The sequence below is a fragment of the Syngnathus typhle genome, linkage group LG4 (genome assembly GCF_033458585.1).
Source record: "Syngnathus typhle isolate RoL2023-S1 ecotype Sweden linkage group LG4, RoL_Styp_1.0, whole genome shotgun sequence".
Lineage (NCBI taxonomy): Eukaryota > Metazoa > Chordata > Actinopteri > Syngnathiformes > Syngnathidae > Syngnathus > Syngnathus typhle.
In genome coordinates, this window is record NC_083741.1 from 14,743,582 (window position 1) to 14,952,016 (window position 208,435).

Genomic DNA, 208,435 nt, shown 5'->3' on the forward strand with positions numbered 1-208,435 from the left:
AGATGTGCCAAAAGGAGGCGGCATCCTGGCCACGCGGGCCATATGGACCAAGGGCTTTTATGCTTTTAAGCAAAGTACAAGGAACAACGTGTACGGAAAAGTCTTTAAGGCAATCTGGGTCTCTGCCAAGCGTCGTCCCACCTCTGCTCTTCTGGTTTGGGAGTTAGCGACTTTCCCTTTTCCTCTGACATCACTCTTCGGGATCCGCGCAATGATAACACGGCCTCGATTGCACGACTTTAGCGTTTCTTTGACTGCACACGGGAGTGTTGTGTTAGAAAAGCCCTCCCGACTACAAGCTAGCTGCAGTTTTCCAGCATGGATCAGCAGCAGCACAGCTGGTGTCCATGGGAGAGACTCAACCGATACATGCAAACACATATTCCAGACTGCTGCTATGTGGCGAGGAAATACATATTCCTGGGCAAGAGTGTCTTACGGTGCACTTTCTGAAGGCATGCAATAGGCAGGATTGACGGCTGAAAAATGGTCATACTGCATTTATATATGCTGACACTAAGTTTCTGAAACTTTTACACTAAACCTGAGAGGGTTTATTCAAATCCCAAATGTAAAGCAAATTACACCTGATATATTTTAAATTCTGCTTGATCTCTGAGAATAGTTGCCGCGGCATATTTTGTAAATATGAAGTAAAAACAAAACACACGCAGAGTCAAGAAAGAAAAAAAAAAAAAAATGCACCTTGTGTGATTTTTTTTTTTTTTTAAATGTCGCTAATGCAAGCCACATGTGAGCAGGACCGTGGAAACAGGTGATGATAGCATTACACTGAGATTGCAAACAGATGGAGGAGGGCTTGAACCTACTCTAGTGTCACTGTTGGGGTCATTAATAAAGATTTTCTTCTCTGATGAAATGATTTCGCCACACTTAACTTTGCGGAATATGTAAACAAAGGAGAGGCCTCTCTCTGGGGTGAAATCTTTTCATGAGAATCACTTGAACTAGTTCAATAACTTGTTTCATTGGGTTTAATGGCCCTCACTGCTGTTCTACCTCATTGGGACTGAATGAGGAGAGGCTGAGAGCATTCACGATGCACTAAATGGAAGGTTATGGGATCTCACTGTGCGTTCTAAGTGTACCATCTACCCCAAAAAACATTTTTTCCCCATCTCTGTTTTTTGAAAAATTGGGCACTTGATTTTCCACCTCCCGTTTTGCTGGCCACATAAACGCGTCTGCTTCACATCAGGTGAGCGCATGTATGGCCACCTGAGGAATGTCTGCGGCAATCGGACTTGATGAAGCGGCCCCGGGGACGCAAAGCAAAGCCACTGTACGTGTTAGAGCGAGAGAGGACACTGTGCAGACGTTTTGTGAATGGCAGGCAGGCCCACCCCTGAGAGATGCTTATTTAGGGAGCGATTACACTCAGCGAAGCAATGACTGGCCCCTTGGCCCAAAAGACACAAAGTTGGGCATGTTGAAAAAACAGTGACACTACAAAACAAACAATGCCCGAGTCAAATCCAGTGGTGCATTCGAATACGACTTTAGTTTGTTCGGTGACCATGCTAACTTAAGTCACACATAAAATCTTGTTTCGCCACATGAGTAGCTAGCTGGAAAATTGAGAAGATAACCAAAAGTAGTGCGAACTTTAATAATAATTGAATAATAGACATTAATAAAACTGCTGGGTGCTGGTATGCACGGTGGGCAGAAAGCAAATTTAGGGTGGAGAAAAAAAAGTCACTAACGCACATTCTCTACAGGGTTCCACTGAACGCATCGGTGACACAACCCAACCAAGGAGAAAAAGAAGGGACTCCCGGTTTAATATCTGGGCATGTTGTTTTTGGCTATTTTGAAGCAAAATGCAGAAGCGAAAAAAAGACCGAGAGTTGGATTGTCGGATATCCCTTGGTGAAATGATATGTTCCAGCCTGTCCCTGAAGCCACCACAAGAGAGCACAGCTGGCTGATCCTTGTGTCACACACAGGTGTAAACACAGGGGACACGAGCACGGCTTCATGCGGCCACCCCAAATGGGGCCTCCCTTTCTGCCATTTGGGAAAGCCAACTTTCACAATAATGGACACATAAGAAGGCGACACCTCGGCCCAGCGTGGTGCCACGTGACAATGTGACAAATAGTGAGCGACTTACACAGGGAAATGATTTATTGGCCTCTGGAGCAGACAGCGTCACCCAGGGAGCATTAAAGATGCTCTGTGATTTCACACGTTCGGTAACATGTTTATGCAGCTGGATTGTTTTATGGGAGCCGTTGAATGGACACGTGATAAGTAAAGCGAAATAACAAGCTCCATGGCCAAATCTTAAGGTGAGCAAACATTGCCTTTTAAAAATGTGTGACACCTTTTGGATTTACTTATCACTCTGTATGTGCTGAAAACGTACAAAGCCTGTTTGGTTCCAGTTTTTATCCCGCCTGAAGCTGTGGATTAAGAGCTACTATGGTTTGAAATAAAAAAGGCAAAGCTTAGTTATGGTCTGCTCAAGAGGATCAGCTCATTTCCTTGAGTACACAACACAGCGTGGTGAGAGCAGGGCTCGCTTTGGAAGATCAATGTCTACTCTTTTATGGCATCAGTCATGCGGCTCCCGTGTATCACAATGGCATCGAGGGGTTCGGTGGAAGAGGGGGGGGGGGGCATTCCAGAGCACAAGGGACCACCTGACCACCTACTGGTGCCGCCTCTCCCTGCTGCAGTTATTTATCATGCTTTCTTGCGACTCCCAAGGTATGATTTCAAAAGAGGGAACGCCTTTGGAGAGGGTTTCAAAGGAAAGCCTCGTTCACACTCACCTGCAACAGCGAATGAGACTGCTGTAATATGCATTCCAGTCGGGAAATGCTTATTATTAGGCAAACAGGCAGTTGCCTGGGCCCCCTCAAATGTCCCCTGAAAACTGATCAATGGGGTTTTCTTGTTAAAACAGCTGATTATATATTCTTTCATTTAAAGCAACTGTTAGCATTTTAATCTTAAATCACGTACTTAAAAACACATTAAAATGTCATACGTATTATTTGGACTGCATCTTACTGCGGATGTCCAGATGTGGAGACAAAGAATTATATATTTTTTTAAATATTAAGATGAATACATTTGGATTAATCTGATCAAGTATGGCAAAAGGACTGGAATGATTCACTAACTAGATCATCCTCAAGAAGGAATTTAGAGGCACTCAGGAAACAGCATTTTTTTCCCCCAAATTTACTTTTTAGTTGATAATGAATATCAATATTCAAAGTTTTGGCAGGTTTACAGTTATTTTGGTTTTAGGCAAAATGATCACAATGTAAATGAATGCCAAGAAATACATTTTCACTTTAAAACGTGTCAAGTAAACTATTCTGTGTTTGCTATTTCTCTAATCATCAAACAGTGAGAGCAAAATACCAGTTGTTTTTTTTTTTTTGGTCAAAGCTATAAAAAAAATAAAATATAAAATGACAAACAAGGAGGCAGAGCTCTTCTGGACCTTCTCCTTAAAAAAGGGGGAAACTAAAGACAAGATAGCCAAACAAAATAAACAATCACCCCTTGCGCCATTCTTCAAGTGGACCAAGAATGTCGGCGCACGGGGATCCAGGGGCCGATTAGTGATGACACTTGTGATCTATTTACTCTGCAGCCTCTCAGCCTTGACAAAGTCCAGCATCACTTGCTCAAACACACACAAGCCATCTGTTTTGTTAAGTAGGTGCTAAATGCTACAAGGCGATTATCAGGGAAAACCTGTGATTGGTTCCATTTTCTGCTGGAACCAAAACTAAGAATGTATTTGAGACTAACTTGGACCTGACTAACTTGAATTTGAGACTTGGACAAACTAACTTGGACAATTTCTTGAAAATATTTCAGCATTAAAAAAGTATTACAAAACTATTAATTGATACCCTTTTCTAATTTACTAAGTGCAGTCTAAATACAACACAGCTCCTTTACAAAAATTGTTGTTTGACACAATCTACAGATCAGCAGATTCAATTGCGTCTGAAATGTATGTTAGCCATTTTTAACCAAGTGACCGTCGAATGAAGTGGTGGGAATTTACTATTAGAAGTTAAGGGACATTAGTAGTGCATGGGAGTCCCTTGGATGAGACCGGCACTTAAAACAAGGGTCCCAAAGAACTTTTGTTCCTTCTTCTTTCTATTGTGTGAGTGTATTTATTCAGAATTGCCAGCATTGCTCTTTCTACACATCTCCCAAAGGCTACTTTTACTCTGTCTACACGCATTACTGCCATAGTCTGTTGAAGGCTGATCCTGTCAGCCACGTCCCTCCTGCAGCCGGGCCACCCAGCCTGGATGTGCCTCCAACATGTCATCCCTCTGTGTGGTCTTCAACAAAAGAGGAATACTCGGAGACGCAGGGAGGCACAGCAATGCCAAACGAGAGAGAGAGATGTTTCAAAATATGACGTTGACATCTCTGGGAAGGGAGACAGGATGGAAAGCGGACTAAGTGTGTGAACAAAAATGGGAAGAGGCCAAAAAAAGAAATGACGGTAGAACCAAGTAAGGTAAGTTCAACTCACAGTTGGGGCTGAAGGGCGACTTTAGATAGCACAATCAATATTTACTACGTGGCTAAAAGTATATATGTTTATATGTGCAGAGGGCACATTAGTGCTGGGCAGGTGCACTGAAAATATTGAAACTATTAACGGTGCACCAGATTCAAATGTCACTACACATTTGCACGTATCACACATTTTTCTTGTCCAGTGGAGGGGTGGCTCATTGGCTATTGTGAGTCATGGAGGGGGGCGGCCAATTAATTTGGGCTCCAGCACGCCCGCCACACTAGTGAGGATGAGCGGCTCACAAAATGGTTATGTTAAAACCATTTTTCCCCCCCAACTCTGGCTTAACCGGAACACATAAGAGCACACATAACTAACTCTTATTTTGGCCTTTCAACGTTTTTGCTCATTTTAAGATTCTGTTCTCTTTTCAGATCTTTAAATGTTCTTTATCCACATCTCTGCACTCCTTCCTGCCCAGAATTTGATGCCAAAATTCAATTGGAGTCTTTTTCTGTCGTTGGTCCCAAATTATGGCATGACCTCCTTGTGCACATTAAACAAACCCCTTCAGTGTTGATTTTTAAAACCAGAGTTCATTTTTTTAGTTTCTGGCTTTCAAACCAGCATGAAACTCTCAGGAGACTCTGCTTTGATTCTGTTTTAGTGTCTCGTTTTCTTTCAACTTTGTGACCGGTTTATTGTTTTTAAATTACATTATGTTCAATTGTCTTGTTTAATGTTCCGGTTTTTCACTATAAACTGCACTTTGTCTCCGCTGCGGTGGTTTGAAAGTGTTTGTAAATAAAACTGAGTTACGAGAGAGACCTTTCGACGATATACAGTTAAACTATTCAAACTAAAGGTCGCTGATTCTGATTCCATTTTTTTACCTCACGACTCATGACTATTTAATAGACATCTGAATCAGCCTGAGGGAGGCTATTCCATTTCCAATTTCAAGATCCTGCAAATTGAGGATTGATTTTTAACAACCGTCAGACACCAACTCTAAAATGTTTGGACAAAGTTAAGCTAAGTCTTTAGAGCACATGTGCGCAGTGTTAGACATACGCAATTACAGCCGCAATGCAGCGACTTTTTCAACTAACTTATACACATGGGAAAGTGGCCGCACAAAGAGAATACCAAGACATGATTGGTGAGCAGCTGGGTGACTTTAACTCATGTAACCTTGTTGCGCTAGTCTTTGGAGATCTTGTTTAATGACCATTCATACAAAGTTCATATCCTGTCCCAAAACCTCCAATGTATTTATGTTTACATGGCTTCAAACACTCCTTGTCTATTAAAATAAATAATAATGTGAGAGGCCCTACGTATGTGCACTTATGATTCCAATAAATAGTCACAAGCTCTCTTGAGAAGCCTATTTTTATTCTCTGGGAGAACAAAGTTATCCATATGTTAGTGAGCAACGCACTACAAATGCTTGGCCTGCAAGAAACAACAACGTGTTCCCCATCATTTGTTGTGAAAACAGTTCCTCTGGTGGTCTCCCTGCCCCCAGACTACATTTCCCCCCACTGTAAATCATAATGAAATGGCTTGCAGGTGTCAGGATTAAAGAATAGTCTCAAAGGACTGTGGGACACAGACACAATCACAGCTGCTTCTCTACTTTTGCCAGGTCTTTATTGCCGTTTGTTTGTTTGCTTAGGCTGATAGCATCTTGAGGTACCACTGCTGGCTGTGCTCTCAAATGGATGGTGACTGTAGTACATGGAACTGTGCCATGAGATTCAAAAGTGTCCAAAGACATCACTCCATCCATTCCAACACTCAAGTTAATAATTCATTGCATGAGAACCACAATATTGGGCCCTGCCAGACTTCTGGAACCAATAAACACCGGTCACAGACCAGAACAGCAATGTCTTCAAGTGGTTAGTATGCTTCCTTATCAACAGACTGGCATCAATAAGCACTCAAAAATATCATTAAAATTCACCAAAGCATTCCAGAAGTGACATGAATGACAAGAGGTTTGCGGCGATGCATAAAAAAAAATAAACCCTAACCTGGAAATGAACTGTCTTCTTCTTCACAATGTGTTTTTGCCGTCTGTAGAAGGAGCTTTACCAATACTGAAAGCCTCTATTGATCATATGGGAGCTGGAAACGGCCATACATACTCATCTGTAATGAGGCAATGAGGAAAAATCCTTCCGATTTAACAACCATCGTGCAGCTCAAAGTGGAAATGACCGCATCCGCTGATATAGATCTTTCTCCCAGCAGACGGTTGGACTTGTCAGGTGTAACTAATAACATTACGGATGGCTCCGTTCCATTTAGGTGGCCCAGAAAACGACGCAAGTGAGCCAGCATGCACAAAGGAGAGCACTGGCACTGAGCGAGGCCTCCAGGAAATGCAGTTTACTGCTGTGTTGGACAAGACAAACTGCTGAGAGAAACAAGAATGGCTCTTAATGGAAAGCTTCCTGAACAAAAATCCCTCGCACAAAGCAGGGGGGGTTAAAACCACCATTATCCGGGAAATTGGATGAAAAAGTTCTGATGAAACTTTCCATATCTGGGTACATGGCTTCTACTACGGGTGTATAGTCAAGATCAGTTCCAAGCACATACCAGCCGCACTCCATGTGCAAGTTTGCCATAAATTGTCTGCCCTAGTTTGATCACAATCGGCCTTTGAAGAACAATCACCTTGCAACACAAGTCCAAACCACGTCAGTGTGTGTGTGTGTGTGTGTGTGCTTATTGAAGGGTGCTGAAACAAAATCAAACTAGATTTTGGCCAACTCGAACTCAGATACCCTCAGTTATTCTGTTTTAAAGTAGTTGTTAGTCATTCTCCAAGTATCAAAGTTCGTGTTGATGATAGAAAATGACATGGAGGAGCTCTGCCAAAGTTACGCTTCGAGATCTTAAGTGAAGAAATCCTGAATTTTTTGGGTGTAGCCTACCTTTGATGAGCATGATATACGTATAAATAGGGCTCCTAATCCCTGAAAGTCGATAGAAGCTATTATCAAGTGGACAGTAATGCGGCATACGTTGGCGAACGTTTCCAAAAGGCCCGGTAACAGCATTAACATAAGTGCAGCAAGTTGGTATACATTAAAGACAATTTATCGCTCTGAGTCAGCCATGTTAATAGACTTTAATTTCCGACTTTGAAGAAATAAACTCGTAGGACGTTAAATGACCAGTGTGTGAGGTGGAAGAGATTGAAGAAAAATGAAGGGCAACCACATGAAAGGGGGGATTTAACTTCATCCTCAGGATGACTCATGACATGTTTACAGCCTATTTACAGCATGTGTCTTAAGATAAGAGCACAGTCTAACTGCTCTGACGACAACAGTACAAGCTCAGCGACACGGCCCAACATCAGATGGGTCCACCTGCTCTACACCAAAACACAGCTTTAAACCATTTGCCCTACTTTTATGAGTTACTCAGCTCCTCTTTAATCAAACCAAGGCATTTGGTGGACAAAACAAACTCATTGAAATATATCCAATATGTATAACTATCAAGTCACAATGTAACACCTGCTTGAAGAAGCACACACATGATGATGCAGCTTGTAAAACAAGCCACAAGAGAGCCTGCGTTGTTGGCGCCTCTACCTCGGCATCCACCCTCTGTCTTTTATTAAACAGTGGCGCCACACCTGTAGGGCCAGAGAAAGGTATGTACGTATACCGAAAGTGAAGCAGGACCATCTGCAGCCTGTAAACGTTCGCTCTAGTGCGATACATTCTTCATTGGTCACGGCCCACTTTAAAATTTTCCTATGTTTTTAAATGTTCCCGTTTTTATACTCACTGACTGTAAAAAAAAACAAAAAAAAACAACGAGCAAACCAGCTTCATTTGTGAATTTCCCACATGGAAGAATAAAGTATCATTTCATCTGAAGCTAAGGTGTCAAACTCAAGGCCCCGGGAGCCAGATACGGCCCGCCACATCATTTTATGTGGCCCGCGAAGAAAAATTCAAATCAATCAATCAAATTTGTCTGTCGTTATTAGAATTGCAAATTGTCTTCACTTTTAATATCTTTTATTTTAAATATTTGACCAGTTTTTATTCATCTGATTTGAAAACTAGTTATTTGTCAGTTTGCTTGTAGCTTTTACTGTATATAATATGAGGTGCTCGTACATTTATTTGGGTTGACTACAATGTGGCCCGCGAAAAAAATGAGTTTGACACCCCTGATTTAAAGGACTGAATGATCTTCCATGTTAAAACCGCTGCTGTCGCAAATGTTAATATGATCTTGTTTTAGAATGTGACTTGGAGTTATAGGCGTAATGTAAACCTTCCTATTAATAAATACTGCCACCACTGTTTCGACGTGACGTGACAGCAGCATCAAGTCATGTTTAACTGAAAGCATGAATTAATTTATAACAACAGATTTATAACAACTGCTAAGCATTCCTTTGATGTTTATTGCTTGAATAATGAAACTGCTATGAGAGACAATGTGTTTTCTTTTTGTCTTAAACTAACATCATGCGTTACTGATCAACACAGTGCTGGCTAATACAATGAATATAATTTTACAATACTTTGGTTTTTCTATCCCAGCTGTCTTTGGGCAAGAGGCAGGGTCCATCCTTGGCCATGGATTATTGGTTAATAACAATGTTGTAATCTACAAGTATATTAACTCTTATTTCTAATGTTGGTGAGGGGGGGGTCTAGCTACTGCGATTAAATCATGAATTTTGATAGATGTTATATGAAACACAATGGAGCCTTATGTGTGTGCGTATAGTACGTATAGTATATATCATATATCATACATACATATATATATATATATATATATAGGGTCTTTACATGTACAGTATAGAGTTTTTAAACCCTTAATAACATTACCGTCATTATCAAGTTGCTAAAATAGCTCCTTAAATGGGTCACACAATTGTTTCGACCCTCCCCTACAAGATTTTGTACATAAGTCGGTACCATAAGGAATAATCATAGAATTACGACAAACTGAAAAGTTGCAATAACAAATTTTGGGGCGCCACGGATGAATTTGAGTTACGAGTATGAACCAGTAGAGGGCGACAGCCTGTCCTTTACGCTCCAAAGCTTAAGTGTATGAAAGAGTTGTTTTAAGATTCATCTATTTCGTGTTTGTTCACAATAATGATTCTCAAAGTACTTTTCACATGTGCACTCAATGATGATACAGCGCTCCGTGCCAAGGGCCAACCATCTCAGTGACACTTTACACAGTCAGCAGAGACAGCAAGCAAGAAACAAAATATTTGTTTGGCCATGTCCCTCCTGATCACATTCACCACACACAATTATAGATAACAGATGCAATGACAATGACTTGGCAAAAAAGAAGCGGAGGAGGGCAGGAGATACTGGAAACTCAAAAGAATGACGAATGTGCAGATTGTGCTTCAAGTGACATTTGGAGTGTCGGTCATAGAAGCTGAAGAATGCAATCTGGTTTCTCGAAGGTATGACATACACTCAGTGTCTTGAGGTTTGCTCAACAGCCTTTTGTACTTTAAAAATGAAGCATTCCTTCTCAAACAGGCGATAAATACGCCTGCTCCGTACGTCAGCCCGGCTCAAAAAAAACAAGCCATGAACAAACAGAAAAACAGAACATTTTGAGCCTCTTATTCCCACTTCTCTGGTTTATCGACGTCCTCTCCGAGCGTCCTGTGGGGTCAGAGCCACGCAATGAAAAACACCTGGCCTGCGGGCTTGGAATGGTCACAACATTACAGCGTCGAAACCAGCCAACTACTTGGTATGGAGGCCCCCTAATTGTTGGACTGAAGAGGATTCCTGCTTCATTTTACTATTGTTGTTCTGGCACAGTGCCTGGCATCATGAATATAGTATTACTAACAACTACGAATAGTGAACTAAACAGCACGTCACTCACTCTCTGGAACTTTTCTCAGCATTATGAAACATGGCAGCTGCCAGCTTAGCTCCATTTGCACCATTCCCACTGTTGTATGTCAATACTGCAGTGCAATAAAAGATTTGACATTCACAAGCTTCTCAATATTTTTGTTTTTGTTTTATTGCGTATTTTATAGCATGCTGAGTGTGCTGCGGAGCACGTCAAGTCAGATGAATGTAAACGTGGTGGTGTTCGGATGTTCGTACAAGAAACTTCAACGTGTGCACCGTTTGATTGGCACACATAACGCTACCCAGATTTTTATAATCCTCTGACGACGAGGTAATTGTGCAGTAAAGTGCACTCGTACAATCGGCTAGGCCTTTTGGGACAGATAATGGAAAGGAACATGTGAAGTTTAGATTTCAGATTCAAGAGTTTCTTGTATATATTAAAAAAAAGAGCTCTGTGTTTCATTAAACGTGATCCCGTAATTCTCATGCTATAAAAATAACAACGGGTTCACATTTCTCCAAAGAGAGTAAACAAAAAAGATGTGAAGTTTAGAAAGCCTGAAAAGATAGAGCGAGAGAGCAAAATACTCGGGAGAATAGCGCATTGTTGTTGTAACCTTAATGGGAATACAATAATAAGAATGTTCCTCCTCATTATGACCAAGCAGCTGGGCCAGATCTGTAGTTGCCCCTGCCCCACCCCTGCCGAGCCCTGGCAAGCTGGTGCATCCCCACAGAGATGGCTTCCTTGCTGTGATGAGCTTTTGACAGGCCCCAAAACAGGCCGCTCGCTTAATGCTGTGCCAGGCCAGACATGCAGCGGCTGGGACACTGGCAGCTTCTTGGCCCGCAGCGCGCATCACGGGCTTCAACCCATTTTCCCCCTCCTCCTCTTCTTCTTCGTTCTTCCCTCGCCCCGTCTTTCCTTCCGAGCGCCTCAGGATTGTTATGCAAAACTTTCCGAGCATCGCCCTATTTCAAGTGCGCACGTATGCCGATCGAATTCGACTTCTCATCGCGCGGCACGATAAGTAGGGCCAGACTCCGATCGCCCACTTCTATTTGGGCTTAACCACCGGGTCTGAAGCTGAAGCCTCAGCCGTCCATGCACCATCACTTTGAAACTATCACACTGAGGCTAGTGAGTCACAAAGTTGGTTTGGAATTGATTCTCAGGCAAGACAGTTTTTATTAGGCTTTACAAGATCAGGACTTGGGGAATGGCTCACCGATTGACTTTAAATAAACCAATCGCCATTGTTTAGCAAGCGATGTGATTTCAATTATTCTCCTGAAGAACGTGGGGTTATGAGTTGTTAACAAGAGAAAGGGAGAGAGAGAAACAGAAAGCGACAGAGACCGAAAAGTAAGACCAAGAGAAAAAGAGAGACAGAGAGAAACTCAGGAAGAGATCGAGAGACCTACCTAGAGCGTGAGACAGAGCCCAAGCGAGACCAAGCGAGAGAGAGAGAGAGAGAGCGAGAGAGCGAGAAAGAGAGAGAAAGTTACTGAACGAGAGCAAAAGGGAAAAAGCTCAAAAGACCAAGAGAGACTGAGAGAGACAGACAAAGAAAGAAAAAGACAGAAAGAGTGCTTGTTAACTCCGAGACACGTTTTTCGGGGTGTCAAAATATGTCTACAAAGAGTTTTAAGTGGGTTTAAGTAGGCTGCGGGGGCAGCGGGAACGTTTCAACCTTATCATGTCTCTTCTGTACATTTTAAGCTTGCAAATTTGCGTTTTTGAAAAGTGTGGCTTAAAAAAACGCAGCAAACCATCCAAGTAAAACTGCAAAAAAGTGATGGTCATGAATGAAAATGACTTCACTACAGTCTTGATGATGGCTCCCATTTGGTTGAAGCAGATTTTTGGCAGAGCCAAAACATGAGCTGTAAAGATACACTACTGCCACCTAGCGTGGAAGTGGAACTACTACCAAGCAATCTTCAACATAAACATGCATGCGATGCATCTGCTGCGAGTGACGACACAAGCCGTCACAGCTTTTTCCCATTTGTGGTCCATTTTGTGGCTTGTGAATTGTAAACATTGGTCCAAGGAGACGGAAACACTAAACGTGCGTGGGGGCATTGTTAACCTTTGCCATCGCTTGATTTAATGAATTTGTTGGAAGAATAATCCCAACAGTGTCAAATAAAGAAAAAAAAGAAAAGAACAGTCTGTATGCCTTGCAGAATAATTACAAGCATGCGTCGTCTTCCTCTGACAAGAATGCAAGAGCAATGATCTTTGATGATCAATGTCACGATAAGGACACGCAGACTATCAAAGACCTTCGGGGAGGATGGACGACGTCTCGTGGTTGTCGTTCACAGTCGACGACATTTCCAAGTGTGAAACAAAGCGGGGCTCCGCAGATTGTCACACTTGACAAATTTAACACATGTAAAGTCAAATACACACACACACACACACGAGTAACTCTTTGAGGCTAAAACATTGGAGACGGCAGAAACATTTGTCCGAATGCTGCTTGTTAGAGTTTTAACCCAGCAATTAGAAGACAGATCACATCTGCTTCAATACACTTTCAATGTTAAAAGTTCTGTTCTGATTCTTTTTAAGTTAAAAGAGCATACCTGCGCATTAGATATATTTCATACTTTATGAAGCAAAGCACATAGAAACTGATTGCACAGAGGCTCGCGGGAGGCAAAGATCAGAGTTGCTAGCGAGTATAGCTAGTTGCTATACAAAAGTTAGCGGTTTTGTTTGAAATGAATTTCGCTTTGCTTCTCGACAAGAACAAACCCGAAAATATTTTTCCAGCCTCTGACATATTCTGAAGAAAAATCCCAACATTATTGCCTCTCAGATATAAAAGTCACGGGCAACATCTGCCAGGAGAGAAAAATGTAGCGCATAAAAAATTTGACAATTCCCCAGTCAAAAAGGAAAATGTGAGTGATAGAAATGATACAAAGAGGGGAAAACAGCTTCACTTGACTCATGTTTTGCGCAAAAGGTGGAGGGAGTGCTGGCACCGATAGTCTGGAACCTCATCTGGACAAAGCTGCGATGCATTACATTATTTCATCCACTCATGTGCCCCCCAGAATATGGAAAAAAGTATGATCTCAGACTCTGCAAGCTGGCAGATACAATCCAGTCATTGTACAAAGAGCCCAACTTGATGCGTACATCATACTTTTATATCTAACCTAAGAGCGAGCTGACTGCTCTTGATCATCATATTCCATTTCCCGCTCCAAAACATCAAATTTCGGACACGAGAGCTGAAGCAAATCACTTGCAGACGACTTCAAGGGGTGCTCATACGTAAATGTGAGACTAGGGGCCCGGGGGACCCGAGTAGAAGTATAAACAACCTCATCAGTGGACAATGTGAAAGGTTTGATAGAAAGCGTGTGAATGGCGACAAAAGAGTGCCCCATAATTGGGAACAGTCACCGAGGTGGGCTGTGATTAATTCCAGCGCAAAGAGGATCCTCTACGGAGCCAGTTTGTTATTGGACGTCATCCACGCGGGCCACTCTGGAGCCGATCGGCAATCAGAACAATGATTTCAGCACCATTTCCAAAAGGTTATCAAGGGGCATCTTGAGACGTCACTCTGACCTGCGTGATCCCTTCCTCTGCATCAGGTTGTTTGAATTAACATGGTGAGCGCTTTGAGTGCTGGATGAGGGATGACGGGAAAGGTACCGGCTGTAGCTGGCACATCTTATCTCCCACGTATTAGCAAAGTGGAAAGACGCGATTTGCCCTGTTGCCCGCCCACTGCAGCGGCGGCCGCCGCCGCCAGCAATAACACCGTTCAAATCCAGTCCAGATGTTACGGTATTTCACTCCCTTTTGGATCGCTGTTATCGAGCGTGCCGCTGATCTCTGCGTGATAACGCCTTGCGTGATCTTAGACAAGCAGCGGCTTCATCTGCACCATTTGACAAGCATAAAGCAATGGGCATATTTGCACGAAGCAAACACTATAAAACGATATTTACTTGCAAGAGATAAATGGTGTGTGAACACTTGAAAGGCAGCTGGCTCTATTCATTACAGCTGCACCCGTACCCTGCTCTAGACACTTTTCATTTTCATCCAAAAGGGATAAACAGTGCTAATACAAGAATGCATATATCGTATCAATAATAATATAAAAAATGATGTATGCATTATTTTCAGGGTTGGGAGGGTTATTTTTAAAATGTATTCCAGTACAGTTAGTAGGTACCTCCCAGCGGCAGCTAAGCCCAAGCTCATTTAATGCTATTTAATAATTATTGACTTATTATTGTTTATGTTCCATTACAAAATATTATGCAAGGAAAGCAGGTTGTCTTCACCCATTGTTGGGGTTCACAGTGGAGCAGCTTGATAAGAGGAAAATATGAGTGCACATCAACACGGCCCAGCGAGAGAATGTGTTCATGTCATATTTATATCACATACTTTGTTATGCCAGAACTTCCTGATACTAAATGGTTAGTTGCTTATTTGAATACGCTAGAGGCCATTTTCATTAGAAATACATTTATTTGAAATGTAGTCCCAGTTTCCATCAGGTTTCTGTCCTTCAAAGTCCATCAGTAGTGTCTTATGGCATTGACTGTTGGCACCAGGCAAACATGTCCTCTTATGAATTCCCTTGGAGTGAAAACCCTTCAGGAACAAGCAGGTGTTCCTCCCATCTGACCGTCCAGGATTAGTCCTCTTCTGAGGAAGTCTGCGCTCCTACATCGTGAAGCTCTCTGTAGGCCGCCATGGGGCCGCCGTCAGGACAGTAGCTCCCCATGGACATCTTCAAACCCTCGGACAGTTTCTGTGCTGCCAGCTTGGCCTGCAGCTCCTGATGTGAACCACAACAAATGGCTTGGCTCGACATGCGAGGTTCAATGTGCGGCCCGAGACTTAAGAGACAGTCATGGACTGGCTAATGGGGTCCCACGGGTTTCCATGAGTAGAAGCGTTACTTGCATGCAGTCTGTTTGGATGCTGGCTAAATGCTGCCATCTAGAGCTCTTTGGAGGATACGACATGCAAAGACGCATGACTCAGACAGAGAGATTTCGAACGGCCGACCCTCCAGTTACTGAACGACCCGCTCTACCGCCTGAGCCACGGCCGCCACTTTACGAATTACGGCATCGATTCTTAACTGATGAGTAGCCGGACTAACATGTGTTAATCAGAACACTGTCATCTCTGACTGAATCATGTTACTAAATGAAGGTCCACAAAGTGCTTGATAAATAGTAACATTAGCTAAGGCAACATTTATTGACTAATGTAATAAGTGTTCGACATGGAGGTAGAAGCAACATGCAGTCAAGTCAGGCAACAGAGGCAGAGCCTGGCTGCCTGCCATGTAAAAAGTACAAAATAAAGTTTATATTTTATTAGTAAAAATAAAGATTAGATAATATTGTTTCCATTAATCTGTATAGCTACAATAAATTAATCATATATCATTGAATTATTTACTGAATTGACACAGAATGGTTTGTTAGAAATACCAGACATGTAGTTATGACAGCTGACGTGGAGCTAATTTTAGAATTGTGGCTTTCATAACATACATATACAATATCAAGGTAAGGCAAAACGTGTAATGTAAAAGCAGCGCTCAGCAAAAAAAAAAAACAGGAACAACAATGATCTGATAATAAATATACTTTTGTTGTTGTTACTATCACATTTTTACACAGTGTGAAATTGATTGAATCCTAATCAAGAGCTTCAAAAATAAAGGCTTTAATTGAGTCACCAGTGAAACACTGGCTAATCTATTTTTGTTTTTTTAATATACAGGGTCCGGCAAAATGATCTGACACATTTGTAGGTTTAATAAAATGCAAATAAATTAAAGAAACAAAAAAGTTTTTTTGCCGAACCCTGTATATTTTATATCCAACATCAGAGGAGACAAATATGCTAGTGGACAAATATGGGAAAATTCACAAAACTCTAGCCGATGAAAAATTTTGATTTTCATACTTGGGTAAAGAAGGAAAATGCGTGTTACCTGCAAGAATGGACTGACCTGTTGTTTCTTTGTCTGTGTTCTCAGTAGGTCAGCAGACTCCTGCAGAGACAGAAGCTGGGCTGGAGTGTGGTAGAGAGGAGGCAGCTTTGCGGCCGTAACGTCGTTCAGGTGCTTTTTGTCGTGTTCCCTCCGAGCCTGCTCGGAGAGCGGAGACGAGCCTTCGGACGACTGGCCGGGTGATAAGAACCCAGATGGAGACTTGCCGCTTTTGTCTGGCAGCCTGCAAAGTCCCAAAAGCAAAACGGTTACAAGGATACTGAATGACATTTACACTTTTGCTATATTTTAATAATAACTTTTTGACTCTGCTCACTGGTTTGGTTTGAATTTTTGCCTTCCGGGTGTCATGTTTTCTGTCCTTTCCAGGACGGTTACAAGATGAGGCTTCTTTGGTGTCTGCTTTTTGAGAAAGTAATTGTCCGTCACAGTAGTTCTGACAGGATCCTTGTCTTGGTCACCGGTGCTAGTGGAGATTGTAACCCGTTCCAAGACCTCCGCAAGGTCGCTTTCTTTTGTCACGACAAAATTCAGAGAGGCCCCGGGGGAAGCTGTCGCCATGGTTTCAGCAGTGTCTTCTTCCTCCTCCTCCCTCATATGAACGCAGGCGTCCCTCTGTTGTGATGCTGCTGCCTCACTTTGCTCAGCACGATGCTGCCCAGTGATGGCACGACGGTACTTGGACTGAAACTCTGCCCTGGCTGCTGACACCAAGCTTTGCTTCCGTTCCTCCTCATCACGGCGTTCAATAGCGAGGCGTATCCTCTCCGCAAAGTCCCTTAATCGCTTTCCCTTGTCAGGGAGAGACTCTATTAATCTCCTGCGAACAACAAAAACACAAAACTGTTGTGCAAAACTGTCCATTATTGTTACAGTGGCTTACAATTCAGGCTGCAGCTATGGAGGGTTTTAATTTTCCTACTATATGTCAATGACGTCAATGCATTTATTAATTGGATAAAAATTGATTATTAGACAATATACATAAGTGCATGTGGGGTGCAGGTATTTATTGTGTCCACTGGGGACGCCATCCTCAAGCCCTGCACACTTAATGTGGCCTGAGAGTGGCTGATGATCATTGAATAAATATATAAATGACGTCAAATGACGGTGCTGCAGGGCAAGTATTTTCAAATCATTTCATGTGAACGCATTGTCCCAGTCTGTCTGATTCATTTGGTTACACATCAGGCTGTCAATTGTTGTGTGGCAACACCTGTCTCCATTTGTTGAGTCTAACCTGTTTTGTAGACCTATAGAAACCAGTGACACACCTCGTTATGCAACCATATTGTTCTATTTTTAATTAAGGGTTATTTTACTGTCTGCAGCTTTGTGATTCGTTATTTGAAACTTAGCCAACTTGTGTGGCGGTTTGCATGTCCTGCATAGTAGAACAACCAGAGTGCACATAAGAGTGATTTTTCTTCTTTTTTTTTTAGGGGGTGGTGTCCTCATGCTGACACCTTTGGCCCTCTATTACAGTACAGAACCAAAACCAACATCATTCGGCCCAACTGGTAGGCATGTTTTAGCCTACTGTACTACCAGTAGCCTAACCATGTCTAGTCTAGCCTCCAAGTAAAAAGTAGTTATCTGACTTACTATATGAGGAAATTGTACAATAGAAAAACATGTTACTAGACAAGGTCGTTCAAGTTGGGTCTTACTTGTCAGCAAGGATGCTGTTCTGTCGCAGAAGTAGTTCGTGGAGTTGCTCACTGCTCTGCTTGTTCAAGTCTCCCACCTGTCCCTGGCGCTCCGACATCCTGACGAGCTAAACAAGCTAAGCCTCAGCCGCTCGCAAATAGCGGGAACACGCGGCACTTCTCAACGTGGCATTTCTCATGAAAACAATAGTCCTCCTTGACTCTGTAGAGGTTCCTAAGCCGTTGTGTGGAGGAGGAAACTACATAAAATCCGTTAAAACAGACATGTTTTGTTGGAATCGTAGGGAAAACATTTCAAAGTGGGACTCTTCTTCTTTGGTATATTCAACATGATTGGGGAATGTGTTCGAGCGTCCTCTGCAGGCGATGTAGTGAAACCACTTTCTTTAAATTAGAATACACATAAATACACAAAATCTCCTATGTAAAACACACAAAATACTAAAATAATCATTCATGCGCTTTTTTTTTTCATTCTGTATTATTCATAATAGTTTTAACTAATACAAATAATAAATTACTGAACAAATAAATAAAATGATTTTAAAAATATAACAAGTTTTGAAATTAATTAACCCACGATTTAAAACAATGAATTACGTTTTTGAATGTACTATACATGCAAACGTTTCTACTTAACACATTTCAATTTTATATTTTTTTTTTTACAGTTTGGGCTCTTAATTAACCTATCATTTAATTAGATAAATGTTTCCATTTTAATTGACCATTTTTAAAAGGAAAAAAAACCATCAACAATCATCACAGGATTCTTGGTTAAGTACATTTAGAGTCACCAACCCTTTTAAAATGAGGACTATAGGATTTGGGTACTCATGAAAGTAAATAAATAAATAAATAAATAAATAAATAAATAAATAAATAAATAAATAAATAAATAAATAAATAAATAAATAAATAAATAAATAAATAAATAAATAAATAAATAAATAAATAAAAAGTGAATGAAAAGTGAAATGATACCCATTTCTGAAATGACAGGTTTGCTCAAATTACTTTAATCATATAGTTTTATCAATTGAAAACAGTTAATGATATCCATGTTATTGAAGAAACCTATCATGTTAATAATTAGTCACATTAATTGTCAAAAACGAATAACAATATAGAAAACATAAATGTCCAAATACAATACTTTATTTCTATAAATCTGCAAGTGTTTACATTTTCAAAGGATTGCTTCTACAAAATCCAAAATCCCAATGCCCCAATCATGGACATCAACATAAAGGTTGAGTACATTTACTTTATAGTCACTGTTAAAATGAGGTGGACTGGTTATTCACACAGTATGGTCTATGGCAGGGGTGGGCAAACTTTTTGACTCGCGGGCCGGACTGGGTTCTAAATTTGGACCGGAGGGCCGAACCAGGAGCAGATGGACGTAGGCTTTGTGTGAAGTCATATAAGCGACCTGTAAAGGTCATTGCATAAAAGATTTTGGCCTTTAGTAGGTAGTAAAGCATGGATATTCCAAACAAGTTTTTTGAAAACAAATGCATTTATTAACAGCATTAAATTTTTTTTAATAATAATTCACTAAAAAACTGCTGATTCTCATAAAATACGACACTGTTATTATGAATAACAGTCTCCATCACTTCAGTGCCTGCAGGTCAGATTAATGAAAGATGTTTATCTTATGAGATCACATCAAACGGCAAACATTCTGACCAAATATATCATCTTGAAGAATCGGTGAAAGCATACATCCAAATAAAGTCATCAAAACAGCAACACGGTGAGGGGTATCTGAAAATCAGAGCAGAGTTTTAACTCACAAACACTTGGTAACAGAGGTGAGGAAACGGGAAACACTTCCTTAAAGTAAGCCTTAAGAACTTTACAGGTTAAGATTAGTCGCAAATAGGTGGTGCATCAATGTCCTTGAGCATCCTGCATTGTTTGAAAATGAGAATGGTCGCTAGTTTCAATCCCTGCTATGTGTACAAATCATATTCAAAATGCATTTTTTTACAATAAACTTGAGAGCCTCCCGTTCATTTTCAGTGGGAACAGTGTTGTTGGTCTCCCTTTTTTGCTAGTGCGTCATAGTCTGGAGTAAAATTTGTTGTGGCAATTCTTAGGAGAGATCCGAGGTGTTGGTCCGTTTACCTCGATCTGTGATGGGTTGATGTTGATGTGGCTGAACGTCACGTCGCGTACGTCGAGCCAAATTGGCCACTCTCTTTTAAACGCTCGGCACTGCTTTTCCTTGGGCGACTCATTTTAATGGAAGGATTCCAGGGGAAGGTTTGTGGGCGGCTTTAGCGCAAAACTGCATCTGAAAGCTCAGCGCGCGAATTACAAGAATGCAGATGTCACAGCCCACGATCTAAATTCGGGACTGATACGAATAGAGCGAGAGTGCGCCATGTCCGTACTACTGAGTACGTACACGCACTTGTGAGTGTGCGCCAAGCTTTCTGACACGGCTTCCGGTAGTGAATGCGCAGGCGAGCGCTTCGCCATCTACTGGGGAAACGCAGTCATTGCAGGCAAAATGACCAAAAAAAAAAAAAGTTTAATAATACAATTTGTTCAGGGTCGGCGGGCCGGATTAAACGGTCCCGTGGGCCGGATGTGGCCCGCGGGCCGTAGTTTGCCCACCCCTGGTCTATGGTAATGAAGCAGAGGTTGATCTCATTATTTTCAATGTATTTAATGTTATAACTCTTTCTTGATGGCAGTGCAGACAGCAGTTGGATATTACTTGTGTCTGTGGCTCACAAATGGCAGTCATTATACGTATATAGTGATTATTACCAACAATTTCATCTCAAACATGCCAGGTTGCATGGCTGTCAAATGTTTTTTAATATGTATTCCCACCCCCAAAGGCACATCACATGTAAATAAATATGTTGCACATAAGGTAAAAACTACAGATAGAAAATGTTTTGTTTTTTATTATTCATACGGCGCCAATATACATTTTTTTCAAGAAAATATACATAGTAATTTTTATTTCTTTCCCCCTTCAGCTCATTTGAGCAGTGTGGGCTACAGTCATTGTAAACAAGCTAAACGTAGTCCTTAACAATACTATTTACAAAATAACTCACAATATGAGCTTATATACATGTACAGTATGAAATTTCATATGATAGTAAATCAACTATAATTTCAATGTGTTCACAACGTTAGATAGCAAATGAGTCAAAAGAAATGTAAAAAAGGAATAAATCAAAGTAAACGTCCAATGCTGTTTTGTCTAGTAATTTCTCAAGACACATCGCAATTGCTTGTATTGTTTGTATGTGAATAACAGATTTTCTGTAAATAGTATATTGTTTTATTGTATAAGTCATATAACAAAAAGGTTTCAGTAGGAAAGGGTCAAGGTGTTCTCCAATCCTTTTCTCTATACTTACCACTGTTATTCTTTGTGTTTATAGCTATAGTTTTTTGCGTCTACATTTTCATGTACAGTAAACCCCTCTCCATCGCAGGAATTTAATCATAATTTTTTGGGTTACACGGTATGGTTTGGTTGAAGCTTCTGGTCTATGAAATAAACAAACTTCAAATTGTTTTTTGCTTTATGTGTCAGTTTCACAGAAAATGTCAATCTACCAAATGCGGAGTGCCAGTTGACCAAACCTGGAATACAAGTTAGCAGACTTACTGTACGTGCCAACATAACTAGCATAACAACAGGTTCACGACATGTTGGCTTGAACTCGAACCTGCTCAAATTTAGTTTTGTTTATGGCTGGTGTCTTTGGACAAAACTTAAATAAATGTACAGAATTTATTTACAGAAATATGACATGGGATATATAAACATAAACAAAGCCTAAACATGGGCTACTGTCTTAAAGATAGCTCATGTGAAATTTAAGACAATGAAGATGTTCACCGTACAGTATACTAAAAATGCTGCATCGTCTCGAATCACTCTACTTTGATGTTTGCTGTAATTTCCATTAATTTCGTGAATGGCGTATCAAAATACGCAATCCCCGATCTTGTTCTCCTTTTGTCTTGATTCAATGCCATTTGAGTGTCTGTTTCAGCGTCCACCTCGTCAATGGGCTGGTTCTCGTAACTTTGGGATTCCGATGACACTCGGGTGGAGGAGTACATTTCCATCTGGGGCCTCGGGTTGGCCTCAAGGTAGCGGCTGTACTCAACCGGCGTGTAGCGAAGTAAACTGGACTCCACCCTGCTGGGAGGAGGGGCATTACGCTTCAACGTCCTCGATTGAGTAACCGTTGTAAGGAAGAGGGAAGGACGGCGGAAAGGAGGGTCATCTGATTCTTGTGTGGGTGAAGATGGAGGCGGTGTGGGTGAAGATGGAGGCGGTGTGGGTGAAGATGGAGGCGGTGTGGGTGAAGATGGAGGCGGTGTGGGTGAAGATGGAGGCAGTGTGGGTGAAGATGGAGGCAGTGTGGGTGACGATGGCGGTGATGTTGGAGACAAGGGGGGTGTGGGTGATGAGGGAGGTGTGGGTGAAGAAGGCAGTGGAGGGAGGGGAGGTTGTGAAGGTGATAAAAAAGGTTCAGGAGGTAGTGAAGCGTCGTATGTATATGGATCTGGGGGTGGTGGAGGAGGTCGTATTTGTGGCGGAGGCGGTATGACAAATAACGGTTGTTTGGATGGGAGAAGCTCTCTAGGATGAAGATGAATTGGTTCATGCAGATTAGGAGATTCAACATCATGCCCCGGTATTTCTTCAATTCTGTTCAAACAGTCATGCATTAAACAAAAGAAGGCCAGCTGTTTCATTGCCACACCCCATGAACAAAACACTCCACTCAACGTTGCTTCTTACCTTGGAAGAGGGTTGCAGTCTTGTCCTATCTTCCCAAAGTCCAAATCCTCTTCTTCACTACTCTGTGTGGACATAAAATACTTGAGCTTGTCTTCTAATTCATTATTCTAGGAAAAGGAAAACAGGAAACAAGACTGTCATATTCACGCAAAGACTGCAGTCACCACATACCAAAGTCCATTGCTCAAAGTTCAGGCTATCCAGGGGTCAATACCAAAAGAACAGTTAACCGCACCAGCCCGGATTAAATACACACTCACCGACACGTGCACACACACATACAAGCAGACAGTCTTACCTCACACTCCACAATCGCAATTCGGTCCAGCAGCTCTGAGATGAACATGTCCTTCTCTGCAACTTGAGTTCGTAGTTTTTGCACCTTCACCGACGAAAACGCAGGTAATCATACCACATTAAGGTACAGTTATAACTTTCGCTTGTATCGTCTTCATTATTTTTATTATCTTATCATTATTATTCTATTTTATTTTTGCATTATTATTTATTTTTATTTTGTATTATTATATGATTGCCTCATAGCAAGAAGTTGCTGGAGTTGAAATGCTCTTTTGAGTAGCATACTGTCAATATTCTGTGATATGCCAAAAGTTGACGGATCCTTTGTGATTTGTAAGAGCAGTTACCACTCACCACTAAGATATTTTTAACTGAGAACATTTTTTAGTGTTATGTTTTAAACCTGAAAACCCCAATATTTGACCGGAAGGGTTTTTTTTCAAGTCACCATTGTTCTTGTTTCTTAGTCGACAATGAAAACAAAAAGGGAAGGGGGGGGTGATGCATATGAAGCAATACATGATTCAATTGGCTTCCTCTAAAAAAAAAAAAAACACGACCACAAATGACCTCCCTCACCTCTTCAATCATTCCTTTGACCTTTCGCTGTTGGCAGAAGACCATGTCGTTCAAGTGCTTGATTCTCTCTCGAAGACCTCCAGCTTCCATTTGCAGCTCATGTGACCTGCCAAATACCAGCAGTCATCGATAGCTTCAACTGCTCTGAGCTGATGTTGCACTCACCGAAACAAAACTCGGAAAGCAGTGTTTACCAAACATTGCCTTTCCTCTTTGGACACTGATCAGATATTCAATTTACTGTCTTCCCATGGTGGACATTGATCAAATACCTTTTGGCTACAGCTCCATCGGTCGCATCGCTCCTCTCTAACAAGCGAAGACGCCGTTCACATTCCTGCAGCTTCTGGTGGAGTTGACTCTTTTCCTGTGGGATTGCTCATATGACTCCCATGCATGTAATACATGGTTGTTGTTGGGGTTTTTTTTGGCAATGGTTACCGTTCCCATGCAGTCCAGCAGGCGCTCAAGTTCACCAATCCTCAGATCCCGCTCAGCAATTTTAGCCTCTGCGATCCTAATATTCATCTCAGCTTCTTCTAATCGTCTGATGTAGTCGTCCAGTTGTGCCTGTGTAAACAAATACATAGAACAAAAATGTTTTTGCTCTGACGTCGCTTTGAAATCTCCCAACACATGTTCATATGAACCATGTATTTGTGTCTCTTGGCATTGATCAGAAAGTAAATAGTGCAGACCTGGAGTATTTCAATCTCCTCCCTGTGTTTCCTTTGCTCTTCTTGCAGCTTTCCCTGGTAGTCCCTTTCGAGCGCCGCAGAGAGCTCCGTTAGGGCCCTACTGTTGGCCTCTCGTGTAGATTCCACCTGGAAAGCAAAGGCGAGAAAAAAAAGTGCTGTGAGCAGGGTGAGCTGATGTGAACTGATGATGCTGGATGATGAGATGAGTTCTTTATACAAACATGGGATTAATTAAAGGGAAGGAAAAGTGAGTGCAAAGACATTTCCACAAACTTCGCTGGCTGTATGCTGAAAAATAACTCAACCCCCTTTTTTCTGTGTTGATAAATAAATAGCATTGTTTTGTGAAATCATTTAAATGTCAGTGAAAATGCAATTGACATTCTTCTCCACTAGATAGTGCAATCGTATCACACTTTCTTACATGGGAATTCATGGAAAAATGCAGAAGGTGTCTAGTAGGGGGAGCCTGGGCATATTTATAGCTCAGGTGTTATTTAGGAAACTGTGAAAACGCATTTATTTTCTGTTTTGTATTCAGACCAAAGCTATGTATAACAGTATTGCATAGGCACCACCTGATGGCATTTTGGTGCCATGGTACTATTGAATTAAAGTGAATTGATGAGCTTCATTTAGACAAAAGTAACCCTTTGCCGCCATATTGTGTCATCTTCAGGCAATTACAATAGCCTTTTTTTAAGTGGTGCAAATTACTGTTGGTCTTTGTGGCAAACTTCTATAATTTGATCATTTCGACCTGCATCTCAGCTATCGAGTACATATCTAGTATAATAGAATGTGGTGTGTCGAGCTCCTCATGATACTTATAAACAATGTGTCTTTTCTCGCACAATCCCGCACAACTAGTCCAACGTCTCTTATCAGACTATCCCGAGCAGCCCGACTTGCCACACCAGTCCCAAGTGACGTTTTTCAATGAATGTGTCAGAGCAGGTCCTTCCAGAGTGATGTCAACAAAGAGCGGTTGAGGCCTACAAGATGAACGACGAACAACCTACCTCAAGTCTGAGCGTCTGGTTTTCGGCATGCGCTGCGGCCAGCTCTCTCTCCTTATCTCGGAGCTGTGCTTGTGTTTTCTCACAAGTGCTCCGCAAACTATTCCACTCTTCCTTTGCATCCACACGATTCTGACAGTTCTCCAGAAGAGATTTCTGTCGGGGCAACACAACTGTTCTCAGCATACAACTCCGTATGTCTTTACAAGTGCAAAGACAAAGTTTGTTACCTGCAGGCCAATATTGGATGATATTAGGGAGCTGTTCATCTGATCAAATCTTTCCATTGCTGCTGTACGGATCCTCACTTCAGACTCCAGACTTCTGCGTTGGGAGTTGGAAGTCTATAAAACACACAGGTGTTGTTCACAATTAACAAATTATATCAATACACACACATCTACATTCATGTCCTCCATGACAAAAATGTTCTCTGGCTCAATTTTAGTACATGCTGAGATATACTTTGGACACCTCTGACATCAAATGACAGTAAAGCGTGATTGCGATGATCACGTGACGCTCATCTCACCTTTAGTTCCTGCGAGAGCTTGTGCACAGATTGCTGCATGCCTCCAAACTGGCCGTACATGCGCTCTCTGACCTTCTCCAGAGAATCTCTCACCTGTATAAACGCATCGAGATGAAGCGCGCAGATAAAATCTCTTACCTGAGCGCATATTACCGCAATGTGTTGTACAGCGTCCTCCGCTCACCTCCTTGATGTACTTCATTTCTTCATGAAGGTGACTGACGGTCCACTCACGAGCCATCACTTGCTGTTGCCTGTCAGCGTTGTTACTCTGCACTACGCCGTACATTTTGGGCCCGTGATGCTGCGGCGAGGGCTCGGCCTGCCCATTGGTCATTTCACCCAGGTGCTGAGGGAGACAAGAAAAGAACACACTGCTCAGGTTTCTTCCAGCTGGGACTGTCACTGTGCGCATGTGCGTGCTTGTGCGTGCGTGTGTACTAGTTTCCTCACTATTAAAACTAGTCAACACACTAGTAGAATGATTACTTGACTATTACATTTGTTTCACTATTAGTGATACTTTTGGCCTACTATTACATACGTAACTAAATCATGTGTTGAACTAGGCCCAACTAGTAGGTATGTGCCATGCAGTGGTGGATTACTGAGCCCTGCAAGTTGCACCAAAATGCCCACTCACAGTTTTGCCCCACTAGTAACATGCAGTCTGTCCAGGACACCAAAGTTGACTGACGGATGGATGAATGGACGGACAAAGAGTCTACTAGTACATGGACCTTTAGCTGGATATCAGCTATCAAGTAAATTCTCAAACGGGTTTCCATTAGCATGTTGTGTGCACAACATCAGATATTTGCAGCACTGTTTCTGCTCAACAGTGGAAACAGGACGTTGTGAACGGATGTTTAAAAAAAAAAAAAAAAAAAAAAAGAAAGCTGAATTGTGGGTGTCATGTTTCTGCAACCCAGAACATGAGCCGCTGTCTCGTCTGCCTTTTGGGTCTCCAGCAGCCGGATGAACCAAAGCAGACACAGCAAATATTGAATGTGCCATATTCAAATGTGGTCTATTTCTATGTGTGGTCTGATGATTCTTCTTTGTGCTAATCATATGTTTATATTGCATCACATTGCAAATTGGTGAGATAAACATTAAGAAACTTGCACACGCTCGGATCTGCCACAATTTACAATAAACTCGTTTTAGCTCACTTGACAGCAGTTAAGCAGCAGTTTAGCACATAGGGAAAAAAATAAATGAAAAGAGCCTTTACGTTTCTAAATCGACAATCTCAAGCTTGTATTCTCTATCCTCTGCGAAAGAAAAGACAAATATTACAATTATTTAAACAGTTGAGAAACTCTTCATTTGTGTTGGCATGACTGTAATATCAACCTTATGTCTGTTTCAAAACCTTTTTTTTTTTCTTATACAATCCAGGTGTACCTAATGTTTTGGCCAGTAGGTGTATATGGAGTGCTGTGTCTATTATTTATGCATCTTGGACTGTACCTGCTTGGGTGACTCTCTGCCAGGCGGCCTCTCTCTTTGAATAATGCCATTCTTCTTCTTCCAACCATCCTGCACAGATAAGCAATATTAGCATGAAGCAACGCTGGCTCATCATTTAAGTTCAGAAATGATTGAAAACATGTTTTGTTTTAGTGTCAACAAACATCTAAACTAACATTCCAGGCTTGTTGCGCATTAAAAGAGACATCAGTCTTCACCTGGAGCAGAGATAAAGAATGAAGAGGACCAGAACAAGGAGAGCAGTGTTGTCGTATGGACACAGGCCAGCCCCTTATTTTTTCATCACTTCACCTGACCCCTGAGTAAAGACTTTTTCTTTAAACCTCTCAACAACAGAAGAACAAATGCCAACTCTGACTGTTACAATGCGTTTAAATACACAATCCTTGACAGTGACAACTTGGTTTTATTTCACCGAAACCAAAGCCGTGTGAATTTGTCGCAAAGGGAGCATAAGTACAAACAACTTAAATACTGGTCTTTGAATTAATTACATGCTTGCCCGATAGTAAAACACTTTACTGTGTTGTTGTGTGTGTTGAACAAAGGTTCCTCTGTATCGCATGACTTTATCATGAACGAGACAAAAAAACAAAGAGTCTTCATATAACAGGCGGTCAAGGCCACTTGAGGGAGGAAATGGACTTTTGTGGAAATACATTCCAATGCACTCAGTGTGGCAACTTTTATGTGTCTCATAGCACTTGTTAAATGTCCATTTTGTGCCAGATTGTTGTAAACATATTTCTAAAGTAAATGTACAATATAGTTTTTACAAGGGCCATCAAACAGCTTTATTATTATTCGATTTTGAATACGGATTCACGACGAAGACGACCTCAGAAAATATATGGATTTATTTGACATATTTGTACCACAGGATGAACATTAATATTAAAAATATTTGTGGTACAGCATAGAGATGTGGAGGGACCCACGCTCGGTCTGCCTTGGTCCGCCAGCAGACATAAATGCCCGTAAGCACACGCGTTGTTAAAGACTAATGTCCCATAACCTTGTTAAATGATCTGGGCTATTGTATTTGGCCTTTTATGTACGAGTAAGTAAGTTAGTGAGTCAATACTGTGAAGTACTTTTCAGAACACACAAATTTCTTTACATGGTTAAACTATATCAATAAAAATAATAATAAGCCTTACTGGCTTGGCTGCATCAACAAATGTGTTAGAAACTCCTTTTAAGAATGTTAAAAAATGTTTTATTTAATGCTAATGGTCATTTCATTGTATAACGAGTTAAACTTGTCAAAATTAGGCATTTGCATTCCTGTGTCTTTGACCTCAGCGTCTGATTTTAACTTTGGTCTCCATGTAGAAGACACAAGGAAGTCATCTTATAACCTCAAGGAACTTTGCTGATATGTTGAACTAGCTCAGCGTTGCCAAGGAGCACAATAGCGGCCGCACTGCTTCAGCACTTGGCCGGAAATCCTCCGGCGTGCAAAGAACAATTCATTGTGTGAATAAGGAAGTCTGTCAATGACATTGGAGAGTAAAGCGACTTTCATTGCGCTTGATCACTCATTAGTGGTTCGTGCCAGTGATGTGCCAATGTTGATTTTTTTTTTTTTTTTAAACCTTTATTCAAATACAATTTGTGTGGAGGTTTTATGTGTAATTTTTTTAATTGAACATTTTTTCAAATTGAAGATCCGAGTTAATGTGAAAACTCAAGCTGAGTTTCTCTTTTTCTCTCGCTCACACACACACATACAGTAGTAGGCCGTTTACCACACATGAAGTTCAGCGCCTTCTTCGTGCTCCTTGCAAGAGTTTTTAGTTTGTATTTGTGTGTGCATGTGTGCATATGTGTGAGACTGCCCATTCAACAAACAGTTGAAAGGGCATCAGCGACCCATCACTTGTGATTTACGACCTTACGAGTTTTTCCCAGAGGAACCAAAGGTGAGTTCATGGACAGAAAATGATGTCATCATGAGAATTGAACGAAAATCCTAGCACTTAAAGTCACTTTACCACTTCAAGTTACAAATATATTTTCTGTATTGACATATCACATGCCTACTGTTTTTTTTTTGTAAATAATAAAAAACATCTACAAATGACGTGGCTCATCTGGCTTCTTGCTAAATACAACAGTCAAACAGCTCCATCATAATGAGCCATGAAACCGCATTGTGATCTTTGCACTAGCTCAAGATATTAATGCATGTCCGTGTCATTACAGGCACACCAACCACGTCATTATAGGCGGCAAACGTGTTCCTGGTCTGTCACTGTTCTAACAAGATGTCGTCCCTTCCAACACGTGACCACACCCTCTGGAAGGGAAACATGTTCACAGATTATAGCGCTGCATTATCAGGGAGTGTGTGTGTCTGTCACAGTCCTGCCAGGTCAAAGTTCTCACTCAAGGCAACCACTTCTACGTCAGGGTCCTAAACAGACCCATCACAACTACTTGACGAGTCATCTCGTCATGTCTTATCCATACAAAGGTGGGGACACCCATTGCAAACACCCACGCAGCGCTGTAGCGCCTGCAGCGTGTACACACAGTCAACACACACAAGAAGCACTCATCATTAAACACTCAATACAACAGGCAGAAAAAAAAACAGGCAGACTGTATGTCTGCAGACAGCAAATTAAATGGGAGCGATTTGGAAAAAGTAGGTGAAAAATGTATAGTGAACCTTCAGGTAGTCACTATTCTGCAATATTTTGTCGATTTTTCCAGGGAATCTATTCTCCGTCATTCGCTGGGACAAAAAAGAAATCCCTTTTCAGTGATTTTGTGCTCAGGCCAAAGCAATAACAGTAGTTCTTTGACATCATTTTGTCGCATCTTGCTGTCAAGGGAACAATGTTGAAGTGAGGTGAGGTGTTTCGTTCAGAGAAATGTTTTGCATTGGTGCTGGACAGTTTCAAGTCCATCTTTGGGGCTTGACCTGTGGAGACCTTAATACTGTCTCATTCCAACTCTGTTCCTTTTTTACAATTCTCGTATCCTTCTTCTCTTTCTTAAATGAAAGTAAATTTATAAAACATACAGCTACTTTTAGCCCTCCCTGTACAGTACATGAGATGGTCAATAGAGCTCGAGTATAATGTGAAACACATGTAGGCATTGTTGCACACGCCCTTCAGTCATGATTACACAACACTGACCAGACATCTTGAGGAGATTTTTGATGAAAGTCTTTTCAGTCAAGGAAGTGCGCCACGGTAAAATGTGGAATTCCAGCAATGTATCAAAAAGAAAGAAGGGGTCACTCACTGTTGCTGGATTAGCAGCTTTATGTTCCTTCTTGGCATCTTCCGGATGCAGAGTCAACCTCAGGCGAGTGATTGACCTCTGAAAAGAAAAGAAAAGAAAAAATTGTGATGAATTCTCACATTTCAAGAAATATAAATTAAGACTCCAGCGGTGTTTTAATACTTTCAAATGATTTACCATGGTTATCTTCTTTATACAATTGTCACACTGTTAAGAATGCTACAAAAATATTAGACATTTTGAAAAAACATTCTTTATTATATATAAGTGTTATGGTTCATGAATATTAACATATATTGTATATATACTAGATATACCTTCCGATAATATATTTTTATGGTTTAAATAATATACACATGAACAGAATGAAGTCAAATGGAAATACGACATCTGAAAAAGTACAAGCATGTTTTTATTAAAGAAATGCAAACACAACTGATTCAAATGATCAGGATCGTTATCAAGATTCCTCAGACATTGCCGATGAGCTCAACAGTTGAATCAGGTGTGTTGCAGGCAGGAAACGTGGAAAACATCTAGGAAAGGCCTTTAAGGACTGGCGCTTGACATGCCTGGCCCGAAGTATCAATGGCTGGTATCAGCAGCTCCCGCAAGTACAATAAGACTGGATTGACACAAATATATAATATATATAAACCTCTATGTCCCCAATAATAATAATGAGAAGAAGAAACCAAATTTATATATATATTTTTACACTCAAACTATTTTCGCTTGTTTGCCTCGTTCCAGTAACATGTGACATCCACATTCATGACACATCGTTACCTGACCCTTGAGCACATATGAAGTCATTTGGGAGCTTAAGATCAGGGGATGCTTTGAGAATAATTGTCAATTTTTGTTTATGTGAAGCCCTTTGAGACTGCTTGTGATTTAGGGCTATACAAATAAACTTGACTTGACATTTTCAATCAACAGCAAGTGCCAAAATGCATTTTTAAAGGTATTACTTATTCATGTAAATAATCATATTATCACATTAATTATAGTCATAAATATTAACTTTTTACTCTCAACAATGAATAAGTAACGCCTTAAAGCCAGTTATGTCAGTGCATTGTTGCAATAATGACAAGTGGTCAGTCAGCCTGCAGCTCACTGGCCTTGCCTAACAAGCTCTTCTTGTACACATCCTGTTTTACGCACATTGTCCAGATGCATTGAGCAAAAACAGGGAGGGGGCGGGCAGACCATTTTGCAAAATAAAGCACGGACAGTGGACAAGAAGACCAAAGGCATCTGTAAGACAGAGTAGATGCCCTCTCACTCACTGTAGGACTTCTTACCTCGCTTCTGGACTCTGGCGAGTCAGCAGTGGTGGTGGTGGTGCTGGAAAAGGTACGTCGCGACCCGTAGTGAAGCATGTCTCGGCCTGTGTCCACTCCACGATTCCACCGTGTGTGTCCCCAGCCCCTCCTTCCCCTCCTCCTTTGTTGACCCTCCTCCCACTCTTCCTCTCACGACTCCTTCCTGAGTTGTGCTCCAACTCTCAGAGGCACCATAGGGAAATCCTTTCTCGTCCAGTGAGGTGATCGGGTCGATGTGAATCAGCGCAAAGGTCTCCACTCAGCAGAAGCGCAGCGGGGTCATGATCCGATTCCCGGCTGATGAGTCCCTCGGCAACCAGGCTCACTGTCTTTCTGTCTGAGCTCCCATCCGACCTGTTGAGCCACATTTCACCTTCCTGCCTCTTCTGTGAGAGAACAGGCATCGCAGAGGGCGGGGTGCATGGCCCGGGTCGGGCCGGGCCCTCCCACTCCGCCCCGGGCAGGTGCAACACCTAGGTGACAGGCTGGCTGACAGCTGCTTGCGGCTCATGTCACCGGAAAGAATCTTGAGACTATCTTGACACAATGAAATGCAACTCGAACGTTCAACTCCATGACGACGGAAGAGAAACAATGTCGCCAAAAGGAAGAAATGAAATGCGGTCTGTAAAAAAAATGTTAATAGATTGAATCTAGATTGCTCGCTAGCCAATCACAGGGCACATACTAGAGACAAACCAGCATTCATACACATTTCACACACATGGACACTTTAAGAGTCTTCAATGAACCTTTTGGAATGTGAAAAGAATCCACAGTACCTGGACGAAAGCTACCAAGCAAAAAAGAAATGAAACACCTGACTGTAAGGCATAACTCCAATATGTGCTGATGCCATAATAACAGATTTAAACTGTAATTTGTAATCATATAGAATACATTTGACCTAAAAATTACTGTTTATGTATAACGTAACACAAGCAGGACTGTCAAAAGGGACTCAGTGTGGCACCTGTTACAGCCAATGAATCATTGATGACCGTGGCATGATTTTTTAATGTCCCCACTGTGTGAGTGTGTGTCAACAGGCAATCGTGGTTACAAGCAGCTCACATTCCTAACCCTCCTGACACTCCCTGCATATGGAACAAAAAGTGGAGGAAGTGATAGTAAAAACAGTTCAAACCCCTAAAACAATAAGTCCTTCCTTTCATGCGATGAAACTGGAACCACAAAATAATAATACGAGTGGTATGCAGGCTCGATTTAGTGAATGTGTAACCGCACATCAAACACACTTATGCAATAGGTCAACTAGTGGATGATCAAGTCACGTGGAGGCCTGTCACATAACCCTAACTCTAACCCTTACATCCACACACTTACATTTTCATTCAAGTTTTATGTTTCGTTCCTCCTGTTTACTTTTCTTTTACTGTTTTCACAATGACTTTAAGTGCTCCAAAGTCAAGTCAATGCAAATTTATTTTTATAGCCCTTAATCAGAACAAATTATTACATCAAAGGCACCTATAAACATAAAAGATATGAGGTAGGTAAAACGTAAGTACTTTTGACATTATAAATTGACTTTGGTGGTTCTGGTATTTGGGTAACAATAGCAATTTTAAAAAATGCAATATGCTTGGTAGGATTTTTAAAATGTTTTTCAAAAACGTCCATATGGGACTTGGGCAACTATGCGACAGACCCCTTCAAAGTTTGTAAACAATGGGACATTATGGGGTGTGGCTTTTCCAAAGGCAAAATCATGCAGCATGCTCGGAATAGCATATTTCTACAGAGCATTAAACCGTGAATACATCACATTCAGGCAGTAGAATATCATTTTATGTTGTGTAGAAACTCGTGAATATTTTAATAAGTAAAACAAAGTTGGCAGTTTGGCATAATGATCATGTTAACAGTAAATGTTTTTATTATATAATAACAATAATAATATTAATAATAATAATAATAATAAGAATATTCAAATGGATATAGTGTAGTTAGAAATAAATATTACAATTGCACAAAATATGTTTTTAAATTTTGATGTCGTGACTTACAAGTTTTCAGAGATATAAGCCAGCGCTTGGCTGATTTCTTTATTTTGACTTGTAGGCCAAAGGCAGCCAACACAAGCCGCAGTTTGGCAGATGGTAAACAAGTCTTTGAAAAAAGCAGACATCTATCTGTCTAAAGTTTACTGTCAAAATAAACATACGGATAGAGGGGTGCAGAGAAAATATATTTGCAAAAAACACTTATCAAACAGGGAATAGGAAAATGAACAAAATCCCCTACAACAGTAGGGCTTCATTGTATGTGCTCATTATACTGCCCCCTGCTGGCCATATTAGAAGGAGCTGCACAATCCTCATGCACAAACGTTTAAAACTTTACATTATGTTTTTGCAGTACAGTGCTGCCAAATAATATTGTTCTTACCAAAAACGTTCATTTTAATTTTTAGTCTGCAAGCCCAAAATTAACTATCTATTTATTTATTTATTTATTTATTTATTTATTTATTTATTTATTTATCTATTTATCTATTTATCTATTTATCTATTTATTTATTTATTTATTTATTTATTTATTTATTTATTTATTTATTTATTAAAAACTGTCGTTGCTACGTGCCTGCCACACAAACACGCTAAATACAAGGATAAGTGTTGACAATTAAGAGTGACATGCCTCCTGTTTCCGAAACTACCTCACATGATTTACAGAAAGTAATACAAGTTGCCAAACGAACGTTTTTAACTCAGCAATAGTGTGAAGGAAAGGTGATCTCAAATTGAACACTCCACAAATGCTTCTTGATTTCTTTTAGTTGGTCTGGACTTCATCACTATTTGAGGGGGGAGTCGCCCACTGTGCAGCTTTCACATTTCCATGCACATGTATGTCTTGAGAGGCAATGATGGATGTTTACTTAAAAAAAAAAAAATACAACACTGTATACGTACTTGAGTTGATTGTGCGCCGAGTTCCAACTATTAACATCAAAGTAAGCCTCAGGCATCGAATGAGTCTGTGCAGCAGGTTCAACCTGCTTCCACACTTGATGTGTTCACAACCGTGAAACTTCCGGAACGTTCATGTCACAAGGTCTGAGGTCACAAGGTCACATGCACGTTGTTGTGGCTTTATGCTCTGATACACTGTTGTAGTGTTGTCACTAACCGTGGGTTGCTTACTGGTTGTTTCACCAATAATACACGGAGGCAAGGATGCAGTACAAGTCGATCTTTTACTGCCCGCTCAGTCAACATCTCCCCGACTCTCAATACAGACAGACCACACAGTCGAGCACCGAGTGCTCGATTCCAATCTACCACACACGTGAAATCAACCAATCACAAACAAATGGATGCTCACATTCTTTCTCCTAATAAGTGCTAAAAATGGTTTATTATAGCATTTATCTCACCACAAACTGCACAATTAAGCGACTTAGTCTCAAAGTGTATTACGCGGGCTCCCTGTTCCTGTTGAGCTAATAATGAATATGTACAAAACATTTCACATGGACTTTTTTTATTTGGTTGTTTTGTTGTTGTTTTAGCAAACACGATGTATGAGTGTTCATGAAACAGAACTATCAAAATTTGGATCAGCTTCACTCACTAAAAATTGAAGTATTTAATTGTTTATTTTCATATGAATAACTACAATTGATTACATATACATAAGACAATGACATTGTGGGAGGGATTAATTTGCTGCCCTTTTGCCTTCTGACCGCTAGAGAGCAGCATAGTACTGTATGTACTGTATTTAAGGCTGCGTTGAGACGCAAGATCCACACAATCTGTTATATTGCTAGGAAATCAAAACATAAAGTGAAACTTGTGTTTTATTAGTTTACCGCTCAAGTGGGATATTTTATTTATTTTATTTATTTTATTTATTTTATTTATTTTATTTATTTTATTTACATTCTGATGATTATTTCAGAAAGGCTAAAAAAAAATCCAGTTTCATAAAATTCAAATATTTCACGTGACCAACAAAGGACTATCTTATTGTGAACATAAATCCCTTCTGAGAAAAATATTTTCAGTACAGTACTCTGTTGGGCCTACCCCACCTCCTGCACGTTCTTTGCACTTACTAAAGACAATCTGGTGCATTAGGGTGCACTGTAGAGACACTAGTTACCTAGTTAAGGTTGTACTATTAGGCAAAAGGTGTTACTAGTAGTAAAACAATAGTTGTTCTACTCGCACGCCCTATTGTCATTTCACTAGTGCACAGATTTGTCTTATGAGTGAAAAAACAGAGTTTACGACTGACAAATGGACCTGAAGACAAGTATCAAGGATACGGGATAAATAAATAAAAACAGCTTTGCACACTAACTTGTCAATAGAGCCAACTTGCCTGAAGTGGCTCAAGCACTTGTCGGAATGCCAAGAATGATCACCTTGTTACTGCGCTTTTCTTGCCGAACCACGTTAACCCGCTCCACTTGACACAGATGGAGAAGGGCCACCCCAAAGGTCAATTTGTCCATTTCACACTGAATGGCAACCCACAAAGGTCACTCAAAATGCAGCCTTGAGTATTCACTTGCACCTACTTGGAAGAATCAATTGTCTTTCTGTAGCTTTAGGGGCAGAAAGCGATCATAGGATCACTTTAAGATTTAAGATTGGGAAAACAGAGCTGAGAGGTGACCGGGAACCTCAAACTAAGATGACTGCACCAACACTTCTGAAAAACACACAACTGAAATGAGCATGTGAGTTTATTTCAGTATTGTGCTTAAAAGAGTTTTGGTATTGCCTCTGAGTGAAGAAAAAGTCAGTAGTGTGAGGGTGAAAGCTTTAGTCACATATGCGAGCATTTCAGTACTGTGTGTGTGTGTGTGTGTGTGTGTGTGTGTGTGTTTCACTTGTGTGTGACAACATTTCTGTTATGTCTCGTGTCGAATGTTGTAAGAATATGAGACGAGTGTTCGATAAGATGGAAGCAGGTTTATTGAAGTCACAGCAGAACAGTACAGAGAGGTAGTGGCAGGAATTAGCTTTCAACCCACTTTGCAGCCTATTGCTTCATTAAAGGCAGTGCAAATAATTCTTACAGTGATGCAACACTTTTGATTGTCAGTTTTGTCACATTCCATCAGGAATATTTGGGGAACACAAACAACTGATTGCCACAAAAAAATAAAGGTAAGCAGTTATTGATTTGTTCATTCGACTGAATAAGAGGCAGTTAAAGTACATTGTCTGTCAATTGCGTAATGGGAGTAAAGAAAGACTTCAGTAGATGTGAGGCTGATATAAAAACATAAAAAAAAAAATGTGTGTACAAAGTCCCTCCCTCATTAATATTCCCAAAAAGCGTTAATGAAGCTAGGATTTTTTTGTTCATATAGACATGAATAAATAAAAAAAAAATCCTTTCTTCTTACGCTCATTAAAAGTACATTCCGTTTAAAAGAGCAGTATTAAAAAAAAAAAAAGATAGTGAGACATTTGATAAGAGTTATAAAAATAGAGGGAATGTCATGCAGAGGCAGTCGTGTGCAGTCCATTCAAGTTGGCTATTCATATTCTGGCCACACTTGAATGCTGGAAAATACAAACCAACTCAAAAGTATTGACATCTCTTTCAATGACCCCGGAGCTGCTCAAATAATACTGAAGCAATTCAATGATATCCCACTGGCGGATGGAAATCATTTCAGCGCAGTCATTTGGTCCAACAGTCAAGTTCAGCGTCGTAACATTTGTTTGTTTACTCCCCTACATGCTGAAGGTGGACAAGAGGTTGTCTTGACTGGACGAGCGCTTGTAGCTGGAAGTGGAGCTAAAATACGTCTCCCCGTCCGTGCTGATGTCATCGTCGTCATCGTCGTCGTCGTCCAGGTTGTTGAGCAGCGGTGCCGAGGTGCTCTTACGCCTGCGGTGGAAAAACACGTTTGGTATTTGTGCGTGGTATTTGCCGACTGTGCTGTACGGTCACGGTTCTTCTTTACCTCATCTCACTGCGTAGAGACTTGAGCTGATTCTGCAGCTGCTCGTTTGTTTCTTGTTGCTCGTCCAAGTCTCTCTGTAGCTTCTTCTTGCTGTGCTCCAGTCTGTCAATCTCCTCCTCAGCCTCGTCCATCTGCCTCTTCAGGGCCTTCAAGCGCAGATTCAACTACGGAGCACAGGGGCATGGGTCAAAAAGGTGTGCCGTCTTCGTCGGAGTGGAGAGAGTGAGCGGGTTTGACGTACTTGGTCCTTTTGATCCTGCATGCTGTGGTGTTCTTCCTCCACTTGCATCATCACTTCTTTAACCTTCCTCTCTAGCCGACGGTTGGACAGTTGCAGGTTGGCCCGCTCCCTGAAAGACATTACGGACATTTTAATATTCAACTCATCGCCATCTGGGGAGTACAATTTTATTTGGTTTTTATTTATTGTCATCTTGTCGTTCCTCGCCCTGAGCTGTGGCGGGACAAATCCGGTTGTCAGGAATTAAATGATAACAGAGAGAACAGAACTTCTCTGCGTCTTCACTTTCAAAACTTGAAACAACCTTTCTATTTTCATCCCTTCAATCACTTTCTCTCCACTCCCGCTGTGTACTTTGACCTTACCTCTCCTCCGCCTCCAGACGCTCCTCCAGCTCATGAATGCGATCCTCCAGCTGCGCAACCTGGCCTACTTTGCCGGACTTTTGCGAGCCCTCCAGATCAGCCAGTTTGTTCTTCAGGTCTTTGCTCTGCGGAGACCACGAAGAGGTACATGAGATTGTATGCTTGTGCTCTCACGCAGGAAACGGATGTTAGAATTGAAGCCATAATTTCACTAGTATGATTATGGAAAGACACATTATGGATGATGTGATAGTGTAGTGCGAGTTTGAATCAGTCTTCCTTTAACGCAGGAGTGGGTATGTACCTGTCTCTCCAGAGCCATCTTGTCACACTCGGCCTCCTGCCGGCCAGCCCTCTCCTGCATGAGTTCATTCCTCATTTGGTCCACCTGTCAAGCCCAGACACGGTCAGGGCTTCACAATTACTGTGACACACTGTCTGCACAAACCCGATGTTGCGCCGAGTACGGTGCAAAAACAATAGAGGCCTTGTCGTTGAAGCGGAGAGGCGCTGTGGTAAATTGGCATAGTGGACTGTCCGGTTTTGCCGCATTGTAACTTATGCGGAGGCCTTCAATGTTGCCTCTCGATGACACAATGTTGGGAGAGGAGAACACGTGCACGGTGGTGCCTTGAAATATTGGACTTCATTTTAATTAGCTTTGTGACCTCACTTGTGCCTCAAAACACTCAAATCTTTTAATGAAAATGAATCAATCTGTCACTCATCTGTTTCAATGCAAAAATCCAAAAATGTAGTGTCTTAAGTCGTAAAATTTCACGCCAAACTTTATAAAATTATATAATTAAAAAACAACAACAAATAAATAGGATGTAGAGAATTTGCATCATGATTAAATCAATGCAGCCCCAGAATGACTAATATAGACGTTCTGATGAATTCCCGGCTGATGCTCCAGTCCGCTTGTTGTTTCCTTGCAACTCTCAGACCCATTTTGAAATAAGTAAACAAAGTATGTCCACAAGACTAGAATCCCGCTACCACCTTGTACCAATGTATTAAAAACTCTTCAGGGAGAACATAATATTATATACACAGCACGGATTCCTTACCTCTGTTACCAAGGGTGTCACAGAGTTACAATAATCAAAAGTAGCAATAATTTGATAACGCTTAGAAACAACACAGTACCTTCACACACCCTGGCTGCACAAAAATAACATATTAAAGTGGCACAACACATCACAAGGGTTACTTGCAATGGCAACAAAATATGATGGGAGAGCCTAGTGAGGATAGCTTTCAAGATAAGAGCACAAACCAAAAGTGCAGTGTTAGATGCCTTTGTCTTCCTGACATGTCAGAATTTCATCAAATCGTGCATCAAAGCAATCAAATCATGCGTCAAATCAAGTCATCAAATCAACAATACATGCGTGTGAGTATTGCCATATGACTGGTCAGTTTTGTTCAAATATACATTGCTTGACATTTTAGAATGCAATCACATGAATGCTATTAGTTAGTTGGTGCTTCCCATTATGTCTTAGCATTTCGCTAATGGATATATAGAGACAAAGTGGTTGCTTTAAATACGTGCAATTCTCTGTTTTATATTTGTCTTGAAACATCTTCTGGGAGTGGCGTTAAAAAGCCTCATTTTTAAAGATGTATTTACTATGAGCTACTTGTTGTGAGGTGAGCCGGAGTAAGTAGTGACTAATTCCCTAATGTGTCATTTCAAATGAGGATGTTGACAACGATAATTCCAAAGCCGTCCTTATTTAAGAATTAGGTTCCTCCTCCACGCAAGATGACCACAACAACATTACACGCTCAGGGAGCCCAGTTCAAACCAAGGCGCAAGATGAAAACCAATCGATTTGGCCACAAAGCTTAGAATTGGTGATATTTTATGCCAATTAGCGGGTGACAGCGGGCCACTGTGATGAGCGATGGGCCCCATAACGCGGCGCACCCAGCTCGGCGCTTGGGGGGTGCTGAATCAGCAGACTGGAACGTGCGGTGAAACTAATCAGCTCTGGGAGAGGAGAAGAGGAGATTACTCTCATTTAGACAGGAGGGGAGCACCTGCTACCAGGAGAGACGCAGGTGTTCCTCCTGCTGCCTCCATAGCAATACACACACACACACACACACATGCCCACAACGCCCCTAAGTGTGTGTGTTTGTATGGCTAGCCATTTGATCGTGTACACTTGATACTAAGTAACACAAATATTATAGCCTGACTAAGAAAATTCAGAATGCACATTTCAAGTGTTTGTAAAGTAATTTGAGCAATAAATGGCACTGTTGTAGATAGCTTGGTTTAAGCACGACACATCGGTAAATTCCATACGGCTCCGTGTGGCTAAATTACGGCATTTCAGCAACCACGCCCCAATGCGCAGCATACACACGGGGCAAATTTTCCGGAAACGCGCACCGTCTGAACTATTTAAATCACACGGAAGTGGGGGAAACATGGCGGACAAACAAGGCGTAGGTTCAGAAGTATATATACACGTTTGAATAATTTGGCTCATGAAGACCACCACAATTAAAATGTCAAAAAGCAACTCTTGAAAAGAAATTGCTGGCACACTAAGAAGGGACAAGTGGTTGGAATTTGACAAAGAGAAATTATAAAAAGAAAATTTTTTTTTTTTTCTTGCAACTAAAGTTCTTGCTCTTAGTGGTTGCTATGTTGCAGGCATAGGATTCTTAAGACTCTACTAGACTATAGATCTTAAACTGGATATCAGGATATTAAAAATAATGTTCATAGTGTTTGCGTATGTGCGGGCGCAGTCATGCAGTCAAAGACTGCAAGCTCTCAACCTCTTGGAATGAAAGCTCAAGTGTTGCCGTGACAACCGCCCTGAACCTAAGCCACTTATTTGTCTCTGCCAAGTTTTTTTTCCCCCTCGAGTTGAAGGAGATTTGAAGTCTCCCCTGGACTACAAAAGTTCAAAACTCACTAGACTGAAAAGAAGCTGTCCAACTTGTCATTTTACCGTCCACGTGATTGGACCAAACGGGTACGTTACGCAACACGCAGAGACAAAAACATCGTCATTGGCTACCTTATTATAAATACTAGAGATGGGCCAGAGTTTTTTTAAAGTAATTTTGTGCTTTTATCAAGTTTAAATGCAGGTGTTGCGTAGTTTTTTTGTTTTTTATCTACAATGCATTAGAGTTCCCCGTTTTATTTTTCCTATGTTTGATGTGTACGTTTTCTACAACATTCTAATTTATTGAGATCTTTATTGAGACTTGTAACAGCATTAAAAAATTAATTTCACCCTTTTAAAAAAACCATTTGTTAAACGTTTTTTTTTTTTTTTTTATCTAAATTTGTTAGCCTGTCCGTAGATTTTTCATTCTCTGTTAGCCTAAGCTAGCAGAGTTTAAGGGCAAATTATTTTACATTTAGTACATTTGTTTTTCTTGTTGTTTTGTGTTAAATTTGACAGTGAACTTCAACAGGTTACAACCACCATAACCCAAATGTCTTCTTTTTTTTGCTAAACCAAGCAAAAAGTCAGCCTATCACATGATATATAGTATTTAGTACTAATTTAGTATTGCTGCATGGAAATCTCAATTATTCTCAGACTCAAAAGGAACAGAACAACTTGCAAGTGAACTCTGCAGCCTGAGCCCCGCCTGCATTTTTGGACTTTAATGGTCCTTTGCGGCTGGCAGGCTGCCAAACTCCCACATTACACAAGACCATCCTTACAAAGCAGCGACCTGCAGTCAGCCTGTCTGTGTGTGAATGTGCACATGTACACTAGTCAACACGTTCATCTGGTGAGTGGGTGACACGTTGCTGTCATTCACATATTAGTAGCTAAAGACGTGATTGTAGCGGGGTGATGACATCTGGATCTCATTTACAGGTTTAGATGGAGAACAAAGACACAGCTGGGTGAACTAACATGAACATGGACAACAGGTCATTGACCCAGGTGAGTGCTTATGATGAAAATGTTCATGTGTGTACCTGCTCTCTCCCTCGGTCGAGCCTGTCCATCAGCTGGTCTCCATTCTGACGCTCCTCGTCCAAGTCCAACTCCAGCTGAGCGATTCTGTCCTGAAGAACGTCACACCCATTAGTAAATGATGTACAATATCTCACCAATATTTTACAGCACTGGGTGATGCAAAGTGTTCTCGATAAATGGACGTTTAAATGTGTGAACAATTCATCTGGTTTACCGCACCTCCATGAGTTTGAACTGTCGAGTCTTATCATCTTTCGAGTGAGTGTTGGTCTTCACCGCTACCTCCAGTTCATTAACTTTCTTCTCCAACATCTTCTCATTGAGCACAGCCTCATCTCGCTCCTGCTCACAACGACGTAGATCATCCTCTCGGCGCAACAGCTAAAAGCAAGGATGAAAGAAAAAAAAAACAAGAGAAATCTTAAAATTGCATTTTTTTCTGAAATTGTATGTACCTAAATGTTGAAACGCATGAACGCAGGCCAATAACTCCGATTATATATTGTATATCACGTCGTACTATTGTGAGAAGATGTAAAAAAAAAAAAGTCTGCTTGTAATTTTATCTAAATTCTGCCAAGTTGACATGGGCGGGGACTGTTGGGGCATCTCAGAGCAGCTGGAAAAGCAAACTCAGGAGAGCTGAAGGAAGGAGGATGTGAATCCAGCCAGCACAGCTTTAACAACAATGATATCACAACCTTGGATGTCCTCCCCCTATTTCCTGTGCAGCCGTTGGAGGAAAAAAAAAATGTTTTACTAATGAGGACAAAGCGCATACTCGGACGAAAAAAAAAATGTTTTACTAATGAGGACAAAGCGCATACTCGTACATGGACCTGAGCGCGGATCTCAAGGGTGAGCTCAAAGCTTGTGGTCAATTATATTCCCTTTACGGTATGTAGGTGGCAGTAACGTGCATTCAAATGGCCTCGACAACTATCCCAAAACTGAAACTTCTTTGTTTTCCACCCAAGGTTTTCACAGTGATAAATATAGCACTGTCCAGATCCACTCTGGTTTTACCAGTTATACTGGTCACAAGTGAAGGCAAAAAAATGACTTCTACGTCTGTGGGGGTGAAGTGAACAACAAAATTACAGTTTTAGAACTCAGAATGCCTCACATGAAAAGATCCTGTTCCAGATGCTCCAGCATCGTTTGCGCTATTTTATCAAACTCAAAACTGGAACAGAGCGACCACTGTAAATATATGCTCAAATGCTCGCCCTTGGGTATGTAAATATTTGCGTAATACATAAAAGAATAGAAGGCCAGTGCCCTCCCTCTTAAAGAATAATTCTTCCCATTCATCAACTTCTGCAACGAACAAAGGCATTCCTAACATTCTCACGTGAGTGACGAGGATGAATTTGTCATGTGCAAACAGTGCATTGCGACAAGAGATGTTAAGAGATGCCACCTATGAAGCACAAGATGATTTTGACGGAGTGTATCGAGTCGAGATGAATCACAACGGATGTTGTTCTGCATTAAAGCCTTGATTTGAGTTGTACCTCCTCTTGCAGCGTTTGGGCAGCCAGCAGGTACTTGTCGAGTTCCTGGCCTCGCTCCTTAAGGAGCTTCTGCAGCTCCGTCAGCTCCCGCCGGTTCTTTTCCTTGTAAATGTCAATTTGTTCCTGCAACTCCCGTGTTGACGACTGGGACGCGTCCACGATGTCGTTCATCTGTGGGCACAAAGAGCACAGGTCAAGTTAAGTTCACCTGTAAAGGTTCCTTGTTTCCTTCCTCGCTTCCTCCCTCGACTTAGTTTAAAAGGTGTATTGTATTTCTCACCCGTTCAAAATGTTTGTGTGGAAGTGAGAATTAGAATTGTTTGTATTGTTTAGATTACGCAATACTGTCAGCCTGATTGAGTTGATCTGATATAACGACAAAAATGTGTTTTCTGGAATTTGTCCATCGGTGAGAAAAGTCAATCAGGTGGAACAAGCGCGCAATTCACTGAAACAGCTTCTTGAGCTTCTACAGCATTAAGCTGTAACTTAAATGCTGGGAGAGAAGCACATGCCTCTTTCTGAAGTTTCTCCACCGTTCGGTCCAGCAGCCGCCTTTCGTCCTCAATGTCATTCTTCATATTCTTAAACTGCTCCTTCTGTAGCTTCTCCTCTTGAAGACGCTCCTCCAACTGCTTGTGCTCACCGATCATCTTGGAAAAGTTCCTCTAGCAAAGCACATATCAATCACATCATGCGAAAGTCAGATTTGCCTTAGAGCAACCAAATTGAAAATTGCTCACCTGTACATCTTCAAGTCGTAACGTCAAAGCTCGGTTAGCACGAGACATTTCCTCTTCTTGCTCCTTGATTTCATTTAAAGACTCTTCCAGCTGCTTCTTCTCTTTCTGTAGAAGTCAAGTTAAAAACATTTGACGACGCTCTTCAGGCTCTCGGTCACCACGGGCGAACGTTTGGTCGTCACCTCCATCCGTGCCACTCGGTCTCCCAGCCTGCTCTCCTGCAGCTTAGCCTCGTCGATGATGCGGTTGAGTTTGGCCACTTCGTTTTCCAGCTCTTGCGCCCGCTTGCGCAGCCGTTCCACCTCTTGGCTCAGACGATCCGCTTGGCCCTCCAGCGTGCCCTTGGCTGCCTCCATTTCAGCCTTCTCTTGGACGACCGCCGTGCTGCTCTGGAAGTGACGAGACAAGATGACTGACTGGCTTCAGCACACACGAGGCTCACAAGGTGGAAATGTGACTCTTGATGTGAAATTTGAAACTCCTTGAAATATTTTGTTGATTTGATATGTGGCTTGAATATGTTTGTACATGAAGCTGACATAAGATGCATTATGCTCCGCATAAACTATAATGCAGAGTTAAAATAAGTTCAAGTTCAAAGTCACTTTATTTATTTATATAAACAACCTGGCTGAAGGACTTGGGATTTGTGCTTTTGCTCACAACTCCTGGACCATGTTTTCTGAGAGATCATGAGCGTGTGATGGAACGCTCTGCATAAAATAGGAGTGGCAGGTGGAAGTAAGTTTACAAGAGTTGGCTGACAACAGCAGTGCAAGTGCAAATCTTACACCGGTAGACCAGATTAAGTGGTTTCAGTCAAGTTGACAGCTTGGTTAGATAGGAGGCTTAGTGAGATGTGATCGGAAGCAACACTTTGTGTCATTTGGGTGGAATGTCAAGGAACAGGTTTGGGAGTTCGCTGTTTATCTCAGCTCTGCTCAGGGCCCTCATGTGCGCGCCCAACCACCATTGTAAATATTCCACAACAGAACGTATAGGTACATACAGTAAACATGTTTGATAGATGTATGGAATGTTCTGTTCTGTCATATTGTTTACCATGTAAGGAGAAGTAGTTATGGTTTACCCTGTCTGAACTTGAATTGCTCAATGGAGATGTGGGAGTGATTTTTCAAGATAACATGAGACATATCTGCTTATGTGAGATCATCGCACTGTTTTTTGTCAACTCTCCTTGAAGCCTTAAAGACTTCATTTCGGGCTGCCTGTTGACATAACTTATGATCCGGTATTAATTAGACAAACGGTGCCAAGTATGTCAGGGCCGATACTGCGTGTGTGCGTAATTTTGCACGCATGCAAGTACACATGTGATAGACACCTTTGTTTTCAGTAATACTATAGAAATAAAGAGATACATAAAAAAAGAAAGAAAAAAAAAATCATACAATGTGTTATTCAGATTTTTCTCTCTCGCAGTGGACATGTTCAAGTTCTTACTCCATAACAATTAACATCCCTATTTTGGCACATTTTGGTTTTGTGCCGTGAAATTGTTCTCCTGTCAAATATGTACCTTGGCTCCATGTTTTTTGAGAACAGCAATAGTATCGTATTGTAGTAATAGTACATTTCTATAAGGACCTTGGAGTTTCTGTTGTAACCTGAAACTTAAATCTTCAACCATTAATATCCTGAGTTGAAAGGCCCCACTCATCACGCTGCCGCCACTTGAATAGACACATTTCTTCTCTAGGGCAGAAAAGATGAGACAAAACTTCACTGCTGACAGGCCAGTTGGGCCAGTTCTCCAAGTCACCGTGCAGGAGCCCGGAGATCCACTGGTGACATTTTTTTCAGATGTAAATGTGTATTGCAAATATTGTTAAACTTATGAGAGAATTGCAACTGTTCAACCAGTCAAAGCAAAATGTCTTAGAATTGAGATCACTATTGGTGCTGGTTAACGTGAGCAAGTTACGAATCTCTCGAGAAGGTTTGCCTTTTTTTTTTTTACAACTTTAAGAATCAATGGCAACCTATAAAACAGTCACAGCTTATGATCACAGCTGTAAGAGAGATTGGCTGAAGGTAAGTTCCAAAAATGTTACAGAACTGATACGGGCAGTGTAGCCTTGTGCACACAAAGTACAGCACCAGCAGTTCATTGGCCCAATTCCCACACTGTGTTGAATCAACTAACCACTGACCTGTAACGTGACAGGTCACTGAAAGGACTGCTCTCATACACACTAGACGGCCTCAAGATTAGGTTCACATTTAAAAATCGAATAGGATCCAATACAAGGGCAGCATTAAAAATTCCGGCTTTACATAAATAAAGGTCAGTCAGGGTTGACACGGTCAGTAAGGTATTAATTGAACAATGGTGTTTATAATTGTGGTTTTAATTTGCTTTCTTAGTCATGATGATAAAGAGTTAATAATTAAACACGCATTCCTCAAGCTTACCCAGCAATCACTGAGGGATTAGTAGTTCTAAATAAACAGTCCCATAATAAGACGTATGATTTGTAACTCTTGAAATAAAAATAAAGCGAGTGCCATACACGTGATACATCCAAATATTACCGATGACTATTGTGTCGCTACGTGATAAGGACTGAAAATCTGTTTTCATCTCCCTCTTCTCATTTCACTCGGGACTTGTATATTCAAAGTGTTTGTACAAAGTTGTACATTAACTGACTTTGCGACTTGTGAGCCATTAAATCGTGTTGCTATTCCCAGCGATTCAATGCCCAGCAGGATGAGGAGCGCTTCTCGTTAAAACTGGACTTAAAATGCAATCATTCGGTTATAGTAATATGAAAAGAAAGACATCAACAACATCATTCATGGAGCAATAGAAAAGCATGTTTGTCTGGTATTAGGAAAGCAGACTCTTAAAACATTTTAACGACACCGATCGAAACGTCTCACGACTGGTTGTGTGAAAATGCATCGCACATTGGATTACACAGCTTTTGTTTTAAGCTGTTTCCAGTTTTCTCATTTCCTGTTAGTGCGAAGGACGTTGACTGCTGAGCAGGAAGCTCCCAAACGCATGATTTCTTCCATTCGGAGGCAGCTGCAACAACATGCTAACTGTTAGCAAATCGAGCAAGCGAAAAAGCTACCGTCTTTTTTCCATGTATAATGCAGAAAATGTAACTAATTTATTGTCCTAAAATCTGGGGTGCACATTATACATGGGTACAATTTTTTTTAATCCGGATATCATACGGAGGCCGCCATTACACTTGCGTCCAATAAAGTTTGTCACGACAAACAACATCGTAAACCAGATTAACCGGAGACCAGAAGCAAATTGAAGAGGCTCCATGATCGATATTAGTTACGATTGCAGGCGTTCAATTTAATACGCTATCGACTACTTTTCCAGGTTGAAGAAGACAATCGAGTCAAAGATGGAACAAAGAGTAGAAACATCAAGCAAGACATCAGATTGTCATTCATTATTTAAATATTCGAAATAGAACTGGCAATAGATTCAAAATTCAATTCAAAAGCATAGTCTGAGTCACGTTCTATTCATAACAAATAGAAGCAATGACTTCTATTGTGTGACTTTGGTCTCCTAGGACAGGAGGACAACAACAAGACAAAATATTCTTGCCAGTGGCTCATTTCACATGGCCCTGACTTTTAAATGATTCTGCAGAAAATGATCTGGGCTGCTTCTTTTCTGATGTACAGTACAGCTTTTGTAGGATGTAAATATTCCCCAAAGTATAAAATCTCATTTCCTGATACGCCCGTCAACAGTGACAGTCCGTCCACTGTTTCCTCGCTCCTCCACTCCACCGTCACCTGCTTATTAATCAACTCCTAAAGCGACGGCGCTATCATCAAACGCACAGACTCATGCCGGCCCCTTTTGAGGGGAGGCTTTTCTCTAGGCTGAGAAAGTTTGATGATCAGACAGTGAAAGTTCAGTTCACACCCTTCGAGAGTTGACTCAAGAGGCGGGTGAAGATACCAGCGAGGACACAACTGGCTGGGAAATGAGCTAAGCGACAGCACAGCAGATGTAAGAAGTCGACATGATCCTGTTCAACAATAAATTCCTATTACAAACAAGACAGATCAGGGTTTACTGTTCCAAACTGTCATACGTTTGCACGACATAAGAACTAGAAAATAAAAATACGATAGGGAGTAGGCCCAATTTTCTTAGACTACATCTGAGATGCATTAAATGCCCAAACAGAAACTGTAGGACCCCACAGAGACAAATTGAGAAGGAGCCCCAGGTCACAAAGCTTGAGTTGAATGAAGCGGGTCATTCTCCACTTTGACCTTTGACAACCCTGGAAGCAAACCAGTCTCTCCGCACCTCACCCGTCCACATTGCTTGCATACCAGAGCATGCTGACGCCAAAGGCTCTCATTCCAAAAGTGCACACGTTTTCAATTACAGAGCGCCGAGAGCTCAGGCGGGACTCCTGAAATCGAGTTCCGATCCATTTGAGAGAGCTCTGATGACGGTTTGGTAAGCTTCATCAAATTCCGCACATTTCTGCTGATGGAGAACACAAAGCGCCTTTCAAGTAAAAGACACAAAACAGACCCCTCACCTCCTTTCAGGGGCTCTGCCTCGCAGTCCCCTTTCTACAGCACACTGACCCACTTATTGAGACAGTCCCAACCCCCGCTGGTGTTATTGTGTGAAACAAACTCATCATTCACTTTCACTCGAGCTTCACAATTGCCCCCACTCTTTTAGGCCTTTTAGAGGGGGCACAGCGCAAACTGGGGAAGGGATGCTCATTAGATTAGTGATGGCTTGCCATTGCAATTACCTTGCAGACGTAGAAATTTGGTGCTCCACTTTCCTGTACGAGGGATCTGATTGTCACCCCAAAAGAGGTGGGCCGCACAAAAGAGGAGGTGCTTCGCATCCTGTCAGCAAGCTCACGCATTTTGCTCTTTGCAAGTAGATTGTCCGCTTGCGTTTATTTTATTTACAAAAAAAATAAAAATATTGGGAGCTTGACCAATACGCATTTCTCACATCTACCTAACACAATGAAAATGAAACTCAATGGAAAATCTTTGATTTTCTTCCTTTCTGGTAAAATAGGGATGTCTCAAAGGCATCTTAAGGTGAGACTGACTGGAGTGAGGACAATACTGCAAGCACACAAAAGGAAAGCCCCTAATGAGCAAGCAAGTTCGATCTTCAAAGAAAAGCAAACAATGACTTCATCTTCCGAAATGTTAACAAAAGCGGTGAGGAAAGACCCTTGATGGCAAACTCCCCTGGGAGGTGGGGCGTGCAGTACAACAAAGGAACCGTGCACACTGGTCAGTCTGCTATAAGCAGCGCCCTCAGGAAGTCGATCACAAGGACAACTTCCACCCTTTGAGAAAAACAGGACGCACAGCGTCGTACTGAGACGCACTGGAAACAATGTTGCCATACACCCCTCCTCCAAACGTCACTAAAAACTGTGCACGGTATAAAATGTCCTCTATTTATTTTTCGGAGATATGGACTGTTTTATCACTTGTAACGTTGTCAAATTCGGAGTCATAAGGGAGGCCGACATGTGGGGGTTATCAAGAGACGTAAATATATCGCCGCATTCCCTTTACTCTTTGGAATCATTTCAATGGCATTGCCACATCGCAGGCAACTCTCAACTCCAAAATGTTTCATTATCAAACAATGTACTTTTAAATAAAAATAACACACCCTGACAAAGTTGAGGAGAAAAATGCTGACAATCTATATTTGTAACAATCGTTGTGTTTTGAGGTTCTTTCGCTCTGGATACAGTTGTGTGTGTACGTGTGTGTGTGTGTGTGTGAGAGCTGAGGCAAAGTACAATGTGTGCAACATCGGCTGTTTAACAAACAAACGTATTTCATCATCATGTGCCTGCACTGAACCGTTTTTTTGGAGAGTACACTGAGGCACGCCCATTTACACACTACAGACAGCAAAAGCACGAATGTTTGTTTTTGTTTTTATGCCGAGTGCTGCTTGGCAAGCTGATAAAATAACACGGCAGGAGTAATAATTACTGTTGTGATGCAGCAGATGCGGATGAAGCCATCTGCTTTATTTACCGTACCAAAACAAATGGTGCTTTGCTGGTTAGATAATGAAGCTTTTAAAGAGGGAGTCAATTCGATTATTTTTGTTGCAATAATCTGTTCTATACGCTGTGGCGGTGTGATTAACACTGTGCTTGTCGAATATTTGAATGATGTCAATGAAGCAGAAAACTTCTTTTTATCTATCTCATGGGGCAGCCATTTTGGAATATCACGGCTTGTTCTACGCTTACCTGCTTGGCCTCCTCCAAGGACCTGTGCAGCCGACTGATCTCCTTTTCATACTTCTCCTTCATCTTGTCCATCTCCTGATCGTGAGCGGCCACTTCCTCCTTCAGGGCCCCCTTCAGAGCCGTCAGCTCCCTTTCACGCTTCCTCAGAACATCCTCCTGCTCTTCCTTGGCCACGAGAACCTCTTGCAACTCCATCTTCAGTTGCATTATGTCCTAGAAAAACAAATACTTGGACTATTGGCACTATCTTGACTTGCGAAAACGCGGAACATTATACTTGAAAGACTTTTAAAGTCTCATTTTATAGAAGCGTCTACTAAAAATGATGTAAAAATATAATTGCCACAGATTCAATTATGACTTAAGTGTTTTTTTCACAACCAGTGCCACTTTTTGCCCTACAAGTAAGCAAGCACCACAATTCCCGCTTATCGTTTTAGTTCATGAACATGAAGCTGGATGATTGGATCAATTCTTGTAGGCTGAACACTCCCTTACCGCCATGATGGCCTCTCTCTCGTCATCACCAGCAGTCGTCGTCTTGGCCGTGTCCAGCTCGTCGTGCATCTCCGATAACTGGTCCTGCAGGTCTCGGATCTCTGTCTGGTATTGCTCCCTCTCCATCTTCACCTGGAACAGCCTGACACGCCACGCAACACGTCACAACACACAGCAGTCGGCCCACACGCCATATGTAACAATTGTTCACACATGCCAACAGCAGCACCTGTGCCGGGTCTTAACTTCAGGGTTGAGGTCAAATGACATGTCACGAATGTCTAAATTGCTTCCAAGGTGATGTGAAAACACTCAGAAAAACTATTATACAACTGAGCAAGGGCATCATCAACGTCAAGAACGCGTTGGTGGAGGTGTGCATCCTTTGAGTTCTTACTCTTCAAGGGTGCTCTGGAGTTCAGTCTCGGTTTTGGCCAGTTTTTCCTTCAAGCTTTTGCACTCATCTGTAGTCCGGTCTAGTTCCCGCTGCAGCTCCTTCAATCTTGAAGCCGCCGTGCTGTCCGTCTTGTTTTTCTGACAGACATACACATGTCAAGCATTAAGGACAAAATTGCTGGCACCCCTCTGTTCATGAAAGAGGAACCCAAAGAAGTCGCCAAAATAACGTGAATCTGACTAAAGTAATAAAAGAGAAAATTAACAAACCTGTCTGAACAATAAGGGAAACTGTAGTCAAGGAACACCAAGCTGTTTGGGGCGGCTCTTAAAGGCTTTACCTTTAACGTGCTTGTTTATCATTTTCTTTCTTTCTTTCTTTTGCTTCTCGTGGGCCTTGTTTAAGGTGGTACACACCTTGTCATCCAACAGTACAGTAAGTACTCATTGTGCTTTAAATAGGCAGCGCGACTTTATAAAAGTGTAAAGACACCTTGGTTGAAAATGTCACAATGGTCAAATTATTTTTAATCTTTTCTCAAGGCACAATCATTTTGTAACGTTTAATTCTGCATTCAGCATTATCTGATTGACATTGGGCAATTGTCATTCCTCAAGTTATTATTCATTAAAAGAGGGCGACCAATAATTTTCTCCACGCGCTAACACACAATGAGGGTCCATCCAAATCTATTCGCGACTGCTCATTGTTTGCTTTCTGGGGAGCAGCCTCGAAGTTCAGAACAGGTTTGATTGTGAGATGTCCAATAAATCTGAAGTTACATAACCCGTTGATCAAAGAGGAAATAGACAATGTTTTTGTTACCATTCTTTGTTCTTGAAGTTGTTGTTTCAGTTCGGCCATTCTTTTCTCCAGTGCAGTGTTTTGCTCCTGCAGGGCTTTGGTATGTGCAGACAGGCCCAAGGCCTGATAGAAGAACACAATGTAAACTTTTTTTGCTTTGGCTTGCTAGCAAGAATTTGATCTACAAGCGCTTCTATTTAATGGTGCAATTAACATAAAACATTCTCTATAAGGAAAATAGTAGTTGCTCCTCCACCCAAAAAAAATAAAATAAAAGAATTATAAAATAATAATAAACTTTGTGGATCCGCAGGTGCCGAAGTGAGACTATGCAGTCCATTGTATATTGTTGGCAGATCTGCACAGTTAAACCTTTGGTAATGGACAGCCGATAGGAAAAAAACAGAAGCTCGAACAATATCTCACTTTTTCATCAGGAGGGCCTGCCGTGGCTCGAGACTTCAGCGTTTGAATCTTCTCAAAGACCAGGTTGACCTTTCTCTTGGTTGTTTCATCATTATCGGTGCTACTGCAGACAAAGACATGCACAGACCAGTCCAGTCAGCAGAGTGTACAACAGAAACTCTGTTTTGCGGAGGATGCTGGCGATTCTGGGAATAGAGATCAGTCATTCCCGGCTTAGAGAAGGTCAGGAAGGTCATGCTGCTTTGATCTGACACCTCAGTGCGCCTCGTTCAAGCCTCTAACATAACTATGTTGCATCATAATTGAAGAAATGCTTGCGGGATGCTGTTGAGGAGTCGACGTAAATTGTGGCTATAAGCAGCTTGTGTATAATCATGCTTATTGTTTGCTCTCTTTTTGTGTGTTGGATTAAGTGATTGAAAGAGTGCCAGCGGCTGTGTCTATCCTGAAAATGATCCAAAGGTTGGATGTTCTCTGTCCTTTTTTGTGGATCCTTTCCTACTGGCTTGCTGTCGTCACGCCGACTCATTTCTGCATGGAATTGTGCGTGAGAGGTTGTGCTTCAAACTTTTTTGTAACTGAATACTTTTAGTGTATAGGTTGGTTGTTGCAGCCCTAAAAAAATAGATTATCTCTTTGAACAGCCCAAATCAGTTCGAATGAGATTGTGCATGACTCTCTCATTTTCAAATATGCGGTGTTAAACACAAAAATCCTAAATGACACAGTGCCGTGTTGGAATCCTATTTTTTTTTTTTTTTTTATCATCACAATTCCAGAAAGCAACAATGAATTCCACCTCTTTACAGGTCCTATTTTGCGTGTCTGTAAATTTTAGTGGATGAAAAGTATTTTCTGGCAAAGGCTTTGGGAGGATCCACTGTCCCTTGGAAAAGTGAGTGGAATGAAAAGCATCAGAATCAATCAATCGAAAGCTGCACCACTTTCTAATGATGTATTATTTCTTTAAATGAGGTCAGCGACGCACAAACGTTCTCTCAGGCTCTCTTCTCCTCCCACAGATGACTTCCATTATACATCCACAACTCCTGTTGGCGTATGTTTGTCTTTGCGCCCTTGAGAATCTATCTCGGGTGCAATCTCAGCACTTCCATCTGGGTTTCCTTTGTCGTCCTCTGACTCCTGACCTGTACCTCCGACACACCCAAACAGTTTCCTGCTCTTTTTCGAAACGACCATTCGTTGTGCCAACGACTGCAATAAAATTTTGTCTCAAAAAAATCTGTAAAGTCTGAACAGTTAGATCATGTGGACATTTATGTTGCCACAATCTGGCTTTCATTTGCTGCCTCTCGCGGCTCTTGCAGAAACAATAACCGCCGTATCGATTAGACTCCAAAATATTTTTCTTCTTCTACTCAGTTTAACCTTCTGCTTTCTTCTTTTGACGGCCGATACGTGTCAGATTACAGACGCAAACACAGAGGCTTACCCTTTGATTTACACTAAAGCTGAGAGAAAACACTGAGGCAAAGTGAGGTTGTGAAGAAGAAAAAAAAACCCACACAGCTGGATTGTCTGGCTGGGTGGGTAAAAGAACACATTCCTGCACTTTTATCAAACAGGCCAGCGCCGATGAAAGAAAAAAAAAAGAAGACTCCACTAACTCCCACTGAACAACTTCTCCCAACATGATGCATGACCTAAAATGTGACATTGGGCTGAATTTGTGGTTGAATTTAGAACGAAAAGACCTAATAACTTTTGTTTTCACCGGTCAGTCGTGAAAAGAGGGAGTAAAGCAGAACGAGGTCAAGCTGTAATAACTCACCCGTCCTTTAGGTAATTGAACAAAATTTGCTTTGCTGTCTCTTCGTGTGTTTGTTGTGAAAGCTCCTGCTGACCTTTCAGGAGATCTGGTGTTGCCTGAATGGGACAGGAAATGAGAGAATGATCAGAGCGTGATGACAGCGATGTCGGACTGGTTTACCACAGACCTTCATTTACTGCAACAAACATAAATCAAAATGGCCATTGTGTCAAATTGTGTTCCTGATTGTATATCAATAAAATGGCGGAGCGCCGTTTATTCTGGGTCAGCCACCTGAGACAATCTTCATGCTTAACTTTGTGAAACTCTCCTCTATTAAAAAAGCCTGTATGGTGAATTCAGAGATGCGTTTACAAACACATAATACATGTTTGGAATGTGGAATGTTTGAAATTTGAAACAAAGGATATGCATTTTTTTTTGCTCCACTTCCCATTACCGGAAACACAAATGCTCCAAATTGTACGGAACTGAAGTGATGGAAACAGGCCAAAGGTAAAACCTACTGTAGTGTTAGGGTGATATTACCTGTACATCAGTGTCTGTGCTGACTTTTTTCCCACCAGTTGTGGACTTGGATAAAGATGTTGACAGCTTGCCTGCTGATGACGACGCACTGTCCACTGAGTCTCGATTCTTGAGTGTAACAACTGCAGAATGGCTTTGGCTTTTTTGGTATCCCTGGATGTAGCCTACACCTTTAGAGAAGGTGCTCTGGGGAGATCCAGGGGCACTTGTGACTCGAGATGTTGCTTTGGGGTTGATCATGAACCAGGGGTCCTGATTACCAGCTGCCCTCTCCATCCGGAGCTGGGAAGGCCGCAGGACGTGCTCCATCGATGTGCCCCGACGACGACTCGTTTCATCAAGGGGTCTTGATCCTTCCACCCAGCCGAAGGCGCTATCCACACTGTGTGAGCGTTTCCTATCTTCTGGACTGATCCGGTTTCTTCGCCCGGCCCTTCCACGGCGGTGGTAGCTGCCGTCTTTGCCGTCAAATTTCTCAATAAGCTCATCGACACCGGGAATGGAGCCCTTGTCAATGTCTCGGCCCGACCCAGGCACGAAAGGGATGTAGCGGCGGTTCTCGTGACGGTTGATGGTGTCGGCGTAAAGCGCATCAAGGTTGTCATCCGCATAGAGCTTAGAGGTGGAGGAGGACGAGGAGTGGCGTGAGCGGGAAGACAACTGAAGAACAGGACCGCTGGAGTCAGACCTTCTCAACGGAAGGACATCGGGCTCACGGTGTTTGCAATCAAGGCTGGAGTTGGCACTGCTCACTGAAGTGGGGGACTTGTACTGCGCTTTCTTCTGCTCACTCGTGGGACTGGACACAGCGGATGCCTGGGTCTGTCTTTTGAGTGATGACTTGGACTGAGGTGACGTCTGGTTGCTGAGGCGAGGTTTGGACTGCGGCTGAGCTAATTGCGGCTTGGGCTGTGGCTGGGAATGCTGGGTTGGACCCAAAGACTGAGAAGGTAATTTGGAGTTTTGGAACGATGTCTCAGTCAAGCGCGGAGACGGAGGCTGAGTTTTGTTCGATTGTGCAGGAGCTTTGTTCCGATCTAGGCTAGAAGACCTGTCGTGGTATGGTGCGGAGACAGTGGATGTGGACTGAGTTCCGGTCTCAGCAAGGGAAAGCGGCCTTGAAGGTAGACTGTTAAAGTTCAGAGAATTGGTCTCTGGATCATAGGGCTGCAATATCTCGGGATGCCTCTGAAAGTTCAGAAGGGTTTGCGCTTTCCTTGCTTGTGTATCTGCAGTGCCATCTTGAGAGGCAGTGTACTGCATCATCTGAGATCTATACTCCTCAAAGGGGCTCTTGTTCCCACCCTCCCTGTCTCCTCGAAATTCATACTCATGGTAGTTTTCAATAAAAGAGCCCTCTGTTTCAATGTAGCCATTGCTATCGGGGTCAATAAAGGGCTGAGGACCTCTGTCCTGGTTATTCAGAACCACATAGGGATGTCCATCTATACCCTGGACTCTGATGCTCAGACCGTATGTGCCGCCATTGCTGTGGGGTCGAACGGAGCGAGATGCTTGGGTGTAACTCTGCTGTGGTCCGCTAGTAGGAATGCCCGTCACTCTGTAGGACTCCATCAGGAATGCAGAAGGAAAATAAATCCCTCTCCCTGGATCAGGCGCCCTTCCTCTAGAAGAATTAGAGAGAGTCTATTAGGTAGAAATGAGAGACTGTTTAATTCAATGAATTTGTTTTTTCTTGCTCCACAGCCACACACTCATGGAGCATGAGCTGAATTGAATTATTCGTGTTTTCCATTCTGGAAAGAGTGTTGCTTCCCTGAAAATCTGTGACTCAACATGAGCCACATGGGACCAGGTACACTTTAACAAAGGGTTTGCATATCTGTGACTAACACGCTTGCTATGAAACAATGACTATAGTTATCAGGTGTGAAAAGAACATAGTATACCAGACAAAAAAGGATAACACACTGATATTAGTTCATGTGTGTACCGTTAAAAAAAACATAAATGCAAAATCTGTTTCCCTTGTCATTTACAATAAGAGACAAGTTTGCAAACATTTACAAATGAGCATAATCAGTAACAAAAATACTGTCATTAAAAACAAAAAGATGTTGTTCAGACAAATGTATGCCTGTAAAGGCTGAAACAGACAAAGGCATCAGCAAGCACCACATGTTGCTGTGGACAATGGCTTTCAGCAAGTTCCTGTTTGTATTGCTGATAATGTGATAGATGCAACAATATAAAGACCATGGGCCTGGAAGAGGGCTCTGATAAGGATGACAACAAAGGCCAAGGCAGGATACGTCACACTATGGGTTTAACAGGCCAGGACAGACTAATGGCCGACACCCTTTGTTTCAAATCTGTACATTGAGCAAGTGGGTGGTCAATGGAGGATGTTTACTGTAAAGCTAAATCTTATGTTGGACAGGTGAAGAATCACACCCAGATCAGCAAGCACTTGGAGACGGCAACAAAGGAAAAACTCCCTCGAAGAAAAAAACCTCGCAGAGAAACCGGGCTTTGTCAGCCCAGTTGCCCAACCAATGAAACAAATAAAGTTTCGAAGTGCTTTTTAGATATACGTACATTTTTATTTACCAAGATTTACCAATCGCATTTTGGTTTTGCGTTACATATGGGTCGCTGTATTAGCATCCTCCACCCAATACCTTAAAATAAGGCAATCGTCCATCCCTAATAATCTCAGTTAACCCATTTATTGTATTTACCATAATATGATAGCATTAAAAAAAAAAAGCATGATTCTATTAGACAACTTTGTAAATTTGGTTTTGGGTCATGTGCCCATTTTCGCACGAGCGCAAGAGAAATTTTGAGACGGTTCTGAGTTTTGTGTTTAAGTGTGTTTTTAAAATCTGAAATGTGGAATGGGTAAATCAGTTTTTCCCAAACACGAACGGGAGAAAAGACAGAAATGATGTCTTTCCGCCCTAAGAATAAAAGCTAGTAGCACCAAATGTTTGGAGTAGATGTTGTTCTGCCTTCACCACAGGGCTCAGGTTAGGGTGTCAAATCCCTGCTTTTGATCTGACAGAGCACAATTTTATCTCGCCGTGGGAATTCCTTGTGAAGTGTGAGGAGGCCTGACCATGCTGATAACCTGCTAAACCCACAAGAGGAAAACAAAAGCACTGTAATCGGCGCCATTTGGAGTAGAACGTCAAAAGAAAGTCGAGCTAAATCACTTAAGACCACGGGCCAGCAGGGATTTACACTATGGGAAAATATTAAAAACTTACGTAACCTCATTGGGACTTGGGCAGAGGTGGCAAACGTAGCAGTAAGAAAGTACTTTTACTTCGTTACTTCCCACAATTGTGAGAGTCAAAACAAAAACATATAAGTATTCATTCAGGCAAAAACTCTTAAGTCAAACAGGACATAAATGAGCATTGTTTTGATAGCTACCAACAATTCCCACGATTGACGCACTTGTGCACATCGCTACTGGGTGCAACAGGTGGCTCAAAAGTACTCGAAGAACTAACTGCTATCTCGCTAGTTTTTAAAACAAAAATGCCATTAACGCTCCGAAAATGAGCGAAACTGCTCGAAATTGCCTTTTGATGCCACTTGTTGATTTTGGTCGCTCCCAACAAACGAGTAGGTCCACATCATTGGAAAGCATTAGCTTACTTACCACTCGCAGTCGTCAGTCCGAAACTCCTTTTGCCTGCCGTTTTTAATAACTATAAAAAGATCGTTCTTCAATATCAATGTGGAAAGCGAAGTTGCCGTTTTGTCAACTTTTGTTGATCGCAGTGCTGCTTACAGGAGATAGTTTGAGGAGGAGGAGGACGCTCGCAGCTTCGAAACGGGCCCGCCCCGCCTGCAGAAAGGAGCGCACCGACCCGCCCACCGGGGTCCCTGAAGCAGGCCGGTGGTCCAAGAGCACCACCACAAACTGGACCGACTGGACCAGCCTGGATACATGAAACCATATTTAATACTTTACATGACAGTTACATTGAGTAAACTTTTCAAAACTGGACTCATAAGTGGGTTGGCCCATTTTTCACCCCTCACGTAATACACTCAACAAACGTTTGTTGAGTGTATTACGTGTTATACGTAAACCTGTACATTTCAGCTTTGTGATTTTAAAATTATTGCATCATTAAGATGATTTGTGAAAACTGCATTGAAATTAAATCAGTTAAAATCACAATTCCATCCTTGGTGTGACGGCCTGAAAGTTTTTGATGGAGCTTCGGCAAATCTTTAAATTCGACAGCGTCATCTTGTGGACCAAAATGTAACTTGATGAATGTCATAGAATTTCAATATTGCATACAGATGATACAAAGCGATTAATAACACTGTATAAATAAAAAATATATATATATTTATTTTATTTTTGTAACAGTTATCTACTAATCATCGTCACCGTGACCATCATTAATCACTAGTCTATGAGTATAACCAAAATATGATGGCAATACAAGTAAAAAGAATACATAAATAAAAACAATATTTACATTATTTATTTAATTATTATTTATAGTTATTATTTCTACTTTGAAAACCGAGATCTAGTTTTGAATACTCTCATTTGAAGCACTAACTCTTGTTTAAAACTCTAATTTGAAACCTTGATCCTCGACTTTAAAACCCTACTTTGAAACCCTGTTTGGAACGGATGGATGGATGGATGGATGGATGGATGGATGGATGGATGGATGGATGGACGGACGGACGGACTTTTGCCCCAGCGGTTGCAACAGGAAGACGGCTTGCACACACGGTGGTCTTGCACATCCGGTCCAACACTTTTACGTGCTCTCCCTGAAGAGGTTTTTAAAAGTGACGGCACTGATTAACGTGGCCCTCGCGTGGAGCCTCGGATAGCGGATGTGGTCTCGCAGACCTCGGAGAACACGAGGGGCGCACACACATCTGGAAAGTCATCATTCCGTGCAGATGCGCCAGCGTTTCGTGATTTACGACGCTGGCGGCGGGCGCACTTCCAGGTTTTGGGGAGCGGCGTTTTCATCAGCCTTTCGGGATGCATCCATCTCCGTCCGTCACATGCCATACTGGCCTGAGTGACAGGTTGCACTCGGAAGCTTGACAATTTACACAATGCCACAAGATGAAAAGCAAAATAAAACTTTGGGATAAAACAAAGTAAAGACTGATGACTTATTTCAGATTTTTGGTTCTTGTGTGGGAGTTTGGCTAAGAGTGACTTCTTTTCTTGTGAAATTTGTGTGCGCGTGTGTGTGTGAGAGAGAGATTTCTGAGGTTTTTTTTTTATGAGGCTTTGGGTTGAAATATGACTTTTTGTGAAAGAGAGAGATTTTCGAGTTTTTTTTATGACGTTTTAGGTAGAAATATGACTGTTTTTGTGGAACTTCTCAGGTTTTCATATTAAACCTTAATAATTGGCAAAATGAGAGAATACTACCTCTCGTATGTCAAAAACCTCTAAACACGCATCAATAATATCCTGTTCACTTCCAATTGTTCCTTTTGGCTCATATCCACATTTAGCCAATTGAAAACTAAATATTCAAAAATATTATTATTTTGAAGAGTTATACTTTAATAAAATAAGTTTCTAGAATTGAACTTTTTTTTTGGTGTTGTTTTTACTAGATTATACAGTTTATTAATTTTTGATGAGCAATAGTAGTACATATAAATGAAATAAACAGCCAAACAACTCAAGTTTATAAAAGATGGCACATTTATTGTAACATAAATGTTATATACATCACGTTTTTCTGTTGAAAAAAGACAGAAAACTGTAATTCTCATTGCCGCATTTTTGAGATGTGCACTGACAACATGTTTGAAGTTTTGACACAAATGTCAACCACGAGAGACTTGCAAATGGACGCTGACATTTCCGGTAAGAATGAAACAGGTTATGGTTAGGTAACAGTGTACATTTTACTACCTAATATAGTAAAATAAAGTAAGAAACTTTTTACTCAAAACTTTGCTTTCAAAAATCTAGAAAGAGTAATATTTAGAATTCAAGAAATATTCTTAAAGTATTATTGTATAAAAGACTAACTACAGTGAAAAATAAGCCAACCATTTTTTTTTTTTAACTGCTTTCCTTTTGATTTTCCTTTTTCTATATTACACAAGGGAAAAGCATGTGGAAATACAGCAACTTGGCAAAGAAATACGAAGAGGAACATATGATATGAAGGAAATGGAGTAGGAAGTCACATGGATTGTTAGGGCTAACGTTTTGAATACACGTGTGAATACTGTCATGAGTAACAAGGCCACATACCGACCGAGAACCCCGAACACACACACACACGCAAAAGACAAACTGAAACTGCTCAATGATCGATTCCGAATGTAAACTTTTACTTTGAGTCTAATGGAAGTCCCTTTTTTTTTTTTTTGCACCAAAGTCTCAGGAGACAATATACAGACAACTAAATGGAATATAAAGCAGGGACCAAAGACTTAAAAAACGTGCACACCAAAACTTAAATAAAGCCATAGCCAAAGAGAAATCTACTCTTTTGTTCATTGTTGTGCTACAATTCAACAAAATTACATTTTTTCAAATATATGTTCAGCAAAATGTGAAATATAAAGTCGGGCTTATTTTATTAGGATTGAGCACAATATAACGGAAAGCTGAAAGAAATGACGACACAAAAGTATACCTTCTTTTTTGTATTGAGAAACAAAAGCATAATGTAATCAGTCCAGGAAAAAAAAAGTGGTCGTCGTTATTTGTTTTCAAGCAATATGACAAATTGAAAACAGAACGTTAAGTGTCAAACTACATGTAACAATACTCTGGCTAAAGGAATTTCCTTTAGTTAAGACACTACAAATAGGCAGGAATGCAAAGATTTGTTGGGTTTATTGTACTCTTAGCATTTTAAACCTATTACAATGTCAACTAAAATGTTCTAGTCAAACTTGAATTTGTTTTGTATTCAATGAACAAAACATGACTGAAACTAAATGAACACAAAAGTTTGCTAAGTACATGCGCTTATTGGGAGAATAAAGAAATCAACATAACTATAAATAGATTTTTGTTTCCGGGTGAGGGGCAGTTAGTGTTGTGTTTTATTTTTCAAACATGCGTTACAAACGGCCAATAAATTGCTGGCTGTGTTCGGAAGTGACAATAAAGTGAACTAACGAGTGCACTTTTAACATTCAAATGAGAAATTGTTTTGAACCCTACTCGGGTGCGCAAATGTTGGCTACCGGATCAACAGATGTCAACTGGTGGAACCTCCGCAATAAATATTGAACAAATAAATAAATTATAATAAGAATGTGGAATTTACGGTCAATTTTACAAAATGAATACCAAATAAAGCAACTTATCTCCATTCAATCACACTAAATTGGAAACTCAAAGATTGGATTTGAAATCTCAAGTCTTGGAACTTTTCTGACAGTTCTTTTGAAGCTGCACTGTGGGATACATTAAGAGCATTAAATGGGGGAGAATTTATGCTCACTCGATATTCGGAAAGCACTACAAATAAAGAGCATTAAATAGTGCATAGGGAGTGATTTCGAACACAGCCAATCTCACTTTTCCCCTCATTTCATCTCTTTGCTTTTGTTTGTAACGACGCGGGCAAACTATGGGTTAAACTGAAAACTGTATACATTTTCCCTTAAGACATACACTTTGAGCTCGTGGGCGCAATAAATAGAAGGAGGACAAAAATAAAAGTTGCTGTTACAATGCATTCGTCAATTCAGTTTAGGCACGAGGCAACCTCCACATAGAGTCGGAGGAGATTGCGAAGTCTGATTGTTCAGAAGCGACACGCTTCTTGCAGAGCTGCGTGATATGTGCTCGAGATTCTTCTCGCTTTTTGGGGGAGAAATTTGCGGACGGAGTACCGCGCGGGCTACTTGTCAGTCTGTATTGGATTGCGTTAGTCGTGTGATTTTGGCTTCTGGTGGGCTATTCTCCTCTGCAAGGTGGCGAGAAGTCAGAGGAGTGGCCATCTCAGAGGGGACAAAATGTTCTGCCAGTTTGATCTGTCACAGACAAGATAAATTGGATCATCAGACGTCATAGAAAATGTCAAACACATTTGTAGTTGATGCAGAAAGTGAACACACACACTGCTTCAATGCTTTGACCATAGTGCCTCGGACTGGGGGAAGCGGCGAAGAAAGAAAATACTGGTGGTACTGTCATGTTAAAAGGAAAAAAAAAATTAAAATCTGTTGACCAGTGTAATTAGACTGACAGAATTAGAGGTAGAGACAGAGAGGGGATTGACAGTGAGATAAAGATTTCGAGATACCGATAATGAGAACATGATAAGAGGCAGACCCAAAACAGACACAAAGCTATAGAGATAGAATTGGAGCGCTAGAGCCACAGAGTGAAAGAGATGAAGAAAAAAAAGAGACAGCGAGAGAGATACTTATAAAGATTCTGTAGATTGATACTGCACAGAGAGCTATAGAGCGATACAAATAGAGATAGAGTGAGAGAGAGGCAAACAGAGAGCTGGAGGGCTATGCCAGTACTGTAGATACTGTACATACTGATAGAGATAGCTAGAGGTATAGAAAGCTACAGAGATAGACACTGTCGATAGATTCACAACTAGTCCTAGCTAGAAATCAGATCACTGCAGTCAATTTTGCGCACATTCACAAAAAACAGGTGTGTTCACTTTCTCTATCCACTGCGATGTGCACTTTCGTGATTCCTCGCGCGCCACCTCTCGAGATGTTCAATCGGACCCCCAGTCAAAAAAAGAAAGGAATTGGCAAGCAGTTGAATTGTTGATTCATTTGGTGATTCATCAAATAGAGTGGCCCAACGTTACCTAGTCCTACTGTAGCTTGTCCAATGTGAAGGGCCTCTGTTATGTTTTGCTGCCATTTTATATAACATGACACACACTAAGTTTGGCTTTTGGACTGTTGGTGAAAAAGATGAGAGAAGGACCTTTACATTTTGTCAGCACATCATGAAAAGATGGCTTGGCTGCACAGTGAGGTGTACCTGTCTGGGCCTCAGAGATGGCCGATGGGGTTGGATGTGTCAGTCAAGCTCGGGTGGACCCCCGTGTGACCTTGTTGGCCGTCACCGGAACCGCCCGACACTTTTTCCTCCTCTCTTCTCTTCAGGCAGGCCGCTTTGGGGTTAAGATTCCGCTCTGTAGGGCCGGACGGACAAAATCATATGAAGTTATAAGTCATAAATATAGCTTCATAGGTACACAATTAAAAAAAGCAACAGGCTTTGAACACACACCTCTAACTTGCTGCTCCAAACTGAGGATGACTGCCACGGCCTGGTGGAGGATGAGCAGTTTGGTTTGAGGCTTCTCGCTCTTCAGGTGTAGCTGGCACATGCGACCCAGCTCCTTGAAGGCCTCGTTGATGTCCCGCACCCGCAATCGTTCCCTGGCGTTGTTGGCCATCCTCCGCTCTCGCTCACGCTCCGCTTTCTGTTCCGGATTCAGGTCTTCGTCCTCGGTCAGACTGCGTGGGTACCAGAAAACACTTTTGCAATATTTACTGACATTTTGATTCATTTCTGTTCTGTTGTCTTCACAAAACCAAGTAAAAGCACCACATGAAATACTGACGCCTGTACCTTGTGCGCGTGCCAGCGCGCGGTGTTTTCAAGCTGTCGCTTTCATCATCCGACTTGTCATCGCCCGAGAGGGAATCGTTCATGTCATCCTTGTCTTGCCTCTCTACCTTCAGCGCCAAACTGGTAGCTACCTGACTGGCCAAGCCTGGAGGAGGCGAGAAAAAGCCAAGTTAAGGTAAGCTGGCTATCAGCCATAAAATGGGTCAAGAAGAAGCGCGGGGGAGCGTCAGACCTCGGAATGCTTCCACTTGATGGTTGAGTTCTGTGCTGGACGTGGAGCCGGTGCTCGGCAGGCCTCCGTGGCTGTTCAGACTAGCCGTGTCGTCAGCATGGGAAGAACCCTGCGACGAAAACAGGAGGTGCATTGTCAAGACGGGAAGTTGACATCCTTTGCAAATGAAACAACAGCAAGACCAAGCAGCAAGAAAGAAACAGCTAGATTGTGTGGAAAAAGTTCAAAGATGGAAAAAAAAAGTCGTCAAATGCTGCTTTGAAACATGCATTCATTTTCGGGAGGGAAAATAAACCGCAACTAAGACTCTTTTTCATGTCGAAAAGTAGACTATTTTTAGATTTCTTTGGTGTTCACTTTCAAAAGACATCAAGCTAAACTGAATCCCCGGTTGTTACATAAAAACTAGTACACACCATTCTTTCAGATGTTCACCACATGCTTTTGTTTTGTTTTGGTCCAATTCTCTTTCTACCTCCAAAAGAAGACAGAGAAAGTGTCACAGAGGTTGGAGGGTATCTCCCGGCTTTCCAGCCCAAATGTTTATTGATGTAATCCCCTGTCACTGTTGGCCTTGGTTAACCTCCTAACCCTCCCCTTCTTCGGCGCTACACTAATCGTTGCTGTGCTCTCAACAGGTGCCCCCACAAGTCTTTGTGCACGGGAGGACGAGGAGGAGGAGGAGGAGGAGGGAAATGGCGGGGTTCTGGCAAGAAAAGAAGGCTGCCATTTTCATGGCTGGGCCTGATTATCATACAGCTGAGGGAGGAGGCACGGGGTGAAGACACACGTTTCCAACCATTCACATTTCCTTGCTTGTTAAAAAGAAGCGATGAAAAGGGGGACAAAAAGGGGGGAGGTGGGCTGCCATGCAGACTAAAAGCCCGTGGCTGTGTCGAGGCTGGTGAGCCTGTTGGAGGGGAGCTCTCCCCACACAGGAAGCACTGTCTTAGTGCAAACACAGTATGGTCTATCTGGCAGTCACAGTCGCTTAACATTACTGCCGCGGCATGGTGCTCGATAACAAACACGACAGAATCAATCGAGGAACGAGACATTTCACGTATGGGTGGCGCAAATAGTATTAAAAGAGAAAACAACATGAGGTCTGGTTGAAAGGATACATTGTTGCGGAATTTCAGAAGAATACTTTTCAATGAAGCCGCTATGAATTTTGTTGGAACATTCCCAATTATTTATATTTTCTACAGTGCTCTTTACTGTGGGGTACTCAAAAATGCTCTGATACTACAATACTGATACTATTTTACCAGGCTGACATTAGTGATTTAAGTGAAGCTTATGTCTTGTTTAAGAAAATGTTGTATCCAGTAATTACACTTGTGGAAAAATATGTCACACATATAGTATGTGTGTGTTTTTGTCACATGGTGATGGAGTGTTTCTGAACAGGTGGCAGTAGTTAGATGTGGAAAAAAAACATTTGGGGTTTTGTTTCCCAGATGTATTTCAAACACATTATCTTGATTAAGGAGACAAAAAAATGCACATCTTTGATCGGGTCTTTGTACCATCGCTGTGGTCCGACTGGAAGCCAGCGCTGAGGCGGGGAAACTTGCTCCGATGGCTGCCAGTTGTCCATTTTGCGCCTGGCCCAGTAGACTGTGGATGTCGCTGGGCAGACTGGCGGTGGAGCCCACAGCGTGGTTTCTCAGAACAAGGATTGCATCATCTAGCCGGTCAAGACGATCCTCCATTCGCGACTGAGGGATTGCAGAGTGGAGGGTCAGGGGGAGAGGGAGGAGTGGGTTGGGGGGAACGACAGAGCAGCTTAGTATAAGCACATTAGGACCAAAAAATTGAAAACACTGATTGGATGGCGTGGATTTGAAAAGTGAAGATAAAGGAAATTCAAAGGCAACATCACAAGCGCTCCAAACATCAACAAAAATACATACACTTGTTTGTTTGAAAGTGAATAGCAGTCACATGGAGTGGATTAACATCTGCACTGAAGCAGATTGTGCCAAGCTAATAACACAACCTAACAATGGCAACATAAGCTGAGTCCAAAATAAAAATAACGATTGAATGTCGAGGTCATGAGAGCAAACCAAAAAGTGGACAATGACATATGGAACACATTATAGATAAAGAGCTGGATCTAAAGTACCTCACAGACATCTTTTAAGAAAGACATGGCATCCTGAAGATGCTCATGTAACTGCTGCTGAACTCTGTTTTTCTGTCAAAGTCCAAAGAAATAAGAAGAGGATTAAGAAAGGGCCGATATTCATTGAGAGAACAAGAAAGAAAGAGAGAGAGAGAGAGAGGGGGAGAGAGAGTTTGAGAAGAAAAAGGATTTGCAGACCGGCAAACATCTGCTGACTAATCAGTTTGTAAGGATGAAAGTGTTTTGTTGTGTGCTATCTTAGTACATCTTATGACATTAATGGTTACTTCTTTCATCTTGAGCATAAAAGCCTATTCACAATTTCAATATAAAACAGTGTGTGCGGTTTCTGCAGCTCGTTTTCAAACCCTTGGCCATGAGTTTCACTGCGATTAATAATTTTGATTGCAACACCACAGGGACTGCCAATCAAAAAGGCACAACCGCTTCCTGCTGGACGAACGTGGTATGTTTTTGTGGTTCAATAAAAACTGCACAGTAGCATGAAAACATATCAGGGCCGCGGTTTTTCTATTGCAGCGCACCAGTCGATGTGTAAACTATCTCTCCTTTCATTGGGAGCTCTTGGAATGAAAATGCTGCAATGCCTCTATTACAGTCTTCAAATGAATACGCTTTATATATACACACTTCTATGTCACGTGGGGCAAGTGGAAACCTGCCGGCTTACTCATTGTGTAAAATGACCGAGAGTGTCTCAATCCATCAGCTATTAGTCACTTCATCTATGATGAAATCCTCAAGTGGCATGTTTAGACAGTTGCTCCAAAGTCATGGGGGCTTTCCAAACGCCACAGGCAATTAGAACTTTGGCTACTTGGAAAATCTGACTCCGACTTTTATTTTGCATGGACTGAGGCAATGTCTCTACGGGTGAAATTAAATCTGCAGCATGGCAGCAAAGGAATCTGGGAGAAGTGGCTCTGCGTACAGCTGCTCGCAGCCCCTTGAACTAACCCCATCCCCCCCAAGTGTCAATCCTGGAGCAGGAGACAGATGGCAAGTCCTAGGGGACAGGTATTGTTCAGTTATCCTTGACCTTTCACTTAATCCTCTGCAAACATTTGCGGGAACCTCATTGTCATGATAACGCCACCAAAGTGAGCATCCATATAGGCCGACAAAACGCTTACCAGTGAGTGAAGGGAGTTCTCATAATTTGGAGAAGAAGGGGTCTGTCCACCAGGACGCGGCCACTGGTTGGCACCTGAGCAAAAAGACAAAGGTGTACTGTTGACACGTGATGCTGCTTTCGTTCCATATTAACATGGCTGATAGCCGCGTTTTGCCTCACTGACTCCAGACAGCGGCAACAGCAAACTGTCATAACACGCTGACAAGCCAATTTACTGGCGTCAGGAGATATTTTTATCATTAAGAATGCGATTACATCATTTCCTGACGTCTGAGCGGCATCCTGACACGCGAGCTGGCTGGGAGTTTGTCTAACGCCCCCGTTTCCATATCCTGCATCTCTGGCTTGTTGAGACGATTAAGGAAAAGAACATTAAAAGTGAATTCATTCTTTGGTCATATGTGATTTTTGTCTTGCTGTTCCAAATAGATTTTGTACAAAACCTTTCTTTCCTTGGGTACAATAAGCCAAGCCAAATACTTGTTGTAATTTGCAATCATAGCCACAATTGACTTTGACAACTTTTCCAATATTGCCTGCAGCAATTTCCAGGTCTGTGATGTCTGATGGAGGATCGCCAAACCAAGTCATTCATTTATATTACGGTAAGCATGACGTTAGAGATCAGGCAGGGCTTCTTTTTTTTTTTTCTTTCATGGAGAAAATAAAGTGTTTCACCTCAACAGATTGATGCACTAAACATTAAAATGGGGGATAACAACTGCCAATGACAAAAGGAACTTTGGGAAAGAGCGGGGACAAAGAGTTCCATACAATGAAGGTTTGGTATTAAACATACCACAAAAGAAAAAGAACAAAAAAATGGTTTGCCTCCGATTGTTCCAGTGAATGTCACACTTCATACGTAGCTTTCTGTCATCACTTGGCATAAAAGACTCCAGACTTCAGAAGAAAGGATGAAAAGAACTTGAATTTAGCCCCATCTTGTTGCCAGATGAGTAAGACATGAACTTCACATGCCTCCCCTGCCTGCTGGCTACAAATAATATATACGCACATATATACGGGAAAACCGCCAGGGGTAATTGCTGAAACGTCTAATGAGTAATGATGAATGGCGTTTGCACTTACATTGTGTCTGGAGTTGTACTAAATCATTCTGTTACTCATCTCACAAAATACATTGTGACTATCATTTGACTATCCAGAATTGAACATTTCTGATCTTCTTTTTGGGCTCCACACTTTTGGGTAGCCAGATTTAAAAAAAAAAGGGTTCTTGCAGCTCAGTGTGTGTGTGTGTGTGCATGTGTGAGGGTTGTGTGTTGGTGGAACAGCTGTCCACGGGGCAGGGCAACAGCTGAGGATGAGGGGAGCATAGGTAGAGACAGCTGTCAGCAGTCCATTACCATACTTGACACAACTGTCCATTAAAATAACACACTGGGCTTTCCTGCTTGGTGTCTCCCTCTCTTTTTTTCCCGCATTAGTGCCTTAATATGTCTGCAAGGATCCATGGCAGTCTTTTAAATGCTTGTAACAAACGTCAAGAAGTCAGACATGGGCTACAAAAGTCTCCCAGAATTAAAAATAATAAATAATAATAAAGGGGATAATAAAAGTGTAACAAAATCTTTGCTTAAAAATAGAGGCGTATTATTAAAACGACGCAAAGACCCACAAGCCACTTTCTAAAACGCTACACAATGTTCTGCTCAGTCAAACATAAAAAAGAAGAAAAGCTTTTCATCGATGTAATTCAAAACCACTTCAAACAAATCTTTTTTTTTTTAAATCCTTAAGCAGCTCAAAAGCCCTAGCCTCAGTCACTTTCAATTCCATTGTTGTTCCGGGGCTTGTCATTAAATATTTCAATCACTTCCAAAAAAAAAAGAAATATTATATAAACAGATGCGTGTCAGCAAGCCATAGATTAATGAGCGTCAAAGCTCTGGGCAGAAGTTGTGACGAGAACCTCCGCCACACTGTGAAGCTGTGTGGGTTGTGCGACTATAAAAGATAGTGGACACGGAAAGTCAGGTCCTCATTTAAGATGCGCTGTCGGTGTTGTCAACATTGCACAAGTTGCATCGCATGATGTTTCGGCAAGAGATGTGCCAGCAAGAAGTGCAGATTGAAAGTAGCTGCTCACTCAAACTGCTGGATACCCTCTAATCTCTTTGTTGCATTCATTCACAAACATTTGAAAAGTGAGAAATGTTTCCATGGATAACCCCTGCCACCTTCTTTTTAGCCTGTGTACATGAGCTCCTACTAGGAGAATTGAGTTTTTACCTGGTCTTCCAGACGGGTTGCTGGCAGACGTTACCACAGTCCCTGCTGAGCCAGCAGCGCCTGCTGTGGCTGTGAGAGGTGAAGGGGAACCCACAGGCGTGGACGGATTGGAAGGAAAACTGCTGCTCGTGTGGTCAGGTGAGTAAATCTGCGAGAGCGCACAGAATGCGGAGTCAGACGGACAATTGCTTTGAATACAATCGCTTGTTGGGTGTATTAAAAGTCATCACTGTATCCATCATATTATATTTCCCACTAAACAATATTTGGGAGTCCTGACAAGGAACGGCTAATATGATTTGGTGGTTGGCACACCATTTTTTCGTACATATGCAATTTTGACATACCACATCGACACATGGCAAGTTAAGTGAAACAAGACATACATATACAAAGTTAAGGATAACATGTTGGCTTGAGCGGCGTAAAGTGTTTCTCAAGTGGCCTCTTAATTGTCCATCCGTATTTTAGACAATAGAACAAATGCCCTTATGCTCGTCTACGTGACTTAATGTATCTGGTTACCATTTATTGACAATAAAAGACAATTAGCAGTAACAGTAATGTATCTGAGGCTCCCATTTGGGTTACATTGAGGACGCCGAGTTTTACGATAATGCCAATTATAAGGGAAGGAGATTGTCTCTTCAACTCCCACAGGGATTTCATTTGTGTAAGCAACTGCTAGATTAAAGCACAATCACTTCCCCGTTTTTTCCCTTTTAATCAGCGGATATTGTGCTGTAATGGAACATGTCTCTGAAAAAAGGGCGCTAGAAAAGGATCCACACTAATTATCAGGAAAAAGGAGCAGATAGACACAGATTTCCTCGCTAAGTAATGATCAAATTGAGCTGGCAGGAAACAGTTTGACTTCTTTGGAGATGATAGAATGTCCTCATTAATAATCTCCTTATTCAATCTTGATCTTTGGGCTTTACGTTTCCAATCAACTTGGAGTATCAGGCAAGTGAATCACTGAGCATGGAAGAAAAGGGAGGGGGATGTTCAGAATGGCTATTTAAGCTTTTCTACACTCGGAGAGCTGCGTCTTTCTCTTTCCTCTACACTCAGACGCGCAATTCAGTGGAATACTAAAACGGATTAATAATGCGGTCATCACTGTGTCAGATACAAACAAGACTCAACACAAATCCCCAAACATGCTTCAGTTTCACAAAAGCAAGTTGTTTATAACCGTGACTTCTGACCAAACAATATATGGCCAAGAACGCCGTATTCAAAGTGAAACACGGTTCATTTTACTGGAACAAATGAAGCCCCGCCTCTCCATCAGTCACACTCCCGCAGGCGGCGAGGGGCCAATAAGCAGGGCCAATTTAAAAGGGCGGCGAACAAAAAGTCTACAAAGGGCGGCCCGTGGAGTTGAGCCACAGCAGTTCCAAACTCCCCAGTGCCCCCACCCCCACGCTGCCCAACTGTGTCCATTTCTCTCAGCTTTGTCATGCTAATAGAATTGAGTCTCCAAATATAAAAGGCTTAATTTGTTATTACCATCCCTAAACTCAGACTGTCCAGCCTTTGCAGTGATGCATGCAATGTTCATTGAAATACAAATATGTCATTTCACACATTGGGTAAGCGTATTTAATGAAAAATAGAATTTAGGATAAAGGCCGAATTTAGTACAGGGAAAGTGCAGAAATTGCAGCAATGCATCTAAGGAGGAATTTTATCCAAATGTACCAGTTTCCAAATGATTAACAGAATTAGTAGCAATAATTATGTTGTTTGTTTCTTCCACATTTTGTTGTTAACCCGTGAGCGAGCACAGCTTTGACACAAAGACAAAACAATTCCACACTGAATTTTGCATCATCAAGTGTGGTTGCAGCTCACCGAGGCTAAAGCCTTGCCAAGTGCATCTCCGGTCTGTGAGCTTCCAGTTGCGTTCCCCCGATTTGCGGCAGCTTCACACGTGAAGAGAAAGCGCGAGTTAGCCCGGCATTCAAACAAGCCGCCATATTTGCATCAAGAGCAGCAAGTGACAACTTACCCAGCACCCCATCTGCATTGTTGACTGTTGCAGAGACAAATGGTGAAGTGCCTGTGCTGCTTCTGTGGAAGCTGGACATGGGAGGAAGACTGGCATTGACGTCTGGGGAAGCGGAGTGTGCTGGGTAGTTCTGAGAGGGGGGGAAAAAATAAAATAAAATCACATGCTATTTTGAAAGATGAGGTTCATCCTTCTTGTATGTGGAGCAAAGTCAAAGAAAGGGTAGAGGAGTCTACTATACAAACAAGAGGAGATCAAACACCAAGCTTAAGTAACATCCTCAGCATCTTTTCACACACATATCCTCGTACTGTGATGGCTGTGTTGAGAAAACGTGGGGGTGGAGTATAATCTCCACGCTTGCATCTGGAAATTACATCGAGATCATTGCTGCAATGAAAACCCCCTGCCCTCAAATTGATAACAAGGAATCGTGGTACTCTTGTAAGCAGCCGACCGATATATCCTGTGCAACCCTAATTGATCGGTCTGTATTGCTGCTCCCAAATATTTGGGTGCGGGATTGTCACCAGTCGATTGGCTTACCAGACGGTCGTGCGAGTGCAGGCTGCTGTAGTTTCCCGACTGTGGCATGTGAGATGAAGATCCTGGAAGCATTCCTCCATAGCCAGGCTGACTAATCCCGTTGGCTGCGTTCCAAAGGTCAGATGAACCGTGGGTACCATCTAATGACAAAATATATGGATGTGTTTATAGAGTGCATTAGAGTCCCAACACAAAGCCGTAGACCCTCAACATGGGATCATCCACCGAGCAGGGTTTTATTTTTCACTCAAGGGGATGAAACTCAATCCGGGTTCTCAACGCAGTTGAGATAATAGAAAAGTTGAACAAACAACCAATTCATCTTTTATGTCTACAAAAGGCCCAGATAATGAATGCTCCAGTATGATTAAAAGGATGAGCTCAAAGAGCAATAAAACTTTACTTACCAAAAAAAGTGCTTGCAAACATATTGCTGGAGGGTTTGGGAGGAGAGTAGGAGGGCGAATCTCTGTTGAAGTCCTCTGAGTTTGGAGATGGTGCGTACACCTACGAACACATCATAGATGTTAACAGGAACAAAGCAAAAGACCGGAAAAGTCGTGAGGGATCTAAAAGAAAGTGTTTTGTTAACTTCCAGACAAATCAAGGTCAATTTTTCAACCTCGAAAGACAAAAAACAAATTGGCTTGAGGAACAAGGGAGGATCAACTGACGACGAAATCCGTAGCACCCACTTTACAGACCAAAGTATGCAGTTTGTAACTGTGCTGCCAATTTATTTCCCGTGCATGACCAAGCAAGGCGCTGACTATCCAACGGCTCACAAGCTATGTGATTACTCTCAACCTGTCACTGACCCAAATATGAGTAGTTGTGAGCAGAAATGCGAGTTGCGAGTGCTTAGTGATGGCAGCAAACTTCACAACAAGCAACAGATTATTGTAGATAACCGGTGATGTATCGCTATCAGTTTGTCTGGCAATTTATATTCAAAATAAATCTGGAGAAGCTTCATTATGCAACCAGATAGCCAAGCATAACAAAGAACTCCATCAGAGGGAAAAGTGGAAGGTCTTAGACAGGTCAAGTCAGTCATCTGACTTTAACCAAATAGAGCCTCCTGAAGAGGGGACTAAGAAGAAACCTCCCCAGACACAAACAAGAACCCAAAGAAGCTGCAGTAAAGGCTTGGAAAAGCATTTCAGATGAAGAATGCAACAGACTTGATGCGATTCAAAATATGAAATGTTATTCACTTTAACCTTATTTTATAATGTCTGTACTTACATTACTTTTAATCTGTTGAAAAGTGGGTGGCTTCAAACTAAAGCTGCTCTGTCTAGAGTTATTAAACACATCTAGATGTAAATATCCTGAAATAAAAGCTGGATTTTTAAACGTTTGTCTCATATGAATCTTTTGATCTGAAATCCAAATATCCCCAGTGTGTAAAGGAATTGACCTTGCGCGTGTATACAGCGATATCTTTTTTTTAATGATTTGCCCTGGAGCTCTGTTGCTGCAAATGCAAATATCTGCATCCACTTTAATGACAAGCAAGCAATCAAGCTCATGTATCACTAAACAGCAGTATTTGCATTGTAGATCAGCACAGTCTCTAATGGTGGTGTAATGATACTTGCGCACTCTAAATGAGTGTGGCAAATGATCACATTCCCTCGAGAGGCAGAAATTCAAATAAACGCTACAAAAACAGTCCGCTTGTCTTTCCATCTGTACCTGCAAGCGGACGGTGTACCCAAACGAGAGCACAATGGGCACGCTGTTGTACAGCTACGTGCGTGCCAACCCGGTGGGAGGAGGATCAAAAGAGACTGGAGGCGAAAAACCACTGATGTGGTTTGGGACTTCATCCACTCCAGATGGAGGGAGAGAGCTTGAGTGAAAGCGGACAGAGCGCATGGAAGGTTCCGACAAATTCGACTTCCCACGGAGAGCACTGGATGACCCTTATCATGTCACGCTAATCAAAGGCAGACCTTCCAGCTATATTCCACCTGCCCATTCCCAGTAAATGCCTCACTCTCGGCTCACTTGTCACGTGAATTCCTCTCTAAATGCCCTCGCATCACACTACGGACCAGATGTGTGCTGTCATACTGTATACATGAATTCTTTCATGTGCTGATCTAGTGTGTCCACAGCTTAAGAAAGTGATTCACTCCATGAGGCAATTAAATCGAATCACCGAACCGCTAACAGGTATAAAGATGGCTGGGGGGAAAAAAATGAAGCAAGCAGATTATATAATTGTTTCTTTCCGAGCTCATTTGTCGACTCCTGTAATGTGACCATTTCAATTGAAAATAACAGGAAGAAAAATGATCACAGCAGTAAAGTAGAGACTGGGAAATATACAACTAAGCGTTCGGAGCAAAGCTTGTTGAGTTTTATCATTTTACATAGTGATGTAGGATCTGCTTGGCCAAATAACACGCTCCAGCACAGCAATGTTCCTCTTGGCCAGGAACTGCCAGATGCTCAGGGCATTGTGAGGCGCCATGAATTGATCTGTCAGAGATCTTGTTCACAAGGATTGAATAAAACACCATCTTTGTAGACGTAGATCATCTGGTCCTCAATGAAGGGGAAAAGCCGTAGTTTATGTTTGAAATATATCCTCTGTTACATTAATCCTGCAACTTTTCTGACAAACCTTGTATAAACACTAGGCCAATCCATGTTAGCAAGGGATGAGCTTTTATAACTGTGGCAAGTCTTGATGCCCATAATGGTTGTCTACTTGCTGAAATGGTTTTATGAGTTGTCTGCGAATTGATGGAAAATATGCTAATTCCATACACACGCTTGCGTCTGCACAACACATGCGAAGGTGATATATATGCAGGACACGGGTGGACCGAGAACTCCGGCTGCTTTGCTGAGCGAGCATGACTCCAGCCCGTTGCTGTCAGCGTGTGTCATTAAAGTGCTTTGGCAGGGGTGGAGCTCTCTTGGGTCCTCTGGCTTACGCATGTGACTGGCCCTGATATTAGTTGCATGGAGAGCTCAGGTTAGCCTCACAAGGGAGCCCGGGCTTTTGTTCTTTCCTAGTCATTGGGCAGCATATGGCACTGGATAATGCTAATTGTTCTTTGTTTTTTTCACCTAAGGCTAACCGGTCCAAGCATTAATAAACGACTCGAAAGACCAGCGGCCTATGGAGGAGCGTGCCTGTCTGGATTTCCTTTTACAAGACCATTAATTAAAAGCCATCATTCACACGGATAAGCAGGGTAGCACAGACATTAACTAGTCACTTCAGTGTAAATGGGGATTTATTCTTAACCCTACCTTAATGCTAACATGCAATGGCAAAATCCAAAACTATGTCGAAGTGTTACGCTTCACGGAGCAGATATATTAACACAAATGCTGGAGCAACACATGTCGACAGATAATACAACAATACTAACAGGCCTATAATTTTAATCCTCTGTGAAGAACGGCTAATATTATTGTCATAGAGAAGCTGAGAAAAACTCCATTCTGGGCCAAGGTGGCTTAGGCGCACATACCGATAAACAACACAATGTGCATTGAAGGACAAAGTGTTAATTATTTTCTGTTCTATTTAATGATGTAGTATAATGTTACAGGGCACTATTTCCCTCATTAAATATCATAAAATTTGTTGTTTTGGTGAGAAGTTTGAAAAAGTAATAGACTCTATTCATTTCAATGGGAAAAGGGTTCTACCATATAGCCAGTGATCCTTCACTAATTATGAAATATGACAGGAAGGTCACAGAAATGATAAAAAGATAATTAGTAAATAATAAAACGGCTGGCCGAGCGCAGTCTTCATGTCCTGTTTTTATGATGCATGTCATTACTTGGAATCAAACCATATCTCTGGAAAATGTATGATTAGCTTTTGAATTCCTGAAGGCCTTAGTGTGCATGACAGACACGTTGCATCTTCTAACTGCTTCTCAGATTCAACATTTGATACCCGCCAACAAGCCCTAACTTTTTCCAAGCATAAAATGTCTCACCGAGATCAAATTCCATTGGGAAGATGTTTCTGAAGGCAGAAGATATTAGAAATATTTGAAGCAAGATAATTCATACTTGCCTGGTTAAGTCACAGATTCTAACAAAGCTATAACTGATGAGGTACCATTGCTGTTTCTTTAGATTAAACAAGATCCTGCATAAACTATGTCCCCCCTCCAAAAAATCAAATAAAGTAAATTTTTGACAAAAAGAGCAATCAATCCTTTCAAATTCAAACTCTTAACATACATACATTTGGATAAACTTTAGTGACAGCAGAAACTGAATCCAAAGTCAATCAACCTGCTTGTGCAACATAACATGCAAGCACACTTGGGGGACCTAATGATTGCATAACCTTTGGAAACTAAAGATGGATGACAAAACAACCACAAACAGGCAACCTGTTACCACTTGGAAATTTGTAGTGAGAACGGCATCTGAAACGCATTTGCAAACAACACTAAAAATGTTCTGATATCTGCAAGGCGTTTACTTCCGAAGGAAGAAAGCTTAGTGAGCGGCTCCATCTGTACTGGTTCCGTGCCATCGGCTCACAAGTCAATGGCCCACTGTGAATTCTCCCAGTGATCCAGATGGTGAGCCTGCTAAGCAACTCGACAAGACAACAAATTTATTTTAATCGAGTTGATTCGCAGAATGAGCACCACATTTCTCATTTCCTTGCAAAGGAATCAAGGGGGGGGGGGGGAAGTATCAACAAGCACTTTTGATCAGAGACCCATTTTGTCCACATGTTATCCATTTCCTCCCCATCTCTAACGATAACCTGTTAATACTTAATATGAAAAACCATCAAAGTCATCTGTGTTCATTGGGGGCACAGGAAATGCTGTCACTGGTTCCAAGGACAGTTAAAATGGTCAGCTCGAGATGACCTTGACGACAGCAACAAGGCGAAAAGGCGTTCTGAAAGTTTTTTGAAACAAACAAATATCAAAGAAGTTATTACGGAGATGTTCAGAAACTACATTAGGCTCCCTGTGGTGTCAAGAATGTCGACATGATTAAAAGCAGATGGAAGAACAACAAACACTGGTGCTTGAAGCTCAATCTGCAAACAGGAAAGTCGAACCTCAACAGGCAGACTCTTTTCCCTAATCATTCCCAGACTCCCACTTGTTATTATTTCAATCCACCCTCGGAGCTCCAGCAACCAGCCAGTGAAAATAAATTGGTCCAGAAAACACCCCACAGTGTTTGATTCTTTGGGAAAAAAGTTTGCCACAACTTTTTCCCTGCATTTCACATTTGAATAGTGGAGGAAATAAGATGATATAATACTATTTCCACAAAAATGTATTATAAAATTTAGAGTCAGGCAGTTGAACGAGTCACATGCAAACTCACACACACACACTTTTTATATTAAAAAGACAACTCCAACACAGGACAGACGCAAGATGAGTGCGGTAGACACAAAACACACTCCTTCCATCTCACACACAAATTGCCCCCCAAAATTACTCACCGATTTGCCATTGTAGTAGTACATTAAAGAGTTATTTCCCATTCCAGGGACGGGATAGGCGCAATACATAATAGCGTGAACAAATTCAGAAGTATATTACAACGGGACGCAAGCTCTCTGGACATACATCCAAAGCGTTCAAAAGGGACTAATAATTCTTTCAGTGCTGGCCTCCACACTGCCCACTCAGAGGAAATTTATGCAAAGCAGGACGCTACCATTCCGTACTGAGCGGAAGGGGTGGGGGGGACTGTCAGAAGGGAGTGGCGCGTGTGGTACGTCCCTCTCTTAAGCCGCTGAGTGCTGAGGCAAAGAGGAAAGGGACGGGGGGGAAGGGAAGCAATGAGGAGGTGGGTATAAAAAAGATAAAGGGAAGTGGGTGGGATAGAAAACAAATGTGTGAGCCGATTTAGAGTTGGCGGGGGCGGATGGGGGCACGTTTAATTCCAAGCATAAAAAATGCTGATTTTATGCAATAGTACCTCAACAAACTGGAACTAAAATACTTTTATTCTTTGCTGGATTCCATACCCACTATATGAGTAATTCAAAAGAGATCCAGATTTTTTTTCACATTTAAATCCGCAGGTTGTTTTTTTCCCCCTTCTGATTGGACCCACTCACACAGACAGACAGCTCTCACGCAAATGAGAAGTCATTAACAACGTGTTCAATGAAGCAAAACATCAACATCCAAAAGAAAATACGAACCAAACACGTGTTATTTACAAGACATGATGTAAAATATGAGTGCCCGAATAGAAGCTTCACTTCAGAAGCCCGTGTAAACACTGTGAAGCATGCAACAGCTGCAAAAGGGGGGCTGGCTCGTGACGTCCCTGCAGGAAAATTATACACCGTTTCGTAACCCCCCCCTGGGTAGAAGCTGGGAGCGCTGGAGAGGAAAGCAAAAACATCAACAGCCATTTTATCCCGCTTTACTGTCATTCCAAGCCCCACAGCTTCCCATTTATCCACCTTTATCGAGTGGGGGGGGGGGGGGGGGGCAAAAGGGGAGCAGAAGAAAGGAGAGGATTGATAGGATATTCCATTGAAAGCCCAGCCTTACTGGAGCCTTTCATGACTACCACTCAAAGCTTCCCGGACTAAACGCAGGCCCGCAAACTCATTTACGACAATATTGTTATAGAAAGATTAAAGCGTCCGAGTCCCTCGAAAAAAACTAGGTCTTTATTATCCTCTGCCTTTGCTAGTGTTATTATTTATCCCCCTTTCTTCTGCCGAACTCTTTTAAACTCTTCCAAAACACTGGCTCTACATTCTGAAACCGCTTTATATCTGGAGCCGTTTCAAGTCGATGCTTTAAGGGAAGAAATGGCTGTGATAGAAGTGTTTGAAGGGGACTAAAACAAGTCCAGACCCAGCGCTGCGTCGTGAATAAGGAAACATAAAAGCACAAAGAAAATTGGTATTTCGTTTTAGGGGAGTGTGCCGACTGCCTCGCATCGCTGTGACACTGACATTGAAGGTCAGGGCGTCTCAAGTGAGGGTAAAGTTTTAGGACGAAAAAAGAGAAACAGCCGTGACGGAGTGGGGAAAAAAGAAATAAGATCACATAACGGTCTAAATTATTGGAGGAGATGAAGGGCACCCTCCACCCACCTGTTTACGCTAGCCTGCCTAAAGACGCACGAGTCACCGTGGCGTGCTTTTCTTGGAGTTTGTTGAGCTGTTGCAAAAACAATGAGAAAATCCACAGGCTGAGATCATCTCACTCTCAGCCAGGGATTTGACGATGATGTCACCAGACGACAAGATTGTTTCCTGTAAGAAGCTCTGCTTCTAATTAGGGAGGGCTTACTTAGGGGATCTCAGGGGTGGACGTGGGTGTATTGGCCCCTATCATCCCCCAATATATGTATATTTAGGTTTCCGCCCATATCCAATAGTTGCATAAATTCTACAGTTGCAAATATGCAGATCACAAAAAGGTAATGATTGGTTGTAGCTTTCGTACATCGAGGGATGTTAGTTTTTATTCTATCGGGGCTCGTATAAAAAGGCAAGGGCTTGACGATTGGTCGCATTGCAAAAAAAATAAAAAAATCGAGGACCACACATAAAATTGGACCAGGTCGGATTTGAAAAAAAGCCATAAAGGCTGTCTTTAAGACCTTGGTCAAATCCCCAAAAGTCTTAAATTATTCAACTTAGTGTTATTTCCTTGATTCAAAACCCTAAAATAGCTTGATTACTATAGTAAGTAAAAGTCTCCCTGCCTAAAATTCCTCTGAAGGCGTTCTTTTCATATTATAGACTCCTTGCTCATTGCTCAACTCGGACACGACTGCGCTGCATTTGCCGAGTCAAGACGTCTTGTGATTGTGTTGTGTCTGCCAGACTTCCTGTCAAACTGCATTTTTGGAGGCTCACGTGACTTTTCTTCTCTATCTATTGCTATCAATCTATTTTTTCAGCAATGAATAACTGAATACACACATTTTCATCAGCGTAAACATGCAATTTTCTCCTTTAAACTTCAGCGCCTCAAAGCATATAAAGATACTGAAGAGGCCTACTCATCTGTTCATACTATAATTGACAGTAAAGACATTGTGAGTATTGCTGTTAGCAAGTTTAATGCATGAATACAAATGTCATGAATTTCAAGTTTTACCCCGTATTGAGATCTTAAGTACTGTTATTAAAAAGTAAAAATATGAGCAGCCCTAAAATAGTGACGTGTACAGATCAACCAACTCTATGTACAGTCTGTATCCCGATGCGATAGAATAAGGATGAAAGAAGTATGAAGAAGAGCACAAAATGTGAACAAGATGGTTTAAATCGTGAAACATAAAAGCAGGGAGCAGTTTTTCCAGGATTAGTTTCAGCGGAATTAGAAATTATCCTAATTCAATATTCAGTTACGGCTGCATCAGCAAGGTCACAGCAACAGTGGGGATCCTGGAAGGGAGGAGAGTCAAGGAAAGAGCGACCTAGTTTATTCAAAACGAGACCCAGTAGACCCTGACAGCTTCCAGGACAACCTTCTTCTTTTCAAGCCCGATGGACCACTCATACAACTTTTCACTTGTTTTATGCACAAGATTGCTATTGCTAGACCTTCTATTTTACGAGACTGGATTCAAATAAATAAACTACCTCTGTGGTTACTTGAGTAATGGATGGAATAGTCAATCGAATCATCGATTCTAAAAAGCTTTGATCAATATTTGTTCTCATCTGGCCTTGTACATCACCTTCTATATACGCTTGAAGCTTGGACTGAGTTTTGAAGATCAGCCAACGTGAGCTTCATAAACGTTAAACGCTCCACCTTTGCAACTGCGGTCAGGCTTGCCAGTAATTGGAAATCAAGGTTTGCATTAATGTCGTAAGGTCAGGTCATTGATCATTTGCAACAGGCCCCGCTTAAATTAAATGCCCACATTATTTTCAGACTCTTTGTCCTTTTACTGTGCCTCCTTTCCCCCCTCACAGATGAAAGAGGGTCACACCTCTGGCTTGTTTGCCTGTTCCATTAGCTCCAGCCTCTAATGTAAGTGGTACATCTCAGCAACCCAGACAAAGACAAACACTAAGCTCATGATCCCAGAGGAAGCTGCGACTGTTCAACATCATCCCAGTCAAACCAGCAGTGTCTATCTAATCTTCCATCTGATGGAGCCATCCCGAGGGAGCCTTGCTAACTGGGGTTAGGGCAAAGCCTGGAACACTGTTTGCTGCACGGGCCAATTTTGCGATTTTATCACCAGGAGACACCTTACATAAACGCATTTCATGACCCTGGCATTTCAGAAGGACATGCATAATGCACATCATATGTGCAATACACAATGAATATTAAATTAAAGCTAAACAGCTCATAGAAATGTGTGGTTGATAGTCAGATTTTGAATGAGCTTCTAAAATAGTATTTCACTAACACCCATAGCACAAGGTAGGCAGAAGGTTTCAACTCGAGAAAGAAAAAAGTAGAAATAGAATTGTGACAAAAATTCTGCAGAGTTTGAATTTGGCCTATTTTGTTTAACACTGGCAGCACATCATATCCTGGTCTCCCGTGTGTGGATAAAAGGACGAAATAAATTCAGCAGCTCGCCTAGAAATGTAAACATCGTGTTGTTACAGTAGCACAATATTTTGATCTCTAGTCTATACACTGTTGAGGAAAGCTGGATGCGGGAAAAAAGTGTTTTGAATGTCAAGCCCCAAACAGCTCATCGAGGAACATTTCAGGTTCATCAGAGCCAAGAGGAGGCCTCCTTTTATACACCTCACACAGTTCAGATCTCTCCGAAACAAGGGTGTCTGAATGATCCATCAAAAGCAAACGTCAATCTTTTTTGTCATCCCCACTCAGGGTTCTCACTTGCAAACGTCCCCGAGGGGATCTGAATCTCAGCCCACCACTTTTTCTTTTTTCTCCCGCAGCCGCACCGACACTGAAGCTGGGGAGAAGTGTCACATCAAGCCTCGGCGTCTCTGACAGGGAATTGTAGAGAGGGGGGGGTTGTATTTACACAAACAAACTGTCATGCACACACATCCGCATTGTGTCTTAGCGGCTTCCCATAAATATCCTCGGAGAGGCAAGTTTCCCCCCTACGAGCGACAGAATCTCTCCTCACTGCTCCTGTCACACAGGTGCCCATGCAGCTGCCTGTTAGCATCCCCCTAGCAAAGCAGACTGTCTGCTGAGCTCAGTGACAACATGCGACGACGACGACGACCTTCACTTTCAACACTGGCTTTGCACAGTCCGACAAAGTGTGAAAGCATTTACAGACGACAGTGGAGCATGAAATAATTACATGAACGAGAGTGAGTACTCATGGAAAAATAAATCCACTCCTATATAATAAGTAACTTTTGAAATGTTTTGAAAAGTGCAATGCCTTTAAATCTATTGACTCACAAGATGTAGGTCAAATTCAAAGATGCCAATTTATTATACTAAAAAGTTATTTAGTTGTTCTATAGATACTATGTTTCTAATTCCAAAAATGCAGCTGTACTCCTATGTACGTGGCTGCGGCGAGCAGAAAGTATGTGCTGCTTGGAGAGGAGTGTTTCTGTATACAGTACAAGATGAAAAAGACCCATGAACATTTTACTGTTTGCAATCACCAGCTGTCCTGTCCAGATAGCCTTCACATCCTGATGCATGGTGGTGTCAAACCCTAAATGCGGCAAGGATGTGCTCCGTTAAATATTTTGATTCAGGCCCATCATGAAGTGTACACAAACATCATGCTTGGACCTGCAACTTCCATTGCCTGTCTGATCTAAAACGGCATTTATTTTTGGAGCCGAGAGTCCGAAGACAAGCGAGCAGGAAAGCGTGGGATTTCAGAAATAAATAAATAAGACAATTCCCAGGGGGAGACCAAAATGATAGGAAGCGCTGTGTTCGTGTGTGTGTGTGTGTATGTCCCTGTATTTTTTTAATCAGGCATCTATTCAGGTCCCTGGTGAGGCTTTCGCGCTTGCTTACACCAGCAGAACCTTTCAGCGGCATCTGCAGCCGCATTCATGCTTTACAGGTACGCCGCAGGCTCTTCACACAGCTGCCTCTGGCTTCAGGTGCGCTTTCGCTTCAGTACTCCTCAGCACCGCGGCCGCTCGCTACCTCCTGTGTCGTTGACGGCGGCGCAAACGCGGAGCCGAGCTGATAATCATCTAATTGCACTACGAGTATTGCTTTAAGCCTTGTCGCCGCCTTACCTCGGCTGTGCTTTCTGTTAGTCTATGCGTATGCAGGTATTTTTAAAATCCACATTTTTTACCATGATGCGACTAAAAAAAACACTGTTGCTCACTTATAAGTTATATATAAAGGTTATTGCTCTGTGCTCATATGAATGTGTTAAATTGAGGCTGAAACTATGAATCAAATAATTACATAAGTTAAATAAGAATAAATAAGAAGAAAAAATATTCTCCACATATACGGATACTGCACACTAACATCTTTCTGTTTCGAAATAAATTGGCACTTTAAGCATAAGCATTTACATTACAATTTAGCGATTCTTGTGATTATTTTGATGATTAATTGATGAATCAGACAAACAAAAATAGATGGTTTTCAATTCCATCCGGAGATTCACGACCTCTTATATAAAACCATAGGAGCTGGTCCTGTATGTTTTTTTTGTTCTTTTTTATTTAAAGCGGTCTGAAGCCTTTTTAATTGAACATTTCCATCTCTTTTCTTTCCAATGGGATCAAAGACTAACTGGGATAATCCCGCCAAGCTCCAGGCTTTATCGCCTGAGCAGCGCTGAGTGACAAGAAGAAGCTGTATTTTATTCCATGCTCTGTCACTGTTTCTCCCTGTCTCTCCATTGTACTGCTTGATTGTACTCTTATGAGTCACACAAGCGCACCTGCACCCATGTGTTAAGTAGTGACAAATAAAAGCCCAGCGTCCATTTACACAACAAAGAGATGTAACCCGCCAGGCAACCGTTCTTTGCCTGCCCCCCTCCTCCTCCTCCGTCTGACAAGACCTCAGATATATCACTTACTTAAGAGGAAGAAGGCAGCGGCAAGAGCGCCGCTGCCACAGACGCCTTGTCTCCCTCATGCGCTGACAAACTTCTTTTCAAATACAAATCCAGAAACAAAACACGTGTCAGCCTTTTATGTTCCGAAGCCTGTTCAACATTTGATCTTTGAGTAACGGCGGCAGCAGCAGAGGTGACGATTATCAAAGCACTGAAAGGTAAAGCCGGTCTCAGAACCCCTTACCAAAACAAGAAATATTGTTTAATACAAGTTGGATTTTAGCAAACCAGTTGCTTCTCATTAAAAAAAAAGACCTGTCTCGAACCAAGAAAATTCAAGCAAGGACTTGACATATATGAAAAAAAAAAAGAACTTTGGCAATTCACTAAGGTTTTACAAAAGAACATCTGACTTAGTGATTTCTGCATATTAATGAACTCCAAATACTCCGCCTAAGTGAACGCAAGCTGAGCTCCACACTTCTCTGCATCCTAATGGTTTCTGCTCCGCTGGGATCATTACTAGCAGAATTTTCAGATATTCGGTGCTATTAATCTCTGTCTGTCCTCCTGTTCAGCGACGTAATGACTAATTAAACATCAAAAGAGCAGAGCTGGGGATCCGCTCTGACAGCCTCTCTCTCATTCTCCCTGGAGAGCCCGCGAGGAGGCTGGACTGTGACAGGGCACCACGGAAAATCAATCACCTCCAGTGCGACACACATGCAAGCAGGCGCACAGCACAACACAAGCCTGCTTTAAGCGCTGCTGCATTCAACAACAAATACAAGATGCCACAACTTGGCGAGCAAAAAGAAACAGGAGTACTAAGCAACAAATTCCCATTTCGGTGGTTGTGGGGCCAATGTCAAGAGCGCTCTTTGTGTGCAGGCCTTGACAGGTTGGCCTTTTGAGTAGCACAGCTCTACATGTGTGTGTGTTTGTGTTTGTGTTAGTGTGTGTGCTGAAGTGAGCTCACTGTGAAATCTATTTATATGAGAGGTAGATGATCTCCCACTCACAGATGAAGGCAGGCCAGGAGGGACCTTGCGAACCTTTTTTGTTTGGAGAGGATCTGTGCAAAGAGATGAAAGCGAAAAGCGCATTTAATCATTCGCAAACACACACAAGACAATGTGCTCCAAACAAAACACTTTGCCAACACTACAAAAACAACTCCAAATAGAATAGGATAACAATCTTTTTGGTGACTTTGGTGAAGATGTGATTTTGGTACATGATATTGCATCGTGTATAGTGTTGAAGGTTGGCAATAAGTATTTGGCAATAGCAAGTAAACATAAATCATAATTATCTACTCATTTAATCCTTAATGACCGACTATTCAAGGGAAGCCAAACGAGAACAATTTAAGAAACTTATTAATCTCAATGAGACACTGTAGCTCATAGAGGTGCATGAATTAATCACAACTAATGGCATAAATTAATCAATACTGACTTTTTGATTATCTTTATGTTGAATCAAAATAAAACATTGGCTTTAACATTGTAAGCCATGATTAACATTTTTCATCATGTGACCAACCAGAGCATTAACTGAATCGAAATAAATTTTTGTTTTAGGTACTATGAATCTGAAATACCATCATATTCTTTGATAAAGAGATGGAAATTGATACATGTTTTTTAATTTGATTCATCGACAGATTAATCGATTCTTGAAATAATCGTTAGTCACAGCCCCAGAATTTTAGCGTTGCAGCCCAAATATTTTGCAAGGATATGCCTTGTATTACAATATTGTATATTGTTTCATGACATAAAAAATACATTTATCATTTTTTAAGTTTCTTTTTTGGTTTTGGGCATCTGCCACATAAAGAGAGTTATGCCCAAAGAGAAGAATTGACATTCATTTCGATCTGTAACCAAAGTGGTACTGACCAACGGGCGGAGGGTCCTGCAAAGCACGTCTTCTGGGATTGGCAGCACTGAACGAAAAGATGGGAGCCGCTGACTTTGCCGACGCCGTCCCTGAACTAGGACTTGTCACTCCCACGTCTGAGCGTAGAGATGGCTGTGACTGAAAATACGGGAAAATAATAACAATTGCATTTTTACAATGAAACACAGGATAAGCAAATACATAGTTTGATATCGGTCAAACAACCACTGCCATTGTTTTCGGCTCCTCTTTTCATTTTCTAAGACACTTGCTCCATAATGAGAAGCGGTGACAGTGGTCTCCTATTTCATGGTACGGCATCTAAATTTCAAATGCTACATTGCGTGCATAAAACTGCCAATGCCAGTGACCTCCAATATCTTTCTGACCCCAACGACCTTAGCTAACAGGTTTAAGAGGCCAATTAGGGGATTTTCCCAATTACAGTAATCAGCTACGGGCCACCTCACAATGGTGAGTACAACAGCAAGCTATGTTTAGTCGTTGGCTTGCCAACTCGGGCGCGTGCCTCTGGGAATCCCCTTTGCAGGCTGACGATTGACACACTGACATATTTGACCTTTCTAGTGGATAAACTCTAGTAAGTTAAACACATCTTTGATTTTTTTCCCCATGAGCATTAAAGAAATGGAAATCATTCAATTCAAAGCTGTTTATGTCGTGTAGACGGTGCGTTGCATGTACGGTACATAATGTCAAAGTCACAAAACATGCTTTAGTTGCCTCCTTGCCAAATGTAGGTCATCAAAACTATTGGACGTGGTGCCAAGAATGTAATCCAAAAGGAACAAACTGGCTGTGCAAAATGACAAGCTGTCACTGATGTCACATCACTGACCCATTTGTGCTCTTGGCTTTGTTCAATGATATTGAACCATTGCCTCAACACAGTCTGCTCTCACTCTCGCGGAGGGAAAAATCGCTAAAGAAGACTCTAAGACTGAACCGAGTCTGCAATGCATTCAATTAAGTCGGAGTTATCGATATTTAAATGAATCTGTTTACAAACAGAAGTGATAGCTGTTAACAAATTAATACGTAATGGAAGTGAGGTGCACCTGAGGCTGACAGGCAGAGGCGAATGAACAAGGCAGTGCAAATCAATCCACCGCAGGACGACTTTTGAAGCATGACAAATCATTAGCTATGTCAGGCAAGTGGCCATGTGGCAAGTCGATCAATGATCTAATTCAATTATTGGGATTATAAGGGCTGGCAAACACCAGCTGAATTGTTACATGTGTAAAGTAGGCTCAAAAAATCAATCAGGGCATAGTCTATAATATACATACATATATCTGAATAAATAAGAAAAAATAAAGAAGTGTAGTATAGTTTTGCCAGTATGGAACTCACCTGACAGCCAGATGCTCCAGTTTCCCTTCCAAAGCCATGTCTCTCTGATTTGTCTGAAAAAGAAGGTTGATGGTTATCTTCTGTGACGCAACTATGAGGCAAACATGGTTATGAACTGATCAAATGCATCATAAAAGGGGGGTGGAAATGTTTAGGAATATTACAGACAAATAAAAGAGTGACGCATTCGCACTGCAGCAAAGAGAGTAGGTCGGAGACTACCGTAAAGTCTGCACCCTCAAGAGCTACGATAAACATGAGCAGCTACAGTATCGATCCGTATCCATGTTCAATATTGTATCAATGCCCACAAATCTACAAAACATGGCCTATGATTTTAAAGGGAGAAATAAAGCAAGCACACAAAAGCACATTAATCATACACTTGACAAAATCTAAACTCAGCAGTTTTAGTCCCCCGGAAAAACAAAAGCTACGTGAGCTACTACATGGGGAAGATGACTAACTTTAATAGCGTCATATATAACACAGTATTTGCCAGAAGTCCAAATACTACAAGGCAGCAAAGAGTCAGTGTGAAATTCTGTTTACGTCACAGTACAGCTGATTACTTTGGTGAGCTTAAAACTTGCATCGCGGGAATGTTTTGTTCCTCAATGATGGATCTGAAGTGAACATTGCATCACAAGCAAGGTTGAGCAAAGGCTAATACATCATCCGAGCAGTTCTACGGGAATAAAAAGTTACAATGTGCAGACTGGACTACATCTCTGAACACTATATGAGAGCTGAGTCTATCGGGGAAGATGGTTTATCTCGCAAAGCCGCTTCTCTTGTAACAACAATACGGTACGATTCCAAGCCATCACTCTGGAAAAAGGATTAAGTTGTCGGATACTACCACCTTGCGCTATCGCTGGAGGAAGATGAACAATCTCCTTTCACCCAACTTTTATTTCATTATATCCTCTCAGCAAATATCTGAGGATTCTTTAGCTGGATTTGCTATCATTCCACAAATGTCCACAGAGGTTGAAAGTAAAGAGTAAAATATTCATTGGCAGCACATGTTTGGTGTCTGATGTGAATAATTGATGCTGGGCGCTGCAGTTTTAGGCTTTTCAAACACCCACTCGGATCATACAACACGACGTGTTGCCAAATCCACTCACGAAGCAATAACACCTAAACGTAGTGTAAACGCAGGTCGGGGAATCAGGCAAATGCAGACCTGACATGCTACCATAAATATTTATAGCAATGATGCTGTCACAGTGTTTACTGATGATGTAGCACAGCTTGCGCTAATCATTAGCCTGTAGGGTTGATGATCTAGTTTTGATAAACAATAGACAAAAAGTCATCGCTGCCAGAAGGAGAGTTTAAATCTCCTAGTTGTATTGGGGGGTTAATCTAAATACTTTGTACTTATTTGTGGGTCCGTGGCCGCTTGTGTATGAATGTGCCAATTTCAGTACACGTTTGAGAGTGTCGCTATTCTCCATTACTTGAAAGTATAATTCGTTTGATCCTAAATGTTCCCAAATCCAATCAATTTGAATGAATCACGCAATGGAGATGAACTTTCATCAAGTAATCACTTTTCTCTAAACAAGCGAGTGACATAGTTTTGGGCCTTGATACAAGATTTTCTAAATCCAACAAAGCTCTCGACATTGTGATTGAGTAATCTTGTACTATAGTGTTTTTGGTGTAAAAATGTATTTGTGCAGATAACAAGATGAAGCACTGCTAAACATGAGCGGTAGACAAAATCACAATACATAAGAGGATAACAATCAGAGACAAAGCTAAAGCGGTGGACATGGCAGCACATTTTTAACATTGCACCCTTCCTCCCCCAACGCGTGACAAATCAGCTGCAAGGGGAGAAGGATGGAACGGGACCAAGTGGCAGAGTGCCGGCAAATTAATCCACCATGCCACGTATAGAGGTCACAGATTAACAGATCTCTTAGCTCTGACCTTTTTATCTTATCTTGAATCTTTTCGCTCCACTCCACTAATTTATATGGATTTGACTTCCTATATTGAACTAACCTGCCCTCTGTGAACAAAATTACAAAAAAACAGAGGAAGTTTGTACTTCTTTAGCTATATTTTTATGGAAACATGTCAGACATTTTCACCTGCATACACCTGCAAAACTTTCAACAGTAACAATTTAATGCAGAACAAGCAATCATTAGACTAACGAAAATGTAATCTCAAAATAGTCAGCAAAGATACTAGCCAAAATATTACTTTTACAACTGGCGTGGAACAATTTTGAAAGCAATAAATATTTATGATAAAAGTCTGACTGTGACTTTCTTCATATTTGGATGTTTGACAGTGGACAGTGACGTAATAGTATAAACCAAGAGAGGCTTCTTTATTGAGAGTCACCATGTACCACCCACAACGCTGACAATTATGATTTTAAATAATCTCTTCAATCTCTGAAAGTTATCAGAATGTATTGAACTCCTGTTTCAAGAACAGTCAAATGGTCTCCATGCAAACAAATCTGACAATGTGTGGGAGGGAGGAGGAGAGCATTGTACATGCAAATAACAGGCTTTTTTGCATGTTTTGGTACACGAGATGATTCAGAGGTTGTCGCGTGTTAAGCGTCAGTACACGAACCACCGCAACGCTCCACTGCCCACATTGTTTTGAGCAACCGGAGCTGCCTTGGTTGCCGGGAACTAGGTGTAGCCTTAAGACTTCAAAATAGTTGAGATTAAATGACTGGTTTTAGCCAATTGGTGCGCTCCACTTTAATTAAATGACTTGAAGATGTGATTAATCAACAATCAGCTCCATACAGTCAACAGAATACGTCATGATTAATGGATGATGGCTATACCAATCCCTAATAGCATTATTTACCAGTCGGTTCACTGTCGCTCAGCTTGAGAGTCATTATTATGTGAGCAGATAAACAAAAGCCTCGGGGGAAAAAAACACAAGAAAGTAATGGCCTTAATAATTGCACAGTCGTAGCAACGTTATTTGTCTCCCACAGTGTGTACGCAGGATGGCATCATCTCAGCGATGGAGTCGGTGCCCAGTCCAAGCTAAATATAGCACTTTATGTTGCAGATCAACTATTGTTTCCACAGATTTTTCCTAAAGCTTTGAGACTATTGCTGTTGTTGTTTTTTGTGTGTGTGTAGACTACAGGCTGCTGTCATGAGTCTTTTATCAAAAGCGGCTTGGGTTTGTCATGTGTTCGAGCCAAAGGCGAAGCAAATGTTCACCTCACATTATTGTCACATTTCACACCATCTCCAGTGAAGATGACAAAATTGTTGATCGTGAAATTGGAACGCCGTATATAAATATAACTCACAATGTCAGTGCATGTACTTTGCATGTACTGAAACACTTTTTGGGGCAATATAGTATATTTACAAAACAGGATTTGAAAACTTGCGGTTTATTTTTCAAATGAAACGACCTGAAAACTGACAAATAAAACGGAATTAGGTGATGGAAAGTCAAAGCCGACCAGTCTTTCAGTGAACTTATCGATCGGATGGCTGCACCGCAGAACAGTGTGGCATTCTATTGAGCCACACATATTTTGATAACACCAGAGGTAGTGACCTAAGAGTCTCCAGGGATCAATTCAAAACCCTCACCACAAAAACAAGCAATTAGAGAGCATGCTTCAGTACCCGTGAGATACATTCCAAGAGCATTTTTTTCCCCCATCCAGCGAGTGAGTCGATTTTCCTTGCTCCAAGGTAACAAACATAGAGTGCGGGATGGGAAAATGTTGAAACAAAATTAGCTTAACACACACCAGCTCAAACGTTTCCTTCCCAGTTCTCACCTTTGCTGTTGCTGTCCAATGTGTTAAGGTTATAGTTTCCATTTTATAGCACTCTAAATATTCACATACAAAAAAAAATCATCATCATCTAATTATTGCTTCTAATAGCATAATAATTTGTCCCATGACATTTTATTGGCTCCGCTGATATTTTAACAATTAATTTGATGCCGGCTGACTCAAAGCTGCAAAGGAAAAGCCCAATGGGATTAATAGAATTGTCTCAACCGATGTGATTGAAATTTACAACTCATGAAAACACTGTGAAACCACTCGAGTCCAAACGTTATAATCATATTTATGCCTACAACTAACTGTTGAAAGTTTAAAATAGCACAATCAGTGCCTATTATCATTTTCAAGACAAAGCCTTAGTTCTGAGCATTGATGTACAAAACATGAAATGATTTCCTGGGCTTTCTTCAGTAAAATTGTGTTAGATGGATGTTGCGTCCCAGTCACCTTACCTTTGAAATAGCCCTTTTGTTTACTTCCCTTAGGAGTTTTTGTCATGTCCCTATGTACAAAGCTTTTTGAGGCTTCTACCAGCTCTGTTAGATAATAAATGAAAGCTGACTGGATTAAAGGTTATGTCAACGTGGACGTGCAAGCGGACGAGGGTGGTTGGGTACAATCAAATCAGCTTCCTGGAATCCAGCCCAGCATTGCAAATAGGTGCAGGACAGAAAATGACAATTCAGAGGAAAACATATCTCCTTTGCCATAAGATCATTCCTTTCTGCATACTGCCTTGTCAGTGGTGACTTCAACACAGCAAGAGCAAATGTTAATGAGTTCTAATTTGCATTTTCCCCCCTTTGTTGAAATGCCACTGATTATTAGGTACCGTGATGATAAATACCTCCACTCATGCAGCTTGATGTGTAATTAGCCATTAGGTAGAATAACTAGATCAATTTAAGAAAAAGGATCAGGATTAAGAGAAATCAAGCCTGGGGGAATGCAAGAATGAAAAAGAAAATAACAAGGGCGGTTTCATTAGCGTCCACTAATCAACACGGATGGCATTTAAACCATCTCGTAATTGTATTGCATTAACCTTTTTGTGACTGCTTGATGCATGATACCGGCAATCACAATTTTTTATCTATCTTGAGAGGTAGTGGAAACTAATTTAGCCACATTTTTTTGTGGTGCTTAAGTGATTCAATCCTAATGTGCAAATCATCATTATTCGTCATTTCACTGCTCTAAAAATAACACGTTAAGCTTGGGGGTAGAAAAGATTATCTCGACTCCTAATAAAGGTATTCCTCCTGCTAGCGCACAGGAAAAACGGTTTACGTCCTTTGAAAAAGAAAAATCAATTTCTGTTACATATGTGGATTTCCTGATAGTATTTAGATTGTCTGATGCCAAAGCTTGGTCAGTTTAATTTTTTTTCTGAAACGTTAAAAAGAAAAAAGGCAAGATGAAGGGGGGGCTTAGGGTCTTTTCATGTGGCCTTTGCCTTTTTTCCCAAGCCCCGCTATTCTCCCGCCTGGGCTTCTTATTCGCAAATGAGGGGGGGGGGGGAAAATGCATTACTGTGGACCGACCAGATGGGAACATTCCACATGACCAAACCAATCAATCACATCGGTGGGACGCAGGTGTGACACAGCCGTGCAGCAACACACCATTTCACAGTCTATCGGGCACAAACACATGGTCACCAATCAATGGCACCCTGAGGACCCATGAGGAGGGGTGCTTCTCCAAAGCCGCCCAGGTTCACGGCTGATGACTTCATAATCACACATCCATTCTCTTAAGAGGAGTGAGGCGATGCACTCCCTAATAACGTCTCCCGCCATGCGAACACCAACACTGTAATGGATGCCGCTAACATGTTCCCCTGCATCCCTTTACCAGCTGTCTAAGGGAAACAGTGCACATTTAACAAGCTGAGAAAATGTCTTCCAATCCAGTCAGCATGAAACATCAAGTATGTGTCAATGTTTGGTATCGGATGCCAAACAACTGTTGGACGGCAAAACAACACAGAACTGAGGTGAAGGACAAAGAGTGATACACACATGGCTTTGGAATGCCGTTCCAGCACAAGGGATGCATTTCAAAAAAATCATTAAACAAAAACAGCTTAGGGTGGGAAAAGCAGGACAATAAATTGCGTGCCACTTGCTTTAAATGTATGCAAACACAACTTCCAGTTTGAATGGGAACATTCTGTTACAGAATTGGGTGACAGTGCAGTCGGTCAGTGGTTTCGGTGACCAATTCATAATCCCTGACTAGCTGGAGACAAGTCAAAAATGTCAAGAGAATTTTGTAGGTTGTAATGCATTGTATTAATTAAATTAGTAGGTATTAGTAGGTTTAATTACAGTTATTTGATTCATGATTATTGTCAACTGGTTTGGCAAACTATAGCCGTCTAGTGGCTAAATATAGTGCTCAGCGCAGCATGTCTGCCATGTTGGCGGAGTGTATTGCTGCAGGTGTTTAGAGCTCGGATTGTGAACTCAAGCAGGTGCAGCTTTGGCGCCGTTCTGCCTGGACCAATGACACATTGGGAACAAAATATAGCACTTTGGCTCTTTTTTTTCTTTTTTTTTTTTTTGGGCTCATAATCTATTAATTTCCCATGGGAACAGCGAATTCAAAATAATAAATAAATAAATAAATAAATATTCTGCAGTGATAAGAATTACCATGAAGCTGTGACCTTTGCAGCTGATTCCTGGAGACTCATTAAGTCATCATATCTTGGTCAAATCTCAGTTATTTCCACTATAAAGACACAGCCCCTCCTCCCCGAAGGCCTATTGAGCCTACAGCTGATCCTCTGCAGCTGGCCCGCCTCCCCAGTCAACTATTGGGGGCCGGGGCCCGAGGAAGGAAAGGCCAAGATGGGCCAAAAGAGGCACAAGGGTGGGGAACGTGAGAGATGTGGGCGGCATAGGGACGGAGAAAAAGGATTTGCGCTCTTTCAGCTCGTCTTCAGCTCTTCATGCTCCACTGACCTCGGTAATAAATAAGCACACCCTGCAGCTCAGCATAATGACCGGCTCCATCCTCTCTAAACTGTACTGCACCGCATGGCCTCGTCCTCCATTTGCAACACCCTGTTCTTGTCATATCAACTGAAGATATATATGTGCATTTTGCGCTTGTCACTTAAAATCAAACATTCACGCAAAATCAAGGTTTAACACAGGTTCATGGAGGAAGCCATACAGGGATGCGTTGTCTGGTTCTGTGATTAAATGATCTTTGAAAGACCTTTTCAATCCAGGTAACCTTTTTTTTTTTTCAAAATTAGCCTTTTAATGCTTAATATATATCAGTTCCAAACCAGATATATAAAATCTAAAAACAAATTTTATTCAATAAAAATGGAAGTGAACACTGCTAGCTTACTTCTTCGTCAATATTCCAATCACTACCTTTGAATTCTTCAACGTGATGACCATGAGCTCACAAATACGTGTTATTGTGACACAGTGACAAAAGTTTCTTTGAATGTTCTGTGTAGAAAGCGGAGTCTCCGTCAAATGCACCATGAGTGACGGGCTCGTCTATGCATATACATAATTGCAATAATTGTATGGTTGCAGTGGGCATGTCATCTACAGCACAGCTCAGTCACTCTCAGGTGGTCACGTTGCGTTATCATGTGGATGTGTGATTCATGTTCCTATTTGTGTGTGTGTTGATGACGCCATTCAGATGCTGAGTTAGTATGCAAAGCCAAAGCTGCATGTGTAATATGACGGAAGCACACCAGGGGGAACGTGACAACAAATCTACAACTCAGCAGTTGTGTCATGCCGATAAAGCATATGGACTGCAGGATTTAATGCAAAGACGTAGTGAGGATGAAGCTGAGTTTTGAATGTTTGAGAGGGTTGCTAACAACACGTGCTAGATTTACAAATCTGTTATAGTATTTACCACCTTTCAAATGTTGCCATTTTTACGTTCTGCTTCAACTTGTAATTGAATATCAGTCTTTTGTCCTCGTTGTCTTCGTGTAGAACAATACCAGACAGAGACACAATTAAAGGAAAATTAGGTCAGTCCATTAAGTTAATAATTACAAAACATTAAGCCACGGTGCAATATCGAAAGGGCCAGAGTTCAGCTCCTTCAGTTGGAGCTCATTCCGTGTGGTAATTAGGCAGATAGCTTGATAGCAAGCACTCCCAACATCCCACCAGACATCCCTCATCCATCTGACACAAGAATAAAAAAAAAGAAATCGTATTAGGTAATTACACCTCACTACTTTTTGTCGGGGATATGAACTCTCTATCCCTGTGGATGATTAGGACTGCTGAATGTGGGGGAAGTCTTCTCCATACAAGCTATAGAAAAAGAATAAGGTAATAAAGATGTCATGGTGGGAGTGAATTGCATCAAAATGAAATTCTAAAAAATAATACTTTAAAATAAATAACTAAAACTCCTCAAACGTGTCATCTTTAAAGCCAATTTATAATCCAGATATATCGTAAGGTAGCGTCGAAGAGAATGCTGACGTAATTGTAAATTGAATATGACACCAGCTGATGTGAGTCAGATGGTGTCACATAACAAAACACCACTGATGAAAGTCTCGTCATTGGATTGCACTATAAACATGAGCAATGTGGTGTCCACCTGTCAGGCAGCGTTCAGTGCATGACGTCAAGGTTAGTAAGCGGATTGCGGCACAACTGGCCTTTTCGCACATGACAACTACGCGGCATAGTCAAGCGGTGCCTCTTCAGTGGTTACTTTCATCAAGTACAATAAGAGATACAGAATCTCCTCTAATCTCGGTTAAGATGCAGTTTTATTATTCAATTTTCACAGAGGATAAAATATATAAGCCTGTTAGGATTGTGTTCTTGTCTGTCCACAGTCTTTGTTCAAATACCCGTTGCTCGCAGTGTCAGAATGATGCTAGTTTTAGTCTGTCTGTGAAGTTTTGCATTGTGCGTTAGCACTAGTGGAATTTCATAAGGCTAAGTTACTAACTATGTGGCTTGGTTACATCATAGCAGGATGTAATTATTAATTATTATTTAATTAGATCGCTAGTTTGTTTAGTTTATTTACTGGTTTCGGTGGCCTTAGAATAACGGAGCAGCAATGCCGCTAACTTTGCACATCTATTAAAATGACCTGCAATAAAAAAATTAAAAATCGAATTATTAATAATATTATCCTCAATTTATAATCCAACTTTTATTCAGGCAAAGTTCGCTATCAATGATATTTATGGACAAATGATTAGTTAGTCATAAAAAATGGAAATACGTGGCTGCAAGATAGCCGCAACGCAGACGGAATTGATCCAATTAAGAGAACAACAACATTAAAATCAAGCAACAGTAAATAGTCTGGACCAGATTTGGATTATGAGTAGGTGCAATGGTCTTGTTTAACAACATCCTCCACCCAGCTGACAATGTAAATTGCTTAGGGAGGTGATGATGGTCAGGAGAGCTTCCTTCTTATGATGGAAAGCTATACTGATGGTGTGACTTGGAGCCTGGGGGAGGGTCATCGCAGGAGGCGGAAAAGGGACTTGCAGTAACGGGAAGGGGATTAACAGAGGGAATAAAGACAGCAGGAGAGTGAAAAAAAAAATATCCCAGTAGCCTGGAAAGTCACTCACTACTGCTGCCTCCAGATGAATGATGTGCCCCAGCATCATCAAGGCATTTTTTTTAACACAATGTCTGTCCTCTACCAAAGGGCATGATAGGAGTAAGCAGAAGAGAATCATTTACTCACCCATTATGTTGGAGTTCATAAAAGGTGTCGGGGACAATCCTTCATGGGACACTAATCGACTGTCACTCAAATGATCGCCATAATGAGGGCTGTCTGTGAAACCCTGAGGGAAGAGAGCACAATATTAAGCACAATATTGGAAAACTTCCCCTAATTGAGTCCTGTGACATACGCTTAATGAGTAGGCGGAGAGCTCTATTACAAAATCAGTTGTGTATACGCTTGTTTAATTTGAAGCGCTGTAAGATGCGTCTTCTTGGTCTCATGTGACTTATCGTCAGGCGTCAAACCTTCAACTGGGGTGCTGGGTTGAATTAATATCACTTTTTCTATTTGAAAATATAATTCAAAGTATCAAAGTGCTGTGAAAAAAAAAAAAAGATCTGAAAGATGCAATCAGACATCGTTCACAGGAACCCGTAGGTTCAAAAAAATTGTTTACCCCCTCCAGCAGCTTAACAGTACCTTTTCATGACAGTCATCTGCTTCAGAGGCTTAGGTCTAAATATGGTCCACAGCATGGTTTTTGAAAACTCGAGGTCCCAAGTAATAAAAGACACTCGCTGTTATTGTCCTAATCCCAAATCCTTATGTGCTTCAGTCAAACACAACTCCACGAGCAGCATTAGCTACCACCGGGGAGATCGCAAACAGCAGTTGGCTTACATTTCTAGACTTATTTTGGCCAACTCATACCCTTTGAATCCAATATATAGTGGGGGAAAAAAAATCTTATTATCCATCTTTTTTGAGGCGGGAGAGGATGGTGATGGAGGAATTTCAAAGGCGGCCGAGGGTTGCTCTGTGTGGAGGGAATCCTATGAGATTCCCTATTGTGCTGCTGCCAGGCCGCACACACTGCTAATCACACCATGAACAGCCTCAATGACAACAAAAGCCTTGTGAGAAGAACAAGCAAACATACATACACGCTCACCCGCTCACAGATTTACAGGCCACAACTAACGTGAGTTGCCTTTCCTCCCAACTGCAGCAGAACCAGAAAAAGACGTCAAACTGTAGACATAATTAAATCAAAGAAAACAAGAAAGTGCTTTCTGGTCATTTAATCAGTTCTGTCTACGTGGTCTTTGACTGCCAGTGTGAAGCAGGAAAAGGCTAGCAGGGCTGCACGAGAAGGGAAGGAAAAAGGAGGTGGGAGGGATAATGGTCAGTCTTGTGTTTGCTCGCCCGGAACTGTTAGATCGTCAATCACGGAACCTTCATCAAACACTAGTGGCCCGCATCCATGGAAGACGCTAACACATGCTGTCATCACTGCCACGGGGCACTCGGAGCACTAGTGGCTAAATAACTGTCAGATGATCGTAGCAGGAGGCCGTCCATAGCCCACCCGGCCTCTAAATCACAACAGTATTTCAAAAGTCCTCTCCTGACGCTACATCCCAGGTGATTGTGTGACCGCAGCATGGGAGGCGAGGATGCGCTCATGATGGATGCGTACGAGGTCCAGTATCAAGTCGGAGCAAGGCACCGGGGGGCGAAGAGGCGGTGTCGAGCAGCGGAGGCGGCAAAGTCTCGGCTGTCAGAGCGGCAGCCCACAGCCGCAGCTGCCAGGATACAGCGGCTGGCCGGGAGCCAAGGTCAGCGCGACAGGACTGGGGACCGTTCACAGTCGACTGATCGCATACACTCGTGGCGCTGCGGCTCAAACAAGTGCAGAAGAGGTCTGAATTTGCTTTGTGGCAAACAAAACACAAGACGGCTTGGCTGTCCAAGGCATTAAGTTGGGAGAGATGTTGATGGATTCAGACTTGGGGAGTTGGAAATGCTCGTGTACTTTTCCCCCCCCCCCAAAATAATATTGCTTTGATGGATATAACTCAATAGTAACAACCAATGGTAAACCCTAACCTATTTGCAGTTCACTATTAACAGCTTTGTGTTGTTTTTGGTGGAACCTTTCCTCAGCTATTTGCTGGAAAACTCACCTATCCATTTTCATTTTTTTCCCCAATGCTCTTTCTGTAATGCGTCAAAATGCCACAAGATGGCGACAAAGCCTTTGCTAAGAGGAAACTGGTAAATGGTGTCACTGAAGTATGTTAACAATGTTATGCCTCAACATTGGTATGTTAGGGGAGTTTAGCATGTTTAGCATGGGTCGTCAGTGGAAATGACATTTTGGTGGCACTCAATCCATTTTTATCAAATGAAACCTCTGAAAAACATTTATTTTCAGAGTAACGTTGGAAAGGGAATTTGAAAGGACATAAAAGAGTTTTGGGGATATACAGAGCTACAAGTCACTTGGCCAATAGGTTTACATACAGTATATAATAATCTAATAAGATCCAATAAAAGAGAGTGAAAGGTGTATTAAATATTTCAGCTACCTTACATGACAATTTTTGAATATATCCCATACTTGCGTGAATTATATGAGGATTGTATTAGATTGTGAAACCGTCTTTCGTGATATCATCAGAGAATATATATAGTGAAGCCGCTTGAGACTTAAATAACAATTCATAATTCTTCCCGGGCTATGTAAAACAATTCAGCATCAGTGTCAACTGCCTATGCAGCTGTGTGTGTGCACGTGGGCCCGTGTGTATGTGTGCATCTTGTGATGGCGTAAACAGCTGTCTGCTGGCTGATGCTGCGCCTTGCAATGTCACAAACATTCATTTATATGCACCTGGAGCAAATCTATCCCAAGCGACTCTGTCTTACAATTCAAATCAAGCTGCCAGCGTTACCATTGCCTGTAGATGTTCATTCGGGAAGGGCACGGAGCAGTAAACAAGGCACAGCGGCCAGAGTGGCGGGCGCTGACATTTAACTGAATTCTGATCGAAAGTGACAGGAGATTGACATTAAATGAAATTCATACAGGACATGGAGAACGACCAATGTGTGAGGGGCAGACAAACAGGGTGAGTGGTTCACACATCTCACTTCAATAAAGCTGGATACTTTTATGAAGCCCTCACCGGTGTCTGCACACTTGAACTGGAGGCTCACAAGCACACAATTAAAGATGGTCCAGGAACGCCCAGGAGATATGTATATCGTGCTGGATTTAGCCGAGGGCTAGCACAAGTCTGTAACAATATTTGAAGACCCTGCAAAGACGATTCCGATATTTGTTTCTAATGACACGATATACATATGTCTTGGGCATTTTCTCATGGTCTCACCAACTCTGGGAGGGACCTCGTGGGTCAGGTGCATAGAGAGCTCAGTGGGGACTGTGTACCTCAGAAAGTGGAAAGTCGTGTGCAACGTCACAAAGTTCCAACTCGACATAGTGTGAGTTGACCCAAAGCTTGGGCTCTGCTACCAGTCTTCTTGAACTCTGTTCCCCTCTGGAGTTGGACATGGTGAGAGCCAAGAGCAGCCGGGCAAGAGTGAGCATGCCCCTGGGTTAAGTGCCAATATGTTGGGGTTCACTGCCTTCAGGTGGCCAGACAGTTGTTAGTATCTACGCACCAAACAGCAGCGGTCGGTCCAAACTTTTACTATGCCAGCATTTCACAAGTATGCTCTGTCACAGCTGCCCTCTTTCAATACTGCACATTAGAGAAAACCTGGCAATAAAGTACAACCACAAAAAAACTCCAAAAGAAGAAAATAAACAGACCTCAATAGTTTATAATACCGGACTCACATTTTTTTTTGGGCAACTGAAGATATCAAGCAAGTATTAAATCATTTTCAGCAACTATCGGAACATCAGCCCGGTCTACGTCTATTACAGGTTATTCACTGGTCAATGTACCACCTCTGCATGATGACGGTTAGGTGATGTGCTGTGGAGCAGAAAGGGCATTCGAAGCTGTTAAGGTATGGGTGTTCTTACCCTGGAGGGTTCGCACGAAGGACTGGAATCGCCACCTGGGGCCCAAGATGCTGGAAGGTTGGTCCGCTCATCCATACCTGTCGGAGAAGAGCAAACAGCTCAGTCATTAAGTCAAGATGACGCATGAAGCCTGAATCCTGCACAGTGACAATCTGTGGTAGGGCTGAAAGTTTTTATCATGATCTTGGACAAAAGGCAATTAAAAGATAAATGTCTGCCAAATTTGAATGAAAAGAAGCCACGAGAATATGATATGATACGTGATATGATACTATTTGACAGGATATATTTAGGTTTCCCATTTAAATGCCCTATTCAGAATTACTTCCAATCTAATGTTTACACTTCAGTTCATATTGGGAATGCAACTATTACTGCAAAATTAGAGATTTCCTTTATATCATAACATGAATCTCAGGCCATATCGCTCAGTCTCCATTTGAAATAGTTAAGCCTCTGACAAAAATGAAAAACAATATTAATATATTATATAATATGAATATTAGTATACCATTTCAAACATTTCTGGCTAAAAAACATATTTGTACAAACACTACTACATGTTTGTAAATGTCCAAATTACCAACAATTGCCTGTGGCATGCTGTGCTGAGTCTACAATGCATGCACTGTCCAACTTCCATTGGTTCTCACATCTACCGATGCATCTGCGATACCAGAAAAACGATAACCCAGCATCGGATTTTGAGGCTACTTTTCATTGTATTACAAAAACATGGCGCGATTTCAAGGAACAAGCAGATGGCACAAAGAGAGAAAATGAGCGACGATAAAGGAGAGAGTTTGGATATTTTGAGAGGCTTTGGCAATGACTGATCGCCTCGTTCACCCAGGCAGTGCGACGACAGAGACATTCTAAGCTTCACATCTAGACACATCGGGTGGTATCTCTTAGTGTGAGGTGAATCTTAAGGTGTCATAGGATGTCAAATATTTTAAAAAAAAAAATGCATTTCAAGTGTCGCACACAAACGTTCAAACACTCAAACAAACCCCATTTGAAATGAAAGTAAACTTCTATGTTCAAACATATAAATACATCAAATCAATAAGCCCTACCACATTTGCAGAGGTAGCCCATCTGGCATATGCTGAAACACATATCTGATTTTTAAAAATTGGATTTGGGTGATACAGTCAGTAAAATATGTTTGATTCTTCGTACTGCTTGTTGCGATATTGCACTCGCGGTGACGGCAGTTATTGATTGTCGCCGATGTTATTTGGAACGTTTGAAGAAAATAATCCGATCCAATATGTTCAACCTTCAAATAGAAAAAGGCCTAATAAATGATTGACGCCGTAAAAAGCAACAATACCGAACACAAATTACGTCAAAGTGTAACTTAACTACACATTCGAAACAGGTTGCTAGAGCGAAGAAATAGAGCCAATAGATGAAGCCCCCGAACAGAAATAAACCCCAAGGGTCGCAGTCGGGCTATATGATTCAATGCTATTGTATCAAGTATTTTCAATTTGATATTTGCTTCCTTCTTCAAACCACCAAATAAGACATGATGGTGTGAAAGCAGGACTTCTCTCACACAGTCTCAGCATCTTTACCAAGCCAACTTCACACTAGCCATTCATCAGCAGCAACTATCAATGGCCCCGTAAACATGCATCATCAACACAGTTGCAAGGTAGAAGTGATGAATCTCTGTCAAAGGCCCTGGGAATATATTTTTTCTTCCAATCCATCTTTCCGTGGCATGTCTTGCCGGTTAGACTCTGCCTCAATTATCCGGCTGTGCCCGGTTGAGATGCAAGAGTCCAAACTCTCATTCCAGCCAATTTCCACACCTCTGTCTGCACACTCCCTCGCCTTATGTTCACAATCACTTATGTAGGCGCTTCTTCTCTCTTTGAGGATCACAAACACAGGAGGACAAACCGGAGGCCGGCCGCGGGAGGGATGTACACGCGCTTGGCCAGATATACTTTGGAGGCTCAGCACTTTATTTTGCCATCAGAATTTTCTGCAGGTAGCAAGCACTCTTAGGTTGAGCCAATATGTTGAAACGTTGGCATTGGTGAGATTATGACTCTTAGAGGCAAAACCTTGAAAAGGCTTGATGATTCTTTTTTTCATTTTATCTGCCAAACGGCTGTTTGTTAAGTGGGTGAGTTTAAGTTCACTGCTATATTCCAATTTTAGACTGTGAACAAATATAAAACGGCTCAGCCTCTAAATAGCCAACATCATGGCTATCAATATGCTTTTCGCTGTGTCAAACTTGCTAACTAATATTTAAGCTATTCTGTGGTACATTAAGAAGTATTTTTGCTTTTATTTGATAGTATGCTTTTGTTCATTGGAAAGTGTCCACTTACTCTACTGCACATAACTACTTTATATGAAATGTCACAAAATCAATTTACAGAAGATCTCATAACTCTATTGCTTAAGTGTTTCTAATGTTGTGACCAATGAGTGCACATGGGATGCTGACTCATCATGTTTCTGTCCACTAACGCCAGGGGGCACTGTGTAAAAGAAGTAAACAAGGACGTTTAGAGAAAGAAACAAAAGACGAAGAAGAACAATCAAGTAGACACTCCGAATGCCATGTATCGGTGTCGTAGTATCGGAGCATTTATTTCGCCCGAGAATGGCCACGGACCGAATTAAAGTTCTGAAGGCACCGCTGTACAGTACATTCGTCCTGGCAACATAATCCTTACATTGCACATTTTCTCTCGGGAAGTCCAATTTTGAACGATCAAAACAAGATTAAGATATTCATCAATGATAAATTCCTGCTATTCCGTCTCCGGAAGGGAGATTTCTTTCTGAGCCTGTCATGTGGCACAGAGAAGGGGGAGAGCATATCTCTCTCGCTCAAACACGCACACACTGAAAAACACGCACACACATACACAACGTTCACATTTCTTGTTGCACGATTCACCATGTTGTGATGCAACCACCCGAGAGCTCAGACCATGTGTTAGGAGGGTCGCTGTAATCAAGGAACACGGACGCTTTGTTTGATGCTTTCTGAGAGTGAATCCTTTGGTCTCTTCTCAATCAGAGAGTCGTTTCTAGTCTGGATCTTAAATTAAAACGGGGTATTTCTGTAGGATTTTCATCTTTATTTGCTTTCATAAGGCTGGATGAGGTGTCCAAAAAAACAAAGCATCCTCCAATTCACTTAATGGATGGACAGCTCTGCTCTCCCGCCTTTGTGTTTTTGTTCAGTTCCTCTCGATGTGTGTCTTTCATTTCGCAGATAACCGAGGACAACAAGGCTTTGTGGGCGCACACAAAACATGCTCTCAGAAAACATAATACTTGTTTTGTTGACTTTCTCTTCTGGCGTCACACAATAGATCCGCTATGGTTTAATGTCCTGTCGCATTCACGGCGGGGAAGCGAAATCTGACCTCTGTTTATTCGAAACAAACCACCCACTAACTTGTTTGTCAGTAAAGGTGCTCCAAGACTGCAAGAGCTGTCATTTCTGGGGAACTGATGATTTGCTGTGCAGACATAAAACCGATGAACTAAAACACTACAGTGGTAATTCGATTTCTTGACACACTGTTTCCACTGAAATGGAATGAAAAGATATTTAAGACACGTCTAAGACATTTATTGCACAACACCGGTGGGTCCTACCTGATGCACTAAACTGGCTGCTTCCAAGTGTCGTTGGCCTGTTCTTCCCTCCGTTGACGGGTGGAGAGAACATCTGTGAAAATGAATACGGACGAAATGAAACAGAAATCAAAACGTATCCCAAACCTTCCAAGCGCTGCGGTTCACGAGCCGGCTCGAAATCAGGGATCACAATCGTCAATGCGCGTTGATGAAAGAGCAAAGCTTCAAGTGCTACCTAACACCTCTGAGAGACCCGAACGGAAAAAAACACTGGAAAGTGTCTCCTACCGCACTAAAATCCAGGAGGTCGCTCAATTCCTTGTCTGTTCCGAGAGCGGGAATCCGCTGCTGAGGATTCATCCTGGCGAGCTTAAGACCTGCAGGGAACACAGACAAACACGTTCCCGTCAGGTCACATCACTGTGGGATCGTTTTGTAAACCCACACATACTATTCTTTTTCCGTCGTATGTTCCATGTGGATTTTGGCATCCTATTAATAATTTGTCGACACCAAATTGTGAACAACTGATTTTTTCTAAATGTATTATTAGCCTATCTGAAATTAATGAATGAATAATAAATTATTCATCAACGTTTTGGAGAAGAAGAAAAAAAAAACGGTAACTTTAAAAGGCCTGGTGAGTGACGTTTGTGATGGCTCCTTGATAGCTAACACAACCAATGTTCAGGTTAGAAAAGCATTATCCGAGAGGTCTTATCCAAATAAGGACATATTTGGGTTATTATTAGGGGTGTAAATCGCGGGTTTTGTCACGATACGATATAATATCGATATAAAGAACTACGATACGATATTTGCCGATATCTTAAAGCCTGCTGCGATTCATTCACGATATATCGCAATATAGTGCTCTACGATCGATTTTTTTTTTTTTTTTAGTAAAAAATATATAACAATATCCTGATTTATAACAATTCATACGCGAAATCAACAAGGCACTGCAAACTCTTTATTTAGGAAATTACAAGAGTATTGTAGTATACAAATTGCTTACTTTAACACTGAACTTTGATGTCGTGTTTTTTCTTTAAATGTGCGACGAGATTTGTGCTCCCTGAATATTTGATCACCGCATGGCAGGATTTACAAACTGCACGTGTCTTGGCCGTTGAGCCATCTTTTCTTTGGAATCCAAAGTGCTTCCAAACGAATGACTTGAAGCCTAAAGGGGAGCAAATTTCCTCGTCTTTTTGGACACTAGCCATAGCACCAGCCCAGGAGCCGCGGACTAGTTGTCCCCTCCCCTTTCACGCGCGTGCTCTGCTCACAACACAACAACGCCGGAAAGAGGAAGCAAGCAACAATGAACTGGATTTCAAAATAAAGTCGCGTCTCATGTCCGAGGTCAAACACGGCGATATAAATCGATGTTTACCTTTAGCATCGATACCAATAAATCGTAGAGCATTATATCGATTAATCGATGTGTATCGATGTATCGTTACACCCCTAGTTATTATGCTTGTTTACATGGCCTTTCAAAACCCAAATACTGCCAATCGTCGGGTTTTGAAAGGGTTATTGACTGAATGCTAATATAGTCTCTGTCACTTGGAGCCAGCTGCAACTCATGTATGACTGTGCCTATTACATTTTTATTAAATAATAATAGTAAATTTATGAATATTGTGTTACAAACTTTGGATATTTCCGGTCATTTAGAGATGCTTTCCTTCCGGCTCATGCTAACGTAGCACAAACATATTCCTCCATTGAGTTGTTCGTGCATGCAGAGTAACATTTGTTGATGGAGAAATGAGCCCTCCAAAGCTTTGAGACAGAGATTTTGCCTCAAAAAGTTTTTGTTATTCAATTATTCAAGTTGAATAACTTGAATAATTGTTGCAGACCTAAACTATTATACAAGCTGTAGACTACATTTTGCCACAAAACTAAACAAAACGAAAAAAATCGAAACTTTTTTGGGTGCGTTTCAGATCATTAGGAGTGGGCGAGTTTTTCTGGGAAAGGGATCGAAAAAAAGATCAGCAAAAAGATTCATCTGCATATTCGTGAATATGCAAAATCGACTGTGCATTACTTTGATTATACTGCTATGAGCTTCCTCCATGACCGTTCAAAGATCAACAGGTACATGCTTTTGCAATAATGTGAGCAAATGTGGTCAGAAAAGACGCTCGGGATTGTTTCAAACACCCTCTTTAACATTGTTATCACTGTACAATAAGAAAAAATACACCAATATACGGCATGTTCAGTTTGACTTGAATCACCTCAAATCCATTTTCATGGGCATGGCTCACATTTGATATGGAGTGTGAACAAACTTTGCAGCATCAGAAGAAAATAATTACATTTTTGTGTATATTTAGGGTGACTTTTGGAGTAGTCATCGAATGTCTGGGTAGAGGAATGACATTTAAGGTATTTTAATAGCTGTGTTGCACAGCGCAATATGCATCCTCACCGCGGGGGGTAAAATTGAAGAAGCAAGAATAGTGATGCGTTATAAGTAATATACAGACATTTTATGCACATTCAAATGCATTCTTCGTGTTTATTAAGGGCAAGCCATGCAGCAGCAGCAGCGCGTCCCTTGCATATTCTGATCATCAGACACTGCACGTTGTTACAAACACACACGGACTGTAAGTTTAACACAGAGTTGTGTATTTAAGGCTTTTAAAAAAAGATGGCTATAAGGTTGCAAGTGACATTGCTAAGTTGCTATCGCTAGCCGCAATTACAGTAAGACTTCACAGTTCACAAGGATTTGGAGCGAGCTAGGAGACTGCCAGAGCGCTTTTTTAACATTAAGTAGAGGGAAAAACGCCTCCTGACAGCAAGTGTCATGCCGATTCACGATTGAGCGAATATACATCAAGAGAAATAGACGAGCGACAATGTGAAATCTCAGCAGCAGAGCACAAAACGCAATTACAGACCTCCCTCCTCTCAACTCTCAACTTCTTGCACAGGTCCGAACCCATTTCGCCCGAGTCCCCTCTGTTATCTTACCTTTTTTCCAAGTAAAATCCCGACTAGGGTGATCTGGTGAAGATTCGCTTTCTCGGTGTACGTCTCTGCACGCGTAAAGTGTGTCTTTAAACGGCAATAGCAGTGAGAAATATGCTGTATTTGTACCACTTAAGAGTTTCCCCTTAGGCAGACATTTTTGCTGTGCGAGTGCCTCAGCACCAAGATGACATGGGGTTAGTGTATCCCTCCGCCGTGCACAGCGACACGGTGCTCCCTCACAGCGGGAGATGCTGCTTCTTGAAGCGGGCGAGGACGCGCTTCATCTCGGTTTAATCGCCTCCAACGCCTCGCTTGATCATCCGTGGGTCCTTCAGTCATTTGTCGTTGACCTTCTGCGTCGTCAAACCCCGTGGTGGGGAGTAACGAAGTACAAATACTTATCGTTATTGTATAAACGTGTTTTATGCATCTGTATTTTACTTGACTATTGTCTAACGTTTACACTCGACTCCATACACTTAATAACATACTTTCTCCTTTATACTTTGCCAAAATAGGCTTGTTACCTTTTTACCAACATCCACGGATGACTGCCCACTATGCAAAAAAACAAAGAAATGTGAAATAATCCATGCACAAAATACAGAAACGTGCACTTGTGTAGTTATTCTAAAAAAAATTAAAGTGCAGTATTGTTCAGAATTTCAAAAAGATCAGGATTGCCTATGTATGATATTTTGAATGAACAGAAAACTGTGTCAAGTAATATTTCTTATGGAAAAATGTACTGGTTAGTGGTTGAGATGGACAAATGAATACTATAATATAAGAAAGAAAGAAAGAAAGAAAGAAAGAAAGAAAGAAAGAAAGAAAGAAAGAAAGAAAGAAAGAAAGAAAGAAAGAAAGAAAGAAAGAAAGAAAGAAAGAAAGAAAGAAAGAAAGAAAGAAAGTTTAGACTTGTGTAAAACGTGAACAAAGATGGTCTTTTGGCAAAACTTTTCAACATTTATTGCTTCAGTGCTTCAAGTAGACAAAAACATATAAAAAGCATTTTTGTTTTTTTCTTTTTGCTCCAAATGAGTCTCTGGTTCGTCGCAGGGCACGAACTGTTTGGGACTACTTTTTCTTCCGCGCTGGCGAGGAACTAGACTCGAGGACTGCAGTGAAGTCAGTTTCATGTTTGCTTTGGCTGAAGGCTCCTCATTGGTGCCGATTAGTGCTATTCAGCGGTGGCAAAATATGCCCCATCTGTAGAAGTACACATATTTGTGTAAAAACCATTCTGGGAAAAGAAGACGATCTTTGGTGCCCTGAGATAGGAATTCATTTGTTCTGTGACAAAGCTCGTAACGCAAATGAAATGAACTGGAATGAATTAATGGGTTTAATAAAAGATGTTGTATTTTCCTTCATTTTTTCCTTCATTTGTTTTACCTTACACATAATCTAAAAAAATGTAAACATATTTTGCCACTTTTTTTCGTTTAATTGTGTTGCTAATTAAGGTGTGCTTACATTGGCCACCTGAGGGCAGTATAATACATCCGCGTGGCTCTTCACAGAGGATAAAGAATATGTGCATGTAACTATTGTTATTTCTCCCATTTGTGCTCAAATATCCGTTGCTTAAATTGGTTATAACACTGACATTGATGCTATTTGCAAGCCCTTCCATGCCATTTTACACTGTTAGCATTTAGATGAACCGACTTGTCTAACCCAAAGCTATTGGGATGTTTTAAATACACCCAATGAGCTAAAAACAACCAATGTTTACTTGTGAAGATCAGTTATATATAGAATATTGTGAGGGTTTTTTTTTTCAGTAGGGCTCATGTCTGCTTTATCGTGAGAGTGTGGTTGTCCTTGAATGACCCAAGCCAATAAAACTAGGAAACAGTGCACAAAGGGTGGGTGAGTGATGGATGAGCTCACAGGGACTGCAGTGAATTTGGCTTCCACAAAGAATTTAACAGCATTTGTAGTTCACAAACCATTTTATTGCACCATTTTATGCTGTCCTCATCCCCCAAAAATGCATCAAATGTTTTCAAGACATCAGTATTTAATTCCATATGGTATGTGTTTTTATTTTACAATTGACTTACAACTTTTTTATTTAAAACAGGACACTCTAAATAACTATCGCAATTAGAGTGGATTGACCAAAAGTTATACAAGCTAGAGTTAAATGTTTCCCGGTATAAAATACGCCTTAAAGTAAAATTTGAGTTAACCGTGAATGACAAGGGAGACATCAGGAAATGTCATTCGATTTTGGCCCGTTTCACTTAATCAAATATCAATTACAAAAAGAAACTATGGTAATTTTATCAAACTTGTCTTGTAAAACATGCATTTATTATCCACTACATTTAATAACCACCTTTGACACTGCTTACCTTTCACGCCAACGTTTATAAGCAAAATCCTTGAATACCCCTTACGTCTCCACAAGGTGGCGCACATTCCCCATAAAAATGGAATCCACAGCTACCCAAGAATACGTACAGGTGTTGTGCTTGATTTGGTTCCCCCGTGAGATTTTGTTCCCCCTGCCGCGGGAGCGCGCACGCCTTTTTGGAAAGCAAAAACCGATGTCGTACGGCGTCGTACGGCGTCAGCACTACGTTGTTTTCAATAAAAAACATGAAGAACTCACGTTTGCGTCAGTCAATTTTAATTTTTATAAGGGATTATTCTCATTTGATGTCTTTAAATTCATCCGCGTTTTGCCATTGAAGCGGGGTGCGTTCAAAGACCAGTCGTACAGACGGAATACTCATTCATTCACCAAAAAGCAACAATATAATTACGTGAGCTCTTTGCATAAACCTCGATGCAAAGACATCGGTTTTTGCTTTCCAAAAAGGCGTGCGCGCTCCCGCGGCAGGGGGAACAAAATCTCACGGGGGAACCAAATCAAGCACAACACCGGTATTAATAATTCCAGACTGCCACCTGTTGGACAAATTCAACGCCAACAGTTACATCCGATTGTTTACCATCAACTTTTAATCATTAAACCCCGATGAATGTTAGATTATTTTTTATTATTCAATCTCATGGATCATTAGTGATTTGTGTTGGCACAAATGATTGTGCTCGAGTATTTGCCAAGTACGAGTACATCCTGCTCTTCCCGAGGAACTCGCCATGATTGGTCCAGAGGCGCATCGAGTGTTTCCGCCGCGCTCGGCTCACACACAGGGCACCATTTCCACCGCTGGTAAAAAAAAAAAAAGTAGGCAGGATCTGCAAGCCAACGTCCACATCCAATTACTAAATCGACGCTGGTGATTCCCCATTTGAATTGGCTGGTAGAGAGGTAAGCCGAAAGCTCTCTCGGTGCTCCATGAAAACGTTCTCTGCACGATGCAGTTTATTCCAGCATCCATATATCAGACAATGACAACAAGCTAATGCTAGCTAGAGGTTCTCCTGCGACGAGCACAGTAAGTAAAGAAACAAGCCATGCGGGCTGAATAATTGAATTAATGCACCAAAGTAGTGGAATTGTTGTACCAGAAATTGTTGGGGGGAAAGGCCGTGTAAAAAAAAAAGAAAAGAAAAACACCCTACTAGCAAGTTAGCATTACTTGCTGCAGTAGAACTTGATGCTAACATTTTAAAATGCTTGCTCGTGCACGTGTTTTCTTTAATTCTTGTATTTTAAGATAAATCTGAAAACCAATTCACTCGGGCTATATTGTCAACTATAATAATCCCATGCCGTGTGTTGTCTTTAAATCCCAAATTTGTGTTTACTTTATCATGGTATGTCGTTTATTTTGTGTATGGCAATGTACCACATTTATACCGACATAAATTTCTAATCAAATAAAATGAGTGATCTTTTATTTTATTTTATTGAAACAATTTACTTAAAATGTGTTTAACCCCCCACCCCGCACCCGTCGTCAATTCCGCCGCCATCTTGGACGGAAGCTTTGTGCAAATATATGAACAGATCGTTGAAACATTTTACATGTATCAATAGTCGAAATATTTCACCAAGTTGTTTTTTTGTTCACAGCCCTCTAAATTGCATAGTTTATTGTTTGCGGCTCTATATCAGTGCTTTAGGTTGTGATTTGGGTGGATTAAGATTGTTTTGGCAATGGACGTTTTGCCAATGGACCTTTTTCTAGTGTTTGGAATACAACAGCGCTGACTGGCCATAAAAACAATGATTAAAACTTGAGTTTGTGTTTACATCTAACTATAACTACGCTGCGGCCTGTGACAAAAATGAGTTTGACACACCTGCAAGTCTACAATGCCACTAAAAATGTATTGTGTACGTGTGGGTTGGTGTTTATGTATTAACGGTGCTATACAGATAATAGTTTGCTTTACGGTTTGTATTGTAGGTCCAAAATGTCTGAACTCTTTATGGAGTGTGAGGAAGAGGAGCTGGAGCCCTGGCAGAAAGCAGCTCCTGAGGTGTTGATTCAGGATGCCGACGATGATGACGAGCCCATTTTTGTTGGAGTAGTTTGTATGTACTTTTTTTTTTTTTTTTTTTAAAGAGAATTACCGTTTGCACACATTTTCATGACAGCGATACCATTTTGATGCAGTCCAGCACTTGACTTGTTTGGTCATGTAGAGATTTCCTAATTGATATTGCAATATATTTGTCCTAAGCAATTACTTTGGTTGTTGCACCTAATATCAGATGTCCATATGTGATTCTGTTTTAAACCTGTTTTCCAGCAAAAAAAGAAAAAGTGGTTCAATCTGTCTTTCCACCTCCTCTCAAAATCAATGTGAAGAAGCAAGTGATCAACACTGCGCCATTTCCAGTTCCTGCCCCTGCTACAGTTCCTGCTCCTGCTCGATCTCCTGCGCCAGCCCTCGCCTCCTCTTCTATAATGTTACCTCTGAAAATAGCTGGAAATGCCCTCAGTACTCCTACAGCCAGTTTCACGACACTGACTCCACAGCCCGTTATTGTTAATGATCAGGTATTGTCATTTAAACCATTTTACTTTCTTTTTTTCCTCCTCCATGTGACTTGAGTAAATGATATTCTACATATTGATGTGTTTTAATCCAAGGGCTTCATCGTAACCTCACAGTTAACCGGCAACAAAAACCTCATAGCCACTCTTGGGAATCAGTATCCTCCTGGGACCAAATTTGCCATTGTACCAGGTAACGTTGAGTTTCATGTCATCAGAAATACTAAATGTTCTTGTTAAGTAAAAACTGTGTTCCGGGTTTGGCAGAACACCACAGATAGCAGCCATTGTCTCCACTCTGAGATGCTGTGGGGGTGTCTGTTCAAATATGTTGAAATCACGCCCCGCTCAACTGTCTTGCTAGTTTAGCTTCTTTTTTATGCCTCCACAAAACTACACTTCTAGGTGCACAAATATGACCGTTTATAGACATGGGGCTTTTCCCTACAACAATAACAAGGCACTAACGCTAAAGCGGACATATAAACGTGAAACCCCTGTCCACATGCTGGCTGTCATGTTGGATTTTTTTTTTTTATGTTAAAATTAGTTATCTTAAAATTAGGTGAACTGAAATAGTGAAAAACGCTATAATGCAGCTTAAAAATTGTGTTACTGTTACTTTTTCAATCTTTATTCAACAATTACATTCAAATAGGCACCAAGCAACAGATCTCTGAATTCACTTTGTAGTGCATTTAATATTAAAAAAGGAGATGGTGTGAATCTTTTGTTATGGTTTTGGAGGCACCTTTCAAAGTTTGTATGTTCTGTATTCCAGCCACCCAGCCGCAGCAGCTTATCCAGCGGGTCACCCCGGTAACTACTGCGATACCCGGCGTTGTCCACCGGCCTCACGTGCAGCAGATCCGAAACAACGTGGTGACGTTGGCTAACGTGCAGAACCCCACTGTTTATACGGCCAAACCCCACCTGCTACAAGTCAGCCAGGCCACCACTCTGCAGACCATTACCTTGCCTGTCCAAGCGAACAGCTTAAGCAAAGGTGCACTCTTAAAAGGCGTCGTGCATATTTGAGAACACGTGACTCAGTCTGGTTTTTCTTGTCCTGTTTTTGGGCGCCTCACAGAGACAATGAGACGGGTGTTGCCAGCTCAGCAAATTGAAACGGTTGCAAAAAAAATCAAATTAGATGTCGGTAAGTAGTAAGTTTTATAACTTTCATTGCCAGCTAAAATTAACCTTTGTCATATTGTGTATTTTGCAATAAAGGTTTGCATAATCCTGACGACTAACGGAAATATATTGTGGAAATGCTTACTCGAGTTATTCCTATGCTTTGGTGTACCGTTAGGCCAAGCAAACGTGAACAAACCAGTGGCAAATGGTGACATAAAGAAAAAATGCCCCAATTGTAAAGAAGAATTTCTTCAGCAGGAGGCATTGAATCATCATATGACTGTATGTATGTGTATTTTGTTAGCTAGTTTCATTTTGTTGCCTTGTGGATTTTCATGTCTAAATCTCTTGTTTCAGAGTTGCCAGTCTAAAGTGGAAGTTAGCGCTCCGCTAGCCGACAACGTTATCACGCATAAACGCATCATGCTGGTGTCCGAATTCTACTACGGCAGATTTGAGGGGGATCCTCTCAACGAATCTGTGCAGAAGAGCAGTATCACTTTTAAGTGTCAAAGCTGCTTCAAAGTTCTCAAGAGCAACATCAGGTATGTTCATAATCAACATGAAATCTTGAGACTTGCGTTGATTCTAAGCAAAATGTTTCCGCACCTCACTCCGTGCTTTGTTTTCTTGAATGGATTGTCGATGAGGATTAAAAACATGTAGCAGTTTAAAATACAAAATGACGAGGAGGCTCTTAACCCCCATGAGCCGAAAGCTGAAAAATGAGCAGCGAATGAATCATTCCGTTGATTAATTGCGTTGGAAATGCTTTTAAAAGGGTCTCTGTAAGCAGCTTTTAATGGAGACGCACATGTATACCCCACTTGCCCTCTCGCTGCAGCAGTCAAAGGTCACCCACACGAGATTTCAGTAGGGGAGCTGAAGTAGCAGAAAGCACAGTCTGAACAATGGACCTCACTTCATCGGGCACTCGTGGCACATAGCTGCGGATGCCTCCATTGCCACTGCATCATTAGGCAGAACAACAAATAATTGTTTAATCAGATTTATTCAACCATTTCCGCAAGAGCCATTTTGAGATTCTACCACCCTCTATAGACTTTATTCTGACCCAACTTCTTCCCAGATTCAAGTGATTAGTGTGTCTATCCATCTGTTCCAGGTTCATGAACCACATGAAGCACCACCTCGAGCTGGAGAAGCAGAACAACGAGTCATGGGAGAGCCACACAACTTGCCAGCATTGCTACCGTCAGTACATGACTCCATTCCAGCTGCAGTGCCACATCGAGAGCGCGCACAGCCCCATCGAGTCCTCCAGTACGTTACCTTGAGGCCTCCAGCTCTGCCGCATCAGCTCGTGTGTCCCTTTTTACTATTATGTTCTTCTTTTTAGCAAATTGCAAGATATGTGAGCTGGCGTTCGAGTCAGAGCAAGTGCTCTTGGAGCACATGAAAGACAACCACAAGCCCGGGGAGATGCCCTACGTCTGCCAGGTCTGCTGCCTCAAAACATGTTGCAAATCTCACTGCAGATTAAGTCACGGCTTTCTCTTCCGTACAGGTGTGCAATTACAGGTCCTCCTTTTTTTCGGACTTGGAGACACATTTCCGAAGTGTCCACGTGAACACAAAAGACCTGCTGTGTCCTTTTTGTCTCAGGATTCTGAGAAATAGCCAGAGTTACATGCATCACTTCATGAAACATCAGGTAAGAGGCTGCCTTCCAATGATTCTTTCAAATAAAGCAACAGAGTATTTCAGAATGTGACCTACGACAATAGTTGAGGGCTGTGTATCCCATCCTTCATTGAACTATGGTGCACATTTTACATTTCAAAAGTAATTTGTTTACATTCTGACATTGGTGATGTTCTGATTACATTTATTTGCACCAGAGACTCGAGTCACTTTGTTTGCTGTTCAAAATACGACAGTAATTTAACAAAACGTTTTGGAAGAAAGTTGAGCAACAATGATCGACGGTTTACAATGTTTTGTGTTTCAGAAAAAAGGCATCCATCGCTGTGGAAAATGTCGACTGAATTTCCTCACCCACAAAGACCGAATGGAGCACAGGACTCAAGTCCACAAGACTTTTAGAAAGCCTTCAGTTCTGGAGGGCCTGCCCGCTGGCACAAAGGTGTGACCGCCGTAGCCGCCCGCCCGCCCACTCTGGGAAAGTGTCCCCTTTACATTCATTTTCTCTTGTTATACTTCCGCAGGTGACTATTCGAGCTTCCCTGAGTGGCAAAATGGTCGCCATGGCAAATTCAGCGGATCGATCCTCTTTTATTTTATCGTCCGAAACGTTAAGCAGCAGTCCAAAAACCAAACCTCATGTCGGTTTGGTCAAGACCAAACGAATCACTTACGAAGCTGGAAAAATCAGGACAATTCAGAAGAGAAAAGAGAATGCCACTATCAATTGCTCATTTCCAAATTTCAGTACAAATGGAAGTTGCCACACCTGCATCGAGTGCAACAACAAAATCGACGACTTCTCTTCCCACTTCCTGTTGTCGTCTGATTGTGGCGCGTGCAATTACCGGACAAGTTGCAAAGTTGCCATTGGAAATCACATGATAAGGTTACTTTTCTTACCATTGTTTTAAACCGTCCATCTCAGTGTGTGTGGGGGTTAATAAGTGTTGTCTTTTTTGCCCTTTGTTCAGATTTCATAGCACAATCAACAAGAGCAGGTTTTCCAAAGTTGATCAAAGGAAACACTCATCTGCCGTAAAGTAAGTTTGCTAATTTGAGTTGACACTAATTTGAGTTGGTTTCCTATGGACTCAGTGGATGTTTATAGTCAGCTGGATTCCAACCAAATAATAGCGGCAAAGTCAGTGCTCTGCTCGACATGTTCTACCGGTGATTTCAAAAATAAATGTAAAAGGCTAGAAAAAAATTTGTTTTGCAACACTGTCCTAAAACAAAATAGCCTGAGAAGAGTCAAAATGCTCTAACACGGTTGGCAATGAATGATTTAATGTTGTTTCACATCTGATGCATTGACACTTTTCCTTTAGATTAACGCTGGTGTGTCTCAACTGCGACATCCTGGTGGATGCATCAGGCGGTGATGTGATGAGCAAGCATTTAAATGACAGACCAAATCATGTATGCAAAGTCATTGAGGAGAAAGGTGAGTTTTTCAGATTGGGACGTCACCTTTTGTGTTGTTGCGCTTCTCTTAAAAGTCTTCTATTTTTAATCCAACAGTCGTCCAAGGCGAAGCTGGAGTGTGAGTAGGAAACACGACAGTTCAAATTCAGTATTTGTGCCATGATGAAAATAGGTCTAAATATTTGCTATTTGGGCTTTTTGACTCAAGCCAGGACTACAGTGATACCGTCCGACTGAAAAGGAAGGAGCTACTCACCAAGCTGAAGGAAACTCGACCAGGGGGGAATATTATCTGCCTGAGACAGGACAAACTGTTAATCCAAAACCAAAGCAACACAGAAGCGTCAGATGACTCTTCGAAGGTATCTACGGATATTTACTATAAAACTAATCACAACAAAAATATTTACACGCATTGCATATTTAAGTACAAGTCATCCTTCATTTAAAAATACATCATCGCCAGTACTAATGCTCATGTCAATGAAAAATCCTATTGACATGCTAACCATACATTAGCATCAATTTGGCAGCAATATTCCTTCAAATAACAAATATTAAAGACATAGACAGTATATCAACGCTCAAAGGCAATTTTTCTTCTGAAGCTGTAAAAAAAAAAAAAAAAAAAAGGACCTCAATCACAACATTTTTCTTCTACCCCTCATATTGTATGCTCTTCGGGTTGGCAGACGATGCATCAAAATTTGTCTTAGGTGCTCACAACATATTTTGCTCCCAAACTTCTTTTGTGTGCTTGTAATTGTCGCACAAATGAATTGGTGAGGAGGTTTTATTCAACGTCAGATTACCATTTTTTTTGCCTTCAGGTATTGGTCGCTGAAATCGGCAGCCTTCACAACTATTCTATACCTGGAAATAAGGCTGGTGTCATTACTGGAACGTCACTAAAAATAATTGTTAGTTGCAGCCTTACTCACCTCATTTGTAGCCTCCACACTCAAGACAACATGGTCATTGTTTTATTGATAGTGACACTAAATGATGGATGTTTTGGGTTTTTTCCACAGCCAATCCCCGTTTTGAAATCCTCACAGACAGAAACAACCTCAGAACCTGTACAAATCAAGAAGATAGAACACTTACCTAACACGAGTGTCGAACAACTTCAATCTTTGCCCGTGTCGCCAGCAGTTGCTGAAGATTCTGTCAGCGGAAACGTGACACAGTTTGTCTCTTCAACTGCTGAAGATTCTCCGAGCGAAAACGTCATGGAGAACTGTTTCCCTGATTCGATCCCTGATTGAGCAACAAACGGCGGAACGAACAATGCCAATCACTATGAACGTTTTTCATATTTCTAAAACCTTTCAGGTGCTGCCCATAGAAAATTATTTCAGTCTTTGTCATCTATTTAAACATAAATCACTCAAAACGTCCAGCCATGTATGATAGGAAATGAAAATGGATGCGGTTAACCTCTTATGGGTACATTTGGAAATATCATTAGTTCTCGTTCTTAAGCTGCACGATGATCCATCCGGCGCACCGTTTTGTGTACAGAACAGCTATATTAAATATGTAAATATCTTTACTACAATACTTTGGATGTCATGTACCATGATGGGCCATTTGTTTTATTTTGATTGCATTTGACCTGAAAAACATAAAAAATAAATGTCTTTAAAATAGGCCACAAGAACGCACTATACTATTGAAGCCAAAACATTCATGACCCCACATTAAGGCCTATATTGCGTGACGAATGATTGCAACAGTTTGTAAAAGTAGTGGAAGGGAGGCAGCTGCAAAAACATCTATGACTAAGCAAACTGTTGAACATTTTTTGCAAACGTTAACAAACCCTGAAGTAAAATCAACATTTGCTGTCTTCACACTTGGAATCTTTGCTGCTTCATGAAATGCCGACTTAAGATCTTAACATTGACCATATAATTCTATACTTTGGCCATGAACCAAAAAAGTTACAGATGCTGAATTTATACATTGGTTTTGGTTCTTTTCCACATTCCAAGAAAAAGTTTAACTCAAATCTGAAGTTAAAATATAAAAAAAAATGTAGCTGAAGAAGCATGATAAATCTGATGCACAACTGTTCTCATATAATTTATTAGTTAAAGTACTGTTTTCTTGATAGTATGGTTGTTTAAACTAGTGTGTGACACATAACTACTAGTAGGCCCACGTAGTACTAGTAGTGTGAGGAATAGCCAGTCTATGCATTTTAAACTATAAAATAAATGCTCAAATTGGTTCCATGGGGCAAATAATAAACGACGCCACGCCCACAAATACAATCATGAAAAAGCCTTGGTTCCAAACGAAAATGAATTTTAGTTAAATTTTAATTTTAGTAATAAAAATGTATACGTGCAATATTTTGACACCATTGTTGAATGTAATTTGGAGGTCTGGTTGTTTCAACGCGTAATTTCGGACAGTCCGGAGTTACCGGATGTGACGCAGTACCAACCAGCGGTTCCCATGGAAACATCCCCAAACATTTGCAGAAACGTCGTCGAAACGCTTCAAACGAGTTGAAAGCTTTACTCCGACACGGTACTAGCTCAGTTGAAAAGAAAGGCTACATAACATGAATCACGGTTGACGCTGCTTTTTGCATGAACTCATTTTGTTGTTTTTAAGACTTCTCGAAGCAAAGGCGGCACCTGCCAAGTCCCTGGAACTGAACACTGCATAAAAGACGTCAAAAATGGTATGTGTTCTACACGTGCGCGTGCATGTAGGCGTGCGTCCTCGTAAAGCAATTTGTCCACACTCACCTAGACATAGTACTATTTCTAGTTGGACAACAATATGAGTGAGGCAAGTGTTTTTTTATGTTTTTGCACCTCTAGTAACAGTAGGTCCAACTTACAGGCGTATTTTGGCCTCACTTGTACGATGTAGTTGTGTCACTAGTGTGCCAAAACTGTCTCAGGAGTATGCAAAGGATTTCATAAAATAGTAGAAAGTAAGAAAATGCTGTGCAACTAGTATTGTCTACATTCATAATGTACTAGTCCCAATTTTTTTCCTTTAATATGCATTCAACCAATACTAGAAACTACTGCACACCATATTTGGCAAGCCTCCTGGACCCTAAAAGTAAAACCGAAAGGCCCCCTTTTTTTTATTATTAGTATTACCGTTTTTTTCCGTGTATAGTGCGCAAAATTTTACTAATTTATTGTCCTAAAATCCGGGGTGCGCATTATACATGGGTACAAAAAAAAAAAAAAAAGAATTTTTTTTTTTTTTAATTTTTTTTTTTTTTTTTTTTTTTTTTTAAGTCCCAATAATCGTCACACACGCAGGGAGGCAATGGGTCCCATTTTTATAGTCTTTGGTATGGTCTTAACTAGGCTGGATGTAATTTTTTTTGTTGGCGTTGATTTCTCCGACTGCCCGTAAACGCACCACCGCGCTTCGTGCGCGCACGGGACAGCAAACGAGCAGGTGATCGAGCAAGCGTCTGATACGAGAGCATTGCGGTCGCATGGAGCGTGTTTGAAGTGAACAGCAGAGAAGAAAGGCAAAGTGTTGTGAAATAAAATGCACAGAACGGATGCGCAAGACACGTCAGCTATATAAAGAGCGAGAGTTGTTTTCTTCCTATTAGTTTCAATTCACAGTTTAATTAGCAGTTTCAATCAGCAAATAACAAAATGCGTATTACAGGTAAAATTTTATTTCACAACACTTTGCCTTGTTCCTTTGGTCTCTGCTGTTCATCCTAAAACACAAAGGCGCTCTTTAAGCAATGCGACAGTGAGCGCCCGGCGCGCTGCGGTTGCGCGACCGCACCAAATTAAGCTCCCTGCGCAGTGCGCACTGAGGTCCACTTAAATTTTAGAAAGTACATCAGGACTTTAAAAATATCTTCTAAATTTCAGCGACGGCTCTGTCACAATAATCGGCCAGCCCGGTGCAGTTGGGCGGTCGGCGGCGCGCTACGGTTGAGCGTTCTCTCGCACGCTCTCTCTCTCGCTCTCTCTCGCTCTCGCACACACGCAAACCGGATATCATACGGAGGCCGCCATTACAGATGCGCAGAACGGATGAGCAAGACACGTCAGCTATATAAAGAGCGAGAGTTCAGTTCTCTACCTAAATCCGTATTACAGGTAATATTTTATTTCACAACACTTTGCCTTGTTCCTTTCTTCTCTGCTGTTCACTTCAAACACGCTCCATGCGCACGGAGCGCGGTGGTGCGTTTACGGGCAGTCGGAGAAATCAACGCCAACAAAAAAAATTACATCCAGCCTAGTTAAGACTATACCAAAGACTATAAAAATGGGACCCATTGCCTCCCTGCGTGTGTGACGATCATTGGGACTTAAAAAAAAAAAAAAAAAAAAAAAAAAAATTCATAAAAATTCGGTGCGTATTATACATGGGTACAAGCTTTTTTCCAGCATCAGCATGCCATTTTTAGGGGTGCGTACTATACATGGGGGCGCACTATACACGGAAAAAAACGGTAGTACATGCATCATAAATACTCCAAGGCTTCCCATATAAGCGTGCTTGTTATCTTTTCTGCTTTGTCAAGAATCGTCACCTGTGCCGCAATCAGCAGTATCGGATGGTGGCGCAACGGCGCGCCCTCGAAGAGCAGAAGCATGTGGATGCCCTGCGAATAGACCGTGACCGGAAAATGGTGGCAGCTATACAGGAGGAGGACAATGTGGACAAGAAAAGGTTCTTAAGGCAGGTGCAGGAGGAACAGAAAGAAAGAGAGATGGAGAACATCATGTTGAAGGTGTGTTTTCTCTGTGCTGAATCACTCCATCTATTTGTCTGTCCATCTCTGGAGAGAGAATTCATATAGACAAAATAGCATCCATTTTCCAGATTTATTTCACTGATAGTTGAGCAGGGTGTGGTTTTAATAAAATAATCATTTGAATTTGGCCGGGGTCTCAACAAAACTCTTTGTTGTGTGTTAAATTACAAGATGTTGTATTTTCACTTTAGAGGGACTTTTAAACCTACCAACCCCTGTGGGTGATCACCTCTCACTGCCGCTCCCTAACCAACTTGCAGGCCCACACTGAGAAAATGCTGAGGGAGAAAAAATATCTCCAAGACGAGAAGCTGGCTAAGGAGCTGTCCCGCATCAACAATGAGAAGCTGAGAGATGGCAAGATCAGGCAGCATATTAGAGAGAACAGGTACGACACTACTCACCAAAACTCAAGACGCCAGATTCGGCAAATATTTCATTTTTGGTTCAATCTCTTTTTTTGGTCGGGGGGAGTACGTCTCCTTTCAATTTAATGGTTTTATTAGAGACTATTGTACTTGGGCACCCTCTAGTGGACTGCGAAGTAATGGCTGCCCAAATGCATTCTGACTTTACATATTTATGTTCTTATATTTTGACCTTTTTTTGTTGCTCATTTGGAATCATTTCTTCTATCACCCTCTCAGCATTGAGCTCAGAGAATTAGAGTCCAAGTTGAAGTTGGCCTACGTGAGCAAGGAGCAGGTGGCGCAGATGGCAGAGCATGAAGCTATGAAGTTAGAGACAATGGTGACGTCCTCGTCCGCACCTCTTGAACGGTATCTCCCCCCCAAACAAATGGTTATCCCCTGTACTGTCCATGTCTCCTCTCTGGCCTTAGCGTGAAGAGGCGGCGATAGACGACAAGATCAAGATCCTGTATGACAAGGCGACCGTTCAAGAGGAGGAGCAGGAGCAGAAGAAGCAAGAAGAACAGCTCCGCTACCAGCACGAGCTCAACCTGCAGCTTGTCGAGCGAGAGCAAAAGAGACAAGCGGCCTATGACGACTTCCTCAAGGAGAAGTTCATGGTGGATGAGATTGTGCGCAAGATTTATGAAGAGGATCAGATGTGAGTTTGATCAAATTCGGGTCCGGAATGTAAAAACCCTGCCACAATTTGGTTTTAGTTTTTACTTTCTAGACCGAACCAAAATAATGAGGAAACGCCGCACCGTCTTTTGACTCTTGGGGCGCAAAAAGAGATTTTTGACTTGCCCTTTAAGACAAATCAACAGACTGATAATGGTTTTGTGTTGAAGGGAGCTCCAGAAGAAGCTGGAGAGGGTGCACGCCACCCGGAAGCACATCAAGGACTTCCAGATACAGCGGATCGAGTGGCAGCGTTTGGAGAAAGAAAGGATGGAGGAAGAGAACAGACGCATCAGGGAGTTTGCAAAAAGGCAGCAGAAGTCCCAGCAGGCCTGGATGGACAAAGTCAAAGCACGAGAAGATGCAATACAGGCCCTCAGAGACACGGTCAATAGAATCAAGATATTCTTTTTTTTTTTTTTTTTTTTTAAAAACTGTCCCTGCTTTTATCCAGCTCGCAGAGAAGATGGCCAATGAGAATGCACGGCGTGACGAGATGGACAGAATTCGCCAGGAGCTTTGTCTCGAGGAACAAGAAGAAGCCTATAGGAAGAAAGAGATTGTAAGAGTATTTCCCATGCTTTTATCTTTCTCTACAGTTTGGAGCGTTCATTGAAGTGATGATACTTGGCGTAGTACTGAAGGGAAGTGCGCCATGAATGCAGCAAACTTTCAGCTCCAAACCTCACATGGAAATATTTCTCCATCTTCCAGGAAGACATGGAGAAGAACATCCGGCTGAGGCTGACGTTGCAGAGGACCTGCGAGGAGCAGATGGCCATGAAGGAGATGCGTCGGCAGGCGGAGAAAGAAGAAGAGGATATTTTCCGGAAAACCATCATGGACAAGTTTGCGGAAGACGACCGCGTCGAGCAAATGAACGCCCAAAAGCGGCGCATGAAGATGATGGAGCACAAACGCGAAGCGGACAAGCTGCTGGAAGACAGACGACGGCAGCAGGAGATCGACAAGGTACCCGCTAATTCTAAGTATTTTAGTATCCGGACATTAAGATGGAGATCAACTACTGAATGCTCACTCACTTTTGCATCAATTTCCCCTTCTGACTCTTTCTGGCTCGTAGGATATGCAGGCTCGAGAGGAGGCAATTGAGCAAGAGAAGGCGGCCATCTGCAGGCAGATTATCGAAGAGGAGAGGGTCAAGCTTCTCCAACGACACGCAACAAAACTTCTCGGACACCTACCTAGGGTAACCCACCCGTTCGGTCTTACACCGCACCCATTTCCAACCACTCTTAAAGGTGTGCCAAGAAATCATCAGCTATGTATTACTTCACATTATGTTCCCATTTAAAAAGTTAATACTAATAACTAGAATTTATAAAAAAAATATTTTTTTTTGGTCTGGCCTCCACCACAATACCCTTCGCGCACAAGCTAGCTCATGTTATGAAACACTTACACTGCAATATTATACCCGTATCTCATTTGGGCAAGCAAATGTCCCTCTGCCTTTTTTCAGGGTTTACTTCGTGAGGATGACCTGAAGCACTTTGATGAAGAATTTAAGAAACAATTGCAGACACGTCAAGCAGAGGACTCTGAAGACCATGGTGGAGATGATTGAGTCATTTTCAAGTCTTTTTCTTTTTTTTTTTTTTTTTTTAATCCATTTTAACTTTAACCGCAAACAATCCTATGGACTGAATGTGATCCCACTTTCACGCCGCATCACATGCATGATATCTAACATGAGAAGTGCTAATGACAAGGTCAACAACGTATTTACAAACAGTTATACTGTGCATATTGGTGAATGAATAGTATTCAGCGTCAAAAACAAGTGAAATTGTTTAATGGCAGTTTTTTTTAGATACAACTCTTAGACTGGATCTCAGTAGATGGTATACGTGTATATTTCAAAGATGAATATTTTTCTTGCTGCAAAGTAACAGTAAAACCCAAACAAAATCGGTCTCTTATTTCAACTGATGCCAATTTTGATCTTAGGCCTTATCCACAAAGCTGATGACCCCAGTTGCTTTTTTAACCACCCACTCTGAAATGTCATCATCCATCCGACGCAGTGTTCTGACTCTGATGTATATGCAAGACTTGTCACAGCCGGTCTTGAAGGCTTGTGTGTGGTCAGGGATATCCACCTCTTGTCTCCTCTCACGGTCAATCACAAATCAAGTCTGAGCCTCGAAATTATTTCAACCTTTTGCACCCATAATTTCATTTTCCTTTCCAATTCATCCTGTGGACAATGTTTGACACTCCTGTTCAAAATATACACATCCAATTGAGTTCTGTGAGAGATGGAAAAACACACAAGACCCGAGTGAAGGGGTTGACATCAGTGGTTTTAATGTTAAGTCGTATTTTTTATTCTATCATTCAATATGTCCCAAAACGACATTGTGTTGAGAAAGGATGTTATAAATACATTTGCAAAATCCAACCAGACTTTTTGCTATTCATATTTATGTTTTGCCCCAGTCGAGGGCCTTCATGAACTCGTCCTCAGTGAAAGAAAGCAACTTGGCGGCTTCAAGATGCATCTGCACACAAAGACATGAACGTTAGCACACAAGTGGATTGTTTTCTAGTTTGAGAGTAGAGGAGGGCGGGCACCTTTTGTCTTTTAAGAATGTCGATAAGCTTGAGTTGCTTCTTTAACCCGACAATAAGCTCCCCTTTCTGCTTTTTTAGCAGTTTGTTTTCTGTCAGTAGATTTTCTCGAGTCTGCTGTTCCTCACTGGTCTTGTCCTGGATTGATGCAAAAGGTGACAACGACGAACCTTGCTCCCAAAGTATTTTCATTCATCCAAACGCACACTGAAGAGTTTCCCCTTATTCAGTCTTGCAATAATTATCCCTCTTGCCTTGTTCATCTGTTTGGTTTTGTTGAGTTCTGACTTTAGGCGCTCCACCTCATCTAGAGCTCTGGTCAGACGAATCTCAACAGTGTTGTGGGTGGCCGTTCCTTGCTTGCTGGATTTGTTCAGCTTCTCCATTTCCTGTCGGTAAAAAGGCATGTCTGAGGTGGTCGGTCTACAACAACAAACAATTGTTACAGTAAATGAGTTGTACTACTAGCCTCTTCTTCCATTTTCCTGTTTGCGCCCATCAGTGGGAAACTGGTCTCAAGACCTTCTCTTACCTTGTGCAAACCGGACACTTGCAGCTGGAGGCTGTCACATTTGACGGCGGCCTCGCTCTCTGACGCTTTGAGCTTGTCCATCTTTGTCTGTTGGATGTTGACGGTCCTCTGGAGCTTGATTCGTTCCTCCTCTAGCTGCTTCACTTTGGCGTTCAGCTTGACGTTTTCATCATCCTGACCAGGCCACAGTGACAATGTCGCCCCCTACTGGTGAGAGGTGGCCCAAACATTTTGTTGAACTGCTCTCTACCTTCTTTTTTCTGTCACTCAGAAGATGATCAATTTCTTCTTGCATCATCGCAATGTTGGCCATCAGGGCGTGGACTTGTGCACATGAAACGCCTGAAAAGAAATAAAAGGTCCTAGCCACTTCAAATATATTTGACATGGGGGAAAAATGATGAAAATCAAAATACAATGGGATCTCCTCACTTTTGGTGAGATTCCATGTTGTGTATTAGTTATTGTAAGGATGGAGAAAGGAAGACACGTACCCGTCCCTTCATTGTCTCCATCAGCGAAGACGTTGTCATGAGGAACCAAGCGGTTCATCCTGTCCTCCACATTTTGTATCGTCATTGCCACAAAAGACTCGGCCGAATCTCCCGCCGCTCCGGAAGTGTTCCCGGAAACTCTAAAAGTCGATATAAAACCATTTTAACCATTATTGCTTTTGTTGCCATTCCATCCATTCTGTAACTCACACAGGGTTGGAATGATCCTCTTGTGCTTCTGACTTTTGTGACTTTTTGGGCTCCACCTAGGAACAGGTCGTGAAATGTATTGTTATACCTTCACTTTGGAGGAAGTGATAACTGCCATTTGGAGTTGCTATGATGGTAGATGGACTGCTGTTGGAGCATTTATTACCTAATTGTGAGTTAAAGGTCCAGACAGCAGTATGTTTCTACGACTAGTGTGTTGGATTATTACTTGGACTTTAAGATGCTTTATTAAAACTTCTTTTGGTACCTTACGAGGTTTCGCCACAGGCGTTCCTCCATCTTTGGTGTTACTGAAAGAGAATGGAAACTATTGTAAGAGACATCAGTGAAATTGGCAATAAATCAATTTTTTATTGCTGACTTTGGGTGAGAGGCAGGCAAGACCGCGGAGTGGTTGCCACTCTATCATAGACCACGTATAGATAGATAAACGATTATTCACTCACATTTACACCAAACAACTATTTAGTTTTCAATGAACCTAATGTGGAGGTTTTTTTGAATCTGGGAGGAAGCTTTAGAGAACCCACGCAAGGAACAGAAAGCAAGACAAACTCGCTAGTCAGCAAGATGGTCACCTTGATGCTTTTTCATCCTCGAAATCCTTGAGCGGGAGCGCGCTTGAAGACTTTGACAGAAAATCTTCTCGTTCTTTCTAAAAATAAAATCAAAAAGCAATATGGGGGTGAAAGTACACTAATAAGCATCTTGGTTTTATATTTATGTACAAACTCACCTTTAGTTGATCTGCTTGCATGACCAGATTTGCCGCTTTGGCCTCCAGCTTTGCATTTAGCAGCCTGAAGAAAATGAGCAGTGAAAAAGACTGAATAAAATTTCTAAGACGCGACTTTATAGTCATCCTTGATAATCAAAAGAAGGGCTAATGTAAGTAAATGTTTGTCTGTAAAATATATTAAAATTCATTTTCAAATTTGAGGTACTGCAACAATGAATTGACAACTAATCATTTACCAACTTAATTGATCATTATTTCTGACAATTGTGAGATTATTTTGGTATCTTGTTTCATTTACAACTCTCCAGATTTAAGCCTCTCAACTCAAAATATTCTTAGATTTATATTAATATAGTCCTTTATGAAAGCAGACTTAGTATGTGTTCGAGTTAGGGTTGAATTAAAAAATACAATTTGCAAACATCTGCTTTTATGTTGGACACAATGACCGATATTTCTGCCATGTTAAAAACCTGACGAGTAACAAAATCTTAATTTATGTTTGTTTATTGTCTGCACTGTCAATTTGAATTGTTTTCCAAAATCGGGATGGAAATTAAAGCTCGATTTTTTTTTCACCCGATTCATCATTAAATATCAATTTATCATTAAAATAATCATTAGTTGCAGCTCTAATTCAAATCATGAAGGGGAATAGCCTTACTTGTATTTCTCCTCCTTCGCTAAAAGGTCACTCGCAGGCATCTTTGGTGGCCTTATTCTTTTCCTGTGGGGGAAAATTTCCACAATGTTTCAATGTGACTCAGATAGTAATAGTTTTTTCTAAACAAGTTCCTAAATGTCAGTAAAAAAACGTAGGTTTAATGACATTTTGCATCGTGTACTACAAAGAAGCCAAGAGCTGGCATTTTAGCTTTTTTTTCCCCATCGGATCTAGACAAACTTCCTCTAGCGCCACACGTAAATAGTTTTATATTATTGATATATTGTTTTTCCCCCATTTAATGGCTTACCAGGGCGACTAGACGCGGCGTTTCCAAAAAGTACATACAATCCTAGTCGCCTAGCAACTACCACAACAATCACTAAACTACGGAAGCCGAATTAGAAATTAGTTGACTGGCTTTTTCGTCTAAAGTGACTTAAAATAACAAATAACACAACCGATACTCAAGACGTATATATCGTCATTGGACTGCCCTTATCACGTGGTTGTTATATGCGTCACGCATAAAATTAACTTGCTGACGAATTGTTTGTTATTAGCACTACTGCTACTAGTCCAATACTCATGCTGTTCCATCCATTTTGTTTCATTCCATTCACTTTGCACTTACACCAAATAGAAAAATCGTTTGTACAATACAATATTTCATGTATTAGTGTGTGTGTGTGTGTGTGTGTGTGTGTGTATATATATATATATATATATATATATAAATATATATATATATATAAATATATATATATATATATATATATGCAGGCATATAAAGTTCAAAGTTCAAAGTCACTTTATATATATATATAACTGTTTAGAATGTGCTTCAAGTGTGTCCACCCTTGCTGCATAATACTGTAAGTGGCATCATTACGTTGTGCTTACGTCTTGTTTTTATTACTGTGGACGTTACTGCGCATGCGCGTGGGTGACAGCTACTACGCGGCGCACATGCACATGCAGTCTTCCACAACTCCCGTAAGGTTCGGTGAGAGGCACCGGAGGGACTCGCTTGTTGTTCCTCACACGTCTGCGCGCACTACTTGGACATCTACGTATTCTATCCGCGCAGAAGCGAGTGAGTGTGTGACCCTGAATTCTCATGAAGACTGCAAAGTGCGGTGGGCTGGAGGGGCGAGATGTCGGAGGGCTGCTGGCAGACGACGACAAAAACAACACGGCGCGCTGATGATGATGATGATGACGATGACCGCTTAGCTCGGCGACCTCCTACTCTTGTTTAAGCCGCCAGCCCGCCAGGGCGAGTCGCCCCGTCCACGCCTCCTCGTCCGGTGTACCGCGGCACCAGCCAGGGACTCCTGCGATGGCCGAGGAGGACCCCCAGCAGCAGCATCAGCAGCATCAGCAGCATGCAGACCGAGGGGCGGGCAGCTTCCAGCCTGGTCTCCTCTCCGGGCTGCAGAGCGCCGAGGCCGGGGCGCTACAGCTCCGGATCAAGAACTCCATCTGGTGAGGGGCGCCCATGCTTGCATGTTTGGATTTGTCAACCTATATATGTATGCTCAGGACCCACGCCAAACAAAAAGTGCATACTTTAAAAGTTGTACCTTCTACCATGTAGTTTCGAGATTCTAATCGAATATCCTGTATTTGTTCTGCCTGTCACTATTTGTTGCTGGCATAAAGAGAGATGATCAAATATTAATTGCATGATTTCCAAACTGAGGTTAGGCAACTAAAACGGGTCCATTTGTTTTGGGTCACTGATTAACAGCATAAAATTTACATGATAAGATTTCTGCTTTTCAGTAGAATAGGTCATATGCTGTGCTGTATTTTTATCACCATCTTGTGGCATCTCTAGGTTCTATTTACTATTTACAGAACTGGTTAAACCTTTTTAGGGAAGGTGTTTACTTGTGGATTTTTGCTATAACTTTTCCTGTCCCGTCCAAAATTCTATGTTTAAAGGATTAATTGAACACAAACTAAAACCCCCAGTATTTCAAAGGAAAAGTCAAGTCACTTTTTCCCTTTAAAATAGTCTCCGAACATCACGGCTCGCCTGTTTCCTGGATTTGGTCACGTGTCATTTGCAAAACTATAGTATGTTATTGTGATTGTAGTTTACATAGTAGACCGAAAGTTAGGGCTGCTTAATTATGAACGGAATACGAATCATGATTATTTTGGTAATAATTTAAATCACGATTATTCAAATGATTTTTTGCTACAAAATGTTTCAACGTAAAAAAGTATGAAGACAAATTTCTTTGAAACACTGTAATTATGTGAGGTCTTTTTGGACCATACAAAATTTATAAAATGAGTATATTAAAATATAAAAAAGGTGCAAATGAATTTATTCAAGTATGGTTTCCTTGTTTGAAGAAACAGTGCATTGGATATCTATGCATATTAATAATTGATCTTTTTTTTTTTACTATTACGCCAATTTTGTAATCCTGAAGTGTAATCATTTTAATTGAATTTCCATTAATTGCACAGCCCTACTGAAGATTGTTTTTACAATGCTTTGCCTCTAGATTGCATGTCTCAAGCTACAAGCCTCCTTTACATTTGAATTGATGTTGATACATTGAGATAAAGCACAAATACGAATGTGCTACAGTGTAAAATACAGATGTACTGTGTATTCCTGGTGAAGAAAGAAAATTAACAAGTGCTGCACAAAAAGGATGTTCATGTAGCTCCTGTTGGAGCCTACCCCATCTCACTCTGAGTAGGTGATGGAAGAGTGGCTGTGAGGAAATCGTCCTACTGGGATTTCATGGATCCGTTTAATCTCTACAAGTACAAGTTTGTTTCTAATATGTCAGTCGGAAGAAATACATCTCAGGTCTAATCCAGCGTGCCTGCTAAATGTGTCCTGAAAACAAGCTAATGAGATCCCCGGCCACTCAGCCCGGTAACAGCGAATTAAAATGAACTGTTCTCTGCGCGGCTTAAGGCCTCCGCGCTGACCCGGGCCGAGCCGGTGTCCTTAAATGTGACTCGCCTATACCTTCTGTCTTGCTGTCAACAACAAAATGACCTGTCTGCAGATTAGGAATTAAACCTGTTCTTCCATTGCTCCTGCCTCTGCTCTGGATACCCACACTCCAAAAATGTACATTGATTATAAAAAGTCTACACACCCCTAATCAAATCCAAGGTTGTTGTCATTAAGAAAATGAGACAAACCTAAATCATTTCAAAACCTTTTACACCACTATTGTAATACAGACCTGTACAACTCGATTGAAATGAAATATCATCGTAAAAGCGCCTCCGATTCACCCCAAATAAAGTTCTCAAAAGACAGAGGTGTGTAGATGAAATAAACTGCCATCATTCATTCAAAAGCGCCTCTGATTGAACATTCAAGAGTGCTACAGCTATCCTGTAACTTTAATATCTAAAATTTCCGTTGAGACTCGTTCATCTTTTACAAAGTTCGAACACAAAATTTAATATCTGAAAATATTGCAGCTCAAGGTTGGGATTGGAACGGGCGACGAGACAATGTCTTCTTACATGTGACACCATGTGTCCGTGGTGGCGGGCTACATGACCTGAGAGATGCTGAAGGGAGGGTCAACTCATGCCAGACATTCCTCCACTTTATAAATAAATGCACCAGCGCTCATGTTACATAGCGGCGGCCCACGAGCATACTAATTGATACTATTATCTCTTCTTTTCAGCAAAACGGTTCAATCAAAAGTGGACACCATTCTGGTGAGTATTCTTTTGGTTTGTTAAGTGTATTATTTTCAAATACAATTTCAGATGACTGCCGACATCACCACGATCAAAATAACGATGACGCAATGTGTGACTTAGGATCTAGCGAGTTAGCATTTGGTGAACTATTCTTTGGAAAAAAGCTGTTTAGTGCCGCTCCCAGTTGAAGATAATTGTCGATTTAAACATGAAACAAAATGTTGTGTATTTGAAAAAGCCACATTTGTGTTTAGGCGAATGCTAGCAAAGAAAGCAAAATGCCATTTTTGACTTCTGAGGCATGGTTTTCCCCCCAAAATTGGTTTAACTCCAAATTATATCACATCCACTGCATTAGCTCCTAAGATCCCCTGTGAGTAAATGTAGACATAGGGAATCAAGCTCCAGTATGTCCAACCCCCTGATGATCGTGACATTTTGGCTGCCTGCTGCCCCTGGAAACTTGTGGTTCCCTGACAACAACAACAACAATCATAATAACATGGAGGGGAATTAAAAAAAAGGTGAACTGCATGGGGTTATTCTTAGAAGTCAAAGTGGAGAAATGTCTGAGTGGGGGCACATGTTGGCATTGCGGATGTGTATTTGCGCACTCAGTGGGGCATCCTGAGCTACAGATTTGATTTCATTTGACTCCATTGGCCCCTTTCTGGGTTTTGGACAAAAGTCTTTGGACACAGCTCTTAGATGCATTTATTGCATTTCAGTGATTGGTCTTAACAATGCAAAAGACAGGCTAGTCAGGCTAACAAATAGCATCAGCGTTAGAATCCTTTAAGCAACAGAAACACAAACGGTACTGCAACTCACGCAGACCGATAATGTGACAATACTTTTGCTTCAAGCTAACAAACAATACAAAGATGCTATTCTCTCAGTTGAGCGTATTTCCTTGGCACCGGTTACTACTTTCCTATTAGCCAGGGCTTTTGAGTCCAAATGTGAGAACAACAATTCTATTCATGGTCCTTCCATGTTGCCCACAGCAAAAATAACATTTAGCAGGCATCTCAGCATCCTCGCTTGTCCCTTTATCCTTGAGCATCATTAGTACACAGTGCCAGTCTCTGCTGAGGAGGCAACGTCAAGGACAAGTGAGCCAAAGCTGAGCATGATAAATGACCACCATGCTTCTGTGTTCCAAACATGCAGAAAAGGAAGGGCCCCTTTCAAGCTTCATTTTCATTCTTCTTCTTTGTTTTAACAAAAATGTACCATTTGGTGAAACTCTCTTTAGTATGTTGGAGAACTTTGCCTTTTTGTTTTTATTTCCATCATACTGATTTGTATGTGTGAGAGGGAAGAGCATGAATTAAACAAAGCCTGTCATGAACAGTCCCAGAGGTCGTGCGTCCGGTTGCATGTTGGCTGTGTTGCGCTAATGTTAATGCTAATCAAGGCATGTCCGTCATAGCAGTGGTGTAGCTCACCACGGGGTGATTAGACAGTTTGTGGTTATTAAATCATCTTACTTCAGATTTCATGGAGTAGACGTGAATTAGATTCAATCAAACTCTGCATTAAACGTCCATCTTGGATGTGCATTCTTTTTTATATAACTGGATGCCCAGTGATAATAGGTGAGGGATGCCTCATCAATATTGTATCCCTCATTCCAGCCAGGAGTTAGTGTGTTAGTGTCTTTGTATGTTTTCTTCCAAAATGACAACATGTTTCCTTTCCTCTTGTTCTACTTCCATAGCAAGATGTTGAGAAGTTCACAGACATTGAAAAACTCTACTTGTACCTTAAGTTGCCTTCAGGCCCCATCAGCAGCGCCAGCGTTGAGAAAAGGTAAAGCGTGAGATTATTTTCGGTAACCAGTTCAATCGGATGTTAAATTGAATGGAAATGTATTTTGTCAGTGATCAGAGCGCCGTGTCCTCCAGCCGCACGCAGCAGATGCATGCCTTCAATTGGATCCACAATCATTTAGAGGAATACCCTGAGACCTCGCTCCCCAAACAGGAAGTTTATGACGAATACAAGTGAGTACTGTCAATAAAAAGCGTTATGGCTGCTTCATGACAACCAAACCAAATTGCTGTTGACTGAAGCCTCATTATAAATAGACGCCGCGGGCCTGAGAATCATAGAGCAGCATGTGCTGGTAATATTAGAATGGAAAGTCTGAGACGGCCATTGAAATGCTTTGGCACTCTTATGTAACTGTCTTTCGACGTCGACTAAATTCGGCCCCACCCACAGATATTTTGGCGCCTTTGGGATGGACAGGTGAAAAGGCTCCAAGGGATCACAATGTGCGCCACTCCTGAACATAGAAGCCCATTTTAGTCCTAATTCATTTTCGTTTCATAATAGTCATCCCTCCCTGTATGGCGGTTCCCCATTTTGCAGATTCAGAGATAATTATTTGTACTAATGTATAATTTTTTTTTTTTTTTTTTTACTGTTTGAATGTACGAGCCCTAATGAATCAAACTTCCAATTTCTGTTGTTGTTTTTTTCCGCAGAAGCTTCTGTGACAATCTCAACTACCATCCACTGAGTGCTGCAGACTTTGGCAAAATGATGAAAAATGTCTTCCCCAACATGAAGGCGCGTCGACTTGGCATGAGAGGAAAATCAAAATATCCTTCCCTGGAATGGACTGTAACCGCCTGTCTCTACCCACCGGCCATCTGCTCTTACAGTTCATAAGCTCTCTAAATATAGACGTGAAATGAAATAAATTCCCCCTTCGAAGCAGGGGAAGCAGAATACACAAGTGCTGGGGGGAATTTGCTGTGATCTTGACCTTTGATCTTGACCTTCATGACGCGCGAAACTTTTGTTATTGGCTAGTTGACCGTCCTTCACCCAGGGAGCTTAAAGTAAACCTCATTTCATGTTTTTTGGGTGATGTGGTAATACACAGTTTCCATTACGTATTTACAGTTCAAGAAAGGCTTCATAAAATCTGTTGCAATCTGACACATTTATCTTAACACTGCCTTACATATTGCTATAGTGGACTGAGGAAAAGGCCTTTTGTCCACTTTCCGTGTTTACCAAGTCTGGAGCTACAGAAAACTGGAGAAGGAGTGAGCACATTTGCATCTTTCTTTCTTACATTTCAGAATTAATCTTTGTGTTTGGATGAACTTCTCACTCGTCTTCGATTGAGAGATTGCCAATTTAAGCATGTATTTTATTGTGTTTTGGCCGCAGTGCGATGGACTGGACTCAGCTGGGGGCTACCTTGGCAGTATGAAGGAGGAGGTTCGCTTTGCGGCTTGTGATTTGGTGTGCGAGTGGGCTCAAAAGGTGCTGAAACGGCCTTTCGAGGCAGTGGAAGAGCTGGCTCGCTTCCTGATGGACAGCCATTACATCAGCAACAAGTCCCTGGCAGCTCTCACCATTATGACAGGCGCGGCAACAGGTGGGAAGCCGGTTGGGCTTTCATGCGCACTTACAGCGACATCTAGTGGTGGTAGCTTAATACTGCTCCAATTTTATTGTCGTTGGGAGCATGTAGTTGTTGTGCTAGTATGCCAAAGTTGGACTACTGGTGTGCAGAAATGTCAATCGGTAGCGCTAAAAAAATATTACCACTAAGACATAGTGATCGTGTCTCAATTTATTTACAAAATGACTTATTCATTTTACATTTGTCTTTATTTGTCTATTTCAGAAGTTAAGCCTCTGCAGGCAGTCTCAGCTTTTTTGCCGACCGCCGACGCACACAGCTTCCAGCCTCAAACGGCAACTCTGTCATCGCCAACTGTCGACGCCAAGCAGCAGCTCCAGAGGAAGATCCAGAGGAAACAACAAGAACAAAAGCTGCACTCACCCATACCAGGAGAGGGTCCAATCAAGACGACGGATGACGCCAGCGGCCAATGTGGTAGCCCGGTCTCTCCTTCAGCTCAGCCGACCATTGGTATCGTGGTCGCTGCTGTCCCAAGACCCGTCACGGTGAGAAACACGGAGGATTCACGCTTTGTTTTCTATTTCACTAACCCTAACCCAATAACAGAAGACTCCCAGGCCCCACTTTCTCCAAGAACATCTCAGATTAATTACATAAATGATGAAAAACGTTTGTCTATGGTACTAATATAGCATTTGACTAGCAAAACTGAAATAATCGGGTGTATCTGATCGACTTTCCTTGTCCGCAGACACAGCAAAGCGGTCAGCTGATGTCTGCCAGTCCAGTGGGGACCGGGGAGAGCAAATTGCTGCCTATAAACTTCCAAGTAGTGACGCAGCCAGTTCAGCCCCTGAAACAAAGCGCCAAGAGCTCTGCAAATCTTCTCCCAAGTCCAGTCGGGGAACGCTCAGCTCGTCCACGCTATCCTCAAATCCTTCCCAAGCCGACGACCAGCAATGCTATCGCTCTGTGCTCGCCCTCCACCATGCTCATTGGCAACAACCCCATCAAGACCGTGATGACCACTTGTCATGTTAGTCCTGTCAGTCTGGTCAAGATGACAGCCATCTCACTCGCACCCCACAGCGGCAATGCCACCACTTCCCTTACGAACGCCACTTTGAGGCCGGCATCTGCAGGTATCAGTAGCTGCAGCCTGTCAGAGGACATCCTGAGATCCCGCCAAAATACGAGGAGTACCTCCGCCCTCCCCATTCTGGCCCCGCAGGTTGACACCCATGATATTGATGTCGAAATGGAGGTCGAAGGGATACACATGAACAGAGACAAACAAATTGAGAGCAGTGTCACGATGGCGCAGAGGGCTGCTAGCGTTCCAATACCTCAAACTAAAGGCTTCCACACTATGGAAAGCACATCCAGCTCAAAATATGATGCAAATGTCCCCGTGACCACCAACGCCGCAGCAGTCGTTAACAACACGCCAACTAATATGAGAGCTCTGAATTTAGCTCCCTCCTGTCCGAATATGCGAGTTATCTCAACATACAACAGCAACCCAGCATCTTCATTTGGGGAAGGCATCTGTGCGGCGAAGAGCTTTCGGAAGCGCTCGGGCCTCAGCCCGGCCCCCTCTCCTGTCAAGAGGGCTTTTCTGTCCCCACACCCAGAAGAGGGCACCGCTGGTCTTGGATACGACAGTCGGAGACCCGAGAGTGCGCCGGTCGCCCGGGAGATGGAGATGAAAATGATGAAAATGAACTCTTTTCTGCCCGGTCAAGTCCATACACTTGGCAATGCCTCTTCCAGAGCCAGCGGCTTTGTCACTGTTGCCAATACACAGAGCTCAATGCAGAGGAAAAACACTTTCAATGTTATGGAAACCTGTACGGGTGTCGGCCACCCTATAACGCAGCAACCGGAGGAGCACCCGATGTCCGACGCGTATACCTTAGCAAATAATTCAAATTCATCAGCAGGTCTACGACACCTTCAGCCGCAGAGCTACGCTCAAGCCGTTTCCGGACCACTGGATTTTCTGGACCGAGCCTCCACGTCAAGCCAGCTCCCTATGCAGACAGAAATTGAATACTTCCCCTTTGACGATGATGTCACTCAAGACAGCATTGTGGAAGAACTGGTCCAGATGGAAGAGCAGATGAAACTGAATAAACAAGAGTTTGGAAACAGCGTCACGCTGCAAGCGCAGCAGGCCGTGATGACACACAACACCATGTCCGCCAATCAGACATTGAATACTTTTTACCGTGCCGCTAACAGCAGCGGCCTCAGCAATCTAGTCCAAACACCGACACCCACGTCGGAAATGACGGGCGTTCAAGGTTTGACCAGAGAGAGCCCCCGCTCGCGTATCACCCCCATAACGCCGGTCGACAGCGCCCTGGGAAGCAATCGACACACTCCGGTCGGCACTCCGCTCTCCAGCTGCAGCAGCACCGTGCCTCCCAGCCCAGTGGAGTGCAGGAATCCCTTTGCGTTCACACCCATCAACTCCAGCGTTACGAGTTTCCACGACAGCGGCGCCGTCTCCGGCAGCCCCGTCAAGCCCATGCAGAGGCCAACAGCCACCCACCCGGACAAGACCAGGCTGGACTGGATGAATAATAGCTACAGCGGCAATGGGAGCCTAAATAAATCGAACGACGGCGTGGGATTTTTACCCAGCTATCAGGGCCTCATTGATGACCATTTTCAAAAGCCTCACGCCTTCGCCGTCCCCCACGCAAGGCACCACGACAGCCGTTTTGGCCGGTTGACTCCAATATCCCCCGTGCAGCAGCAGGTAGCCAGCATGGCCGGCGCGACCAAGCAGGAGGGCTTCGCCGTGCCCGCTCCTCTGGATAACAAAGGCAGCAACCTTCCCGCGAGTGGATCTTTTCGATGTCGCAGTGTTAGCCCCGCCATACACCAGAGGAACTTGGTGGCGAGCACAGCAGCCAGTGGCCTTCACAATATCCACCAGCAGTGCGTCTCCCCGTTTAACTCACCGGTAACGCCTGAGATGTTAAACATCTTTGCCAACAACCAGGGAAATCTCGGGGTGAGCAGCGTGGCTCAAAGGAGTCGCTCCGTGCCACTCAACATCATGATGCAGACGGAAGTTCCGCCCATGACGGGCCAGCAATGCGCCGGCATAAATATCACTGACGTCCTTCTGGGTAAGCTGGACGGGGATCACGACACCGCACGAGGTATGGGCATGAATAATATGCCTTCGAGCTACACGGCGCGGATGAATCTCACTCAGATCCTCGAGTCTGGGAACGTCAGCCCGATCGCTCTGGACTCCTCCGGCACACCAAGGCCCAATTACCTCACTAGCGAACAAATGTTTTCCCCTGCAACACAGTCGGCCTGTGAGGGGCAGCATCAGCAGCATCAGCAGCATCAGCAGCATCAGCAGCATCAGCAGCATCAGCAGCAGCAGGCGACACGGCAACATTTGAGCTCACGGCAACAGCAGTTGGGTTTCAGCCACACTTTTAAAGGCGTCCAACCGGACAGCAACCTTGCCGCCGGCAATGAGCTGGTGCAACAGGTGCCGGGGTTAGCGGCAGGCGGGGCAGATTTTCCATGCGAACTTAGAATGACTTCGGACCTGTCTGGTAGCATCAATGACCTGAATACGTTGGATGCCAACCTCCTCTTTGACCCCGGTCGTCAGCAAGGGCAATTTCAAAGCGCCGCTCCGGAGGAGATGGCTAATCAGCCGCTGTTTCAGCAAATCACCAGCGACGCGACGCATTCTGGTGGGCTCGAGTGGCTCGAGAGCAAAGATCACACAACTGTCGGGCTGATGGGATGAATGCGGGGCCTTTTGAAATCTTTTGCTGTTTTCCAACTTTGACATGAAACACTGGACACAAGCCGCGTTGTCCAGTTTAAGTGCCGACCTGATCTGAAAATTTGCTGCAGCCCTCTGATCAAAATGCTGGTCATTTATTTTCAGCAAACGTTTCATGTCCTATTGTTTGTGACACGTGAACAAAAACTCGGGATGAAATTATTTTACCTCCTTCACGTGTTTTTAGTTATTTTATACAAAAAAATCAATTACAAATGTTTTGTATTTTCTCTACATTACCGAAACATCCATAAATTTGTGGAATCTATTTTACAAAGATGACAAGACTTATTAAAGTCCCCCAAAATGATGCGTGCTACTAAACTTTATATTAAAAACATGCCGTGATGTGTGCAATGTGGATTATCCATCCAACTCAAATGTTGAGTTTTCAAATGGGGCTCACTAAAAAATGATGCAATTTCAAGAGATGCAACCTAGGCATGAGGAAATTGGAGCACTTTGTACAAAATATTCAGTAAATAAGTATCATAATAATCATTACTATGTGTGTATAGGAAGTTTAGCACGGTGTTTACTTTTTGTGTACTACAGATGGAGTGAATGCAGGTTATCTAGTAACCAGAAACATAAGTGGACGCAATGGTGCCAGTCCAATCTGTATATAAATGTAAAACGCGTCCCATAAGGTCAGTTGTCTGTTTCTCAAATATCCATGAACTCACCTCTCAACGCCAAAGAGATGTTAGTTAAGCCATTTTCAAATCAGTGTTCAATTGAAGCCATAATGCACTGGAACTGAACTGGAATCCAAATTTGAACTTGCCTTGTTGTAACTTGTTGTACGCAACTTAAGCTAAAAATATGCAATCAGGTGCAAAACGGATGAATTGAATCGAGACGGTTGTTACCAGCGTCGTGCTGCACAGACAATCTGTAAATTGCGAGGTTCTCCTTCAAAAATGCACTGTGCTTTTTAAACTGTGAGACTAAAAGATTCAAAAGGCCTTATGTCCCTACCAAAGAGCCATTTGAAAACATAACCTGCACTAACATCTTGTCTTGAATAGTGGAGATATTGTTGCGTATTTCAAGGGCTTTAACAAAGTAGACTTGGGGGGGCGGGTACATTTTAGCACTATTGACAAGATGAAAAAGTGATGAATGCTAATTTATTTATGATTTCCCCCCTCGTTCACAGTAGCTGTGTGTTGGTCATTTAATTTATTGTACAGTTAAGAGTGAATGTGTTGTCAAAACCGTGTCATCCAGTACTGTTATGTTGTTGAAAAGGATCCAGTGAAGGGCAAATTATTGATACGGTTGAATTGTTAATGATACTTTGTCAGGATAACTTTGACAGCATCATGCCATAATACATGAGTGAACAGAATACCACTTCTTTTTCAAAGTAGAGAAGTTCAGTTCTATTAACATGTGTTTTATTGTGTTAGTTTTGAACTTTACTTGGAACATTTTTATTTCTCTTAAATCACTACTGTTTTTTCCATGTTGATCTTTATTGTGTGTCTAAGAATACTCAATTTGGTTTGCACTGACATTTATGTTCGTAAGACTTTATGACTTCTCTTGTAAGTGGTGCAGAGCTGTACAACTGCCCTCCACTGTAGTTAATGTTGCTGTGTCAGGTGAACAAGAATATATTTTGTGCTTTTTAAAGGAGAAGTGTTTTTTTTTTTAAATATTTGAATAAACAATTTTCAGTAGACCAGAATAGTGCTTGGAGTTAAGACCTGCACCACGAGTACCACGAGAGGTACGCAGGCACCATTGATAAATTAAATACAAATAACAATTATAATATTTAAAACGTGAACTACAAGCAAACTTACTAATATATTTTAGGCAAACATGTATTTTTGTTTTAGTGCCCATGTAAAATCCTTTCCAGTTCAACAACAAAATATGAAAAAAACAATAATTTTGTTTTCTCGCCGCTTTTGGTTATAAACAGATGTTTTGGGCAACAGCAACTCATATTTAATATTCTTCCAATATATACTGGATGGTAAAAACAATCATTTAAAAGTGCAAAGTAGCTTGAAATTGAGGTTGAATGTGTTTTCCTCAAGTAAAAGGCGGAGGCAAAAGAAGAGGGGGGAGGAAGCGAAGGCGGGGAGGTCGAGAGGGATGGATAGGTGGGAGTGACCGCCATGTCGCACTTCCTCGCGTAAACATACGGAGGGAATCATCTCAGCTGTCGCAACTACAAATCTTGGGATTCATAACAAGTGCCGTTTAGCTGCTCTCTTCCTCCGGGAGGCGAAAGTTTTGGGATATCATGGCCGCACTTTCGCCAGATATCCGAGGACAGTGGAGCGACGCGGAGGTAAAAGAAAAAAAAAAGTCTCAACAGATTTTGGCGCTGTTGAACTCGCTTCACGTGACCAGACCTTCTTCTAGCTAGCTTGCTAACGATTGACTGCTAATGTCTCGCCAATTAACACCAACACCGAATGAATGCTTGCTTTTCACTTGCAACTGACTTTTAGTTGACAAGTTTGCTTAAAAAGTTGACGCGACTCGTTTTCAGAGAGAGATTTTATTTTTCAGTATTTTGGGCTCGAGAGTTATTGATCTCCGGAGGAAGTACACTTCCTGCTTTGGGTTCAAATCAAATCTTTCTTGTTAATCATTGCGAAAAATCGTCATTCTCTTACACGTCATCGATTTATTTATCTCCGGAGAAAGTAAGCTTCCTGTTTTGGGCTCAAGTCGTTCTTGTCAGTCATTGCGAAAGCCCGTCATTCTCGTACACGTCATCAACACGTGACGTCAAAAGACGCTTTCACAACTTTCTACGTGATGGGAGTCACAGGTTGTTAGACTAAGGTGCAAGTAAAAGTCTTGTCAGTCATTTTTTTTTTCTACAGCTAGTGCCACTTTAGGCCTACCCGTATGAAGTTAGATTTGACAAGCAAGTTGCTTGCTGCACTAGTAATATTAGTTGGCCCAACGAGTTGTCACCCACTATACTAGCCTACTGGAAAATGAGGATTAGTTCGCTTATCTGGGCAGCCTTTTCTCCACAAGAGCTGCAATTGATGATAAAATGAACCACCGTATTGAGTGTGCCAGTGTAGCTTTTGCCAGGCTGAGAAAGAGAGAACCGAGACATCCAGGTTGAGACGAAACTCCCGGTCTCCCGAGCAGGGGTTGTCCCCACTATGCTTGATAGCTGGACCACCTACAGGAAAATATCAAAACCCACCTAAAAGTGTCACATCAATCCAAACACGTGGGAGGAGGCAGCCCTCAAGAGAGATCTATGGAGCAGGATGATCCATGAGGGTGCAGCACAGTTTGAAAAGGACCTTCACTGTACCGCGCCGAGACTTTGATTCCTTCAAACAAAATGTAAAATATAGAAATATTGCATACATAATTTTGTTGTTATTTATTTTAGGGTGAAGCCAGAGTCCTTAAAATAGAAGTTATTGCTGGGCTTCGCCTAGCAAAAAAAGATATCCTTGGGGCAAGGTAAGTCGGATATTATTATTATTATGACGACATTAAGACACAGAAAGCTATTTTGCTACGCGTAACAAAGATTGGTGTTATTTCATATTTCTTGACGCTCTTTGACCTTTGAAATGCTTTTGGTTCTTCTGAGCATGATGAAAGTTAATGTGTAACAGTTAATAATAGTTACGTTACGAGCTACTTTATTTTCTGCTAAAAGAACCAGTTTCCGAACTAATATTTGTATTGGTATATTTTACCACAATACTTGATACTGATTTGTACCGCTGTTTTCCAGAAATATATGTGCATTCAATGGTAAAACTGCAATGTACCACCAGCCTGCTTATGTATTACTAATGCACTGGTCTAAGACTAATGGACAATATTCGAATGAATGTGGTATTAATATGCGTCATTGACCCAAATCATTATGAAACACCAGTTACAGTCCTTTTTGCATGAAGTAAAAAGTAGCCGAGCCATTAACCATGATGCGAATGTTTCTTTGGTCACGGTTGGGCAACAACCGCTGTGGAGCAAATGTACACAACTGTCCTCAATGTTGACTTCATGATTGCATTTAAAAATGTGTTGTTTCTTTTGCAGTGATCCGTACACTAGATTGACTCTCTATGATCCTTCCGGTGGGGAAATAGCAATTCACCAAACTAAAACAATAAAAAAGGTGACAGAGAACGCATATTGACAATTCATATGCTACCATGGTGGTATGTACTGTCTGTCCTCATGTTTTTGTTTTTTGTTCCATCTCCCGTCACCTGAAGTCACTGGATCCAAAATGGAACGAGGAATTCTATTTTAGAGTAAGTGTGTATCCTGTATATCATAAACACGATGCATGATTTTCGTTAACCACTTATGCGAATTAGGGTTGCCGATTAGCTGGAACCTATCCCAGTCTACTTTTGCCGAGAGGCTGATCACATCCTGGTCTGGTTGCCAGTCAGGGAAGATTAACTTGCTGCGCGCACCCCCAAACAGAAGCTCATTCACTCACTCTTGGTACAATCGTGCTTTATTGTTTTTGTAGCTTCACTGTACCGCACCGCAGATTTTTATATTCTAAATATATAATTGTATATAGTTTATGTAACAATCATTCCTGGGTTGTAAAGTTGACGAGTCGACTATTCTGTTCAGCCCCTTATGCACATGTAGACAAACAAGCGTTCACGCTCACAGTAACATCTGTGGACAATTAAGTGTCTTCAATAAACTTGAAGTTTGTTTTAAGAATGTGGGATGAAGCTGGAGAACATGCAACTTCAACACTTGATGACGTGCTAATGCTAACCGCAACGCTCTCATGAACCAGAATTACTTAAGTTTAAACTTTTGGCCTTTCTCAATATGCCATTTTATTGCACACAGCTAATCATTACGTTGTTATCCTTTCCTTCATATTTCAGGTCCATCCCAGGAAGCACCGCCTCCTGCTGGAGGTGTTTGACGAAAACCGTCTGGTAAGCGTTACCCCTATTTGCAATCTAAAACGAGTTGCGTTTGGAATGTTGCATCTGGAATGTTACATAAAGTTGTCCTTCTATATCTGCTTCGTCGAGCTCATTGTGATGTATCTAATGTCTGGAAGCTTTACGCACCTGCTTGACATACTTCTGCTGACCTTTGAGTTTGTAATCTTGACTTTGGCATTGTGCTGGAATTAGGTGATTGACCAAACTTCGAGAATCATGCCTCAGTGGATAGTTGCGGTGTTGCGCCTTGCAACACATTGACTATTACGGAGGTTTTTCTGAGACTTGAGAGATTGTTACAAAGGAACATTTTGTACATTGAAATTCAGCTATTTGTAACAACAATATCAGTGCTGGATGGTGTCCAATTTTATCGTTGCGGGTAGTATGTTTTGTTTAGGGAGAGGAGGCCAAGATTGATGAGGTTAAGTAGGTTTGACTGCCTGTTAAAGATTAAGCGGCCCTTATTTTGCCATCATGTACAGCAGTGTTTGAGAAACGCAACACTTTATTTTCTCAAACCGTAAATATGGGTAAATCTCTCCTCAAAGCGTCCTGTTGCCTAAAGGTGGGTGAAAAATTGAATCCAGATGATAGGAATCTTCATTTATAGATTATTAGTTATTGCCTGGGACGAGTTTATCATAGAACACATCCAAAGGCTTCTTATGTTTTGCAGCCAAAGAAGATCATGCAAAGAGATCGGTGATTAAAATTATGAGCCGAAAATGTATTGTTTGATTTAAATATTGCTTTCATGGTGGCTGTTACACTTCCTCTAAATGTTTTAAATTCCTTATTTGATGCTAGCAACATGATGTTGTCTAGAGGAACTGCCATTGCGGACATCTGCGTGGAAGTAGCTGAAATTCCTGTAACAGACATCTTGTTTCGTTTTAGAACAAAAACAAGAGGTGACTGAACAAATAGTGCCTGTGAGCTACTCCCTTTTGCTGTTTTCAACAATCAGTTCTACAAATTAGGATTCACATGTATTGATGGTGATCTGTGCATAATTAATTGATTGATTTATGCGTAAAACTTTGTTAGCAAAAATAGACAAAGACAACTTCTGAAATGGAATGTATCGTGTACAATAAACAGCACAAATACAAAGTTTGCAAATCATGAACAAAGAAGGTTCCTGACCAGAACGCGTAGGGTCTTTCCCAGCTCAAATTGAGCTGGCAGTAGTGTCCTGCCCAAAGAAACTCAAGAGCTTGTCCATTCTCCTCTATGATTAGAAATTAAGGCAAATGAAAACCTTCTTGATCTAATAACTGCAATATCTTCCCATGTCCAAGTTTCCAAAAAAAACCTCTATGTTTGAGTGCAGTATGCATTGTTTTGTGTTCCCATTGTCAAAGGTTGTGAGAGTCATGAAAATGGTGGGGATTTACAATCCTGCTTTTCATCACCCTTTCATTGGGTTACCTTCTGATTTGGCATGGAACAGTACTGTAAGTTAGTGTTAGGTGGAGCTAGAATCATTCCTTCCACTGATTGGTCAACTGTGAAATGTCACTAACAAGAATAGAATGCGAAGAAGGTTTTTTTTTTTTTTTTTTAAATGATAGCCAGAGCTTGACCTTTTGCCTACTAATACCACCATTCGGTTCTATAACATCATATCTTAAAAGCTGTCCATTATTGTATGGCATTGGAATGTAAGGTCCATGTGCTGCCCAAGGTGTCATGGTGCTTTTTTTTAGTCAAATATTATCAAAACGTAATGATGATCCTTTTAGTTTTCCCTTCTTTAAAATAAGGCCACTATAGACGTGATATTACCTCAGAGGCGGAGTGGTTCATTGTCCTATCACTTATGACTGGACATAAATACACATGCGTCACCCATTCTTCAGTCCATCAATTAATAGCCAGTCACAAGGTTTAGAACATGGCAATTTAAATAGCACAACCTGGTTCACAATAGCCCACCATTAATAAACAGCAACAGCAGTGTAAAGAAATCAGACCAGTACAGGCGGGTTACATGAGGTATCGTATAACAGCACTTATGCCACAGTCAAATCAGGTCGCCCTTGCTCTTTTCTGTTGAGGGTGAGATCCTGTTACAGATTTACAACGGCCAGTAAAGTCAGACAAGACGAAGAGCCATTTATTGACAGAGACCAAACATTTTGAACATGTCATTTTGTTAACCACTCTGAATTTCAAGAGAGTTATTTCCCCTTGATTTCCTGAAATTCAATAGCGGCGGGTAAAAATATTTGTGGGGGCACGGAGCGACAGAAAGATTAGAAGGCGAGCTGCGGCAGGAAGTGGGGTCTTGAGTGAGAGGGCACAGGCAGATGTAACAGTTTACCAGTGCTTCGGTTTAAGATGCAGCACAGAAGGATACCGGGTTGATTTTTGGTCTCGGCTGTTCTATTCGAGTCAGGCGACCGGACAAGACGGAATCTTTGAGATGGCGAACAGGCTGGAACCCGGAGCAACTTAACGAGCTGAAAGGTTTAGGTTATTAATCAGATTTGTGTATCTGCCCTTTAAAAACAATTTAACCCCTGGAATTGAACTCTTGTTTCAAAGGTTGTGTGTTTGGGTCATGTCTCCAAAGAGAACCACTGACCTCCTCTGACTAAGCGTTGAGATCAGCCTGGAGTGGAATGTAGGATGTCACCAGAGCTATTTTGGCTATGTACACCCACTAATGATTGTGATCGCAAAGCGCGGAGCAGTTGCTTTGCTTTACTTTTTTGCCCGACTGCCAACTTTTATCATGCAGCACTCCAAAGTACCGCAGGGGTTAGAGAGTTAAACGAATGGCACACCGGCTCCGTTTGGACTTTGCGTCAAGGAGAAGCCACACCGACCCTCTGTCAGAGTGCCTCAGCAGCCATGGTGAGGAGAGTGGAGTTATTTTGTCAGCTGATAGCCTCGCAGAGAGTCTGGCGCACAGTTCTCTACACTTCAAGGTGACTCCGCCGTCACCTGACTATGGAAATTTACAACGGTATTCTTCGGTATTGATTCCGAGGGTTAACGCAAAAGGATGTAGTCAAAGAAGCGTCGTGCAGATATCACTACAGCCCTGCGGCACGCTCAGCGGGGACCTGGATTGCACCGTAGGGGAAGGAGATCCCGCGAGTAGTGAAACGGGAGCAATTGCCAGCTCTGATGGGGGTTCGTGTAGCAGCAGTATGGCCAGCGATGCCGGATACTGGAGTAGCAACAGTATCTTTGAGCCAGAGACTCCAGAAAAACACAGGACCACTCAAGAGAAGAGTGTTCTCTGCTGCAAGTCCAAAGTTCCCTTGAGACGTTGTTCCTCCTTGGTTATTTTCCCCAAAAGCCCCTGCAGCACGCCACCCCCATCTCCGGTAAACCCAATCGCTCTTCCTGCTTTCTTTGGAACGAGAGCTCCTCTCCAGACACTTGCCGCTGATTCCTCACGGGATGAAGAGGAAATGACTTGTAAAGAGTCGGCCACATCTACAAGTAGCCAACATTGTCTCAAGGAAGACCCTGCACCTGAATGTCGGGACACCAAACATATGGTCCACTTTAATATTCCTCTCCAAGACAAACCTAAATGCAAAGTGGAGGGCGGGAACGATGTGATGGAGCAGTCACCGTCGAACGATAAATCTCATCATTGCTCAAGAAGCGTTCTGCTACACTTTGCTCATCAAAGACCATCATTGTGTGGAGTCAAAGCCGAATGTCCCGATGCTCCCTCCTTCCTTGCGGAGCCTGAGACTCCACGCGACCCCAAGAAAAAACTGTACCGTAGTACCTCAGCTTGTTTGTTCTCCTCGGTGAAACCGTCAGAGGAAAAACTCTTCGCAAAAGGACACGAAAGGTTGGAGAAACTCAATTGTCATCGCGCCATACAACGGAGCTTTTCCCTGGAGGTGCCCTATGCAAACACAGGCATTTCATGTCACGTTTCAAACACCAAACTCGGTAGTACGTGCTCGCCACACGTACATATTCATCTGTCTCCGTGCTGTCCGACGACGTTGCCGAGCTTACCTAACGATGCAGACGCAAGCTGCAAAGGAAGCACTACCGGAAAGAACTTAGGTCAAAGTGCTGAGGTGAGTGTCCTTGCTCGACGTAATCCAATCCACCCTGAAGTGGAAATTCAAATATTTCTTTCCAACTTCAAAGACAAATAGCTTCTTTGTACTTTTGTTTTAAGATGAACAAAGGTTTCCGTTTGCGTATGTTGTGGTCTAACCGGTTGAAGAAGATTCAAGCAAGTTGCTTTCGTCATTTATGTGTCAGCAAAACACTGCGCAAGCAGAAATTTTCCTGTTCATTGTTCGAGGATATTTCTTTCTTTAGTAGCTTCTAATATAACAGGGTTATTCCGTTCATGACACTCCACTGCTTTTACCCCTAAATCTCTTGATACTGACGGTAAGCTCAACATCCACTAAGAGGGACAAGCCTCAGTTTTATATCACTTACAATATACCATTATTCTCTTTGCACCATGTGTAATCGCAAGCTAATATTAGTGGTGAGAAAAGCACTGGCCCTTGCTGATATATAAATAAAGTGCTTCTGAAATACTTTGTGTGACTCCAGATAGTCTGGTGCTCTGTAGCACGGCTCAGTCCCGTGGATTCAAATTTAACAGCATGATACCAGAGTTACGCCAACCATGTCTGGAAATGGGGTGGGCTGGTATTGGTGGGTGTCAAACTTGGCAGGGTGAGAGCGTAAGCCTTTCCTCTGTGGGGTGGCCCTTCCATACCGTGTTTGTGAAGTATCGGGTGTTCCTCCTGCATTTAGCAGCTTGTCAAGTAAGAGTCTGCAGATTTAATGTGTATCTACCGTTTTTTTCCATGTATAATGCGCCCCCATGTATAATAAAATGGCATGTTGATGCTGGAAAAAAAGCCTGTACCCATGTATAATACGCACCCGAATTTTGACTCCTACTTAAGTCCGTAAACGTCAAATTATTTCAGAAAAAAGATCATCTTTGGGAACAACCGGATGTTATTCTGCCGGTCAGTATCACTGCGCATGCGCTAGCAAACTCAATAGCGAAGAAATGTTTCGGATTTGTGTAGGGTACATTGTGACAGACAGCAAACAAGCAGGTGATCGAGCATTGTCTGATACGAGAGCATTGTGTTCGTATGGAGCGTGTTTGAAGTGAACAGCAGAGAAGAAAGCGCATCTGTAATGGCGGCCTCCCTATGATATCCGGATTAAAAAAACAAAAAAACAAATTGTACCCATGTATAATGCACACCCCAGATTTTAGGACAATAAATTAGTTAAATTTTGCGCATTATACATGGAAAAAAACGGTATTAGAAAAATCTCTCTGAACTCTGTGTTTTGCTGTGTCGTGTGTTTTGATCCTGACTAATTTGTCAACTGAAATTTGATGCTTTTAATTCTGTCCAGAATCACTGAGGTTTTTCTTTGAATAAGATAAAAAAAATAAGTAAAAATGTTTCGGCAGATCGGACGATTATCAAGAACACGAGTAACCCCGGCTATATATACTCGTTCTCTTCTCCCATGTGCATCGTCCAATTGAATCACCATTTCCTATCAAGAAATAAATGACAATATTAGTAATAACCTGACTTCAACATTTTCGGATGTTTGCTCACAAATAGACATTAAAAACGTAACAGCGAAACCCAGTATCCACTTTGTTGCTAACTCTGTTGCAAACCAGAATTGCACTGAATGAAGGTATGTAAACATACCTGTCTGTCAGATAGATTAAAATGTGCCGCTTTACTGGCTGCCACTCAGATATTGGAAACAAATTCCCTGCATAGTTTGAAAGATTAACATATGCTAAGACTGCAATTTTTGTTGTCGCCTCTGAGCTCGCCACACAATGTTAATAGTTTAGGTTGCTCTGTATTGTCTCCAGCAATCATTTTCCTGAATCAAGCATCACTATTATTCTTTTCAGCACCCGCTGCCAAACAGACCGAGTGGTCCACTTTGCAGCTAAGTACTCTGGTCATTAGTAGAATTTGTAGACGCACAACTTGTACAAGTCCATCAAACTCAAGTACAAGTGTGGGCAAGGAAGAAAATGAATGAAATGCCAATTTTAATGGACTTTTTTTTCCTAACTTTAGTAATGATTAAAGCATAAATCAACTTACACTTTAGTCCACATTAAGAGTGGAAAGTTTAGAGCCAGGCCCATACACGACTACATGATGTGTTTATTTCACAATCAGGTTAGGGGGGTGTAAAAGATGAGTGAAAGTGCATTTGATTCTTGGGTCAACTGTTATCAGCATATTGTTGATGTCATGAGTTAATGAACAACTGAGCAAAAGTTACATAAGAAAGCCTAAAATATAGATTAAGACAACTTTTGCTATTTGGGTCGCAATTTGTGACTCAGAGTTCCAGTGCCCGCTCTCACATCATCGAGTGTGCTTAGATGCCGTGTAAAATGTCCGGTGATGACTAATAACTCGAACAACTGCTACGTTCAACTTGATCCTAAATGCCACGATAGATTCGCTTGACAGGCTAAGTGGTGCGATGCACCTGCCGCCATTTTTGTTGGGGGTTGGTGGTTGTCTCCATTTCCAAGTTCAACTTTGTCCTCTCCCAGATTCCCGTTAGTGTTGTTTTAACAATTCAGCCCAAGAAAAACAAAGCCCAGTAATTTTACAAGCCCTACCTTGCTATCAAATGTAAACATATAAAACAGCAGCAGAGGGGTGACTTGTTTTGTCCTAGTTATTCATTAGCCAACACAGATAGTGTGTTGTTTTGGTGCTTTTGAATCACCTGATCAGTCCGGCTTCATTTTTGACACTTTGTAGTACTGCCGGTTCAATAACATTAGCTGTCTTGCTTGGCAGAAGTTGAGGTTTCACTTTCACAAGCTATGCACTCCACCTGTCACGTTGTTTAAAGTTGCCAAGTGGAGATGAATATCACTTCACGGATGCCTCTCGCTGTGTTAAGACTCTGCTACAAACCTCAAAATTGAGTGCACCCATCGATTTTCTGACATACTTTCGAGGGATTTCTTTTTTTGTGTTTTAATCATTGACAATGTTCATGTTCATTTTTGATTAACGGTGACGTACGGAATGTTTGACTATTATTTCCACCAGCTGGGATTGCCATCATTGTTGGCCTGTAACTCTTTATGAAACCCAGCTCTGACGTTTTATTGACTGCATAATTTTCCCAATTAGGATCAGGATCATTTGTCCAATTTGACTTCTGATCTTTTGAATCTGACTTTTACCAGAAAGGTAACCACAGTTCTTAGATAGAACATGGGTAGATGGAGAAGATAGAATTCCATTGCCTTGTTTAAAAACAAACCGTTTCCTGTATACACCTTTTACAATTGTGTAAAAGTCAAATCCATTGATGATAAGCAATATGCAACCCATACAAAAAATGCTCATGTTATTACGACTATCAACATCCACTTTATTTGGACTATGGACTACAGTCATGACTGACGCCTTTTAGTAGTTTTCCGGCTTCCTCGTATTCCAGAGGGAGTAAACATGTACACAAACTACGGAACACACGTAGCATGGCAATTTGACAGTGATAACACACGACGTGATATTTTGGCACCTGACTTTCTATTTCATTGATCATCACATCAGAATGCTGCTGCCTTGACTATCTTGATTGTTATTTTCCAGTACAGGCCTGGTGACAATGCGATTCGACAGTGTAATTAGACCCTGTAGGGGCCACACGAAAACAAAATAAAAAAAAATATATATATGTTGACTTGTAATCTGTATTTGTTCATATAAACACTGTATACTGCCGTTAGTCCCTTGAATGTATGCTTGCGTAAAATGCTGTAATTATTTGCTTTGTGCCCGATTGATGTTTTCGTCTCCATTTTTCTCGTCAGACACGTGATGACTTTCTGGGACAGGTGGATATTCCTCTCAGTCAGATACCAGTAAGTCATTGGCCAAGAGCAGCAGCAAGTCCTTTGTTCATTGTGTTGTGTTGTTCATGGCCACTGCATGTGGTCTGGTTTAGTGCCCAAGCACAGACCTCCGCTTACCACCATGTAAATATGGACGCCCTTAGCGTTGCCTCTGTTCTGCATCATTGTCACCAGTTATGGAAACACAGACCAAAATGTTTATGTCACATTACTCCGTTTGTTTTATGTTCAACAAAATGTTCACAAATGAACCCTTACATGTACATGTGACGTTCACTGAGTAAATAGGAAATATTTAATATACTGTGTGGTGGTATAGTGCTTAACCTTGCTTTGGATAATAAAAGGTATTTTACTTTTTGGTTTTGTTGTTTATTCATTTTTTTATCCTTAGACAAATAATTCATCTCATGAAAGGCCATATACATTCAAGGATTTTCTGCTTCATCCCAGAAGGTTGGTGTCACTTCACGTCCATTTAAGCGTTGAATTTTCTATTGTGCATTCCAATAATTGGCGTATGTATTAAAAACAAAATGAATGACATTTCTTTTTAAAAATGTTTTTGTGCAGTCACAAGTCCAGAGTTAAGGGCCATCTGCGACTCAAAATGACATACATGCCGAGAAACTCTGATTCGGCCGAAGAACCAACCGATCAGAATGACAACACAGATGTAAGTCTGCCATGTACCTTTATATTTTTTGTATCTAAATACGGGCATGAATTATGATTCATCAATATACATGCGAAGAAAATAGGTGTCATGGATCCCATATGCTGAACTTTGTGCGCAGAGGCTGAACATTCCTCCGCATTTGTTAATAAATGGCGACCGATGACTATCAAGGAGTTTACGATCCCCGTAGTTGGGGCTCTCCTAAAATGACACTGCATCTTTTCCAGTAGACCACAGTGCTCTTGTGGCACAACGTGGTGCTACACTTTAAATTCTGATTGCCTGTATACTGTAAAAAACTATAAATAAAGACTGCAGAAAAGTGTACAGTGAAAACAATAATGATTTTGAAGTAAAAACAGTCACGACAGTGTAGTTTCTCTTTTTTTGCAGCCTCCATGGGAGTTTTTGGAATCTCAGGACATGTCAGGCCCCATGCAGAGTGAGCAGACACCTGTTCTGCCGCCTGGCTGGGAGGAGCGTCAGGATAACCTGGGAAGAACCTTCTATGTCCACCACGAGAGCAGGACCACACAGTGGAGGCCACCAGCCTTACAGTTAAGACACAATGTTGTAATATTTCTGGTTCTGGGCCCGTAGCATTAAAGTGCATTTGTGTCTCCCCTAAACAGTGACAATAATGCAGACACAAGGCGACAAAACACTGCAAGACAGAGGGCGCAGAATTATATTACACGCAGACAGATCTCAGACCCTGATGAGACCACTGCACAAGATGAGGTATTTTCTTACTTTATTATGATGTGACATGATTATAACTCAGAATGACAACAATTATGTATGCAAACAAATCTGTGGCTTTATGATGTCAACTTTCTATGTTTTATGTAATAATATGTAAACATGTGCACTGCAGTTTTTAGGCACTTAACTTGGTTGGCATGGTATGAATGAACGGATGAATGAATGAAGTACACGTAAAAAGTCTAACCAAAATGATTTTTCCACAAAGAATTGCAGTTTATGGCGATGCAAAAATTGCATTGTACAGTAAACACTGCAATGTCAATTTGAATTTGATGAACCCAGATTGAGTTTTCTGGGTGTTTTGTCTGATTGCAATGTGGGCTTGACAAGGAACTGTCCTATTGCCGTAGGAATGGGAGGTTTTTCGAGAAGATGATATCAATTTGAGCCAGTCCAACCAGGTCACATTGCCTCCACCTCCGAATCCCCCGGAGGTACAGATGTTGGTCGAGGAGCTGAGAAACGTTTATAGTCAAGGGGGCACAACTCGTGAGCACCAGGTGGTGAGTCATGTCTTTTCCACATTCCTCTAAAACAGGATTATGCAACCTTTTAAAAACCAAGAGCTGCTGTTAACATGAATAATGAATGAAAATGCATTCATGTGAAGACACGTATCATATTAATGATTTCTCACAATAGTATCTAGAAAATCATAATGTCCCATCATTGGAAAGCTAATATTTAGAGCAGGCCTGTGGGCTACTCATGCTCCTTTAGGCCTACCAGCGGGCTCCGTGTTTGTGATCCCTCCTCTAAGATTACAAAACTCAAGTAGAGCCATAATGATGTGCCTCAGAGAGGCCAGTATCGACACTAATGGGCAAGTCTTGTCATTAATGCGTCCTCTTCTATCTGCTTGCAGGATCATGCATGTAATTCGAGCCATTCCGTTCGCACAAGAACTTTTCACTTGTCAACATCAGAGGAGCATCCTGTTAATTCAGTGGTATTTCCTCCCTTTATGAACTCATTTCCTGAGATTTCCCAACCCAACTTTACGTCATAATTTTAGTTGTTTTTTTTACGCAGTGTCCAACCCCACCTGTGAAGTGAATTCAGGGATTTACATTTATCCGTTAAAAGACAATTGCTGGAATGTGTTTTACTCGATTGTGGAGATATAGCATCAAAGTGTTTGTCACTATTTCAGTTTCCCTCATTCTTAGACAGATTTTTTTTTAAGCATTCTCAAACTCTGGCGCGTCAAACTCAAAATACATTTTTGTTACTTTAATTATACAGTACTTAAATGATTTCTGCTGTAATCAGTTATTTATTTTCATGTTATTCAATAGCCGGTTCAGACCTCTGCGGCGCTGCCTTCAGGATGGGAGGAGAAGAGGGACAGTAAAGGAAGACGCTATTATATCAACCACAATACCCGAACCACCTCATGGATACGACCCACCTTGCATGTACGACACATGGTTTTTATTTTTAAGAAGTCATTTGTTTCTAAATATATTTTTCCTAGGTAAGTGTGAGGCTGACAACAATTTAGTACTGAATTTTTGGGATGTTGCGTTAAAACCCTTTTTCACTTTGGCTATTGACAGGCATGTTAATAACACGCTTCGTTTTTTGTCCAAATTACAAGATATATTTGGTCACTTTACAGGCAGTTTAATAAGATACAAACAGTCCTGCTATAAGATCTCTTTAAATGTTCTATTTTTTTCCGACAGAGAACCAACTCAACCCCTGCGGCTTCACGAAATAGTGCTGGTATACCATCCTTCCAGTCTGCGACCCTTCAACCATCTCCCCAGTACACTCCCAGCCCGGAAGCTGCATCTGAATCAGGCTCCATGCCGGCTGGTTGGGAAGCCCGCAGTGCTCCCAATGGAAGACCCTTTTTCATTGACCACAACACAAAGACGACTACCTGGGTGAGAATTAAAGATATACGATCCTGAGTCGTTAGATTTCCCCATTTGAGTGACACAAGTTTGTTTGCTCCTAATCAGAAAGATCCCAGGCTTACGACTCCTGTTCATGTGAGAAGGAGAGCATCACTTGATCCTTCTGATCTTGGCCCATTGCCAGTAAGTCTACACAATAGATTTATTGAATGCCTTGTTTTATGTTAGTGTGAGTTTTTGTTCACATTTTTATTGTTCCCAGCCTGGTTGGGAGGAGAGAGTCCACACGGACGGGAGGATATTCTACATTGATCACAGTGAGCGACTCACCTGATCATAGATATATGTATGTCTAGATTTGGTGAATTAAACATCTTCTGTCTGTATTTCTTAGACACGAAGATCACACAGTGGGATGATCCTAGATTACAAACCTCAGCAATAACTGGACCGGTAAGTATTAATTGCGTCTCTGTGCGTCATTAAAAACGGACTTATGGATTGATTGGTTGCCTCTATGCTCGGTTACAGGCAGTGCCTTATTCCAGAGATTATAAACAAAAATATGACTACTTCCGCAAGAAGCTGGAGAAACCAGTGAGTGTTGTCAACCTCTGCTGAGAAACCTGTTGATGTGATTTCTGCGAAGGAATCATAACACATCTTCTATTGTAGGTCAACATACCAAATAAATTTAGCATAAAGGTAAGACGAAACGCAGTGCTGGAGGACTCGTACCGGCAAATCCTCGTCGTGAAGCGGGCGGACTTGTTGAAAGCAAAGCTGTGGGTGGAGTTTGAGGGAGAAAAGGGTTTGGACTACGGAGGCTTGGCCCGGGAGTGGTTCTTCCTCATGTCGAAGGAGATGTTCAACCCCTACTACGGACTCTTTGAATATTCTGCAACGTGAGTGTTGGAGAACATCATTAAATTTAGACCATCTAAAAGAAAGAATAGCATGCCTTTAAGTAACATTCATTCTGTTGTGATTGTTTTTTTTTTTAGGGACAACTATACACTGCAGATTAATCCCAACTCGGGTCTGTGTAATGAGGACCACCTGACTTATTTCAAGTGCATTGGCCGTGTAGCAGGCATGGCAGTCTGGCATGGAAAACTGCTTGATGGTGAGTCTTTGTTCACTTTAGTACTCACAAAAAAAAAAAAGTTCTCAGGTGACATTTCAGGATGAAACACAGCTGTCTTTTTGTGAGCAGTGTAGTTCTGTACTGTAGGATCGCTGATAAAATAAGAACGATAGTGACCTTATGTTATGATTGTACGTCAAGCTTTCTTCATTCGGCCTTTCTACAAGATGATGCTGCAGAAATCCATCACTCTGCAGGACATGGAGTCTGTCGTAAGTGGACATATTCAAGAAGTCTCTAAGTTTACATTCTCTTATGGTGAATGATGAGTTCCTTCAATCTTACAAATGATCTGGTGGTTTTCTTCTTTTTTTTTTGCGTTGACTAAATCAGGATGGTGAATATTTTAATTCGCTCAAATGGATTTTGGAGAATGATCCAACTGACCTGGACTTGATGTTCACCATTGATGAGGAACTCTTTGGACAGGTCGGTTCTATGTGATATGTTTGGCTTTTTACCAAGATTATATTCATATTCATTTCCTTTGTCACTTATATCCTGTTTGTCCTCACCAGACTCACCAGCACGAGCTGAAGCCCAATGGCGCGGAGATTGTCGTCACTAATGAAAACAAGAAGGAATACATCCAGTGAGTAACTAAAATAATATATCTAATCAACAAATTACAAGATTTTTGTTTGTTATTGTTAAACTTTTCATTTTACACATTTTCCAATCAACAGTCTTGTGATGCAGTGGCGCTTTGTAAACCGAATACAGAAGCAGATGACCGCCTTCAAGGATGTAATGTCACTTTTCATTGTCAGAAAAAAACTTCCACTGTTTAAGATTTCAACGTTTGAGTGGAAATTTTTGCATGCTTTTATTTCCAGGGATTCTTTGAGTTGATCCCTCAAGATGTGATCAAGATCTTTGACGAGAACGAGCTTGAGGTGAGTTTTCTGTCCATCTTTGATTCTCTAGTTTATTTCATGACTAATGAATTTGCTGCTTGGTTTCTCGTCCCACAGTTGCTAATGTGTGGTCTGGGGGATGTGGACGTGAACGACTGGAGACAGAACACCAAGTACAAGAGTGGCTACAACGCCGACCACGTAGTTATCCACTGGTTCTGGAAAGTAAGTAACATTCCATGCCTGGAGCCACGAGACATGTGGACTTGAGTTGTTAAGGCAAGGCCGCTTTATTCACAGTGTAGCACATTTGGTACACAATATAAGACAATCTGCAACACATAGTTATAAAAGAGCTTCATTACTGTTCTTCCGTCTTTTTATAGGCAGTACTGCTGATGGATGCCGAAAAAAGAATTCGTCTCTTGCAGTTTGTGACGGGAACCTCCCGAGTCCCAATGAACGGTTTTGCAGAACTCTATGGTGAGCTAGATCAATAACATACAGCATTTTGAGTTGATGAGTTTTCCGTCTTTCTCGGAATTGTTCTTTCACATGTTGGGCACACCTGGAGTGACTCTTGTTTGTCTGCTATTTAATGATCATTTCTAGGCTCTAATGGGCCACAGCGGTTCACCATTGAGCTGTGGGGAACCCGTGACAAACTGCCCCGAGCACACACATGGTGAGTAATCTTAGACTGTGTCAACTGCTCATGAGAATTTGATAAATTCTTTTCTTCAGCAGCCTATGCAGAATAACACAAATATTAGGTTGTATATATTTAAACCTTTTTAAATTACAGTGAACGTGAGCAAACTTGCATTTGGTTGCACTCTGCTCTTCTTGCTGCAAGGAGACATCACATTGTGGAAATTTTCCAAGACAATGTGGTGGTGGTGGTGGTGGGCTTTTTTTTGGGGGGGGGGGGGGGGTATTTTACCACATTCCAAAGATTCTCAATATGTAATGCTGAAGGTCTGGTTTGCTTTATCGTCTTGAATGCCCCCAGCGTACCTCTCTTTCATGAGGTGCATTATTTTCCAGCAAAAAAACAACTTTCTTTCTGATTTGTCAGTATTAAATATGAGCTGTCCAAAAAAAAAAAAAAAAAAAATCATCCGTCTCAACTCTAATGGTTAATGTAGACTTCGTAATGTGTTGGCCGTTCCTTGAAGCAGGTCGATAATTAGACCCTTTTGGAACGGAACTGTTTTGCTTTTTTTAGGCATGAAACACCATTTACTGTATGGATTGGTGTTGAGAACCTTGTTATCCAAGACACGCTTATCCCAGGAGTAATGAGCCAACGGAATGCTTTCACTCGTATGCTTGTTTGACTGTTGCATACTCTGACATTGACAGTATGTTGGCGTCCTCTAGTGGACTCATTTAATACTTGCAACGTGAGTTTTTTTTTTTTTTTTTTTACCACATTCCTTTAATGTGATAAAAGGAAAAAAATGTGTTTGTCATTTATTCTTGATGTCCAGCCAAGGTCCATGTTACTAGTGTGGCAAACTGGTTGCCAGCCAATCGCATGGCATTCATAGACAAACAACATTTGCACTCACATCTATGGGCAATTTATAGGGCTCAATCTGCCTACCATGCATGTTTTTGGAATGAGCGAGAAAAACGGAGCACCCGAAGGAAACCTATGCAAGCACGGGCAGAACACGCAAACTCCCTCTGGACTCCAATTACGATTAATTTTGGATCCTCTCTCTCTTTCTTTTTTTTTTAATCAAGCTTTAACCGCCTGGATCTTCCACCTTACGAGTCCTTCGAAGAACTGAGGGAGAAACTTAACATCGCCATTGAGAATGCACAAGGCTTTGAAATCGATTAGACACATTCAATGACGCTAAGTGAGAACCCATGCGGCGCCAAATGTTGTGAAGTTCCAAACCACAGCCGGCGGCCGAAGACGCTTGAAGGACCGACAACTCAACAAATGTTTGGAGTGACAGGTGTTATATCTCTACTAGTCTTCTGAAGTTTACACATCAGAGTCTTTTTGTCTCAAGTGAAATGACAAACACTAACCATGAGACCACAGCCATATTTTTAGAGCTTTTCAGGGCGTCTCTGGATTCACTTTGATATAACCTGACATCATTTCATGCCTTTGTTTTCACATCACTTTTTTTATTTCATTTTTTTTATAAATATATAGTTGTCCTACTTTATTCTCGTAAAGTAAGGTCATGTACAGAGTAAAGGGTTGTGTAAATAATACAAGCATCTTGGGTCCAGGTGTGGAATCATTGCCCACTTCTAATGGTAATTTAAAAAAAAAAAAAAATTTTAACGTAGAAGTAGTTTTTAACGTCATCCTTTCTTTTGCTCTTACCTCTAATAAATACCCCATAAATAATAATTTAATTAAATGATGGTAATAAAAAAGATGTGATTTTTAACCTCAACCTTTCTTTTGCTCTTAACTCTAATGAATTCCCCATAAATAATAAATAAAATAATGAAATAATTAATTAAATGATGGTAATTAAAAAAAGATGTCGTTTTTAACCTCAACCTTTCTTTTTTAAAACTCCATCCTCTTGATCCTTTGCTCTTACCTCTTATGAATGAATTGCCCAGTCATCCACAGTGATGCCTTGAGATACCATTTTAATTCATTCAGTGACCATGCTTGTAAGTGTTCACATCCCAAATCATCTTTACACCTCAAAATAAATGCCATTAATTTAAAAAAAAAACACACCACCAGACCCTTCCCCAAAATATTGGAATGTATTTTTTTAATGAAAAAAATACAATACAAATAGCACTCTGTAATATTGCACTTCATAAAAATGGGTACATAAAAACATAATTAAATATAATGTATAAGATTTAGTACAAGACTTGAATATAAGAATGAAACCGTTTTTGTCACACTTGGCTCCAATTCAATGGATTTTTGTGCTGCTCCTTCTGGTGTTCATGCTTTGGCCACCTAGAGGCAGTACAGACCAAATAGATTTTTATATTACCTATTCACATGAATTGTTTCACATGTTTAAAATGTCAAATATTAATTCCTTGAATGGTTCTGACACGTCACATCCATTGATGGTATTGATTAGCCCATCAGTGGCGTTTCACATTATATGTTAGCATTAAGCTAGCAAACTTAAAGGCAGTTGTGTGGCTGCTGTCAATACACAATTGTTTTATGTTTAGCTTCAATTTAAAATGGCCATTTTTTAAATTTCATTTTAAATCAGCTGAATGACAGTTGGTATTTCAACAAACCCATCAGTCTTGTAACTCATATCCCAAGTCATCACTGTATTCTTAAATCAAAATCTACTCTGACATTGAAGTCTTTTTGCCTTTAAAAAAGAAATAACCTACAATTTAAAAAGATGTATCTATTAACTAACACAATTTTAAATTGTTTCTATTAAGTTGTATACATGCTTTTACATGATTCATTCCAGTATATTAGACACACCGAGGTGGAGAGTGTATGCGCCTTAAATACAGAAAATGTGCGGGTTATGTGCAAGTAAGCCAAGTATATGTATAGTATAAGGGGCTTAAAACGTACCAATGCCAGGACCAGTTTAATGCTTGACTAATTCTCTTGTCTGCGTACAGATGCAAAGAGCTTTGAGTATGTTACCATACTATGCATCGTATACAAACTCCTACAAAATGATGAAGCTTTTACTATGGCACTCAAGGTGAATAAAAACAGTTGTTGGTGGTCAGCTATGTACCTTTAAAATGACGCTTTACGCAAATTTTCGTATCTTATACGATTACGTCTACTGTACGTGTGTACAAGAAACAAAGAACGTTACGACACGTGACTGAATCATTTATCAGGAGTCTAATTGCGGCGGTCAACTCAAAACGATGTTTATATGCTTTGACAAACTGTGTTCTATACTTACGCTGTTTATTCAAGATGGTCTTGTCATACCGTGGTATAAGTAGTACGTTTTTTTAAACAATGTTTTATTGTTCTCGTCACGGACAACAAAGCTATACGACGCTTTTATAAAGTTCCGCACTTTGTTCGTATCAACGAGTCTTACTTCTGAACTGCCACCTGCACACTTCTTAAAATGATCCTCTGCTTCAAGTGCACCCGTTGAAATGTTTACATGTGAACATTGCTGAAATGAAGCACATTCTCTTCTTTCTCTCTCGTATTGAAAATGACATATCGCCTATTTTTGTCATCGATATACATAATGTTCTAATCCTGAAAAGTACTGTTAAATGTGCCTTTTTTTGTTGAGATAATACCACGTAGATTAACGTTTTCTTTCAAACGTCACCTGTAAGTGCATTATAGCAAACATTCATGCTACATAATGTATATGAAAACACTTTAAAGCATGGAATGAAATGTAGCTTTGAAAATTGCTGATAGCACAGCAAACAAAGAGATATATTTGACTAATAAAGAAACGTGAAAACAACATGGCCTCCATATTTGTTATTGTTTTTTTTTATGTTCTCAGCACTAACAACTGCACGAGGCCCAACTAGTACCACTAATGAAATTCCCTCACTCTGCCTCACTCGTCACATGTTTACTGTTAACAAGCACGTGCTCCACAGGGTGGACTCCTCCACATCTTCATGGTGGGAACCTTTTGCGTGGTCAAGCCATCATTTCTCCAGCACCCCCCTTGATGTGGCACTAAAACAACCCTCCTCCACCTTCACGGGGGTCAGGGGACAGGTCACACACGATTCAGGCCAGCCTTTCGGACACCGCTGAGGTCAGTGGGGATGGGTGGGGGGCTGCCCTGCTGTCAGGCGGCCTCCTGGCCTCACTACCAGGCTCACAATCCCGCTAGCATTCATAACTTTGACTTCATTTATCAGGTCTTCAGAGAGGTGTCACATTGGCCAACAAGCTGTGCCACATTTGTTGTGCTTCAATTCAATGGCAGTCCACTAAAGACATAAAAACTAGTTTTGAGTTGGTCAAAACTCCTCAGTAAGTCACAATAAAATTTGTCGCTTTTCATACAGGATTAAAAAAACATATGCATGTGATGTGAGTATTGTAAACTATTGGTCTGTGTGTGTCGCCACAAAATATTTGTTAAAATATAAGTTGCTTAAAGATTGCGTTTTTTTGATGACACTAGTTTCTCCAATTTTGCCCGAGTATAGAAATCTAACCATCTTTTTTAACAAGCATGTGTACTTAAGAAGACTGCGAGTACTTTGGCCACCATTGGTGATTAATTAGACCCTCTAGGGAGAGTTTGGTTGATAGCGAAGACTCAGTTTTCCGCAGCAATGGGTCAGTTTGTGTAATGCGGAGGTTACATGTTCTTATTGCCACTCAATACTTGACTGTATGATTGGGACCAACAATTAGCATTACACTAAACAGTATTTGCATCTCACACTGTATTGTGAATGGTACTTGCACACACTACAGTTGTCAAATAGGCTAGAACGTGTCAACAGTGATCTTTTATACAAGCACGCCACAATTTTTGCCTTTTGTGTTATGTTTTTGTTTTAAACGCAATTGGAAGTTATGCAGTTTTTTTGTGTGGTGACAGAATATTTCACAGCTGGGTTGCTGAACAAAAAGATTTACAAAGGGAGGGGCGGAGAGGGAGTTCGATCCGTCTACACAATAAGTGATGGACATGGGATCAATATCGACATTGACCAGGCAGCTGTCCTGTTTCTATCAATGCTTCCTTGTAATTGAAGGGGGCCGTTTTAAAAGGACAAGCTCATTTCCATGATGTTTTTTTTTTCCCAGACAACGGAGAACATTTGGTGTGCTATTCGCAGCTGATATTGAGAGGTCTGCGCTTATCTTTTCAGTTTTGCTCGCATTGATAAAGGAAAGTGAAAGATTAGTAGAAAAATGTTGCAGTCAGCTCTTTGCGGTGCTGAAGTCTCGATTTCAAAATGTGTCAACAATCACAGGTCGCTCTGGGAATGCACACATTTATGTTTATCAAAAGAGCAGTAATGGTTGTTGCATTGATTTAGTTGTTTCATTCCCTAAAAAGTGTTAGTTTACATTGATTTTATTTATTTCAGTTTTTATCTATTTATTCGTGTATTGATTTATTTACATGGGCAAAAATGAAAAAAAATCTGTATTTATTGTATTAATTGTTGAAAAATTATAATTACATTGATCCGTAAAAATTGTATTATTATTTTATTATCAAAATGAACATCTTTACATGTATTTAAAATGTAAAATTATACATTGTTGTGGTTGCAAATTCATCAATTCACAGATTTTTTTATTGAGGAATATATTCCCCATTATTCGTAAAACAAATAGCATTTGATTTTTACAAATCAGAATTTTCAATAGACTATGTTCATAATGCCATGTAAGTGTTTTGGAGGCATTGTTTGTAGTATGTTTATGGTTTCAACTACAAGTGTCGGAAATGTGTTTTTCTTCTTTTAACACAAACTATTCATGATTCATGGGCAGCCTGTCTCTATCTCTCGTGAAACTTTGTTGCACTAGTAGGAAATTACATGTTAAGCATTTGATAACCACTATTAGTAGGCCTACTAGTAGCACTAAACTGCTTCATCATGTAGTTGTTCTATGCCAAAGGAGGACAAAGTGCAGACTATAGACCTTAAATGCACATCATTTATTTAGTGTCTTTTTATGGTGGCACAATGAGACTAAAGTGATTGATGCAGTTGCAATGTATACATCTACCGCTAGATGCCGCCATACTCTAGAAACTTTCATAATGGGGAGCCGGGGTTGATAATAATGCGGTCCCGTGGAGGGTGGGTCACACTCTCGCAAGCTTCCATTTAGCAATCCCGGGAGGCCGACCAGTCGGCTACTCAATCAGTCAGCGTTCCGCCGCGCTTCATTCGGAGGAAGTCGCTCTGACAAACTAGCTAGCATGCAAGGACAATTCACGTAAATGGCGCTTGTCAAGAGGAAAATATATCAGCGTTTGCTGTTCTTTGCCGCTTTTCTTCCAATCTCAGGTAAGTTTGGAGCTCTTTTTCATTGAACATCTTTTTTTTTTTTTTTTTGCCTTATCCAATTCAGTCAGCACATGAGCAGTGACGTCACAAGAGTGACGATTGGCGACCTCAGCATCAACTGTGTGTTGAAATTATACTTGACATATTAAACTTTTAAATGTACTTTTATTTCATAGGAATTTTTAGGAAAAAAGAACAAGAAATAACTGTCGGATTCTGAAAAATGTGCTGTCATTCAAAAAGTCATTTTACATTTCAACGCACCTATATCGTTGGAATAGTCAACTGTACATAAATAGAGGCCAGACTTGAAATCATCAAAAACGTTACAATAATGTACAAGGGACAATAGTGAATATTTGTTGACATGGGCAAAAAATTTTTTTTAATAAAATGAGTGTTGTACAAGGTGTTGGGGAAGGGGGGGGGGGGATGCTTGGTAATTATGAAAGACATCGATGTTGTGCTGTTTACATTTTTCTCATTGTTTGGATAGCTTATGCAATTTTAGATGGATTTTTTTCAGCTTATAACTAGAAGTTTTCAGTCTCGGTCAAAGAGTGTATGTAAAATTTGTAAACAAATTTGTTTGTATTTTAATTAAAATAGTTTTAAACAAAGCTTGTACAAATCATACAACAACATCCCAGTAATATATGCTCTCTGCTCTGCAGGGATATTGACTGTAGCTTAATAGGAGACCTTCTCTCCCTCTTTCTTGCTCTTAATTTTTACTGTGTTTCTAGAGCTTAGCGCCCCCCCAGTTGTGGGTCAACTTGGTACTACACTGAAATTAGGCAACTACCGCTGACATGTTTTTCCCTATCTTTTCCAGGTGTTTTTTGCTTCAGTGAGTTATTTTTCATCAAGGAGCCCCACGATGTGACGCTCATGCGCAAAGAAGCCGTCATTCTGGACTGTCAGGCGCATGGAGAAACGCCCATCGACGTCCAATGGCTGAAAAACGGCGCTAAAGTGGTGGAAAACGAGCGGGTGTACCTGCTCTCTAACAGTTCCCTTTACATTTCCGAAGTGGAGAGCAGACGAGGAGACAAATCAGATGAGGGCTTCTATCAGTGCCTTGCCCAAAACAAGTATGGAGCCATCCTCAGCCAAAGGGCCCGACTGACAATCGCAAGTGAGTAGGACATTGGAATCATGCTCTGTGTTCTAACTAACTAACTAACTAACTAACTAACTAACTAACCAACTAACCAACTAACTAACTAACTAACTAACTAACTAACTAACTAACTAACTAACTAACTAACTAACTGACGGACTGACTAGTTAGCTAACTAACTAACTAACTAACTAACTAACTAACTAACTAACTAACTAACTAACTAACTAACTAACTAACTAACTAACCTGCCTACCAACTGACGGAAATGAAGCAGTTTTTTTAAAATCATAATTGTTAAAAAAAATTGAAATGACAAATGACAATTTCCATATCAATTTATATTTGATTCATAATTCAACCCTAATTTAATTGCACAAGAGATTTAACAAGTTATTTTTTCAGCACCGTGGTCTACATTATTCAGGGTAGCCATGGTGGGGAAAAGAAAGATACGGTTTGAAAGGGGGACGTGTCCATTGGTGTGTTAATGAAGGAGCTGCGCTGTCCAGGATACCACCTCCCAAAGCTAAGGAGCAGATGACCCCTATTCATCGGCCCGGGCTTTCATGTTATTGCACCCTGAACGTTGGCCGAATTGTTCTTTTGGAATGTGTTCTCCTGTGCTTCTCCCTGTTGGGGGGAGGAGGGACAATGTCCAGGCAGAGGTGTTGGACGTTTCTCTCCTTCTCTTCCCACCAATCAGACAGAAGTTTTGCAATCACATTTTACACATTTGACATTATTTTATGTCCTCTTCGAATTCGTGTTCAGTGAAATGAAGGAAAACCTCTTATGATGATTGTGTAACTAATTTGGCATTAGTAGAACAATAGTGATTTAAGACTAACAGCATCTGACATAGATTGCGCAAGCATTAGTCACTGAATTTACATTTATTAACAATCAAAACGCAGCTCCTGTACGACCATAGTGACATCCAAACACAAACGGCACACAAAATAATCATGTAAAATGTAAAAATGTACAAAACCTCTCGTTCTGCTAATGCAAACTATCGTTTCCTGGTGCAGCTGTCGTCCCATTGAAAAAATGTGTATTGAGTTAATAATAAACATAAGAGCAGCTTGTAAGCGTTGCTAGTTTGTTTTAAAACGACACTTAGGCCTGCTTGAGGGTCTATCTGGAAGCTCATAAAATTTGCACATACCTGGGAAATGCTCAGTTGAAGGACATGGCAGTAATAGGAGGGGGGGCACACACACACACACACATGAATGTGATTTGCTGTGTCCCCGTACCACCAGCTCAAATGACCAAACTTTATTGTAGGTCAGTTGCCACCGCAGGCTTTGTACAATTGTTCTTCCTGCGTGCTCCCTTGGCCACAGAGTGAAAAGCTTGTTCATCCTCACTCTTTTCCATCATTATTCCCAATACATTCCCAAAAGAAAAGTTCTCAATCTGTTTTGATATAAGAACCACAGGAGCTGTTCAACCCCAGCGAGGCTAATTAGATCAGTTAAAGGAGGGATCAGGCATTGATTTTAAGTGTACATGTTGTTTGTGCTGCGGTGGTACTAGTTTAACAATGTGACGGTCACTAAGGCACAAAGGTAAGAAGGGATTTGGCCCTGATGAAGTGGAATGTGACACACTAGCCACGTCATGTGATTTTTGTCAATAGACTTCAGGTTGATGGGGGATTTTAGCCCATAGCTTGGTTTGCTGCTTTGGCCTTTTAAGCTCAAGTTTACTTTCTGTGACAATAAATGAACATCTCTTCGGCTACTTGTACAACTCTGTTGCAAACACTCAAGCAGGATCTTGCCCAAATTTAAATAGACTAGAACCATAGTTAATCTAATTGCTAACAACTGTAGCACACCGGCTGTTAAAGTTAGTGCTGTCTCAATTTTCTCCCTTGAGAGATCGTATAACACCTTTAACATGGACAATGTATTCCGTCAGGGCCAAAGATGGGGGTTTGAGTTTAACACCTGACATTCCGTTCTTCCACTCTGATGGTGACGGCGTTGATATTGTGATTTAATTATCAGATTGCTGGCTGGTGACTGTGTGAAAGCACTTACAACTTGTTGGGTTAGGTGTAAATGGCACACAAATCTTCTGCTGTGCCTCTGATACATTTTCTATCCACCTGGCATGTTGTGGCGCAATGTGGTACTGCACTGCAAGCATGCAAACCCCCCAAAAACACATTCTAACCATGATGTAGTGTCTAAACACTGCATTTTACATGTCAAAATACCTGCTATAAAAAAAGGTCATTAAAACAACAGTTCTGTACTTTTTACACAGCACTTTATTTCAAGGTACTCACTGGATTCCAGTCGAGTCCCAAAAGGTACCATTAGTGTGCTACCCCTGCAATTTGCCTCTGACCGCTTATCTTTTGTCCTGATCTGTTAGAAAATGTGAAATTACACGCTTGTTATTGTCAACGTGCTAGTATATTTCAAGCGGTATGGCCACTAGTCTTATATTAGGCCTTGTACCTTGTAAAAAAAAACTCAGCAGTGAAGCCAGCGGCCTCCCGGAATACCAGTGTGGCAAGCTGTCCTCACAAGTGTCATTTTTATTGTGCTGCCTTTGTCGTGCATGTTTTAATGGATTAAATGTCACATGCTGTTATTCATAGTTGCTAAGGACTTGTACTGGTGGAGGGACACTAACAGGGCCAGAGCAAACTTTGCAGCGTGCGTGCAAGTTGTGGCGTAAATGAATGAAGTGGCCTTAAGTTAGACAACGAAAGCGAGGAATCTTGTTTTTCCTCCTCTGCTGAACCCGAAAGGTTACCATGGTTTCCCTCAATGACGAGCGCCGAGGTCAAAGGGCTCCCTAAATTGTTCAATGGAGAACCCAGTTCTCTAATCTTCCGTCCAATGATACTTCAAGTTCCACAGTTACGTCGATAGCCATGTTTTGCATTCTGTGGAATTGTCCAGGTGCTAGTTGGTCTTATTCCCGGGGATATCTCAAAGGTGCTGTTAAACAATCCATCCCTGTTTACACATTGACCTTTATTTTGGAGATTAAAGACAATGCAATCACTGTGTGCGGCGAGGAGAAGGTTAGTGTTGAATAACTGAAAAACTTTGGAGACGAGATAAGAGGCAGAAGGTGGGGGATGTGCGCTCTCGGGGGTGGGGGGTCATGCCGCTCATGGGAATAGTTCTTTGTGCAGTCAGGCCAGTGGTCACTTGACTGTCCTGCAGGCTGTGTAGAGCAGCAGCACATCCGCCAGCCCGCTGCTGATTGATTTGTTGCTGTTTTTTCAGCTTTGCATTCTTCTCCTCCCGCTTATCAGGGAGGCTTTCTTTCTTGGGAACCACCACGTGTTGTTAAGGCCTCTTTTCTTCAATTAATTAGTGACCCAACTCAATAGAACTGCAGCGACTGATGTCAGCTGTGACATGGGCAATTTTCAAACTTTTTTTTTTTTTTTAGTGGTGCTTTGTGGGAGGGATTTATTTTTCACGGGAGATTCTTTTCGCAATGAATGAGGTGATCAATTTTAATGTCACCCATTGAACCCTCAGGGGGGAGTTAAGTTGGGATAGGAGAGCATAATTGGAAGTATCCATGTAGTTAAGTTACAGAAATGATGACCAGTGTGTCAGCTTACGAATAGCGGTGGTCAACTGTAATCACGTTTCATAAAACCAGTTTTTTTTTTTTTTTACTGTCTCTTTTTTATTTGTCAAAACAAACAATGGCAAAATTTAGAGCAATTCCATATTGTACTTTGGTCACAGAATGTGCCGCTCTTTTATAATGGCTACGTAGTTTGAGAGAAGTGGTTAGCTATATAGACCAAAGATGCAGTAACCAGAGCAGAGTGGCTGAACTAATTCCTGGTATTTGTAAGGGAACCTTTGTTTGGGCTTGACCTGTGCACTGACCTCCCGTTTGCTAGGTGTTGGCATCTGTTGCAAGGAACAGCACACAAAAGTTCCATCAACCTTTAAAGCTTATGCAGGATGTGTGTGTGTTTTTTTTAATTACAATACAAGCCAAATTTGTTCTCATTTAACAGTTAATTTCCATATTATGTAGGAAATGCTGCACTGTGGTTGTTGACGAATTCAGAAGCCTGGACTGGCCACGCATAACTCTTGCCTGAGCTGGCTGCTAGGCGGGATTTGTGGAGGTCAGAAGTCAGAGGTTAGCTTGCTGGCTAGGGCAGATGGTCAGCTTCTTTTTGCTTTTGTGGAATGGGCTCACGTAGTATCTATTCTGCTTCCAATTGTTAAGGGGAAAATACAAATGATTGGTCAAAACAAAAATAAGACATTCAAGTATGAAAATAATCCCGAGATAAATGAATGCGCACATTTGATGCCCATCCAAAGTCTTGAGGTCAGCGGTCCAATCTCAGCTGTGAGTACCTCCATACGATTATTGATTTTTCACCTTGACTCAGTAGATGGTCAATAATCAATGATCACCTTGCTGTTTGTCAATCCGTCATGATTTTCCTGAGAAGGAAAGCAGAGGATCAGTGCTGCTCATCTCTCATGCCCTCAGGTCAAAACATGGGGGTGGGTGTGAAGAAGTGGGGGGGATGCCATTGCCCAGTTGTGTTTTGACATCCAGCGACCACAGTGGATCTTACAACACAGAGGCGACAGCTCAGGACTAATCTGATTAAACATGACACTGGTTGCCTCCCTCCCCCCCAAAAAAGGACCAGATCCTGACAAGAGTCACTCATCCTGCAAACTAGTTTACGTCCATTAATAGCTAGCCAACCCGACACTCTCCTTCATTGACACCCATGTCACCTACCAGGGGCTTCACCATCTAATCTAGTAGACTAATTAGTTATTTTATTTAAAACGTTATTTTACTTACTCGGGATTGACAAACATGGTGACTAATCACAAATGAGGTACAAGAGGCTTGTGGGGGATGGAAGCCCTTTGTGCCCTTGTGGCTTTTAGTGCTTCAACAGACCAGAGATACCCTCTGTCATTGTAGAGCATTTTATTCTAGGCCAAGACAACTTAAATCCTTACACAATAATGCCAATAAAACATTTGTTATACCGGATTTTGTTTTCGAATCCGTAAAAAAAAGTCATGTTTTCCTCTGTTCTGCTCCAGGTATTTCATTGTTTACAATCCAGCCAACTTCCACTGTGGCAACCGAAGGCTCGGTTGCCAGATTTTCCTGCAAAATCAGCGCGCACCCTCCTCCCATCATCACTTGGGAATTCAATCGGCTTACATTACCCCTCGCCACTGAAAGGTATGCACTCTGATGTTCTCACTCCAACCTCATGCTATTTATTTTTCTCCTGCTTCCTGGACAGCAGGGTTAGTTTTGCAATGCTGCAAGTATTCTTGTATATTTCTTACCTTTGTGTCATCCAGAATCACTGTCCTGCCCAGTGGCGCTCTTCAGATTCATGGCGTACAGCGCTCAGACAGCGGCAATTACCGCTGCGTCGCCACTAACATTGCGAACCGGCGACGTAGCACGGAGGCCATGCTCACCGTTATCTCTGGTGGGTCCCAAAACACAATCATGTGCATTCACTTTTGGATTTCTCTTTGCTGCCCTACTTCTAATCTAGTACATGGAAGTATATTTAATAATGAGCATCTCAGGTGACTGATATGTATTTTGTTTAAATGTTCAATTCTGTCATGCCATCAAAAAATATTCAAAAATATATTTGGTACAGTTGTGCTCTACCAAATGTACCATTGTCGTATCGCATATGCCACATGCTTCCGTCCCCGTGTTGCAGCTCCCAGCCCCCGGCTTCCCCAGAGGCCACGCATCATAGCTGGGCCGCAGAACATCTCTGTGTCGGCGCATCAGAGCGCCACTTTGGAGTGCATGGCCGCCGGCAACCCCCGTCCTATCATCTCCTGGAGTCGAGCAGACAGTAAATCTATTGATGTATACCACACCAAAGTGCTGGGAAATGGCAATCTCATCATTACGGACATCAAGCCCCAGCACAAAGGAGTCTACGTGTGCAGAGCCACCACTCCCGGGACACGAAACTTTACTGTCGCAGTGGCCAACGTTACCGTACTTGGTAAAGATGCACTTTATGTTTTATGCTATATTGTACCTGAACGTTGTCACTGCGACTGATTACCACTAACACTGATTATCCTGCATTTTTTAATTTGTGCCATGACAAATGACTTCCTCTCAGCTTGTTTGTGGCAACAAATGACCACCTCTTGTTCACTTTGCTATCGACATATTCGTCCAAGTTAACCTCTTTTTTTTTTAAAGAATGAAGCATGGTGGACGCAAATTTGTTTCTAAAATGTCATTTCCTATTGATGCACTTCCCACGCAGCACCGCCTTCTCTGGTGGAGTGGCCGGAGAGCCTGACGCGTCCACGTGCTGGCACGGCCCGCTTTGTGTGCCAAGCTGAGGGGTTTCCAACCCCTCAAATCACCTGGCTCAAGAATGGAGAGAGAGTTCACTCCAATGGGCGAATCAAGATGTACAACAGGTAGGTATAGTTCTTTAGCTTTTTAACCTTCAATACTCACTCAAGGTAATAAAGGAATTGAGAGATAGATCAACTACATGATCAACTGTGTGTATGTGTCTGTGCTACAGCAAACTGGTCATTAACCAAATCATTCCTGAGGACGATGCCATCTATCAGTGCCAGGCTGAGAACGAGCAGGGCTCTGTGCTCGCCATGGCGAGGCTCATCGTGGTCATGTCAGAGGATCGGCCCAGCGCTCCGCGAAATATCCGAGCGGACACCGTGTCGAGCTCGGCCATCTTGCTGGCTTGGGACAGGCCGCTGTATAACGCTGATAAAGTTATCGCTTACTCCGTGCACTACATGAAGGCTGAAGGTGAGTGAAGAAATTAGGATTGCTGGTCACTGCGACAATCACCCATTGTGCATCCAGTGACTCTCTTATTATTATGTCACATTCATATCATTTGATAAGAAGATACTCGTATGATGGGAAAGTAAATTCTGCCTTTGACTGTATCCATCTTTGAATCACACGCGGTAGCTGACCATGTGCAGTTGTTATGCATGGTAGACAGAAGGTCAGTCAAAGAAGAGCTCAGAAAGAAAGAGGAAAAACATCCTTATCTTGACAAACAGGATTAGAGCCCTTTTAGAGCTGTGATGTTTCAAGAATCCCGGTCCCTCTGGCTGATAACATTCAGGAAGCAGGGAAAACAACTCACAAGGATTGCAGTGTGGCAGCAGAATTTACTACAGACTTCCTGGGAACTCTTGCTAGTGACAACAAAAGTCAGAATGGAACAATGTTGCACCTATAGAAAAAACAACAACTTGTTCATTCAAGAGCTGCACTTAATTATAATTCCACTGACTTCAATTGGTGAGGTGAAATGTACAGAATGCAACAGAGAAAAAGGAACAGCTGCCGGATCTTGTAAGAGAAAAAAAAAAAGAAAAAGAAATTTGAAGTGGTTATTGTTAAATACGGCCTTCCGGTTATACTTATTGTGATTTAGTGGATGCCGTGACATCTCAACAGGATGTGAGAATAGCTGTCATGTCAATGTGGTCAGCCCTGCACCTGAAGCTGCAAGTGCTCGCACTAAATAGAGTCTCTATAAAGACCAAACTAATTAGCCTGTGTGGTGGAGTATCCAAAAGTGCATATCCTGGCAAGCTAGTCAGAGGGTATGAATTAAAAAGGCCAGCAGACTTTGTTACTCTTTTCAGGAAAACTTGAAAGAGGCATTCAGTTAAAGGACTTTTTCTTTTCTTTTTTTAAGTGCTTTGTTTACCAGATCTTGAATTAATTCCGTTTTGCCACGCAACACAAATGAATTGGCTGCATTATTATTTAAATACATTAAATTACAAAAAACAGGATGTGGAAATGTTGTTATTGAAACAGAGTTAAGACAACACGAAATAAAAATGAACTTTAATGAAAATACAAAACTATTATAACCCTGGACCTTTCCAAAATGTAAAAACTATTATTTTAATATTTTTTAAGCCATTCAGGGGTTCATTTTCATTTTGAAGAGTGCAGTAACTTATTAAAAATTGTGACACTTGACCCTTAGCTACTCTTAAATGTTCTCATTTGTCCAGGACTAAACAACGAAGAATACCAGATTGTTATTGGAAACGATACCACTCGCTATATTATTGATGACCTGGAGCCAGCTCGTAACTACACCTTCTATGTTGTGGCTTACATGCCCATGGGAGCCAGTCGCATGTCCGACCACATGTTCCAGCACACGCTCGAGGATGGTGAGTCGTTTAACAATCACAAACTTTACAATATTAAAACAAGTTAGTAGTTTGTTTACAATATATTTTATTGCAGTTAATGAGTATCGTTGGTGTTGTTGACGTAAAGGTGGGGGTGGGGGTCTAGTATCTCTCCTGCCTGTGATTATGTACACAAGCTTATTTATGGCTGTGTTAGCCATCATATCACATTCTCTTGGATTCTTGGAGAACCTCATTTGATCCCCTGGCCCGCAAAGTTGATCGCTCCTATCTTGTTTGTTCACAGTTCCCCTCCGCGCTCCCGAGCTCAGCCTCACCAGCCGCAGCCCCACCGACATTCAGGTGTCATGGCAACCCCTTCCCGCCAAACTGAGCCGGGGCCGAGTCTCTGCCTACCGTTTGTGGTACCGAACTAGTACTGAGAGCTTAGCCTCACAAATTGAGCTGCTGGCACAGAAGACGCAGTACCTCCTCGAAAACCTGCAGCCTGACACCATCTACCTCCTGCGAATTGCTGCCGCCACAAACGTTGGGTGGGGTGAGCAGTCGGCCTGGACTTCCCACCGCACCCCAAAGGCATCCAGTGCTCAAGGTGAACATGGCCGCACCAAATAGCCTTACTTCAATAGCATTTATGGAACTTATATTTTTCAGAGGACTTTAATTCCACTTTAAAATACAACAAGCACATTTTAACATATAAAATATATATAGAGAGAAGGAGAAATTCACAAGACAAGAATATTGTACAAACAGTGTATTGATCGCTTTAACAAATCCATTTTTAAATTTTTTGGGGTCAATGCATCAAATCTAAATGTCTATCGGTTCAATTTTTTTGCACACTGGTGGCAAAGGCACCAACCTTGAATTCCTCCTCTCCGTCTAACTGCTTAGAGAGTTTTGCCAATAATCTTGTTAAGGCATTGCGTTTGTTACTCGCTGACCTTTGCCCTGCGCTTTCAGTAACATTGGAAGGGTTTCAGTCATGGGTCATAAAGGGAGCCACTCAGCCCTCCGGGTGGGAAAGACAAGAGTAGATGATGGCCATTTAGAAGCTTTGAGGTGGTGGTACAAGTGGGATTCTCTTTGCTGCGTGTCTTCTGTTGAAATTCAGGTGTCTGCTAGCATTCCTAAAATAAGAATGTGTGAAATCGCCCCCTCTGTCGTCACGGAGGTCGTGCCTGCTGTGGATTAAGTGTGGAGCAGCTGGTAAACATCAAATGAGTTTCGCTTTTCAAAGACGACTCCTCTGACTAGAAACAGCTTCCTGCGGGGAGTGTACCTTCCTGCCAAGAAAGAAATTGACAGCAAGGAAAGCCGTTTGAAATTCTTACCTGATAACTCGCTTAAGATCCATGTGGCATACTAGTTGGACAACTTCATATTACGATTGAGGTTAAGCCAGTGACTAGCACTACGAGTAAGTAGTGACGTAAAACTGTACTAGTTAACATTGTACATTACAAGAAAGACTTATTATATTTTGAATGTGCGATAGTCGTTCTTTGGGTGTGCGGAATTGTGCTACTCGTAAAAATAGCGTACTATGCACCAAGCTGGATATTAAATAAATGACTGTTTGGAAAATATAATGCTATCCTTTTTCTGATGATTAAACCCCTCTCCACCCCCCTACAGTTCCTCTTTCTCCTGAGCTGAATTTGGAGCCTTTAAACTGCACGACAATTTTGGTGCGCTGGCTGCTGGCACCGAGAAATTCAGCCAGCGTGCAAGGCTACAAGCTGTTCTACCACGAGGAGAGCCAACCTGAGAGCGCCCCGCTTCAGCTGCCTGCCTCGGACCACTCACATACGATTGGAGGCCTCGGTAAATTTATCCGAATAATTCCATTTGACATAAGTACACATTTATGCTGTCAGGCCTTATGTCCAAATATGGTCAATTTTAAATGATGGTAGATTAATTTTTTTCACAAATCAATACTGTTCCTACATCATCTGTTATTTGTTCCCATCATTAACCAATGCAACATGATGTGGCTTCAAAAGTCCGCAATCCTTCCATGCAGAAGCTTGTTTTTGCATATCTTATGGCAGGCAAGATGGATTTTCCTGATAAATTGGCTTAACTTTTGTTCAGAACAATACGGGACCTCATCCCACTTCCGTGACCTCCTTGTCGGACGGACTGTGTGTGTGTCCTTTCAGCAGCTGCTGGATAGTGTTGGGAGCACATCACAGCTCCTCTGGCCCTTGAGGTCACTCACATTCATTCTGGCTTTTTTTTTTGTTTGGGAGAAGTCTCACGCAATGCAGTGGACAACTGACCATCTGTGGCCGGAGGGGGTCAACCAGGTGGCTAACAGCTGACTTGTAAATCAGGCCGTGTGATGCTTCTATAGCATCCAAGGGAAACGAGCAGGCGCAATAAATTGCCTGCGGTGCAAAAACTGTGCAGCATTTCATGTAGCGCTTTGCTTTTGAGTTAGTCCTGCTGCATGCGTTACTTCAAACTAAAATAGAAAAAATGGGAGCGGAGCTGTCACTTTTACTTTCCTTCATTACAGTGTATGACAATATCGATTTTTTTCACTTGATGTCAGACTGAATGCTTTGAATAAAATACCTCAACTGTGTGGAAATAGATGCTGATAATCATTAAGCTACTCTGTGAACTTAAAATGACATCAAACCAAAGTTTGAACTAAATAAGGATTCTTCGTTTCCAAAGGAGAGCCTTGGTGGTGTTTTGAAGTGCGGGGACAGATTTATTGTGCCTTTTATGGCCACTGTGAGCAGTGTTGCTGACATCAAAGTCTCTCATTGTGTTTGGCTTTCAAAGTCACAAAGCTGGTTTATTAGCCGAGGCTTGAAAGCAACATGGCCCCTCACCGGCCGAGCTGTAGGCCAAACCATCGGTGTGTTTCCATGCGTTAAGGAAAACCCAACTTTTTAAAAGTTCATTTAGCACACATATATCAAACATATCAAACAACCAAACCAAAAATTTGATTGGACAAGCAATGATGGATAATCCACTCTCATCATACAAGTCTTGCAAAATGGAGAGATGGATAATAAATCTATGAGGACCTTCAAGTATTGTGTTCAGACATGATAGAAGTACTGTATGTGTATTGTGGTTCTTTTCTCGTGACTGATATGGAAAACACGGCATCTGGCCTCCTGTGAGGCAACAATACAAACTGTGCCAGTGAAAGTCCTGCTGGGCTGCATCCATTAACATCTTGAAAGTTGCAAGATAACCTTTATTAGTCCCACAATAGGGAAATTTACTAGCTTGTTTTCATGGTGGTTAGGGTCCAATTGTGATAATATTGCTTAGAGGCATGAATTCTTCATGTTGTGGACTTCATAAACTTTGAACACCCTCTACGGACATTTAAAGGGATCCTTTGCACGGCAGAATCAATCAGCATCCAAAACTGTTCAATGGCTTCCTTTCACACACCATTTTTGGTGGGTCGTCTTTTGGTGTGCCTGAAGTTATATTGTGGGGTGGGTGTGTTTTTTACCCTCTCAATGAGGGTGGATAAAAATAAGACCATGTTTTTTTTTTTTTAGGCTTCACCACATATCGTGGCTGCAATGTAAGCAGATATGCATGAAGTCCTTAACAAATGCTGCAGATCCATTTTCCTGAAGACCGGAAGATCTTGATCATTGGAATATTCTTCTACTGTAAATGGCATTTCCAATCCATCTAATTGTCCTGTCCTTCTGTTGTCAATAACATTGATTTTGGAATGCTCAGCTGTGACCAAAGTGGACGTTGCTGAGTCAGCTCTTTGTTGTATGGCTGCACAAGGGCGTGCTTTGAGCTGTCTGGTATAGTCGAAAATGACAGTCCCAAATGATTGAAAGCCCACCGGGAGGGACAGGAATGTGTTCCGGAGGTTCCGCTCGGGTGTAAAAGGTGTGACCTTTTCCTCGTATGTGTTTGTGGACTGTGTCCTTTGCCTGGACCGTGAGAAGTGCTCAAATAAATCATACCTTGTGGTACCAGGCACGTCATGTGACTTGGTGTCTCACAACAACATATTTGTTTATTCTGTTAATACAGTGCATATCAAATAGTCGGGCGGGTTTCCCTGGTGGGCTTGCAGTGCGATGATGTTAATTAGGCTTATTTAATTAATTAGGCTTAATTGTGCTTGTAATTATTTTATAGACAAATTATATGATTTATAGTCACTGAGAGTTCGGGGTGGGGGTGAAATATTTTCTTCTTCCTGGGGGGGCATAAAAGAAAATAATTGAGAAGCTCTACAGTAATGCAACCCCAATATGCATGAGGCATATTATTCTTGAAATGACTTTAGTGATCTTCTTGCACTGGCATTTGTGTTTGTTTTGTGTGCGCTAGGGTGAGAGTGAGGATGCGGGGGACGGGATGATAGATGCTGGGGTGAGGGCTCATTTGGGGAGTTGACATTTACGACCCCTGTTCAGGCCAGGCTCGCCTGGGGGGCCTTTTGCAGGGCAGAACAAAACCTCAGAGGCCAGTGGGATCTGCATTTTGGAGGTTAAAAAAAAAAAAGAAGAAAAGAGTGACCACTAATGGCCTAAATATGCCCTTTAATTCAAACAGCATGATTTATGGAAGTCAAGCCGTGAGAGATTTACACCATTGGGAAGGACAGGAAAATCCTTTACTCGAGGGATCTCTCCCCACTAAAGATTCCAGTATTCTAATGAAACAATTTGTTGTAATCTAGGTGTATGAATAATTTAATCCTATTGGATTGAGTAGCCAATGAATTGTATCAATTAGAAGCAATATTTGGGAACTTTTATGAGGTTCTTTGGTGCCTATTCATTGGGAGAGCCATTTTCTATTGTGAAATGTTATTGTTTAAAAAAAGGCAAATGTTTTTAATTGCATTGGTGCCTGGAGAAACGTGTGTCAAGATTTACGAGTTTTTCGTGTCACGAGCAGTCATTCCAACCTATTTTACTTTGACTTGGGTGCAAATATTTGAGATACGGCGTGGCAGTGAACGCGAGTCAACTCACAACAAGCAGTAGTTTTTTAATTGAAGCTTTAAAGTCTGCTAGCTTGATGCTAACACATTACTGGAAACATTAACAAATTACATTGAGGTCGATTTAGGCGACAGAACACAAATGGTGCAGCAACAGAGATAACAATAGTCTCAGAGATCTACGTATAATTTATCCTCTGACTAATGGCATTCCCATTCCTTTCAATGGGCAGTGAGTTGAGTTGTACTTTGGCAGTGCACCAGCCAAGCAAAACTGACCCGGGACACGTTTTTGGAAGATTGGCTGTACTAAACCATAACAACAAACTGTAACGGTAATGAACCCCGCACACTTCCTTCATCATTTCAATCAGTTCAATATTTTAATTTGACACTCAGTAGTATTGCCGTGTTTTTCCACTCACTTCCTGTGCTTGACCCCCACAGCCCACCCCTCCCTACCCCACCCCCTTCCCAAAAAGCCCTATACCCCTCCTTTTGCAGGATTTAGCTTGCCCGGATTCTATGTCAAAGGTCAGAGCCCAGATGTCACAGCTTACGCCTCCTAACCCCCCACTCCCCTCAAAAAAAGCTCCCACCCACTCTGTCAAAGATCCTCTGTGACATAATTAAGCCAGTTCCTTTGTATTGAGATGCACGTAATGCTTCTCTTTTGAGGTGGACACAGAGGAGTCAAAGTTAAATGTTCAGTCAGGTGTTTGAGTTTGACATCCAAATCTCTGCTCAAACAGTTTGTAACTTCATGCAGAGTATGATGGCAAATTTAGGGGAACTAATAAGCATGCCTGTGAGGTTCTTCTCATATTCCACACCCGTGACCTGAGTTTTCCAGAGTTTTATCTCAGGCTGACCCCCTGGCCTTGGTCCGGCTCCAGTGCAACTCCACTGGCCTGTGTGGGGGGTGGAAGGAGAGCCTTACTCCTCCCCCTCTTAAACATCTCATGCACACAACTTCTTTTCTCTGCTTACATGATACATGTCGCTGATCACAAAAATAGGTACACGTGCACCAATAGTTGTGACAATAGCTTGGTATAAGAAGTATTGGCCTTGAAATACGAGCAACCTTGCCTATTTTCTGTGCTTTGACTTGCGAGTATATACTTGAGACTGGCTCATGTACAGTGTCCAAAAGCAAGTGCCGCTGTCCTGCATGTTTTACATCTCCCTCATCCAACATCTTGATTCAAATGATCATGATAAGGCTTCTTCAGAGCTTGCGGAGCTTGCTTACTGTATGTCTTTATTGTACTGCCCCCTCGTGGTCAAGAATGACACCAAAAGGAGCTGCACAATGGGCCAAGAAATAAATGTGGCGAAAGAATTCTTTAGATTATATTTGTCATTTCTGTATTTTTTTATTTTTTTAGAAAGTACGATATCACACAGTTCTATATTTGTTTTTAGAAGCACTTAACATTTCTTACATTACTTATTTCAATATTTTGCACTAGATTTGATCTATACCTTTGTGAATTTTAAATTTGACATAAACAATTGAATTGAATTGAATTGAATTTGATCACATGACCAGGGTTCTTAAGGTCACTGTGGCTCACAACTGCTGTTGACCACCCCGAGTGACCTTCCCAGGAGATTTTGTTAGTCCGGTCACCGCCCCTCCACCCCCAGTTGTGACTGTGAATAGAAGTGTCCACTGGCCGTCGAGCTGGGCAGGAGAAAATCCTTTTTTTTTTTTTTTGCATTTAAAAGCTGGGTGTCAGGGTGATGGATCCACTCAGTTTTATAGTGAAAGCATCTGTCCATTGCTCTTAGTCCCAGCACATCATCCCATCCAAAGCCCACAATGGCCACTGAGTTCAGTCAGGGTGAAAAGGTACTTTTAATTCTCAGTGATCACAAGCAGAACTCTTCTTTTATCAGCATCTACAAGTGATTCCCATGATTTGATTTTTGTCATTTTCTTTCTCTTAACACGTAGACCCACGAAAGAAGTACCATGTGAAGTTTCTGGCTTACAATTTCCTTGGAGATGGCTACCAGGCAGATCAGACTATCAGCACCCCTGGATGTGTCTGTAAGTTTACAAATGAAAACCACTTCATGTGTCAACAACACTAGAAAAAAAAGATGCAAACATGTTTTCATGAGAATCTCTCAAGCATATTTGAACTTCTCGGAACACACTTTCAAACCACGCCATTAGCAGAGGTTCGCTGTATTTTACCGTCTGATCTACATGTCGTCACGATGCCAACACCAACCAATCTAACACTCCTCTCATTTCTCAGCTGTTCGGGATCGCCTCGTGCCGCCTCCACCGCCTCCACACAACGTGCACGCTCAGGCCAACAGTTCATCAAGCATTTTTCTTCACTGGGGCCGACCAGCTTTCACCTCCAGCCAAGCAGTCAACTACACTGTCCGCTGCAACCCCGTCGGCTTGCAGAACGCCTCCCTTGTGCTCTACCTGCAGACGTAAGAGCTTATTCTCTCTCCATGTGCCATGAACCAAACATGTAAGGAGCCTTGTGGACATGTATGCATCAGGCTTATGTTTTTTTTCTGTCTATCTTTTATTTAGGAATGAGCAAAGCCTTTTAGTGCGAGATCTGCAGGCTAACACTAAGTATGAATTTGCTATCCGGCTTCATATTGACCAGCTATCCAGTCCATGGAGTCCCGTGGTCTACCAGAGCACTTTCCCTAAGGGTCAGTGCCTTTTCATGTACAGATCACTAATATTATTGTGTCATCATTGAATCTTACGTTTTGCATTGAACACATGTCAATTCTTTGTATGCAACTTGCAGTGATCTAATGGTTAGACCATCTACTTTTTCTATAAACATGCAAATTAGGATCCCATCAATTATGAGGGGGAGAAATGACAACATATTGGAAGTCGGACAAGTTTAGGCACCTCGATTGACTTGACTTGTCTTGTCTCCCATCTATCCCAGCTCCCACGCTGCCTCCCACCAGCATCAAGGTGACTTTGATCGAGGAGAACACGGCCCTGGTGTCATGGAAGCCCCCGGAGGAAGCCAACCTTTCTGTCACACACTACACAATCTTGTATGCCTCCAGAAATGAGTGGCTCACCGGGGAATGGCAGGTGGTGCAAAAAGAAGGTGTGTATGTGGAAAGAGAGAGAGAGAGAGGGAGACAGATAGTAATTGGACAAAGCTCATGCGCCAGTCCTAGATTGTGATGATGCACTGAGTAATGGAAGACTTTTCACTTGTGGTCAATGGTTTGTTTTTGTTTTTTTTACTTATTTGTTCGGTCAGTGCGTTCTGTGACCACACAGTGGCATCACCACTTTGTAACCCTACAAGATGTTTAGATTTCAATAATGTGTGATTTTTTTCTCTTGTCATTTAACAACTTTATGTGTCAACATTTTGGTGGAAGCAAAACAAAAATAAGAGCACTGGGTCTGTTTGGCTCACAGGGAGCATCACCATGGCGCTGCTGGAGAAGTTAAAGGCCGGCCAGTTCTACCTGGTAAAAGTGTCGGCGTCCAACAACATGGGCGATGGGCCTTTCTCTCACATGGTGGAGCTGACGATGCAAACAAATCCCTCCTCCGGCAACGACCCGCGGCTCTCACGAGGTTCCACAAGCTCCAATGGTCAGTCATCGTTTCATTTCATGTTTACTCTTTTTCCAAATAAAGGCTTGTTTAATTTTGCTGGCCTTAAGCATCGGCTATTATTTCCAAGATGTTTATGATTGTTTTACCAGTTCTTCTCATTAACGTGATCATAGTCATTCAAATAATATTGCTCCTTGCACACAATGCGCACTTTGGAAAAACTTGCAATTGCTAAGCAAAGTGTTTCTCCATCCAGAAGAGACAGCTTCATCCACTTACAATAAAATGTAATACTTTCTTTTGGTCAGCAGAGGGTGTAGTCTCTTAAAGCCAAATTTGGCAGTCATTTGCTCCATAGGTGTGCGACAAGATTTGAAATGCCAGACAGAAATTAGGTCTGTTATAGTATTTAATTTTGCCCTTGTTTACTGTTAAATGATGTAATCTGGTAGAACACTTTTTAAAAAGTATTGGCTCTGGTATGAAACAAATCTTATCCAAATTGTGAATCATTCTTGTAAATAACAAGGAATTACAAAATACTTGCCAAAAGTGGTCATGATAGAATACAAAGAGATTCATTTTTTATCTAGTTAAAGAGCTGAAGTTGAACATGATCAAATCAAACCAAAATCCCCACCCCTGTAAAGTTTCACTCCATTTGTATTAATGCAGACAAACTGGTTCATCAAACAAGCAAGGCAGAAACAAATAGCCAGCATAGAGCCTCGAGGAACATTCTGACCTCTTCATCTTGATTTTTACAGCCTTTTCCAATGGCTTCTACCACCTGGACCAAACGTCAATGACAGGCATCACTGTGGGGGTCTCCATCGCACTCACGTGCATCATCATCTGTGCTTTCGTCATACTTTGCAGAGGCAAACAAAGGTACTACAGAATATTTCTTGTTTGGTATCCACGCTTCAGTCAGTTTTATATTGCTTGTCCGTTGTCTCTAGGAAACCATCAAGTGTTAAAGGAAGGAGCCCATCCGCCTCCTCTGGAGAAAGCCCCGACTCAGATGACCCGGCTGAGAACACCGACGTGAGCGTAGCCATGATGAGCCAGAATCATTTCATCGATAGCAAGGTGCTTAACGCCGAACATAATGCCGCGTGAATCATCCAGTCGTCCATTTTCCATTCCTATGTTTTTTGTTACTTGGTAAGAAAAGAGCTTTATCTTTTCATAGGACGCTTATGCTTATTTTGTCTCCTCTCGCAGGGTGGAACAAATCTCATCATCAATTCCCTTGGTCCAGTTCAGCCTAGCACTGAGAAGAAAAGCAAATGGTTTCCCTTCAGTCGTCATGGCAACAAGAGTGTTAAGGACGTGCAGGTAAGTAAATAGTAGCTCAAATCAAGCATTGTAAAAGTAGAATGGTGATCTGTCAATCTATCACAGCATCTCAATTGGATTTAAGGAATCAGGAATAATTCTATTTATTTATGTCAAGACAGTGATCATGTTAATAATGGAATATAACAAGCAACAATTTGAATCGGAAAATTGGTTTCAATTTAAAAGATGAGCGCATGAGTCAAACTGAAGCGAATCGCTTCGCTCATAAACTTAAATATTTATATCGAGACACGAATCAAATCGAATTGAACCGAATCAAATGGTCTGACTATTATACTACATACCGTTGTTGATTTGTCGAGGTATGTATCAAATCAATTTTTATTGGAGAGACGCACAACCCGAATGTTTATGATTTCTCACAATAATTAGGGCGTATCAATGTGGAACATTTGCTCTGTATATTGCAGAAGATGAGACTCGGGCCCACCTCCTACCAGCCAGGCTCCACCGTACTGACCTACAATAAGGAACTGTCGGTCACTGCAGATGAGCCCGTCTCCCTGCATTCTCTGCTGGGGGGAGCCGGAGATTCGGAAGGCTCCTCCAGCAGCGACTCCGGTCGCTTCTCGCAAAACGACACAGTCATGACCGATCTTTCGTCCGGTCCGAACAGCCGCCAGCCGTCTCTGACGGCGGAGGACAGCGGTGGTGGTGAGGAAGAGGTAGAAATGCATCATCTGGCACAGGATGATCAGTCGGACTTTGAGGTTGGTGGAGTCTGTTGAGGAGCTGCGCTGTCATCGGGAAGCCCAAAGTGCTCGGTCTTTCAGTGTGTGAGGTTGCGTGAGTGTATTATGTGTGCGTGTATATGCATTCCCTGTGTGTGCGTGTGTGTGCATGTGTGTGAGACAATTTTTTTAATCTTCATCTTCAAGCCTGCTCCATTTTACACATTTTTTTGTCAGCAGGCATTTTCTTTTCTTTTTTCTTTTTTTTTTAATTCTCTTTATTTGTTTTGTATGTCATTTAAAAAAGAAAATCTCACCCACCATGAATGTTAAAGTACCAAACTTTATTTAAGAGAGTTTATCACTGGAGTGAAAGGGAAGCCCTTTTCGCTGATTATCTACCTCGGTTCGCTTGCGAGCCAAACCTCGGCTGTATATTTAATAAGTAAAAGTGTTATGCAGCTTTACATAACCTGTGATACTTCCTGATGATTTTTTTCCTCATTGTCATCCCATTTTGTCTGGATTTTTCTTTTTTTTTCTTATTCACTGGAATATAAGGGCAGTGCCGCTTCCATTCCTTTTTTCTCGCGCTGGAAGCAAAACATACATCTGTCTCCTCAGGTGTGGCCGTGGCCACGGTAGGTCATGAGCCAAGAGCCAGTATTAACAAGTGTTATCTAATTCATTATTGAGTGATGGCATGGAAGCAATATTGTTTGTTGATGTTAATATGCAGCTGCCCTTGCTGTTCCTGTTTTTATACTACCTCCCGTTAATTTGATACTTTGTCGTCTTTCTTAAACTCAGGGAATTTGTTTTTTAAAAATCATGTCGTGTTATGTACATGGTGAACTGACAGGGTATCTTCTCAGTACTAAGTAAGCTGTGCGTAATTGCCTAATAGATTTGCTATGAATGTATCTCTATGCCAGTAGCTGAGACCTCCCATGCTTATGTGATTCTTTTTTTGTATTGTCTTCTACGTCTACCTCCTGCTTGTGTCGGTGGACACACAGCAAGTGTATGGCCAGCCATTTGAGCATTTACTCCATATCCCGTACTTGAGATCCACTTTAAATGCTCAAACAGCTTGACACGAGTGCCGAGAGTGGCATGCGGGTACTGAGCCGCCTGATAATTGGCCTTAGTGTGGACGCATCTCGACTCTCAGAGGCCGGGCGCGGTCTTGTTTTTCTCAGGTTAGAGGATGCGAATCCATAAAGAGTGGTTGGAGTAACACATCGCGAGTGTTAAATAATCAGGGATGAAAGTGAAGAATCTTAATGAATGACGTAAAGTTCAACTTCCTGAAAATGTCTATTTTTGTGAGAAGCTTTGTACTACTGAGTACAGAATGTAGTTGAATCTAGCGCCACATCTTTTTTTTTCTTGTTTTCCTCTAGTGTAGATAAAGATTAGCACTTGTCTCCCAAGTAGTTTTATATTAGCAGGCCAATACGCAGCAGTGACCGACGCTATTACCCAAAGACATGTTTGCGTACCTGACATTTTATTTGTTTTGAATTAGGGCTGAATGATTTGGAGAAAGAAACTAATTGCAACTCAGGGTCTCTCTCTCGCTCAGCCTTTGTTGCATGATACTACATTATCATGTGTTGATTTGAGTTTGATTCATTGTTCAGCCCTAATTTGTGTCTCGTCAGTGAACAGGAGAATGTGGAATAATCAAACGCGTTAAACCAAAGATGAAGATCAGCCGAGGCGCTGCTCCTCAAAACCATGCCTTTAATGCACATTTGTGGCCTTGAACTAGGACAAGTTCTCCAGGGAAGTGCCAGCAGCATTGAGTGACAATTCATAAATATTCCTACGCTGCACATATATATATACACAAAAATGACCCTCATGCTGAGTTCCTCCAAAGCTGTTGCAATCAGATGTTTGTACATTGTAGGTCAGAAGTATATCGATTCTTTGTGATCTGTGTTGCTTGCAAACGTGCACCCAATCATCCATTTTGTGTTTCAGGTACTACTGCATCTTGATTTACAACTTTATGAAAAGATGTAGGAAAAAGTGATAACATAAGATTTCAAATTTAGTTAAAAAATGTATTCACTTGGTCAAATGCCCATCCTCATATGAAGCCGATTAATATTTTGATGTGTTTTTTTATTTTTTTAATGAAAGATTGCAGAAATATCAGCAGGTGCACGGATGTTTTTACATTGCTGCTTCTAATCAGAGGATTAATCAGGGGTCGTTTTTTGGATGATACAATCAGTTACATTTTGTTTTCAGGAGCAAACATAAACCAAAGATGTTTTTTTTTCTAAAAGGTCACTGTTGCATATTGGCAAGAATGAATCAGTTCATATGCATTGTTTCTATGTGTGATTTGTTGTCCTTGTCCAGTCTTTTCATATTTTTGACACCCCCCTAAAAATTATATACAACAGCACACTGCGCTAAATAATGCAATGGTGGTACTCTGTTTTGTGATTAGGATTCCCATAAAAGGTGCTACTGTAGTTGTTTTTGGGATCAATGATTGTGAGAATCTGGACAAATGCAACTTATTCACACAAGAGAACACAACCTTGCATGTTGTCCTGCTTTCTTCTGATGTGTTTCTATCCGATCATGTGAATTGCAAGAGATGGAATTGGCTTTCTTGATTTCTCCCTTTGGGCAGTAATGTTGTGACGATTATTAGTTCAAGTGTCAAGAGCCATGGGTCATTTCTTTTTTTATATACATATATAAAAACTCAGGGGGACCCCGAACTGCTCCTCAGAAGAGAAAGTCGGGATAATTGAATGTATTTCTTGTGTTTTCTGATGATTTTTTTAATGCTTGTTTGTTTGTCTATCGTCACAATTATTTGCATTTGTTTTTGACATTTCTTTTAGGAGATCATTGACTGTGTTTACTTGTGAAAAGTCTGATTCTCAATAAAAGTACAATAATTCAACCAACCTGTCTTTTTTAATATATAAGTAGTATGTGAGTTTGGCTCATGAGAAAACTATTTTTATATTTTAGAACTACTTTATTAGTGAATCTGTCGCTCGAGGAACGACTAAAATAAAATGATTTAACCACGTTTGTGTGTGTTTTTTAGACATTTTCTATTGTTAACCAGCAAATGACTTGTTAAATGTGTAAAAAAAAAATATTTCCAAAATCAGTGGAAACGAATGCTATGCGCTTTCTGTTTTGTCACGTTTCCTTGTTTATATTTTCAAAGAGCGACGTCCGGTTGGACCCGCCCTAGCACAACCAGTTTTGCTACCGCGGTGCCTGATGGGAAACGATGTTTTATTAAATCAAGAAGTGACTTTCTCTTTGTCATCCCTATGCAAATTAGAACTACATTTCCCAGCTACTACAAGCTTTGTTATGACAGTAGCCCAGGCCCGTGTATAGTGCAATAATTATCGGCCTGTCTGCAAACAGCTGCATCGTCGTTGGACAGCAAAACACAGGTTTTCTTTGACATTTTTTATTCAATAATAATTTTCGTGTTTTTTCCGGGATAGGTGAATTGACATCGTTGACACGAATTGGTGACTGTACACATAGTTTGTCGTTACTAACGCATGTAGAACCAGTTCATCCAGGTAAGATCACGTCACGAGCAAAACAAAACAAACGACATTGTTTTCTTCTTTTCGAAATATTGTACGACTTGGCTAGTCCTGCTAATCAAAATGCGAGTTGGTTTTAGCCATTGAGTGTCGTGTGAAACGTTAATGTCATGCTTTACAAAATGATAATTCCACAAGTTCATGATCACAGCTGATGAAATTGAGCCCTGAGTGAGGGTTTCACCATATGACGCGTCGTGGTGGTTGGTGTTTTATGACGCAACAAGGCTCTTACGTTGAATAAAACGTTGCCCTGTGCACCTCTTCTTTACTAAATAAAAATGCAAAATTTTAAGTGACATCTTTTTGTTTTGTTTTTCAGTGTTGCTGGCAAGCTGGCATCATGTCAAACACTTCCAGTGATACCGAGTCGTCATGTGGCTGGAGCATCATTAGCATGGAGGTAAAACATTGAACTTTATTTATATGCAGGTGTAAATTAACAATAAGTCAAACATAACAAACAAAATCTTTTTCTTCATTCCTACATATGCAAAAAACGTCTTCTTTCACCAGTTGATGTAAGATAACATGATCAATGATGGCATCGTCACAGCATCCTCATAGTATTCAGCAAACTTTTGGATGAAATTTCTGGATGACCCTAAAATCCACTTTAGCCTTTTCTTGTAATCCTGTGATGTCTTCGTCTTTTCTTCGGGCTGTGCTTACAGGGTTCCGATATCGAGACTTTGGTGGCAGATGGCACGCTGCAGCATGGAGCCGAAGAGCGTCCAGCTCTTGTGCAACCAAAGCTGCAGGACTCTCAAGGTTCAACTTCTGCTTGAAGGCATCTCTCTGTTAAGAGCAACACTGTTACAAATGATGAATTTACAAAGTACTATATTTACTCTCAAGCATGACTAGTTACATTTGTTACACCTGAATATGACCTTTGTTTAAGGCTGCTTTGCGCAAACGTTAGTGACTTTCAACTGCAGTTTCAAGCAGATAAATTATCTAACGTCTTTGTGGGAAGCCTCTAACATTTATTGGATGGATATACTTGATAACCATCTTAACGGCCACATTAGTAGGCCAGAAGTGGCACTGCTAGTGAAAAAGACATGATTAATAAGACATTCATACCAACCAATACTTCTGATATTTTTAGCTGCATGTTGTGATGACAGCTCACTAGATGACACACTGGGAGAAAAAACCATGGACAGGGCAGCATGGACCTCAGAGGTAAGAACGTCACGCAGGAACCACACAGTCAGTGCTTCTTTTACAAATGAAACCTCGCCACCCTCAGGCTGATCCTGATGACCCCACGATGGAAGAGCAAGTCGCTGTGTTGTCCTTCAGCGACCACTCTGACATCGTGACACTGCAGGAGCTGAAGGAAGACGAGCGTGACTGCACCGAGCACACGCCGACTGCCGACGAGGGCTCCTTTATGGGCACATCGTGCAGCAGCCAGTATGCATTCATCGCTGGAGACCCTGGTAGGACCTCAAAGATTCTATGCTTGGTTTTTATTTCCAGTTGAACTGTTTCTTATATTGGAGAAAAATGTCCCCCCCCCCTCCTTAAATATTCCCATAACATTTCCCTTGTTATTTGTTCATTGTACATTGCCAAAGCAGGTCTGAGGTTGAGTGACTGGAAATTTGCGCAAAGCCTTGTGAAATTGGGCTACCATCTACGAAGTCGGCTCGCAAGAGGCCGCACTTTCACAGGTGGCCTAATTCAAGTGTGGCGGTTGAGAACTTGTTGACAAACTAGAGAGCTGCCGGGAGACGTGCACAGACTAATTGTGATCGCAAATATGCTTTGCTGCTGATCCTTACCGTTTTGCTACTTGTTTGTATTGTGTTTGTGTTTGGCACACGTTCCCAAACTTTATGGAGCCATCGCATTTTCCGTTTGCAAAATCTGCCAAAGAAAAGTGCCAGAGAGAGAGACTTTCTCTCAAGCCGACTAAATGAATGATCTAATCTCAGTTTACTCAGAACGTTGCTTACTCGTGTGAAGTCCGGGCCTGTTTAGTTGAACCCAAAGGTGTTAAAAGCAAGCCTCACTATTTGCAGCAATAGCATCACAAAGCATCATCACAACGCTTCTAGCATGTACACAATCAGGAAGAAACTGGTTAATAGTTGACTCCACTTGAATCAAGAGTCAACTTAAAAAAAATTGTCATGCAACCATCCAAACACTGATCAATGAAAGGCAATACAGTTGCAGATTGTGGGTTTATTTTTGTGCCAATTATTATGTATTGTTGAATTAGAACGTGGCTTTTGCTAAATTTTAGTTAGCAGCTTTCGCTAAATGTATGGGAAGAATATTGTTTTAGCGACTGAAATAAAAACCTTTGCATGATGCTAAAGGACATAAAATACTTACAACAGGAATGTTTTGGTATGAATAACCTGATGCATGCAGATCATGTTAATTACTTATCTACCATTTGGTTGTTGACCATGATGACCCCATTGACCTCTGCTTGTATCTCTGGAAGTTTTCCCAGCTACGCCGCAGCCTGCAGCCCCAAACTCCAGCAGCAGCGAAGATGAGGCGGCACCAAACGTTGCTATTCGAAGGCGCCGGTTGAGGAAGAATACAACAAACACTGTGACAGAGTCCTGCGAGGAGGAGGAGGAAGAGACGACGGTGGAGTCGGAGGAGGAAGATGAGACGCAGCAGGGGCAGCAAATTGCACTCAGACCAGAGACGCTGAGGGCGCAAAGCCAAGGCGGCGGAACCCTCAACTCCTGCATTCTGCTCGCCCTCATCATCGCCCTCAGCGTTGGCTTCGGACACTTATATTGTACGGATTCAGACATTGAACTTTGTATTATTTAACACGTGAGCAACACATTGACCTAGTGGTGCGTTAGTGCATGTATGTTTGTTGCGCTATTAACATGTGCTCTGTCCTGTCAGAGAGCAAGGCTCTAACTGCACGCTAATTGGGAAGCATTGCTCTGAATTACCCGTCTGTGAAATTGTACCCCGAGTCTCGTTCCAACGTCATCCGGCACAAGATCCAGCGCACCCACAGCCTTAGTGCGGATGGATGTCTGAGATTTATCTTCTAATTCTAATGTTGTCTTATTTTCAGGCACCATGCAAATACAAAAGAAGCAGAAGACAGTAGACAAATTCCGAGAGAGAGAGCTCGACAGTCTAAGAAACGTTCTTCATTATCATGTAAGTATTGATGTGTTCCCAATCCTTATGCTCATGGTCAATTGAAAAAACCCAGACTTTTTTTATTTATTTTGTTTTCCCATGAAGGTCAAGAGTGACAGTCTGAGCCAGGAAGATTGGGATGAGCAGAAGCTTATTTCATTGCTCATGCAAAAGAACATGGAGTTCAGTGGCCAGCAGGAATTTGTTCAGGTAACTTTTATTTCTTTTCCCTCTCAACTGACACAATTTCCTCTACTTAAATGCCAATGCAAAAAGTGAATTTGGTTGTTTGAGCGGCTCTCTGTATTTCATAGAGGGATCCTTGCGCAAGTCGCGCTCCACGAGTGGCCGAGTCTTGGTCACTGGTTTTGCAGCCATTCAAAATTTGAATCACAGATGCACAATATCTTAGCCAATCAAAATGCACTGACAGAAAATCCATTTCTGACTTCTAAAGCAGAGAAGCACTGACGTCTGGTGACTGTACCGCAACATCATCAGTGACGTTTGCATAGATGTTAGGGTCATACTACTTTACACATGGAGCAGTAGAAATTTTAAACAGAGCCAAGTTAGTTGAAGCATATCTTCTCTTATCTGAGCTGATGACTTACTTGACTTAGGAGTCCTATTTATTTCCCATTCTTTTTTTCTTAATTTGTTCAGGTCCAACGAGAGGACCAGGCAATGTTAGCAAGACAGAGGGAGGCTGAGAGCCTGGCATTGACCACCACGAACCAGCAGCTGAAAAGCTCCTTGGAGCAAAAAGAAAAGTCCCTGTCTACCCTGCAGGAAGAATTGAGGAGCCTGCAATCCAGGATTCGAGATCTGGAGGTTAAGGGGGCGGCGGCCGACGCGTTGCTATTGGATAACCGGAGGCTGAATGAGGAACTGGAGGGGGAGAAGGAGCTGAGGAAGAAGCTAGACAAGGAGAGGAAGCTTACACATGATGCAGACAAGGAGAGGATGCTTACATATGAGACAGAGGCTCAGGATCTCAGATTGCAACTGAGGGAGCTGGAGAAGAGGCTAGGCTTTGAGCAGCAGCGCTCCGACTTGTGGGAGCGGCTGTATCTGGAAACCAAAGAAGACCGGGCCAAAGGCGATACGGAACCAAACATGCGCACGTCAGGAATTGTGGAGGACACGTTTGATGCGGTCAAGAACTCCACTAAAGAGTTTGTCCACCATCACAAAGAGCAGATCAAGAAAGCCAAGGAAGTCGTGAAGGAAAACCTGCGCAAGTTCTCCGATTCCGTCAAATCTACTTTTCGCAATTTCAAGGATTCGGCCTCCACCTTCTTCGAAAAGATGACGAGAGAAGGTTCAAAATACTATGAAGAGAAAAAGTACAAGAAGAAAAAGGCTCATTCCAAACAAGACGCCAACACCCGCAAACCAGGAGACCGAGTCCATAAAGAACAAGGCCAGAGCGGCCCAAAAGGATGCCGAGGGGTCTTTGACTGCGCCTACCAGGAGTCCATGAGCATCTTCAACAAAGCCACGGAGCCCATACGAGCAGACGAGTTCCACCAGCTGCTGTGGAGCTACTTGCAGCGGGAAGTCCACCACTTTCATCACTGGAAGGAACTGGAGAGCTTCATCAACGGCTTTTTCCACAACGGCCTCTTCATCCATGACCGCATGCTCTTCACAGACTTTGTGAGCAGCGTGGAGCACTACCTGGTCAGCATGCCCGAGTACCACGGCCTCCACAACGATGTCTTTGAAGACGTGGACGACTTCATTTACAGACACCTCTTCGGAGAGGCGTATGTCAAGAGCAACAGACAGAGGTGAGCAGACCGCCGACGGCCCGCTCTGCCGACGACAACAGCTCAAATGTTTCATTCGGTGAACTTTCCCAGTTGAAATGAATGGGAACTGAACTGCTCCAGCCCACTCAACAACATTGGTAACATACTTTTTGATTAAAAATGAAACAATATTCTATCAAGGTTATCTACAGTTCTAGCCTAAAATAAATACTAAATGAATAGATACTTCTTAACCTCTCACCATTCCTGTTTTGCGTGTTTGCTTCTGATCATGCAGATATGATTCATGTTGGGAATTATTCAAATCTTCAGAATGTTCCAGCTGACTGCATGAGCGACAATTCCTTTGTATAGAGTTTGCCGGGGAATTTGCGCCCTCTTGTGGCTACTAGTCGCCATTGAAAAAAATAGTTCCTGGAGATTTAAATAATGCTCAACATTTTAAGATACAATCGTATCTACAGGCTCAGCGAGCACTTAAATCAGACAAGCACAGGAATACTGAGGGGTTGAAAAATTGCTTTTACTGAGATTAATGTTCGGGTTGGTTGGAGTTAAGTTGTGACTCTTGTGTTCTTTTTTTATTCATCAAATATTTTAGTTTGGGAAAATTCGCAAGTCATTTGTTATTGCAGAAAGTTGGTTTTCATGCAGCTGTCTGGTTTTGCCGTGAGTTGACACCTCAACCTTTTTACACCACAAAATAGGCTCTTAGAAGCTGAAATATACATTAGCTAAAATACCCTGAATGCAAAATCATTTCTTTAATAGTCTGCTTTTACCTATCTTCTCATTATATAACAACTATCTTCTAGTTGGACATTTACTGTAACTATTATTGTATTCTTTCATGTCAAATGCACCTTCTGTTTAGTTTTGAATCTCCCAGCGGACCTCTGGAACGACCAGACTCGAACTCCAAAGAGGAGTCGAGGACGAAGAATCGAGGTCGTCGACAGCAGAGACAAAAAGCGCGGCATCACAGCGAGCAAAGAAGCAGGCACATGGCCGACGTCAAAATCGAACTGGGCCCTATGCCGTTGGATCGCAAATACTGAACTAGGTAGGATAGTTGTGGTCGTAGAGGTAGTACCTCTTTAGTACCACTATGCGTCGCTCTTGCCAGTTTGCACCATGTTTTTATGTTTTAACACTACTAAATGTCCAGGTGGTTTTCCACCAGAACAATTTCAGATGCACTTTATATGAATTGGCTTCGGACTGGGGTGTTTTTATGTTCTGAAAAGAGCACCTGTGCTGGAGGGCAAACTATGAAAGGCCAAATGTGCGTTTCAGCTGAACAAATAGCTTTGCCGTTCTACTAACTATTAAGAAGTCCAGTTTGCCTTCTTGGTGTTGGAAAAAAAGATTATAAACAAGCACAGATGCTTTTTTTTTTTGTCCAATATGGAATTACAATGCTGTTATGTACTCCAAATATTGTTAAGGCTGGAGAAAGTGTACATTTGTTGACCTTTACGGAAGGTGGCAAGATCTGATTTTTGGGGATGCTGCACAAACATCTTGAAGAAATCCCTTAAATTGTGAAGGTTGTGGGTTTTTTGTTTTTGCTTTTAACTGTAACTACAGCTCAGTATCTTAACTTTTTATGGTCTCTTCCTGGAAGTGTGGGGTTATGTTATCCTAATTACAAATAGATTGGCAGCTCAGCTCAAGCTATTGTAGGGAAAAAAACCTGGAATATGGATTTGATTTGGAGCCCCCAGGACATGTTTGTGATGATGCAATTGCTTTCAGATTGATGCTGTTCTAACATTCCTTTTTTTTCTTTGATGTGCATCTAAAAGGCAAAAAAAAAAAGAGACAACTTCACACGAATTTTATGTGTATAAAATATTTCTGAAAAAACCTTTTCACCATACAGCGCGTAAAATCAAACGCAGTCCTTCGGTTGTCAGTGCCTTACATAAATAAAGATTCTTCCTTCGTCATGTCCGTCACTGTATGGAAGCTGTTTTGTTTACGTGTAGTAGTTGTCACGCAGAAAATGCTGTGATCTTCAACATAAAAATGCATCTGTTGCTTAAATGCTGCTTCTTTCCAGGTAGAGAACCAAGAGAGTCAGAAGTGTATACGCTTGTGGATACCAGAATTGAACGTTTATATGTAACCTGTGAAACCCTAACCTTTTTTCTTTTCTGCCTTTGAACATATATTGCTTTACCTTATCATTATTGGCTAAATGTAGTGATGGAAAATGTGCTGTCAAATATGCAACTGGGTGTTAGTTATGCAACAGTGTTTCTTTGAAACAAAGGTCTTAGTTTTGTCAAGACAAGACAGGTTGTGTGCAGTTAGTTATCCCTCGGTCATCAGTCATATATCGTCCGTTTGTTGACTGGGCAAATAGCCCGATACAGTTCTACTGCTGCGTGGTATACCAACAGAATTTGACTAAAGCCAGGGCTTGATAGAAATCCCTGAACAAGAAGAAAGTCTCAACGTACACCGACTGAAGCCAGGACTTGACAGGAACTACCCAGAAAGAAGTTACAAGATACTGCGAGTATGGTAAGCATCACGGCGTGGAAACTGGACAGTCTACTTAGTGTAAAAAACCCAAATGTCAAATTTCTCAAGCACATCTCTCCGTATGCCCACTAAAAAAATCAAAACCTTCGCACTTCAACCAGTAGGTGTCGGTAATGCGCATTGAAGCTGGTGCCACCTCGCCGTAAAACAAAACGAAGAAGAAAATGACGTAACTTCCGTTCACGAACGAGCTGGTTTGAAATTGACTTATTTTAATAAACATTAAAACCTGTTAAAACTTGTCTGGTGTTTTATTCCTTGTTTTTATTTGTTTGTGCATGAAAACAAAAATATGACATTTGGTTAACTGCTTTATATGACAATATGTATGTGTTTTACGTTGTGTAATATGTGTTGGTGTCCCCCCAAATAAAGAGCAAGTAGTCAAATACACATTCTTGACACGTACAAAAAAATGCATAAAGTTATTAGGTACACCTGAAAATGGTGGTGTACCTAATGGAGTGTCCGTGTGACGTCATGGATCAACCAGCCAATCAGGAGGTGGGGGTGAGGGCGGGTGTGGCACTTTTCACTTTCAGTTCAGCTTTGGCCATGATTTTTCCCTAATGTAGTGGCCTGTAAATAAAGGTTAACCTAAAAAAAAAAAAAAAAAAAAAAGTGAACCCTGAACTTTGAACCCGCGGTGACCCCGTGGTGACCGCGGTGACCCCGCGGTGACCCCGTGGTGACCCCGTGGTGACCCCTGGGTGACCTTTGAACCCTGAACTTTCAACTCTAGTTAAAAATCGAAAATGTGCACATGACCCCGTGAACTTTGAACCGACCTTTGACCCCTGGGTGAACTTTGAACCGTAAACTTTGACCTTTGACCCCTAGCTAATTACGTTTTTTTTTTTTTTTTTTAAACCGGCATAGCAGAACGATCCATGGTCTTCAGATGCCGCGCTGTCGCCATCTCCTGGTCAGTTAGTGAAATGCTTTTGCTGATGTTTTTTTCTCTCTCAATTAAAACAAATCAATTAGCCAGTTGGTTTTCTTTATTTAATATCTATTATCAGACAAAACCAAATTGTGAATCAGTCACCTAGGCTATAGCAGAACAAACAATCCATGGTCTTCAGATGCCACGCTGTCGCCATCTCCTGGTCAGCTAGTGAAATGCTTTTGCTGTTTTTTTTCCCTCTCAATTAAAACAAATCAATCAGCCAGTTGGCTTTCTTTATTTAATATCTGATATCAGACAAAACCAAATTGTGAATCAGTCACCTAGGCTATAGCAGAACAAACAATCCATGGTCTTCAGATGCCACGCTGTCGCCATCTCCTGGTCAGCTAGTGAAATGCTTTTGCTGTTTTTTTTCCCTCTCAATTAAAACAAATCAATCAGCCAGTTGGTTTTCTATATTTAATATCTGATATCAGACAAAACCAAATTGTGAATCAGTCACCTAGGCTATAGCAGAACAAACAATCCATGGTCTTCAGATGCCACGCTGTCGCCATCTCCTGGTCAGCTAGTGAAATGCTTTTGCTGTTTTTTTTCCCTCTCAATTAAAACAAATCAATCAGCCAGTTGGTTTTCTTTATTTAATCTCTGATATCAGACAAAACCAAATTGTGAATCAGTCACCTAGGCCAGTGCTTCTCAAATAGTGGCCCCCCGTTGGGGGGCGCGGTGCTATTCCTGGGGGGGCGCGTGTGACCCTGGGGAACAGGTTTTTTTTTTGGCAGTACTAGAATAAAGTGTAATTGCGCGTTTACTACAGCAGGGGGCAGTGGCGCTCTCATTGTTACTTCTGTCACGTTTGCGACAGTGCAACATTTTACGACTTACAAGACAAGTTAGGATAGTCACGGTGGGGAGGGGGGGCGCGAATAGTTTTCTTCTTGCTAGGGGGGGGCGTAACAGAAAATAATTGAGAAGCACTGTATTAGGTACACCTCAAAATGGCGGCGTACCTAAAGGAGTGTCTGTGTGACGTCACAGATCAAACAGCCAATCAGAAAGTGGGGGTGAGGGCGGGTGTGGCACTTTTCGCTTTCAGTTAAGCTTTGGCCATGATTTTTCCCTAATAAACTGGCCTGTTGTTAGGTACACCTGAAAATGGAGGCGTACATATTGGAGTGTCCGAGTGATGTCACAGATCAACCAGCCAATCAGAAAGTGGGGGTGAAGGCGGGTGTGGCACTTTTCACTTAAACCAGGGGTGTCAACCTCCAGTCCTCGAAGGGCCACGTCCCAATATGTTTTCCAAGTTACCCTCGTTAACCACACCTGCGTGAAAAGATTTAGCTATTTTCACGTTCTGCAGTAGCTAAAACTTTTCACGCAGGTGCACTTAATGAGGGAATCTTGGAAAACATGTTGGAATGCGGCCCCAAGGACCTGTGACCTTTGACCATGATATTACCCTTATAAAGTGGCCTGTTATTAGGTACACTTGAAAATGGTGGTGTACCTAATGGAGTGTCTAAGTGACGTCACAGATCAAACAGCCAATCAGAAAGTGGGGGTGAGGGCGGGTGTGGCACTTTTCACATAAACCAGGGGTGTCGACCTCCAGTCCTCGAGGGGCCGCGTTCCAATATGTTTTCCAAGTTACCCTCGTTAAACGCAGCTGCGGGAAAAGTTTTTGGTCATTTTCATGTTCTGCAGGAGCTAAAACTTTTCACACAGGTGCACTTAACGAGGGAATCACACGGACACTCCATTAGGTACACCGCCATTTTCAAGTGTATCTAATAACAGGCCACTTTATTAGGGAAATATCATGGTCAAAGATTAACTGAAAGTGATATAAAGAAATGAACATTGAATTGTAAGCATATGTGTCCACTTATACAAAGCAAGGTTCCAATTCTAAAAGCACATTTAGGTATGTGCTAGCCCCTGGGATAGAACCCAGTTCTTACCAAGAACCCACGTCACTAACCAGTCCACTATTTTGACTCGGCAGCCATTGGCCGTGTGCAATCTTTTGTACCAGTGATGTGCATTACAGTTAAAAGCATCTTTAGAATAGGTTCACAAAAGATTTGTTCAAAAGAATCGTTCACCGAATCGTTTGCTACCCCTTTATTTATTCTTTTTTTTTTTTTTTTTACCTCGTGTAGTGCACCTATTGAAGTGTCCATGAGGTGTACCTAATAACAGGCCACTTCATTAGAGAAAAAGCTTAAGTGAAAGTGAAAAGTGCCACACCCGCCCTCAGAATATAAAAACAAGGAATAATACACCAGACAAGTTTTAACAAATGTTTATTTAGAAAATAATATTAAAAGTAAATTTCAAACCAGCAATCTAATGTGAAATTGCAGTAGATATATTGGATAACAATATTTAGGCATATATACGTTATTTAAAAACTATAAGTGTTATAAAATCGCATCCCTTCATGCAATGAAGTTAGCCGTTAGCTTGGAGAAAACGTGCATAAAAGCAGTGAGTGCACTGGTCTTTCTTTCCTTGGCAAATCGTAAATCGACATTCTGGTTTACATCGTTCACGCCAGGAGGGAGACGCAACACCTTCACTGACTGATCCGTTGATGCACGGGAAGGCAGTTCACCCATTAACTCGTTCGCGAACGGGAAAGTCTCACGTTCATTTTCTCGATGCCCGGTCGCCCTCTTCTGTACAGTCACAGAAACTGTTGAGAGGCAAATACTAAAGGCATTTGCAATGACAATTTTTGGTTCTTTGTATTTTAGTTCGACTGAAAATCGACTTCCAAGCCCTAACCTTAATTTACAAGGCCACTTTGAAACCCTAGTTTGAAACCCCTCATCCTCGTTTGAAAGCAACCCTTCAAGTGCATCTGGAAATGTTCTGATGGGAAGCCACCCGGACTTTTAATAGCATTTGTTTTGTTTTTTTTAAATGGGAAAACTAACAAGAGCAACCCACAGAACTACAAAGTCTTGCTCTCTGGTTGATGCGATTGCGAAGTGTTTCTGAATACATTTTTTTTTCTTTATTTCTGATGCTTTGCTTTGAAAGGTTTGCGATGTATTTGTAATGACGTTTTTCTTCCCTCTGCCTTTATGACGCCTAGATGATGATGATATTTTTTTCTTTATTTCTGATATTTTGCTTTAAAATGCCGATGTTTGTGTGATGCCTTTGTGATGACGTCTTTTTGTTTGTTTTTGCTCTGCCTTTATGACGCCTGATCTCAGAACCCTCAACTCTCTGTGGCGTGTGTTTGGACGTGTACGTGGGGCTTGCGGTTGCACACTTTGGGCACTTGCGGTAGTCTGGTCTGACTGAGGGACCGCAGTGGCTGTCACCATGTACCTGCATCTCCTGATGGCCTTCTTCGCCATCTTTTTGCCTGCTCCTGTCATGTGTGAGTCGTACACGAATGGTGGCGTTTTTGTGCAACAGTATTCATTAATTGCAAGTCGAACATTACCCTGTGTATGTCACGGAAGTCATCTTTCATTTAACTTTTCGAGAGTGCGTTGACTTGACAATTGCAAGTGTGTGTTTTTGTGATTATTCAATTACTTACAAAACATCTGGATCGCTATATTGGCGAGTTCAACACAGCTTAACCATGTGCAAGCGACGTGAGCTTTGGTCTGACGCTACGTGCAGACAAAATAGTTAGGACATCCCCGAGAATGGCCAGGGTGATTCCTAGGAAAATGAAAGAGTGCTTATGCCGCCTGCTACTATAATGGTTGCATAAAAGATTCCAGTCCTGACTTCTCTCCAAAATGTGCCGTCAGCCGCGACAGAGCTCCAGTGCGACGTGAAAAACGGGTGGCAGCCGTTCTGGAAACATTGCTACCTTATCCCGAGAGATAAGCTCATGTGGTGGGACGCAGAGGAGTACTGTGTCTCACAGAAAGCTCAGCTAAGCAGCGTACGATCAGAGGATGAGATGGATTTCTTGACAAGTAAACATTTGAACAGTGGCTTGGAGATTCCTGAAAATTCCAGGAATGATCCAATGATGCTTCACAATATCCATGGTTTTGTCTTTTGGGCTCTAACTGATTGCTGTTCTCTCCTCCTGAAGAGCTTGTGACGAAGGCAGGAGTTTGGAGTGCATTTTTGGGACTGAGAATAACTTGGAAGCCCGCCTTTTGGGGTAATTACTTTCCAGAATTTTACAATTCTGACAACGCCACACCGGTAAGTGAATCAATCATCAAAGGTGGTAATTTAGAATGAAGATGTGGGGTGATGAAATGAAATGTAACAAGAATGAAGTTGGAGTTTTCTGAATGTAATGTGTAATCCCAATTCGGGGCCGGTCACTTACAAAGTTTTTACGGCAAATCATTCCAAATTCTTAAACCAAATGACTTAGTGAACTAGTGTTGTTTGGTAAAGTGGTAGGATCCACGATAAACACGAGATATCTTCCCTCTAACGGTGAATGGCGATATTACATCTTCAACTTAGTCACCCCCCCTGCGTGTTGCAGTTTGGGATGTGCAGATTGGCATTGGCAGATTTTTTGAGGGGGTATTTATTGTTAGGCATATTGTCAGATTTTGTTTGGGGGGGGGGGGGGATCTGGGGCATTTATTTAACCTTTTTGTTTGATTTCCACAGAAGTATTCTAAAAATTAAAATTTTCTGTTTTGTATGTTTGAGTTTTGTAATAAAAAAAATAAAAAAAAAATGTTGAAGGCACTCAGTGTGGCCATTAGGTAGCAGTATTACCAGGCCATAATTGGGAATGGAGAATGAGTTGACGTATGATTGATTATATTAAAAATAAAACAATACTACAGACATCAAAGCAAATGTGATCTGTCATTTGACAACAGTCAAAACTATAGTCAACGTGAGGAAGCAGTTTAATCTACTGACCAGACTAAAAAGGTTGTAATGTAACAAGTTATACTGTAAGAAAATATTCTCCGTTTTGCTCCTCTTATTTATTGTGTTATCTGTTTATTTATTCCTCATTCTTATTATTTATTATTTGTGCCTTCTTGTTTTTATATTGTGTCGTTTACTTGTATGTCTATCGTGTAATATGTCTCGTCACCGTGGGATAGAGAAAACGTAATTTTGTTTTTTTTTGTGTGTCTTGACATATGAAGAGATTGACAATAAAGCTGACTTTGACTTTCGCACAGGACTACTTTCGCTGGAACGAAGGAGAGCCCAATAACCACCGAGGCAGGGAGTTCTGCGTTGAAGTGAGAACAGATGGATATCTTAATGACTGGCGCTGTGATAGACCGCAGAAATTCATTTGTAAAAAAGGTCTTTGAACACTTGTTCACTTTGCCTATCATTGAATATGCAATCTCATGTTAAAATTTGTTTCACCTCTGCAGCCAAGGATGTCCCTACACCTCCTCTTACTTGTCCTATTTGTCGCCCTCCTACTAAATGTCCAACCCCAACTATTTGTGGCCCTCCTAAATGTCCAACCCCAACTATTTGTGCCCCTCCTACTAGATGTCCAACCCCTGTGCCAACTACTTCTGCCCCTCCTACGACATGTCCAACCCCTGTGCCAACTACTTGTGCCCCTCCTACGACATGTCCAACCCCTGTGCCAACTACTTGTGCCCCAACCCCTGTGCCAACTACTTGTGCTCCTCCTGCGACATGTCCAACCCCTGTGCCAACTACTTGTGCCCCTCCCACAACATGTCCAACCCCTGTGCCACCTACTGGTGCCACTTCTCCTACTTTCCTTCCACTTTGTCCTATTCTTTCTCCTGCCGAGCTGCCGACATCAAAACCAGGTAACGTCACAATCTCCCCCGTGCTGCAGACGCCTGATGATGTCAAAGGCCCGTGCATGCTTATGGCGTTGCCTAATCCAGTGAGTTCAGGAATTTGTGTAAATGCCGAATAGTGTTTTTCTTTGGCACTGATAGCCCCCTATTTCAGACCGAGTGCAAATCAGATTTGAATATGATTTTTTTCAGCAATTTGATGGCTTTGTAGTTGACCTGTTGGGCCGCCTCAGTGCGGGCCGCAGCATCGCCATCAGAGGACGAGCCAACCCGTTGGCTGAGAGGTAGTCCCCTCGACCCCAAAGAATTATTTGCATTTGTAAACATCCAAATGAATGAATATTGCAGGATAAGCTTCAATCTGATCACGGCCAATTGCGTCCCACTGCACTTGGGCTTCCGCATCAAAGACCAGAAGATTGTGATGAGCTCCAATCTGAATGGTACCGAAGACATAAAGGAGATAACAGCGGACCCCTTCCCTTTTGGACCCGGACACGACTTTGAGGTCACGTATCATCTTTCTCCTTTGCATGAACAACCTCAGTGTCAGCAAGTCTATTGCTAAGATGTGCATGCAGTAAAAGTAGATTTGTGGTTGACTAGCTCTTAGCCAGCACGTTGCTCACCCTACTGTTGTTGTTCAGATTATCATCCAGTGCAACCTCGACCTCTTCCATTTGACCGTCAACGGTGCCCAGCAGCTGGATTTTACAAACCGCCTTTGCAACGTGCAAAACATCACAGCGCTGAAAATGTGGCGTGACTTTTCACTGACTGACGTCAGGCTGATGTGAAGTCATTGATGTGGCCAGATTGGAAGTGCTTCATCTAACATGACAGCCTGCTTAAGCCACTTTGGTACCATTTATTACCAATTAGGTATTGGAAAATATTTGCCAGTACAAATGATTTATGGGAGTGATAACTGCTGCAGCATGTTAGAATGTGCTGAAAATGTCAATACCTGTCATCCCTCGCTCTATCACGCTATGTTCAACTTTCACGGCCTCACTGCTTCACAGATTTTTTTCACAGTCCATTGTGTTACGGCTTAAAAAAGACAACTACAGAACGGAGTCAGGCAGCAGAGGTGCCCCATACAGTACAGTAGTATAGTACAGTATTATTTTACTGTAGTTATCTGGAAGAAATTGTTTATTTCTCTGTTAAACAAAACTTTGGCCTGAAAACAAGTTTTGTCCTTTGTTTTCAATGTTATACCTGTATAATAATGCTGAAAAATAAAGGGTTTCTACTTAATGGATTTCACCTATCACGGGTTCTTTGCGTGACGTAGCCCCAGCAAAAAAACATCTTGATGTGTACTGATGATAAAAACGATACTAGATCTGCTGCTCATTTCGCGTTTTTGTAGTGTCTGATGTTTGTAATGTCTACGTATGTAACTGATGGCACATGAATTTTGCCCTTGGATCCCCGAACCAATTACCTGCAAATAAGTGTGACTTATGCTGTTGCCTTTGCAAGACCAGTTTAGATATGAGTCCTGACAAATTTACACAATAAATCAGGTGTGTTTGGACCTGTGGAGGCTCTGCCTACCCCCTAGGACCGACTTACCGAAGCCCTAGGATTTGAAAGAACCACTGCCGCAGATGAAGGTTTCTCAACTCATATTAGGTACACTTGCGCCTCATGTCATACAAATCACTGCATCTGAACAGCAGTATACTAATAAATGTCTGAGTACACAGATACAATTAGGTTGATCTAATCTAAAGCTTTTTTAAAATAACTCAAAGGAAATATAGTGACACAGTACGCTCACCTGACAGGTGAGCAACCCGCCTGAGATTGCTTACCGCTCACTTTTGCTTACCTTTTATAGTAAGGTTTTGGGAAAAAATGACCCGTGTATATAGAGGTATAGATAGGGAGGGATCAAAAGTTGTACTTTGGGGGGGCGAAACTCGTACTGGAAAAAATTAAACTGCAAATAAACGCTTGGAAAAAAATAAAACAATGCATTAGAAATAAAACTGAAAAATAAATAATACATTTAAAAAATTAAGTATTTTTCGAGTTGGAAATAGTTGAACAATACAAGAAAACCGCCGTCATATTGCACTCATGTTCCTGAGGGAAAAGGTGGAAGAATCTAGTATGTATGAAGGCGACCGACAGCCATGGGCGCATCTTGGCGACTGTCTGCACTTATTCTTTTGTCATTCTGTATTGTTTACCACTCATGGAGGATACACTATGTAAGCAATAGATGTTAATCCAATAGACAAACGAGAGGGGATCATAAAGGAAACCTTGGGATTTCCGTTCAAAAGATAAAGGCGCTTAAATAAAAAAGAAAACTATTTACCAATTCTGCCCTTAATTCATCAAGCCTCTCACGTTCATTTTCTCGATGCCCGGTCGCCCTCTTCTGTACAGTCACAGAAACTGTTGAGAGGCAAATACTAAAGGCATTTGCAATGACAATTTTTGGTTCTTTGTATTTTAGTTCGACTGAAAATCGACTTCCAAGCCCTAACCTTAATTTACAAGGCCACTTTGAAACCCTAACTGTAGTTTGAAACCCCTCATCCTCGTTTGAAAGCAACCCTTCAAGTGCATCTGGAAATGTTCTGATGGGAAGCCACCCGGACTTTTAATAGCATTTGTTTGTTTTGTTTTTTAAATGGGAAAACTAACAAGAGCAACCCACAGAACTACAAAGTCTTGCTCTCTGGTTGATGCGATTGCGAGAATACATTTTTTTTTTCTTTATTTCTGATGCTTTGCTTTGAAAGGTTTGCGATGCATTTGTAATGACGTTTTTCTCCCCTCTGCCTTTATGACGCCTAGATGATGATGATATTTTTTTCTTTATTTCTGATATTTGGCTTTAAAATGCCGATGTTTGTGTGATGCCTTTGTGATGACGTCTTTTTGTTTGTTTTTGCTCTGCCTTTATGACGCCTGATCTCAGAACCCTCAACTCTCTGTGGCGTGTGTTTGGACGTGTACGTGGGGCTTGCGGTTGCACACTTTGGGCACTTGCGGTAGTCTGGTCTGACTGAGGGACCGCAGTGGCTGTCACCATGTACCTGCATCTCCTAATGGCCTTCTTCGCCATCTTTTTGCCTGCTCCTGTCATGTGTGAGTCGTACACGAATGGTGGCGTTTTTGTGCAACAGTATTCATTAATTGCAAGTCGACAATTACCGTGTGTATGTCACGGAAGTCCTCTTTCATTTAACTTTTCAATTGCTTACAAAACATCTGGATCGCTATATTGGCGAGTTTAGCACAGCTTCACTTTTTTAAGCACTGTGTCTGACCACGAGGTAGAGCCAAATTCAATCTCAGCGCTTTCCTTTTGATTTCGTGTCATGTTTTGTCACAATTTGCCTTTATGAGTGAACAAATTGGCGTTAGCTCTTGCAACAATTGTGTTCCACGTTCATTTCATGACAAATTACATATTTTTTTACCAAACAATAAGGAGTCCATGCAAATGTGTCCTCCAAAAAGTAAGACCTTGTGACCTTTAGGAATCATGTAAATTTCGAATCACTTTCATTGGGGCTTTTGGGGACGTCGAGTCAGCTTTGTTAGGTTTTACAGTGCATATTAACATATCACAAAGGTCCCAACATATGTTTCATTACTTCATGGAATTGTGCTGGAATAAGATGTAATAAAACGGAAGAGTGTTTATGCCGCCAGCTACTACTGATAATGGTTGCATAAAAGATTCCAGTCCTGACTTCTCTCCAAAATGTGTCGTCAGCCGCAACGGAGCTCCAGTGCGACGAGAAGAACGGGTGGCGGCCGTACTGCAATTATTGCTACCTTATGCCGAAATATCAGCTAACGTGGCCCAAAGCGGAGAGGTACTGTGTATCACAGAAAGCTCATCTAAGCAGTTTTCGCTCAGGGGAAGAGATTGATTTCTTGACAAGTAAGCATTCAAACAGCGGCTTGGGAATTCCTGAAAATTCCAGGAATGATGGCACAATCCTTGACCGCTTCCGTCTTTTTGCTCAAACTGATTATTGTTGTTCTTCCCTCCTGAAGAACTTGTGAATCAGTCGGGAAGTTGGAGCGCATTTTTGGGAGTGACCATTGAATGGCGTTTCTGGTGGTTCTTTTGGTACACCTACTTTTACAATAGTGACGGAACCAAAGCGGTAAGTGAATCAATCACCAAAAGTGGTCATTGGAAAAGAAAATGCAGGGTGATGAAATGGAATGTGACAAGAATGAAGTTGGCGCATTGTTTAGCGCGTCTGCAATCGATTTGATTGCACAAATGGCTAAGGATGCACAGAACTGAATTATGAAATTAATTTTTCACAATCTTAAGTTTTTTTTAAGAGTTGCAGATTTGCATATTGGCAGAGTTTGGAGGGAGTCTTTATTTCTTTCTTTTTTGGGGGATTTCTTGGGATGTTTATTTTAAAAAAAAACATTTAGGTGCATTTTTGTAGAATTGGTATACTTGTTTGGGTTTGTAAAAAAGATAAATGCTGAAAAATTGCAGTTGCTCAGTGTTGTCCATTCTGGAGTTAAAGCTATAATTAGGTTGAAGTATTACCAGGACAACATCTGAAATGGGGAATAAATTGATGTAATTGACAAGAATAAAGTAACTGAGCAAATTTGATCTGTTCTGAGCTGTCATTTATTATTACCGAGTAAAAACTATGGTCAACGTGAGGAAGCGGTTTTATCTACTGACCAGAATATGGCAAGTTATCCGGAAAGAAAATATTCTAAAAAGGACTCCCTTCACACAGGACTACTTTCGCTGGAACGAAGGAGAGCCCAATAACCACCAAAGCAGGGAGTTCTGCGTTGAAGTGAGAACAGATGGATATCTTAATGACTGCCGCTGTGATAGACCACAGGGATTCATTTGTAAAAAAGGTCTTTGAACACTTGTTTACTTTGCCTATCATTGAATATGCAATCTCATATCAAAATTTGTTTGACCTCTGCAGCCAAGGACGTCCGTCCCCCTCCTCTTACTTGTCCTACATGTCCAACATCTGTGTCAACTACTTGCGTCTCTTCTACTACACGTCCAACTACTGGTGCCACTTCTCGTACTCTCCTTCCTCTTTGTCCTATTCTTTCCTCTGCCAAGCTGCTGACATCAAAAGCAGGTAACGAAGGCTCGTGCATGCTTGCGGTGTTGCCTCTTCCGGTGAGTTCAGGAGTTTTTGTAAATACAGAGTACTGTTTTTCTTTGGCACAGAGATTTGAATCTTCATTTTTCAGCAATTTCATGGCTTTGTAGTTGACCTTTTGGGGCGCCTTAGTGCGGGCCGCAGCATCGCCATCAGAGGACAAGTCAAACCGTTGGCTGAGAGGTAGTCCCCTCGACCCCAAAGAATTTTCACTTGTAAACATCTAAATGAATGAATAATGCAGGATAAGCTTCAATCTGACCACGGCCAATGACACCCAACTTCACTTGGGCTTCTGCATCAAAGACCAAAAGATTGTGATGACCTCCAATCTGAATAGTACCGAAGACATAAAGGAGATAACAGCGAACCCCTTCCCAT

The 208,435-nt window shown here is 41.7% G+C and overlaps 11 protein-coding genes and 2 long non-coding RNA genes across 30 annotated transcripts; 7 read left to right on the top strand and 6 right to left on the bottom strand.

Moving 5' to 3' along the window:
- Nucleotides 1-14,930: 14,930 nt before the first annotated feature.
- polr2m (RNA polymerase II subunit M) lies at nucleotides 14,931-18,453 on the bottom strand. Of its 2 annotated transcripts, XM_061276166.1 has the most exons (4): nucleotides 18,131-18,453; nucleotides 16,774-17,277; nucleotides 16,458-16,680; nucleotides 14,931-15,263 (listed from the first exon to the last, which is right to left on the bottom strand). In XM_061276166.1, exons 1-4 carry the CDS (start codon nucleotides 18,226-18,228, stop codon nucleotides 15,120-15,122), a joined length of 969 nt encoding a protein of 322 aa, XP_061132150.1. In that variant the 5' UTR covers nucleotides 18,229-18,453; the 3' UTR covers nucleotides 14,931-15,119. The 2 variants fall into 2 exon arrangements, with proteins under 2 accessions (XP_061132150.1, XP_061132149.1); XM_061276165.1 differs by having other exon boundaries at nucleotides 15,120-16,680.
- Nucleotides 18,454-19,270: 817 nt separating this feature from the next.
- Nucleotides 19,271-20,750, bottom strand: LOC133152521 (uncharacterized). Its single transcript, XR_009714142.1, has 2 exons — nucleotides 20,267-20,750; nucleotides 19,271-19,903 (listed from the first exon to the last, which is right to left on the bottom strand). It is a non-coding gene; the product is annotated as an uncharacterized LOC133152521 (long non-coding RNA).
- Nucleotides 20,751-21,042: 292 nt separating this feature from the next.
- LOC133152518 (myocardial zonula adherens protein-like) lies at nucleotides 21,043-32,635 on the bottom strand. 2 transcript variants are annotated; one of them, XM_061276164.1, is made up of 14 exons: nucleotides 32,125-32,635; nucleotides 30,815-30,892; nucleotides 27,533-27,601; nucleotides 26,241-26,405; nucleotides 26,057-26,149; nucleotides 25,755-25,868; nucleotides 25,528-25,680; nucleotides 24,506-24,631; nucleotides 24,249-24,377; nucleotides 24,080-24,174; nucleotides 23,808-23,913; nucleotides 23,227-23,310; nucleotides 22,929-22,990; nucleotides 21,043-22,835 (listed from the first exon to the last, which is right to left on the bottom strand). In XM_061276164.1, exons 1-14 carry the CDS (start codon nucleotides 32,200-32,202, stop codon nucleotides 22,049-22,051), a joined length of 2,139 nt encoding a protein of 712 aa, XP_061132148.1. In that variant the 5' UTR covers nucleotides 32,203-32,635; the 3' UTR covers nucleotides 21,043-22,048. The 2 variants fall into 2 exon arrangements, with proteins under 2 accessions (XP_061132148.1, XP_061132147.1); XM_061276163.1 differs by having other exon boundaries at nucleotides 22,929-23,035; nucleotides 32,125-32,632.
- A 4,442-nt stretch (nucleotides 32,636-37,077) lies between these two features.
- On the bottom strand, nucleotides 37,078-59,487 carry cgnl1 (cingulin-like 1). The gene is made up of 19 exons (XM_061275985.1): nucleotides 59,311-59,487; nucleotides 55,677-57,303; nucleotides 55,149-55,243; nucleotides 53,357-53,459; nucleotides 52,952-53,053; nucleotides 52,127-52,263; nucleotides 51,730-51,871; nucleotides 51,232-51,444; nucleotides 45,130-45,336; nucleotides 44,948-45,052; nucleotides 44,720-44,872; nucleotides 44,205-44,375; nucleotides 42,907-43,068; nucleotides 42,687-42,776; nucleotides 39,015-39,098; nucleotides 38,711-38,835; nucleotides 38,346-38,454; nucleotides 38,105-38,268; nucleotides 37,078-38,028 (listed from the first exon to the last, which is right to left on the bottom strand). The coding sequence occupies exons 2-19, from the start codon at nucleotides 57,249-57,251 to the stop codon at nucleotides 37,872-37,874; spliced, it is 3,894 nt and encodes a 1,297-aa protein (XP_061131969.1). The 5' UTR covers nucleotides 57,252-57,303; nucleotides 59,311-59,487; the 3' UTR covers nucleotides 37,078-37,871.
- LOC133152414 (uncharacterized) lies at nucleotides 41,611-44,968 on the top strand. The gene is made up of 2 exons (XR_009714128.1): nucleotides 41,611-42,493; nucleotides 42,583-44,968. It is a non-coding gene; the product is annotated as an uncharacterized LOC133152414 (long non-coding RNA).
- Nucleotides 59,488-61,341: 1,854 nt separating the features above from the next.
- tcf12 (transcription factor 12) lies at nucleotides 61,342-109,030 on the bottom strand. 4 transcript variants are annotated; one of them, XM_061276354.1, is made up of 21 exons: nucleotides 108,850-109,030; nucleotides 106,135-106,223; nucleotides 105,865-105,937; nucleotides 102,220-102,296; nucleotides 98,394-98,496; nucleotides 88,841-88,893; nucleotides 87,463-87,601; nucleotides 86,578-86,630; nucleotides 73,993-74,092; nucleotides 73,586-73,725; nucleotides 73,040-73,169; nucleotides 72,883-72,953; nucleotides 71,023-71,170; nucleotides 68,765-68,838; nucleotides 67,611-67,682; nucleotides 67,009-67,200; nucleotides 65,477-65,585; nucleotides 65,245-65,389; nucleotides 64,900-65,129; nucleotides 64,648-64,801; nucleotides 61,342-63,662 (listed from the first exon to the last, which is right to left on the bottom strand). In XM_061276354.1, exons 2-20 carry the CDS (start codon nucleotides 106,204-106,206, stop codon nucleotides 64,659-64,661), a joined length of 2,124 nt encoding a protein of 707 aa, XP_061132338.1. In that variant the 5' UTR covers nucleotides 106,207-106,223; nucleotides 108,850-109,030; the 3' UTR covers nucleotides 61,342-63,662; nucleotides 64,648-64,658. The 4 variants fall into 4 exon arrangements, with proteins under 4 accessions (XP_061132338.1, XP_061132333.1, XP_061132335.1 ...); XM_061276349.1 differs by lacking the exon at nucleotides 67,611-67,682; XM_061276351.1 differs by lacking the exons at nucleotides 67,611-67,682; nucleotides 87,463-87,601; nucleotides 88,841-88,893; ... (3 more) ...; nucleotides 106,135-106,223; nucleotides 108,850-109,030 and having other exon boundaries at nucleotides 86,535-86,613.
- Nucleotides 109,031-111,980: 2,950 nt separating this feature from the next.
- znf280d (zinc finger protein 280D) lies at nucleotides 111,981-119,673 on the top strand. 6 transcript variants are annotated; one of them, XM_061276152.1, is made up of 19 exons: nucleotides 111,981-112,138; nucleotides 113,184-113,311; nucleotides 113,530-113,780; nucleotides 113,874-113,970; nucleotides 114,559-114,783; nucleotides 114,868-114,936; nucleotides 115,093-115,199; nucleotides 115,275-115,462; nucleotides 116,044-116,201; nucleotides 116,278-116,378; nucleotides 116,446-116,592; nucleotides 116,890-117,024; nucleotides 117,107-117,471; nucleotides 117,557-117,625; nucleotides 117,914-118,029; nucleotides 118,107-118,128; nucleotides 118,219-118,372; nucleotides 118,841-118,930; nucleotides 119,042-119,673. In XM_061276152.1, exons 2-19 carry the CDS (start codon nucleotides 113,191-113,193, stop codon nucleotides 119,276-119,278), a joined length of 2,652 nt encoding a protein of 883 aa, XP_061132136.1. In that variant the 5' UTR covers nucleotides 111,981-112,138; nucleotides 113,184-113,190; the 3' UTR covers nucleotides 119,279-119,673. The 6 variants fall into 6 exon arrangements, with proteins under 6 accessions (XP_061132136.1, XP_061132141.1, XP_061132139.1 ...); XM_061276155.1 differs by having other exon boundaries at nucleotides 111,990-112,138; nucleotides 113,160-113,311; XM_061276156.1 differs by having other exon boundaries at nucleotides 112,127-112,265; nucleotides 113,160-113,311.
- Nucleotides 119,674-119,812: 139 nt separating this feature from the next.
- Nucleotides 119,813-126,287, top strand: mns1 (meiosis-specific nuclear structural 1). Its single transcript, XM_061276159.1, has 11 exons — nucleotides 119,813-120,551; nucleotides 120,639-120,708; nucleotides 122,551-122,760; nucleotides 123,045-123,172; nucleotides 123,432-123,534; nucleotides 123,626-123,855; nucleotides 124,046-124,262; nucleotides 124,330-124,437; nucleotides 124,590-124,847; nucleotides 124,960-125,085; nucleotides 125,359-126,287. The coding sequence occupies exons 2-11, from the start codon at nucleotides 120,706-120,708 to the stop codon at nucleotides 125,461-125,463; spliced, it is 1,488 nt and encodes a 495-aa protein (XP_061132143.1). The 5' UTR covers nucleotides 119,813-120,551; nucleotides 120,639-120,705; the 3' UTR covers nucleotides 125,464-126,287.
- tex9 (testis expressed 9) lies at nucleotides 126,182-134,790 on the bottom strand. 3 transcript variants are annotated; one of them, XM_061276160.1, is made up of 12 exons: nucleotides 134,604-134,790; nucleotides 129,131-129,193; nucleotides 128,464-128,527; nucleotides 128,306-128,382; nucleotides 127,975-128,017; nucleotides 127,707-127,762; nucleotides 127,497-127,636; nucleotides 127,253-127,344; nucleotides 127,003-127,176; nucleotides 126,725-126,859; nucleotides 126,474-126,608; nucleotides 126,182-126,400 (listed from the first exon to the last, which is right to left on the bottom strand). In XM_061276160.1, the coding sequence occupies exons 1-12, from the start codon at nucleotides 134,624-134,626 to the stop codon at nucleotides 126,323-126,325; spliced, it is 1,080 nt and encodes a 359-aa protein (XP_061132144.1). In that variant the 5' UTR covers nucleotides 134,627-134,790; the 3' UTR covers nucleotides 126,182-126,322. The 3 variants fall into 3 exon arrangements, with proteins under 3 accessions (XP_061132144.1, XP_061132146.1, XP_061132145.1); XM_061276162.1 differs by lacking the exon at nucleotides 134,604-134,790 and adding an exon at nucleotides 130,383-130,522; XM_061276161.1 differs by lacking the exon at nucleotides 134,604-134,790 and adding an exon at nucleotides 129,441-129,761.
- On the top strand, nucleotides 130,473-141,699 carry LOC133152514 (DNA-binding protein RFX7-like). The gene is made up of 9 exons (XM_061276151.1): nucleotides 130,473-130,618; nucleotides 132,817-132,850; nucleotides 134,559-134,650; nucleotides 134,722-134,844; nucleotides 135,331-135,447; nucleotides 135,816-135,900; nucleotides 136,028-136,238; nucleotides 136,491-136,774; nucleotides 136,981-141,699. Exons 1-9 carry the CDS (start codon nucleotides 130,473-130,475, stop codon nucleotides 140,017-140,019), a joined length of 4,131 nt encoding a protein of 1,376 aa, XP_061132135.1. The 3' UTR covers nucleotides 140,020-141,699.
- A 477-nt stretch (nucleotides 141,700-142,176) lies between these two features.
- nedd4a (NEDD4 E3 ubiquitin protein ligase a) lies at nucleotides 142,177-162,668 on the top strand. Of its 2 annotated transcripts, XM_061275987.1 has the most exons (29): nucleotides 142,177-142,369; nucleotides 143,447-143,520; nucleotides 144,112-144,190; nucleotides 144,291-144,329; nucleotides 144,936-144,989; nucleotides 152,869-152,919; nucleotides 153,305-153,366; nucleotides 153,484-153,586; nucleotides 153,983-154,146; nucleotides 154,222-154,330; nucleotides 154,708-154,860; nucleotides 155,223-155,306; nucleotides 155,656-155,775; nucleotides 156,046-156,249; nucleotides 156,328-156,405; nucleotides 156,485-156,539; nucleotides 156,617-156,675; nucleotides 156,754-156,819; nucleotides 156,898-157,127; nucleotides 157,227-157,348; nucleotides 157,511-157,581; nucleotides 157,703-157,798; nucleotides 157,888-157,961; nucleotides 158,056-158,116; nucleotides 158,206-158,265; nucleotides 158,344-158,451; nucleotides 158,613-158,709; nucleotides 158,839-158,911; nucleotides 159,979-162,668. In XM_061275987.1, the coding sequence occupies exons 1-29, from the start codon at nucleotides 142,322-142,324 to the stop codon at nucleotides 160,076-160,078; spliced, it is 2,694 nt and encodes an 897-aa protein (XP_061131971.1). In that variant the 5' UTR covers nucleotides 142,177-142,321; the 3' UTR covers nucleotides 160,079-162,668. The 2 variants fall into 2 exon arrangements, with proteins under 2 accessions (XP_061131971.1, XP_061131970.1); XM_061275986.1 differs by lacking the exons at nucleotides 142,177-142,369; nucleotides 143,447-143,520; nucleotides 144,112-144,190; nucleotides 144,291-144,329; nucleotides 144,936-144,989 and adding an exon at nucleotides 147,788-149,065.
- Nucleotides 162,669-165,045: 2,377 nt separating this feature from the next.
- LOC133152786 (protogenin A-like) lies at nucleotides 165,046-185,240 on the top strand. The gene is given in 20 exon segments (XM_061276687.1): nucleotides 165,046-165,207; nucleotides 166,043-166,345; nucleotides 171,421-171,565; nucleotides 171,691-171,824; nucleotides 172,071-172,367; nucleotides 172,641-172,800; nucleotides 172,911-173,158; nucleotides 174,397-174,561; nucleotides 174,830-175,135; nucleotides 176,185-176,373; nucleotides 181,476-181,571; nucleotides 181,786-181,972; nucleotides 182,079-182,206; nucleotides 182,458-182,628; nucleotides 182,952-183,131; nucleotides 183,863-183,986; nucleotides 184,058-184,187; nucleotides 184,323-184,436; nucleotides 184,871-185,164; nucleotides 185,166-185,240. Coding segments are annotated over 20 exon segments (3,513 nt in total). The 5' UTR covers nucleotides 165,046-165,140.
- A 3,210-nt stretch (nucleotides 185,241-188,450) lies between these two features.
- On the top strand, nucleotides 188,451-195,623 carry ccpg1 (cell cycle progression 1). 5 transcript variants are annotated; one of them, XM_061276260.1, is made up of 11 exons: nucleotides 188,451-188,583; nucleotides 189,068-189,148; nucleotides 189,420-189,516; nucleotides 189,860-189,936; nucleotides 190,004-190,196; nucleotides 191,216-191,415; nucleotides 191,497-191,524; nucleotides 191,819-191,907; nucleotides 191,995-192,099; nucleotides 192,556-193,685; nucleotides 194,542-195,623. In XM_061276260.1, exons 2-11 carry the CDS (start codon nucleotides 189,089-189,091, stop codon nucleotides 194,723-194,725), a joined length of 2,163 nt encoding a protein of 720 aa, XP_061132244.1. In that variant the 5' UTR covers nucleotides 188,451-188,583; nucleotides 189,068-189,088; the 3' UTR covers nucleotides 194,726-195,623. The 5 variants fall into 5 exon arrangements, with proteins under 5 accessions (XP_061132244.1, XP_061132242.1, XP_061132243.1 ...); XM_061276258.1 differs by having other exon boundaries at nucleotides 191,216-191,524; XM_061276259.1 differs by having other exon boundaries at nucleotides 188,504-188,718; nucleotides 191,216-191,524.
- Nucleotides 195,624-208,435: the final 12,812 nt, after the last annotated feature.

Excerpts from the sequence above, each read along its gene's own strand:
- tcf12 (XM_061276354.1), bottom strand. The coding sequence starts at position 106,206 with ATGAATCCTCAGCAGCGGATTCCCGCTCTCGGAACAGACAAGGAATTG. Across the intron at positions 88,894-98,393 it reads TATGAACTCCAACATAATGG|ACAAATCAGAGAGACATGGC; the intron begins GTGAGTAAATGA and ends CTTCTTTTTCAG. Across the intron at positions 65,130-65,244 it reads CGCGCTGGCACGCGCACAAG|TCTGACCGAGGACGAAGACC; the intron begins GTACAGGCGTCA and ends GTACCCACGCAG.
- LOC133152518 (XM_061276163.1), bottom strand. The coding sequence starts at position 32,202 with ATGCTTCACTACGGGTCGCGACGTACCTTTTCCAGCACCACCACCACC. Across the intron at positions 26,406-27,532 it reads GCAGAGAGTCACCCAAGCAG|CACCTGGGTGAAATGACCAA; the intron begins GTACAGTCCAAG and ends TGTCTCCCTCAG. Across the intron at positions 26,150-26,240 it reads AAATGAAGTACATCAAGGAG|GTGAGAGATTCTCTGGAGAA; the intron begins GTGAGCGGAGGA and ends GCGTTTATACAG.
- tex9 (XM_061276160.1), bottom strand. The coding sequence starts at position 134,626 with ATGGGGCCTGAAGGCAACTTAAG. Across the intron at positions 128,528-129,130 it reads GCGAAGGAGGAGAAATACAA|GCTGCTAAATGCAAAGCTGG; the intron begins GTAAGGCTATTC and ends CATTTTCTTCAG. Across the intron at positions 127,177-127,252 it reads TGAGTGACAGAAAAAAGAAG|GATGATGAAAACGTCAAGCT; the intron begins GTAGAGAGCAGT and ends TGGCCTGGTCAG.
- cgnl1 (XM_061275985.1), bottom strand. The coding sequence starts at position 57,251 with ATGGAGTCCTACAGAGTGACGGGCATTCCTACTAGCGGACCACAGCAG. Across the intron at positions 51,445-51,729 it reads AGAGAGAGGCCATCATGGCG|GACATAATGCAACTGAAGAT; the intron begins GTAAGGGAGTGT and ends TTGTTTTTCTAG. Across the intron at positions 44,873-44,947 it reads TACGACTTGAAGATGTACAG|AGGAACTTTTCCAAGATGAT; the intron begins GTGAGCAATTTT and ends GTGCTTTGCTAG.
- znf280d (XM_061276152.1), top strand. The coding sequence starts at position 113,191 with ATGTCTGAACTCTTTATGGAGTGTGAGGAAGAGGAGCTGGAGCCCTGG. Across the intron at positions 115,463-116,043 it reads GTTCTCAAGAGCAACATCAG|GTTCATGAACCACATGAAGC; the intron begins GTATGTTCATAA and ends CATCTGTTCCAG. Across the intron at positions 118,129-118,218 it reads GTCCAAGGCGAAGCTGGAGT|CCAGGACTACAGTGATACCG; the intron begins GTGAGTAGGAAA and ends TTTTGACTCAAG.
- polr2m (XM_061276165.1), bottom strand. The coding sequence starts at position 18,228 with ATGTCGGAGCGCCAGGGACAGGTGGGAGACTTGAACAAGCAGAGCAGT. Across the intron at positions 17,278-18,130 it reads AACAGCATCCTTGCTGACAA|GAGATTAATAGAGTCTCTCC; the intron begins GTAAGACCCAAC and ends TGTTGTTCGCAG. Across the intron at positions 16,681-16,773 it reads CAAAAATTCAAACCAAACCA|GCTGCCAGACAAAAGCGGCA; the intron begins GTGAGCAGAGTC and ends GGGACTTTGCAG.
- mns1 (XM_061276159.1), top strand. Across the intron at positions 123,173-123,431 it reads CAGCATATTAGAGAGAACAG|CATTGAGCTCAGAGAATTAG; the intron begins GTACGACACTAC and ends TCACCCTCTCAG. Across the intron at positions 125,086-125,358 it reads TTCTCGGACACCTACCTAGG|GGTTTACTTCGTGAGGATGA; the intron begins GTAACCCACCCG and ends GCCTTTTTTCAG.
- nedd4a (XM_061275986.1), top strand. The coding sequence starts at position 147,788 with ATGGCACACCGGCTCCGTTTGGACTTTGCGTCAAGGAGAAGCCACACC. Across the intron at positions 156,250-156,327 it reads ACACAAAGACGACTACCTGG|AAAGATCCCAGGCTTACGAC; the intron begins GTGAGAATTAAA and ends GCTCCTAATCAG. Across the intron at positions 157,962-158,055 it reads AACAAGAAGGAATACATCCA|TCTTGTGATGCAGTGGCGCT; the intron begins GTGAGTAACTAA and ends TCCAATCAACAG.
- LOC133152514 (XM_061276151.1), top strand. The coding sequence starts at position 130,473 with ATGGCCGAGGAGGACCCCCAGCAGCAGCATCAGCAGCATCAGCAGCAT. Across the intron at positions 134,845-135,330 it reads GAAGTTTATGACGAATACAA|AAGCTTCTGTGACAATCTCA; the intron begins GTGAGTACTGTC and ends TTTTTTCCGCAG. Across the intron at positions 136,239-136,490 it reads TATGACAGGCGCGGCAACAG|AAGTTAAGCCTCTGCAGGCA; the intron begins GTGGGAAGCCGG and ends TGTCTATTTCAG.
- ccpg1 (XM_061276258.1), top strand. The coding sequence starts at position 189,089 with ATGTCAAACACTTCCAGTGATACCGAGTCGTCATGTGGCTGGAGCATC. Across the intron at positions 189,517-189,859 it reads AAAGCTGCAGGACTCTCAAG|CTGCATGTTGTGATGACAGC; the intron begins GTTCAACTTCTG and ends TGATATTTTTAG. Across the intron at positions 192,100-192,555 it reads GCCAGCAGGAATTTGTTCAG|GTCCAACGAGAGGACCAGGC; the intron begins GTAACTTTTATT and ends TAATTTGTTCAG.